General features: G+C 34.7%; 3 protein-coding genes and 4 pseudogenes across 3 annotated transcripts; 3 read left to right on the top strand and 4 right to left on the bottom strand.

The window, feature by feature from the left end:
• Nucleotides 1-4,512: 4,512 nt before the first annotated feature.
• LOC141550678 (heat shock cognate 71 kDa protein pseudogene) lies at nucleotides 4,513-5,436 on the top strand (annotated as a pseudogene).
• Nucleotides 5,437-6,615: 1,179 nt separating this feature from the next.
• Nucleotides 6,616-7,965, top strand: LOC141550676 (heat shock cognate 71 kDa protein pseudogene; annotated as a pseudogene).
• A 56,389-nt stretch (nucleotides 7,966-64,354) lies between these two features.
• Nucleotides 64,355-92,589, bottom strand: ACER2 (alkaline ceramidase 2). The gene is made up of 6 exons (XM_074281604.1): nucleotides 92,256-92,589; nucleotides 86,824-86,938; nucleotides 85,585-85,726; nucleotides 75,980-76,117; nucleotides 68,231-68,368; nucleotides 64,355-64,676 (listed from the first exon to the last, which is right to left on the bottom strand). The coding sequence occupies exons 1-6, from the start codon at nucleotides 92,361-92,363 to the stop codon at nucleotides 64,490-64,492; spliced, it is 828 nt and encodes a 275-aa protein (XP_074137705.1). The 5' UTR covers nucleotides 92,364-92,589; the 3' UTR covers nucleotides 64,355-64,489.
• Nucleotides 92,590-112,481: 19,892 nt separating this feature from the next.
• Nucleotides 112,482-117,338, top strand: RPS6 (ribosomal protein S6). The gene is made up of 6 exons (XM_074281603.1): nucleotides 112,482-112,936; nucleotides 113,971-114,102; nucleotides 114,465-114,675; nucleotides 115,192-115,338; nucleotides 116,830-116,987; nucleotides 117,196-117,338. Exons 1-6 carry the CDS (start codon nucleotides 112,931-112,933, stop codon nucleotides 117,289-117,291), a joined length of 750 nt encoding a protein of 249 aa, XP_074137704.1. The 5' UTR covers nucleotides 112,482-112,930; the 3' UTR covers nucleotides 117,292-117,338.
• Nucleotides 117,339-118,727: 1,389 nt separating this feature from the next.
• Nucleotides 118,728-252,088, bottom strand: DENND4C (DENN domain containing 4C). The gene is given in 34 exon segments (XM_074281602.1): nucleotides 118,728-123,430; nucleotides 123,607-123,671; nucleotides 124,100-124,250; nucleotides 126,396-126,513; nucleotides 129,584-129,829; nucleotides 131,861-132,056; nucleotides 134,710-134,892; nucleotides 138,289-138,464; nucleotides 139,307-139,416; nucleotides 140,172-140,349; nucleotides 143,369-144,531; nucleotides 147,815-147,961; nucleotides 149,174-149,299; nucleotides 151,624-151,770; nucleotides 152,039-152,165; nucleotides 152,312-152,440; nucleotides 154,078-154,284; nucleotides 156,178-156,310; nucleotides 157,209-157,339; nucleotides 157,452-157,487; nucleotides 166,000-166,145; nucleotides 179,668-179,886; nucleotides 181,564-181,664; nucleotides 184,660-184,835; nucleotides 189,340-189,420; nucleotides 189,422-189,485; nucleotides 190,622-190,680; nucleotides 198,844-198,910; nucleotides 201,611-201,849; nucleotides 207,206-207,375; nucleotides 209,150-209,219; nucleotides 209,952-210,204; nucleotides 230,572-230,886; nucleotides 251,778-252,088. Coding segments are annotated over 33 exon segments (5,856 nt in total). The 5' UTR covers nucleotides 230,877-230,886; nucleotides 251,778-252,088; the 3' UTR covers nucleotides 118,728-123,293.
• Nucleotides 252,089-278,668: 26,580 nt separating this feature from the next.
• On the bottom strand, nucleotides 278,669-280,081 carry LOC141550671 (putative E3 ubiquitin-protein ligase TRIML1 pseudogene; annotated as a pseudogene).
• Nucleotides 280,082-287,166: 7,085 nt separating this feature from the next.
• LOC141550663 (putative E3 ubiquitin-protein ligase TRIML1 pseudogene) overlaps nucleotides 287,167-288,358 on the bottom strand; it is a 1,419-nt pseudogene continuing 227 nt past the window's right edge.

The raw sequence follows: 288,358 nt of genomic DNA, 5'->3' as shown, positions 1-288,358 counted from the left end.
GGCTTGATTATAATTTTAGAGGAGATTACTGAACTTTTAAGAACTGTGAAGGTCATATGTCCTTCTTTTTCTCTGGAAAAAGAATTGGATCCAGATGAGTGGAAATTAGTAGGAGAGCAATTAGGTGAACAGTACAATTACCTTTGTGACATTTTACCCTTTGGTTCCAGACCAAACTCAGTTTCCAAAGATACAATTCATACCTACAATTTAATCCAAATGGCTTTAAAAAATGTTATTCTAAAGGAAGAGATGAAGGAGCAAAATGGGGAAGTGTCAACTAAATTAGGTGAAAAGGATGAATCAGATAACAATGAAGTTAAGTACAATTCTGAGCAACAGGAGCACCTCCCATCTCCTCCCTCAATTAACCCTTCATGGGTGGAGCAAGAAGGAGGAGAGGAAGAGGCAGAAACACAAACAGAATTGCCTGTGAAGCAGCCTAAGCCTATGACTAGATTAGAAAAAGCATTGGTTAAAGCTAAGAGAGAAGGACAGGATATAAGTGATTTTATACATGCATATCCTGTGATTGAAAATATTGACTCTGTAGGTAAAAAAAGGAGAAGATATGCACCTTTAGATTTGAATACAATTAAGGATTTGAAAAAAGGTTGTACCCTTTATGGGGCTACATCAGCTTATGTTAAAATGTTACTAGATGGTTTGTCTTATGAAGTCCTAACCCCTAATGATTGGAAATCCATAGCAAGGATATGCCTGGAACCTGGAGAAAATTTATTATGGCTTTCGGAATTTCATGAATTATGTAAAATTCAAGTCAGATGCAATTTGGAAATAGGAGTTAACACACAATTCACTTTTGAGCACTTAGCTGGTGAAGGTCAGTATGGAGAGAATTCGGAACAGATTAATTATACCATGACAATATATGAACAAATTGCTAAGGCTGCAATAAAAGCTTGGGGTGTCCTTCCTGGACAGAAAGATCGTGGAGAGGCTTTCACTAAAATACAGCAAGGTCCCAATGAACCTTTTGCAGATTTTGTGGGACGTTTGCAAACTGCTGTCAAAAGAACTATTGGAGAAAATTCAGCTACAGAAATAATGACCAGACATCTGGCTAAGGAAAATGCCAATGAGATTTGCAAAAGAATTATATGGGGATTAGACAAAGATGCTCCTTTAGAGGAGATCATAAGACGCTGTGCTACAGTGGGAACAAATGCTTTTTACACCCGGACAATGATGAATGTGGAAAGACAGGGTCCCTCCTGGCAAGGGCCTTCTAGAGAAACTCGGCGATGTTTTCAATGTGGAAAAATTGGGCATCTAAGAGCTCAGTGTAGGTATGGAGATACAGTGAGAAGACAGGGTGAAAGAAGACCTAAAACCCCATGTCCAAAATGCAACAGAGGACTCCATTGGGCATCAGAGTGTAGAATAATTCAGGGAAATGGGATGAGGGGCCCAGGTCCAGGGCCCCAGGCAAAAAAGACTTGGGGCATGATGGCATCTGATGTTACACCCAAAGAACCTTTAGAAGGCCAGGACTCTGATTTAATCAATCAGCAGAGAAGCAATCACATGGCAGAAAGGGATTACCCAATCAGTCAACCAAAAGGCAATCAGATTGCAAAAATGGATTACACTTGGGGAGAATACAGGCCTTTTAAACCAACAGGGCTGTGTCCAGTGCAAACAATTCCAATGTAATTGCCAGATGATGAGAAGAGATTTAGAAAGTGGTAAATAGAAGGTAATTAGATAGGTTAACTGCCTGGGAGAGAGGGTTTGCTTGTATTTCTTCAGAAGGAGAAGGAATCAGATGGGTGCCAACGAGTCATATTCGCCTTGTCCACCAGAGAGAGACAGAAAAAGAGAAAGACCTCAAAATAAAGGAGAAGATCTAAGAAACATCTGACACTGAAAGAGCATGGATAATAAGAAGACTGTTAAAGAACTTTAAAAACCAGCAGGAATCATTGGACTTCCTCACACAAGATGAGAATAATGGACAATGGACTTATGGACATTTATAAATTTTCAATTTATGATTATTTGATTATGTTATATACTTCTAGCATGCGTTATGTTACTATGTTACTATATGCTTATGTAATTTATGTAATTATCTGTAATACTTCCCATATTGATGGATTTATGTTTCAAGGTCATTTATGTAATTATCTGTAATACTTCCCATATTGATGGATTTATGTTTCAAGGTCATGACTGTCCTATGTTCTAAATCAAAAGAAAGGGGGAGATGTTAGGATTACTAAGTGAGAACTGAGGTTGTCTGGATGGTGACAAGGTGAGAATTCAGGTTTTCTGGACAATTACAAGGTGAGAACTCAGGTTGACTTGATAGAGGGGGCAAGCTCATTGGCTGGGGTGGTTCTTCCCAGAAGCCCTTGCATTATCCCACGCCCATTCTCTGGGAGGATAAAAAGAGACAGCACTGGGCGCAGAGAGCAGATCGGCCTGAAGAAGGATAAGAGTTGGAGGAGATTCAGAGCCAGGATTCAAGAGGAAGACTCTGAATTGCATCAGGCTTGACGGGGTTCTCTGCAGGAAGGGAAGTCACTTCTTTGGACAAGAGTTAACAGCAACTGCCTGGAGACAACGGTTCGTTACAGGAAGAAGAATCTGTCTGAGAGATTTGAGTAGACACAGCAGATCTCTTCCCAGAGAGCGATCCAGCAGCTTCTGGAGACGACAGCTCGCTACAAGTTAGTAAACTAGAAAGTTACAAATTAAACCCAACAAATCAACAGTATTTCTATCGATGACAAAGTCCAGAAAGTAATAATAGAGAGGAAAGTCCACTCAAAATAACTTTCAGATGAATGAAACGTCTAGGAGTCACTCTACCAAAGCCTACTTAATACCTATTAAGATACAATTTTTAAAGCTTCTTAAAAAAATAAAGTTGACTTAAATAATTAAAGTGGTAATCAGTGTCTATAGCTGGATCTTATCAATGTCATAAAAATGATAGCACTACAAAAATTATTGCAGATCTCAGTGCTATACTCATCAAGATACCAAATGGGAAACTTTATGGAGTTGCATCAAATAATAATATAATTCATTTGGAAGAACAAAATATCTAGGGAAATAATGAAAAAAGGTAGGGGGCAAGTGAGAGTAAATAGAATTTTTTTTTAATTTATAAGCATTTTAAATTAATCTATCTGTCCCACTTTCTCCAACTTGAGCAAATTAAAAAAGAAAAAAACTAAGAAAACTATACCCTCTAAATAAAGTCCTCAGGAAACAAAGGCATGATCCAATAAAGTAAATTCCAGCATTTAGCATGTCCATGTTTATTTCTTCTTAAAAGTTAAATTGATAGGTGACTTCCATATAAATTCTTATTGGTCTTTAGACAATTCCCTTTTTTTCCTTCTTATCAGAGATGTTATCTTTGGCAAATTGGTCAGGATGCATTTTGAACATATTGTCTCTCTCCCCAAATTAGAGCAGTTCTCTGAGCTCCTGGGGAGGCACAAACATTGTCATTCCACTTGCTTCCTCAGGGCAGTACAGGAAGAAGTATCAAAACAGTGCTTTTGTACAGACCCATATGTATAGGTGAAAATTCTCCCCCTGCTTTCAAATACACAGTGTTATACACATCTAACAAAGTGCCTCTTATGAAGTTTATCCCAAGATTATCACTTAAAGGCCTGTATTGGTAATTAAAATGACCTTTTTTTTTTTTTTTTAAACAAAAGCAATAAAGAAAAAGCAAAGAAAATCCAGCTTGCTATCTCAGAAGAAAATCAACAGAGCTTTCTCCACTACATGAGCTCTCCTTACAAAGAATTTAGGAATTTTACAGCCAGTTTTTCTCCAGTGAATTCCTCCAAAATCAAAGGATTCAATAACTGAACACCCAAATGGAAAATCTCTCTAGTGAGCACCCACATAGTAGCATAGGAGTTAAAATGCTGGATCTAGAGTCAAAGAGAAGTGAGTTCTAATTTAGCCTCAGATACTAATGCCCTATGTTACCTTTGGCTAGACACTAAAGTTCTAGTTGCCTAAGTTTCTTAGTCTATAAAAATTGGCATAATAACAGCACTGAATTCTCAGAGTTATTGTTTTACTCAATAGTATTTTATTTTCCAATTACATATAATGATAGTTTTCAACATTCATTTCTGTAAGATTTTGAGTTCCAAATTTTTTCCTCCCTCCCTCTTTTACCTCCCCCTTCCCCTAGATAGCAATCTGATTATGAGCTTCAGCATAATTTCATCATTTATAACTATATAAAGACTGATCATATAGAAAGAAGAATAGAATGGAGAAGGTGAATGTGCCCTACCAATCTAGAATAAAATTTTCCTACTCAGTGCAGCAGTAGTACTGCTGTGATCAGTGGTCAGCTGTGATCCCCAACTCTGCAAAAATCATATCAAAGAGATCTCCAGTTGACACTGACTGATTTTGGCAATCTTGTAGGATTCTTCCCAACATGGGAATATAGCATCAAAGAAACAGAACCACCCTAAGTGACAACTCCTTCATCACACAGAACATTTAATCAGTGATGGTACAAAGAATCAAGTTGCACTGAATCCCACCAACACAATTTTTGATGCTAAATGTTTGATCAGTCATAGATTTGATGATAAGCTATACAGTCAGACATGAAATATTGGTCTTTCAAAATGATGAATGATGCAGGCAGCAAAGGGGCAAGTGGAATTAAAAAAAAAAGAGACATAAAAAGTTTCTTTCCAAAAGAAATATCTTCTGTGGTCTTATCAAGATTAAATAAATTGCTGAAGTTTATCTTGGGAAGACATTCATAAATGCTTCAGTCACTGAACCAGCCTATTTCAATGATTCTCAACAACCACCAAAAATGGTGGAACCATCACTGGTTTCAGTGTGCTCTGAATCATCAATGAGCCAACTGCTGCTGCTATTTCTTAAATCCTGGACAAAAAGGTGAGTGCCAAGAGAAAGGTATAGCTCTTGAATCTTAAAGGTGGTACTTTCTAAGTCTCCATTTTCACTTTTGAAGATGGCACTTCTGAGGTCAAGTCCACAACTGGGGACACCCACATGGGTGGGGAGGACTTTGACAACCAGGTGACCTATCATTTCATTATTGAGTTCAAGCAAAAACACAATTTCATCACTGAGAAGAAGAGGGTTGTTCTCCATCAGTATGGGAACATGCAAAGTGTATCCTCTAGTATCCAGACCAGTATTGTGATTGACTCCATCTATGAAGGTACAGATGTCTATACCTTATACTTCTATATACTATATATACTTCTATAACTGTCTCAAAAAGCTGAATGTTAATCTCTTCCATGGCACATTGGAATTGTGAAAAAGACCTTAACAGATGCCAATCTAAATAAATCACAGATTCATGTCACTGTCCTGGTGAGTGGTTCCAGTTGCATTCCCAAAAATTCAGAAGTTTCTGCAAAACTTTTTTTTTGAATTTAAATCTTTTTTTATTAATTTTATAATTACAAAATTATAATTTTTTTGATAGTACATATGCATGAGTAATTTTTTCTATAACATTATCCCTTGTATTCATTTTTCCAAATTTTCCCCTCCTTCCCTCTACTCCCTCCCCTAGATGACAGGCAATCGCATACATATTACATGTGTTACAGTATAACCTAGATACAATATATGTGTGTAAATCCAATTTTCTTGTTGCACGTTAAGAATTGGATTCCAAAGGTATAAGTAACCTGGGTAGAAAGACAGTAGTGCTAACAATTTACATTCACTTCCCAGTGTTCCTTCTCTGGGTGTAGTTTTTTCTGTCCCTCATTGATCAACTGAAGTGAGTTGGATCTTCTTTATATTGAAGATATCCACTTCCATCAGAATACATCTTCATACAGCATTGAAGTGTACAGAGATCTTCTGGTTCTGTTCATTTCACTCAGCATTAATTGATGTAAGTGTCTCCAAGCCTCTCTGTATTCCTCCTGCTGGTCATTTCTTACAGAGCAATAGTATTCCACAACCTTCATATACCATAATTTACCCAACCATTCTCCAATTGATGGGCATCCATTCATTTTCCAGTTTCTAGCCACTACAAAAAGGACTGCCACAAACATTTGGGCACATACAGGTCCCTTTCCCAAACTCTTTAGTATTTCTTTGGGATATAAACCCAGCAATGCTGGATCAAAGGGTATGCACAGTTTGATAACTTTTGGGGCATAGTTCCAGATTGCTCTCCTGAATGGCTGGATTCTTTCACAACTCCACCAACAATGCATCAGTGTCCCAGTTTTCCCACATCCCCTCCAACATTCATCATTATTTGTTCCTGTCATCTTAGCCAATCTGACAGGTGTGTAGTGGTATCTCAGAGTTGTCTTAATTTGCATTTCTCTGATCAGTAGTGATTTGGAACACTCTTTCATATGAGTGGATATAGTTCATGAATTTAAATCTTGTCATTGACACATTGATATCCCAGTTTCTTTTATAAAAAAAGGTTTACACTAGATCCTGGAGCCCCTTCCGGTTCTAGATCTATGATCTTATACCTAAACAGTAGTGGCAGAGCCAGCTAGCTAAGAAAGCTGGACCTGGACTCAGGAAGAGTTGAGTTTGAATTGATCTTAGACATTTACTGTTTGTTTGATCATGAGGAAATTAATGCCAATCACACATTCCTCATCTGTAAAATGGGAATAATAGCACTTACCTCTGAGGGTTACTATGTGAATAAAATGAGATCATATTTGTAAATTGTTTTTCTGCAAAACTTTTTTGATGACAACTCAACAAGAGCATTAGTTCTTGTGAAACTGTCGCCTAAGGTGCAGTGAGGCTGCATTTGGCTGCATTTGTTAGGCTGCCATTTTGTCTGGAGATAAATCTGAGAATGTACAAGACTTTCTGCTCTTGGATGTCACTTTTATTTCTCTTGAAATTGAAATTGCTGTTTTTGTTTTCCTTCTCAGGTTTTTTTTCTCTCTAGATCAAGTTTTCTTGTGCAACAAGATAACTATAAATATGTATACCTATATTGGATTTAACGTATAATTTAACATATTTTACATGTATTGGACTACCTGCCATCTAGAGGTGGGAGTGGGGAGAAGGTGGGGAAAATTTGGAACAAAAGGTTTTGCAAGGGTCAATGTTGAAAAAGTTACCCATGTATATGCTTTGTAAATAAAAATATATAATAATAAAAAAATTTTTAAAGAAATTGAAATTTCTGGCAGAGTTATGATAGTTTTGAACAAATGTAATACCAGCATCCCCATCAAGCAGAAGCAGACCTTTACCACCAGCAAAAAGACTGATGTACTTACTTAGATTTATGAAGGTGAATGAGCAATGACAAAATATCAACCTGCATGGCAAATTTGAGCTCACCGGTATCTCCCCCAGTACCTAGGAGTGTTCCTCTTTTTGAAGTAACATTTGATATTGATGCAAATGTCATCTTCAATGTTTCTTCTGTGAATAAGAACAAGGAGAACAAGATCATCATCACCAATGTCAAAGCTTATCTGAACAAAGAATACATTGAGCATATGATCCTGGAGGTTGAGAAATACAAGGCTGAGGATGAAAAGCAGAGAAACAAAGTATCTTCCCAGAATCATCTTGAATCTTAGGCTTTCGATATGAAGGTTACCATGGAGGATGAAAAGCTGTAAGGCAAAATTGATGATGAAATCAAGCAGAAGTTCCTTGAGAAATGTAGTAAAATAATCAACTGACCAGATAAGAACCAGACTGCTGAAAAGGAAGAATTTGAGCAATAGCAGAAAGAATTGGAGAAAGTCTGCAACCCCATCATTTCTGTTTTATCAGGATGCAGGGGGCATGCCAGGAGACATGGGGTTCTTAGGAGGTGGAGCAGCCCGGTCTGGAGGTGCTTCTTCTCCTAGACCCACCATTAAGGAGGTTGACAGCAGAAGAAAAAGCTTTCTAAAAATTGAAGAGCTCATATTTGTGGACAAAACAGTAACAGTTTAAAAGTAATATTTAAGCTATTGTGGAAATCTGGACATTTTGAATACTTGAATTGTGCAGAGGGAGAGAAATGAACATTCCATTTTATCAGCACTGTATATAAATGCAAATGCAATCCTCATCCTAGAGAAACACATCTATTTGTAATTGGCACTAGAGAATAGAATTCTCCAAGATTTGGGAGAGTCTGTATCCCATACTTTCTGATTACTTAGTTTGGGAATTTGGAATACTTTGAAGTAGCAGATAATATGCTGAGTTTCTAGCCAGAGGACCTGAGTTCAAATCTCAGGTGGCCTAGTTCTTTAAAATGTTTCTCATGTGCCAACATCCTTAAATGGAAAATCCCCTGAAATTCCCTTCCCTACCACTGTTTCCCTAGTTGTTAATGCTTTTCACTACTTTGTATTATTTATATACACTTTGTATTATATGTATTGTATATATGTATACTTCCCCTACCACTGTTTCCCTAGTTGTTAATGCTTTTCACTACTTTGTATTATATGTATTGTATATGTGTGTGTATTGTATTTTATGTGGGTATTTATGTTATGTATATATACATACATATATGTATGCAATGATCTATATAGTATTTATCTGTATGTTTGTTATGCATTCTCCCCAACTTCTATAAGCCCCTGATTTATGGTTTTAATCATGTCCTTGTATCAGTTCCAAGCACAGTGCTCTGAACATGTTTAGTCATGACCCCATTTGGAATTTTTGTTCCAAAAATGCTGGATTTTCCAGTCATTTTATAGATAAGGAAACTAAGGCAAACAGAATTGTGACTTGCTCAGTTCACACAGTTAACAAATGTCTGAGACTGGATTTGAACTCAGATCTTTCTGACTCTCAACCCATCTGTCTATCCACTGTATCACCCAGCTGGTCTGTACAAAGTAAGAAATTAATAAATGTCAAAGTTATTTATTCTTTCAGAGCCTCCATTTTCTTATCTATAAAATGAGGAGTATGGACCACTAAGTTTCCTTCCAGTTTTAATTCTATGGTCCTATTATCCTAATTGCCTGGAACATAGGGTGAAATAGTGATAAAATCCCTGTTTCTATAGCCAAGAGAGGCTTGAGTTCAAATACCATCCATAGGGCTTCTCAGTTCCTCCGATCATGGATAAGGCTTTTAATCTTTTTTAGTTTTTTTATCCATAAAACAGGAATGTTAATAATAGAGAGCTATTGTGGGCATCAAATAATGCTTGTAAAATGTTTTGTAAACTTTGTGGCAGGAGATAAAAATCAAAGGAGATAAAAATTCATTGCCTGGTTGGCCAGGTTTGGAAGGGGGAAATGCTGCCTGGATTGGGGGCTGAGTAGGCGGAGGTGACATTTAATACCAGGAATCTTCCTGTATGTGCTGGTTTATTGTGCCACCCTTATCTACCCCTTAACTCAGTTGACAAGCCTGGAGGCACTTGGAAAGAAATCGGTTCCTATTGGCTAGGAATCTCTTAGTCTAGGGTTTCTTTTCCAGGTAAAAGATGGAAACAGATCCCATTGTGGGTGCCAAGCCCATCTTTGTGCTTTTAGTGAGTCTTAATAGCTATCCGGTTTCATGCCTTTTTCAAAGAACTGTGGGTGTGAGCCACATCAGTGCTGCTGCTGCCAGCAACATGACTAAGGAAACGAGACAAACCTTTAAAGATTACAGAATTGCATAAATGTGTTTATATGTGAAAAGACTCTTGGAAAAGGAAGTAAATATTAATTAGAACAAAGGCCCAGGTATAGTCCCTTTGGGATATCTGAATGCATCTCTGCTGTGGCTCTCTCTCAATCCTTCCTCTTCTTATTTCTCCTTTTTTTTCCTCCTTATTTCTACCTCTCTCCTCAAGAGTCCATGTGTTTTAGCTGAGAGAATACCATACCACAAATCCAGAGTTGCAACTCTGACACTAGCTAGATGATCCTGAGACAAAATATTTGCCTTACCTACCTCATAGGATTGTTATGAACACTTAAAATCACTATTGAAATTCAAGTTGTAATTATTATTCTCTTTTCCTATTCCTTTGGTTTCCTTCTTCCATTCTTCATCTGTCTTTTTTTTTCTTCTTCACTCCTGACTGTTCCTAAGAGCTGGCAGTAGCTAACAAAGGTATTGCCCAAGCCCACTTGGGGGTTTTTAAGGATGCTGATTGCTAAGGCAAAATAGAATTTATTTTTCTTCCTTAAGAGATCAAACTAAAGTATCTGCCTGATATATTTTTTTTAATTTGACTTGTTTTTTAGGTTATACATGTACATTCATTATTCACATGTTTCCATGAGTCATGTTGGGAAGAAAAATCCAAACAAAAGGGGAAAACCACAAGAAAGAAAAAAAAAAAGAAGAAGAAGAAGAAGAAAGGTGAAAATAATGTGCTTTGATCCACATTCAGAATCCATGGATACAGATAGCATTGTCCATCCAAGGCTTATTGGAATTACCTTGGATTGCTGAACTGCTAAGAGTTAAGTCTGTTATAGATGATCATCACATAATCTTGCTGTTACTGTGTACGATGTTTTACTGATTCTGTTCACTTTACTCAGCATCAGTACGTGTAAGTCTTTCCAATATTTTGAAATTGGGCAGCTCATCATTTTTTATAGAACAATAATATTCCATTACTTTCATATATTATAACTAATCAGTCATTCCCCAATTGAATGGCATCCCCTCATTTTCTAATTCTTTTGCTACCACAAAAAAAGGCTGCTACAAACATTTTTTACACATGTGGATTCTTTACCCTCTTTTATGATCTTTTTGGGATACAGACCCAGTAGTGAGACTGATGGGATCAAAGGATATGCAGGTTTATAACCCTTTGGACAGAGGTCCAAATTGCTCTCCAGAATGGTTGGATAACTTCCCAGTCCATCGACAACTCATTTGTCTGACTTATTTTAAATATAGAAACAAATACAAGCCAAATTATAAACTGTTTCCTTCAGAAAACCCTATGGTATCCTGAGATATGCATAATAACTAATATTTATATAACAATTTAAAGTTTGCTTTACATATGCTAATTATTTGATCCTCACAAGTCAGTGAGATAGGAGTTATTATTATTATTATTACTATTTATTACCATTTTATAGATGAAGAAATTGAACCTGAGAGATGTTAAATGCCTTACTCAGAGACATACAACTAGTTGAGTCAAGTCTTCCATCAATAAACTAGGTGCCTGGCACTGTGTCAAATGCCTCCCAAAAGGCAAAATATAGTCCTTGTCTTCAAGGAGCTTGCAATCTGATGGGATTAACCCACTTTATTCATTGTGTCACTTACTTGCCCTACTGCTGGATAGAGTATATCAATCCACCCTCCAATAGCTTCATTCACCATACCACTGAATTCCCAAATCACAATACCCCTTCCAACTCTTTCTCTGTATCACCTCATTGGAATGTAAGCTCCTTGAAGGCAGGGACTTTTTCATGTTGGTATGTCCTCCCACCCCCTTCCCCCACTCCCGAGGTAATTGGTATGAAGTGATTTGCCCAAGGTCACATAGCTAGAACAGTTAAGTGTCTGGGATCAAATTTGAACTCAGGTCCTCCTGACTGCAGGGCTGGTGCTCTATCCATTGCCCCACCTAGCTGCCCTTTGTATGGGGTATCTTAACACAGTAGTTGGCTTTCAGTAAAGGAAGAAAGGAAACATTTTTAAGTACCTACTATGTGCCAGGCACTGTGCTAAGCACTTTACAAATATTATATCATTTGATCTTCACAACAATCCTGGCAGGTAGATTATTATCTCCAAGTTTAAGAAAAGGAAACTGAGGCAGAGATGAAGTTCTTGCCCAGAGTCATGTATCCAGTAAGTATCTGAAGTTGAATTTGAACTCAGAGCTACCCAGCTTTCTATCCACTACATTTCTTCATTTCTTTCTTTCTTTCTTCCTCTGCCCAGAATGTTAATGTAAAGGGTGGACAATGATGATTGAAACATTTTTTTCAATTTATAGAGATCTAAAGATTGAACTACTCCCAACCCCAAACCCAGAGATCTAACTGGATCTGTGTGTTGTTACAACCCAATTGTTCTGTAGATGGTAGATGGGAGACATATGATCCAGGGTAATGAGTCTTTGGGATCTAATAGGTTTAATGGGCATGTAGGTATTGCAGTAGGATAAAGTCAAGCAGACTTTTCCTGAGTTCAAATCTAGCCTCAGACATTTTAGTAGCTGTGTGATCCTGGGAAATTCACTTAATCCTGCTTGCCTTAGTTTCCTCATTTATAAAATGATCTGTAGAAGGAAATAGCAAAACACTTCAGTATTTTTGCCAAGAAATCCCCAAATCGAACCATAAAGAACAATAGAACTTTCTTTATCTTGTTGGGATGACAACTAAGATAAAAATCCCAACAGGTGGTTGAATCTCTTTATTTTGAAAAGCTGTGAAAGCAATCAATCCTACAAGAAAACTGAGGGGCGGGGAGGGAGAAATGGGATATTCAAGCCATTACAGCTGTTAAAAACGAAATCCCTCGCACAATAGGTGCTTTCTAAAACTCCCTCATCATGGAAGAAGGATTTGAATGGTTTCATGGGCCTTTGGGAGAAGAGAGGAAGTAGAGGCTGGTTCTACTCTGTAGTCTCAGCAAAAATTAAAAAGTGTCAGCACTTACTGACATAGGTCATAATTATATCTCTCCATGTCTATACTGATATTGGTATGCCTGACCCTAGTTATTAGAATCTCTGATGCATTTTGTTCATGGCCTACAAAAGAGAGGGATATCCCTTCTAAAAGTAAAATGAATACTGCATTTAGTCTTAGAAAACTCAGTTGTTTGTCTAAGTTCTAATACTAAGAATCTGTGTGAACTGAAATAAAGCAGTTAACCTCTTTGAGTATCAGTTTTCTCTACAGAAGGAATGAGATTAAACTGGCTAGTAAAAGCTAACTGTTATATTTAGCAATAGTTAGATTTTCAGTGTGAGCATTTATATCCAGAAAACAGCAAATACTACAAATCAGGGCTTGGTTGATTGTTCTGTTGATTGTCTAGAAACTGTTGGAGAAAATGTTAAATGCACATTAAATTTTATGCATCTCACACAAATTTTATTTTCCAGAAAGCCTAATTTTTAAACATTTACCAAGACACCTCTTGTTAGGATTACAAGGTGAGAACTCAGGTTGTCTGGACAGTTCTCTGATGTTAGGTGAGAACTCAGGTTGTCTGGACAGTTCTCTGGCTCGGAGTTCATACCTTTGGTTCAGGCCTTTAGAAGGAGTTTACACCCTTGAAATTCTGAGGTGTAGTTTACATGTTTAAAAGAAGTTTTTAAGAGGAGGAAGTTCATTGGTTGAAGTATTTCCCCAGGCCCGGTTGAGTTCTCACATGCCCATTCTCTGGGAGGATAAAAGGACGGCAACATTGGGTCTGGAGGAGTCTACTCTAGGTCAGAGTTGGGACGGCTCTCTATAGGAGGAAGAGTCTGGCCAGGAGATTGAGTTGAGACAGTAGATCTCCTCCCAGAGAGCGATCGGCAGTTTCTGGAGACAACAGAACATTACAACCTCTGATTAGACTTATTAATCTAAAGTTCCTTCCAGTTCTCATTTTTTATTATTCAATTGTTTTTATCCCCAACACATGAGCCCAAATAACCTTGCCCCAGAAAACAGCAAATTTAACTGAACTCCTTTTAAGATAATAATTCTCAAGATATAATAGTCAAGTGTTTTCCAGGTTATTGACAAGTAAATTCAAATTCCAAGATGAGATGTTTTAGAGGCTAGAAGATGATTTTGGTCACATCAGAAGCAAATTCGAAAGAATGGTTGTTAATGCCAGTTCTGAGTCTGAGGCTTCCACATAATATTGAGGTATTCTCTCAAAGTCAGGATTGAAAATAAGCATTTGTGAAACTGCTTATGACCTTCTCCCTTCAGGTTCTACAAATGAAAGCTAACTCAAACTTAATTGTGGATGGAGAATAATCTTCCAATACACAAAAATACTAATGAGGAGATAAGGGATTTATACATATGCATAAGTGTGTGTACAGAGCAGCTACAAGGCAAATGGATAAAGTGCTGGATTGGAGACAGGAAAACTCATTTTCCTGAATTCAAATCTGGCCTCTGACACTTATTGTTTTGATTAACAAATCATAAAACCCTGTTTCCCTCAGTTTCCCAATCTGTAAAATGAGCTGGAGAATGAAATAGCAAATCATTCCAATATCTCTATCAAGAAAATTCCAAATGGGGTCACGAAAACTGAGCCATGATTGAACAACAAAACAAATGTATATATGAATGTCTATATTCTTTAGCAAACAATATTAATTCATTTGCATTCCCCAGAGAGGACAATGCATGCCATTACAAAATTCTAAGAAGCAAATGTAACTTTACACATACAACACAAAAAGAATCATACTATCAGTGACACTGAATATAATACACACTCTGCTTTTGGTATTTATGTTCACCAATGTGTTCTGAGATAACCAATATGGAAAGTCTATTTATTCAACTGTGAACATTTGGATACGATTACTCTGAGATAACTGAATTTCTAAATTATTTATACTGGGCTTCCTTTAATTTTTTTTCTTTTTTTCAAATAAGGGGTTTCAAAATGTGCTTCTATGACTCAGCCTGATCCATAGCTGATTTTCTGAAGAACATGCAATAGTTGCCTATGGATTGTTTATGTAAGTAAAGTGTCTTGCTTCAATGTACTACATTATGTTTGTAGAGTATCTCTGGAAAAGTTTTACATAAAGAGTGCTATTACATACTGAAAAAATTTTAAGAGGATATTATTTTTCTAAATAATTTATTACAAACAACTTTAAATGTCAGTAAACACCAATTAAATAAACATTTAAAAGTCATTGAAATTTAGAAAAAAATGTCTTTATATTAAAACAAAACAAACAAACAAAAAAAACCACTCTATCTTCTTACCCCAAGCATTTTCACTGGCTTCTTTTGTTTCAAATATTTTTCCTTCTCATCTCTACCTTCTGCTTTCTCTCATAGACAGGCTCAAATCTTACCTCTTCCAAGAAGGCTTTTCTAGGCCCAATTAATTGTCCCTCTGTGATTAATTCCATTGCGTCATATTTTATATATACATACACACATATGTGTGTGTATATGTACACTATATATAACTATGTATGTATGTGCCTATATATTTGTGGTTTGTACCCAAATGTTTGCCTGTTGACGTCCCCTTTATTATGGCATTTTAAGTAATTATGAATTTGAAAGAATCAGAGGAACATAGGAAGACTTATATGAACTTGACAGTGAAATAAGCAGAACCAAGAGAACAATTTGCATGCCTCCCACCTTTTGACAGAGAGTAATGGAATAGGAGTACAGAATAAGATATACACTTTAAGATATTGCCTAATGTGTTTATTTGTTTTGTTTGACTGTTCTTATTTGTTACAAGGAAGTTCTGCTATTCAGGGATGAGGATGAGTTAATAGATAATAATAGAGATACAAATTATTTTAAAGAGACAAAATAACATCAATAAAACATTTTGAAAAAATACAAAAGAAAAACATTCAGAAGGAGACAAGACAATTTTGTTCCTAGCTTTTAAAATTGAAAAAAATATATATATGCAAAATTTTGAGATTCAAATTCTCTCCCTCCCTCCTATCCCCACCCTTTCCAAGAAGGCAAGCAATTTGATATAAGTTATACAAGTTTAGTCATGTAAAGCATTGCCATTTATCATGCTGTTATTAATATATATATATATGCATATATATATAGACCTCCCCAAAACCCTTGAAAAAATAAAATAAAAAATAGTATGCTTCAAACTACATTCAGACTCAGCTCTTTCTCTGAAGATGGATGGCATTTTCCAAACTAAGTCCTTTGGAATTGTCTTGGATCATTGTATCGCTAGAATAGCTAATTTCACAATTCTTCCCTGGTTTTGCTCAGTTGTTTCAGTTATGGGAGTCTGTTATGTGAGTTCTAGCTCAACAGCCATTCAAAAAGCCTTTCCTCACCACATAGTAGCTAATAGATATTGATATTTTCTCAAACAATCCTCTTTCTTGTTCTTATATGATATTGAAGTGCTTGTTGATAATAAAGTTCATAATAAAATAAAAATAAAGTAAAACAAAAAAGCACTACCCAGAAAAAAATAACCCTTACCATCTTGATATATGTCCTGGGCACATACCCAAAAGACATCATAAAGAGAAATGTCCCAAATATACCAAAATAGTTATAGCAACTCCCTTTGAGATAGAAAAAAAAAATAAGCAAAAGTGGTTACTCATTGATTGGGAAATGGCTGAACAAGTTATAATATATGAATATAATGTATAATTGTATCATAAGAAATTTTGAATATAACTATAATGTGTGCTGAATATAGCATGTATAGATATTCTCTGCCTACTTCCTCTATAACATATGGGAGCTCTGAGACAGGGCTGGCTTCTGGCCTAAATAAACTCATTGGTAACAACATACTTTTTAAAAATTAATTAATTTTATTTGGTTGGTTGGCTACATTTTGAGTTATGAATTATTTCCCTTTCTCCCAAACCCACATTAGAAAAGGCCAATACTTGGTACAGATATGTATGTGGAACTATCCAATATGTGCTTCCATATATCAGTTCTTTCTGATGGATAGCATTTTCCTTCAGAAGTCATGGGTAGTTTATTTGAATGATCACATTACATAAAATAGCTTAGTCAATCACAGTTCCTTTTCAAACAATATTGCTATTACTTTGTATGGCATTCTCTTGGTTCTGCTCATTTTACTCTTCATTATTTATACAAGTTTTTCTTTCCTTCCTTCCTTCCTTCCTTCCTTCCTTCCTTCCTTCCTTCCTTCCTTCCTTCCTTCCTTCCTTCCTTCCTTCCTTCCTTCCTTCCTTCCTTCCTTCCTTCCTTCCTTCCTTCCTTCTTTCTTTCTTTCTTTCTTTCTTTCTTTCTTTCTTTCTTTCTTTCTTTCTTTCTTTCTTTCTTTCTTTCTTTCTTTCTTTCTTTCTTTCTTTCTTTCTTTCTTTCTTTCTTTCTTTCTTTCTTTCTTTCTTTCTTTCTTTCTTTCTTTCTGGCAATTGGGGTTAAATGGCTTGCCCAGAGTCACACAGCCAGAAAGTGTTAAGTGTCTGAGGCCAGATTTAAACTCAGGTCCTCCTGACTTCAGGACTGGTGCTCTATCCACTACACCAACTACCTTCCCCCCATGTTTTTCTAAAACTAATTTGCTCTTAATTTCTTGTAGTGCAGTAGTATTCCATAACAACACTGTACCACAACTTATTTAGCCCTACCCCCAATTGATGGGCATCCTCTCAATTTCCAATTCTTTGCCACTACAAAGAGAGCTTCTATAAATATTTCAGAACACACAGGTTCTTTTCCCTTTTCTTGATCACCTTGGGATAGTGCTGCTATTAGTCAAAGAGTATACACAGTTTTATAACTCTTTTGGTATAATTCCAAAATCCTAATTGGTAGAAGCCAATTTAAATAAGACAACAACTCAAAGAACCTTTTAAAAGAAGAGATGATTCTTGACTTGTCTCCTTGGCTATAGCTCTCTAATTTAGCCAGTCAATAAATATTTATTAAGCATCTCCTATGTGTCAGGCACTATGCTAATTACTGAGGCTACAAAGAAAGGTTCAAGACAGTCCCAGTACAATCTAATGAGGGACACAACATAGAAAGCAACTACCTACAAGCAAGTTATATACAGGATAAACTGAAGATAATGCAAGAGGGAAAGGTCCTAGAATTAAAGAAGATGCAAAAAGGCTTCCTGTAGAAGATGAGAGTTTGGCTGGGAGTTCAAGAAAGCCAGGGAAACCAGGGGAGGAATGAATGGGGAGGAAAAGCATTGTAGTAATGGAGGACAGCCAGTGAAAATCAAGGGAGTAGAGTGAGGGAGACGGTTTTGTTCAAGAAACAGCAAGAAAGCCCGTGTCAGTGCATGGCAAAATATGGGATATGAGGTATAAGAATACTGGAAAAGTGGGAAGGGAAGGGAAAGTTCTGAAGGACTTTTATATGGAATCACCTTATTAAGGGGCTGAGGGGAATGGATGTGTGTGTGTGTGTGTATGTGTGTGTGACAACATAACAAGATGTGACTCCAGTGGGGGATGGAGAAAGAAGGTTCATCTCAACTCCAATAAAATGGTGACCTCCACCCCTGCCATGGATCCAACTCATGGATCCTTTTCTGTAGTAGATGACCTTGTGAGTTTCAATACTGTGGAGTTCTATATGAATTGGTAGCAACATTGATTGGAGTGGTTGCAGTTATAGCAGTGTTGGGATGGGCTGAAGTGTCTGAATTGGAGATGGACACCACCTGCAGAGAGACCAAGCCTGGTTTATTTTGTAATCAGACTTATATTGGGACCTGATCAGATAATTCCCTGCAGAGGTGAGACATAATGTGGCTAATTAATAGCCTAAGAATGGGGAGGAGGAGGCGAAAGCAGGAAGAGCAAAACAGTTTTATGTCCTGATGAGGCTTATCTATTACCCATATAAGATAATTGTGGTTATAAGTTAACTTATTGAATCTTGTTTAAATAGTTCTATTAATAGGTGACTTAGCATTGCTTTCTGTGAAGAAACTTGAAATCCCATACGTAATTTATATTATACACTAAATACTCCCTCTTTTGCGGAGAAACCTCAGAATTTTGAGCAATGATTTTTACCTTATTATCATCAGTCTGAGATAGTGGAGGTGGAGTTCTTATCAAATCAGTGGAAAATGAGAATGGAGAGCCTATTGTTCCTAGGCTACCAGGCATACTAAAGTGGCTGATATATAACAAAATCACCAGACCCAGTAAGTCTCAGCTAAACAGTGCCTTTTAGATGACAGCTACAGACAAGCTTAGGAAGACTTGTTGATGCAAAATGAAATAAGCAAAACTAAGAAAACAATACAAACAATGACCATTATCATTTAAATAAAAACTATATTGTTTCCAAAGATCAAAGAAAAAAAAGGTACTATATGTACAAAAATATTTATAGCAGGGTTTTTTTTTGGGGGGGGGGGCTTGAGGGGTTGTCATGGAAAAGAATTGGAAGCTAAGAAGGTCCCTCTCAATTAAGGAATAAATGAACAAATTATTATGTGTAGATGTAATAAAAATGGTGTTCTGCTGTAAAAAATGATGAAAGTGAATAAAGAGAAACATGGGAACATTTGTTCGAAGTGTGTATAACCAAGACAATACTGTGATGACATCGAGATAAAAATGAACAATTTTGAAAAACATAAAACTATGATTAACACCTTGATCATTGATTTATGTCCTGATGAGGCTTATCTACTAGTCATATAGTATAATTGTGGTTATAAGTTAACTTACTGGGTCTTGTTTAAATAGTTCTATGTGAAGAAAGAAAAAAATGCTTAATAATTGGAGATTAAAATACTAAAAGGCATTAGAACTTAGATCAATACAATGAACAATTTTGATGTCTAGAGGACTTCTCTCATAGAAGTGATGGGTTGCAGAATAAGATATATTCCATTCAGCATGGTCAATATGTCGGGTTATTTTGCTTAAATCTATTTTGTTATAAGACAGAGAGTTGCTGGGAAGGGGAAGTTATTAGGATGAGATAGTATATAAATAAAACACTTTTAAAAAGAGGTCAGCTTTTATCTTTTTTTCTCATTGTTTTTCCCTTTTGTTCTGATTTTTCTCTCCCAACATGATTCAAATGAAAATATATAAAAATGAATGTACATGTATAATAAAACAAAAGTTGTTTTACATGTAACTGGGAAAAATAAAAATAATGAAAATTTTTAAATAAACAAAAAATAGAGGTCAGAGTATATATATTCTGTTTCCACTCTGATTAACTTGTGGTAAAGAACTTTCAGTTGGCAACTGAGCCATATGAGAGATTTATTTAAATGGTACTAACTGACCATGGCAGGCTCTCTTTCCTGCCTGCCTGACTTGAGTGCCCCATATATGTCTTAAGTCTCTGGGGATAGTTCAAGTACTCTACACCTGGAACATGTGTCCATAAAGATGTACCTCTGTTTTTTGCCTTCTTGGCATTTGTTCTTTCCTGCTGTTAGAGGAAGGAATATTAGAGATGAATACTACTTGAAAACTTTAAAAAGTTAGAAGTTAGAAAAGTTTAAAAGTTAGAAGAAAGGCTTGTTCACAGGTTGAGAGAGGGGAGAAGGAAGGGAAGGAGGAAAGAGGGGAGGGAAAAGCAGGAAGAAAGAGAGGAAGGGAGATAAACAGATTATAATCTAGTATTTTTAAAGATGCAGCCTGTTCTGGCTACACAGCCAATGAAAAGGGCCTACTCTCATCCATGTGGCAAATGAAAGCACTTGCACAATCCAGTTACATATTGTTTCTATAATTTGTTCTTTGACTCACCAGTTCTCTAAGACTAAATTATTTAATTTCAATTTTTGTAAAGGTGATTACCAAAGATCAATCACATCCTTGTGTAAAATTCTGTTCAGGTCTTCTTTCTTTGTTTATATCTTTGCTAATTTTCTACTTCTGAAAAGGGCACATGAAGTGCAATTATACTTTTACTGTCAATTTCTACCTATAATTCTTTTCTTTATTTAAATGCTATATCACTTGGTGCATATGTATTAAGTACTTATATTATTCCATTATCTACAATGCTTTTAAGCCTAATGTGATGCTATATCTATTTTTTTTTTTTAATAGAAGGAAGCTTGGTAGCACAGTGGATAGGCAAAGTGGGCCTGGAGTCAAGAAGACTTCATATTCAGGAGTTCAAATCAGTCCTCAGACACTTACTAGTTGTGTGATCCAGGGCATGTCACTTAATCCTGTTTGTCTCAGTTTCCTCATCTGTAAGATGAACTGGAGAAGAAAATTACAAACTACTCCATTATCTTTGCCAAGAAAACCCTGAAGGGGGTCATAAAGTTTTAACCTAGCTAACACTGAACTCATGAATACTATCTTACTTTTTCAAAATCACCTGAGGCATAAATTCTGCTTTAGCTTTTCATTTTAAATGTGTGAATCCTTCTTTCAACTGTATTTCTTATAAACAAGTTTTATTGAATTCCGTTTTCTAATCTATTCTACTATCATATCTTCTTATTTTTTCTCCCCCTCTCACCTCTCCACCATTTGCAAAAAAAGATGAAGGTCGATCAAAGAAAAGATCTGATCATACATTGTTATTTGATAAATGGACTATTCTTTTCCTACAACTCTGTCCTCCTCCCTTCACCAAGAACAAACCCTGAGTTTCTTGGTTCTCATACTTTTTCTCATTTTGATTTCCTCCTTTATGATTTAATCTCTGAAGGTACATTTGTTTTGTTTGTGACCATTCCCTCTTCATATCTGTCCATCTTAAACCTTTCTTTTCTTTTTCCTTATCTTTGTTTCCTTGTTAAGTTTTTGTGTGTTTCTAAACTAAACTCTGTGTTCAATATTAACATATGGAATTCACATGCATAAGGATCATAAAATGACCATTCTTCCTTCATTTAATCTTTGTTCTCATATGTCCTAGAGGCAGCTAAGTATAGTAGATAGAGTTCATGTCAGGAAGATTTTGAGTTCAAATCTTTAAAGTTAAATTTAGCCTCAGATACTAACTAGCTATGGGATTCTGGGCATGGCATTTAAATTCTGTCTCACTCAATTTCCTTATTTGTGAAATGAGAATAATAGCACCTACTTTCTTTGATTGTTATGAGGATTAAGGTGTTAATATTTGTTAAATACTTTGTAAATCTTCCTCCTTCTTGACCTTTATGAAGTCTTTGACTCTGTCAGTCACTCTCTTCTCCTTTATACTTTCCTCTCGAGGTTGACACTACTTTTCTATCTTTTGGACCACCTATCAGTCTCATTTGCCAGATCCACATTCAAGTGATACCTAGCAACTATGGATGTCCCCCAAGGCTGCATCCTGAGCCATCTCTTCTTCCCCTAAAATCCTTCCCTCTTCCTAACTTTCCTATTACTATCCAGACTCCCACCATCCTCCCAATCACTCAGACTCACAAACTAGATGTCATCCTCAGTTCCTCGATCTCTCTCACCCTCCATATCCAATCAAGTTGTCAACTTCTATTGTTTCCACTTTTATATTATTTCTCATATACATCCCCTTCTCTTCTCTGTACCATTTTGTTTCAAGTCCTCATTGTCTCATGTCTTGACAATTTCAATAGACTGCTTGATCTCCCTTCTTTTTTTTAAATAATTAATTAATTTAATTAATTTTTACAGAAATTTTATGCAGGGGTAATTTTTCAGCATTGACAATTGCAAAACCTTTCGTTCCAACTTTTCCCCTCCTTCCCCCCATCTCTTCCCCCAGATGGCATGTTAACCAATACATGTTAAATATGTTAAAGTATAAGTTAAATACAATATATGTATACATGTCCAAACAGTTATTTTGCTGTACAAAAAGAATTGGACTTTGAAACAGTGTTGATCTCCTTTCTTCATCTCTTCCCCCTCTAATTCATCCTTTCTGGATCCTTTCATCCTTTCATGGTCTGACCATGTCACACACCTACCTATTCAATAAACTCCTGTGGTTCCCCATTACCTTCAGGATCAAATATAAATTCATCAGGCTTTTCAAGACCTTCATAACCTGTCCCCTTCCTATGTTTCTAGTCTTCTTATATCTTACTCTTCCACCGAGTGTTCTATTCAGTGACACTATTCTCTTTGTTGTTTCTTGTATGAAGCAATCCATCTGCTGACTCTGAGCTTTTTCATTAGCCAGCCCCCATACTTGGAATGTTCTCCCTCCCCCTCTCTGCCACCTGGCTTCCTACAAATTTCAGCTAAAGACCCACCTTCTGCAAGTCCTAAATCTTAGTGTCTTCCTTCTAAGATTATTCCCAACTAGCTATTTTGTTTATACATAGTTTGTATGTTAACTCCCCCATTAGACTGTGAGCTCCTTGAGAACTGAGGAACTATTTTTGTTTTTCTGTTTGGAGATTGTTGTTTTTTTCTTTTGGTATATATGTGTGTATGTTTATATTTGTATTATCTATATGATGCATGTATGTGTAGTGCACACTTAATAAATACCTATTGACTAACTAAACATACTTTATAACCCTTAAAGCTCTCTATCAATACTAGCAATTATTATTCTTACCCCAATTATGAAAAACAGTAAGTTTCCCCATATTTTTTCCTTAGCATATTCTTTTGTCCTACTCTTCTCTTAAAATGATTGAAGCTTGTTACAATGGTCTTGTGATGGAGAGAGCCATTTGCACCCAGAGAGAGAACTGTGGGGATTGAGTGTGGATCACAATATGATACGTTCACTTTTTTCCCTGTTGTTTGCTTCCATTTTGTTTTCTTTTTCATTTTTTCCCTTTTTGATCTGATTTCTCTTGTACAGCATGATATTTGTGGAAATATGTATAGAAGAATTGCACATGTTTAAGATATATTGGATTACTTTCCATCTAGGGGAGGAGGTGGGGGAAGGGAAGGAAAAAATTTGGAACACAAGATTTTGTAAGGGTGAATGTTGAAAACTATCTATGCATATGTTTGAAAATAAAAAATTTTATTTTAAAAAAAGTGACTGAAAAAAGAATAAAATCATACCTAGTCTCTGTGTTTGTATTTCTTAACTCCATTTGTGAACTCTAACCCTAAATCTAGGTGATACAGTAGATAGAGTGCTGGCTTTAGACACTAACTAATAACAACAAAATCTTAATTCCAACTATAACCCTAATTCTGATTCTAACTCTAATTCTACCTCTTTCAGGATAAAAGGCCAAAACCCTTCCTATAAGATCTTTCCAGTCTTTTAACGTGTTATTGCCCTTCATACTCCCTTTATACTATGCTGCATCTCCAGCCTCTCTGCCTTTGCCTTGGCTCTCACCAGTGCGAATGATCTCACTCTCTTAACTTTAGACTTTCAAAATCCTTTTTGCCTCAGTTTTAGCCATAATTTCTGCAGGCCTTTCCTATCCCTCCCCATGTTGAATTGTAAGCTTCTGCAGGGCAAGGACAGGCTTTTTCATTTTCTTTGTATCCCAGTGCTTAGCACAGTATTTGGCACATACTAGGTAAATAATAAATGCTTATCAACTCACGGACTCCCCAGATATCAGTCTTTTGCCCTCTAAGTCTGCTTTTCATCAGCACTACATTTTAAAAATATATATAAACATTAAAGTACATTTAGTCACTTTCCCTCCCTCCATTAGGTGTTAACTTCTTAGCACCTTTTGTAATGACAAGGAACCTGAAATTGAATCAATTGGGGAATGACTACATAAGTTATGATCTGTGAATGTAATGAAATGTTATTGTTTTATAAGAAATAATGAACAGGCTGGTTTCAGAAAAGCCTAGAAAGACTTATATTAACTGATGCTAAAGTGAACAGAAGTAAGAGAACATTGTATATAGTAATAACAAGATAATCAACTGTGATGGACTTCACTCTTTTCAACAACGAAGTGATTCTAGGCAGTTCTAAATAAACTTGGGGTAGACTTGAGATGTAAAGTGCCAGTTCCATCCAGATTTATGGAGACTGAATGTGGATCAAATATGTTTAGAAGAATTGTATATGTTTGATCTATATTGGATTGCTTGTGGTCTTGGAAGGGATGTAGTGGGGAAGAAAGAGAGAAAAATTTGGAACACAAGATTTTGCAAAGGTGAATGTTGAAAACTGTCTTTGCATATATTTGGAAAATGAAATTCTATTAAGTTGGGGAAAAAAAAGAAAAAAGAATATTAGCTCCTTCAGGGCGGGGACTGGGCTTGCTTGCTCATTGTATCTGCTAGTGCTTGGCACAGTGCATGGCACATAACAAGCACTCAGTAAATGCTTGTGAATTGATTGATTGGAGCAATAAATGTCCTAACTCCTTCATCATTCCTGATTCTTTGAGAGCTGAAGAGAAGAAAACCTCGTAAGCTGTCCCCAAACCCCAAACTCTTGGATGCCAAGAAAAGTATTATCAGGCTGACAAGAATTCATTTAAGCACTTATTATGAGCAAGGCACTATACTAAATATCGGGAGTAACCCCTACCCTCAAAAAATTTAGTCTAAGGGGACACTATACTAAGTATCAGGAGTAACTCCTACCCTCAAAAAATTTACAGTCTAAGGGGAGACACTAAATACAAATGATATATACAGAATAAATTGGAGATCATCATGCAGGGAAAGTTTTAAGAGTAACAAAGAAAGGCTGCTTGTAAGAAAGAGGGGTTTGAACAAGTTCTTGAAGCAAGCCAGGGAAGCCAGGAGGTAGAAATAAAGAGCTTCTGAGGCATGAAAGACAACCAGATGACAGTTATTAAAATAGGAAGATGGAGCATCCTGTGTAAAGATTAGAAAAAATTCAATGTCACTAGATCATAGAGTGTGAAGAGCAGTAAAGTGGAAGAAGTCTAGAACATATTAATTTTTTGGTTCTACATCAGTTCAAATGAATCTTCCCAGGAGTCTCTGAATTTTGCATGTTTTGCTGTTTCACATGGTATAATAATAAATATACCGTGATATTCATGTACCACAATTTCAACAATTATTTATTTTTTTGATGGGCAATGTCTATTTTCTTTATTTGTGGCTCTGTACAGTAATGATTACAGTTTATTCTGACTTCCATGGATTGTACAATCAATAAAAGACAGCCAGCTAGCTTTATATCATTTTAACAAGTATTATGTGCTGAGCACTATGCATGTCCCTGGGAATATAAAAACCAAAAGGAACTAGTGTTCCTGCCCTCAATGAGCCCGTTAATATGTTCAATCACTCCAGTATCATAAATGGAAAGATTTTTTTAAAAATCAAAACTGAAATATTGTGAAATCATAATAACCAACCTTGATCCTAGAAGACAGTTGAAAAAAAATATATCTCCCTTCCTCATTTACAGAGATGAATATTTGAGGTATATAATATTGCATATTCTTAGTTGGTATGTTGGTTAGTTTTCTTGTACTTGAAACATTCTTTCTCTTTGTTTTTTAATATCTGTTACAAACATTGGATAAATAGGGGAAGGAGGAAGATATTGAAAGTGATGTAGAAACAAAAGATTTTTTCCCCCCTGAGGCTGGGGTTAAGTGACTTGCTCAGGGTCACACAGCTAGGAAGTATTAAGTGTCTGAGATCAGATTTGAACTCTGGTCCTCCTGACTTCAGGGCTGGTGCTCTATCCACTTCGCCACCTAGCTGCCCCGGAACAAAAGATATTAATAAAAAGAAAAAAACCTGCTTATTAGTTAACTACTTTCCTCTAAGAATTCTACAACCCAGCTCTACTAATCTTGCTCTGTTTCCATCTCCTGCCTTTGTACTGACCATCCCCATAACTAGAATGCTCTCACTCTTAGCCTCTCTGGATTCCTTCAAGCTTCAGCTCCAAACGTACCTTCTCCAGAAAACTTTTGCTGCTCTGCCCATCTTTTAGGAACTTCCTCTCTTAAAATTGTTGCCATTGTTCAGTCATTTCAGTCACATCCAAGTCTTTGTGATCCTATTTGGGATTTTCTGGGCAAAGATCCTGGAGTGTTTTGCCAATTCCTTCTCTAGTTCATTTGACAGATGAGGAAACTGAGGCAGACAGAGTAAAGTGACTTGCCCAGAGTCACACAGCTAGTAAGTGTCTGAGACCAGATTGGAACTCAGGAAGATGAGTCCAGGTTAGGCATTCTATCCGCTGTGACCCCTAGCATTGTAATCATCTCTTACTGGATAACATCAGGTTATCTCTTCCATCAAAAACACATTCAACAGCTCCTCCATCTTAAATTCTTGATATGGCAGAGACCACATTTTTTGCCATTTGTTATATCCCCTGCCTGGCACATAGTAAGCCCTTAAGAAATCCTTGTTCACTAGTAACTGACTGACATAAGTCCTTAGAAAAGCTAAATCACTATACAAGAGTTAAATAGTAATATGAGATCTCAGTGACGCAGGAGCTGCTCCAGGGCAACTGTGATTAAAGGGCTAATGATTAAGTGAGAGGGAGAGGAGAACAGACAGCTGCTGCCACAGGGTGGGAGGTGGGGAAGGAGTAACTGGGCCGGAAAGATGTCAACTCCAAGCTGGCTGAACACCAAACAATGAATATTGGGCATGAGCACAAGTCAATCACACGTGTGCAAACACTGGGTGGGTGAGGGGGAGGAGAGAGGGAAAGGAGAGGGAAAAGGGGAGAGACAGAGACAGAGACAGAAACATCGAAGGATGAGGAGGAGGAAGGGAGGGAGAGGTCTTAGTGAATTAGAAATTTAATCCACCAGTGCTGGTGAAGGCAAGACAGAGAAAGGAGGATTCCCTTCCTAACATTCTATCCCAGTCAGTTCAAGCCTCACAATGCATGAAACCTTACCATCAGGGCTAAAAAAGGGAGTGGTTTAGTCCAGTCAGCATTTGGCTGCGAAATTGTTAAGTGCCTGAAGCTACAGGCTCTTCCCTACTGACTCACCCTTTCCCCTGAGGATGGAGAGATGAGCTAAGAATCTTGAAGGGACCAAAGTAAATGAGATCTTCAGAAACAAAGGCCTCCCTGCTCAAAGGAAAGTTGCAAGGCATGTCTGGACAGCCACAAGAAATCAGACTAGGACAGAAGAATTCACTTGTTCCCAGTGCTGGGAAAGAGAGACTGAGCAAGCTGGGAAAGCAAGAGTAAGCAGGAGATAACATCATGTCGGTACTTTTAATTCTCCACTTCTGAGTGGGTGGAGCAGGAGTCAGGACTCTGGACTGGTTTTAGACAAAATCTGTATTTGTGTCCTGATTTTCTCATCCTTAAAACAAGAAGGTTCCTTGCAGTTCTTACATTCTAGGATTTTGAGATATAGTTAGCCACTATTAAAACTGAAACAAAAGGGGCTTCTATCCCTCTATTCAAAAGTCAGTGAAAGTAGCCACCAAATTCATCTTTCTATAGTCAGCCTTTCCCCAGCCCTCCTCTAGTTAGATGCTAGGTAAATGTAACTGTCACTCTTTGGATAAAGAAATGTTGGATCTTTGTGGTGGCAAAGAATTGGAAATCGAGGGATAACCATATTGGAAGATGACTGAATAAGTTATGGTATAATAATGTGATGGAATACTATTGTTCTATAAGAAATGATGAGCAGAGGGATTTCAGAAAAACCTGGAAAAAACTTACATGAACTGATTCTGAATGAAGTGAGCAAAACCAGCAAACATTGTACACAGTAACAACATTGTGTGAATGACTTCTCAGCAATATGATGATCTAAGATAGTTCCAAAAAATTCATGATGGAAAATTCTATGCATGTCTAGAGAAAGAACTACTGAGTCTGAATGCAGATCAAAACATTTTCACTTTTTGTTATGTTTTCTTTCTCATGGTTTTCCCTTTTGTTCTGATTTTTTTTCACAATATGACTAATGTGGAAATGTTTAGTATAATTGGATATATATCCAATTATACTGTCTTGGGGGGAGAAGAGAAGAAAGGAAAAAAATGGAATCAAAATATTGTAAAAGTACAATTGAAAAGAAATTTCTTAAAAAAAATAAAAGTTGGAGGCTTCCTATTTCCTTTAGGATAAAACACAAACTTGTCTGTTTAGTATTTTAGTATTTAGTATCAGTTCATGTAAGTCTCTCCAAAGCCTCTCTGTATTCATCCTGCTGGTCATTTTTTACAGAACAATAATATTGCATAACATTCATATACCACAATTTACCCACCATTCTCCAACTGTTGGGCATCCATTCAATTTTCAGTTTCTAGCCACTACAAAAAGAGCTGCCACAAACATTTTGGCACATACAGGTCCCTTTCCTTTATCTAATATCTCTTTGGGATATAAGTCCAGTAGTAACACTGCTGGATCACAGGGTATGCAGAGTTTGATAACTTTTTGAGCATATTTCCAAATAGCTCTCCAGAATGGTTGCATGTATTCACAATTCCACTAACAATGTATCAGTGTCCTAGTTTTCCCGCATCCCCTCCAGCATTGCGCATTATCTTTCCTGTCATTCTAGCCAATCTGATAGGTATGTAGTGGTATCTCAGAGTTGTTTTAATTTGCATTTCTCTGGTTAATAATTGTTATGATTCTTACAAGATACTAAGACAGTGGAATTGATAGAGACAATAATTATCTAATTTAGCATGGTTCAGTATGATTGATCTGATCCTACAAGGAAATGTTATGGGCCAGAACTTGAAACAAGGTACTAAGTGGAATTGATGAGACAATGGTTAAATCTAATTTAGCATTGATTTAATGCTACAACAAATAATGGTTTCCTGGTGGTGTAATGATTGGAGTATACTCAGTGTACAGTATATAAGCAAGAAGCTCTCAGGGACACCACAAGCCCACTCTTGGAGGCAGAGACAGATTCATTCCATTTTCCATCTTTGTGCTAGCTGGAGGCTTTGGATTCAGAGGGAGACAAAAGACTAGCAGCAAGAGCTCTTGGAACCAAGGAGAGAGATAGGCCTCTAAGAAAGCTAATCGGGCTATTTTGAAGGAGACAATAAAGTATCTGAACTTATAGCTCCTGGGGGCATTTGGGGTGATTATTGAACTGAACTGAAACTAAGGATGCTCCTAGAAGCTCCCCCCCCAAGAAACCTACTCCCAGAGAACTCCCAGAGGTACTTTCTCCTTTCCTTAATATTTCCTAGGAATTAAGGAAAGGAGAAAGTACCTGTTGCCTTTACCCTAAGTTCTTGAGACTGCCCTAGACTCAGAAATGGACCATGTTTGGAGAAAGAAAACAGAGGTTGTTTGGAAGCCATCACAAATGTGAGCTTCAAGGAATCATCTCCATGGCCTGACTATTGTAGGGAGGAGCCAATGGAACCACTAGAGGTCTGGCCCAGAATGAATTTGGACAAGAAAGAGATAGAACATTCTCATTGTGAATTGCAAGCTGAACTGAACCTATGCAGCTGAATCACTGTGAAAAGTGACCTTCTTCCCCTTTCCTCCTCTCTCTAAGGAGAAGTGGAATTTTGATGTTTGCTAGTTACTCCCTTAGACTTTAGAAAGCTTTATTCTCTTCCTAAATGTTTACTTCAATCTTAAATTGTAATCTAATATGAAGTGGACCATTACCACCACCCTTAATCTCCCTCCTCTCCTATTTCACCTCAATTTGCACCCACACTGACAGGTTGGCATTCCCTGGGAAGAGGAGGATACAAACTACTACAGCTACTATTCAATAAGGTTCTAGCTATAGACTCTGGGGAGTAGATATTCTTACTAATACTTTATTTCCTAAACCCTGACTAAGTAATTCTCATTAACAAAACAGTCAGCTGACTCAGTTTATTTCTAATTAAATGCATTTATTAAAAAGGTGAAACAAGAATATTATATAGCATTAGCTCATAAACTCATAAACTCACACTCTCCCACCAAGGCATATGATATATATGTGAAAGAGATCAGGAACAAATTAAAAATACTATGATATTGATGCACAAGTATAGGAAACAGGTGTGGCCAGGACAACTTGTAATTTCTTCCCATTTTCACTATATATACCTTGTATGTACAAAGTTGTTGGCATATTGCCTCCCCCATCAGAATATGAGTGGGAGAGAGGGAAAGAATGGAGGAGAGAATATAGAACACTTTATTGGACTTGCTAGTCAAGAGGGCATCTCAGCAAGTACTTTTAGTCTCCATCACGTTCAACTTCAGACCTTACTATGACTTTCACCAGGTCATAGTTTAAGCTTAAAAAAAAAAAAAGAAAAAAAAAAAGTTGAGATCCTTAGCTTAGGATTTTCAGAAACTTCTGAACTGCTACCTCCCCTGGACTTTGTGCTTTTTCTTCTCTACCTGGCAGCTAATCCTAGCCTCTTCCAGGCAACAAGTGGCAATGCAGAGAGAGGTACATCTCTCTTTTATTCGGTTCTGAGGGCTTTTCTTTTACCAGCATTCAAGAAACTTTACTCAAGCTTATAGTGAGTAATAAAATTCTTATCTCTGGAGACTAAGCCATAATCATGCAATGTATGTTTATCTAGTAATTACAAAACCATTCCAAACCCCAGAATTACCTGTAAAATTCTCCATTAGCAATGTACAAATGAGGAACTATAACAGAACACTGAAATTGACTTTGCTAGAGGGAGGGCAAAGCAGGGCAGTGAATTATCCCTGCTGTTATTTTCCCGCTATTTTCTGCTGCATATTTTTCATATGTACATCTCATATATTTTGTACATTCATATTACATCTTTTGTTTTTGTCTTTTCCACTGTCAGTCATCAAAATTTTTTGTCTAAAAGGGTGCACATCTTTATTCTATGATGAATCTTGTCTAATAAAACCTAATCTATTTTCTGTTATTTAGTGCACAGATTGAGAGATAGGAGAAGAGAGGAATTTTCCTTTTCATGAGCAATTTGCTTAGGAAGGTCAGACTGGAGACTGAAGTCATACAGCAATACATACAGAAGTAGAAAAAGGGTTAGAGAGATTTCCTAAATACTCTACAAACTATAGAATTCCCAAGATTAGGGTAGAACCCTGAATCTATTTCCCTTCTCTTTTGTGGAGGGAAAAACAGTGAGCCAGTGTGGAGAAAAAAAAAAAAAAAAAAGGCAAGGTTATTTTAATGATAGACTTAGATTGGTTCCTACCTGCATTTCAAAAACCTAATTCCCAGAGTAGAAGGGATAGAGAAGTATAGTAGCTTGCTAGAAGACTTCGATTATGCCTGAACAATTACCATAAGCAATGCTCTCAAAGAAATATAAAGTTGTTACCAAAGTCTGAATTTGCAAACGCTCTGATAATTATCAATCAATAAGCATTTATTAACTACTTACTGTATTCCAGGCACTGTTTTAAGGCCATTGGGGATACAAAGAAAACAAAGGAACACAGACTCTACTCAGATTCTTTTTAATACATTTTTAAACATTTAATTTTAATTTTCTCTTTTTACTCAGTTACATATAAGCAACTCTTTTGACATTCTTTTTTTTTTTTTTTTTTTTTTTGAGTTCTATATTCTTTCCTACATCCCTTCCCTCCCTCTCACTCACATTCTAGTGGAGGAGACAACATGCCAACAGCTATGTACATGCAAGATATATCTAGAGAAAATGGGAAGAAATTCCAGAGGGAAGGCATTAGCCCATTACCAGCAAGATGGTCTTCCTCATCATCATTTGACAAACTGACAAACATCATTTGACAATGATGAATATCTCAACTTATAAATAATTCAGACTCAGGGAAGCCAGGCCATTCATGGAGATTCCATAGGTCCAGTTTCTTATAGAATAGAATAGAAGGCATCTCATGGTCATTCTTATAAAATGACATGCTTTGTCCCCACCACCTCAATATAGAGATATTGTTTACTTCCCCACTATAACAGCATAGCGATATTGGAATATAGATTTAGAGCTAAAAGAAAACCTGATTCTGTAGATAAGAAACTGAAGCTCAGATATGTTAAATGATTCTCTCACTGTGTTTCTGAAATAGTTTTGGAAACCAGGCATTCTGGAATAAAAGTCCAGAGTTCTATTCACTAAACCACACTGCCTTTAGCACCTGAGAATCCCATCGAACAGGGAGTAGCTCAGGCATCTCCAATTGTTTTGATTTATATAGCTTGCCACTGGACCCAGATGGCTCTGGAAGAAAGAGGTTGGTGACCTTGCACAGCCCTCCCTCATTTAAATTCAATTCACTGGAAAGCCAGGGTAGCTCCTTCCTGATGTCATGGTCCTTTTTGAGAATGAAAGACAAACAACAATCACCTCTAAGACATTCACTCCTATAGATATAATCCCTTCCAATGATAGTATTGAGTACCTTCTCCCTCTTCTATCCTAACCTGTTAACCCCCAGCCTCAGACACTATACAGAGGACCAAATAGAAGCAGTCACTGTAGGAAACTCAACTTCACAACCTTTCTAATATTAATAATAATTATAGCTAGCACTAATATAGCACCTACTATGTGTTAAGCACCATTATAGCTAACATTAATATAGTGCCTACTTTGTGCTAAGCACCCTAATACATATCTCATTTGATCCTTGTGACAACTCTAGGAGGTAGGTACTATTATTGTCTCCAATTTGCAGTTGAAGAAATTGAGGTTAAGTGACTTGTCCAGAGTCACACTGTTTTGTAAGTGTCTGAGGCAGGATCTGAACTCAGGTTTTCCACAGTTCAGTACCTGCCTCAGTACTTCACCAACTACCTGTCCCATTTCACCCTCCTGCCTAGATACTTAACCTGGAGTAAAGGCTTGGCTTTGTTCCAACCCCCACCACCTCCATCCTGGCTCAGGCCTCCTTTCCCAATAGTAGTGTGCCAGAGTCTCTAGCCTCCTTTCTACCTTTCCACCAATTTGATGAGCAGGGAGTCACCAATTATAATCTTTCTGGTAAAATGGAGGACCAACTAACTTTATTTGCTACTTTGTCAATGTGCTCCAATGTGCTAGTCTTCCCTTCAGCCTTTTCACTATATCCTTCAGAACTACAGGTAAGGTACACTTAATTTGATGCAATGATCAAATTAAGAAAATATTTGTCAAAGTATTTACTATTTAAAAATGATTGATGATGATGATGAAGAAGAAGAAGAAGAAATGATGAGGATGTAAACTGCCAAGGTATCCTAAGGATTCCTAAGCCTTGCCATCTACCCTGTAGTTGAACCCCCTCAGATCACTGGACTCTTCCTCCTACCCTGCAGAAAAATCTTCCTCTATGTTTTGTTTATACATTAAACTATGGACTCATTGAAAGCAGGAACTGTTTCACTTTTTCTTTAGGTTCCCAGTGCTCTGCACTGTTTCTAGAACATAGCAAGTACCTAATAAATGCTTTCTCATCCATATATCATCTTTCCCAAGAAACCACAGATGATCTCCTCCATGATGTTTAGACAGAAACTATTCACTCACTAATTCATTAATTCCTTATGTTCATCAATTTCATTCATGAATTAAAAAAAAAATATGATACCCATCTTCTGAAATATGACCCAAATGTTATTTTGCATCTTGTGGGTTATCTTTTGGGATTCAAAGATCATTTGAGGATAATTTCCTCTCTAGTTATACCTCATTCTCACACTATGGTTAAAATCCTATTGGACTCAGGGTGAGTCAGAGAGGCTGGGACCCCATTTTGATTCTGCTCCTCTCTACTTGTGGGTCTTAAGGCAAGCAACTGGAGTTTTTTTGGACTCTGTTGTGTCTTCAACAAAATGAAAGGAAATGAGATGATTTATAAAGGTGCTTCCATTTCTAATCCTGCAATCCTGAGACACAAAACTGTTTGTGCAAACTGTTCCCAAGATTAGCCCTGCAGGTCAAGAAGAGAAGCTGGAATCATTTAAATGAAAAATGCAAATGGACAACATGCTATGCTCTTTCTTATTCCAAAGAATTAATGTTTGTGTTTATTTCCAAGAACTTGGATCTCTCCTAATGGAGTACATTTGTTAGATATTTTTTAAATGAAAAACTCATTGTTTTTCCTCTATCTCCCAAACTCTGAAACAGATTATGTAACATGGGCAGAAATGTCTGTGACAAGAGCATTGAGTTTTTTAGGAGTCACATGTCGTTGGCTCGAGCCCCCACCCAGAAGGCTGAAACAATCCTTCCCACTACACTGGCACCAAATCCCTGACTTTTGAGCACAGTCAAAGGTATCAGAACAGAGTTCATAAAAGTTGGATTTGGAATCAGAGCACCTTTGTTTACATCCTCTCTGTTACTAACTACTTATATTTTTTTGGCAGCTAGGTGTTGCAGTGAATGGAATATGGGCATCTGAAGTCAGAAAAATATGACCTCAGACACTAAGTGACCTTGGATAAGTCAGTTAGCCTCTGTTTACCTCAGTTTTCTCATCTAAAAAGTAGATAATAATTAACACCTACCTTGCAGAGTTGTTGTGAAGGTCAAATAAGATAATATTCATAAATGTTTTGTATGGTGGCTGCACATATGGATTCTATATAAATGATGGCTATTCTTTTCCTACACAAAATAAAAACAAAGTTTATTTATTAGATAAACCACAATAATCTAAGTTCTTCATTTCATTCAATGCTTAGAATAGGGCATGGCATATAGAAGGTCCTTGAGAAATTCTTGTTGACTTGTCCAAAATGAATATTATCCTATTTCACATAGGGAATAAGCCTTGAATTGCTCCTACAAAATCAATCAATAAACATTTATTAAGCAGGGCAGCTAGGTAGCACAGTGGATAGAGTACCAACCTGACCCTCAGACACTTATCACTTCCTAGCTGACCCTGGGCAAGTGACTTAACCCCAATTGCCTCAGGAGGGAAAAAAAATTTTACTAAGCTCCTAATATCCACTATTGATTCTAGCTGAGTCCACATCAGAGTCTATATCAGAGCCCAAAACCTAGATTACCTATAAAGTCCCTTTCCACTTGAAATATCTGATCTTTGATTTATGGACATGATTTTATGTAGATGATTGAGAGAAATGATTATTTCTCCATCATTTTAATAATTCCTGAGAAGAGGGTAGAACCAAGAGAACATTATAAACAGCGACAACAAAATTATGTAAATGATCAACTGTGATGGACTTGGCTCTTTTCATCAATGAGGTGATTCAGTTACTGTCAATAGACTTGTGATGGAGAGAGTTAATCTGCATCCAGAGAGAAGACTATGGAGACTGAATGTGGATCCCGACATATTCTTACTATTTTTGTTGTTATTGTAGTTTGCTTACTTTTTTCTCTCATTTTTTTCCTTTTTGATCTGATTTTTCTTGTGCAGCAAGATAAAGGTGAAAATATGTTTATAATAATTGCACATGCTTAACCTGTATTTAACCAGAGTGCTTACTGTTTTAGGGGAACAGGGAGGTGGGGAGGTAGGAAGAAAAATATGGAACACTAGGTTTTGCAAAGGTGAATGTTGAAAACTATCTTTACATGTATTTTGAAAAATAAAAAGTTATCATAAGAAACCAATTACAAGAACTAAGATTGTTTTCAGAAGCCTGTAGGTTGTTCAATGTCTGAAGTACATTGCTGATAATGAGATTGAATTAATTTTATTTTCAATCTTGTTCAGACCCCACCCAAACTCCCAAGGAATTCAAACTGGGGAAGTCTATTGTCCTCTAGACTGGTATGAGTGGTGATAAATTCTTTGATTAGCTTGCCTAACACTGGGCTATTGTTTCTCCTTTTGTCTTGAAATGACCATTTATATCATAGAAGTTATGCCATGACCTGCAAATGAATTGGATTTAAGTGAGAGAGGGTTATGCAAAGTCACCAGCCTCACTTTCCCCTCCAGAGACATCTGGGTCCAGTGGCCAGGTGTAGATCAGAATCACTGTACATGATCTTGGATGCAGTGGGAGACCTTGGCCATTTTAAGCTGTCTTTAACACATCCATTCAATGATTTAAGGATAGGTAAGAAAATTTAAGAACAACTTTTTTTCTCCCTTTCCTTTCCTTTCTTTTCCTTTTCTTCTTTTCTTTTATTCCCCTTCCCTGCTCCATTTCTATACAGGGTATCATACCTAAGGCTGGACAATTTAGAAATAAATGACATAATCAGTTACATTCCCCTAGCTCCTTATTAAAATAGGCCCACCTTTCATTTTCTCTCATGAATTGTTAACCAATCAGAGGTGATTGCCACCCTCAGGAACACCCACTCTTCTAAAGACATTTAAACTGTTAGAGCCCACCCACCACCAAGATTAGTTTTTGATATTCAAGAGTGTCATTGATCCATTTTATCGATAAGATGTTAATGTAGAAATTATGTTCCTCAAATTTTTATATGTGATTTATATAGATTAGAAATCTCAAATGGGAAAAGATTTTATAGGTCCTGGTCCAATCCTCTAATTTTAGAGATTATGAACCTGAGGTCCAGAAAGGTCAAATGATTTGGCCAAAGATCATACAGGAAGTAAGTGGCAGGGACAGGTTTTGAAACAGGCCTTCTGATTCCAAATAAATTACAGTTTTCATTGCCCCAATGATGTTTCTCAAACAAAAAGGATCAGATCATGTTCTTGAGGTTCTCCCAGCATTCTAAATACAACACAAACTTTAATGATCCCACATGATTCCACTGAATCAAAGCCTGGGGCTGGAGAGAGGTCAGTCTCTTACTCTCTGATGTTAAGAGTGAAACATTTGAGAAATGGTTCCCCCCCCCAAAAAAAAAAAAAAAAAAAAAAAAGACAGATTCTTACAAAAGATATACAATGATGTATACCTTACTTAATATACATCATTCCAAACTTCTCTATAATTCCAACTCAGCCCTCCCGGAGTGGAAGCCCTGTTCACAAGTTACATGGGCCATGTGTTAATGTTCTAGAGATGAGGCCACAAGCTGGTTGTGATTTAAATCTAAGGGTGCCTGTGCCAAACATTTCCCATGAAATTCCACTTTCCATGTGCTGGCAGAAACGGAGCAGAAGTCTCTCTTCTTCCCCCACACAGAATTAGAAACAATTTAACTTTAAGGGAAAACAGACCAGTCAAACCCTAATACATTGTTCCAATAGAAAACTAATGCCTTCAGTCATTCCCAGAGTATTTCAAAACCAAAGTCAGAAGGAAGTGTTTAAAGCCATCTTTGAGAGATGTAGATTGCGAAAATACAAACATGGAAAGACTTCCTTTTCATTTTCCCATAGTCTTTGGTTGAGTGAAAACTGATATCAAAGGCTCTCTAGAGTTGAAACAGCTTTTAGCTGATCTCCTAACTTTGGTCTCCTATAGGGGCAACTGCTTGGCTTATTTAACACCTACCTTCCAAGTTGATCTTAACCACAAAATGGAGGCACAGATCACAGGAATATAAATTTAGCCCTGATAGATAAGTTCTTATTTTTTAAAAGAGCAAGAAGCTAGAGAGACATATTGGTTCAAATGGGTACAATCTGTTGTGCTGATTTCAATTCAATTAAATTCAAGCAACATTTATTAAACACTAAATACGTGCTAGGCACTGTGTTCAGTCTTAAAAATCAAGGCACTTTTTCCCTTTCTGTTGGGTGTAAACAAGTAGGCAGATTAGTCAAGACAAACTATGTAAAAAGTAAACATGGTAATTTCAAGGGATGGGCACTAAAAACTAGGGAGAGGAAGAAACTTGCCTTATAGGAAATGGCCTTTGAGTTAAGACTTGAAGAGTATAATGGTTCCCAAAGACACAAATAAGGAGAGAATGCCAAAATATACTGAGTTGGGAGATGACATCCTATGAATGAGAACAGCTCATAGCTTGTGTAACCCAAACTCTTCTCTGTCTTGTTATTTTGATTTTGAACTTGGCTCAAAAGATCCAAGAGATCATTTAAGGGCATTGCCCTCATTTTGGTTTATGAAGGACAGGAAATTAGGAGCAGTCCAGGTAAGTGGGCAGAGAGCATACTTTTTGCCAACACCTTCTCAGAAAGCCAGACTCAAAACCTCAGTGTCATCCTTGACTCCCTCATTAGTGTTCAGCCCACATTTCCAATTTGTTGCCAAGTCTCATCATTTCTGGCAGCTAGGTGGTGACCAGGAGTCAGGAAGCCTCAACTTCTTGAGTTCATTTCCAATCTGAGATACTTGCTAGTTATGTGACTCTGGGCAAGTCACTTGATCCTGCTTGCCTCAGTTTCCTCAGCTATAAAATTGGAGAAGGAAATGGTAAACCACTCCAGTATCTTTGCCAAGAAAATTCCAAATGAGGTTATGAAAAGTTGGATACAACTGAATGACTTATCATTTCTACCATCACAAAATATGTCCCATTAGACTACTGAAGCTTTAAAATGCACTAAGACTTTTGGGACATCCTGTGTAATCTTGTATGCATTTAGTTGTGTGAATGTTGTCTTGTCCATTAGAATGTGAGCTCTCTAAAAAAGCTCTCTGTATCCCCCAAGCAGAGTACTGTGTCTGATACATAGAAGGTGCTTAATGAATGTTTCTTGACAGTCATCTCACTGAAATCTATTGTGATCATAGAGCATGATATCAGGAGTTTCTGGCAGAAGGCAACAAAAGTAGGCAAACCAAGCCATCTTTTGCTCCATTTATTACCTAGCCTTAAATCACTAAGAGAGTGTTGCCTTAGACAAACTGAGGCTTGGAAGACTTAAAGAAAACAAGCTCTCCCACTGCATCCAGAGCCATTCCCACCGGTTCTGTGCCTTGCCACCGAACTCAGAATGAAGCTGATGACTTTTCACAGCCTTGCCTCACTTAAATTCAATTCCCTAGCAAGTCAAGACATTAACCTCTTATGTCATTGATTGTCTTTCAGAATGTAGGATAAAACAACCACACTAAGTCTCTAGAAGCACCTTGCTCTCCCTCCTACGCCAGAGTCTCAGGAAAGCCAAAGGGAAGCCTTCCATGGAGGCATTAAGACTATCTGGCAGCCTCGGTGAGTCTAGAAGACCTTTTATCCATGTTGGGCTGCACTGAATCCACAGCCCACAATGGATGGGGAACTTTTCTCAGTATCTAGGGAACTCGACTCCAATTGCCTTACCAAAAAAGTTTTAAAAAGAAATGTTAAAAGGGATGGTTTTATAGTAACCTGGGAAAGCAGGAATGAATTCTTATGGAGAATTGTTACAGAATCAAGTTAACAGAAGCAGGAGAACAATTTACACAGTAACAAAACATTGTAAAGACTAAAAACTCTGAAACACTTAAGAAGTCTGATACACTCACCACTGCTACTATGTATCTCTCCCTCTACTTCCTACCTGCTTCTCTTCTGTGGCTTTCCTGAGACTGGTGTAGGAGGGAGAACAACATGCTCCTAAGGACTTAGTATTGTTGTTTGTCTTACCTTCTCAAAGAGAAGCAATGACTTAGGGAGGTTAACATCTTGACTTGCAAGGGAATTGAATTTAAGTGAGGCAAGGCTGTGAAAAATCAGCAGCTCCACTCTCTCCTCTAGAGTGTTCTGAGTCTGGCAGCAAATCATAGAACAGGGTGACTGGCTCATTAATGCAGTGGGAGACGCTAGTCTTTTTAAGCTAAGGTCTTTTCCAAGTCTCACTTTGTCTAAGGCAACACTCCTTCAGTAATTTACGACTAAATAAGAAAAAGAAAATGGCGTGATTTGCCTACTCAAAGCAAACAAACAAGCTCAATCTCCCACCCCACCCCCACCCCCATACACAAAATCCTGTAGAGGAAGACCTTCAGGTTTTCTGACCAGAACAAAAACAGTTGCTATTTCCTCAGATGTCATCACCAGCCTTTCAGAAGTTATAATGGGTAGACAAAACATTGTAAAGACTTAAGAAAGAAGGTAAGGCCATAACCAAGATTCTAAAGGCATCATTTATGTTATCTCCTGGAATGTTATGGACTTCACACAGAATGAGACTTACATTTTTGGACACCAATACAGGAATTTATTTGGCTTGACTCTATATATTTGCTACAAGAGTTTAGTTTTTCTTTTTTTAATGAGGGGTGGAGTAGAAAGGAGAAAAATAAATGTCTATTGAAAAACTTATTTTTTAGCTCTTTAAAGTATACATTGGTTTACACTCAGTTTTCACATAGTGAGCTAAACTAAATTGTTCCTTTTATACTAAGTTTTCCTCTTTTTCTTTATAAAAGTATAGTAAGCCTGTCAAGTGCATTCGTTGGGTCCATTGGTTTATGGTATGAGTATGCAATGGGACAGCATTGACACTTCAAACTATTATCTGGAGAACTTTCTTCCTAGGATGGCCTAGGCCCAGTCTCTCAAATTGGGGACATAATTTATGAGTCATTTATCCTGTTTTTCCTTATAATGCTGTAAGCTTCCCCAAGGAGATTTTAAAAGGGAGTTCTGAAACTTTCATACACCTAATAGCAGAATCATACATAATTCATACACAAATTCTGAAAACCCCATTTGCATTATTGTGGTGACCTGGGTCCCCGGCTGACTCATTGAAAGACCATAAAGTGGTTTGGGGGAAAGATTTAAGAAGAATAGATAGAGTTAGGAAGAATATTTCCTTCCTTGAACCAGTTGGGGAAAGAGTATAACATATATTGATATAGATTTTTTTTTAAATCTGTAGATGTATTATTGCTATATATAATGAAATATTGACACCTTGTGGTTGTAATGGCAAAGTGCAAAGCTAGGAGAATGGAGTCCATTTGAAAAACTATTCCAATCTAATGAATCCCTTAGCTTGGGACTCCAGCAGAGTGGGCCATCAAGAGACAGATGGGCATGAGGATCATATAGGATAATAGGTGAACACAAAAGCTACTAGGAGATTATCCAACCATCACTCCTACCCAGGAAATTATTTGTTTCATCCAGCTTCCAAGGCATTATCTTTTTTCCCCCCTCCACATTTTGTCAGTCAAGTATTCTGGGCACTGTGTGAAATTCTTGGGATTAAAAAAAAAAAAAACTAAAAAATTTGGTCTCTATCCTCAAGAAACTCCGCATTGTAACGAAGAATACAATAATAATCAATAGCTATCTAGATGGCACACTTCTATTTACTGTGAACTAGAACATTGGAAATCAAGAAGACTAAGTTCAAATCCTATCTCAGACACTTACAAGTTGTGTGACTCTAGGCAAGCCATTTAACTTGACTCCATTTCCTCAACTGTAAAACAGGAATAATAAAAGTACCTTCCTGTTGTGGCAATAAAATGACATAATAATCATATATGAGTGTGTTTGTGGGTGTACAGAGAGAGAGAATGTATGTGTATAATTCTAGGGATCAGGTCAGAGGTATGATTGAAACACTTCACAGCAGCTGGATGTTAAATTTTCATTGCAAGAATTTATACCTCAAAAATCAAAATATATTATAAAAAAGACTTAATTTATTGTTTTATGATTTTCTAGATTTAAGAAAGTGATGGAGAAATTCTTAATAATTCAGATTAAGTAGGAATCTGATGTTTCAGAGCATCTAATTGTTGTTTCAAGCATCAGCCCAAGTAGGAAAGGAACAAGTATTTTTTAAGTGCCTACTATATGCCAGGCACCATGCTTTGAGCTTTACAAATATCTCACTTGATCCTTACAAACAATCTTACCAGAAAAGAAGTGCTTGCTATTATCCCCATTTTATAGTTGAGGAAACTAAGGCAAAGAGAGTTTAAGTGACTAAGGTAGGGTCACAAAGCTAGTAAATGTCTGAGGGCAAATTTGAACTCAGGTCCTCCTGACTCTAAGCCTAGCATTATCAATTAACATTATTTAGCTGCCTTGAGGCGATGAATCTGGATTCCCTTTGGCAAAAGGCAGTTATAGTAATGAGTACTGGCATCAATGGGGAGAGATATTATAAAAGATATAGATGTAAATTGAACTGATTCAAATCTCATTTAAAAATATAAAAGATTTCATTCCCCAAATGACAAATGGTTTACAAATATGACCAGGCAGTTTTCAAAGCAAGTAACTCTAGTTATGTATATCTGAAAAAAAAATGTGTCAAATCATTACTAATCAGAGAAATTAAAATGAAAACAATTCTGACATTCTACCTCATACCATAGTGGCAAAAATGACAAAAAAGAAAAATGATAATTGTTGGAGATGGTATGGGAAAACAGACACATTTGATGCACTGATAGTGACTGGTGAATGAGTACAACTAATATGGAAAACAATTTGTAATGCAACCTCAAAGATTACGGGACAGTGCCTACTCTTTGACCTAGATGTTCTGCTATTAGGCCTATACATAAGAGATTTAAAAAGGAAGAAAAATATTTACAGCATCTCTTTTTATGATGGCAAAAGAAAACTGAAACTAAACAGATGTCCATCAATTCAGGAATAACTGAATAAGTTGTGGTGTATGAATGTGTTGGAATATAACATTATTGTATGGTAAGAAATGAGGAAAGAAAAGGCTTCCATAAAGATAAGGAGAGACTTACATGAGTGATTCTATGTGAAATAAGCAAAACTGGGAAAAACTGATTTTACCATAGCATCAATATTGTGAAAATAAACAATTCTGAGGACCTTTGTAAACTAATGAAAAATGAAATGAGCAGAGCCAGAAGAACAATATATACAATACCAACAGCATTGTGAAATAAATAACTTTTAAGGTTATAAGAACTATGATCAATATAACAATCTTCCATGATACCAATCAATCAGTAAGCATTTAGTAAGTGCCTACTATATGCCAGGTATCATGCAAAGTGCTAGGAAAGCAAAAAGACAGTCCCTGGAAAGAACAAGATAAAGTGGTATGAATAATATGATCTTACAATCAGTGCTAGAATGTTTAAATGATGATCATTAACTTGAATTGTTCTATTTTTCATTTGACTGCTGATTGGCACTCAGGCATTTAATTTAATTTAGATTTATCTTCAAGGTATCTCTTCCATATTACAGGTCACATATTATAGGTCAGTTATTCTGCTAATTTAATAATAATGTTACAGTCTCTTGAAAGAGTACTTTAGAACTTGAGTCCCAAATAAATCTAAACTGCCTTCACTTGTACAGAACAATAAATTATGGCATTCATTTTTTTAAAAGTGAGCAGAAAATCAAGAATAAGGCATGCTATCCATTGTAGAGAAGTGCTAAATTTACGGTTCAGAATGAGACATAATTTTTATTACATTTGAAGGAATTTGCTATCTTTGTTGCTATTGAATTATGTGTGACTCTTTGGAAAGAAGAGTACCTATTTGAGGTTTTCTTGGTAAAGATACTGTAGTGGTTCTATTATTTCCTTCTTTAGCTCATTTTACAGATAAGGAAACTGAGGCAAACAGGGTTAAGTGATTTGCCCAGGTTCACACAGCTATTACTGAGGCCAATTCAAACTCAGAAAGATGAGTCTTCCTGACTCCAGATCCAGCACACTATTGCACCACCTAGCTGTCCAGTCACATTTGAATTTGTATATTTATTATGAAAAATTTGTTTTTTTTTTTTTTTTTTTTTTTGAGGCTGGGGTTAAGTGACTTGCTCAGGGTCACACAGCTAGGAAGTGTTAAGTGTCTGAGACCAGATTTGAACTCGGGTCCTCCTGAATTCAGGGCTGGTGCTCTATTCACTGTGCCACCTAGCTGTCCCCTCTTTTTTTTTTTTAATGAAGTAAGGAGTAGATGAGAAAGAAAATAGATTTCTGTTATTTCTTTAAATAGAGAGGTAGAAGAGGTATTATAAATATTCAACATTACATGCCCTTTTCAAACAGTGACTGTATTATTAGTTTTACTTATTTTATTTTGTGACCAGAGACTTCTCATAAAGCTAGAGTAATCAGTAAATGTAATTTAAAAAAAAAACTCATCAATGAAACTTAAAGAGGAAAGTCATAACTTTTGACTATCAAGAACTTATTGCCCTATCTTCCAGTTTCCAAGATAGGTAGCTATACAGTCTCTAATTTGGGGGAAGGTGTGTGTCAATAATAATCTGGTAACTGTCCTTGGTCCAGACTCCAAAGAGGTCAGTGAAATCTTTAAATCTGACTATCACCATTCTGCAGTAGGAATCTACAACTCATTACTTTACTCAGTACTTTACTTACTATTACTCAGTAATAGTATTATTACTATTATTACTATTATTATACTATTACTCAGTACTTTCATTGTGGCCTGGGATACACTGGATAACCTTGACATTTTTGATGTCTGACCATATTCTAAGTGCCCATAGCACCTGCTTCAGCCATTGGAACAAATTGTTCTCATCCATCAATTCCGCCAAAAGTCATGTGTGCATTGATTAATTAACTGCCCAGGAGGTCTGTAGTTCTCTCAAGTAGCAATCTACTACAGGGAAGGGAGAGATGCAACATCCAGGGTTCTGTGGGTATAGAAATAGCATTTGTAGACCCTCGTACCTGTTAGCGTTCTGTTGTTTCTCTGCAGATTGGCTGATAAGTAATTTCTCTACTTTGCAGCTATTGCCATCTGCTGCCTCTCTTCTGAATTGCAGCTAAAAATGAGCTTTATCCCTAGGAGAGTAGGTCTTTTTGCTAGCCAGTTTCTGAGCTATTTCTTTGGTGACTTAGCCTCTAAATAGAAATCATCCAACATATCAAACATCCCTTTCTTTACTACCTTGTTTCCCCTTCAGGGGGAAAATCCCTGGACTCAGTAAGCATTTAGTAATTTTTTAAAAATCAATTAGTGACTATAATATCCCATACCCCTGTTTATGAACCTTTTCAGAAAAGCTAATTAGCACTTTTGGGTAAAAGCTAAAGATTGCAAGCAACAATCAAGGCAAATTAGAAAAACGCCTTTTCATTCAGAGCATTGTTTCATTGGTGTAATATATGTTAAGGGTTAGTCATCATGCACTACCATAATTGCTTCTTTTCTGCATACAGAACTAGTCATTCATTTAGCAAGTATTTACTGACCACCTGATATGTGCTCTTGATGGCATGTGTACTAGAGGTCAGGAGGAATACTCCTGATATTTGAGAGTCTACAAAGAATCTAAGGTTTTACAGGTGATAAAAGTCAATTTAATAAGTATTTGTTAAGTATCTGTTATAGTAATGAATAAAGCATTTATTAAGAGTTTATGATGTGCAAAGCATAGGCTAAGCACTAGAGATACAAATAGGAAAATATGACAATCCCTGCTCCCAAGGAGAGCATATTCTAAAGGAGCAGAAAATAATATGGAAGATTTTCATTACCAGGCAAATGGGAAAAGTCCTTGGTCCCTAGCAGCAAAGCAATTGAGAATGTCTCTTCTTTAATGTCATTTCAACTGATAAAATCATCTGTTATGTCTGATTCTTTAGGAACCCATTTGGAGTTTTCTTGGCAAAGATACTCAAGTGATTTGCTATTTCCTTCTCCTTCTCCAGCTCATTTTATAGATGAGAAAACCAAGGTAAGCAAGGGTGAACTGACTTGCCCAGGTGTTGAGGTCACATTTGAACTCAGGTCCTCCTGATTCCAGGGCTGGTACTCTATCCACTGTACCACCTAACTGTTTTTAATTAAATAAATTTTGGGTCCATGTTATTTCAATATGTAGTGTTCACATAGCATTTCATGCTATGAAGAGAATAACTAGATACCCTTTTAAAAAAGATATAATTCTAAAATATTTTTCAGAGATCCAGAGAGCACAGTAGGGACTCCTCAGATGATTTATCCAAAAGGTTTTGATATAGCCCAAATGTTCCCTCCTGCTGCTTCTTTCTTTTAATTAGATTCTGTTCTGACTTGCAATCATTTATGATAAAGGCATCTTCTTGCTGTCTGAGTATCTGGAGGACAAATGGTTTGTCGGGAAGAGGGAGAGGTCAAACTTCTGAGTCAGGAGGAAAAATTATACCCATAATATAAAGGGAAAAACTCTGAAAGACTTCAGAATTCTGATCAATGCAGTGCTCAATCTATAAATCCAACGAAGTGTGCTTCCTAACTCTTGTCAAAATGAGCCAGCCATTTTCACCCTTGGCCAATGTGTTCACCAAAAAAATGTGGCATTTTTTTTTTAGGAGAAGGAGCCTTCTTTTTTTCAGGAGTTGAGGTAGGGAATCATGGCAGGAGAAATGATAGCTAGGAAAGAAAGGAAAAAACATTTATTAATTATCTACTATGAGCTAGGCACTATGCTGAACACTTTACAAATATCTCTTTGATGCTCCCAACAACTGGAGGAAGTGTTATGACACCTACAATTGTAATACATTTTATAGTTGAGGAAACTGAGGCAAACAGGGATTAAATGACTTTACTTGATCCTCACAACATTCCTGGAAGAAAAATGTTATTAGGATCTTCATCTTACAATTGAGGAAACTGAGGTAGTCAGTGATAACTGTCCCTTTGACCTTGACCTTTGAAGGGCTTGGCCCCAAAAGTCCCTCAAGTCAATATTCACCAGAATCTTGGATGTCTCAGCACTAATAAGTAGCATGAGAATTTTACAAGATGCCATCACTTTAGGCAGAGCCAAAGGGACTGCACATATCCTAATCATGGCATAACATAATTTTACTAACAGCCACATAGGCTAGCGAACAATTATCTTCTTGCTAACCAGAGCCCCTTGTGGGAATGAATACCACTGCTTACTTTACAGAATTAAGGCGAGGTGTCTGTGCCCCCTTTTTTCTTCCTCAGAGTCCCTATTTTTGTTTTCAACAATATTTGTCTAGGCAGCTACCGTGGCTGTTCCAATCTCTTATTCATCAATTGGCCTTCCTATGTCTATTTTTTTGGGGGGGGTGGAGAGGCAAAAGAGGCCCATTTAAAAAAATCTAATGTGGGACTATGGCCAGAATGTGATGTCTAACTGCTCTCATTCAATCTGTTCATAGAGAGGAAAAGGCCATGGTGGTGTATAGTAGACATACAGTTATCCTTTATACATAACAACTTTCTCCATCACAGTTTTGATATATCATGGGTCAGCATAAGAAATTAAATAGGAGTTTCGAGGAAATTTTCAGAAACCATAGATGATACATAAAAGCCAGCAGAAAATACAGAAAAGATTTAGAAACTGAGAAATGCATAAAACATGAATATAGTATTATATAATGTCAACATTTTTTACCTTTTAATACCATAATAATTCAGACTTCTTCTCTGATATGGAGGATTAAAAATTTTACATGGATTTTCTAGATCATGGGGTATCATGCCCCTACCCCCCATAATGTGGAAGACAGAACGATAGTCTATCAAAATCCAGCTCTTTGGAGATAAATTGCTTAAATAGTCCCATTTCAGAAAAAGAAATAGAACAAGCTATTAATCAACTCCCCAGGAAAAAATCCCCAGGGCCAGATGGATTCACATGTGAATTCTACCAAACATTTAAAGAACAATTAGCCCCAATGTTATATAAATTATTTGAAAAAATAGGGGATGAAGGAGTCCTACCAAACTCCTTTTATGACACAGACATGGTACTGATACCTAAACCTGGTAGATCGAAAACTGAGAAAGAAAATTATAGACCAATCTCCTTAATGAATATTGATGCTAAAATCTTAAATAAGATATTAGCAAAAAGACTTCAGAAAATCATCTCCAAGATAATACACTATGATCAAGTAGGATTTATTCCAGGAATGCAGGGCTGGTTTAATATTAGGAAAACTATTAATATAATTGACCATATTAATAATCAAATTAATAAGAACCATATGATCATCTCAATAGATGCAGAAAAAGCATTTGACAAAATCCAACATCCATTCCTACTAAAAACTCTTGAGAGTATAGGAATAAATGGATTATTCCTTAGAATAATCAGGAGTATATATTTAAGACCGTCAGTAAGCATAATATGCAATAGAAATAAACTGCAACCTTTCCCAGTAAGATCAGGAGTGAAACAAGGTTGCCCACTATCACCATTACTATTCAATATAGTACTAGAAACGCTAGCCTCGGCAATAAGAGCCGAGAAAGAGATTCAAGGAATTAGAGTAGGAAATGAGGAAATTAAACTATCACTTTTTGCAGATGACATGATGGTATACTTAGAGAACCCCAAAGACTCTGCTAAAAAGCTACTAGAAATAATTCAAAATTTCAGCAAAGTGGCAGGATACAAAATAAATCCACATAAATCCTCGGCATTTTTATATATCACTAACAAAATGCAACAGCAAGAGATACAAAGAGAAATTCCATTCCAAACAAATGTTGAGAGTATAAAATATTTGGGAATCCATCTACCAAAGAAAAGTCAGGAATTATATGAGAAAAATTACAAAACACTTGCCACAAAAATAAAATCAGATTTAAATAATTGGAAAGACATTCAGTGCTCTTGGATAGGCCGAGCGAATATAATAAAGATGACAATACTCCCCAAACTAATCTATTTATTTAGTGCTATACCAATCAGACTCCCAAGAAACTATTTTAATGACCTAGAAAAAATAACAACAAAATTCATATGGAAGAATAAAAGGTCAAGAATTGCAAGGGAACTAATGAAAAAAAACTCAGAGGAAGGTGGTCTAAGTGTACCTGATCTAAAGCTATATTATATAGCAGCAGTCACCAAAACCATTTGGTATTGGCTACGAAATAGACCGGTAGATCACTGGAACATATTAGATACAAAGGACAAAAAAGGGTACATCTATAGCAATCTAATCTTTGACAAACCCAAAGATTCCAACATTAGGGATAAAAATTCATTATTCGGAAAAAACTGTTGGGAAAACTGGAAATTAGTATGGCAGAAATTAGATATGGATCCACACTTAACACCATATACCAAGATAAGATCAAAATGGGTACATGATTTAGGCATAAAGAGGGAGATAATAAATAGATTAGAGGAACAGAGGATAATCTACCTCTCAGACTTGTGGAGGAGGAAGGAATTTATGACCAGAGGAGAACTAGAGATCATTATTGATCACAAAATAGAAGATTTTGATTACATCAAACTAAAAAGTTTCTGTACAAATAATACTAATGCAAACAAGATTAGAAGGGAAGTAACAAATTGGGAAAATATTTTTAAAAACAAAGGTTCTGACAAAGGTCTCATTTCCAAAATATATAGAGAACTGACCATGATTTATAAGAAACCGAACCATTCTCCAATTGATAAATGGTCAAAGGATATGAACAGACAATTCTCAGAGGAAGAAATTGAAACTATATCCACTCACATGAAAGAGTGTTCCAAATCACTACTGATCAGAGAAATGCAAATTAAGACCACTCTGAGATACCACTACACACCTGTCAGATTGGCTAAGATGACAGGAACAAATAATGACAAATGTTGGAGGGGATGTGGGGAAATTGGGACACTAATACATTGCTGGTGGAGTTGTGAAAGAATCCAGCCATTCTGGAGAGCAATCTGGAATTATGCCCAAAAAGTTATCAAACTGTGCATACCCTTTGACCCAGCAGCGCTACTACTGGGATTATATCCCAAAGAAATACTAAAGAGCGGAAAGAGACATATATGTGCCAAAATGTTTGTGGCAGCTCTTTTTGTAGTAGCTAGAAACTGGAAGATGAATGGATGTCCATCAGTTGGAGAATGGTTGGGTAAATTGTGGTATATGAAGGTTATGGAATATTATTGCTCGGTAAGAAATGACCAGCAGGAGGAATATAGAGAGGCCTGGAGAGACTTACATCAACTGATGCTGAGTGAAATGAGCAGAACCAGAAGATCACTGTACACTTCAACAACAATACTGTATGAGGATGTATTCTAGTGGAAGTGGAAATCTTCAACATAAAGAAGATCCAACTCACTTCCAGTTGATCAATGATGGACAGAGGTAGCTACACCCAGAGAAGGAACACTGGGAGGGGAATGAAAATTGTTAGCACTAATATCTGTCTGCCCAGGTTGCATGTACCTTCGGATTCTAATGTTTATTGTGCAACAAGAAAATGATATTCACACACATGTATTGTACCTAGATTATATTGTAACACACGTAAAATGTATGGTATTGCCTGTCGTCGGGGGGAGGGAATAGAGGGAGGGGGGGTAATTTGGAAAAATGAATACAAGGGATAATATTATAATATATATATATATATATAAAAAAAAAAAATCCAGCTCTTTTAGAAATTTTTTTACCCCCTTCCTTCTTGATCTCCATTGAAGAACTGACTCCAAAAGGAATTGATCTTTACTGGAAGAGGTATACATACACATACAAACATATATATACTGAAACAAGTATATACATACATATATACACACACACTCACAAACATATACACACATATACATGCACATACACACACACACACACACACACATATATATATATATATATATATATATATATATACGGGAGTGGTTATACATATATTTATGTAAATATACACATACGCACACATATATATATAATCAGAACAGATATACATATACATATATATATGTATATATATATTTACTAGAATAGGCATAAATACACACACATACCATATACGTATATATACATATATACACATATATATATATATATATATATATATATATATATATATATATATGTATTCCTGGAACAGATTTATATGTATACACACACATAAGCACATACATATATACATGAATATATACTGATGCAAGTATAAATATATACACACATACATAAATGTACTGGAACAGGTATATACATATATAATATCTATATATATTGGAACAGGTATAAATATAGATATGTATTTATGTACGTGTGCATATGTATAGGTATATGTAAAAACTCTCCATCTTAGCCACATAGAAAGGGACAAAGAACAATCTCTATCCCCTAACCAGTATAAAATCCTTTGGGAGGTCCCATGTCAATGGATCTCTACAGATAAGAAGAATACACATTGACCCCATTGGACTGTGCTTTCACTAAGCATTGTTCTAATGACTCTTGTCCAAGTAATATTTATTACTTGTTATTTGTCACTCAGACCCACCTGAAGTCTCTCAAGTTCCTTAGTGGAAAAATCTCATCTTCCAACTACACAAATGAAGGAAGGTTGTGGTTGGTGGTAGAGAGTGAGGGAAAAGAGGGAGGGAAAGTTAAGTTCAAAGGTCTTTTACTAGCAAGGTAGGTACCTGGTTCTCGTGCTTTCTCCCTTTCCAACCTGCAGATCAAGCCAGACATTATGAGCCAGGACTTATTCAAGCCAATCTGATAGTTCAGGCTTGAGATTAAAATGAAATGAAACATTCATGGACTACATTCAAAGTGTTTATTTAACAAAAGATAGATAGAGACGGGCAGCTAGATGGCACAGGGGATAGAGCATTGGCCCTGGAGTCAGGAGGATCTAAGTTTGAAACCAGCCTCAGACACTTAACAACACTTTCTAGCTGTGTGACTATGGGCAAGTCAATTTTTAAATCAACAAAGGCAGCTAGTAGGTACAATGGATATGGACATGGGATCAGCAAGACCCAAATTCAAATCCAGTCTCAGAGTTTACTAGCTTTGTAATCTTGGACAAATCATTTAATCATTCAGTTTCCCCAATTATAAAATGGAAATAATAATAGTATCTCCATCCTGGGGTTGTTGGAATATCAAGTGAGATAATATTTGTAAAGCTATTTAAAATAGTGTCTGCTTCTCTTCAACAATGAGAAGAACCAAATCAGTTCCATTTGTTCAATAATGAACAGAACCAGCTATACCCAGAGAAAGAACTATGGGAAATGAGTGTGAACCACAACATAGCATTTCCAATCCCTCTGTTTTTGTCCGCTTGCATTTTTTATTTCCTTCTCAGGTTATTTTTACCTTACTTCTAAGTCCAATTTTTCTTGTGCAGCAAAATAAATATGTATACATATATTGTATTTAATATATACTTTAACATATTTAACATGTATTGGTCTACCTGCCCTGGGGAAGGGGGTGGGAGAAAGGAGGGGAAAAGTTGGAACAGAAGGTTTTACAAAGGTAAATGCTGAAAAATTACCCATACATATATCTTGTAAATAAAAAGGTATAATAAAAATAAAATATAAAATAAAATAGTGCCTGGAGCATGTTGTTCAATAATTTTTTTGGTTGTGTTCAACTCTTTGTAATGCCAGTTGGACATAAAGATATTGAAGAAGTTTGCTATTTCTTTCTCCAGATCATTTTATAGATGAAATAACTGAAGCAAACAGGATTAAGTTTCTTGCCCAGGGTCACATAGCTAGGAAGTGTCTGAGATCATATATAAACTCATGAAGATGAATCTGATTCTAAGCCCAGTACTCTATCCACTGCACTATCTTCTTGTTGTTAATAAAAGTTCTTTAGTGATTTCTGGTGGCAATGACTTGGACTTCAATTACCATCATACTACTTTCCGTTTCCTTAAGCAAATCTACATGATTCAGTCATTTATTCCTCACATTTTTGTTGATATATCATTGACAAATGTCGCCCGTGGACAAACTTTTGATTTTATTCTTGGATCTTTTCGTCATTTCATTGTTTTGTTATTGTTGTTTGTCCTTCATTTTCAAATTTGGCCACGACATCAGGGAGGTGATGCTATGATATGCAACTGAATTGGATTTGTTAGGAATGGCAGTGCAAAGTCCCCGGTCTCACTTTTGCCTCCAGAGCCATCTGAATCCAGGGGCAAGATGTAGGTCAGGACAGCCAGAGGTGGTCCTGGGTACAGGGGAAGAGTTTGGCCTTTTAAAAACTGACATCTTTAAAAAGTCTCAGTTTGATTGAGAAAACACCCATTCAGTTATTAAAGGCTAAAGAAGAACTGAGGCAAAGAATGGCTTCTTTTGCCTCTTAAAAAAAAAAAAAAAATCCATTCTCAGAGGGGAAGATCCTCAGGGTTTCTGACCAAAACAGAAAGAAAAGGTGGAAGAGGAGGCGTAGAATCTTTCCTGTGGCTTGAGGAGGAAGGGGTAAAGGAGCTATAAAGAAGGGGTCTCCCTTGTGTGATTTTCTCTGGTCCTGAAGAAAACTTGTTATTTCATAGGCTTCATCTGAAGGTAAATAGCTTTCAGTTACTTTTACAAATCCAATGGCATGGACCTGTTATCAGCTTTTACTATTGTTGAAGTAGAATTCCTGTGGGTTTCTGGCCTGTTTTTCATGTGTTCTCAGATCACCTATCAATCCTCTTTCTCCTTTTTGGCTAGAAAGTTTAATCATTCTACTGCTGCTTTAGGGTGATCAGCTCCATATCTCATTAATATTGTATGTGGTTTTGTTAGGGTATTTTACAAATCTTTTGTGGGCCATTTGACAGTTCCTAAAGTGTACATTAAGACAGACATTTCATTGGTGTAAATTGCTTTAAATGCATTTTTCCCATTTAGCTTTTGTTACGGTAAACTCATAATCTATTCAGCCACTGTTTTCTCCTTGATTGCATTAAGCTTTAAGTGTCTTTCCTGGAAGAGAACGATGCATTTGTAAGTAAAATCTTTATTCATTGGTTCAATATGACCTTTCCATTCAATGTTCTCTATGTTCTCTTGATACACATCTAGAATTTTATACTTGCAGCTCAAAGAATAAAAAAAGAGGGAAAGCAAAAACAAAAAACAAGACAAAAAAATGCAGAAAAAGAGAATTTCATATTTATCTAGAACAAATGAAATTTCTATATCATTGGAGAAAGATATCTTAAAGTGAAGGAACTGTTGAATGTAGTTTTGATGGAAGAGATAGCCTAATGTTATCCTAGATGATTACAATGCTAGGTGACACAGTGGATAGAATACCTAATCTGGACTCATCTTCCTGAGTTCCAGTCTGGTCTCAGATATTTACTAGCTGTGTGACCCTGAGCAATTCACTTTACCGTATTTGCCTCAGTTTCCTCATCTATTAAATGATTTGGAGAAGGAAATGGCAAACTATTCCAATATCTTTGCCAAGAAAACCCCAAACGGGGTCAGGAAAAATCAGACATGATTTAAAAAACAATTGAATAAAATGGGAATCTATTTATATTGACTTACCTGAAGGGCATCCACAAAATCTCAGCTGTCAGAAATCTAATTCAGCTTGTGCCTGAACAAGAATTCCCTCTAAAATACCCCCAAGAGTTCATCTAGTTTCCATTTCATGACTTTTAGCAAAGGCAACCCATCATATATATAAAATTAAAAGATTAAAAGGTAATTGGGATTAATGAAGAGATATATACAAAGACACCCCACACACACACCTACCTCTTGGGGAAGATGAGCTGTCCATATTGCACATGTTTTCAGACTTTTGAACCAATTGGTGATGCTGATTTTTTTTTCCCTTAAAAAAATCCACTATTTGTCTTTTGGGATGGCTTTCAGAGAGGTTAGAAGAGAAAAATTTCAGGGAGGAGGGATATTATGGGATGTAAGAAATAGAAAACATTAAAAAAAATTATTTTTACAAAGGTAATTGGAAAATATTTAACAAAAGCACAAAAGAAGGAAATAATGTTAATATTTGAGTTCAACACCACTATTTTTGACTAACTGTTGCCCAGCTTTGTTCTTACCTCTGCTAACTAGAAGCACTTGTGGATACTAGTCTTGGATTCAGGAAAGCGCGAATTCAAATTTAGGTCAGATACTTACTAGCTATGTGATCTTAAGCAAGTCATATGAACTTGGTTTACTTCAGTTTTCTCAACTGTAAAATGGGGATCATACTGACAGCTAGCTTCCAGAATTATTGTAAAGATCAAATGAGATAATATTTATAAAGTTTTTGGTACAATGCATAGTATACTGTAAATGATTAATAAATGTTTATTCCCTTCCCCTAGTGCAGCCTGTATTTTGGATCTAAAATGTCCCTTTTTTCCATCAAAATACAGCTCAAATGCTATACCCTGCCTGAAGGGTATCTCTCCTTCAAATTTTTTTTTTTACTTGATATGGATCTCTCTTTTGCTTTCTTTATCATCTACCTTGGATCATCATATTTACATAGTCCCATAATGAAATTGTAATCTCTTTCCTAAGTTCAAGGGATGTCATTTTTCCATCTTTGTATTTCCAGAAATTAGCCAACTGCCTTTGTATCTTAAAGGGTAAATAAAAATATGTACACATATATTGAGTTTAACATATATTTTAACATGTTTAACATATATTGGATTACTTGTCATCTAGGGGAGGTGATGGGAGAAAGGAGGAGACAATTTGGAACATAAGATTTTGTAAGGGTCAGTGCTGAAAAATTATCCATGCATATGTTTTGAAAATAAAAAGCTTTAATAAAACAAAGGTATATACGGTTGGAGTTGTTTTTTTCATTTCTTGGTGATGGAATATATAAATTATACTCTTTGACTATATAGTTAATAAACTTATCCAACTGTTAATGAAAAATAATGATTCCTTGATATTTTTTTTTCTTCCTTTAAAAAAAAAAAAGTATCACTAGTCTCTCTCTTCTCCCTAATCCTCTTCTTCTCCCCTCCTCCCCACCTTCAAAACCCTCCCTTATTATAAATATGGATGGTTAAGTCAAACAAAGCCTCCCATTGGTCATGTTTGAAAACAGGTCATTTTGCACCACTCAGACAAGAATAGACAATTCGATGAGACATCATCAATAGGACATTATCATTAGTCTTTTGAGTCATTATAGCCATTATATGAAAACATGAATGAATGAAAAAGTATTTACTAAGTGCTTATAATGCATTAGTCAATATATTAATTATTCTCTTGGCTCTGCTCACTTCACCCCACATCAGTTAATACAAATCCTCTCAATATCTTTGAATTTCATTTCTTTATGGTACAATAATAATCTTACAGTAGATTGATTAAAAAGACATGTGAAACATGGGTTATATTCCATTCTACTAATATATAATAATTTGATCTTATATTTTCCATTTTAGTGTGGAAATAAATGACCCTGGAACAAATTATATTCTACTCCTATCTTTTCATATTTAGAATTCTCTGGACTATTGCACAAATGATAACCACTTTTTTGTAATCAAATAAAAGTTTTAGGATCTGTAAATTCACTGAAAGCATCCTTGACAAAACTCTAGTAGCAGACAGGGATACAGAGATATCATGCACCTCATCTTATTCCTATATTATTATTATTATTTTGTTGCTGAGGCAATTGGGGTTAAGTGACTTGCTCAGGGTCCCACAGCTAGGAAGTGTTAAGTGTCTGAGGTCACATTTGAATTCAGGCCCTCCTGACTTCAGAGCTGGTGCTTCCTATATGGTTTTGGTTTCTTTTGTTTTTGTGATAATTGTTGTGTTATTAAGTCATTTCAGTCATGTCTGATTTTTTGTGATCCCATTTGAGGTTTTCTTAGCAAAGATACAAAGATAGAATGGTTTGTTATTTCTTCCTCCAGCTCATTTTACAAATGAGGGAACTGAAGTAAACAAGGTTAAGCACTTGCCCAAGAAGAGAAGTTGATTCCTCCAAACCCATATATTCTATCCACTGCCCCACCTAACTGCTCTCTCATTTTCCAGGTCTCTGTATTTTGAAAGTGTTATATCTAATCAGTACATGGTTTACTGTGCTATACCACGATAAGATTGTTTTCAATGAAACTTCATGTGAACTGATACAGATTGATTGTAATAAAATACTAAAATTTATTTATACTCTTAAAAAAAAAAGTGTTATATCTAGGTGATCATAGGCAACAAATGGGTCTGTGATAAATGCTGTGGTTCTAATAGAGTTGAGTTCTTCAGGATACTTTGAGTTTCATATAAAGATTTGTTAGCAATTTTCTTGTGCTATTATTATTATAAGGATGATGTCACCATAATAGGTGCTTCATGGAAGAGATAGCACATAAGCTTTTTGTTTTTAGGACAAAGGAGATGTGAGCCTATCAGGAGTCAGATGAGTAAGTAGTTTTGTCCTCAACCATTCATTTAAATTCAGCTGAGAGTCTGTTGCTAGGAGCATTTAGGAACATGGGCTAGGGAGCATAAGTGAGTTTCTCTCCTGTGTGGGAGGCACCTATAAAGCTGTCAAGGTGAAAGGAGAAGAGAATGAAATCAATTGTTTTCCAAATAAATAGATAATGTCTGAGCTGGTCTGTATACATCTAGAATGTTCTATCTTCAGTGATATAATCTTTACATCTGGATTTCATAATTCTGCACACTCTAATCTTTTATCCTCTATATTTTTATTCCTATTTCTTGTGCTTTTTCTTCTCTTTGCTCCCATCCCCTTTACAAATCAGAAGGTGGTTTTTTAAAAAATGAGTTTGCCTAACACTTGTGATCTGTAAATAAGGCAATCTGTTTCTTGTCTGTTGCCCCTCTTCTCCTTTTGCCCTACCACATCATAGGTTTTTAATTTTTTCTTCCTACAACTAACATTCTTTACACTCCTGCCTCATACATTGGATTTTGTTTCGCTAATGAATAATACCATTTTACTTTTCTCCCTGTACCCACTTATTTCCTTATTAAGTTTAATGTATTTCTATAATACAATTGTGTGTGTGTGTGTGTGTGTGTGTGTGTGTGTGTGTGTAGTTTTTCTTTAACTGGTTCAGACAAAATTGAGATCCATGGGATATCTGGTCCCCTCACCCTTTCTTCCATGTTTGAATACTCTTCATCTCCTACCCCATTCTCATATGAGATAGACTTTCTCCATAGTCCCCTACCTCTCCCTTTTGCCTTCTAAGACCATCAAAACAGATAAAAACCACCACCCCTAGCCTCCTGGTCGGCTTTATCTATGATCTGAAACATAATAAGGTGCTGAGAAGATTCTTGTTCCTTCACTCCAGTAGGTGTGATTTGAACTGAATAAGTTTTGATAGAAGTCAGGGAATCTAAGAAGTAGAGATGAGAGGGCAGAGCATTCTAATCTTGGAGGAACCATCAGTGTAAAGACATTGAAAGAGGAAAATGAAATACCATGTTCCAGGAACTAATAAGACACAGGCCAGTGTATCCGATTATACTGTGTATGTGGAGAAATAAGGTGTAAGAAAGATGGAAAGGAAAGAAGGATCCACATTCTAAAGAGTTTTAAATGTTCAAAAGAGAAGTTTATATTTGATCTTAAAGGTAACATGAAGTCACTAGGGCTCCTTGAGCTGGGAATGACATGGTCAGACCTCTACTTTAAAAAAATTCCCATGATACATCTTGAATAGAGAAGATTAGTGTACGGAGAGACTTCAGTCACAGATTACAATTACAAAGCTATTGCAGTAGTCCAAGCAAGATTCATCTCAATAATATATCAATTAATATTACAAGTTCTTTCATTCACAAGAAAGTGTTCTCAGAAAAATAAAACAAATGAAAGGATAGAATTTTTTGAAAGTAATTTAATATTATATAATACAATCCATTCATCCCAGATGAATGTGATGCAACTAAAACATAACACTTGAGATGTTTTAAATTATAGGACAGAATTATAACAGCTTAATCACATAATTGTATAGAGATGATTCATGTTGAAAATATTTATCTTCAAAAATAGTTAGATTTATTTAGTTTCACAGTTCTTAAAAGAAACCCCAATGCTTCCTCAGATAATGTGCCATAATTCACTAAATTCATTTTTGCTACAGGTATTACAGAAGTTGTGATGGAACCATAGAGGCACACATATATTCAGTCAGACAGAAAAAATACCATTTGTGGCTTTTATATTAAAAGACAGCTATAAAATTCAAAGTATAAAGTGCAACAGCTAGACTGTAAAAAGTATGACTTTTCTCCCCCAAAATGAGGGAGAATGTTTGCCACCACAATAGACACCCTTCCCCTTCCACAGGACACTAACAAAAGAACTACTTACAAATCTAAGAATAACATGGTCTCTTTGATTATATATTACAAATACAAAAATATGAAAGACTGGTTTAGCAAATATATGAAAGAGAAACTGCTCAAACAGTGAGAGATTAGTGAAAGTCTGTAGGAAACTTATATAAAAAGATAATTTAGCTGGTTTTTATGGCTTATCAGGTGGATTTGTTAGCACCCAGACAAAGTCCTTGTGTTGAAAGGTTCAAACTTTGTTTTGGAAATAACATTCTGAGTGGTTTTGCCAAAATAAGTCTTAGCCTTCACCAGCCCCATAGGTACAGTAAGTGTATAAACCCGATTGCTACGTGACAGTTTTATTTCATGACTGGGCACAGTTAAAAAAGAATCTGTAAAATCAGAGCCCCTGGCACCAAGTTTGAACAAGCAATAAAAATGGCAAAAAACTGGGAGAAAAAGACCTAGATTCTAATCCAAATTCTCCCACTAATTTGCCATCTGACCTTGGAGACATCTTTCTCTCTCCTCTGGAAAAAGAAGGGAAAAGTTATTCCCTAAGGTCTCATATAAATGTTTTGTGTTTTAGATGCTTTGGGCATCCTGTTGCAATGAGAGAAGAATAGCAAATACCTTTAAAACATAATTAAGCAAATATTTAGTACATTTAAGAGGACTGAAGGATTTTCATGATGGACAAGGCAAATTGGTCACTAAATTACAAAAAAAATTTTTTTTGATCTTGCATATGATAAGAATTTCTGTTAGCTTACCTCAGAAGAAGAAAATTTTTCCTAACCCTAAAATACAAAAATGTCTCAGACAACCATCACAGAAATTTTAGTTTATCCTTAACTATGAACACTGTAATACTATCACTATCAGTCATTTCATAAAGCTCCAGTCACCACAGAACTTTTTTCTTTTTTTAGAATGTCTCAATATAAAGGACAAGGAATAATTTCCAATTCCAAAGTTCAACATTTCTTAAAGTCATAGAAAAAAATTACACACACACACACACACATATCTACTAGGGTACCTGACCCATTTTAAAAACAGAACACTCAATACTTTTCACATTTCAAATCCCAACACTTGCTGGACCATCTACTTTGGATTGTGTACAAATTCTGACTGAAATTATTTACTAGTTGTGTCAAAAAGAATCATTACAGCTCAGTTCTTAAATATTACAATCTTCACCTTCCCATGTAAAAATATATTTGTGGTTGCACATCATTTGAGTAAAATGTCAGAGAAAATCTCAAAGACATGATTCTAATGGGTTCATTAGCTGTTATATCCAATGGAGTCAGAAGGATAGGTCTAAGCTGTATTTTCTTTGTAGATCCAGTTCATACTAATCCTGTTTTAAAAGGAAAATTCAGTAATAAATCTTAAAACCTAGGGAGCTTAGATAAACACAGTGCAATTCAAAAGCTACCTATAAAAAGAATTTTATGCCTATTTGCTTCCTATATAGCAAAGAATGAACTAGTAACTATGAATAAACAGATAAATAAGAGGTGATGACATAAAAACACTTTTAAAATAAAGACTGGTAGGTTTGACTGGTGCTATTCCTTCCAGCTCTAAATCTATGACCTAATATCATCAGACATCTACATGATAAAGAAAGTGATGTGTGCTGGCCATGTATTGTGAGCAAAGGCTTAGCCCAAGCACTGACATAGGCATCTGTGAGATATTAAAGAACCAGAAAAAGGACATAATAGATCCTCTTATACATATATGGAAGGACACCAACAAGAGTCACATGGAATGAAAAAGCATGAAAGCTAATGATGGGATATGATCACTAATGGATGAAGAAAGTACCTATAACCATGAGACCATGGACCTCGATTCTGCTCTGGATCTCTTTAACAAGTCACCATCCACAATGGTTTGCTGCTTGTAACAAAGCACAGAAATTTTGACAGACCCAACACAGTCGACTTGCCTTGTAGAAAGAGAGCTCTAGGATCTAGAATCATAATTTTCAACCCCCCCTTAACTCCTGAAATATTCAATCACCTATCAGCCTCCCAGTATCTACTCGTTTGTTCTTCTTTCCATCCCCTTACCTCTATGTCTAAAGGGGACTCTGAAAATTCTCACTGAACACCAAGTAAGGACAGCAAGACATTTAGTCTTGGTGTGATGGGGGTGGGGGGAAGCCTGAACATAGAGCCTTCAAGCAACAGTTTCAGAAACATCCTTTCCCCAAACCCTCTTACCATCCATCTTAAGTCATGGAGCCTTTCCTTTTTTATAATATTACATAGGCAGCATTTATGCCCATGAGAACATTCTTAGAGTTATCAGCTAAAGTTGTGAAAAATGAAAATACTTCCTATACCTTGGAGAGCTCTAGTTGTTTCTATTGTAAAGAATGGTTAGATGTGAAACAAACAAAACAATCAAATAAAAAACTTTTGAAAGCTCCCCTTCAAGTAATTCCTGACTTCAGCCTGAAGTGTGTCAGCAGCTATGTATAGAAAGTCAACTGGGAGCCAGTGTGTGATAGAAAATTCCAAATTGTCTCTGAAACTCTTAGAGTAGCTTCATAAAAGCAATTATATATATGGCAAAGGACTCTATTTGCCATTTAGGAACTTTTTAATCTCCTAAAATCTTATAAGGGCTTCAACTTTGCATCCTGCATAAATTTTAAGAATAATAATGTCAACTAGCCTTGAGTAAATGTGATGGCCTAGTTAGTTCTCTGGGATTTAATTGTCTGTTATGACAACACAAAGTGTTTTCTGACCTTATAAAGATATACAACAATCCTCCTCCCCGCCCTCCACCACTCCCAACAGTGGAATACCATGGACAAGGTAAGAAACACTCCAATGAAATGGAAAAAAAAAAATATCCCTGAGGTTGACAACCAGTGCCAGAAATCTTGCAGATATTTGTTGTTGCCATTGTTCAGTCCTGTCTGAGTCCCTTTTGACCCCACTGGAGGTTTTCTTGGCAGAAATACTGAAATGGTTTATCATTTTACAGATGCAGAAACTGAGGTAAATAGGGTTAAGTGACTTGCTTAGGCTCACACATTTAAGTGTCTGAGACCAGATTTGAACTCAGGAGATATTTGTGGATATTTGTTGGTTCCTGATTCATTCCAGTGAAGAATGGGAGCAACTGAGTCCTTAGGGTCTTTGTGGAATTGTAAAACTCAAAGAGAAGCATATTTGTGATGCAGAATAAGCAGGCCATGTTAGTGATACTTTTGAACACATCTAAAGGATGCCTTGGTGAAACATCTATTATTGATAGCTAGTGTTGCAGAAAGGGAAGCAGCAACTGTGTTACATGGGAACATAAGGGGAAGTCTTGTAGATTGTTAGAATCCAGAATAAACTGGAAAACAAAAAACACTACCCTCTTTTACAGAGAAGGAAAGAGAAAACCAGAGAGATTAGTAGCTTATCCAAGGTCAGATGGCTTATAAAAATGAGAGAACTGAGATCCAAAACCAGGACCTTCAACCTCATCTTTGATATTCTTTTCATTATGAGTGTTCATTTAAGATCCCTTCAAATTCAATTGCCCTACTTAGGGGAGAAGAATTAAAGATGATCCTGAAAAGTGACTTTCCAAGGTATTGCATGATATTTCAGAGCACTTCAGGTTACTTTAGGCTTCACTTAAGAGATTACCCCAATATAAAAATCATCAGAGTTTTAGCTTATTGGGTTTAATGTCAGTCAAATCCTACCATCTCCTGCAAGAAAAGAGGGTAAAAGTGTCACCAAAGTTATATTGCTGGGCTGCTGACAGCATAGCAGATAGTAAGGTTGTTGTACTACATTGTATGGTATATATATTTATTATTCCTATTTATAAGATGAAGAAATTAGACTAAATGATCCTACAGGCTCCTAAGATTTCAAATCAAAATGACCCTACCTAAAACTATTCTCGTTATTTTATAGAAGAGGAAGCTGAGAGCCGAGATGTTAGTGGGACTATTGTACTAACATTATATGGTGTACATATCTATCATTCCTATCTAGGACATGAAGAAATTGGACTAAATGATCCCATAGGAGCCTAAGATTTCAAATCAGAATGAGCCTTACTTAGAACTATCCTCCTTGCTTCCTAGAGGAGAAAGCTAAGAGTCAGAGAGATTAGTGACTTACTTAGGGTCAAATAGCTAATAAAACTAGGAGAACTAGGATTCAAATCCAGATCCTTTGACCCCAAATCTGCGATCCTTTCCACTACAACCATCCAACTAAGATGCCTTCAAACACTAACATTCTATAATTCTATTCCCTTTATTTTTCTACTGCTCTGTGATTCTATGGCTTGTTTGTGTAGTATGAGCTGAGGGAAAGGGATCAAAAAAGAAAAAAGGGAAATGAAAAAAGTTGAGTTCATTTTAAAGAATAGTTTGATGATGGTAACTTTTTCCCCATTAACTTTGACCAAATATAGAAGATGAATCTAGGACTTTCAGCACAAATTATAAAAATTACTTCTAACCTTACACAAACCCTAGGTTTTGTGAGATTTGTGATTAAAATCTATGACTTTCAGTATAAATAATAAAAAACATTTCTAACGTTACTTAAAATTTAAGTTTAGTGAAATATGATTAAAAATTAATTAAAAATTAATTTCCTACAAGGCTTTCATGGGCAGGTTTCCTCCAATGAAAATCTCTGGCATAAAAATAGAGATTTAGTCCAAGGGTACATTAGTTTGTCAGTTCCAACCATAAGAATTCTGAAAAAAATAATGAATGGGTGGGACAGAGAAGGGAAGGAAGGTCTGCATTTAACAAACATTCCATTCCAGGAGTTGCCAGTCTGTTGCTTTGGTCTAACAAGACATGCTACTATCACAGTGTTTTAAGATTCACGAGCCAGTAGTAAGAACAGTGGGCATCTAAAAATAAAACCTGAAGAAGCTAAAACCAGAGCCAACCTAAATTCTAGTTGTCAGCATTTTCAGGCTAAAAAAAAAAAAAAAAAAAAAAAACCCACACCAAAACGCAACCTTCCTCCTTTCTGAGAGAAAGGAAGAAAAAAAAATAATGCATTTCTTAAAGGGAAAAAAAATGCATTTCTTACTATACACAGTTGAACCCTTTTGAGTTCCAAACGTATAGGAGTGAAAAAACCCAAACAAATAAAAAGAGGCTCAAGTCTCTCTAGCTGTCATGATCATTAACTAAGCATAGTTAAGTGAGGAAAAATAAATAGAAAAAATCCAAAGCTACTGAACTTTACATCATGTGATCTTAACCGGAGATTTCTTGTTGGCACACAGGAGGGAAACATAGGGAACTCCTATAAAGGCCCATTTTTCACTAGGCCAGAATTTGATGACAGGACCTTGCTCTGGGATCTCTGAAGCAGCATCAAAGTATGCAAAGCAGACGCAACCCAGGTAGGCAGCCAAACAAATGAGGATGTGCCTGAAAAACAGATAAAGCCAAAAACCTCAGCATTAGATACAATATTAAGCATTTAATAAATGTTAGTGATTGATTGAATCTCCTTGCAAAAGTTTGATCTAGGATACTGTCACCATTTTAGGCCAACTTGTTGCTCTGTTCTTTGTTTGGGAGTGTAATTACATGCTCTGGTCCCTCTTAATTAGGAGGAGATGAAGTTACAGCTCTCCTACATAGCTGGAGAGCCCTGACCTGTTCAGGGCCAACTTTTCTCCTGCTATATACTGAAAGTGACTCATTTATTCTCCATATTTGGAACTAATTTTAAAACAGAAAGGCTAAATCATGTAAAGAAAAGGGACCAAGAGTGGGTCACAAGAGTTTGAAAATAGAGGCTGTGGGGAGGGAAAGGAGTTGAATACAGCTACTTTAATTCCAGACCTACCAGAAAATGAAACTCTTAACTCATGTCTGTCTCAAAACACAACCATGTTTAAAGAAAGCTACCTATTTTTAAAAGTTGTGAACATTTAGAGAAGATCTTTATTCTAGGAGCTCTTAAAGTATTTTCATGGCCTTTTAAAATGAACTATTTAAATGACATAGACTGAACAAATAGATGAACAAAAATAGGAATAATCAGGTTGGAAGAGCTATGAAAAAACAGTCTCCTACATTGTTAGTAGAGCTGTGAATAGACTCAACCACTGTGGATAACAATTTGGAATTATGTTTTTTAAAAAAAGTTATTTAACTCAACATATCTTTTAACCCAATGATCCACTCTTCAACATTACCTCTAGGAGGTCGAAAATATAAACACAGATCTAATATATATCAAGCTATTCACAGCAAGTTCTTTTGGAGGCAAAAAAGGACTGAAAATAAAATGAATCTTATTATCCATAGTACTGCCAAACAAATGTTATATGAACATAAGAGAATTTTACTGATAAGTAAGAAATGACAAATATGAGGAATTTGGAAAAACACAGAAAGAATCATGTGAACTGATGAAGAGTGAAACAGATACACTTTTGGGATATTGACGCATCTATGTGTTTAAGTTTATGTGTGTTTAAGTTTTTATATATATACACAAACAGGAATGAGTGTCCATATAGATACATATATGTGAAATGTGTTCATATATGTATATGGGGGTGTATGTGTGTGTTCCATGTGAAGAGAGAGAGAGAGAAAGAGACATAGAAAGAGAATCTTAGTGCAATTTTAAATATTGACATCTTGAAAAGTTGGGGGGAAATGTGTATAATGATTCCAGCTATCTACATTTTTAAAAATCACTAAAAAGAAGTCAATATTACATATATTGGTAGATGCAGTTGCTACATTTGCTTGCTTAATTTTTCAGATGTTTCCATAGTAACAAAATTACAAAAAAGGATTTAATTCTGGGGTCACGGAAAGGAGACATCCAGAAATGATTATAATGTTTTTAAGCATGCACTTTTAGATACAGCATATGTGTTTGTCTCAACAAGGCAAGGTAGGAAGTTACTGAAAAGTAACTGTACGATGGAAAGAAAAAGCCTCAATAAAACATTTAAAGGATTTATTAAGCATCCATTATTTATCAGGCACTACACTAAGTACTTTACAAATATCTCCCTTGATCCTCAAAAAACCCTGCAAAGTAGGTGGCATTATTATCCCTATTTTACAGTAGAGAAAATTGAGGCAGGCAATGACTTGCCCAAGGTCACCCAGATATGAGACCAGATTTAACCTTAGGTTTTCCTGACTAGGGACTAGTAACTCTATTGCGTCAACTCTATTGCGCCACCTGGTCGCTTCTATCATGTTAGCAACTCATCTATAATTTTAAATCTTAGAGAGTTGATTGAAGACACTGAGAGGTTATGAGAATTGCCCAAAACCACACAGCTAGTATGTGTCAGAGGCAGGACTAGAATTCAGACTCTACATGACCTCAGCTTTAGACTGGTTGAATTTTCATAGCAAATTAGCAGAAGTTTGTTGGTGTTTTAAATTTTTTGGCTCAAATATAATTTTATTTAGCCAAACCTATGTTTCCATTGATATTGTGAACTCCCAGTGTAAAAATTCTCTCTGGCAATGCAAACCAGCCCTCTGATAAGACTTACAGAAGTCTTATAATAGAATCTATTCATTCATTCTTTCATTAGGTGATTCATTTGTAAAGTAAAATAAAGGAAGGAGAGGTTAAGTTATTTGTTCATGATCACACAACCAAATGTGTGTCAGAGACTGTCTTTCCAATTCCAAGAGCAATGTTCTATCCATTAAACCATATTGCCTTTCCAGGTATACTAATACCTAAATAATCATAAAGTGAAGTATCATTTTTACATATATTATCTTTGCTAATGTAGCAAGCTACACTAGCAGGGTAGCATGGGTTTCTTATGTAAGATAAGTGGTTTGTAAGCCAAATAAAAAGGAAATGGTTTCTATTACATTAAAAACTATGTTTAAATGACAACAACAATAAAAATGGAAAGACCAAAAATCAAAATGATCAAAATCAAATGATGGGAAATTACAATGGCCAAGTTTGGTCCTAAAGAAAACAAATGAGGTGATATATTTTGCCTTTTCTCCTTCAGGGATGTAGAACAATGCATATCATGACTTCTTTCAATATAACTGGCTAGTTTTTGCTGGATTTTTCTTCTTCCCTTTTTAAAATTTTGTGTTAAAGAGAAGAATATAATGGAAAATAAATATGATATAAAAACAAAATATATCAGTAAATACTCATTTGAAAAATTCTGGTGTAAGTTTGTATGTAATTTAAGAATAACGTAATTATCTACACCATCTCCCAAATACAATCTTGTTCCATTAAGTTCTTGAATAATCGACTTTGGATTTTTGTATTAGTATCTGTCACACTTTTCTAATCAGTGAAAAAAGATTCTTCTGGGTTGCTGGCAAGAGGCTTAGAGAAGAAGAGAAATTCACCTTCATCCCTATATTTCTCCTCTGGCTTTCCCATTGTTGGGTTTCATTTTGTCACTAAGCAGATGTATGATCTTGGCAAAATCATTTAAGTTTTCTGGGCTTCATCTATAAAATGAGAGATCTGGATTAAACTAGCTTTAAGATTCCTTCTAGTTGGCATGACTTTCCTGCCAAGGAGCAGTACAATTCACAGCCTATCTAAATTTTACATTGGACGTTAATATTTTTGTACTTTTACAATTTGCCAGAAGGTAATGAAACTCAAAAAAACTTTTATATTTCACCCCCATTTCATGGCTCTGGTTGACCTGCACTGTTTTGATTTTTGTTTTTGTTGTTATTATTTTAGTTCCTTTCTGGCTAAGTTGGATCCCTTGGGATACTGCTATTTACACGATTTCCTGTTGCTGCTAAAACTGCTGCATCTCTGGCTTAGGAAAGAAGCCACTTAGTCCCTTCTGTTTCCCTGATTTGATGAAGTACCTTGTGAGTCTGGCTTCTCCTACAAAATGGATACACACATCCATAACTGAAGCTTCCTTGGAAGAAAGTAAAAATATGGTAGAAATGGGCTTGGGGACCAACTTCACATAGATGAGACTTACCACACACAATGCAGATAGGGGAAGTTGAAGGAAGACCAGAGCTCACAAAAGGCCCTGTCACTGATCCAACAGAAGAGAGCTAGGGTCCACCAAAGACCTGAGAAAAGACCTAATTTATATACCCGTACGTTGTCGCATCTGGGGGAGAAAAAAAAAAAGATAACTCTTCAAAAGATAACACACCATCAGTCCTAGTTTTGATTGCTATAACCATATCCAAAATAACAAAATTCCTTTTGATTTGTCTAAATAAATTATTGGAGATTTTGATTGCTAATATTTTATCATTAATTAATTCACAGGGAAAAACAACAAACTTATTCTCATCATTGCAATGAAACGTGTCAGCTCTTTCTTAGCTTCTCTTTCCCTTCACAAGATTCCCTATTAGACTTGGAACTCTCAAAAGATTTCCCTGCATTTTCAGAATTACTTGTATGAAACAGTTCCAAAATTCCCATCCTAATTGGAAGAGTGGGAACATTTTCAGAAAGATCTGCCAGCAAAAATTCTAGTAAAATAAATCTGAATGCACCACTAGAGTTATCAAAGCATTTAAAACTATAGGTTTCCAATGAGTGTTATGAGCTTATGCTATTATTTCATATTGATTGAAATATATATCTTCATAGAAAAATAAGGCAAGACACCCTGCTATTAATCATTGTATCAGAGTGTTGGATGATACTTTCTCAAGAAGGCTCCTTGTTTGGCTACCATAGTCTATCTGCCTTCAATAGACATTTTCTTGTGGGGTCACATTAAAAATTGTCATGTATGTATCAAAATCTCCTGCTCTGAACCATCTTAAAGTGAGGATCATTGAGCAGTATCTAATGAAAACTTCTACAAAGCCTGAAAGATTGACTGGAACAATATACAGCATAAGACAAAGATAATGCTAAATTCTAATCATTTAAAACGTGAAATAATTAATCTTTGAAATTTTGGGGGTTTTATAAGTTTGAGGCATTTATATTTCAAGAGTTTCTAAAATTTACAACTGTACTAAGATTTTTGGGATGCTCTTCTGTACAAAATAAATATAAAATATTTATCCCTTCCATATCATAAGTTAAGGATGCTGTGCTCTCTTGATTTAGAAAATCCACATAAAAATTTTGGCCCTTCCTCCATACCAGGAAGAAGTCTGAATTATTATAGTACTAAAAGATAAAATAGTATGCATATATATTTATGTATTTCTGAGTTTCTAAACTTCTGTGTCATCTGCTGGCCTTTGCAAGTTATCTGAAGCTTTTTTAAAACTCCCCCCAAAAAATTCCCATTTAATTTTTTATGCTAATCTGCAATATAGCAAAACTTCAATAGGAAAATATCTGAGTTCAAATTCTGCTCCATACTTGCAAGCTATGTGACCCTGGACAACTCACTTAACTTCTACTTCAGTTTACTCATTTATAAAATGTAAGGATCAGGTAGGAAAATATTTCTAAAATGTTTGGCACATAATAGGTGCCTTATAAATGCTTGTTTCATCCTTCCCCTTCCCATCACAATTGGGCCACAGAATGGAAAAGCAATTAAAGTAAAATGAGGTGAGAATGATAAATTGAAAAAAGCTTTAAAAGCCAAAGAAGCTTATATTTTATCCTAAGAATAATGAGGATTCACTGGAGTTTACTGTGCAGACAAAACTAATGAAAAAAAAAAAAGACAAAAAAAAATTTTTTTTACACCTAAGGAAAATCAGCTTGTTGAAGAAGGGTTTGAAGTGGGAAGAGATGAAAGGCAGGGAGACCAATTAGGATACCACTGAAATAGTCCAGACAAGAAGGAATGAGAATCCTATGGAAGGTGATACCTATGAGAATAGAGAGAATAGATTGGATAAGAAAGCTGTTGTAGCTAGTATTTATATAGTACTTTGAGGTTTGCAAAGCATTTTACAAAATGTCATCTGATTCTCACAACTATTTTGGGAAACAGGTACCATTATTGTCCCCATTTTAGAGATGAGGAACCTGAGGCTGAGATGAAGAAGGAAGAAGGAAAAAGGGAAGGAAAGAAAAATGAAAGGAAGGAAGGAAAGAAGAGAGAAAAGGAGAGAGAGAAGGAAGAATAAAGGAAAGTGCTAAGGACATAAATGAAGCATTTTTTTAATTCACAGAAGAAAACAGAGGGAAAGACAAACAAGTGAAACAACTACTGTTAGCCTAAGTCTTTCTGATTCCAAGTCCAGTATTAGACTTTATAATTAAGGACAGGATTATTAAATAAGTATGTATTTTTCCTTTTGAAAGATCAGAGAACTGAATAATTTTCTTGACTTAACTAAAACAATATGTTCTAACCATTTTCTTCCCCCTCATTTTAGGATCTTCTTTTGAAACACTTTCCCTTTTTCAACCTTTTGGAGGAAAAACTAAATTACAAGTTTTAAAACATAACATTTGACTCACAGATAAAGACAAAAAGAAATTAGACACTTTGGATTATGCTTAAATTTATTGAACAATTGAATTGAATAAACCAGGCCTCTGTATATCAAAAGTTTGGGAGGGAAAGTTTAATTCAAATGTCTATATGAACAGTTTAATTCTATATTTAAGTAATAGCTCCATTTTTCCCCCTTTTTTTAATGCTCAGGGTTGGTGACTATAAGCTCAATTCCCATAAAGACAACTTAACTTCTGCAGTAAGAAAATCTCAAAGCCACAGATGGCACTCTTGCCAGTATCAGGTTGACCATAAATGAAATAATTTTTATTAGTTTGTTTTACTCATGGACTATTAAGAAGCTGATTGACAGCTCAGCTATCCAGCAAGTAGAATAGATTGGCAAGGTTCTTCTATCCCTTTCTTCTTGAGACACAAGGTATCCAGACAACAATCTAAGAAGATACAAGGTAGGCAACAGTGCCAAGAAATAGCAAAATAAACATTACGAAATCCTTAGACTGCTACCTTAGATCTTTCTTTTTAAGAAACCAGGAGTTAACTGGGCTTATATCCCAAAGACATCTTAAAGAAGGGAAAGGGATCTAGGGAAAGGGATCTATCTGTATGTGCAAGAATGTTTGTGGCAGCCCTCTTTGTAGTAGCCAGAAACTGGAAACTGAGTGGATGGCATCAATTGGAGAATGGCTGAATAAATTGTGGTATATGAATATTATGGAATATTATTGTTCTGTAAGAAATGACCAGCAGGATGATTTCAGAGAGTCCTGGAGAGACTTACATGAACTGATGGTGAGTGAAATGAGCAGGACCAGGAGATCATTATATATTTCAACAACAATACTATATATAATGATCAATTCTGATGGACGTGGCTCTCTCCAACAATGAGATGAACCAAATCAGTTCCAACAGAGCAGTAATGAACTGAACCTGATACACCCAGGGAAAGAACTCTGGGAGATGACTATGAACCACTTCATAGAATTCCCAATCCCTCTAATTTTGTCCACCTGCATTTTGGATTTCCTTCACAGACTAATTGTACACTATTTCAAAGTACTTTTTATTCAGCAAAATAACTGTTTGGACATGTATACATATATTGTATTTAATTTATACTTTAACATATTTAACATGTGTTGGTCGACCTGCCATCTGGGGTGGGGGGAAGGAGGGGAAAAATTAGAATAAAAGGTTTGGCAATTCTCAATGTTGTAAAATTACCCATGTATATATCTGATAAATAAAAACTATGAAAAAAAAAAAGTTACCCAAAAAAACCTAAAACAAAACAAACAAACAAAAAAAAAGAAACTAGGAGTTAGGGCAGCTAGGTGGTGCAGTGGATAGAGCACCAGCCTTGAAGTCAGGAGGACCTGAGTTCAAATCTAGCCTCAGACACTTAAGACTTCCTAGCTGTGTGACCTGCGGCAAGTCACTTAACCCCAACTGCCTCAGGCCCTACCCCCCCCCCAAAAAAAGAAAGAAACTAGGAGTAAGGACTCCCAGCTATGATCTGGGCATGTGCCACTATGGCAAGACAATAAACTTTCTATGGCACACAAGAATTCCTAAAATTATTTTTAAAATAAAGATTGTTTTTTACATGTAATTGGAGAGGGGAATAAAATGTCATTTTTAAAATGAAGTAATCTTAACTGATGAAAAACCAAGGAGACAATTTACATAGTGACTCCCAGAAATCTAAAAGAAACAACATCAAAAAATGTCAAAACTGTGACCATTACAATGTCCAATCTTGACTTCAGAGAACTGGTGATGAAATATGTCTCATTCCTCTAGGTAGGGAGGCAAACCATAAATACAGAACGAGGCCCATGTTGTACAATATAATCAGTGTATTCATCCGTTTTGCTTTTTAATTACAAAGGAAAGTAGTAGTCTTTGAAAAATACAGGTACAGGTGTGATTAAGACAATGACCCATGACATCTCCAAAGGATCCATGATGGAAAATGTCTTCCACTTCCAGAGAGAAGATTGATTAAACTTCAAGTTCAGAATAAAACATATTTTTCCTTTTTGTTTTTCTTGCTTTTTTTTAAATCATGGTTAATATGGAAACATATTTTTCATGATTTCACATGTATAATGGGTAGCAAATTGTTTGCCTTCTCAATGTGGGGGGGGGGGAAAGGCTATAGGAAGATAAAGAATTTGGAGATCAAAAATTTTTTTAAAGTGTGGGGAAAAAAAAAGAAAAATCAACCCATATAAAAAATGTCAATAAAAAATATTTTTAATTATCATAGATGGGAATATATTTGACATTCCAAGTAAGAATCTGCACTAATTTCTCTCTGATAGAGAACCTGAATTCTTTCCCCAAATACCCAAACACATACACATTCACACAAATTCTTTTTTGTCACTTTGAACAAGAGGGGGGAAAAGCAACTTAACCCCTCTGTTCCTCAGTTAACTCATTTAATTTTAATAAAGAGGTTGGTCTATGTAACCTTAGTAAGAGAAAAAGAATTCTTTATCAGTACTTAAAATCTGTTTTACCTACTTTTGTATTAACCTATATGTTAACCACAGTCTAACTTGGTATACAATGTTTTCTAATTTCAGAAATGGGAAGGGGCTAAAGAAAAAGATATCTCTTATTATGTATAAACTTTCAAAACTGATAGATATTTTTCTCAGATGCTCAAGGTCACTGTCAATCTTTTCCTTAGGTTCTATTAAATATTTCCTTTCAAAAGTCTGGGGGTGTATGCTTCAGATATTGCTGCATATCACTTGGGTGCTGGTAATCTCCTTTGGGCAGTCAAATTATAAACTATAACCCAAACTTCTCTCCTACTCAATGTCACTTGGCAGGGCTGTAGATGAAGAAGTAAGCAACAAAAATGTCCTGAAAGCTCCTCCTCTCTCCCTTTTCCTGACCTCATCAAAGCAAGCCGATTTGTTTCCTGTCTGTAATATGGCCCCCTTAAATCTGTAACTATATGCACTCATTGATGCTTTGATATCCACTGCTCTGAAAAAGGAATGAATGTCCCCACTGCAGAATTGCTCAAACTAAACTTGAGCAGTCCACCTTCTATCGAAGAAGGGACTCTTGTTTGCTTAAAGCCAGGCCTTCAGAATGTATGACTGCTACTGGTTATCAAAGCAGCCCACCTGGGAGAAAGTGATGTTCAAAGAAAAAAAATGCTTTCCTTCTTTCTCAAAGTTTGTACTGAATTGGGGAAGAAAGATATATTCAAGTTAATATGAGTTCAATAATAACTAGCATTTATTGGCACTTTTAGGTTTATAAAGCACTGTATAAGTAATAAATCAATGTACAACATGACAAATATGGAAATATGTTTAAATGGATTGCTAATATTTAGCCTGTATTAAATTGCTTACTATATTGGGAAGTGGGGAGGTAAGGGAAGAAAGAAAAAAAAAAATTTAGAACACAAAGTCTTATAAAAATGAATGTTGAAAATGATCTTTACATCATTTACTTGATTCCAAATCAAGTGCTCTATCTAGTACACCTTGCTGCCTCCCCCAGGGTCTAGATAGATGTATTTGATTTGGATGGTGATGAACATAAAATGCATTTGGAAAATTAGGCACATAAAAAGAGAAGCACTGTCACAAGAGACTTTAAAGAAGAGTGAAAGACTTTAAAGAGACTGAAAGAAGAATCTAAACATACTACAAATGTAAGAATTTCAAGTTTGTGATGAGCTACAACTATAGAAATCTTTTAGTGACAGTTTGGTTGAGAAAAAAAAATTAGAATTAAGAAAATAATTCACCAAAAACATTTCATATTTTATTCTTTTCATACACAAATTTGTTTTCCATCTTTATTCTTCTTTTATCATTTTTCTAGTATCTTTGAGGCAGAGAGGTTATTTTGTGATTTCTTTTCAATTCTTTTACAAATTATCCTTTATTTAAACTTTTGCATAAAATCAAAAGTTTCAAGATAATATATTTTTTATTTATTTGAAATTACCTCATATACTCCATCATATGTAACCATGTTAAGCTGACTCTAGGCCCATTAATACAGAGATTCTTTTAATGTTACTTCAGAATCATCATGAAAGCTCATCTGTACGATCTCTAATGAGTGCTCAGCAACAAGTACATAATAGACATTTGCAGATTCATGTGCCCTTTTTCAATAATATTTTGTTTTTCCAAATACATATAAAGATAGTATTCAACATTTATTTTTGTAAACTTTATGTTCTAAATTTTTGTCCCTCCCTCGCTTATCTCCCAAGCAATCAAATATAGATCAAATATGTACAATCCTTTTAAACATCATATGCTTTTTATTTTTCTGTTTTATTTTGTATTTAGAAATGCTTGTTTTATTTGATGTTTTTAAATTTAAAATAAAAATAAAATTTCTACTGAATGAGTTATCATTTTATTTTTTTTAGTTAAAAAAAGGAAATTTATTTAGCCATAATATGGAAAGATTATTCAGCAAAGATATAGCACTGATTCAGCTGGATGCTGCTTCCTGCTCTTTGGAGCAATAGTCTGAGGCCTCAGGATGGAGCTAGTTACTCTTTCTGCAGTAGATTTTATATTCAGGCTAAAAGGGAGCTAAATCAGTGGTTATGGTTTTAGTGCTTTCCTAGGCTAATTATGTATCGAGGGTAATTTCAATATCTTTAAAAATGTTTTTTAAATTATCCTTCTCATTGCCTCTCCCCCCAAAAAAACAAGCAAACCCTCTCAAAATAAACACACATAAACAAAGCAGATTTCTATACTGGTCAAGTCCATGTCTTATTGGAATTTAAGTATATCACCTCTCTGATAAGTATGGAACCCTCTATTTTTCTTAGAAAAAAAATGGCAAGGGGCAGCTAGGTGGTGCAGTGGATAGAGTACCAACCCTGAATTCAGGAGGGCTCGAGTTCAAATCTGGTCTCAGACACTTAACACTTCTTAGCTGTGTGACCCTGCGCAAGTCACTTAACCCCAGCCTCAAAAAAAAAAAAAAAAAAAAGGCAAAACAAGTCAGGCTCATGTTCAAATAAAATTTACATATATCAAGATGCTGTACTGCAAGAATTAATACCAGAAGGACTGAATGAGTCATCTCTCTTCTCCTTCTCCTTCTCCTCCTCCTCCTCCTCAACAAGCATTTGTTTAGTATTTATTAATTACCAACTACCATTACAGATTTATCCATGTACCATCTAGTGAGACACTAAGATGCCCTGAGATGGAACTGGAGGATTGATCTGGTTACAAGGAGTGTCACACAAACCATCAAATGTTTCTGCCCCAGACAGAATCCAAGAGACAGACACATGGAAAGGTTACTCACCTTTTCAGTTCTGCAATGAGCAGTGCTGTACAGGGAATACCCAAGGTCATCAGAGAGATATTATTGATGGCCGGTTTCACAAATGCAAGACAAGTGGTGACTCCAGACAGGACACAAACCACAGCTTTGAACCTGCCCCTAAAAATTTAAAAAGAAAATTCATACCCAAAGATTTCTCAGTTTTTGTTTGTCTAGGGGGATATACAACTAAACATCCAACTATAAGAACTAAGGAGGCTTATATTGCACGACAGCTATATTTACAAAGAATAATTTTTAGTAAGGGAAAACCTTCTCTCTCTCTCTTCTTTCTTTCTCTCTCTTCTCTCTCTCTCTCTCTCTCTCTCTCTCTCTCTCTCTCTCTCTCTCTCTCTCTCTCTCTCACACACACACACACACACTCTCTCTCTCTCTCTCTCTCTCTCTCTCTCTCTCTCTCTCTCTCTCTCTCTCTCTCTCTCTCTCTCTCTCCCTCAAACATACACACAAATTTTCTAAGTTAAAAGAAACGTCAGACAATCTATATTTGGCCAAGAATCCCCTTTATAGCATATCTGTAAATTAGAATCATTCAATATAAAAACTAGAATGAAGGTTCCCTGAGTTTGAGGAATTTTAAGTGAGGAAGAGATTTGATCAGTTTATCCTACCCATTTCAATTCTTTCTGGCAAATGGATAACCCAAGCATGTGATAATCCTGGGAGTCCAAACTAGGGAGAGGAAAAGTACAAAAGAGACTCGTTAAAAGATAGCATCTACAGCTAACTGGATGCAGGAATGAGATGCTATGAATCTACCCCAGATTGGGGGAGATGGTATGGCAATCCCCCAGATTGGGTGATATGGCAACTTTAAATCTAACATTTCCTGTTTTGTATAGGAAAAAAAAAATCTCATCTTTGACACATGTTAGAGATGATGATTGCTGAGCAAGATGTTTTTCTGCTTCCAGATCTCCACTTTGGGATTTTTGAGCAGAGAACTTTCTTTGACTAGGTAGTACAGTGGATAAAATGTCAGTCTTAGAGTCAGAAAGAATCATCTTTGGGAATCCAAATTTGACCTCAGATATTGTGTGACTCTAGGCAAGTCACAACCCTGTTTGCCTCAGATTGCCTCTAAAATAATCTGGAAAGAAAAGGCAAACCACTCCAATGTCTGCCGAGAAAACCCCAGATGGGGTCACAAAGAGATGGACATGACTGAAATGACTGAACACAACAACAGAAGATTATATTATTAGCTTTTTACTGCCATATCACCCTGTACTTGCATTAGTACTGTGCTGTCTCATTAATTAAATCTTCCAGGTATTTTTCTACATGAGCTGCTATCTAGCTATAACTTCCCCACTTTATATTAGCAAAGTTGATGGGGTTTTTTTTTTTTGTTTATTTGTTTTGCTGAGACAACTGGAGTTAAGTGACTTGCCCAAAGTGACACAAGCTAGGAAGTGTTAACTGTTTGAGACCACATTTGAACTCAAGTCCCCCTGATTTCAGAGCTAGTCCTCCATCCACTGTACCACCTAGCTGCCCCCAAAGTTGTTTTTAAACATCACTATTAAACTTTACATTATTTTATTTATCCTCTTTGTTCCAGTTTTTTAAGACCTTTATGGATCCAAACTCTTAATGTAATTTCTTAGACATCCCTCCCAATTTAAAAAATTCAAAAAACATTCCACTAATATAATAAGAAATTTCCATATGTTATAAACTCTACAATGAGTTTATCAATTTATAATATGCTGCCATTCACATGCACACCTCCCAGAGTCCTTTATATGGAGAATTTATTTTAGAACTATATGGCTTTATTGAAACTTCTGATATTTCTCAATAAAATTCATATGCTTTTTCTAGCTTTTGAAAACTGTTAGTAAATAGAGATAAGGCAGGTTCGGAGGTGGGCTTGGAAGTATAAGGTCCCTATCACAATCTAAACCAGATGTTCTTAATTTGCTTAGGGCTTTCATATCTCTATGGTCAGCACCACTTCAAAAAATTTTGTTACATTTTGATTTTAGGATGGCATATACATACAAACTTCTAAAAGTAGCTCAACAACGCAGCATAAAAAGTAATATTTTTCTATTCAATTATGTTATAGAAATATTTGTTTTATTTCTTAAAGTTTGGCAGAAAATAAATAATTTAAAAAGTAACAGCCTGATAATCCTAGCAATCTGACATTCAAGCAATTAACCATTTACTAAAAGGAAGAGCATTTCATCCACTAAAACACTATTCTAACATGAAATTGAAGGAGGAACCCTCCCCCTAAAGGAAGAGTTGCATGATTTCCTTTGTCCAAGAGAATTGAAAGTTTCTGCCACAAATCACTTCAGGGAAACAAATGTGGAAAACATTCTATTAAACAGAAATGAAAGTTCACTGAGTCGTCAAAATACGAACTTACACCAAGCTGTTTCTCAAAAGGAAAAAGAAACTTTTAGCAACAAGGCAGAGAAAGCCCCTCTCTAAAAAGATGGAACTCATCGGAAATTTCAAGGCTGATTGCTCAGAAGGAAAAAAAAAAAAGACCTGCAAAAACCTCATGGGACTTTGCTCTTTCAGTCAATCAATAAGCATTTATTAAACTCTTGCAATCAGCCCATTGCAATGTAATTTAAATAAATCATCTAAATTCATTATTATTATTAAATTAAATTTATTTAATTTAAATAAGTTAATAAAAAATAAATTTAAAAGGGGGAGGAGAAACAGTCTTTGTCCTCAAGGAGCTTACATTTTAATGGAGGAGAAACCATTTATACATTGAAGTACACACAAACATACATACATATATATATATGTATATATATATATATATATATATGTAGTATAATTATACAGAAATTATATATAATTAAATATAACTATATGGATAGTATATAATTAAGTATAATATATATGCACATATACACATATCATATGGATTATATAACATATATATTATTGGTTTATATACTCCAAGTGCTCCCTGGTTCCCCTGGTTTCTTTCAAGTCTCAAATCAAATCCCACCCTCTTCAAGAGGCCTTTCCTGGTCTCCTTTAATGCTAGAGCCTTCTCTCTGAGATTACCTCTGATTTCACTGTCCATATCTTGTATGTATATAATTGTTTGCATGTTGTTTTCCCCTCATCAGAATGTGAGTTCCTCAATGGAACCTGTTTTTGCCTTTCTTTGCATTCCCAGAACTTAGCACAGTTCCCAATGCATAGTAGGTATTTAATGAATGCTTATTAATTGAATTATGGAAGTTCCCCACGGTGGTGGAGGGAGAAGGGTAAATAAAAGAAAAGGAAATCAGAGAAACTTCTTAACCTACATGGCAGTCTGCAACTTCACAAAGAAAAACTGATAAATAACTATTTTCTCGGAGGGAACTTTCTAAGTGTCTAACCTCTACTACAGTAATAAATTAAGACACCCCTGGGAGCTGCAGTAACTCTTGGCTAAGTCTGCTTCCAGGATTATTTAGCTTTTTTAAGTCCAAAAGATTGTATCTAGAAACAGGTTAAGAAAGGGCATTGTGCTCACAAGCCCAAAAGAATAACTGGACATTTTAGTCTCAGTGTTTAGGCAGTGGGAAAAACTGACTCAACATGAGTTGGAATTATACAAGGCTTGTTAAGGTAATTGTTTGCAAAGGAGTACACTTATATTAAGCCAAACTAAACAACCTTAAAAGAAAGTTGAGAGACTCTTTCCCCAGTTAATTATGCCGTAAAATCCATTTGGGATTGGGCTTTAAAGAATGTGGAAGCATCGTTGTTGGGCAGAATGTTCAGCCAACTGAGACCATCAGCCTTGTAAAGTCATTCTTTTGCAATGTGCAGAAAATAAACAAATGTCACATGATTAACCTAAGAATCAATGTAAGATCTTCATTTCTGACCCCCTCAGCACACTCTAGAACAGAGACCGGATCTTGAGAGGTTTTTTCCTAAGAACAAGGAAAATGTAATTAATTCTAAGACAGTTAGCTCATATTCAAGTACCCTACATTCAGATACACGATTGGCTCATATTTGAGAGCAATTGATTAACCTATTGATTAGCAAATATTTGTACCTAATTCCTGTTTCCTCTGAATCTATATGAAATCTAATTCTACAAAATAATCCAAGTAGAACATTTTGGAATAAAACAGCCAGTGTTTCAAGTTGGCCTGTAAAGGAAACTGATTCTTAAAATAAGATTTTTCTTTTAGGGAGTGAAGAAGCATTCACTATCACCCTGCTCAGAAAAAAAAGCAGCATATTAGAGCACTGGTCTTGAATCTAGGAAAACCTGGGTTCATGTACACCATGTTTTAACATACTCTAACTGTCTGACCCTGGGCAATGTCATTTAATTTTCCAGTGTTCTATGTAAAACTGTAAGTGGTAGAGAATGTACCAACTTTCAGTGGTAGAAGGCAGCTAGATAGAAGATATAGCATAGAGCCTAGAGCCAAGAGATAAATGATTTCAGATTTTGTCTCAAGATACTTTGCCAGCTATGTGACCCTGAGCAAGTCAATTTCTATCTGCCTCAGTTTCCTTATCAATAAAATTGGGGGAATAATAGCACCTAGCCTTTCAGGGTTGTTACAAGGCTTAAATGAGATATTTGGAAAATAGTATTATGCAAATCACAAGGTTTATTTATCATTATTATTATCATCATTATCATTAGTACTAGTAATAGTGGAAACAACTAGATGGCTCAGTGAATAAAGTACAGGAGTCAGGAAGACCAGCCTGAAATACTCACTAACTATGTGATTTTGGCTACTAGAGAAGGAAATGGCAAACCACTCCAGTATCTTTGTTAAAAAAACAAAAACAAAAACAAAAACAAAAAAAAAACCATGTATTGGCAGATTATAGTATATGTGGTCACAAAGAGTCATATACAATTGACTAATAGTACTAGCAGTAGTTTTTGTTAATATTACGCACATATAATATACTTATATATGCATACACATATATTCATAACTATCTATCCATACACAATTTCCCAAATAGATATGTTTCTTGCTCTATCAGGCTGTTTTTTCAATTCTTTTGGAAATGATTCTAGGAAGGGACTTTTTAATCACCTCAAAATAAGGTCTTCTTTTATATCTTTAAGTAGAAGCCAAATAATTAACTGACTCAGGTAGAAAGAATGACTACATGTCATGGTAAGGTTTCCCTTCATGTTTGGGCTAGGCTAAATGCCTGTTGAGGTTCCTGCCAGCTCTCAAATTCTATGATTCTGTGAAATTCACCTGCTGCACTATAGTTTTTGAAGTGGCATTCAAATATTTGGTCTATTTTTAAAAATCAATTGTTTTAGAAGTTTTACATATATTTGTATATTTATTCTAAAAGTATTCATCAGTTCCCAACTTAACTGATTATAACTGGATATTATAACTGGACAACTATGTGGTCTGTGTCACAAGGAGCCATAAGTATACAGGCTATAATAGGAGTTTAATAAATGCTCCATTGATTTATATGTCCAAATACAAAATTCCCTACGGAAGGTACAAAAAGCTTGGTGGTTCGCTTTAGAGGCTTGATTTGGGTCCTGATGATATCTTCTTAAGGAACTTTGAAATTCTTTTAATATGAGTAACTCTAACAACACACCTCAAGGCATGATTGAATTAATTAACCCCACCTGGAATTTGTTGAAGTTGAGGCATTCTTACTTAGATAATAATCAGTGCTAACAAAGTTCAGAGCTATACCCTTTCATTGGATCTTTAGGAACGAATAGGAGATCCAAAAGGACTGAGGTTCTGAATTCTAACCTGGGATGCAGTGAGCTAACACAATTGGATATCCAAACTAAGTTTGGCATTGATATAATGTCCTTCTGGAAGCAAGGATTACTAGGTTGCCTAAGGAAGGGCAAACAGGTTCAAGTTGAAAACATAAGAGTCAAAGTACTCAGAAAATCAGAGTGGGACCAGGCCTGTGAGTACTCCTACCCCTCACATCCAAACTGGCAAGATAGGGAGATCCAATCTTAAAAAAAAAAAAAAAAAAAAAGTAGCGGGGGAATAAAGTCTTCAACCCTAGGGTAGAAATATAAGGTTCACAGTAAATGGAAAGAGAATTGTATTAACTATGTATAGGCTTGGGTAAAAGTCCTTTACATTATTTCTTTAACAGGTTAAATTAAAAAAATCTGTAAATGGTCTTGAAACAGAAGTCTTCCTTTCATTTTGAAGACCTACACTAGACTAGAAACTAAATTCTGATATTCCCAGGGGAAATCCTGAGTAGAGGAAAAAGGTAGAAAAATTTTTGCAAGATATAGCTAAGATTGAAATTGGCCCAAGCAAACTTCAGTTCTATTTTTGAGCCATAGTTCTGCCACTAGACTACAAGCTCTTTGAGGTCTTTTTTGCCTTCTTTTTATCACCAGCATGTAGCACAGTACTGGCAAACAATAGGCAATTAAATAAATGCTTAGAGACTTAGAAGTAGAATAGATTAAGAAGAGGTATCAAGAATGCACAAAAGAACTAGACAGGAAAAAATCTTAACTTTACCAGTGACCACTATGATGTAGTTACTATAGTGTCAGTCATCTTGGACAATGAAGTCAAGAGAATCTTAGGAAATATTGCTAACAATAAGACTAGTGGAGGTAATGGAATTCCAGCTAAGCTATTTAAAATCCTAAAAGATGATGTTGTTAAAGTGCTGCATTCATGGCAAGAAACTGGAAACTGAGTGTATGCCCTTCAGCTTAGAAATGGCTGAATAAGTTATGGTATATGAAGGTTATGGAATATTATTATTCTATAAGAAACGATCAGCAGGATTATTTCAGAAAGGCCTGGAGAGACTTATGTGAACTGATGCTAAATGAAGTGAGTAGAACTAAGATAACAATGTACACAGCAACAACAGGATTATGTGATGATCAACTCTGATGGACATGGCTCTTTTCAACAATGGAGTGATTTAGGACAATTTTAACATACTTGTAATGATGAGAAAGGTAGGGACTGAATATGCATCACAACATAATGTTTTCACCTTTTGTTGTTGTTGTTTGCTTGCTTTTTTCCCCTTTTTGATCAGAATTTTCTTGTGCAGCATAATAAATGTGTAAATATGTGGAAGAATTGCACATGTTTTAATGGATTGGTTGCTGTCTAGGGAAGAAAGATGGAAGAAGGAAAGGAAAGAAATTTGAAACATGGAGTTTTGTAGGGGTAAATGTTAAAAAAAAAACCCTATCTTTGCATGTATTTTTAAAACAAAAAGCTATTATTAAAACAAATAATCAAAATGCTGCACTCATTATGCCAACAAATTTGGAAAACTCAACAATGTCCCCTAGATTAGAAAAGGTCAGTTTATATCTCAATCCTAGAGAAGATCAATTCCAAAGAATGCTCAAATTACCCAAGAATTGTGCTCATTTCATATTCTAATAAGATTCTACAAGCTAGGTAATATGTGAATCAAGAATTACTAGGTGAGCAGGACAGTTTTCAAAGAGAGAAGAATTAAAGACCAAATTGTGAACATTTGGTAGAAAAACATCTGTTCATCTATTTCTGCTTCTTTGACCACACTGAAGCTTTTGAGTGTGTGGATCACAACAAAATATGGCAAGTCCTCAAAGACTTGCCTTAAAAATGTTTGTAGCAGCTCTTTTTGTGGTATCAAAGAATTGGAAAAGGAGTGAATGCCCATCAATTGGGGAATGGCTGAACAAGTTATGGTACATGAAGGTAATGGAATATATTATTTTATTTAAAAAAAATGATGAACAAGTGGATTATAGAATGGCATGGAAAGATTTACATGAACTGATTCTGAGTGAAACAAGAAGAACCAGGAATATATTGTACACAATCACAGCAAAAATGTGTGATGATCAACTTTGAAAGGCTTTGTTCTTCTCAGTGGTTCAGTAATTCAAAGCAATCCCAAGACTTTAGATTAAAAAATTCCATCTCCATCCAGATAAGGGACTAAGGAGACTGTATGTAAAACAACACATGCTATGTTCACTTCTTTTTTCTGTTTTTTTTTTTTTTTTAATCTCTCCCATGGTCTTTCTCTTTTGCTCTGATTTTTGTCTCCCAATATGATTCATAAATCAATGTGTATTAACAACAAATAAATTTACTACAATTTTTAAAAAAATACTTAAAGATGAGAATACCTGATCATTTTACTTTTCTCCTGAGAACAGTATGTGGGCCAAGAAGTAACAGTCAGAACTGAACATGGAACAAATGATTGGTTTAAGATTGGAAAAGAAGTACAACAAGGTTGTATATTTCACCTCTTTTATTTAACTTATATGCAGAGTAAATAATGTGAATGCGAGGCTAGATGAATCAAAAGACAAAATTAAGGTTGTCAGGAGAAATATCAACAATCTCAGATATGCAGATGATACCACTCTGATGGTAGAAAGTAAAGAAGAATTAAGAAATCTCTTAATAAAGTAAAAGAAGAAAGTATAAAAGCCATAGCTTGAAGCTTAACATCAAAAATACTAAAATCATGGCAACTGACTCAATTACTGCCTGGAAAATAGAGAGAAGAAATGGAAATGTGTCATATTTTATATTTTTAGGATCAGAGATTATTGTAGAAAGCAACTGCAACCATTAAATTAAAAGATTCTTGCTTCATGGGAAGAAAGTTATGGCAAATCTGGACAGCATATTAAAAAGCAGAGAAAATCACCTTGCTAACAAAGACATGGCTTTTCCTGTAGCAAAATATATCTGTAAGAGTTGGATTATAAGGAAAGCTGAGCAACACAAATTGGATGTTTTTTAATTGCAGTGCTGGAAAAAGATTTTTGAGAGTCTCTTGGATAGCAAAGAGATTAAATTTGTCAATACTTAAAAAAATTTAATTCAGACTATTTAATGGAAAGACAAATACTGAAGCTGAAGTTTAAATGCTTTGGACACATAATGAGAAGACAGAACTCATTGGAAAAGACCCTAATGTGGGGAAAGATAAAAGGTAAAAGGAAAAGGGGATGACAGAAATGAGATGGATAGAAACAATAGTGTCATAGAAACAATGAACATGAACTTGGACAAACTTTTTTTTTTCCCCTGAGGCTGGGGTTAAGTGACTTGCCCAGGGTCACACAGCTAGGAAGTGTTAAGTGTCTGAGACCAGATTTAAACTCAGGTCCTCCTTAATTCAAGGCTGGTTCTCTATCCACTGCGCCACCTAGCTGCCCCCTGAACTTGGACAAACTTCAGGAGACAGTGGAGAATAGAAGGGCCTGTTGTGCCATGACAGTGGAGTCACAAAGAGTCACTTATGACTAAACAGCAACAGCAACGACAACAGTAACAAATGCCTACTGACTGACTTTAGGACTTCCTTCACATCAGTTAGTGAAGAAGTTTCTTTTCTCATTGTTTGACAAGAGCATTGCCATTCATTGGTTATAAAGATGGTTTTTCTATCAGTCCATATATTTATTATATTCATTATATTAACTGAATGCTTATTAATACTGGCTCAGTAAAGATAAGGTTTCATTGTTTAATTTCTCATTAAGTATTCTTTTGGCCATAACTGGCACAATGTTTAAAAGAGAACATATTTATTACCTGTCATTTCTAAAGATCTTTGGTAAGTACCTTCTGGGGAACCACATGGCCAGTGCACACATCAATACCCAGAGAATAGCAAGTTCATCAAGCATCTGACCCAGGAAACTCAGTGTTGCATGGAAGTAAACTGATCCAATTCCTAAAATCAATTACAAACCAATAGAAAAGGTTAGAAGAGAAGATACAATATTCATGCAATGTTGAATGCTTGAATTTTGCTTGACTACATATTTGTTACAAAGGTTTTGTTTTTCTTTATTTTTTTCCTAGGGGGTATGGTTGGGAAGTGGAGAAGGTGAAAAAAGAGAGAAACAGACAGAGAGAAGATGAGAAAGAGGGGGAAGGAGAGATAATAGAAGGGAGAAAGAGAAGAGAGAGGAGAGAGATCATATTTGTTCACTGAAAAAATTAATTACATTTTTAAAAATTATTCAAAACTAAAAAATAACATTGAATAATTCTAATATTATTTTTAATATTTTAATATTTTAAATTTAGTATATTAATAATTTTAATATTATTAAACAATAATGCTGACACCTAATTCACAGATGGCACATCTCTCTCAGGAAGAAAACTGGAGGGGAAAAAACATAAATATAGGCCCTTGTCTACAAAAACATTTATAGATGTATTTATAAACGCATATAAATACATTTCATGTATGTTTCAAATATACAGATATCAGTGTGTTTCTAAGCTCATGGTTAAACACAATCTATCGCATCCAAATTATATCAGGGCCTTCACAGAAATGGAAAGGTGATAAGAATCAACATTTTTCCCATCACCTAGAACTTTTGTTCAATGAAAGACTGTAAGCCAAGAGAAACTATTATCAAAATGGTTCACAGGGCATGGAAAGATCAAAGTCAGACAATTATTTTAAAGTCCACTAGCAACAGAAACAGTACTAGGGAAAAAAAATGTTTCTCATAACTCTGTTCTCAGAATTCCCAGAAATTTACCATCAGCAAGTAACAGTAACCTTTAAATGATGGAACTCTGGAGGGGAGTTATGTAAACCTGAGAGTTCCTCCAGACAGCCTCAGTTGTTTCTGTAACTTTGAACGTGTGTCAAGGAAGTGAACAAAAAGGTTTTCTAGACGTCAGAGTCGCTTGAGTTTACAAAACATTATGTCCAAAGGAGGTCAGGAAGTTATGTAGAATCTAATATCTTCCCTTTCAGGTCATGCTTGAAAGGCTAAACACAAACTAATTAACTAATTAACTTACCAACAACAACAAGTAGTGTCCATATTAAATATATGCCACTGTTGAAGCATGCTGCATATTGACGGAATAAGCACATGCAGATGGGCGGCAAAATAAAAAACAAGACATTGCTGATCTGGAAAAAAAATCAAATTAAAAGATGCATATTAAATAAAAGACAAAAAAACCAATGTGTTTAAAATGCATTTTGAAATATATTGAAGGATATCACATCCCATCCCTCCCTTTTTCATATGTGTTTATCTATCTGTGGGGGCAGCTAGATGTCAAGTGCTGGGCCTGGAGTCAGGAGAACCTGAGATCATATCCCACTTCAAATACTAGCTATAGACCCACTTAACCTATGTTTGCCTCAGTTTTCCCCGCTATGAAATGGGGACTCTAAAGAAGGAAATAGCAAACCACTCCAATATCTTTACCAAGAAAACCCCATTAAAAATGGGGTCAAGAAAAGTTAGATACAACTAAACAATTTAACAATAGGTAGAGCACTGGGCTAAGGGTCAAAGGAATTCAAACAAAATAATATTAATAAAGCACTTAGCATGGTGCTTAGGTCAGAGTAGATAACTTGATGAATGCTTGTTCCTTTCCCCTTGTAATTCCCCTCAAAAAAATTTGACAACTTAATTTTGAAAAACATTAAAATAATATTTATACATACTCCAAAATAATTCAGGAAATTACATGACTGTTCCTGCCTGGAAGATCTACCAACAAGATCTACTGGTCTCTATTGTTTCTTTTAAACACATTTGTGTACAAAAAAGGAAAAGACAAAATTAAGAGTCAATCTTGAAAACAAAAAGAGGAAGAAACTATGAGAGAAATTCAGGAAAGCAAGAAAGTAACAGTGAAGACAGACCTAATAAGTATGTCTGCTATTGGAATGCAAATTGTTTGGATCATTAAAGTTGAAAAGTAATTTTCTAAGTTATAATGTATTTAGACCCTGTCAAAGAATCTTAATTACTTCCTAAGAATGAAGTTTTTAAGCAGAACTACTGGAAGCTACAAAATTTAAAATACATAATGATTTCTCCAGACATCTAGAAATTCAAAAAGGACATTTGCTCTTAAAAAATAAATAAATAAACTGATGAAAAACACTGTGAACTCTCACATAGATAAGGGGAAAGATCAAAGCAGCCACTTTTCAAAGGATTTTCCTGGTGTATGGAGCTAATGGGCAGCAGGAAACCACACCACGGCTACACCCCAAGTAGACAGATTTTTTGTTAGTTTTATTTAACTGCAGGTTTTTCAATTATCCATGCCAATAGTAGTGTGGGTAACTGGGAAATTAATATGATTCACTAATGTAGGGCATGGGCTTTGAGCTATTTTTTCCAGTGGCAGATTTGGATTTGTGTGGAGCTCAGGTGTTCCCCTCATGACCAGTGAGTAGCTTTATACTTAAGAGTATCTTTGGGGTGCAAGTAGTCTGTAGCTATGGGGAAAAGCCAAAGCCCTGCTACTTAGTATCCATGTGATCTTGGGCAAATGATTTAATCATCACTCACCTTAGTTTGCCAATCTAATAGTAGGGTTTGATGAGAAAGATAAGATTTCTCCCATATGGTGAAAGCAAATAAAAATATCCTTTTTAGTTCCTCTAGAAATAATTTAAAATAATACTTTTCTCTAGAGCTTTTCTGGATTCCTAGAAGTCCCTTGGAAAAGTGGGTGGGATAGGTCAAAACAAAAGGGAAAGATCCATTTTGGGGTGAATTAACCAAAATAATCACAAAAATAATAATCAGAGATTTAACAAAAAGTAGTTCTAGTTCGGCAACTAGGTGGTGTGGTGGATAGAGTATCAAACTCATCTTTCTGAGTATAAATCTGGCCTCTGACAATTATTAGCTGGACAAGTTACTTGTTTGCCTCAGTTTCCTCATCTGTTAAATGAACTAGATAAGGGAATGGCAAACCATTATAGTATCTTTACCAAGACAACTCCAAATGTGGTCACAAAAAGTAAGACATGACTGAAAGATAACTAAATACTACCCCCACTAATGTTCAAAATAAGACCATTTCTTTTCCTCTCCCCCATATATATTCATATAGGGGACACATATGGGACACAGACTCATCATCCACGGGTAATCTCTTTTCTCTTCCATGTAGGGATTAGACTAGAGTCTACTCCAAAGGAGGCACTCAAATCTCTATCTTTTCGATTGTATTCTCAATAGCAATCAATCAATAAACATCAAGTGCCTACTATGTGCCAGGCACTGAACTTAATATAAATCTGTGGGAAGAACCCAGGAAAATAATCTCAGAAGAAGGCAATAGAAGTGTGGTTGCTCAAGTCTATGATAGTAACCCAGCTTATATTTTAAGATGTTTTTCCTGGTTCAAGATTCCTATAAATATTATCTGAAATCTCCCTGGGACAAAGTGTCATAGCAGAAGCATGGGGGACTATTTCATTGACCTGTGTATTAAAGATAAATTAAATAAAACTACATCTGGCAGACAATGTCCACACTCAAAAATATAGTATTAGTATTAGTATTAATTAGTTTTTATCCAACAAATTCTAAATCCTATGGCCTATGACATCATTAATCTTTCTTATCTCTTGAGCTACTTGTTATACTTCTATATCTACACCCCTTTAGTTACACACACACACCCACATACATTGTGAGAGGCAGCTAGTGTAGAAGATAAGAGTACTTGGCAGGGTATCAGAAAGTCTTGGGTTAAAAACCTGCTTCAGATATTAGCTGTGTATTTAATCTTGGGCACTTGATCAGTTTGGGTTTCAAGCAGCTACCTAGAACTTAACAAATCAATTTAATTGTAAGAGTAAAAGGAGTTGCCAAGGAAATCCCAGAGTTTTTGCATAATACAGACCATTTCCATAAATTCCCTCTAGGGCAGTGCCAGAGCAGGTGAAGGTCCCATACACTACACCAGTATTTCATTTGACATTCATTTTGCCCAAACTCCATGAGCAGGCTTCTCAACCTGGAAGCCCACTCTGTGCCATGATTTCCCCACTCTAGAATTCATTTGCCCCAGCAGCCTTCTCACATTGGAAGCATACTCCATCTTTGAGGAATCCTCGGATTATTAATCAGTTCCTCTTGTAAACCTTCATTTTAAGGAAGGTCAGCTTGGGGCAACTAGGTAATGCAGTGGACAGAGTGTCCTGGAGTCAAGAAAACTCATTCTCCTAAATTCAAACCTGGCCTCAGACACTTATTACCTATGTGGCCCTAGGCAAGTCACTTAACCCAGTTTGCCTCAGTTTCCCCATCTGTCAAATGATCTGGAGAAGGAAATAGCAAACCACTCCAGTATCTTTGCCAAGAAAACCCCAAATAGGGTCACAAAGAGCTGAACAACGGATGTGGACCAGTTACTTCTTCATTCCCCTCCACTGTTCTATAAAATTTTTGGCTTCAAATGCTGTCTTCCTCCATTAGAAAGTAAGCTCCCTGAGGGAAGAGAGTTTTTTCTGCTTATATTTCTATGCCAAGCACCTAGCACAGAGCCCAGTAAATAGTAAGGACTTCATAAATCCTTGGTGGCTTGATTTGACTGGACAATGTACTCTCCCATTATCAAAATATGACCCTCCTTCTGGTCTAACCCCACCCTATAATCAACTTTTTTTTTTTTTTTTCTACTCTGAATTCCTTCAGTACAATCTGTTTTATACTGTGCAACACTTGGTTAACACATTGTTTTGGAATTTTCTGGTTTCAATGTGTCTCAGTATTGTCTTCCTGATTTCAAATTCAACAAACTTTTATTGCTTCCCAAGGACGAGGACCAGATCTTCAGCCTCTTATCTTCCTCTAAAGGACTTTAACAGGATTGGGCAGAGAGCAGATATTTAATAAAAGTTGTTAAATAGCTAAGTAGGTAGGTAGATAAAAGCTTGTTAAATAAGTGAGTGCCACATGTGGTTGATTCTCTGTTCATCTTTTCTAAAATGATATAGGAAATCTCTTCCCCTCCACAAATGTTCACTACCAGACCTAAGGACTGGCCTTCCTTCATATTCTCTCTTGTATGGAACAACAAATGCTGAAAATCATAAATATGCCAATGGATAAAACTGTCCCCCACAAAAAAAAAAAAAATTGAGTTAGAGAAACATTGTTAGGCTTTCTAAAATGTATTCTTCCAGATAATTTTATCCAACTCCAATGAGATTAGTTTAAAAAAGGAAAAAGCAATACACTACCAAACTATCTCAAATATTCACCAAAAAAAAAAGCACAATTGTAGAAAACTTGAAATATACAGATTGGATTCTTTTGGCTAAAATATCTTATACTGACTTTCTACTACCACTCCCAGATTCCCTAGGAGGAAATTATTCTACTTTCTGCTTCACTGTCTCTTAGGCAGCCTCCTGGTGTTTTGTACCCTGGGATTATTCTGTATATACTGAGTGGTCTTTCGTTGTACTATGGAATTACTTTGTAGATAACTCTTTTGTGCTTCAAAGTTCAAAGAATGTTTATCTTCATACTACCCCCATGTGAAGTGGATGTTGTTATCCCTATATAACAAAAAGGGAAAATGAATCCAAAAGCTTCTGCTCTCCTGGCTCCCCCAACTCACTCTCAATACAACTTCCCATTGTCTGTTTATCCATAGTTACACAAACATCCTCCCAGAATTACTAAATCAATGTCATCTAATTACACTGAAACATAGTTTACTGTGTAGGGTGTATAGTGTTTTCCTTAGGAATTGACAATGTCACAAAGATAAGGAGGTTAATCAAACTCAGTGCCTGAGTCTCAAGCAATAATATACGCTCAAAATGTCATCCACTCCCCGTCTCTTCCTGCCTCCGATCTGCCTTTCTTTGTATGTCGGGCGTTTAGCATAGTGCCAGGCACATAGGGGGTGCTAAATAAATGGTAACTTGTTCAAGTAACTGCCCCGCTCCGCAGCGATCCCAACCAGTTCCGTGCTCTCGGAATTCCCCATTTCCTCCTTTCCCAGGACTCCAAAGAGACGAGGCGTTCGTGTAGAAGTCACTTAGGGGAATGGGACTGCGTCACTGGGAGACCTTCATGCACTACTCGGGGCACGGGGGCCGGCTACTGAAACTTCGCGGAGTTTCGTTACCCTCGCCCGGAGGGGCTAACCTTCCAGTCAGTCTACCCGAGAATTGTAAGCCTGTTCCTCAATGCCGCAAAGCTGAGCTGCCAGGGCTTTGGGGCACTAGCAGAAAATTACAGAAAGAGACTGCAGAAAAGGACAAGAGCAGATGTCAGGAAAGGTAAGAGGGAAGTCGCGGATAAGCCTGCTTAGAGACTGACACACGCGCGTGCGTTCGCGGACGCGCGTGCCCAGGCACACCGGGCACCACCCCCTGCAAACACACACACACATACGCTCGCACCCACCCGCCCTCAGGCAAGCACACCCCCTCCGACTCCCCGCACCGTGTTGTAGAACTCGGCGATGGCCGGCACGATGGTGTAGTTATCCTCGCACCAGTCCACCTCCGAGCTGCCTGCCCGCAACTGGTCCCAGAAATGCTGGGCGCTCATGGTCCAGGTTGCCGGTTCTGCTGCGCTCTGCGCGCTGGAGGCCGGGGCGGAGATGCTTCCTCTCCCCTCTTCCGTGTATCATTCAGCTGAGCAGCTGCTCGCTCCAAAGCCAGAGACGGCTCCGCGGCCGGGAGCTCACCGCGACCAGAGCCAGCAGCTGTGCCTTTATCCTGCTCTCCCACTCCAGCGCCCTCCCTACAGGCCGGATGTTCGGCCTCCGAAGCTTAGGCTTCGGCTCTCCGCCTGTAGGATACGATCCTTTCGTAGACCCCTCCTTTCGCTCCTCCTCCTGTCCCAACCCATGGGGCGGCTACCTCGGGCACGCCCACTCCGTTTCTCCCCTCCCGCGTCTCCCTGGTCCTAGCCTGGGATACTGGAAGCTGGGCAGTCTAGCTAGCCGTCCGGCGACAGTTTTTCTATTGCTTTTTCTCCCTTTTCATGTCAAAGCCTCTGGGGCTGGGGACAACCACCTGAGGCGTCCTCAAGCTCCTAATGGAGGACATTCCCAATCCCTCCTCTGCTCCACCACACACACACACACACACACACACACACACACACACATACACAAAACCTCGAATACATTTTCTATATATGCCATTGTACACCCAGCGTCTTCCTTACATTATCAGGCACGTAATAAGTGATGGTTCATTGACTGATGGAGGCTAAAAAGGATAGAGGCCAGACAAAGATAAAGGGGTATGAACTGAGTAGTAAAAAGACTATTTGATGCTTTCTCCCTTTCTTGGGGACAGCAAAGGGCAGTACGGAGCGGGGAGGATCTCCTACCTCCTCTTCAATCCACGGTCAAGAACAAAATAAAATGTTGCCCTCCTTATGATCAAATGGTTTCTTTGGGGGGAAAAAATCCATTTTATTAATATTGACTTAAACACCTGCCTACTTCCCGTTCCCATAACATTGTAAAATAAAAGAATCTCAGATTTGGAGGGATCTGTCTTAAGAAGCGACCAGAATTGCCTTGTGGCCATCTAGGGTCTATGGAGTCATCAAGAATTAGAAAGCCCCACTTCATTTTTTCCTGAGGCTGGGGTTAAGTGACTTGCCCAGGGTCACACAGCTAGGAAGTGTTAAGTGTCTGAGACCAGATTTGAACTCAGGTCCTCCTGTCTTCGGGAGTCCTGCTCTATCTACTGCGGCATTAGCTATCCCCACCCCTACTTCTTGATGAAGCATTTTCATTCCACCAAGAATCACAGAATTTAGAGTTAAGAAATATCCTTAAAGATCATTTGAGCCTAATTCAATATCTCTCTCCTCTCTTTCTCCCTCTCTCTCTCTTCTCTCTTCTCAACAGATGAAGAAACTGGAACACAGAGAGGATAAAGTCATTGTGAGTCACAAGAGTACTAAGTAATATTCCAGATCTCAAGAGCTTTTGGGGGGACGATTTAGATCCTTAAATTTTTCCTTTTTTCCATCCAAAATCTGATTGTAACTTCTAGCTGCTGGTTTCAGTTCTGTTCTCTGAAGCCAAGCATTATAACCTTTATAAGGATATAAATCCTATTCCACAGGTCTCCTGTCCTTTTAATTTTTTTTTTTTTTTTGATTTAGGCTAAAAATTCTGAGTTGCTCTCATTGGTCTTCAGATAGTATGATTCCTACTTTCTTCACTAACTAGTTAATCCTCTTTTGGAAGGACTCCAATGTTTATCAATGCCTTTTCCAAAACGGAGTATCCAGAAATGTTTCACATTAGAAAGGGAGGGTATAATCTCTCAGTACTAGACACCACTACTTCTACTACAACAGTAGTACAATAGCCTAAAAATATCTGAATGACAGATGTGGTGTTGGTAGTGGGAAAGGTAATATCAAAATTACAACACAGCATTTCACTAAAAACCTCTTGACCATTTCCCAGGGAGTATTTTATGATCATCTCTCTTCCATCTTGTACTTGAACAGTTTGCTTGGTTTTGTTTTGCTTTATTTTGTTCTAACGCAAGAACTGGCTTTTTACACACACGCCCCCATACACCCCTCAATATACCTATTGACTCTTAATTAATTTATTTATCCATTGTTTTAGTCTGCTGAGAACTCTCAAATCTCTCATCCCAAGTTCCTCCCTCCAAAAAAAAGACCGATAGTAAGAGAAGTATTGACTTCAAGCTACATATTTTTTTTTTTTTGCTTGTTCATTTGTTTGTTTTGGCTATCAGAAAGAATGAACAGAAATGAGAGGTGGGGGGAAGAAATAGGTATTTGATTCTGATTTGAGATTTAGATGCTTTCCACCTGTAACCCTTGTCTCAAAGTCCACTGGTATGGACTGCAATTGGGTCAGGGTGCAATTGGTAAAAACTGAAAGAGCCTCAGTTCTCACAATTTCTTTTGAGGTCTTCAGGGTAAGTTCTCTTTTGGCACTCATCAAGTTTCAAGTTTTCTTTCAGCTTTGAGTTGCTTCAACGACTTCTGGCTTCTAGCTTCAAGAGAGATGAAAGAAGCCAACCTCACTTCACAGCATTGGAGGGTGTCATAGTAAGTGAAATGGACATTTTTCAGCACAAAGACCCGAAGCCCATCCTTACAAGATTTTAATGCTTCTGTCCAGGGGTTCCAATGTAGCTGTTAATACTTCCTTTCTACAAAAAGAAAACTTGCCGGCTCCAACTAGTATTTCAAGAAAACTTTCCCAAATTAACCAGCCTCCCAACATAATAGTCTGCTTCATATTTCCTCCTTAAAGCATTTTTGTAATTTTGAAATTACTAACTATATATAATTACATCCTTATCATTTCTATGTTAGACTTTGAAGTACTTTAAGTCAAATCCCTTATCTGTCCTATAACATGCCTTATAATGGGGCATAATTAGAGTTAGAACTTGAAGACACTTGGAGTAATCTAACCCCTTCGTTTTACAGATGAGGAAGAGGAAATTCACAAAACTTAAATGATTTGCCCGTCACCTAATTAGTAAGTGAAAGAGCCAGGATATGTATATGTTTAGGAAAACTTAAATTCCAAATGGTAAAAATAAGTTTTGAAGATAAAACCCTGATTATCTGGAAAAACTTAGCTACTTAAAATGATTTACTATTCTATAAGAGTTGTGGCTGTGAATTGTATGAGATCTCCCTAGGAAAATGTTTGTATAAATGTCTTGTATTGAGAGATTGTTCAGCTTAGCACAGATGAGCCAGGGCACTCAATCCTTCCTATCCTGTCCCGAAAATATGGTTTGATGTATTACTTAACCTGCCATCTGGGGGAAGGGGTTGGGGGGGAAGGAGGAGAAAAGTTGAAACAAAAGGTTTTGTAATTGACAGTGCTAGAAAATTATCTATGCATAAACTTTTTGTAAAAATAAAAAATAAAAAAATAAAGAAAACATGGTTTGCCTGAGAAACCACTTTCTAATGGATGGCTGCCTTTTTCCCATAATCATTGGCTTGTTAACAAACTTCCAGCCAGAAACAATGCTAATTATGACTCACAGGTCTAAGGATTCTCCCAAAAGGAGAAAGTACCAAAGGTATTCAAGATTCGATGTTAACTGGGTAGGGGACAAGTAATTTATTCCTACTCACAAAAAGGAATACTAAGTATACAATAATCACAGTATATACTAACAGGATTATCAAAACGGAATGCAATAACATTAATGGTACAATTGGCTAGGAGCAATATTTAAACCTTATCAGAACATAAAGTAGTTTTACAAGACTGTTAAATAGGCCCCTCAAATTCAAATCTTGGTACTATACTGTCCCACCAAATAGCCATGTTTGGATGAATTTTCTTTTCATCATCCTCTTCACTGCAGAAACTTTTGTTGCAGCTGCTCCTGCTATAGCTGTTATGCCAGTGGACTTTGCTGATGCTAGGCTCACAGACCCAGACCTTTTGAAGTTACGAAATTCCTATTCAAGGAAAGGAAACACAAATCTCTAATAATTAAAGTAGTTATAAGTCTCTGCCTTATACCCATCTGTCTGGAAAAACTGACTGAAAGAAAGAAAGAAAGAAAGAAAGAAAGAAAGAAAGAAAGAAAGAAAGAAAGAAAGAAAGAAAGAAAGAAAGAAAGAAAGAAAGAAAGAAAAAGGAAATAAATATCGGAGGGACTATGGAGTACATCAATGTTGGTGGACTATGAATGGAGCCAACCATCTGGAAAACAATTAGGAAATATGTAAAAAATGTTACTAAATAGTGTATATTCTTTGATCCTGCTATACTACTGCTAAGCCTATATCCCCAAAAAGATCAAAGAGGAAAAGATCCTATGCAGAAAAATATTAATAGTAGCTTATTTCATGGTGTCAAAGAACTAGAACCTAAGGGGTTGACTATCAACTCAAGAATGACTAAAATAGATGTAATAAAATAGCATTTTATTGTAAGAACAGAGAAACATGGAAAGACTTGTAGGAACTGTTGCAGAATGAAATTAACAAAACCAGAAAATAATATATACTATAGCATTACTATTATGAGAAGAAAGGATACACAAACATGGCAGAAAGTGTCAGGGACCTAGGTTAAAACCTCATCTAGTTTATGCATTCAAACATGACTATCACATGGACAGGTTTTTCATGACACTAGGAATAGAAAAGAATCATATCAATTGAAGCCAAGAAGCCTGAACCAGAAGATGTTTTTTGGGCAGCTAGGTGGTGCAGTGGAACTTGTGTCAGGTCTGGAGTCAAGAAGACTTAAATTCAAATCTAATCTCAGATACTTTGTAGTTGTGTGACCCTGAGCAAATTATTGACCTTCTGTCTGCCTTAGTTTTCTCGAATGTAAAATGGGGGTAATAATATTAATAGCACCTATCTCCTAAGATTGTTGAAAGGATCAAAAAAGATAATTGTAGAGCAACTAGCACATAAGTTCTATATAAATGTTAGCTGTAATTATTTTTTATTTTAACAGACATAGCATCTTGCTATCATATAAGGGATAGTGTAAAGTTTTATATATCATATGGAAACACCAAGCCTTTTCATCAGTGGGTTACCACATGGCTGGAAGCAACTCCAAAGTGTGCACATGGTCAAACAGAAGTAGGAAAAGATTACCTGTACATGCTAGGATAACCTCAATTATACATATATAATTTAATCTGGGAATTTATACTGGGTGATTTGGGGGACTATTAGTTATTCATTCAAGAGTTCCTAGTTTCCATGGACCCAAAGATACCACTGCTAGGCATATATATCAAGGAAGTCAAAGAAAGGTCCAATACATATCCAAATACTTACAGCAGTACTTTTCATTTTTGCAAAAGAAAAATCCAGAAATAAAGTATATTCAAGAATAACTCAACAAAATGTATTAAATAAACATAATGAAATGATAAATATTAAGAATAAAAATAAACTTGGGAAGATTTATACTTTATAGATATCAAGTGAAATAAGCAGAAGCAGAAAAACAATATACATAAAAATTATAACTATGTGAATGGAAAGAATAAAAAACCAAAAATGTTAAAATGAAAATATTTAAAATGACTCTCTTTATGGCTGAACAATTTGTGCTATATGATTTTGATGAAATAATATTGTGCTATAAGAAATGACAAGAAGATTCTCTCAGAAAAACCTGGAAAGACATATTAACTGATGCAAAATGACGTATGAGGAATCAGGAAAGCATCATACACAGTAACATCAATTTTGAGTGATGATCACATGTGAATGATTTAATATTTTCAGCAATACAATGATCCAAGATAATTCTGAAGGACTTGTGATAAAAAATTCTATCCACTTCTAGAAAAATAACTGATGGAATCTAAATGCGGATTGAAGCTCATATGTCTTTAAACTATATTTTTCTTGTTGGGTTTCTGTTGGTTTTTGATTTTTGATTTTTTAATCTATATTTTCTTTTGCTAATATGGAAATACATTTTGCATTGCTACACATGTATAGTCTATATCAAAGTACTTAACTTCTCAATGAAGCGGTAATGACAAGAGGGATAGAAAGAATTTAGAACCTAAAAAAAATTTATATAAACATCAAATATTGTTTTTACATGTAATTGGAAAAAAATAAAATTAAAAATAAATAAAACACCTCCCCTTTTGGCAGAAGTAGATGTGGAACATTGAATATACTCACAATTTTAATAAACATTTTTTTCTTTTTATGTGTAATTCTTTATTACAGGAAATGGTTCTTTAAGAAAGGGAGAAAGAAGATATTTGTAAATGACCATTATGTAAAAATAAAGAAAATTAATTATTAAACTTTCCAGTTTGCTTGCTTTCTTCTTATAACATTTTGTTTTATATTACTGTAAAGGACCTACTTACAAGGGAGAATATAGTCTCAGTATTCTGAGTATTATCATACTTAGAGTTTTCCAGGTTTTCTTATATAAGATCAGGAGTCAAAATGAGTAAAAAATCCCCAAAGTGCATTTAGCGTCTTCACCTTTCACTTTAAATTTTTTTTTTCCTCCAAGGCAATTGGGATTAAGTGACTTGCCAAGTTCATATAGCTAGTAACTATTAAGTGTATGAGGTCAAATTTGCAGGTTCTTCTGATTTCGGCTGGTGTGCTAGCCACTATGCCATCCAGCTGCTCCTCACCTTTTAATTTAAAACATTTCTATGTTTTTGTAAAGGTCAATAGTATGGTATAGGAGGAAGCATAACACTAAAAAAGGTCAAAGGGGCCTCTTTCTACTTCACTAATATGATTACTTCACCTCCCATTTTCTATATTAAAAATATTTGCTAATAGAAAAAATAGTTTATTTAAAAATTCACATTAAAATTTGAATAAGTAGAAATTTCTCTTTCTTTTCTTTTAAGTATTAAATTATTTTTTAATTTTGCTGAGAAATGCTAGACACCCTATCCTAGCTCCTTCCATGATTGTTTCACATTTTTCTGTTTTTTTTTTTTTACACTCCTGTAGTCTTAACTTAAGATGACTATTAATTTCTATAACAACTTAAGTGCTAACGGAGATATAGTCCCAATTTTATCTCAAAGAGTGAAAATATAGAAAACGACAATAAGAACTACAAAGGAGTGGGGGGAGATTTTGAGATGTAGTTTACAAATTAGTTTGTGCCAAAAAGTCTATATGTCTATATGACAAAAGTCAATATGTCTATAATGCCACAGAGGGCCGTGCCAATTTCAAGTCTTGAAACAATTCTTGGATATAAGTCTACTCAAAGAATCATAGCATTTCATTCTGAAAAGGGCCTTCTAATCCAAGTCTCTCTTCTTACACTGGTTGAAACTGAGGTCCAGTGAAAGAGATTAAGTACTCTAGTACAGCTAAATCTTCCCTCTTTTCAGTCTCCAGTTGAGTCCGCCGGCTACCTTAGTTCATTGCCATTACCCTTTCTTTCACCTGGATTCCTCACACAGATTCACCATGGGGAGTGGATCAGGTATTCGCTTCTCCTATCTTTTCCTATCTTTGAATCAGGTACATAAAACTTCTGTATTCTTCAGTTTATGACTAGTTGCTATATATATTAAAAAGATAGTGACCTATAGTTTTAGGGATGAAAGAGAAAGATTGCCTTCATGCTTCATGCTAAGTGAATAGTTCTGATATTGGATGGGTAAATTAGCATTATTCAAATTGAATTTACTATTCACAACCTAAATATCAAGCAGACTTGATATTCTCAGTGGAAATTAGTCAGCCCAAAATAATGAAATGGAGTTTGCCATTTATGGCCATAGCTGCAATAAGAAAAAATTCTTGGGAGAGATAGGAAAGATACCCTATTAAAGACATAATTACTAGAGGCAGAGGTGACAAAGCAGGTATTCCAAGTATGGGAGAGTCAGTACTCTCACTGTACTGGGTGCAGTGAGACTGGGGGCAGCTAGTGATGCAGTGGTTAGAGCACCAACCCTGAAGTCAGGAGGACCTGAGTTCAAATATGGTCTCAGACACTTAACACTTCCTAGATGTGTGCCCCTAGGCAAGTCACTTATCCCAATTGCCTCAGTAAAAAAATAAAATAAAAAGCATTGAGACTGAAGATTTCCATTCCTGATAACCATGTCTGATAAATGATAAGACTAGTTTGGATGGCAAAATTCCCCCTGAAGAGTAAGGCTTTTGAGAAAGACCCACCTTGATGTGGGAGATGTACTGACTGTGTACTGACTGGCTGAGTAAATGAGTTAAAAGAGGGATGGTATTCTTTTTAAGTGAAAGGATGTCTTGCCAGTTGAAGAAAGCTTATAAGTTGAAGAAAGGCAACTCTTTAAGAAGCAATTCAGTAACAAATGGCAGTAGCTACTCTGCACTGAAATAAATTATTTATCTTTGAAGGAAGAACAAATGATGGGCAATACTAAGAGGTGAGTCGGTAAATGTTTAACAACAAGTTCTCTGTTTAAAAAATGCATACGTGATAAACTTTTAAAACATTTTTATCATATGCTTTTTATTAGAATTTTTAAATTATAGCTTTTTATATTTAAAACATATGCATAGGTAATTTTTCAGCATTGATCCTTGCAAAAATTTCTGTTTAACTTTTCCCCTCTTTCCCTCCACCCCCTCCCCTAGATGGAGGTTAAAGTATATGTTAAATACAATATATGTATACATATTTATACAGTTATCTTGTTACACAAGATGATCAGATTTAAAAAGAAGGTAAACATAACCTGAGAAGAAAAAACAAAAATACAAGGAAACAATAACAGAAAAAATAGAAATTAAATTTTAAAAATTAATCCCCATGTTGTTAAGTCATTTTTTTTCAGTCGTGTCTTACTCTCTGTGACCGCATTTGCCGTCTTCTTGGCAGAGATACTGGAGTAGTTTTCCTTTTCCAGCTCATTTTACAAATAATGAAACTGAGGCAAACAGGGTTAAATGGCTTGCCTGGGGTCACACAATTACTGTCTGAGGCCAGATTTGATTTCACTAAGATGAATTATCCTGACTCCAGACTCATTATTGCACTTGGCTGCCTCTTAATTTATATGTGTCTATAAATTTCCTCAGCCTATTTTCCTATTTCCTTAGTCTATTCAAATTCTTTCCCTCTGTAGTACTACTCCATTTCCAAAAACTTCTTGCATTTAATATTATTAGACTCCCTGTGATTAACTGACTTAAACTATTACATGGTTTCACATGGTTAAAATATCAGAACATTTTATCATTTTTTTAAAATGGAGCTTGATGACACCTAACATCCTTCCCCCAATTTCAATATTTGTTGTCCTCAGCAAAACTACTGAAGTATTGTTTGGAAAATTCCATGGTCTCAAGACTCAAATAGTTCTTTTTTAGTGATTATGGGGATTCTGCATTATCTATATATCCCAGGCTTCTCTACGCATATCCAATTCTAACATAGAAACACCCTTAAGAGACCTCTCTAACCCTTAACTGCCCTACTTGGTAAACTCCAGTGGCTTACTTTTACCTCTAGGATCAAATAAAAACTTTTTCTTAAAGGTATCTAAAATTCTTCATAACCTACTTTTCCAGTCTTATGATACATTACTACTTACCTTTCCAGCCTTATAACATAGTTAATATTCTCACATATTGCAATCCAGACAAACTAGTCTTATCATTTCTCACACATGGTAACCTCATTCTTGGTGTCTTTGCACTGCTTTTCCCATGCTTGAAATGCCTGCTTTTTCACCTCTATTTCTAGTAATACCAGCTTTTCTTCAAGACTCAGTTCAACTGATCCAGTCATTTTATAGAACAATTTGGAACTATGCCTAAAGGACTATTAAAAAAAAAAAAAAAAAAAAAAAAAAAGACTTTTAATCTTGTAGTACTACTACTGAATCTGTATCCCAAAGCAATTTTAAAAGAGTGGAAAGGACCTAAATATGTAAAAATGTTTGTAGCTGCTTTTTTTTTTATGGTGGCAAGGAATTGGACAATAAGGGAATACCCATTAATTGGGGAATGGCTGAATAAGTTATGGTATATAAATGTCATGGAATACTATTGTTCTGTAAGTAGTGATGAGCAAGCTGATTTCAGAAAAGCCAAGAAAGACTTGCATGAACTAATGCTGAATGAAATGAGCAAAACCAGGAAAACATTATACACAGTACTTTCAAGATTGTGTAATTATCAACTATGATAGATTTAGCTCTTCTCAGCAACAGTGATCCAAGACAATTCCAATAGACTTAGAATAGAAAATGCCATCTGCATCCAGAGGGAGAACTATGGAAATTAAATGTGGATGGAAGCATAATATTTTCATCTTGTTTTACTTGTTTTATTTCTTTCTTGTGTTTTTCTTTTTTTTTTGGTTCTGGTTTTTCTTTCCCAACATGACTCATATAGAAATATGTAAAAAATGATTGTATATGTATAACCTCTGTCAGATTGCTTGTTGTCTTGGGGAGTGTGGAGGTAAGAGAGGGAAGGGGAAAAATTTTTAAGTAAAAATCTTACAAAAATGAATGTTGGTGATGCTAAGTGAAGTGAGTAGAATCAAAAGAACATTGTACACAGCAACAAGAAGATTATGTGATGATCAACTGTGATAGACTTGGCTTTTTTCAATAATGGAGTAATTCAGGCTAATTCTAATAGACTTGTGATGGAGAGAACCATCTTCATCCAAAAAGAGGATTATGGGAACTGAATGTGAATCACAGCATTTTCACCTTTTTTGTTGTTGTTGTTTGCTTTTTTCTCTGATTTTTTTTCTTTTTGATCTGATTTTTCATGTGCAGCATGATAAATATAGAAATATATTTAGAAGGATTGCACATGTTTAACCTATATTGGATTATCTGCTATCTAGGAGGAAGGGAGGAAAGAAAGGAGGAACACAAAGTTTTGCAAGGGTGAATGTTGAAAACTATCTTTGCATATATTTTGGAAAATAAAAAGCTATTATAAAAATGAATGTTAAAAACCATCTTTACATGTAATTGGGAAAATAATGTACTATTAAAAATTTAAAAACAAACAAAAAAGGCTCAATTCAAGCATCATCCTCTACATGAAACTTCCTGGTCCACTGACTAGCAGAATGATAATAAGAATTAACTTTTGGTCATCATACTTTATTTTGTGTGTAATGAAATCAATAATCCCTCATTAGCTAATGAAGACTTAGTCTTTAGAGTAAATGATCCTGGAAACTTGTGATGAGAATGGGATGCTCATTTCCTCCACAATTTAGAGAATATTCAGTTAACTTCTATTTCCTATTGACTTAAAATACAGCAATGAAAAGCATTTTACTGGCTGCTATGGGGTACTAACTGTACATGGAAAAAGGTTCTAGCAGATGAATCTTCTTTTTTCCCTCATGGCTAGAAAGGAAAGAACTGGAGGAGGAGGGAGAGATAGCAGTGACAGAAGCTGTAGCTGTTGCCTCATCTCCCTATCCCCTCACCACAAGGCAGTGAATGAATGAACAACAATGTTTCTTCTGTTTGTGTCTTGGTTATTCTTTCCTGATTTTAGAAGAATAATTATCAGAGACAGAGTAGACCAGGTTACAACCTTGTGAGCTTCGAAGGAGGTCCAGCAACAGAGTTAGTAACCATGGTAGCTCCAACAATTGAACCTATTGAAGAACCAAACACTGAGTAATTAACTGCTTGAGGCATTCCATAAGTGAATTGACCCAAGAGCACAGTCTTCAAATAAGGGAGTGACTTGTGCCATTCACAGAAGTAAATCGAAAGAAATTCCTTAAATGGAGAAAGTTACTCTGCAGGAATTACCTCTACCTAGATTTTGGATAGCCAGCTCTCCTAATGGTACCCTCCCATCTTGTATTCCCCCTTCACCCAGATTGTTTCTTATTCATGAATCTTGGATGGGATGAGAATCAACAACCCCATAAAGACTACTAGACTTTGCCATCTGACTTGTCACTGCTTCTTAAGGTCTGCCAGGACTTTGGGCTTTATGCCCTGAAGTACCTAGGAACTGTCATCTTGACCATTTCTGTACCCCAAAGACCTTGGACTTTGTCATCCACCCAACTCTGAATACTCTTAGGAGTTGTGAGCCTTTCTATCTCTTCAGGTAGACTTTCTTTTATATAAATTGGCTCCAAAGAGTATGAACTCTGAGATCAGGAACTATCTCGATTTTTCTATTTGTTCCTATACTTTCATGGATAGTGATAGCATTAGCCCACCCTCCAAAAAATTAAAAGAAAAGCACATCACTGAAATATTTATAAAATGAACCAAAAGTTAAAAGATTTGAACAATTAGAGTATATTGTATTTATTATCTTAAATGTATAAAAAACTTTTTTAAAAGAAAAAACCTAGGTTAAGGGCAGCTAGGTGCCACAGTGGATAGAGCACCAGTTCTGAAATCAGGAGGACCTGAGTTCAAATTTGACCTCAGACACTTAACACTTCCTGGCTGTGTGACCCCCGGCAAGTCACTTAACCCCAACTGCCTCAGCAAAAAACAAAACAAAGCAAACAAACAAACAAAAAACCACTATGTTAATAGAGAGTTGTAGTTTTCATATGACATGGGAAATTGTATCCATTTTTATATAATCTTGTGTTTAACTGAGAATGACTCATTGTTTATTTTCCACTATGATTTACTTTGCTATTCTGTGCATGTTAAATTCTTTATTAATTGATTTATGGTCTTTGCTTGGTCTATTGGTACAAAGTGCATTGCAAGGAAGGAAAAGATGAAAATTACTTTCCGAAATGAAACAAAGTACCAGTGAGATGCTGAGACAGCGAATGAAATTTAATTTTTTCTTTACCTTGACCTCTAATCATTGGTTGGGGAGCTCTTGAGAGTGTTCTCCCTCCTGCCACTCCCTCTAACAATGCAAATTGACACTTGTTCTGCAACTAAAAATTACAACTTTCAATGTAAGTAAATTTGTTTTTCTTTTATAGAATGATTTTAAAATGTAACAAATAGAGGGGATAAGATTTAGTGAAAAATGAGGATACTACTACTTCCTTTGTAGGAAGGAAGAGCGATTGTGTCAAGCAGAGTGTATCTGGAACAGTGTACCTGGAACAGATGTTGTGACAATGTACCTTTGAAGATGGTTACTATTCTTCATTCCCTAGCCACCACACTTTTCCCAACTCAATAATAGGTCAAAACAATACCCTTGTGATGTCTGGAGGCCTCCACAAGAATGAAGGACTAACAATAACAAAGGGTTCTCAATAGTAAACTATTGTTTCCACATAACATCTTACAGTTGTCAGCCAGTAATTCAGTAGTCCAACTCACGGTGTTGTTACTAGAGTCTCTAAGTAGACCAGCCATCATTTTCAAAGCCCTCAGGATGCTGATGTTGGGACATTCTTCTTTCATTTTTTGGAAACTACATTACCCTAAAACTGTTCCTCTTGTAAAGGCTGCGTTTGGACCTGGGGTCCAAATGCTTTTTCAGCATTTCCTTATCCATTTGTGGGTGTTTTATCTTCTATAATATCCTTCCTATTCAATTCCATTTGTAGTGTCAGAATTCAGGAATGTGTCATAACCTGTTATGCTAATAGCAGAATGATAATAATAATAAGAAGTAACTTTCAGGCATCAAACTTATCAGTACCTCCCCAACCCAGAGATTCTAAGACTCAGCCTTTGCATTGACTTTTTACTTACTCCATTGATTTTTACTTACATTGATAGAAAAGAAATGGGGAGGTCCCATGTACACTTTTGCATTCCCTGCTCCTAAGACTATGATTTGTTAATTGCTTGAAATCAGGAATTCTGAATTTCAGCAAAACTAAAAAAACTATCTGGTGTCTGCACTAATAAAATGAGCCCTCAATAATGGAGGGCTAACTTAAGAAAGGGCATATTGGTTTGAGTAAGAAACATGAAGCAGGTCAAACTCCTATGCTGATCATTAATAGGAATAGGAGAAAAAAGAGAGGGTGGGAGGGAGGAAAGGAGCAAACAAGCAAGCAAGCAGAGGAGAGGATTTATTCTTTTTAAAATGACATTAAGATATCTTCAACTTTTAAGTCTTCTCTATTTATATATGGTCTGGTTTTCTGTCTATCACATGGTGACACAAGATTTTTTATTGTAGAGAATGTGACAGGGTATAATTAGTACTAGAGTGCAGGGAGTATCAGACACAGGGAGGACACAGCCAGATTGAAGTCATTATAAAAGAAGAAAAAATTATAGGACAAAATAGCAATAGTATCATGGAATCCAGAAGTTCTGGCAGAAGCTTCATGATCCTAGAGTCAGTAAAGTGAATGTCTATATTCTAGAGGCTATAATACAGTTTCTATTGTTAAGGCCAAATCTAAAGGATATGAAGGTGGCTTGACTTTTTCTTCTCCTCATCTGCTTGTACAAGAGAAATACCTTTTCTGAGGAAATAGTACCTCCTTCTCTAAAACAGGGGTGTATGAAAATTCTATTTGATTTCTACTATTATATATCTTGCTATTCTTTTTTTCATTTAAATACTTGGTAGAGTCATTTACCTAGCTATTTGATTTAAGAGACCTGTCTGGACTATTAAAAAGCATACATCAGAGCTGAATTTACATAATTATCCCAAATATTCTACATGGAATCTAGGGAAGTGAGGAAGATCTAGGGTTGAGATGGATGTGTGGGGCAGAGTAAGAATCAAGGAAGACTTCATAATGGTGACACCTCTGTAGACCATGAAAGAAATACAGATTTTATGAGGTAGGGAGAGGCAATGGGTTCCAGAAATAAAAAGTTATTTGCAAAAAGTCACTAAAGAGGGAGACAGAACATTTAATTTGATGAACAATTCCAATTTAACTGTCATCTATGGAGCATGAAAGAGAATAGTATTTAAATCCTTGTTTGGGGGGGGGTGTTTGAAAATTTTAATTGCCCAAGAAAGGGAAAAAAGTATCAAAAACAGATATTGGTTAAGCAGATTTTTATTTTTATTTTATTTTTATTCAAGGGATTGTATTGTGAGGATACATTTTATAGTCTCTATCATTAAAAGATTTACAATCCAGAAAGCCATAACATGGAGATATTGTGACAACTAGTGACTTTGTGCTTTGAAAATGAGATGTGAAAACCTCAATTTATTATGGTTGAAAATTAATTTCAATGCACATGCTCAGGGGGATGACTTTATGAGTTGAATTCATAAAGTCAGGATAAACAAATTTGGAAAGTCCCAGAAATTGTTGCTAGGGTAAAATGTCAGGAAAATGTCTTTTTTCAAATGGAACAATAAGTGAGATCTAGATAACCAGTCATTTGACGTTACAAAGGTATTGCAAGAACTAATATTGACTCAGTTATACAGACTGGAAAAATTGGTTTAGGGCTGTACCCCCCAGCACTGGTGAGAAGAATTGAGGCAAAAGGTCAGATACCAGGACAGGTTCTTAGGTACAGCAAAATAATACAGGGATCTCAGTTATTGTGATAACTGTTCATTTGAAATTGTTACAAAGCTAGCTCAATAATTATATAGGAAGGTGTTTTCCTCCCCCAATGCCTCTTCTTCAAACTTTAGAAAAAAATTAAAATACCATGTCAGCAGTTATTTCCCACATTTTTAACTTACAATATTTTCTTTCCACCTGCCCCTAATTCCTAATACTTACTTTTGACTTTTGAGATGTAGCATGGAGTAGTGGCCAATGAACTAGTCTCCAGGTCAAGAAAATGAGTTCAAGTCCTACCTCTGACACATACTATCTATATGCCCCTGGGAAAATCAGTGAATTTCCCAGTGCCCCATGCCAATTTCTAAGACCATAAGTTGCAAAGAAAATGTTGGTTTTTATTGTCAGGAGGAATTTCCCATGTCAGAGAAATCACAGGTCAAGCTGAAAAGAACTCATCGATATTTGAATAGATTTATGATCTCAGCAATGTGGATACTCCCTCCAATGAAGAGGACTCAGAGTGAAATGATAACTCTGAGTATTTGAAAGGTTGTATAGGAAGCTAGGTATTGAAGGATAGAGGAATGGGCCTGGAAGACCAGAGTTCAAATCCAGTCTCAGATACTTACTAGTCATGTAACCCTGTTAACCCAGGCAAGTCATTTAACCCTGTTTGCCTTAGTTTCTTTATCTGTAAAATGACCTAAAAAAGGAAATTGCAAACCATTCCAGTCTCTTTGCCAAGATAACCTTAAATGGGGTCACCAAAAGTTGATATGACTGGAAATGACTGAACAACAGGAAAAGCTTCCAAATAATGTACAAAAAAATAGATCAGACTTCTGATGTCTCTTGAAAGTCTTCAAGAAAACCCAAGACGATTACTTTTAGGTATGTCATAGTGGGGATTCCTTTCATATGTTGTTTAGACTAAATGGCCATTATATTCTCTTACAACTTTCAGATCTGTGAAATGGAATATTTCACATGAAAAACGGTAAAAAGACTAGTTTGGCTGTATTGAAGTAATTTATAAGGCTAGAAAGGTAGGTTGGAAAAAGACTGTGAAGGGTTTTAAATCTCAAAGAGTTTGTATTTGATCTTAAACATAAGGACTAACCCCTCTCAGCCTACATAGCTAGATTATTTAAATATTAAATTTAATAAATGTTATCAAATAGTTGTTTATCAAATTATGAATTATTTCACTGACAGAAAAAAAAGGAGAAGAATATAAACGCTTGGAATCCTTTCTGTTAGGGAGGCTCTAATTTGTGGGTTGCTTGAGATCAAGAACTCTGAGTTTCAGCAAGACTAAAGCCTATCTGGTGTCTGCACTAATATGGTAGGTGAGCCCTCAGAAGTAGAGGGTCACCAAACTAACAAGAGCATACAGGTCTGAGTCAGAAACATGAAGCAAGTCAAATTCCTATGCTGATGATCAGTAGTGGTATTAAAAAAAAAGAGAAAGGGTGGAAGGGAGGAGAAAGGAAGAAAGCAAGAAGCAAAAAAAGAGAAAAAAAAGACTTTAAAATATGATATTAAGAACTCTGTCTGGAATATCCTGTGTGAAAAATAGATTGGAGATGGGTAAGACTTATGGTAAAGAGACTAATTAAAAGGCTATTTCAATATTACAGAAAAGAGATATGTTAAGTAGAAAGGTGACATATAAGACATTGTGGAGGGGGAAAAGGTGGTTACAGATGGTAGAGAGAATCCAAAATCCAAGAAGGCTTTATGGAATAGTGTTAAGAGTTGAGGTGGGTGGAGTAGACATCCAAGAAGTGAAGAAGAGAAGGAAGAGGGAAGGAAATGGAAACAATGGAACATCTAATAGGAGACTGAAAAGTATTTGTACAGCAGAAATCCATTTGGTTGTACTGGAGAGTACAAGGGAATACTATGAAATGATAGAACAGATGGAGTTGTGTCAGATTGTGAGAGGGTGAGTGCCCAAATGAATGGCAAAGAACTTGGAACTTCAATTAATAAATAATAAGGAAAATGAAGACAAAAAGTATGTCAGAGCTTTACATAAGAAAGATTAGTAGCAATATGAGGAATAGACTGAAGGAGGGAGAGAGCGGAGATAACTACTTGTAAAGAGTCTATTGCAAGGGTAATTTGGGTCTATCTTGCTATAGACTTTGCAGAGGTAGGATCAATAAGATTTTCTAAGTGGCTGAATATGAAAGAGTCAAATTGATATCAAAATTTAAAATATGAAAGTTAGTTGATATAGAATCACAAACAGAAATGGTAAAATCATTAGAACTAGATTTAGTGGGAAGATAGTAAGCTTTGTTTTGGACAGATTGAATTTAATGGAGTTTCTGAGAGGTGAAGATAGAGATATTCTATAAGAAGTTATAGGTCTAAGCCTAAAAATCAAAATAGATGTCAAGACTGAAGATAAAGATTTTGAAGTTTTCTGCACAGGAATGGGAATAAGATTCCCAAGAAATGATTTAGAGAAAGTCAAGACAAAGCATTAGAGAATCAGGAAGATTCAGAGTCAGAGGAAATAAGAGTTGTAGGAATATACAGAGCATGGCATTTCTGAAGCATAGACTATCCAGAAGAATGCAGTTAGGTGTCACAGAAAGGTCAAAAAAGATATTTGAAAAAATGGCATAGAATTTTCCATAGGTCATGAGACTTCTCAGAAAAACAGTTTCTGTAGAATGGGGGAACCAAAAACCAGATTCAAACACCCTGACTATAGTGGGTGATAAAGAATTAGAATCCTTAAATGCAAACCCTTTCAAGAAGACAGTGAAGGGGAGGAAATGGAATAATAGCTGGATATACTAGAATGGTCAAAAATATATTTTAAAGTGATTAAAAATATTTTGGGGGTCAGTCCAGTAATAATATATAAAAGGATATAAGTTATAAGAAAATTGGGATAGGATATTCAATTTAGAGTCTCTCTGTGACTGGACTAAAGTGGAAGCATTGGGAATAGAATCTGCCTGGAAAAATGAGTCAGACTAGATGACACTGTGGATATAAAAGGGATTCTATATAAGGCTTTTGGTTCAGGAGAATGGCATAAAAATTAACATCAATTTGGCTAAGATGGCAGGAAAAGATAATGATAAATGTTGGAGGGGACACATACATTGTTGGTGGAGTTGTGAACTGATTTTACCATTCTGGAGAGCCAAAGGGCTATAAAATGTGCATATTAAATGTGCATACAGATTATAAAAAAGGGAAAAGGACCCACATGTGTCAAATGTTGGTAGCAGCCTTTTCTGTTGTCAAGGAACTGGAAATTGAGTGGATGCCTCAGTTGGGGAATCGTTGAATAAGTTATGGCCTATGGATGTAATGGAATAGTATTGCTCTAAAAAAAGATGACCAGCAGGTTGAAAAGGTTGGAAAGACTCATTTGAACTGATGCTAAGTGAAGTAGAGCCAAGAGAACATTATACACAACAAGATTGTGTGATGATCAACTGTGATGGACTTAACCCTTTTCAAGGAGGTGATTCAAGGCAATTCCAGTAGACTTGTGATGGAAAAAGCCATCAACATCTAGAGAGAGAACTATGGAGACAACGTGGATCAAAGCATAGAATTTTCACCTTTTTTGGGTGGTGTTTTTTTCTTTGATGTTTCTTTTTTCCCTTTTAATCTTTTTTTTTTTTCCCTTGTGCCACATGATGAGGATGGAAACATGTTTAGAAGAATGCATGTTTGCTGTGGGGAAAGGGGAAAAGAGAAAAATTTGGAACCCAAAACTTTTCAAAGGTGAATATTGAAAACTATCTTTGCATGTATTTGGAAAAATAAAAAGCTATCATAAAAAAGTTCTCCATCATTGATGGAGATAAACAAATAGGGAGAACACAATTTATTAAGGTGGGCAAAAAGGATCATATGGTCTAGAGGGAGGACTTGGGAGGTCAAATAACCCAATCCCTCATTTTACATTTGAGAAAACTAAGAGCTGAATTGCTATCCAAAGACAATTGGAATTAGGAGTGCTCATGGCTAATTCACTTAATATCTTTTGGACCTCAAATTCCCAGAAAAATAAGGGCAATATTATTTGCACTATCTAGATTATGGGATTCTTATAAGGAAAGAATTTTGCAAATATGTAAACGTGAGTGACAATGAACTATGGATGACGGCTCATGTTGGAGAGTAGAGATTTAGAAATTACCCTCAGAAGGGATGGCTGAAATTAGGAAAATGGACAGATCCAAAAAATTGACGTTAAATCGAGGCTCCATATTGGAGGTTCGACAACAAAACCAGTCCCTACCCTCAAAAAAAATTCTAACTAGTGGAATGTGATATACATAAAACTAAATAAATACAAAACATAGAAAAGTAGTAATCCCCAGGAAATTGCTAACAAGCGCTTGGCCACCGTGCTAACACATAGCAGGCGTTGTAGTGCTTGTCTACATTTCTTGGGTAGTTTCTTGAAACTGAAGAAGGGTTCGGGTAGAAGCTGGCCCACAAGTAGAAATTCTTCAAGGAAAAGGTGGGAAATAAACAAATCCTCCTCACGGGGGTCAGCCTACATTAAAGGGATGGGAGTATCGATGAGCGTCTCATGGCAACAACCAGAGACCTGTTCGACTGGAGGGCAAAGTATGAATGGGAAGTCAAGAGAAATAAAATAAGAAGAAGGCATTTGGAGATGACGAAGTGGGAGTGGCCAGACAAGGAGCGGGGAGGAGGGGGAGGGATGGGAAGGGAACGGGGAGGGCGCCCCTTCCCCCTCCCACGGAGTGTTGTTATGGAAACCAAAAGGCAAGTTTAGGAGAGAAACTGAGTGGGGGCCAGGACGGCTGGGATTTGGGATCCCTGAATTTCCCGTCCGCGGGTCGTCAAAGGCCAGGATCGATATTTCAGTTTCAGACCTAGCCTAAGACAACGCGGAGAGAAAAAGCGCCATGGAACTTTGGATCGAATCCCGGAAGAGAAAGACGTGACCCAAAGTCGCAGAATCTACTACGTCAGCTCGACGCCAGGGAAAGCCATCAATCAGAGCGAGGACTCCTATTAAATCTTCCACCAATCTAATCTTTCTCACCTCCTTCGCTTCCCAGGAAGTCCCGCCTATAAACGCCTCTTTCCGCCTCTTCGTCTTCCTGCAAAATCTCGCGAGATCTCCGAGAGCCTATGTGACCCCGTAGGAGCGGAAGTCGAGTCTCTTTCCCGTGGCAGATCTGGAGCAGGCGGCTGTGCAAAGATGAAGGTAGGGCATGCTGGGACGAGAGGGGGTAGTACCATGAAAGCCTTCTAAGGCAGCCTTCCCGCTGTCTCTAGTCCTTCTCGGCCCTGACATTGTGTGAACGAGAGGCAGGGGCAGGCGAAGCGGAAAGCCATCCATAGCCAGGACGCTGGGAAAGGGAGGATGGCGGGGGATTGCATCGGCTCCGGCCGAGCGCCATGGCGGCCTCGTCGGCTGCCGCTTACCGGAACGTGGCGACCTCCCTCCGTGGCCCGGTGGAGGAGGCCCACGAGCTGCCCCTGAGCTGGCACCGAACCCCGTCGGGCGCGATTCCTCCGATTTGACGCTGGGTTTGAGCTGCTGGTGGGTGACGCCGGGCGTGTCGGGAGAATCTACCCGGTCGTCCTGCCAAGTGTTTGAGAGAAGGCCGAGGGGGAAAGGCCAGCTCACGTGGGCAGTTCTCTCTGGCCGGCCCCCGGGCTCGGAGTGCTCTCGCTGCGGTCCCCAGTTCTTGGCTTTTATGTATTTTTTGTGCACACTAGCTTTGTGGTCGTGGGCAAGACACCTATAACCACTCACTGCTTCAGTTTCTTCGTCTGCAAATGGGGATCCTACCTCCCGGGTATCCCAGATAACAATTGCAAAACGCTGAGCACGGTGCCCGGAATTTACTAAGCACTATATACATGTTAGCGACTGGTTTTTTGTGTTTGTTTTTAACCCCCATTAGAATGTGAGTTTCTTGAGGGGGCCTGGACAGTGCTTTGTGATGCCTAGTGTGCTTTATAATATAAGCAGTTTTACATTTTTCTACGGGAGGAAAGGCGGTTCATGAAAACAGTATTGTCAGAAAAAATTTAGTCACAATTACTTTCTCTGGATCTCAGGCATTCCATCCTAGAGTATCCTAGGCTAAGCTCTTCTTGCTTTAAATCTCTGACCTTATAAGAAAGGCTGTTCTTTTCGAAAGATCACAGAAGTAGTAAGTAATGGAGGCCAAATTTGAACTTGGATCATCTGGCCTAACACTAGCTGTTTTTGTTTTGTTTAATTCCTAGCTCAACATCTCTTTCCCAGCCACTGGCTGTCAGAAACTCATCGAAGTCGATGATGAAAGAAAGCTACGGACTTTTTATGAGAAACGGATGGCCACTGAAGTCTCTGCTGATGCTCTGGGTGAAGAATGGAAGGTGAAAACTAGCTTGAATTAATCATCTTTATGTATAGGCGTTGTCAGGGACATGTACACATGTGTTTAGGAAATATTATTTCAAAATAAGTGATTGCTAGTCTGATTACAATTTATTACTATTTATTAAATGGACATTTTGATGTCAATAGCTCTGCTGTCTTATGGAAATGCCCTGGTTTTGTAGAATGTTTATATGGAGTTGAGTGCACAATTAGCGGATAGAGAATTTTGATGACTTTTTTTCATTCACCTTTTGATTGGAAAAAAAAAAATTTAGACATAGGGAAGACAGGTCTTTCCCTCTGTTAAAAAGATGAGTAATGAAAGTGTTAAAATGAACTGGTTTTGTGTTCCCTCTAGGGTTATGTGGTCCGCATCAGTGGTGGGAATGACAAACAAGGATTCCCCATGAAGCAGGGTGTTTTGGCTCATGGACGGGTTCGCTTGCTGCTCAGTAAGGGCCATTCTTGCTATCGCCCTAGAAGAACTGGAGAAAGAAAACGTAAATCTGTTAGGGGCTGTATTGTGGATGCAAATCTGAGTGTCCTCAATTTGGTTATCGTGAAGAAAGGTGAGCATTTTTATTTTTTCCTACTCTTTGGTTATCTGCAAGAAATATTTAAGAGGTTTATTTCATAATGACTTAATTTTTCTCTCCTTATGCATCATTTGCTGTTCTTATATCTGAATAATGTTACCTTTCAAATCTTATCCAAACTTTTCATTTTTACAGAAATAAAATGTAAATTATTTTCCAGGGTCCTAATTTTTCCCCTATCCTTCTGGAAACACTATAATTTAAAGTTCAAAAATTTGCTTTGTAGGAACTTTTTGCAAGTTTTGCATTCAGTGCAGTTGAATTCACTAGGTGACCTGTATAGTGTTTGAGGTTTTTTTTGTTTTGCTTTTTCCCCAAAGGCATATTGGTAATTTTTTCAAGCTGACATTAAAAATGTGACCTTTGAAAAATATCAGCCAACGAATACAACTAGTAAGGTTATGCTGAGCAAAATCCATAACTATGTATCTGAGGAAGTTTGAAAATGTCCATTTTTAATATCATAATTTTCGACCTTTTTTCTTAAAGGTGAGAAAGATATTCCAGGACTGACAGATACAACTGTGCCTCGACGCCTGGGGCCCAAAAGAGCTAGCAGAATTCGCAAACTTTTCAATTTGTCCAAAGAAGATGATGTCAGACAATATGTTGTGAGAAAGCCTCTCAACAAGGAAGGTAAGGGGTAGAGAATATATCTTTTGTGGTTGCAGGGTGTTATTTCTTGTTTAAAAAACAGTGGGGTCTTACTGTTGTGATGTTTTGGGCTTTTTGTCATTGTAAGTTTTGCATTTAGAGCTGGGGGTTTCTGGGAGGGCTAGGGAAAGAAAACAGTGAAGCCAAAGACAAGTTGAGATCTGGCCTTTTTGTGTGTGTGAAGTGTGAGCTTCCTGAGCATTAATAGAACTTTGACTGTTTTTGATTAGTGAGATTGTTTTTCAAAACTTTATGGTCGATTATTAGTGATATGATCTTAGTGATATTTAGAAAAGGTGTTTAATAAACACTAGTTAATGTGTGCCCACTCTAGGTTTGCTCAGTTTGTGAGATTTTGGAGGCATACAATAAATAATGGCTAGCACGTTAAAGTTTACATGTTGCTTTGCATGCTCTTATTTGATACTTAAAATGTTAAATTGACTTCCTGTCTGCTATGTAGCCTATCTTGCCAAGTACAGTTGGAACTAATATTACTCTAAACTTGTTAATCTTGGTTTTGTGTCTTTATGAATGAATGTGGGACAGTAGGCTGGTGGGGTCCCTTAAAACATGTTAGGAAGAGTGGGGTTTTTTTGTTTGTTTTGAGGAAGATGTAGAAGAAATTGATTCTGCAGACAGTCTGATCAACAAGTGATAGTTTTTGAAAAGAAGTGGTGTACTTATTGATGAAATTTCGAGTTCTTCCAGGCAACTCCTGAATTATTTTCTGCAATTATTTTGAAATTTAAGTGTTTTGGAGGGAACATAAACTATTTCCATTGGTTAGATTCAAAGTTGGAAAACCTTAAGATAATCTGTATTAGTTCTGTAGCTATGTTATGCTAGTATTCAGGCAGTAAGATTCTACCTAGGTTGGAGTCTCCTCACATAATAGTACTGAAGCTAAATATAAATATGGGACAAATTGCTGTTTCTTATCTGTGGTACCTTGAATCATGAGCAAATAAGTAGATTGAAAAATTAACATTGTAGTGATCTAGGACTATAAGCCCCCCAGGAAGTATGTGTATATAACATCTATTTGAGCATGTCCAGATAAAACTTTATTCAAAAATACAATTTTTTTATAGCTGATTTTTAATTTTCGTGTGTGATATATTGTATGTGACATAGGTACAATATACTATTGTAAAGTATTGATATTCAAGCATATGTAACTTTTGTTGGTGGATTAAATCCACCCCCTTTTCCACTATAGAGTTTAAACAGTTGAGGGGCTTCTAATATTTTCCTATTCTATATCTTTAGCTTAAAAAATAGAAACCTGTAGTGATACTTTTATAAGAGTAATCTGAATTCTGCTGTTACAATAACAATATTACAATTAGTAGTGGAGTTTTGTGTTTGAGTTACTATAGTTATATAGCATTTTTGCTTTATATAATTTTATTGCTTTATAACCATTTTAAATTCATATTAAAGGGAATCATTATTGCTACTTTTTTGTAGGTAAGAAACCTAGGACTAAGGCTCCTAAAATTCAGCGTCTGGTGACTCCCCGTGTTTTGCAACACAAACGTAGACGCATCGCTTTGAAGAAACAACGTACCCAGAAGAACAAGGAAGAAGCAGCTGAATATGCCAAGCTTTTGGCCAAGAGAATGAAGGTATGATTGTACCTAGCTTTTTTTTTTTTTTTTTTTTTTTTTTTTCCATTTCAGCAAACTTTTTTTTAATCTTCTTAAATGGTGGCCTTAAGTTTGATAACATTTTTATAACTCATGCATCACTTAGTAGTATGTACATTTAATATCTTAAAACATGGAGCATATTACATGCTTTTAATGTTTTGTATTTGTGTGTTTTCCAACATAGGAGGCTAAAGAAAAACGACAAGAACAGATTGCTAAGAGACGTCGACTGTCTTCCCTGAGAGCCTCCACCTCGAAGTCTGAGTCCAGTCAAAAATAAAATTTCTAAAGATATGTTAGAAATAAATAAATAACTTTTGTCAAGTGGAGGCTTGTTTCTTGTTTTGTCTTTTAATTAGAATTCGACTTGAAATAGTACTACTTGTGGTTCTAGTTTCTTTTCTAACTGAATGACAAGGCTCCTTCAATTATTTTTACCTACTTGAGTTATTAGTGAAAAGTTACTTAGGTTTTATTATCAAAAGTTCTTCCTGTGATATTGAAATTTCCATCTCATTTAAAAACATTAGTTTTGACTACTTGAGTTGTCATCCAAAGTCAAACAAATGGAAATTAATTTTTCAAGCTGCTAAATATTTGAGGAAATCATGGTTTGACACCCATTGCATTTTGTTACCATGTGCCATTTGTATTTTGTTGACCCCTGTATCTCTGGGTCCTTTATTCTTCACCCTGTTTGTTGGTCATTTTTCAGTTATGTCCAATTGGCTGTTTTGCTGTTTCCTTTTCAAATTCACTTTGCAGGTGTGCAAACTGAGGTAATAGGATTAAGTAACCTGGCCAGCGTCACATAACTATTAAATATCTGAGGTCAGGTTTGAACTTAGGACCTGGCATACTTTATCCACTTGATTTTGAGTTCCTTACTCCAGGTCTAACATTTACAGTGTTACCTAGATGATACCTTCCTCTCCAAACTAATTATTTTGTTATACCCTGCAGATCTCATCTCTTTCTCTTGAAAATTGTTTCTGTGCTCATACCACCCCCTATTGTTAAGTCATCCACAGATGGTTTTGAAACTCTAAATGTATTGGCCTTTTCCCTTCTAATTGCCATAAGTTAATTACTGTTGCCATTGCTTAAAGTAGTTCTTTAATATGTATATACTTATATATAAGGTATAAGTTTTGTACCTCAATGTGCTAGGTTAATGTCACTGAGGTAAAATGTCATTAAGCCTCAATATAATCAACATTATGTGATTTAGAAGGTTTTTGTAGCAATAATTTACATCTTGACATGTAAAATGCTACACAAGATCAATTCTGGCTCTTCTGGGGTTGATCCTTTCAGCTCTAAATCAACAATTTTTGTGTTTTGCTGACATGACAGTATTAAAATGGAAAGCTAGCTCTTAAGGGAAGTGCAAGAAAGAAGTAAGTATAAAAAGCATAGGTAACAAAACAGTAATCTGAGTTAATGCCTTTATTGGATAAGAGGGACCAAATCAGACTTGGGGCGTGGTATTTATGGACCAAGTTTTTCTTAGAAAAGAATCTCATCAGAAAATTATTTCTTGGGCTTCAGGCTAAAAGGTCAAGCTGCCCCCAGAGCACCCTCCAATGTTCTGATCACATTGACAACAGTCAGAACTACTATCATAAGGTGTATCTTAAACACTACAAGACTTTTTTTTTTTTTTTTTTTTTTGCAATCTTTCACTTTAAGCAAGAAAAACAAATGCCAGAAATATAAATAATTTATAAACTTTATTTTGAGAAATGCATTAACAAGCTTTCCTTTATAGTCAGATCTATACAAAATAAAGCACCCTTCTGAGAAATTTGTGAAACAGCATAGTTAATATGATGTAATAATTCACAAAGCCTTGGAAACTAGGAGAAATTGATTGCAGTAGCACAAAGCTTTCCAACAGTAAAATTGATAATTCATCTTATTTCATCCTTACTGGAATACAGCTCATTTCCAAAAAGGACATCAATGTGCTTTCTATCAATGGGAAACAATCCCTTTTGTTTGTACCAGAGTGGTACAGAAAGAAACAGTATATAGCTTTATAAAATATGCACCGAAGTAGTTTAATGACAACTTTGTACTCAATTTCAACTTTTAGTATTTACTGTCTTGAAAGGCACCTTTGGTGTTAAGTGTTAAATTTCAATTAGCCTAAATATATAAATGTTCTAAGGTGAGTTTCTTAAAACAAGGTTGCTATTAGAATGTCAGGGCTAATCCTCCCAACACATTTGTATTGCAGTAAACTGGAAAACAGTAAAAATATTAATTTACATAATGTAATTTTCAAGTGTGACATGAACTATATTGGAGATTCAAGGAAAAAAAATTATAAATGCTACACCAGATCTTTGGCTTGAACACTATGGGAAATTATGATGCTTTGAAATTACTCTTACTACTTTCTATTAAGATTTGTAACCTGGATCAAAAGTCATTAATAAAACTAGAGGAAATAAAAGACAAGTTTTATGGCTTAACTGACTAGGTTCTCATCAGAACTGCTGAATAGCTCTGCTTTTCTTATCAGGAATATATGAAGCTCATTGATACACGAGACTACAGAGACTTAGAAATAAGCAAAACCTAAGCTTTAAAGTTAAATGTTAAAGTTCACTAAGATGTGAACTCACTAATTATAAAAACTAAATGCTTCTCTAAAGAGTAGTGCCTATGAGTTTTCGTTCTTTCAGCTTTATGAATAGTAATTGCAAAGTAGTAATTGCTCAGAACATCCAGGTTCAAATCTTCAACTCCAACACTTACAAGACTCATGACCATCAGTAAGTGATCTGAACTCCACTAACAAGTTTTTTCCATCTGTAAAATGAGCAAAATTCTTAAATGTACCTGAATAGGATGTTATAGAGAAAATGTCAAAGTATAAGCCATAAAGTGCCCAAGAAAATGATAGTTACTATCTGTTATATTCAGATTTCAATATATTGTTCTTAGGTGTGCCAATCAATAATAACATTCCTGTGAAGTGCATCATTTTATAGATGAAGAAATGGGTGCCAAATGTTATGCAGCTATCAGGGTTCAGAATGAGGTTTTGGATCCATATCTTCTTACTCCAAGTTCAGTCTTTTCCCATGATACCAGGCTGCCTCTAACTCTACAGAACCTTTCCACTAAAGTAATGAGATCCTTCAATAAACATAGCAAAATGAAATCATTTGATTTTTAATCACCTCTATAGTCAGATGATAACAAAGTTCTAGCAAATGGAGAATTAAGCTAGTGACTTACTTTTGATAATCTGGATTACTTTAATAATAGCATATAGATGATTTAATTGCAAATGCTGTAAGCTATCACATCTAAACTTCCAATATGAAAGTCATTTATTAAGTCTCTCATTCTAAGAAGAAAATGTGATCCTAAAAAGTTTTACTAATAGCTTATTTCATTATCTTTGAGCCAAGTTCAATCCCTGTATTGAAATGTTTTAATGTTAAAAGAGAAGCCATGGGAAAAGAATAAAAAGAATAAGAGAATATTGGATGGTTTAGGTTAAATTATTCTGAAATTTGCTATTTTGATACTAAAAAAGTCAAGCTTGTTTGCTTAAGCATCTTTTTCTGCAGTGTTATGAAACTTAAATGATGTTAATATGAAGAAACCAAATTCTACAATCCTAACAACAGGATTACTTTCAATACTTTAAAATACCACCAAAAAAAAAAAAAAGTAGTATTGCTCAATAGTCCAGATACTAATTTGAAAAATTACTTTCAGTAGTCTTCAAGACTTTGTTTCATACAGTGTTTTTATCTCTCTGGCAATCAATTAAATACAAATATAACAAAACAAAACAAAACAACCCTAAAAACTACTCAGGGTTAACTTTAGGTTGCAGGGGGGGTAAATAAGCCTTTTCATTTATTTTTTCCCAACAGAAAGTCTTCAGAGGTCAAGGATATTATTTACTATAAACTTACAGGATCTTCTCAGAACCCCAGAAAAATTTTAAAAAGGCAGATCAGCAGAGTCAAGCAAACAGATGAATTCTGAAAACAAAAATCAGGGCTTGAAAGAGAAAGCAGCAGGAGATTTTGTTTATTATGTAATTAAAAAAAAAACTAGGGCTTATACTTAGTTTAGATGATATCTTACCCATTTAAAGATATGTAATCTCAAAGTAAATACAGTAAGTTGTTATGAAAAATTAGGACAAATGGAACTATTGCCTAGAAATATTTGAACTTGAGGTTTTAAAAAAAAAGGACATGTATTTACATTTTTTTCAATATAGTAAGAAGTTCAATTAACAGTCACGCATTAAAGAGTGTTCAAGGTCATTTTTGTAAGATTTTTTTTTTCTTTCAAATCAGAAGTGCTTTTACATATATGGGTGAAGAAAAATGAATCCCAAGTCACATTAAAATTAAGGAATGGAATGGAAAAACAAACATGAATTGCCAAGAATGACAAATAACTTAATCCTACTCATTTCAGAAGCACACAGAACTATAGCACACAGAACACAATGAATAGGTTTGAGAGTGTTTTGTTCATTTTATTAATCTTCTTAATATTATTTTTACTATGTTAAAGGCTTTAAGTTCAATAATATAAAATAGCATTTCATAGTAAGTTAATTCTGAATGACTTTTTGTCATTAAGTGACTTTTAAGTATTACAAACTTAAACAACTGAGAGAAAAATCAGGGATAAATTGCAAAAATATATCCTCTACACAAATAGTGCAAAATATGTGTTTTAAAGTAATGGTTATAAAAACTTTTTAGTCATGTCACCTGTTCAGTTGCCATAGTATATGTAATTTCTGACATGAGATTATGCCACTAACACTCTCAACAATGACCTGAAACTAGAGTCCTCCTGCATTGGTATTAAGCTGATAAATCCAGATATGTAGAATGGTACAATAATTATAGAGTCATTTAAACAGAATACACACTGGGTAGAAGGCAGGTTTGTGCTTTTAAGTTACACCATTTAGATGTGCCTATTTTGAAGCAACTGCTTTCTTTATTCATCTGCAGTGATTCCTGGAAATTCAGATTGATCTTAATTAATAACAGATCAATCAACAGGAAGCATATTAGTCCCATAAAGGAAGCTAAGGCGAACACACTCGACAAAGTGTGTTTTTATTAGAAGGCATATAAGGCATGACAAAATGCTAAGAGAGGCATGTGAGGTCATGATTCATCTTAAATCTACTAACTATAATAAGCTCAACAGCTTCATCTTTTAAGACTTAATTCATTCAGCTTATTAAAAATATATACACATGCACAATAAGGATCATGTGCGTGCAAATCTACAAGTACTAACTTTCAAACATTACAAATATAAAACTTCCATTTGCAGTGCAAGGTATCCCACAGGTTTAAAAAAGTGACCAAGGCATGCCTGAGGGAAAAATTCAGGCCAAAGGACAAATTTTTGCCTTTTTTTTTGTTTTTATTAAGGATCAAGTTCCAATTAATTTTGTAAATCACTAGGAAACCTAGATTCAAATTCATTTACCTAATTAGCTTGCAAAAACATTTCCACCTTCAGAGTAAGTGATCTTAGTACCACGAAGGAAGAACAAGGAGAAGGGAATTGGATATTAGGACTATAACATTCCATCAAAAAAAGAATATATAAACAAAGAATGAAAGCATATATTAAATTTAAAATAAAACCAGGGGCAGGATAGTTGTCAAGAGTTTCAGAAAATTTTGACTAGTAGTAATGATGCTCAGTTTGTGAGCATCAACAAATTCACTGGTCATGAGACCCTTTCAAAAAGTTGTATTGCAATGTGCAATCTAAGAGTTTTAATAAATATATACACTTATTATATAGGATGCATATGCATACATCTACAGAGACACACAGGTATATTTACACAGAAAATCTATTTTCCACTAGGTTTTGCTCCTAGAATTAGGCTATTTAGCTTCACTTAGGACTTGAGAGATTTACAGTTACTTTTCTCAATTCTGAAAGTTCCCCAAACACCTTATCAACAAAATGCCTATGGTGAGCTTAGTTTTTCATTCTTTCTTTCTAACAAAAGAAACATGGATACTGAAAAAATCCAAAAACTTTTGTTAAAAGAAACAAAAAGTAATTTAAAAAAGAGACTCTCAACTGCCACAAACAAGTCATGAGCTGCAGATGCATCAGGAACATAGCATACGCTATCAGCATTTTCATCAGTTTGCAAGAGTCTGAAATCAACCCCTGAATGTTTTCAGATTGGCACACCTTATTTCCCAAGACTGATGTGTGCTGTGAAGGTTCAAAGTAATCCCTAATTTAAATGAGAGGTGCTCCAAAACATTTCCTGCACCATTCCACACTGAGACTTGGGGGAGCATCAATTCTCTGCATCTTTCTAAGAATATCTGAAGACAGACTCTTATATGCGAGTTCGTATTCATTGTCAAAAGCCTCTGAAAGACAATTTTTAGAAAGTTAGTGAATATTAAGAAAATATTAAAATTATTTAAAACAGAACTATAGAGCATTTGGAATATCAGACAATAAATCAATACTGTGAAACTTTTTTTTTTAACATCAGTCAAATTATAAATAAATGCCATAATTACTAAATTACATCAAAACTCACCAATATCAATATTTTCTCTTCCAAGAGACACCAATGACAAGAAGAGGATTTCTCTGTATAAACTCCTGTGAAGAAATATGAATATATGTAGATAATGAGTTAGAAAGCTTGTGATGAACTGCCTGAGAGTTCTGCACAGCCATCTTTTCATTCCCCTCTACCAAATACCTTTCTCTGAGACAGAGGAAAGCACCCAAAAATGAGGAGGAAAAGAGAGAATGGGGGTAGAGGCAGACACATCTTTATCTTCACTCCCAACTTTGTCCCCTGTAAGAAGCTGTTAGGAAGGACTTTAGAGGCAAATGAGGAGAAAGGACTTTTCAATTTCTTTTACAAATGAACTTCTTCCCTTTGCTAATAGTAAATTTACTCCTCCAAGTCATGTACTTATCCATAATACTTAAAGGATATGTGTGCACACAATTTAGACAATATTTTTAGGATATAAAGATGATTCCAAGAATACTGAATTAGGAAACAATGTCTTCTTTACCTTTGTCGTTTGACATCTGGTTTCACTTTTTGTAAAAGAAGGTTGATGGGTTTTAGAACATCATTATGTTGAATACTCTGCCGGATGTTCTCTACTAAAGTGCTTGTGGCCTGCTGGTCTTCTGAGACTAAGCATGATTTCTTCTCTGAGTCTAGGAATGGGAATGGAGAGAAGGAGAGAATAATCATCACTTAGAAAAAATGATCCCAAGCTTTTTTGCTAAAGTGTTGTTTTTTTCATTCTAATTTGGGGTTATATTATATTCTCTTAACTATATCAACTCCACTATGATTAACACCCTTAATATTTATGCAAAAGTTTGTAATATATATCTAAGCACTTCTTAAAACATACCTCTAAAAAATAATTCCCTAGTTGGTTGAAGAGTTTCCTCAAAATGCTACACTGCCCTCTTCTGAAAAAAACCCAGTATAGTAATATTCATATAATATTCAACAAAAGCTAATTAGATACTCAATATTTGTCTTAATGTGGTTTGCATGCTTATATTTTACTTAAGCTTCCATATACCTTTCTGAATCCCTTTACAAATAAGGCCATCTCAGAGGACTTTATTTAAATGATGAAAATCTTTTCATTCTTGCTACTTTTTTTTTTTTTTTTTTTTTTTGCTAAGGCAGTTGGGGTTAAGTGACTTATCCAGGGTCACACAGCTAGGAAGTGTGAAGTGTTAAGTGTCCGAGACCAGATTTGAACTCAGGTCCTCCTGACTTCAGGGCTAACTCGCTATCCACTATGCCACCTAGCTGCCCCTCTAATCTCTATTTAAAAAAAAAAAAAAATCTTATGCACAAGATAACTGCTTTCTTCAAAAATAATTTATCAAGTAAAGAAAAAAAATTCATGGAGAAAGTGTCAAGGTAAAAAGACTTTTTCTTTTAAACATATTTTCTTTGATGGAGAACAATTAAAAGTTTCCTGAGAAAATGCTAATATTTTTCTCCTCCCCATACTTGTCATTATAAGAACAATCTTTTTCTTAAATCCTCTCATTTCCAAGAATAAGAATTTATATGATTTGATTGATATAATTCACTCTTGTGTTACCCAAATTCTCAATTGCTACAAAAGCAGATACTTTCAAATCTTGATAGCATGCTAAAGTTTGTAATTACAAAACTCATACTTTACCCATTTAATCTATTTCAAGGGCAAGAATCAGGTTTTTTGTGAAAGGAGGTATACTGGAAAGAATGCTGCGTTTGAGTCAGAAAACCTAGGTCTAAGGGCAGCTAGATAGAGAAGTCAAAGAAAGAACAAAAGACTTAGGCCTACTAATTACTGACTTCATATGGCAATGGCAAAGTTGCTTCATCTCTCATGTTTCATTTTCTACATGTCAAGACTGGGAAGAATACTCACACTATACCTATGTCACAAATGTAGATAGCATTATGTCACCTGATCCTCACATACAAAATGTTTTCATGACTCATATTTTGATGTTTCAAGAATATGTAATGTTATGTGTCTCTTCTTCCAAATATAGGATGTAAGATCTCCTTTGCCAAGTGGATGGTTTCATGGATAACTCAAGTCAAGAAGCATTTATTAAATATCTACTAAATGCCAGACTGTATTTAGTATTAGGGATACAAAGAAAGGCAAAAAACAAGTTCCTGCTCTCAAGAAGCTTAAAGTCTAATAGGTAAACAACATGCAAACAACTATATTTAAATAAGTTTTAAAAAAGATAAAATGGAGATAATTTTAGAGGGAAAACGTTAAACATTAAGGAAGACTGGCCATCAAGTTCTGCAAAAAGCCTTTCTCAATCTCCTAGTAAAAAGCTTCTCTAACTTATAGTGGTGCTCAGACAACAAACATAAAATACAATTAATGCAAGCCCAATCCTTCCATCTTGAAACAACTGCCTTTACTGGTGTAGGCTTTGAGAATCTGGAGAACAAGGTCAGCTCTATTTGGTACTAAGGCAGGACTTCTAATAAAAGAGAATTATAACAATAAAGACTCAAAACTAATAAGTTTTATTACTAAAATTAGGACTTAAACACCACCAAAGTGAACTTAATCACAATCCTACTTATAAATAATGACTTCTCCAAACAAATCAGGACAAAAAAGGGCCCAACTGGAAGAGCATCAAGCTCATCCACCTATGAGATCTTTTTCAACTATACTGAGACTTGATATATAGAGTTTTAAAATTTCTTGAATATAAACTAAAAATACCAAATTTGATTCCAAGTAGATATGCAAAAAGAATTCTACTGGAAACAGTAAGAGAAGCCTTCTTGCAGAATGATGTACTTACTGAAATTCCTCCAAGAAACATACAAGGGCTCTTCAGGTTCTTGATGAAGGTTGATATTGTCCCATAATAGCTGAATATATACTAGTTTGCTGTCCTGGGACAGAGATGAAAGAGGAAGCTAAAAGTAAATCAAAAGAAAGTATTAGCCACACCATGAGAACAGCAAATTTCAACAATAATTCAATTCAACTAAAATTTTTATTAACTGGAGAAAAGTTCATCAAGACAAAAACTTGGGACTATCTAAACACAGGCTCGCTGAGCTTGGATCCAAACTTCTGATTCTAATCCCTTCTACTGTACTATGCTTTTTTCTTTGGAAGGGAAATATATTAAGTTGAGAGGCTGAATAGTCTGAATTAGGTTGAAAGAGAAATCTCTCAGTGTTATAGACTTTAGACACGAACAAAATGCTGACTTCCATAAGTTATGAAGTAGAAAAATCCAAATTTGTGCTGAACTTCATTTCATTTTTATAACTCATTTATCATTAATTTTTTACAAAGAGGGAGACTGCTAAAATGTAACAATTTTTGAATGCGATTTGTTTCTATGACTTTAAAAAAGAAATAGAGAAATTACTGTGATGTGACACATCAAAAAATACAGAGATCATGTTTTATTATGGTGAACCTGAGACAATATAAATGTGCTGTATTTCTAGATATTTTGTTATAGCTATTGTTTGAATTAATTTCAAATATAGTAGACTATAGGTTGCTTTAAGAGAAACACAATAATTAGAACCTAATAAGTGACATCACCAGCCTAGTTATTCTATTTTGTTCTGGTTGCCACATTTAAAAATGGGTATTGATGAGCTGGAATGTTCTGGAAGGATAGCCAGGATGGTAAAGGGCCTCTAAATCAGAGGTGTCAAATACTATGTACTAACTATAATCAAATTATATACTGGATGAATAGGAATTAACAACATAAAAAAAGCATTACAATTAAGTGATTGGGAAAGGATTCCTGGAGGAGGTAGGATTTAAACTGGTACTAAGGGAAGTCAAGAAAGGCAGCAATCAAAGATGAGGAGGGAAAGCTTTCCAGGAATGGAGGACAACCAGGGAAAAAATATCTGGAGCTGAGAGATGTAAGTGTCTTGTTTGTAGAACAGTCAGGAGGAGATCAATGTCATGATCAAAGATTTATGTGGCTGAGAATGGGCTATCAGAAGACTAGAAAGGAAGGAGCAGGACAGGATATAAAGGGCTTTGAATGCCATTTTGAACAGTTTGCATTTGATCTTGGCAGCAATAGGCAGTTACTGGAGTTTATTGAGTTGAGAAAGGCTCAGTAGGTCCTGTGCTTTACAAAGGCTGACTAGCGGCAATGAGAGCTCAGCTGGAGTGGCATAACTTCATGGTAAGAATGGTTGTATGAATTCTTTCATTTTTGTTCAGAAGCACATGTGTCGGAGCAAAGATAGTGAGTGGTAGGAGTGAGAGGAGAGGAGGACTCCAGAGGCATTCTGGTCTTCCAAGAGGTCAAACTTGGGGAAAGAGGAAAGCGTAGGACTGATAGTCACAGAGTGTCTAAAGAGAAGAGTTTGGCAAGGAAAGGCAAAGGCAGAGGTGAAAATGCTTAAGTTCTAACTATCCTTTCTTCGCAATGAAGGTTTTGCTTGTACAGAAATCACATTTTCTTTTAATGCTACTTCACTTATATGTATTTGTATTTCTGATCAATTGTTGTCTCCTTTAATTCTTTGGAAAGATTTACCACTTTGTATTTAAGTTTTATCTGTTCTGTCAATTATATCTTCTGGGTGGGTCATTAATTCTGCTTTCTTGATTCTTTTTTTCTTTCCTGAACCAATTGGGAATATTTTTCTGTAGTTTCTTTCTTGCTTTCTTTGGGATCCACAGAGTCCTTGACCTCTTCAGTTATTAGTGCATTTTCTTTTGTTTTGCAATATTTGCAGTATCTGGACTTTAGATGTCCTAGAAGCCATATTTCCTTTTGCTATTAATAACTTCCCTTTGACTTACCTGCTAGAGGTTTTTAAGAAACTTCCTTCTGAAATTTTTGGTAATTTTCAGGCTTTTTTCCCCCTTATATTCTCCTAACACTCATTTTCTGACTTTTTCCCCTTTAATTGTCGTTCCCTTAAAGACTGAAACTTAAAGCTGTCTTAGCCTCCTCCCATGATAAGGAATCCAATTTACCAGCCTCAGTTTCTGATCTAAATCATTTCTGGAGAAACACAAATGGCTTTAGTTTTATCCATTTCCCTTTTTTTCCCCCACGTTTAGTAGAACCTCACATATGCCAGCACTCTGCTCCAATTCCCTCTGAGTCTTAGTTTTTTTGACAAAGCTGGTATGCAAGGTAGAGTAAGCTGCTGCTTTCCCCTATCTTCACCTCTTCTTTCACAAGGGGAATAGCAGTGATAGTGAGCTGAGTCAAAGATTTCAGGGCATAAACCCATTGGTACCATGGTATAGCTAGGGATGTTAAGTGGGTATATCAGGAATTAGTCTTTTTTGCTTTTATTTCCTCAAGTTTTTACCTCATTTGGGTGTTTAGCACCTTAGATAGTAGAAACAACTGTAACTGCTTTATCTTGAGTGTAATTCTTGCTTTGGAAAGGTCTGAGGGGGTTATGTATTGAGGATCTAGCCTTCTATTCTATTTGGTAACATGATCTTGCATTTCACACAAAGACTTTCTTGTAAAAAAAAGTATATGTTGAGATGAATAGAGAAAAGTTCATTTTGTGACAGGAAATAACTTCAACACCATGCCAAAAAAAGCCCAGATTACTTCCCATCTTCAACTAGTACCAGGATATTAATATTCTTTAGCATATTCACTGCATTCCAAGGAAATATTCTTAGAGAAACATTAAGCATTTCTAAAATATTATCTAAAATCAAATCATTTTAACAGCTAGTTTTAATAAAAATACAACTTAATATAATCTGAGAACTACTTAAGGAATGATATGGGAAAGAACAATTAAAAAAATATATAGTATATCCTTATTTATTCTGAAATTATTAACCACCCTTTTAAAGATATATAAATATTTCTTTACTAATTCTGAAAAGGAAATTTGTGGGCCAAAGTATAATTATTCTATAATAATCCTATTACCTAAGTATCCCATTGATTCCCTTAGATTTTCCTAACTGTTTTTTCTTTTAAATACAGCTTGATGGAATTAAGTTAGTACCTACCTGTACTCCTTTATTACAATGTTCAGATGTGAGGATAAGTCCTGGCAAATTGCTAGGAAGGTCCAAACGTCTGAAATACCAAACCAGATTCCAGAAAATAATTGGATGTTGATTGATGAATGAAGATGTGTGAATCACTTGATCTCCTTCATTCTCCAACAGAGATTCAAGTTCTTTACGAAGCACTAATGGACTCAAGTAAGGCACAGAAACAGGAGAGGGATTGGGTCTCTTCTGTAAAGGATCCTTACAATATGGGGGGGAGAGAAAAAGCCAAACAGAAAATTGTTTACATCTTTATTTTATACTCTTTATAGACAGAAACTCAACTATACATGTTCTCAAAGCACACTGCAACATCTCTTTGAATTGATACAATGATAAAAAAATTTTAACAGCATTTTATTTTTCCAAGTACATTCAAAGATAATTTTCAACATTCACTTTTGCAAAATCTTATGTCCAAATTTTTCTTCCTCTCTTCTCCTCCCCTTTCCCTTAAGACAGCAAGCAATCAAATATAAGTTAAATACATGCAATTCTTCTAAACATATTTCCATATGTGTCATGTTGCACAAAAATATCAGATTAAAAAGGAAAAAAGCACAAGGGGGAAAAAAAAAACAACAAAAAACAAGCAAATAATAACAACAACAAAAATGGTGAAAATACTATGCTTTGATCTACTTTCAGTCTCCATAATTCTTCCAGGATGTGGATGACAGTTTCCAAATGATGAAAATTTCAAAAAAAAAAAAAAAAATATGATTTGTTCAAGCTAAGTATTTAAGCTCATTAATATAATAATTATTCATATAATATAATTAATAATAATATTAATATTAAGTATATTTTAAATTGTATTCACCAAACCTTCCACTTTTTTTTTTAAACAATGAACTTAGCAAACACATTACAAAAAAAGGGAGAAAAATTAGGTTTGCACATGCAAATTTGAATATATATGTTACAAAATGTTTTTTAAGTTTGTTAAATTTACATATATTTTTACCATACATTGGATTGCCATCTAAGAAAGGAGAAAGAGAAAGGGGGCAGGGGAAAGTGGAACACAAAGTTTTGCAAGTGTTAATGTTGAAAAATTACCCATGTATATGTTTTGAAAATTAAAAAGCTTTAATAAAAAAATTTTGTTAAATTTAACAAATCAGTAATTGAACTAGAAATATCTGAACTTATCTGTTTTTCTCTTGTGTATTTTGATTTTATTTATATTCCTTTCCTTCCTTTCTTTGTAAAAAATCTCTACCATTGTTCAACAACAGAAGTTCTTAATTTTTTTTCTTCAACTACAGATCCTTTTGGCAATTTAGTTGAGACTATGATTCTTTTCTCAGAATAATTTTTTAAAATAATTAAAGGAAATGCTAAATTTCAGTTAGTGGGGGAAAGAGGTAATTTTTTTTTCTTATCTAAGTTCACAAATTCTTTGAAATTGTAGAACCTGGGATAACTCAGAATTAAGTATTTCTCCATCAAATTATTTAGGAATCACAGCAGAGAGAAGTGTTTTTCCTTTTTAATATTAATGAATTTTAAAGTATTTGCAAAATGTTTGCATTTTGAGATGTTTCAGTTACTTTTAAAAATGAGTGGTAGTTCAAAGTACAATTTAAGTCAATTCATACAGCTTAAGAAAGGCTGCAACAAAAAAGTCATGTTATTCTTTAATGATGCTTCTTGTATCCTTTGATTTACATTTAATTAAAAATTTTATTAAAAAAAAAAGAGTTATAGACATGTTAAAGAGAATAAGTAAAAACTGAAACTAAACTAATTTTTTGTATCAAAAGTAGAGAAAATGACACATTATATATTCACTTCATTTGGGGGGGGGAGGTTTGTCCCTTTCCCATGGTTTTTCACTTTTGCTCTCATTTTTCTCTCCCAACATGATTCATAAAGCAATGTGTATTAAAAATAAATAAAAATACAAAAAAAGGGTAGGAAATCTGGTAGAAAAATTTTCATAGGCTTAAAAAAAAGGATTTATTGAAACTTTCTCCTTTAAATGCAATATATAAAAAAATCCTCAAATTTAAACTTTTTATTAACAGAAAGTATAAATACATATAAAGATACTCAAATTTCTGTCAAAGAGGGCCCAAGTGCAAAAATGAGAGCAAATGAAATCAAAATTGTATTAACAAAAGAGCTGTTTTCTAAAGAAGTATTTGCCAAATACCTTACACAAAATTATGCTGTGCTTTAAGTATACACATATATAATAGGACCATAACATTTACTGTTACTTACCACAACTTCCTGTAAACTGTTTGGCAGACTAACTGTTGAAATGCCATGGAAAGGTCGCTGAGAAAAATCAATATTTTGTAAAGGGCCTCCAACACTGTGGCTTCGAGTCAAAGATACTCCTCGACTTGAAAAATTATTAGCTAAAGATGCAGGCTTCACACTTGGGAAGTCTCCATTCTCTTCCTTTAGCTCAACACTTTAAAAGAAAAAAAAAACATGCGAAATAAAATTACTTTCTTTTATTATTACACTACCTTCAAAACTAACACATTTACAATAATAACAAGGAAATTACAGCTATAATCCCCTCCAACCCCCAAAAAACTTTATCTATTACAACCAAGCTGGACTTGTACAATGCAGAAGTAGCTATTTATCAGGAAAACAATGAGTTTCTATCTAATTATGCCACTTATAGTTCCTAGTTTTATCTTGGCAGGTAGACTCCCAAATATTTTATATTATTTACAGTTATTTTAAGTGGATTTTCTTTAGTGGATTTTGTCTATCTCTTGCTATTGGACTCTGTTGGTAACATATAGAAATGCTGATGATTTATGTGAATTTATTTTGTATCCTGTAACTTTACTGGTTGTGAATTGTTACTAATAGTTTCTAGTTTATGATTCTCTAAATATACCATCATATCATCTACACAGAGTGATAAATTTGTTTCCAATGAGTATCTATCTAAAACCAAATGCCAACATTATTGATAATGGATAAAACACTTTAAGCTTGGATTTTACTACAGAAATTGTTATCTCATTTGTACTGAAATGGATAAATTCATTTGTCAAACAGTTAATATTCATTAATACAAAAAACAAAACACGTACAACTATTTTTCTGAATATAGTTTCTTTTTTTCTCAATAGTATCTTATTTTTCCAAATATATGTAAAAAGTTTTCAATGTTCATTTTTTAAATTTTTTGAATTCCAAATTTTTTCTCCTCCACTCCCTATATCCCTCAAGACAATAAATAATCTGATAGTTTATGTATATACAATCATTTTAAACATTTTCCATTTTTATTATGCTGTGAAAGAAAAAGCAGATCAAAAGGGAAAAAACCACGAGAAAGAAAAAGATTTAAAAAAAAAAAAAAAAAGGTGAAAACAATATGCTTTGATCTACATTCAATTTCCATAGTTCTTTCTCTGGATGCAGATGCATTTCCCATCCTATATCTATTCGAATTGTCTTAGATCACTATATGGTTGAGAAGAGCTTCAAGTCTATCTTGCTTTTATTGTGTACAATGTTCTCTTGGTTTTGCTCACCATTATTGGTTCTTGTTTAGTCTTTCCAGGCTTTTCTGAAATCAGTCTGTTCATTTCTTATAGAATAATAATATTCCATTATATTCATATACTAAAATTTATTCAGCCAATACCCAATTGATGGGCATCCACTCAATTTCTAATTCCTTGCCACCACAAAAATAACTGTGTAACTTCCTATTTTTAAAGAGTTTATTGATAAATTCTTTTTAGTCAAATAATACAAAATTCTATACTTCTAATCATATTTACCATAAAGTATGATTCCCCAGAAAGCTAACTAAAATAATATAACAAGAATCACTGAAATTGATACCAAATAATATGACATTCTGGAAGTTTTCCATTATTAAAACAATTATAAAAATGATCATACATGTAAAAACCTTTATCAGATTGCTTGCTGTCTTAGGGAGGAGGGAGAAAAATTTGGAATTCAAAATCTTATTAAAAATGAACGTTGAAGGAGGGAGGGAAGGAGGATGTTGAAAATTATCTTTACATGTAATTGGAAAAAATAAAATATTTATATTAAAAAACAAATGTAGCAAAAAATGATCTATGATTTATAAATTTACAACAGTCTGATTATAAATTATAAACACAGAAAGTATTATAAAGTATTTGATACCTTTGTTCCAAAGGTATCTAATAAAAAGTGAGAAAAATGAGCAATGTAAACATTGCAGTTTGTAATAATTTTATTTACTTTCCAAAAATCCCCCTTTTTGCAAATCTGATCAGTACAGGATGGTTTAGCTGATAGTTAAAGAAAAAAAAAAATCTACTTTCATGATAGATACAATCTATTTTGTATTAGGGCAGGGCTTGTGTTTTTGCCTTTCCTCAGATCCCCAACTTTTAGTACATTATTTGGATACCAAACTTCAGCTCTAGTGTCCTTTTTTTAATAGCATCTTTCTAGAATAGTCCCTAGATGCTAGGCCACTTTCCTTTCTAATATCAGCTCTTGTTTGTGTTGTTTATATTCTATATTGACTTGTGTGTGTGTGTACATGCTGTCTCCCCAATTAGCATGTACAATCTTTAAGGACAGGGACTTTGCATAGTACCTTCTGCTTGAACAAGTTAATTGTTCCCAATGTATTATGGTTATGGTTATATTATTTTATGTTTACTTAATAAAGATACTCCAAAATATTATATGTAAAAATATATAAACTTTGAAAAGACTATATATGACACTGCTGAGGACCTAATAAAAAGAAATCAACATAACAATAGTTGTCATCATGACTTACTAAGAAATTCATTTATTAACTATTTCAACAAAATTTATCATGTATTTACAAGAGAAGATTAAAAAGATAAATCGAGTTCAGGTAGGAGACAGTATAGAGTATTACACACATCTTGTTTCTGTCACCTACTAGATCCCTTCTAGCACTATCATTCTGTGATTCTATGAAATCTAAAAGACTTTGACTGGAATTATAGAAAGCAAAGAAACTTAAAGCTAAAACAAGTAAACTGCTTTGACTCTTCAAAATTTTCCAAAGGATATTCAGCTTATAATAAAAATTTTTATATATTGCAGGGTACCTTGGTTCAGTTGCAGAACTTTTTCCTTCAGCTGTGATCTGGCTGTGCTTTGGGAAATCCATAAAAGTTATCAAGTCAGGTTCTGCTGTACTAGGCACAGGTTTGCATTCTGGAGGATCCATCACTAAGGGAATGCTTCCACTTTGTAAACTGTCACCAGATGTACTTGGCTTCAGAAGAAAGCTAAATGGGGCAGGAAGATGAGAAAAATTAAAACATCAAATGCTACACTTGTAGAATCATTTTCATTAATAAACAGACTCTGCAATGGTGGGTAATAGTCACTAAGGAAATACTGCTTTTTCTGGAAGAAAAAGAAGTTGTTAACAGAGAGAAAAGCTACGAAAAAAACAAGGAAGGATAATTCTAGTTAAATTTCCTTTGTGATTCCTTAGACTGAAAGAAAACACACTCTTCAGCTGTCTAACATCAAAAAAGATCAAATAAATATTAATTTTAAAATATCTGTAGGCAATTAATAATGTTAAGATAATTTAGATTTTTAAAATTTTTCAAATAAGATATTGATCACGATTTCATTAGGCTGAATGCCATTATAATGTGTCTAGATCCAGAATCATGGTGTCCAAAGCTATAGGCACTATTTTGCAAATATTTTGCAATTCTCTGTACCTGACAAGTCTGGCTTTTATGTGGTTGTTCCAGCTGCTAAAATCTACACATAAAGAAAGCTATGCAAGGCCTATTATGATACCATTCTTCCAGACAGTATTGGAACATTTGAATTTCAGTTTTTGTACATTAACTCTACTAGGCTATAAGCATCACAAGGATAAGGTTCACAACCCAATATACCTCAACCACAATACTCTGGCACTCATTAATTCTTTGCCAAACCTGATGTAGGGATAGAGATGTCCATTGCTACTATGCTTTACTTTTTTTTCTTTTTGATAATAATAGTTTTTTATTTTTCAAAATAAATGAAAAGATAGTTTTCAACATTGAACCCTTGCAAAGCACTTGAGTCCCAAATTTTTCTCCCTCCCCAACACCTGTCCCTTAGACACCAAGTAGGTTGTTAGGTATCTTCCTTCTCATCTCCATCCCCACCTTCACTTTTCATTTTTCTTTAGTGTGTTATCTCTCTTCATTAGACTGTAAGCTCCTTGAGAGCAGGAGCTATCTGACTTTGTCCTTTACCAAGTAGACACCAATGTAGGTTAAACATGGGCAATTCTTCTAAATGTACTTCTATATTATCATGCTGCACAAGAAAAATCAGATCAAAAAGGAAAAAAAAAAAAGAGAGGGGAAAAAAAAGCAAGTAAACAACAAGAAAGATAATACTATGTTGTGATCCACATTCAGTTTCTTCTCTCTCTGGATGCAGATGGCTCTCTATCACAAGCCTATAGAATTGGCCTGAATCACCTCACTGTTGAAAAGAGAGATGTCTATCACAGTTGATCATCAAATAATGTTGTTGCTACACCATGTTTTACTCTTGATCAGCTATTTTCAAACCCAAAAATGACAGAAAGAATGCTGGATTTGAAGTCAGAGGACCCACACTCAATTCCAGCTCCATTATTTACTTCCTGTGGAACTGGATAAATCACAAAATTCATAAGTCTAAAATGAAGGGACTAGAATCTTCCAATCTTGTACTTTCTGGCTGTTATACCACGTCTTCAGAAAACTCAATGGAAAAAACCCATCTTACAAGATCCAATTAGCCTTGTACTCTCATTTCATCAGTACCCTCTGCCCAAAACACCTCCATTTAAGGAGAGAGAACATATGCCTCTCCTCATTTAACACCCAGTTATACTTATTTTGGACTTCTTGGATCTCTCCACTATGCCCCTAGGTTAGGTACCTTCACTCTCATCTCCATCCCCAACTCCACTTTTCAATTTTCTTTAGTGTGTTATCTCCCTTCATTAGACTGTAAGCTCCTTGAGAGCAGTAACTACCTGTCTTTGTCCTTTAGTATCCCCAGCATTTAGCATAGTTATTTGGCACATAAGATACTTAATGTTTATGAACTGACCAAGTTAAAGACAAAACATTAGTTCCTAAAGGTTCAATCTCTATCCAGATCTCTCTTGAATGCCAGTCCTTCATCATCAAATGTCTAAAAGGCACCTCCATTTGAATACCTTAAAAGCATCTCAAATTCAATCTATTCAAGATGGAATTTATTTTCTTTCTCCCATAAGCTTGTCTCTCTGCCAAACTGTCATGTCGGTTGAAGAAACTACTCCAATTACCCAGGTTTAAAATCACCTCTTCTCTCTCTCACTTGCCACATCTAACTGATAGTCATATCTTGTCAATTCTGCCCCCACACTATCTCTAACAATCATCCTCTTATCTCTACTCACAACCCAAGCACTGAATTATACAGATCACCCTAATGGATATGAGACTGACTTCAGAGACAAAAGATCTGAGTTGAAGTGCTACCTCTGACAGTACTGTGTGATTCTTGGCCAGTGATTTAGCTTCTCAATGTCACAGACAACTCTAAAACTACAAGTTACAAAGCAGGGACCAATCTGCACTAGACCAACAAAATTTTAGATGTGGTCTGAAAAAAGAATTCCCAGAACTTTTCACATAATAAGGGCTTGATAAATGTTGCTGAATTTCAAAGCTGAAAGACCTCAAATGTTATCTAGTACAATCAATACTTGATCAAGAATATCTTCAACCATATAACTAACAAGTAGTCCCCACCTAAATTTTACTTTAAAAAAATCCAGAGAAAAAAATCCAACCTATTACAGCTGATGTATATATATAGTTTACCATCATCGCTAAAAGGATGGCTTTACCTGGCTTACTAGGCAATAGGGTCTAAATCCTCCTGGGACTGAATATAGATGGGCTTGTGAATGCTTAACAATTGGTTCATGAGAGGAAAATGTACACATAAAATATTTGGATTAACATTTTCTAGACCATTTCCACAAGTTTAGACAATCAACCAAACAATAAATCAAGCCTTAATTTAGGGATTTCCAAGGAGTAAATGCTCACACTGAAAGTAGAACAACATACTCAAGAGAATAGTTCATATCGGCTTCCACATAGTCCAAGTTAAAAGTAAACTTTCAGGAATAAGGAATGAAAACCAATTAAATGTCAAAAAGCTTAACCCTTACAATACTATATTGTTCACAGAGTTACTTCTCATAATGAGGAAGACAAGAAATTATAGATAATTTTGTTATAGAGTTAAGCACTCACTTCCCACATTCTGTTCTTTGTCTTTCTGTGATGCTTGTTCCACTATTAATTCAGAACAAATAGATGCAAGAATCTCAAACTAATAAATGTTTCTATGTGCTAATTCTGACTGATATTTAGGAGCAGAAATGTGTCAAACTAATTTCCAGAATAAGATTTTTTCAACCATATGCAGATTTAAAATACTCCTCAGAGGAAATGGTTGCAAATTAAAAGTCAGGTATTTACCTGACTGCCTGAGACACAAGACATGAGAAAGGATGAAAATATTTCAATTCTTCCAACGTATCCTACTAAAGCACTCACTTTAATAAAAGCCTTCCATCTCCTTGACCTTTTTTTTTTTTTAAATTTACTAACCTTGGAGAACCTCGTAAGTCTTTAAACTCCACATTAAGGAGGGGTAAGAAGTTGCTTTTACAGAATGGACAGGTGGTATTCAAATTTGAATCATCTGCAGCCCATCCAGCCATAATTTCTTCATCATAAACCAAAGCACCACAAGCTCTACATTGAGAACAACTTGACATTAAGACCTGAAAGCAGAAAAGTACATAAAATTGAAGAACCTTAGGAAAAACTGTTCATTTTGTTTTAGTAAAATTGAAGGTTTTAAAAATTAACAACTCTACTTAAGACATTTTTTCCTCAGAATTTAATGAATAAAATTGCAGTTTAACTGATTACTCTCTTCCATTAAAAAACAATGTGTGGCTAGATCAATTAAGCTATATGGATGTAAAAGCCCACTCACAATTTAAATATGTGCCAGTGATTCACTATTCTAATAAAAACATTTGTTTTTGGACAAGCCAAGAATTTCAAAAGGTAAGATGATAAACAAAAATTAGATCTTTTAAATAGGTCATTCTCAGAAGAACACTGAGTTTTAGTTATTCTGTTCCCATATAGGACTTGTCTTATTTTGTTAATTTTTACTTACATAAAATTAATTTTGTTTTGATCATGTGCCTAACAATCTTCAGTCAACTCATATTAGTCATTTACAATGTAAATACCAATTGTTTTATTAAATACATTATTTTGCAAAGGCAATATGCATTAACCTCATTTAATTACTGGACTATTAACTTTATATAATTATATAAATTTTCCATCTTAACTTTCTTAATCATTGATGAAAAATAAATGAATTAAAAAATTCTAAATTTCCCAAAAGTTAGTAATAAAAACCCACTACCAAATTCATAATTTCAATTATTTGCTAATAAACCCCAATCCTATTTTAAAATTTATAATAGGTACATATCTTAAGCATATCTTATCTAATTCTGATTACTTGTAAAATATAAGCAAATATAAAATAAAGCAAAAGACTACAACATAGTTTTACTGAAAAATGGCAATTTGTTTTTACCTCCATTGCACAGTTTTGGTAGATGCTGGACATGCTGGTATTTTGAGAAGATCCATGTTCTGACTTTTCAAAGTCCTGACCTTTTATGCCTCTTGCAAATGGGATTTCACCTGCAAAGGCAAAGTCATGAATACTGTACAACAAAATCATAAAAGAGAATTAAATTGCAAAACCATAAATGTAAAAAAATAAGTCACTAACATTTAAAAATTTTTCTAAAATTCAAATAGAAAACTATGTTAGAGACCTTAGAGTCACTCAAAAATCATATTTTATTTTTGGATATTGGAAACACATATATTAAGTATATTTTTATTTTACATAAAACTAAAATAGGGTGACAAAATATTCCAATGTATCAAAGAATTTATTCAACTAAATGATTACTATGACAACGATTTTTAAGGATTTTTGATTGTATTGTGGATATTCTTTCCATCCCTCTCTATCACAACACAGACAACCTCTAGAACACTTCCCCTAATTACTTTTATAAGTGGATTATTGCTGGAGGATGAGATGAATTAACCCTTATTTGTTGGTGATATAAGAAACTTAGACTGGTCCACAAATAACAGATATAGTCCATTTCTGGGATTATATTCAACTCAGTAATTCCTTGAGCCAATTATGCATTGGGAACTCTGTTAGATGGTGAGGAAATAGGTCCCACATATATGCTCAGTCTCCCAACCTTTGTACATGCCACCAGGGTATGCATTCCACTGACAGTCTTTAACAATTCACTATTACTTCGATATCATGAAGTCATAGTCCTCTGGCATTTGAATTTTCCAGGTTAAGAAGAATATCACCCTATACCGAATACCAGTGACACATGAAAACAAAGGTAAGTGCTCCATACCTGTTGGATAGTGCAATTTCCCTACATCCCCACTGCTGCTGCTACTGCCAAGACTCGTGTTGCTCTGAGTGAGTTCACTGGTGCCTAGTCCTGGCACACAGACTTTTGATGTTAAGTCATCTCCCAAAAGATGGTCTTCTAAACCAGCAGGAAAGCTGTAATCTCTACTGGGCTCTTCCTATAATGAAAACAAACAAACAAAAAAAGACAGACAGGCAAGTTAACTCCCCCAAGTGGCAATTTTTAAAGCCTTTTTCATTGTTATTGAACTCAAAATCTGTCAAAACCACAAACTTCATTGTGTGAAACTTTTCCCTTTGTATTCATATACTGAGAGAAAAATCTGCATGCCATAAATATCTCCTCTTTATTTGCTATATTAGTGAAATTGAAAGCTCACTCCCTACCCCATACCTTTCCTTTTCTTAAAAAATCTTTCTCTGGTGTTCATCCTTCACAATTAAATCTCTTCCTCTTAATTGTCCGTCTGAGTATTTTTAAAAATATTAATTTTAAAATAACTGCTGCCAATCTTGAAGCATTTTTATTAAAATCCCTTTCAATTTCAATAGTTATGATAGGAAATGCCATCCATATCCAGAGAGAGAACTATGGAAACTTAATGTGGAACAAAGCATAGTATTTCTACTTTTTGTTATTGTTGTTTGCCTGGTTTTTTTTGTTTTGTTTTGTTTGTTTGTTTTTTCTCATGCTTTTTTCTCTTTTGATCTGATTTTTGTTGCGCAGAATGATAAATGAAAAAATATGTTTAGAAGAATTGAACATTGCTTGCTGTTTTGGGGAGGGTGGGTGAGAGAAAGAGGGAGAAAAATTTAGAACACAAGGTTTTGCAAAGGTGAATGTTGAAAACTATCTTTGCATGTATTTGAAAAAATAAAATACTAATAAGAAATATAAATAAAATAAAATACTAATAAGAAATAACTGACTTTAATGACTATTTAAAAATCCTAATTTTGACGGCTACAATTAACAATACAAGGGGGCAGCTAATTGACGCAGAAAGGACTGGCTTTGGAGTCAGGAAAATGTGAGTTTGCTTTTAGTGTTTTATTGTAACTCTCCTTATTCATTCATACTTCCTTGAGTTCTGACATATCCCTTCAGTTTATCTTATAATGCTTCCTTCAAGGATTTAATTATTTAAGACAAGAAATCCTTTGTTTATATGGCTGCAACTAATACCTATGTGAAAACAATTCAGTCCTTTTTTCCTAAACCTACTAGCTTCTTATCTCTCTCTTAAAACATCTTAGTCTGCCCTTCCTCTCTTATGTAGCAAACCAGAACAACTATAACCTTAAGGTTGGATAATCTGCAAACATGTTCTGCACATTCCTTAAAAACTCTAATTAAGAGAAGGACCATGGCATAGTATTTAGAGAACTGTTTATAGAGTCCAGGAGATTCTGAATGAAGTCCAGAAGATCTGAGGATCTCTAACTCAAGACAATTATCATCTTTGTGAGCTTAACTTAACCAGCCTAAGCCTCAGGTTCTATTTCTATGAAAAAGGAATGTCTAAAATTGTAATTTCATAGGGTTGTTGGGAGATCAAGAGACATAACACATATATGTAAAGCACAACTATAAAGTGAGTAAATAATAATATATATAATATAAATAACAACATAGTTCAAAAGGAGGGGGACGTATAGGCAAGGTTTTATGCAAAAAGATGGTGCTTTAGTTGAGTTTTAAAACAAGTGAGGGACTATGTAAGATAATGGTAAGGAGGAAGTACATAACACAGACACAGGTTGAAAGACACATACTGTTTAAGGTGTGAGGACCAGAATAGAGACAGTTTGTCTATATCACAGTGAGAAAGGGAAAACATAATGGCCAACAAAATAGGAAAGATAGGTTGGGGTTGGCTTGTAGAAATCATTAAAAGTTCAAGCAAAGAGTTTAAATTTGATCCTAAAGGGAAGAGGAAGTTACTGCAGTTAACTGGATCAGGAGAGTCACATAATGGAATCTTTGCTCAAAGAAAACCAAATGTGTAGAGAATGGTCGAGTAGCGAGAAACTGGGGATAGAAAGAACAATTAAGAAGCTGTTGCAATAATTGTGTGAGAGATGATGGGCACCTGAGCAGTGAGATTGGAGATGAAGTTGGACACAAGAGATGTCATGATGGTAGAAAGAACAAGATTTCCTAACTGATTGGACAGAGAGAGAAAATGAAAAGTTCAGGATAATCCCAGGAACCTGAGAGAGTTGAAGGATGGTGGTATCTGATAGAAATTGTGAAATCTGCAGGGACAACTGGAAGCTTATGAGGACAGCAAAGAGAGGAAGTAGGGCTTGGGCCTTATTGAATTTAAGATGTTCTAAACATTTAGTATGAAATAATGTCAAATAAGAAATTGGTGATGCAGGATTGAATGAAGCTCAGGGCTTCAAGTCAAAGATGCTATAATTGTTAAGACAAAGAAATAATCAGATAGTTTTAATCCTAAAGCCTGACACCCCAGGACTAGGAAAAAATATAAGAGCAAAACCGTGTAAAATATAACAATTATATATATAAAATTATAGATAAAAATTTTTGTTATGTTCTGAACTTTTTGTTTACAAGTTTATGCAGAAATCTGTTGTGTCTAAGAATGTAACACCTGGATCCTTGTCATTAATATACTATGGGATGTTAAACAATTCTCTTTAGACCATGATGATGAAAATTTCATTAAATATTTTTCTGGGAAATTTGAATGTACACATTCAACCTTGATTTTTATGAAGCATTATTCATACAACTACAAGCTATTCAAAGACTTGCAGAGTAGTACTTCATTTGGATCAAATGAAAATGTAAATGAAAATGATCTGAAAACTTATAAATTTAAAGGTGAAATCATTTGGTTCAAGTGTTTCTTTAAGGAAAAAACTTTGAAATCTTAGTCTACTTCATCTAACAGGACTATGAAAATAAGTAACACAACATCACATTGTGGCATTTTTAAAAATTACTACTTAAGGGGTAGCTAGGTGGCTCAGTGGATAAAGCACTACCCCTGAACTCAGGAAGACCTGAGTTCAACAATTCCTAGGCTCTGGGCAAGTCACTTACCCCCAATTGCCTCAGGAAAAAAAAAAAAAAAAACACTACCTAAAATCACACAAAACAATAATTCTGATACATGTTAACTGGACAATAAAGAACATTCTTACCTCATCATCTGAATAATTATAAGCAGAGGCCACAGCTCCCCACATCTTACTGGCTACTGTAGCTGCTTGTTTCATACCAGACTTGAGAACATCTATTTTGGGTCCAGATAAAATATTATCCAGTTTTATTCCTGACAAAGAAGTGACTACAGAGCCCAAGGATCCATGTTGTGAAGAACGAACAAGTGCTGACAAAGATGTAGAACGCTCCTTATGTGTTCGTGGGGGAGCTTGTTGTTTGGAGTGTCCTGTGAAAGTTTTTGACCTGGATACAGAAGGAGGACTCTTTTGCTTTTCGGTTTTTTCCTGGACTGGTGGACTGTGATCCAAGGGCAGGCTAGACCGTCGCTCTAAAGAGGGAGTGAATGTACCAGAAACACATTCTACTGACCCTCTATTATCTCTTTTGTGTAACTCCATGCTGGAAGACTTGCTCCCCAACGGACTTTTCAAGTTCATGTAGCTCTCTATCTCATCTGCTAGATTACGGGCCACAACTGGAGACAGTATCTTCTCCTCAGAATCAGATGGCTTCTCTTCTATACACTCAGTGGCTAACAGCGACAGAGGATCAAGCCCAGTTTCAACATCCTTCCTTTCGATTGGTTTGGCTCTACTATAAGAGCTATTTCTTTTGTTTACAATATATTTGGGTTCTGTTTTTAGCTCTTTGGACTGATTACCATCCCATGATTCTGTCAGTTTATCCTCTGCCATAGTGTCAGGAGCTGTACCATCATCACCATCACCAACAAGGTCCGGCTGTTCCTGCCCTTCCTCCAGCATTCCCAGACCTGGAGCTGACCTAGGCTCCAGCCCCCAGCCCCCTGCACACACAGGAGTCCTTGTGTCAGCCTGTGGGCTGCCCACATTCTCTGGATCTCTTTGAACATGAAATGGTGGTATCTTATTATAGGACAATGCTGCGGTAAGGATCTTGGCGTCTGCTCCCATCATAATTGCCATTTCACTAGAATTTGAGTCCAAACTGCTCTTTTTAAGCAACATTCCTGCTCGACTTTCAGAACTAAAACTACAACTCCTTTCTGAAAAATGTTTTTGTCTTTTCTCTCCTTTGTCACTAATTTTCAGATTAGACACTTCGGTGAACACTGTATCCTCAACAGAATCTTGAGCAGAAAATAGTATATTTGATGTACTGCCTAAAACCGAAAGTACATTGTTAAAACTTGTCTCCAAGATGTTCTTAATAGATATTAAGAATCAGGTACAAATTTAAGACTGGATCAACTACCTTGCTGGCAAACATCTAAAATAGCTTCTTAAATATTATCAGGAAACCACAAATTTCCTATTTTAAGTTGAATTATGAAAATGAATAAAACCTGGTGTTTAAAATGTCAGCATAGGTCTAAAAAGAAAAACAAGTCCAAAAGAAACTCTCTCTTCTTTTGGTTATCTCTTATTTCCATGAAAATTCAGAGTCAAATAAATACTAAGTAGATGCTTCCCCATTTCCCATTCCCTTAACATACACACATATGAATAGCAGAATGAAGACCTTCATGTAAAAGAAAAAGAATAGTAGTAAATTTCTGGAGAAACAAACCCAAATTTCAAAATGGTAAGATCTCCAGAGTTCCAATCAAAGAGATAAAGAGTATTTTAGTGATGGTGGGTATCTTTTTTGATATTGAGGAAAGGAAGACAAAATATCTTACCTTTCATCAATACAAAAATTTGCTCTCATTTGAAATCACCTATTAAACTGAGCAAAGGGCATAAAAAACCAAAACAAAACAAAACAAAAAAACAATAACTTGGTAAGAATTTTGGATAAATTCCAATACAATCAAAATTTTCGTTACATTGCTTCCCAGGATTCTATAGACATTTTTCATCTTTTCAAACTGATGTCAATTGGTAATTATACAGCTTATCTATCAGTAGAATCAAACTTATTGAAGAATTAAAAACACATTTTTAGCATTTAGACTGAGGCCTTCAGTCTGATCTTTTTACAAGTACTGAGAAGTCACAGGACCTCTGAGATGTTAACTTAATTTTATCTTATTTAATGTAGACTGCCTTCCCCTTCTACAATGAAATAAACATTCACAAAAAAGCAGGATATGTAAGATGTAGAAGATGGGGAGAAAAGAAAAAAAAATTAGTTACTGTTTGATATTCCTTGGACTATTTCCTATCTTTTTTTTTTTTTAATAATTTATTTTTGCTTATTTGCATTTAAATTTATCCTGGAAAAATTCATCTTACATCTTGCCAACCGTTTTGATAACTACATTAATCAGTTTCTAATTCTTCTACCACATTGTTGCTTGTATAAATTGTTCTTCAACTTTATTGTGTATGACTTCATAAAAATCTTCCCACATCTCTCTGAAACTATCCCCTTCATAATTTCTTACAGCTATCACATCTATATAATATAATTTGTTTATCCATTTTAGGTCATGTTCACACCCTCAGATTATCATTCTTTGCCATCTCAAAGAGTTATAAATATTTTATTTTGTTTTGCTTTGCCAATTGGAGAATGGCTGAATAAATTGTGGTATATGAATGCTATGGAATATTATTGTTCTATAAGAAACGACCAGCAGGATGAATACAGAGAGGCTTGGAGAGACATACATAAATTGATGCTAAGTGAAATGAGCAGAACCAGGAGATCATTATACACTTCAACAATAATACTACATGATGATCAATTCTGATGGATGTGGCTCTCTTCAACAATGAGATGAACCAAATCAGTTCCAATTTATCTGTAATGAACAGAATCAGCTATACCCAAAGAAAGAACACTGGGAAATGAGTATGGACCTCAACATAACATTTCCACTCTGTTAATGTTTGCTTGCATTTTTGTTTTTTCCTTCTGAGGTTATTTTTACCTTCTTTCTAAATCTGATCTTTCCTGGGCAACAAGATAACTATATAAATATGTATACATATATTGTATATATATATATATGTATACTTTAACATATTTAACATGTATGGGACTACCTACCATCTAGGGGAGGGGGTGAAGGAAGGGAAAAGTTGGAACAGAAGGTTTTGCAAGAGTCAATGTTGAAAAATTACCCATGCATATACCCATGTTTTGTATATAAAAAGCTATAATAAAATTAAAAAAAAAAAATTAATCCCTTCCATAATCTGTCCTCTCTCTCTAATCTCCTTTTCTTCCCCCCCCCCCCCCCGCCCCTTTTCTCTCCTATTTCCCTTTTCAGTACGATATACTTTTGTCTTCTGGAATATAACATCAACTTTATAGTGAAGGCTACTAAATCATGTATGATATTAATTATGAGCCCTAATACACTACTTCCTATTTTAAGTGTCTTTAAAGCTTTGATGCAGATGAAGATCTCAATAATCTTTAGTCACTATATTGAATTAAGAGATCACCTGGGATAAATTTCAAGACTCAGTCATTTTTATGTGTCTGTTCTTTTTCCCCCAACACTGAAGAAGAGGTACAAAAGTTTTATAGTAAATATAATAAGAAAAGAGAAGAGGTAAGTTCACTCTGCATATAATCATTAACAAAATAAACTCTACTAGTTTTTCCTGGTATATTTTACTCCATGGGATTTTCTGTCCTCCCTACAGCTGACTTCATCAAAATTACAGGGTCACAGATTTAGGTAGACTAAGACCCGGGAGAGGTTAAGTAACTTATTCAAGGTCATACACAAAATAAGCTGCATATTTGGAATTTGAACCTAGTTCCGGCTCCAAATTCAACACTCTTTATACTGTGTCATGCTGCTTTCTTATGAATTATTGCCATCATCAAATGAGGACACAGAAGAAATGTCTATATAAAGATACTCAAGATATTCAAACTAAAATATACTAAAGATATTCAAAGCATAGTCATTTCATGGCATGGAGAAATTATGCATTTTCAACTATCACCAATTAAAAGTCTAGCTTTCTAATAAAAGTTGGGATTGATAACCAAGCCAAATGACTCCATTAGAGGGAGATGGTTTGAAGTTCTCTTCCTCCCCCCCCCCCAGATTGAAGGTTGTGGCAGCACATATAATTACTTATCTGTCACCCAAAAAACAGAACTGTCTTTGATTTTTCTTGCTGGCTCTAACAAGCAGGAACAAAAAGAGATTTTTTTTTCCCCCAAAAGAGAAAGCATGCCAAAGAAATTCATAGTTTACTTTTTTTGATGAGAAACTAAACATTTAATAAATAAACAACTCATGTACTCTTTATCATGGGCGGACAAATCTTTATTGTCTCATGTTGCTTACGAATGACCTTTTATATAATTTTCACAGCTTTTCACCTATCCTTAAATAGTGATGTTCTATTATAGGTCAAAATGATTTCCAAATCTTCAAAATACAATTCATCAACTTTATACCATTCTGACATGTATGTCATTTCAACTTGTATTATTTTCAATATGCTATATTAAATGATAAAGAGACTCACCAGTGCTACTTTTTCGGTTGCTGATATCAAAAATGCCGGATGGAACTTTTACAATACTGCTTCCCCATATGGGTGTTTCTGCAGGATTAAAGGGCTCTGGACTCAACTGCTGTAGCTTTTCCACAAAAGCAGGAACATCAGAAACTTCTAAAAAGAATTATCAATGATATGGGCAGGAACAATAATAAGAAACGCAAATTTTAAGATGTTAACATTTTATGTTACTAGATTTTGTTTTCCCAAATATTGCAACCATTGCCAAACCAAGAGCATCTGAATCAATCAATGTCAAAACCAAGTTACTTCATTTCATTCTAGTATTATCCAAAATGAAAACGAAAACTAGCTACAAATGTCTATTATGATTATGCTGACTACAAATACGTTTCACTCTTAAAGGTGCACCTTGTTTTATAGCCCTATTATCTGCAGCATAGCTGTACAATGAGGATACGAAAGATTATTCATTATATTCCATTGCCACTTTCTGCTGGGAAATCAGTCTTCAAAATTGCTAAATTTCTTCTATAAAGTTTGTTTGGGAAGGCTTGATGATCATTCCTAATAATACTTAGAAAATAAGTTAGGTCATTTAAATGCCCAAATAAAGACTTCCTTACTCACCCTATAAGAAAACTGTGATTTCTAACAATATGGCAGAGTATAAAGTAATGGTGTCAAACTCAAAAAAAAAAAAAAAAAAAAAAAAAAAATTCCTGACCATATTGTCTCCTCCCCTCTTGAGGCTGGGGTTAAGTGACTTGCCCAGGGTCACACAGCTAGGAAGGGTTAATTGTCTGAGACCACATTTGAACCCAGGTCCTCCTGAATTCAGGGCTGGTGCACTATCCACTGAACCATCTAGCTGCCCCTCTGACCATATTGTCTTAAAAAAATCATAAATTAAAACTAGGAAGTACCACATTTTTATTCATTTTGTTAAACATTTCAGGATTTTACATATTCCCAAAACATTTTAATCTGGTTCAGTATGCTCAGGAGTTTTATGGGTTACTTGCTGCAGGGCATGACCTTGACATCTTTCAGGGAACTGGACTGACAATTAGGCAATCTGAATATGGCCTTGGATCTACTTTTATCGGTGTAGTCTGTTTCTGGACTCAGTCTCTCTAGATTCAAATTAATAAGAGGCCTAATGGGCAAAAGAAAAAAAAAAAAAAACCCAAATTATAGTTAACTATTTATTAAATATCTATTTATTGATACTGAATATCAAGCCAGGTATTATGTCAAGCACAGAGCAGGAAAAAAAGCAGTGAATAGACTTTGCTTCACAAGAGATTTATAATCTAGTAGAGAAGGTAAACAAAGTCAAGTCACTCAATAGCAATACTTAACTGTCTTCCTGGACTTTTGTCTTTGTTAACAATTCTTCCTCAACATGTGCTTCTGGTACATGAAGACTTTCTGCATCATCCTTTATAAGTTCATCCTTTGACCCATACCCTTGATCAGACTGACCACCTATTAAAATAATGAAATCCTATTAGAGACACATGATATATGAACTACCCCAATTTTTAAAATAAAGTTCCATCCATAAGGTTTCACAAACACATCTAAGAAAGCAAGATTTTAGGGTTTAAAAGAGATCAGAAACTTTATAAAACAAAGAAGATACTTTCATATGACAATAAACAGCAAAGGATATTGAAAACAGGAAATTTAGGAATCATTATGTATCTAAAAATATTGCCTTCTGAATTTGAAAAGCCCAGTTACTAAAGAATATTATGAAGAAAGGCAAAGCTGGTCAGCATCAGAGAAGATACAGAGAAGAAAAAGTATACTGCAAAAGCATCAGACTCCCACAATACAGTGAACATTTTGTTTCTTATACATATAGCTATATCAATAAAAGACTAATCAATTTTTGCCTAAAATTTGGAAAATTATGACAAAATTTTTAGAGAATCTAAAATTAGGCACCTAATTCCAACTTATAGAAAAAGATCCTGAGCTAAGATAGCAGTTTTCCATTTGCACAATTATCTGCACAGATCACCTCTTGCAACTGTTACTAAGTTTTAGTCATTTCAAGTAGAGTTAAGAGGTAACTAATGTGGGATGTGAATGCTAATCTTCTACAGCTAGAAACTCCATCCCAGGTGACAGTGATTATTGAGGTATCATGGTCCCCATCACAGTTATTATGCTGCCCTGTCAAGAGGTCTAGAGGAAGGGAAGGAGAAGCATTAACTTTGTTAGGTAAAAATGTTCAGTCAACTAAAAGCTTATAAAGTAAAAATCCAGCTCTGGTCTCTCAAGAACAGAAGTCCAATTTCTTTACTAGCACTGTACAATGACTGTGGTAGCTATCCCAGGAAATAGCTAACATTCATACTTAATGGATTTCAAATCAATTTACAAGTCTGCCTATAACAATTAGATTGTTCACTAAATAAGTTTCTCAAGCATATAAACAAGCAAGCTAGCTGAGGCTAGAGGAAGATAATTTCAAAACACACTAATTTTGCTGACTAATTTGAAAGGAGTAAATGGCTCCTTATAAAGTACAAGACAAACTTAATATATTATTTCATGCATACTGTAGTTATCACAGTGCTTTACAACACATTAAATGTTTGATGACTGAAAAATATGATCCAGTATAATATAGCTGCACATTATCCTGTATTACAAAGGAATTGAATTACTAAAGTATCCAAAAGATTAAATTATTAAGCTGGTTTCAAGTATTAGGTGGTCTCATTGTATAGACCTCAGTCAGAAATTAAAACTAAGCTTTAAGTAATTACCACACAAATTCAGAAACCAGCTTTGAAAACAACCCACAAAATTGTAGTTTAATATTTAAGAAAGATCCTGCACAAAAAGCAAGATAGAAAAGGCACCTGAGATGGTTTTCCATCTGGGGCAATGTTTACTACATAAGTAGAAAACTTCCCCTCCCCTAATTCGTCAGCAAAATTTAACCTAATAAATGTGAAATTACCTGGAGGAGTTAACATTCAAGGGCAGAAATAATGCCCACGTGTATCCATGGCTTCACGTCATACAAGTCTGTCTGCACCCCACACCATGACAGCCAAGGACACATGCAGCACCATGAAACAGCACAGAGCGAAAAGCAGAGCAACAAAGATCAGAGAGAAGGAGACTCCAGTCCTTGAGACAAGAACATCAGAGGAAGCACAGGAACGAGACTCAGGATTCTCTTTAAGAAAAAGCTCGAGCTATTAACAAAAACATGAGAGGAGAAGAAGGATGTGCGACACACACACACACTGGCACAACATGGTAATTTACATTATGCCTATCGTTTTAACTTTAATGGACAGAGGTTATCATCCATGCTTATGCTTAATAAATATTTGAAGTAGCTTGCCAAAGTAGATAATTCCACAATAAAGAATGTTTTTCATTGAAGCCATATCCTCCTCTGTCTACATGTTTATAAACCTCAATATTTTCTGAGGTTATACTACATAATTAGAAAAAGAATTTCAAAAAATATCCCAAATAAAAGTTTTAATTTCACATTTCTATTAATATCACACAGTTCCAAAGATGTTGGTGAACTATGAAAGTAATTTAAAAAATATCATGCTACCTGCTCTCCAAGGATAACTCTCCCTTTAGAGTACCAAACTAATAGCATGAGTTGACAATATTCTAGTTTCTTTCCATGTGAATATATTAAGTAGCCTTGAACAGTATTCATATCGCACAACCTCAGGAAAGGAAAAGCAATGTTTAAAACAAACTGGAAAAGATTTAACATGAGAGTATGTGATGGGTTAGTGAAACCCAGAAGGATTTAGTACCTGTGCTAGAGTGATTATCAATGGAATCAAGCCTGATTAAATCTCTGACGAAGAGTGTGTGCTCCCCATTGTTAGCATCATTAGAACTATCCACGCTACCATGGCTCACCGTGTCCCCATCACTTCCACCTGTGGGATTCCGAGGAGCTAAAGATAAGGGCAACAGCAGCTCAATAATACATGTACTAATACCTGTGAAACTGAACACAAACAACTCACTACACATTTAAAGTTGTACCAACAAATAATTCTGGACCAAGGTAAACTGTGACTTTAACACATATAATAAAAAGCATGCAGATCATAATATCTAACTATAAAATATTAGAAAAATTAAAAACTTCACCATGCTATATAAAATAAATTTTAATGGTTCAATGTGGAAGTTTATCTTTGATCACAACTTATATATTACCTGATATTTGTGTGGCCTTTTTAAGTGGCTGCCTAAATTGGGCTATGCCACACACCACGTTCCGTACCTTCGTCCACAAGAAGATACCACTGCGATTACTGCTAGGCCAAGGGCTCTCCAAAACTACCTGACAACAAAAATTGTTTCATCAGGAAATTTCATAGATGCATAGAAAGCTTCATTTTTTAAAAAGCACTGTCAAGAATTAAAAACAACCAAAAAATGTGTATCTTGGTTAAATGACAGGCTATTTGGCCCAAGTCTCCATCTTACCTTATTGTAATAGCCATAGGTAATAGCATTTGGTTGTATTTTAGCACTTTTCATTTCAAATAAGACTCGAACTGCTAGAACAGGATGACCCCAAAGTCCACAAAGTTGCATTACAACACGATAGCACACCTAACAAAGGTGAGAACATGATATAAATTAGTTTAAACAAAGAGAAAGGGGATGGATTCAGAGTGAAAACTGGATCTACTATTTTGGTCAAAGTGAATGGAGAGTTTTGCTGTGTTAAATCCCTTTATAACAGGAATTTTCTTTTTATTTCTGGAGGGGAGGGAAAGGAGGGTGGCAGTGGGAGAGTGATACAAAGATGGGAGGGAGAAAAGGTAAATTTTCATGGATTAAAAAAAAATTAATTTAAGAAATAAAGGAGCATTCCAAATAACTAACAAACAATAAGAGAAATGCAAATCAATATAATCCTGAAGTTTTATTTCATTCCCTGGAAATCAGCAAAGATCTGTCAATGCTGAATCAGTATAACTGATGGAGAGCAATTTGTAATAATGCAAGTAAAATGACAAAAATGTTCATATTCTTTGGCTCAGAGATTCCATTATTAGTTTTATACTACCCCAAGAAAAGTCAATGATAACAGAATTCCCAGATATACTCTGGCAATTATTTTTTTTTTTTGAGGTAGCTAGATTGACAGTCAGGAAGACTCAGTTTAAATCTATCACCAGAAACTTAGTAGGTGCGCAACCAAGGATAAGTCATGTAACCTCTATCTGCCTTAGTTTCCTCAACTATAAAATGGGAATTATAATAATACCTATCCTCAAGTGTTGTTATGAGAATCAAATGAGATAATATTTGAGATAATATAGTGCCTGGTATAGAGTAGGCTCTATATAAATGCTAGCTGCTGTTGTTATTATTATTATTATTATTATAGCAAAGAACTGTAAATAGTGATATCGTACTATGAGAAACAGTGAAAATGATGAAATACAGAGGAACATAGAATAATTTATTGGATCTGATGTAGAGTGAACTGCACAGTCAAGAACACAATATACATATCGACTATAAAAATGGAAATGTAAAAAAAAAAACACATCACTTCCTCATATAGCCTGCACACTCTTTGTTTTTTGCTATATCAGAAGCTATGCTCTGCTTCCTAAAAATTGGATGTCTTTCAAGGTTATATTCTTTTCTTCTCTCCAGGCCCCCTCTGGGTGATATCATCTCTGAAGGATTCAACTATCATTCCTATGCAGACCACTCCCAAATCTAATCATTTTTATGTCTAATCAAATCTATTCCCATGTCATACACTGCCTGATAGTCATCTCAACTTGAATGTCTCATTGGCACCTCAGAGTTAACACATACAAAATATTGATTACAATCTCCTCAAATTGGCCTGTTCTCCAAAAAGTTTCCTTATTGCTCTTTAGGGTACCATTATCCTTCTAATGATCAATAACCTCATTCCTATTTGACTTGGACAAAGGAGGGCTGAACAAGAAAGAGGACAAGGAGGAAGACTGGAACAGAATGGATTGTAATGGAATAAATCAGTCACCCACTTTGTCTGATGTTAAATGGTCTTCAAGCTTGGCCAAGAGGAAAAAAAAATGTATTTCTTTCACTTCATTATTAGTATACCTTTGTAAAGAATGGTAGTTGGTTTGCTCTGGAGACATTAAAGTTATCTGCAAATCTGTAATTTTATTAACAGTAAAAATTAAATCCATCTTAGAATCAATCATTTATAAAATAAAAAAATTTTTTCTACTTGCCTCATCCAACGGATCCACATCTAATTTCCTCATCTTAATAAGTACATCATATGCTTGCTGTAGTGCTCTTACTTTAAGATGAGAAACTTTAACATAAGCTGGCAAACAAATGAACCATAAGCTGTAACAATGACTGAACAGACACTTAGCCCACTGTGGTGGGTTTGCATAATATCTCTTGGCCAACTTATGAGCTGTTTTTATCTCCTAGAAAAAGAAAATTAAAGAAAATTATACCAAATATACCCTAAATTCGAAAAGAAATATATACAAAATCACATTCTAAAACTGGCACCTAAAAATTAAATGATTCAAACCTATAAAGATTCACTAGTAACTCTCTCCTAAAATACTACCCTAATGAGATCTTATTATTTATAACAACTTTTTGGAGGAATTAAGAAACTATTCTCACCTATTTAAAAATTGGATAAAAATATGGCCAAAGTAGAGTTGTAAGGACCAATGCAAAAATCATAAATTTAGAACCAAACATTTCATCACTCTGAGGTGTTGTCTCCAGAAGCTGCCGATCACACTCTGGGAGGAGATCTGCTGTGTTAACTCAAATCTCTCCCACAGATTCTTCTTTGGAGAACCGCCTCAAGTCTCTTCCAGAAAAAAACTCCCTTTTCCTCCAGAGCTGCCCTCTTTTATCCTTCCAGAGAATGGGCGTGGGATAATGCCAGGGCTTCTGGGAAAAATTACTTCAACCAATGAACTTGCTCCTCCTAAGCATGCAAGTTCTTCCCAGGAATTCACAAGTAAAAACTCCCAGTAAAGGCCGGAACTAGAGAATTGTCAAGTACCAACTTAACACTTAGTAAGAACCTAATATCTCATTATCTCATTAGCACTTAGTAAGAACCTAATACTGAGGAATCTTCATTGGTTCTAAGAAACAGCACAATTTCAATCTTGAAATTGCCTACTTTCTATTGAATCAACATGTTCAATAAACATTCATTAAGCACCTGTTGTTTATGCTTTATGCTGTTATGTAAGATTAAAAAAAAAACCAATAACTAAAAGTGTTTACACTGTAATAGGAAGGAGTAATATAAGTTCAAGAAAAAAAGATAATGCAAGGCAAAAGGTTCTGTCAGTCTCTATTATCCTATGATAATCTCAGAGGAAAAGTACAAGACAATCTGTTATGGAAAATTTAGGAAAAGAGAGATCACTATTACAGTGGAACAAAGGTAAGGGGTACAGAGAAGGCTTGATGAAAGTAGTATCTAAACTAAGACTTGAAATAAGCAAAGGATTTCCAAATATGTTGGAATTTATGGAGAGTGTGCTACCAACATAGAGGTCTGCTTCCAAAATGGCAAAAGTACAAGGAGATTTTGGGATTAATTAGATTAGGGTGAGGCATGTATGATTTTTTGAGCATGAAAGCACAGTACTGCCACCTACAGGAATAAGTAACTTGGGAGGATGAAGATCACGTTTTGGAGATCAGCTGTAGGTAGAGGTGTTCAGTTGGCAGTTGAAAATGCAGAACTAAACAATCAGAGGTAAAGGAAGAAACTGAACATGTATTTAAAGTTCTATATCTAATTTTCTATAGATATTCATTTTAATGATCAATACACAAAAAAACCCCTACTTAATTTCTATTCATAACTAAGTCAGACCTGCTATTAAGCAACTAGACTATTTCCAAAATATTTTTTTTAAATACTTGAATAATATTCTGAGCTTATCTGGTTCCCAAGAATTCTCTAAAAGCATACATTGAGAATTCACATTAAGCAAAGATGCAAGTTTGAAATTATATTCAAGATCTAATAAAGTCAAAAGTCAATAACATAACAGAACTTCAGTAATTATCCTTTCCCCATGTTTCCTACCCCTATCCCTCACCCCCAAGATAATGTTAAGTTTCTAGGGTAGGGACTAATTTATTAAAAAATATTTTTTTTATATCATATATATTTAACATAGTGTTTTACATATGTAAGAACTCAATAAATGTGCTGAATTAACTAGCTATTGATGTATTTCATGCACAGTGAAATACATGATTTACTTGTTTTACATACATGCATAATTTTCAGGTTTTAAGAAACACACACTATGTCAAGATTAACTTACCTGTTTAGTCCTTTTAGCCATAAGGGCTGGACTGTTTGAAATGTTATTTCCTGCAGGATGTCTGTTGAAAGGTATTTTTAATGCCTGTGGTCTATCAAAAAGCTTAAGATCCAGCCTTGGAAAGTTTTTGTAGCTTAACAGAAAGAAAGGAATGGTGTTAGTTTAAATTTTGAGGGGGAAGAGGAAGGTTGGGGGGGAGGGGTTATGGCTAGTTTAAAAAAAAAAAAAGTCACTAAAAAAAGTTTCTTTTCTTCCAAAACTTAAACTGTATGTATTTGATAAATTTTGCTCCCTAAAAAGTCACAACAAAGAGAAATTAATTTTTAAAAAATCAAACTAGATATTTAAGTTATTTAAAAATGGATACAGGAGACCTACTAGAATAAAAAGTTTGGTCATTATAATGCTCATACTCTGATGTTATGACAGGATGAATACTCTCTTCAGGTCTGCAATGTGTCAACAGGATAGATAATATACAATTGAAACCAATCTGTAAGCCAGAGCTAATGCAATATCTTAAAAACCATATAAATATTTAATGAAGAAATTAAATTCTAGTGTTAATTGTATGGTGAAAAAAAAAAAGGTCCTAAAGGTCAGGCTCTAAAATACATTCTTTTTTTCATCCTGTTTGTTTAAAAATTATCTAAAAACATATTTGAAATAGTAACTTCTTTTTAAAACAATTTTTCCTCATGACTTAGTGTACATAAAAACACATGGTATTGGGGGCAGCTAGGTGGCGCAGTGGATAGAGCACCAGCCCTGAATTCAGGAGGACCCAAATTCAAATATGATCTCAGATACTTAACACTTCTTAGCAGTGTGACCCTGGGCAAGTCACTTTAACCCCAGCCTCAATGGGGGAAAAAACCACCAAACAAACAAAACAAAAAAACACACATGGTATTTTAAGATTTATAAAACATAAGGCTTTATATATTTAAATTACTCCCAACTCCTATCTCCTCATTTCTTATTCTAGAGAATAAATAAGTTGTCATGCTTTCTCCTAATCCTATAAATACCTATATTTTGGTGACAGGTCTTGTCCATCACTAGCAGGTGGCTCTGGTGGCATTATTAATACTGTATGTTCACTCTTTTGGGAATCATCTAGCTCTATCAATCTGGTATCTTCTGCTGAGTCTAAATCAACCTGGATTAAAAAAAAAAAAACAAACACAATTCATAACACCCACGTAATTTGTGTAAGACATAATCCTAAAATGTCAACATAGATTTCGCTGTTATTAAAAAAAAAAAAATACCTTGTCTGTTTTTTCAGTGCCTTTATCAGGAAATAGCTAGAAAGAAAAAAATAAAATCAGATAAATGTATTTTTAAAAATCTCTTTCCCCATCTTTTCCTTTTTATAATCAAATATGAAATTGAATGAAAAGATAGTATCTCTAATCCAATCTATTTTAAACAAGCTAGTGGTTGAAAAAGGTTCTAAGATGATGAAGCCATGATAAATAGCAATAAATGAACAAACATATAAAGAAATTCATTTTTCATTGCTTAACATTTATTTTCTCAGCCTCAAAGAAATATAATTAAAACCAGAAAATATAACAAATATGAATAGTTGAGAAAAACAAATTCTCACATTATCAAAGTGTACCTTAAATCTATCAACTCTGTCAAAAAAGTATTATCAGTTTTTCTGAATAGTGGTTGGTCGTTGTAATCTGTCCAAATTGTTTGTTGTTACTTGTATAAATTGTGCTAGTTTTGATCACTTCATTCAGTATTACTTCATATGTTTTGTCATGTTTCTTGGAAATCATCCCTTTTATCATAATTTTTAAATTATATAACAGCATTCCATTTTATTCATATAACAAAATTTGCTTATGACCCTGAATGATGAAAATCCTCTTAGTTTTCAATTCACTGCCACTACAAAAAGAAATGTTAAGAAAATTTTTTTTCATATATGGGTTTTTTGGCTCTTTCTTTGGGGTACAAGTCTTAAAAGTAGTATTTTTAAAGGCATTTTTTCCTTAAAAGAGCTAAATAAAATTGCTGAATATGTAATTATAGTTGACAGCTGCTGTCAAGTTCTATTTTAAAGAACAAAAACAACAAAAAAAGTTGAGTACTAGATCAAACAAGCCATCATGGCCAAATTATATTGCGTTTTAGAATTGGCTATATTTTCACTGGTATGGATATTATGAAAATTATTATTTTATCTTGGCTTTCTTCACTGGGTTTAATCACATACATCTCATGTTTCAATAAGTTTTTCGTTCCTTACAGAATTATAATATTCCATTACAGTAATATACTGCATTGGTTCAGTCATTTTCCAATCTTTTAGCTCATACTTTGTTCCATTTTTTGTCATAAAAATGCTAAGAATATCTTTGTAGACATGGATCTCTTTTTTTCTATAATCTACTTGGGTGAATCATTAGTATCAGTTGTTTTGAATCAAAGGGTAAGTGCAATTTAGTAACTTTTCTGGGTAACCTCAGTGTTCTAGAAAGTGCGAACCAATTTATAAATAAACTAACAGTAGAAACTGAAGTGCTTGTTCTCCCTAAGTGTCCTTTAACAGTGAATTTTTCTACCTTAACTAATTTGAGGGCATGAAGTTGTAGCTCAAGATTGTTTTAATTTCCAAACCATTTCATCCCTCCTCAAATCTACTATGACTTCCCCCTCATCTTCTTACAGTCCAGCTTATTCCATTGAAACCAAAGTCACTAGGGGCAGCTAGGTGGCGCAGTGGGTAGAGCACCAGCCCTGAATTCAGGAGGACCAGAGTTCAAATATGGTCTCAGACACTTAACACTTCATAGCTGTGTAACCCTGGGCAAGTCACTTAACCCCAGCCCCATTTAAAAAAAAAAAAGTCATTAATCTCTTATTTGCTATATATTCAATGATCTTTTCTCAAGACTCATTTTTAAGTCTCTTTATAGCCTCTGAAATTGTTAATCTCTCTTTCATGATCCTCTTTTCTCTTAAGATTGTTGGTGCACCACCCTCTCTTAAGACTTTCTTCCTAAATGATCACTTCATCTCGGTCTCCTTTGCTGGATACTCATCCAGATCACACCCTCTAAACCTAGATATTCTGCAGGATTCTGGGTTTTCTTCTCTTTTCCTTCTATACTACTTTTGGTGATTTCATCATATCTCATGGATTTAATTTCCATCTCTATTCAGATGATTTTCAAATCTATCTATCCTGCCCCAATCTCTTCTGAACTCCAGCTTTGCAATTCCAACTGCCTTTTCGACATCTAAATACCTTAAACTTACCATGTCCAAAACAGAACCCTATCTTTTCCCCAAACCCTGCTACCTTTCCTATTACTATACACCATCTTCCTAGTTCCTCACAACTAGGAGTCATCCTAGATTCCTTACAATCTTTTGATTCCTTACATCCAAGCTAAGATCTGTCCCTTTCACCTCTGCATTACCTCTACAATATATCCCTTTTCTCCTGACACTGCTACATCTCTAGTGCAGGCCCTCATCATCTCCTGCCTGGATTACTGTAATAGCCCTACTGATGGATCTGCCTGCCTCAAGTCTCTCCCCAGCCACTAGTGATTTTCCTAAAGTACAGATCTGATCTTCACTTCCCCACACACTTAATAAATTCCAATGGCTGTCATCTCCAGAATTAAGTATGAAATCTTTTCAGTCTTACAACTTATTCCCTGATACATGCTCTTTGATCAAGGGACAATGGCCTCCTAAATGTTCCATAAACAAGACATCCATAGATAGGCTCTGAGCATTTCCCTGTGCCTGGAATGTCAACCGTGCTCCACCCAGTGGAACAAGAACTCCCTGAATTTCTTTTTAAGTCACAACTAAAATCTCAACTTCTACTGGAAGCCTTATCCAATCCCTCTTAATGCCTTTCTTCAGTTAATTATCTCATATTTATCCTGCAGAGTTTGCTTGTATATATCTCTGCTTGTTGTCTTCTCTATTAGACTGTAAACTTCTTGAAGACAGAGACTGTCTTTTGCCTCTTTTAGTAAACTCAATTTTTTGCATAGTGCCTGGCACATGGCAAATAATAGATAAATATTTATTAATTGATTTATTATTAACAACTTCATAAATTGTTAGGGTTTTTATTTGTATTTTTTTTTGAAAACTTCATTTTCAGTGTCCAGTACAAACATTAAGTCTAAAGTCAAGAAATAGTTTGGAAAAGTAGGCCAAAAAAAGGGGAGGAAATGACAAAAATCTTGAAGAGAATGACTTGAAAATATCCAGAAGCAATGCCTCAAAGAAAACCATGGCTTGAATTCAAGCTTAACAAAAATTATTGGAAGAAACAAAATTTAAAAAAAATTTTTTTTTACTTCTTTTTATAAATAGGATGAGAATACTTAAGGAAAAAATTGGAAAAGAAATGAGAGCTATGACTAAAGAATTGGAAAAGGAAGTAAGAGCATGACATAAGAAATACAAAGCCTTGCCCTAATAACAGACTTTCTAAAATTTTCAAATGGATCAAAAAGAAACCAATAATTGTGTCAGGCAACAAGAAATATTTTTTTAAAAGTCAAAATCCTTTTTTTAAAAAAGAAAAAATGCTTGGTATCTCTCAGTAAAAACAAGTGACTTAGAAAACAGATTGAAGAGTAAAAAGTTAAGAATTATTGAGCTAACTAAAACCTTGACTAAAAAAAGAGCTTAATTCATCCTATTTCAAAAAATCCTGAAAGAAAACTGCCCTGATCTCTTACTTTCAAATGGCAAAATGGAAAAAGAAGGAATTCATTAGTCATTTCCTCAAAAAAAACTCCAAAAGGAAAACTTTTATCTTAGCCAAAATCCAGAGGTTCCAAGTTAAAGAAAAAAATATTTTAAGTAGCCAGAAAGAAAGAATTTAAGCAGCCACCACTATAAAGAAATAGAGAACTTATAATATAATATTCCAGAAGGCAAAGTATATGGGCATAGAGACAAGAACAACTTAGCGAGGAAAACAGAATATAAAGCTACAAGGAAAAAACAGACCTTTAAAAAATAGAACTTACAAACATTATTGATGTAAGGTCTAGAATTTTTTAGAACCTTCGAAGTTTAATCGCAAGATTGAAAACAAACATTTAAAAAATCAATATGAATGAATAACAATAAAGTACTAAGTAACCATGGAATATTCATAGTAAAATAATAGGGGAAAATGAAATATATAACCTCTCTAAACTCTGACAGTTCAATTATACAAAGCCTATAAGTGATTTTGTTATTTTTTTGATGAACTCAGAAATAGGCAGGGGGGGGGGGGAGGCTGGGGATGAAAATGGAAGTTAAGCCTTATTCTCAATTAAACTGGTCAAAAGAAGGAAGAAAACCCAGAGTTGGGAAAAGAAATACATTTTACTCAAGAGAGAAAGAGGAGGAAAGGTGGAAAAAGGGAAGGGGAATTAAAAGAAGGAGTAGTAATAAGCAAAACAAATTTTAAGAATACAAAAAAATATTTATAGGTCTTTATGAAGTGGCAAAGAATGAGAATAAAGAGGTCCCACAAACTAGAGAACAGCTGAACAAATTATGGCATATAAACTTGATGGAATATTATTGTGCTGAACTCTTTATCAATATAATGACCAACACGGATTCTGGAAGTTTTATGAAATATGATATATCCACCATTAGAGGGGAAGGAATAAGAATTTTTTTTCTTTAGAATTTTTGGAACCTGGAAAATGGCTTTGATAAAATATATTGGATTTTGTTTTTCTTGTGAGGAGAATGAAAAAGCTGATCCTGGGTGATTAGAACAAATATGGTATTATTTTTTTTTAAAGAATGTTTCACTTTTGAAAACCATTTATCTGCAGGAATAGTAATTTTACAGATTTGTGTCAAATCACTACATATTTTTGTCAGATCTATGGGTAAAGAAAGAATTTAGGACTAAAGAAAATATAGCAAAAAATATATATATATGTATCATATATATATATATATATATATATATCAAGATTTGCAAAATACAAAATAGATAATTTTAATCACACAAAATTAAAAAGATTTTTTTCAAAAACAAAATCAATACAAACAAAAGAAAAGCAGAAAACTGGAGGAAACATTTTTTGCAACAATATTTCGGATAAAGGCCTCATTGTCAAATATACAGAGAAGTCAAATTTCTAAAAATACAAGTAATTTCCACTTGATAAATGGTCAAAGAATATGAATAAGTGAAGTGAATAAAACCAAAAGAACATTGTAAACAGGAACAAGATTATGTGATGGTCAACTCTATTGGATGTGGCTCTTTTTAACAATGAAGTGATTCAGGCCAATCCCAATAGACTTGTAATGGAGAAAGCCATGTGCATCCAGAGAAAGAACTATGGAGAACGAATGTGGATCACAACGTCGTATTTTCACCTTTTTTTGTTGTTGTTTGCTAGCTTTTGCCCCCCTTTTTTTCCTTTTTGATCTGAGTTTTCTTATGCTGCTTGATAAATGTAAAAATATGTATAGAAGAACTGCACATGTCTAACATAGATTACTTGCTGTCTAAAGGAGGGAGTTATGTGGAAAGGAAGGAAAAATATTTGAAACAAGGTTTTGCAAGGGTGAATGTTGAAAATTATCTTTGCATGTATTTTAAAAACAAAAAAACTATTATAAAAAAAGAAAAAAGAGAAAAGAAACCAAGGGTTCTTAATCTGGAGTCTATGAACTTAAAAAAATACACATACCCACATATATGTCTATATGTATATTTTAAGAACAATTTCAATATTAATTAGAATTTTTGTTTCTTTTAGAATACTACATATTTTATGTTATACATATAAAAATATTATGCTAAAAAAACTGTCCATATTCTTTACCAGATTGCCAAAAGATTCAAGGACACAAAAAATGTTAAAAAAAAAAAAAAAAAAAAAAAAAAAACCCAATTTATATTAAATTGCTTATTTTTTATTTTCAATTAATCAATTAACAAGTATTTTTAAAACTTTTTTTATGTGACACAAAACAATAAATCAATTTTGTTATACAGATCAGGTTTTCCTAATCTGTAATTTTAAAAGATAATAATCTTTCTTTCTCCCCAATTATTAATTTTTTATGGAATAGTATTCTATTAAACATGTGTTCCATGATTTTTTTAGACATTTCTCAATCAGTGAACACCCACTTTTAAGATTTTTAGCAACATAAAAACGTAATGAATATTTTGGTATACATGGATTCTTATATATGGATTCTTATGTTATATCTTTCACACTCTTGAGATACATGCTTAGTAGGGAGATATTAGATTAGACAATTATAAGCATTTTACTAACTTTCACAATTCCAAACTATTGCATAAAATGATTGGACTGGACTAATTCACAGCTCCATCAACACTGGTACATGATAAAGATAGTTAAGGCATTACTTAAGGGCTCATTATGTGACAGTCACAGCTCTAATTGTAGAAGATAGAAATACAAGAGAATAAGATAATTCCTGTAGCTTTTGTTCCTATAGCCTTTCCAACAATAACAAGTTTCATCTTTTGTTGCTGTTGCCAAATGTCAGAGCATGAGGAAAAATCTCATGGTAACTTTAGCTTGCATTTCTCTTTAATTTCATAATTAGTGATCTGGAGAAGTCTTTTACTTGCTTAACAAATTTACAATTCTTTTGAGAACTATTTTTAATAACATTTTTATTATACATATCTGATTTAAAGACTTTAATCCCTTTCAATCATTACCCTTCTTATCCTAGCTACTCGGATTTTATTCATCCAAAACCTTTTCAATTTCATGAAATTTAAATTGCTTATTTTGTCAGGTAAAGTGTCTTATCCCCTGTTTGGCCAAACAATGTTTCTCTTTAGGCAGAGTTATAAAAACTACTTATTTTTCTTTCATTTTAAAAAATAATGTGTCCTTTTCTCTTTAGGTCTTTAATTTATTTGGAATTAATTACTGCAGATGGTATGAGATGCTAACATAAATGTTTTTAAAAACTTTTTGACAAGAGTACTTTCTAGTATTCCCAGTCGTTTGGTCAAATAGGGAGTCCTATTCTAAAAAGTTTAGGTTCTTGCATTTATTAAACACTGGTTATCTGATTTGTATTGTTGCTGACTCTTTATTCAATCTATTCAATTTTTTAAAAACTTATTATTCTTAAATCAGTGCCAGATCTTTTTATATCTATTTTATAACTATTTTAATATCTATTTAATAACTATTTTCCCATTTTTTCTAATCCTACTAAAAATTCCTTTCATAATATAGTTGGGGCAATATTAATTTAGTAGCATAATCTGGATAGGGATATCATTTTTACTACATTGGCATGACCCAATCACAAATACTAACTATATCTGAAATTGTTATCCTTCTTTTATTTCTGTAAAAATTGTTAGTAATTATATTTCTCAAAGTCCTCTGTGTCTTGGTGTAGGATAAATTCCCAAGTATTTAATTTGCTCAGTTGTGTCAGAGTCTTCATGGCCTCATTTGGGATTTTCCTGAAGTGGTTTGCCTTTTCCTTTGAAAGCTTATTTTATATATAAAGAAATAGAGGCAAACGATATTAAGTGACTAAACAGGGCACTTAATATACATCTTTTTGTAAATGTTCCTTTATAGACAAGAATAAGTTAAGCAAAAGAAGGTCCTCACTCCCAAATAATAATTTCCACCATTATTCCAATCCACATTTGTGCTTGAACCTTATAATTATTTTTGAACACATTGATGATGGAGTAGATTTGGACACATTTGGACAGTTTTAGCTAGCCCCTAAAAATTCTCAACATTATTGGAAAAGGAGAAAATTATGCCAACTACCTAAAATATACAAAGTATTATAGGCATAAAGAATAAACTTCAGAATTTTAAGAGTATTTAGTTTGTGATATTCTAAAACCTTACCACATATTGGTTACACAGATAAAAAAAAAATTTAAAGATCCACTTAATTAATGAAAGAACAAATACGTACTCAAAACAAGTAACTTGAAGTTTTAAAAAATTATTATATTTAGGGGCAATTTCTCCCCTTCCCCTGGGAAATGTGCACTTCAGGCAAAAATTATCTATCAAGACAAAAAGGAAACAAAAAGTCATTGTGAACAACTCACAGAAAATGAAAATGCATGGAGCTTTGGAATTTAACTCTATTAAGCAAATTCCCATATTATTAACTTCTTCCAATTAAAAAATCTAAACTATTAATTAGGAAATTAATATTAAGAGAAGCGGGACAGCTAGGTGGTGCAGCGGATAGAGCACCAGCCCCGAATTCAGGAGGACCAGAGTTCAAATCTTGTCTCAGACACTTAACACTTCCTAGCTGTATGACCCTGGGCAAGTCACTTACCCCCAGCCTCAGAAAAAGAAAAAGAAAAAAAAGAAAAAAAAAAAAAGAAAAAGAAAAAAAAATTAAGAGAAGCCTCTATAAAATGATCTTTACTGATAGAATGAAAATAAAACAAAAAATTTACAAGGAAAACAAATTAGTCTTACACCTAGAGAAGAAACATAATATGCTGAGACTATTGAAGGAAAAAAAGGAAAAAAGTAAAAAAAAGTTAAATACTACAGTCAAATAAAAACTTCAAATATTGCATAAAGTGTTAGGTATAGTTGACATTTTGGGCAGTTTTGCTGAATTTCATTTTCTCCCTTTTTAAATTGTTGCTTCAACAGCTAGTTCAGTCACAAAAAAGGAAAAAATATTTGGAAATTTAAGGTGATATGAAAAAACATCAATTAAGATTTTAAAAGCCCTGGTTAGATAGCACATTACAATTAGATATTTTATTTAACATTGATACATGAAAATACTTTTTACCTTTTCTATGCAGTCATCAAAAAATGCCAGTCCAGTATCTTTATCACTTACAAAGCTGCACTCCTCAATGAAACGAATAAAAATCTGGGTTTTAGTTAAAAGAGTGTAGAATTTTGTATATGCACGATCTCGACTTTTTAAAAATCCTAGGGAAAAAAAAAAGAAATCAAATTGTGCACTATAAAATCTAATTATAAGTGGAACTAGATATACTGCTATACCAAGTATGATTTTAAATTTTCACCTACATTTTCCAAACTTTAATTTATCTATATACTAGGATTACAAAATATATGGCTGTCATCTATAAAAGGCAAGTATTATTAGACTTTTTTGAAAAAATCTTTTTTTATGATAATAAATCAACCAGTAACTGAAGAAGGGAAAGAAAAGAGGTAATATAAAATAATTCAACAAGTATTGATTTAGCATATATCACATGCTAAGTGCTAGGAATACAAGAATGAAATAATGTAAAAGATAGCAATTATTTAACATAGCTTCAATATAAAAGTTTTAGAGCAAATGATCATACATATTCTCCTTTATGCTATAAATGAAGAAATGGGCTTATAGTTATTTCAGGTTAAAAGCAACAAAAAGGGGATGGGGGAGAGGTAGGGAATGTTGGTAACTAAAGTTTCACAATTACAGGATATTGTTTTCTGTATTGGCTAGCATAGTATATTGTAATCTACAAATAGCAAAGATTTAAAATACTTTTTTTTAAACTGAAATGAAATTTAGACAGTTCTTGAAATCGTATCTGCTTTCAGTACATGGGGAAAAAAATGAATGATTTAATATTTGTCTTCCTATATTCACACTGGAAAAAGTCAAGCTCATGTTTCTTCTTTCATTTTATTGGACTGTTTTATTGCACTGTTTATCCAGATTTCAAGTTTTAATTGTTGGGTTTCAGCTTTCCTTCATTTCTTTGGTTTTGATATCTATATATCTAATATAAAATATTGATATTTCTGTCTCCTCAAATTCTCTCATCATCTATTCCCATACTTTGCAGTCAACATTCTGGTTCAAGTTGTTATCCTTTCTTATCTTGCAATAGTCCCCCCAAAAGATCTCCCTGACCAATATAATTCATTCTCTACACAAGTGGCGAGGTATTTTTTTTTCCTGAAGAGAAGGTCTGATCACATCAATCCTCTATTTAATACATTTTTAATGACTCCACATCACTTCTAAAATCAAATAAAAATAACTCTAGTTGGCATTCAAAGCTCTTTAAAACCAGATCCCTTTTTATCTTTATTACACATTATTCCCCTCCATGCACTCGAATCCAAGCAAGTAAGCTTTCTTCCTATTTTTTATAGACAATATGGTATAGCTTTCTCCTTTGCCTAAAATATGCTCCCTTCTGACCTTGATCTCTTAAAATTACTATCTTCCTTGAAGATTCAGCTTAAAGGATACCTTTACATAAAACCTTCTAGTGGTCCACATACATTACCTTCTGTTTTGTATATACTGGTACATGTCTATGTTGTTTTCTCTCCACAGCTCCTTGAATACAACAACAATTTCTTTCTATTCTCATAGCCCAGCACAATATAGGGCATGTAATAAATGCTAACTGGTTGAGTGATTTTTTTATTTCCTTCCCCTTGTAAGTCACTATTTTATACTCAGGACTAGTTTTGCTAATCACAGGTTGCGACTTCCATTCCTAAATGAGCTCACAGAGAAAAGTATCTTTCATAGCTCTAAGCACAATTCACTCTAGCTAGCTATCTTACTGTTCTCTCAATGCAACCTGTATCTTTTGGACTAGAGATGGTACCTTGGAGATCTTAAATCCTGAAATTCTAGATCTATGTCCTGATTGGTGAATACTTTCATTCTGTCTAGACCATAGGTGGTCAGAAGAAGTGATGCAAGGGTACTCCCAAATTCTCTCTTAAGAACTTTGGAACTGATTGTATGACATGGGAGAATGCTGGCACAGAACCAACCAATATGGCATGCCCTCATTAGACAATTTTAATTCTAGTGCCTTCCTTATATTGATTACTTTAGATTTATGCTGTCTATAATTTGTTGTCTCCCTTATTAAGATAATCTTAATACTCCTTGAGAGTAAGAACTCTTTTTTTTTGCCTAAGCTCTTAGCCTAGTGCATGGTACATAGTATTTGTCACAGCTTTGGCTATGGGGAATTATGTTTATAACAAAAGAAAGATATGCTACTTATTTAACTGAAGGTGAATACCTTTTACATTAACTTTTTGCTGGTTCTTGGCAACCATGTATATATGCATGCATGCATGTATTTGTGTGTATATGGGTATGTAGGTGGTTGTTGTACCACTATGTTACAGTCAAATTAGCATATCTGACTGTGGCTCAGAATGTTCTGTTACAGGACAAACACAAATAGTCCCTATAAATATTTGGAGTGGTTTGTGTAACTGCATCTCACATTTCTTCTGAACTAATTCAGTTCCACTTTACTCTTGGAGCACAGCACCTTCTCTGATGAGCCATGCGGGGCTGGCTTGTGCCAGTGACTCCCATGTCATATAATTAATTCTAAAGTTGTTAAGAGAAACATTTATTTAATTGCAAGCTAATACCTAATTGATAAAAGTTAAAGGACAACAGTTCTCAAAAGAAATCTATATCATAAATAATCCTATCCTACATAGAAGACAAAAAAACAAATCAAAACAACAAAGGATTAACATTACATCTTGGCAAATTGCCTAAAATGAGGAGGTAGGAAGAAGAAAAAATGCAAATAATAGCTATTAGTTCCTGGCTCCTTTATGTTCTAGACTACTTTTCCTTTCCTCCTCACCTCCCAAAAACTCTTATTTCTACACTAATCTTCTTTCAGTTTTCAACTTGCCACTGAAAAGTTCTCAATGAATTGTACTGATTGACTGATTCTCACTTCAGCTAGAAATTATTTTTTATACACTTGCACATGTGCAGATTTTCCTTCTTGATAGACTGTAAGCTCCTTGAGGACTGACTTTGTGACTACTTGCTTTCTATCCTAATATTTCTAGTGCCTAGTAAGTAGCCAGACACATAACAGCTGCTTAGTAAATATTTCTTGATTATACTAGCCTCTTATTGCTGGCTGTATGACTTCCCAATGCCTCAGGTAATTTTCTAAGACTAAGTCCCTGAACAGTTGCATAAATGTTTTATAAGTTTCCTAACTAAGAGATTCTGAATTATGAACAAAACCCTAACTTTGTAGCAAAATGTCCCTAACAAGGTGACTAAAAGCACAATGGAGATACACAGTTGGTATAACTAGACTGCAGCATATAACCAATAAACCTAAGAGTAAGATGGAGTATAGAAGCTGCTGTACTATTCTAGGAGTTTTAGGTTCTTTGAAAATTCAGGGGAAATTACTATTTTCTATATTCATAAGGGATAAATCACTTAATCAAAATATCAGAGAACAGATACACAATCTGGCAACCATGAAGCTACGCAAGCTGCTCAATCCTAAAGGACATAGGATACTTGTGCACTCTAATCAAAACTGAGTATCTGAGCCCCTTTTGTTGCTCACATTTTTAATCATCTTATTAAATAATGAATTATCTATAAAGGAAAAGTTGGAAGACATTACTTATTGCAATGGTCAGTCTTTAAAGGTTCCCTATAACCAAGTTTCATGTACTGCATTAATTCCATATTAGACTTGTTTTAGCACAAGCAATGATCCTTGTACCAAAAAGAAGGGATGGGCTTCCTCTCCCTTTTCTTCTGGACAATCAAGTGGTTACATATATAAATAAGTTATACTAAAATTACATTCATATATAACAATTCAATGGAGGAAACTCTATACAACAAATATTTGATATGAAAGTTGTCAATCAAAAAAATTTATTAAGTGCCTATTATGTATCAGGCACTGTGCTAAGTGTCGGGAATACAAAAAGAGGCAAAAGGCAGTTTCTATTCTGAAGGAGGTCATACTTTAGTAGAGAAGACAAGAAGTAAACAAATATATGAAAACTATATTTAGAATAAAAAAAAATTCTTGGAAGAAGGCACTACAATTAAAAAGAATTGGAAAAAGGCTACCTGTGGAACTTGGGATTTTAGTTGGAACTTGAAGAAAACCCAGAGAAGTCAAAAGGCAGAAATGAGGAGAAGTATTTCAAGCATGAAGGACAGCCAGCCAGAGACAAGACAAAGCTAAGAGATGGAATGTTTTTCTTTGTAGAACATCCCAGGAGGCCAGGTCACTGGATCAAAGATATATGTCAGGTGTAAGAAAACTGAAAAGGACTATGAATGCCAAACAAATGATTTTGTATTTGATACTGGAGTTAATAGGGAAACATTAGGAAATTATGTACCTAAGCTTTAAAAAAAATCACTTTCATGGCTTAATGGCTGATGGACTAAAGTGAGGAGAAACTTGTGGCAGGCAGATCTACCAGCAGGCTACTGCAGTATTCTAATAGGAGGTGAAAAGAGACTATACCAGGATAGTGGAAAGTATCTTGAGATAAAGTATATATATATATATATATATATATATATATTCAAAAGATGTTGTAGGATTGACCTTGCCAACAGTGAAGAGTAAAGAATGATTACCTAAGTTGAAAGGTTGTGGGACAGGGAGGATAGTGTTGCTACAATAATAAGGAATTTTGGAAAGAGGGGAAGGAGAAAAGTAATTCAGCTTGAGACATGTTGAATTTAAGATGTCTATCTGAGAGGGGAATTCTGGGAAGATGGCAGAGTATGTTGGTAAATTTCAAGTTTTCCATATTTCCCCCACAAATAGAACAAATTTGGGTCTCAGAGTGACCAGAGAGTGGTGAAAAAGCAAGAAGACTTAGGGCAGAACAAGGTCCTCTAGATCTGAAGAAAAACCCAGGGCCATGATTAATCCTAAACGCAACCACCTCTGGACTAGCTCCATAGTAACATCAAATGGGGACCCATTGGGCTGGCTGGGTGTGACTGGAGCCTCAACGGGAACCAGGGAGACTTTTATCATCAGGACTGTTTGTCCAGTGAGGGCTTGAGAATGCCAAGCCCAGCTGTACTGCTGAAAGGCACCTAGCAGTGGGCATTTGCAGGAGAGTGGAATTCTTGGTTTGGGGTTCCTGGGCAAAGTAGAAAGCTGAAGGGAAACTAGAGGCACCATCTCCCCGACTCTTTAGATTAGATTACAGGTACCTACTACCTCTTATGTAAAAAAAAAAAAAAAAAAAAAAAAAAAAAAAGAACCGGCAAAGAAAAACTAACCCCACCAACTGAAACATATTGTGGGAAAAGGGAAGATTGGGATTCATCTTCAGAGGAGGAAGCTTCTACCTCAAAGAGTAACATGATCAGAGAAAACTTAAAGAACTCAAAAAAAAAAAAAAATTCAAAAATTAAATGGGAGACCTTGAGAAAAAATTAAAGAAAAAAATTTAAACCATTCAAGAAAAATAAGAAGATTATGAAAGAAGTTAACCAATTAGAAAAGGAGGTAGAGTTTCAAAGATGAAAGTAACTCTTTGAAAATTAGAATTGGGCAGAAACTATTTCAATGACCTAGAAAAAATAACAACAAAATTCATATGGAAGAATGAAAGGTCGAGAATTGCAAGAGAACTAATGAAAAAAAAGTCAGAGGAAGGTGGTCTAAGTGTACCTGATCTAAAGCTATATTATATAGCAGCAGTCACCAAAACCATTTGGTATTGGCTAAGAAATAGACCGGTAGATCAGAGGAACAGATTAGATACAAAGGACAAAAAAGGGTGCATCTATAGCAATCTAATCTTTGACAAACCCAAAGATACCAACATTAGGGATAAAAATTCATTATTTGGAAAAAACTGTTGGGAAAACTGGAAATTAGTATGGCAGAAATTAGATATGGATCCACACTTAACACCATATACCAAGATAAGATCAAAATGGGTCCATGATTTAGGCATAAAGAATGAGATAATAAATAGATTAGAGGAACAGAGGATAGTCTACCTCTCAGACCTGTGGAGGAGGAAGGAATTTACGACCAGAGGAGAACTAGAGATCATTATTGATCACAAAATAGAAGATCTTGATTACATCAAACTAAAAAGTTTCTGTACAAACAATACTAATGCAAACAAGATTAGAAGGGAAGTAACAAATTGGGAAAATATTTTTACAGTTAAAGGTTCTGATAAAGGTCTCATTTCCAAAATATATAGAGAACTGACCCTAATTTATAAGAAATCAAACCATTCTCCAATTGATAAATGGTCAAAGGATATGAACAGACAATTCTCAGATGATGAAATTGAAACTATATCCACTCATATGAAAGTGTTCCAAATCACTACTGATTAGAGAAATGCAAATTAAGACAACTCTGAGATACCACTACACACCTGTCAGACTGGCTAAGATGACAGGAACAAATAATGATGAATGTTGGAGGGGATATGGGAAAACTGGGACACTGATACATTGTTGGTGGAGTTGTGAAAGAATCCAACCATTCTGGAGAGCAGTTTGGAACTATGCCCAAAAAGTTATCAAACTGTGCATACCCTTTGATCCAGCAGTGCTACTACTGGGCTTATATCCCAAAGAAATACTAAAGAAGGGAAAGGGACCTGTATGTGCCAAAATGTTTGTGGCAGCTCTTTTTGTTGTAGCTAGAAACTGGAAATTGAATGGATGCCCATCAATTGGAGAATGGTTGGGTAAATTATGGTATATGAATGTTATGGAATATTATTGTTCTGTAATAAATGACCAGCAGGATGAATACAGAGAGGCTTGGAGAGACTTACATCAACTGATGCTGAGTGAAATGAATAGAACCAGAAGATCGCTGTACACTTCAATGCTGTATGAAGATATATTATGATGGAAGTGGATATCTTCAACATAAAGAAGATCCAACTCACTTCCAGTTGATCAATGATGGACAGAGGTAGCTACACCCAGAGAAGGAACACTGGGAAGTGAATGTAAATTGTTAGCACTACTGTCTATCTATCCAGGTTACTTATACCTTCGGAATCTAATACTTAATGTGCAACAAAAAAATGGTATTTACACACATATATTGTATCTAGGTTTTACTGTAACACATGTAAAATGTATGGGATTGCCTGTCATCGGGGGGAGGGAATAAAGGGAGGGGGGGATAATTTGGAAAAATGAATACAAGGGATAATATTATAAAAAAGAAATTACTCATGCATATATACTGTGAAAAAAAATTCCAAATTAAAAAAAAAAAAAGAAGAAGAAGGAAAAAAAAAATTAGAATTGGGCAAAGGGCAAAGGGAAGCCAGTGAAGCTATGAGAGATCAAGGAAAAAAAAAAAAAAAAAAAGATAAGAAATAATGAGAAAATAGAACAGAATGTGAAATATCTCAGAAGAAAAACAATAGATCAAGAGAACAGATCAAGAAGAGAAGATATAAGAATTGGACTGCCAGAAAGGTGGGATCATAAAGAGAACCTTGACACAATATTGTAGGAAATAAGCCAAGAAAAAATTGTCTTGGAGTGACAGAACATAAGGGGAAAGTAAAAATAGAAAAAATCCAGATCACCACCTCAAAGAGATCCTGTGTAAAAAATACTATTGCCAAATCAAAGAGAAAATTTTGCAAGAAACAAATACCTGAAGCAACAATTAGAATTGTACAAGACTTATCAGCAACTACAATAAAAGACTGCAGGTATCTACAAACAAGCAAAAGAGCTAGGTCTGCAACCAAAAATATATCCAACAAAATTATCTATAATTTTCAATGATAAAAAAATGGACTTTCAATGAACTTGCAGATTTTCAGGACTTTCTATAAACCAAAACACAAACTTAACAGAAATTTTAACATATAAAAACCAATAGCAAAGACCACTTTTAAGGAACTCAATTTGGACAAACTGTTTAAACATGGACAAATTATTTGTGCTTTTTATACATGGGAAATGTATACTTTATTTTATGTTTAAGATTTACATCAACAATATGGTAAACTCAAAAAAAAATTCACAGAATAAAGGTAAAAATAATTATATTATACAAATAAGGCACAAGAATAGACACATAGGTATTAGAGTGGGGAGAAAAGTTTATAGTTTTGAGAACTTACATCAGGAATGGGTTCAATAGGTAACACCACATATATAGCATGAAAACAAACTGAACCTAACAAAATCTGGGTAATAAAACTTCTGGGAAAAAATTTTTTTTGATTTTTCACATGTGAAAAATGAGACCAAACCCTTATGAGGCTATGGATCACTTTCAATTTTCTAAGATTTAATGCAAATTAGTAAGATACTATTTATTAACACAAGCATTTTTGAAGACCTTAATACCCAGGACCTTTTTCAATTTGGATTCTGTTTAGGTTCTTTTGTAACATAATGGGGGAGATCTTGTATGAACATTCATCATCTGATGATATTTCTGATTAAAGGTCATTAAATAAAATTATCAAATTATTCTATTTTTCAAAGAATTTTGAATTACTATGATGTATGAATAGGAAACCACTTATGAGAAGAAAGCCATTAAAGAAAGTATTTATTCTATAGAATAAGCACAATATGTTGTATTCTCTACCTTACTCAGGTAACTGTTTTGATGGTAAAGATCACATACCATTTGATCTACCATGCATTCACAAAAACTCAACTATTCCCAATTAATTAAAAGTTTCATTGATGTTGCACAGCAGGGCTGATGGGATAATTAAGGTTTGAAAATGAAATAAAATGAGGTGTATTAAAAATTAAGAAAAAGAGATTGTTTTTGCCATCTATCTCCAAACAGAAAAGTATGGAGACAATACAGATTGAAGCATTTTCATCTTTTTTTTTTGGTTGTTTTTTCATCCCTTTTATTCTGATTTTTCTTTCATAACATAACTAACATGAAAATGTTTTAAATGACTATATATGTACAACCTAAAAATCAAAATAAAGTTCATAAGGTATAAAGCTGAGTACCATGTAGAAATCAGAATCTTTTTTTGTTTTCTTCCCTCCAATTCTCCCCTACTTCCAGCCCTCCTTGTCATGAACTGCCATAATCAAGGCAACTCTCCTTATTTGTTTTGATCAGTCTTTAGAAAGAAGAAGCAGTCTGCTGCTGGAGCTGTACTTGAAATTTTTCTAACATAATAAGGCCTACTAGAGTTTATTCAGTATTTGAAAATGAAGGCTTGGAAAAATCTTAAATATTTTTTGATATTGAAAAAAAAATTGATCTAAAGAAGAAAAGTACCAGTCTTTAAACTAGGTTTCTATTTACATAGCTTTTTTTTTTTTTTTGGGGGGGGGAGGGCCTGAGGCAGTTGGGGTTAAGTGACTTGCCCAGGGTCACACACTTAGGAAGTGTTAGGTGTCTGAGGCCAGATTTGAACTCAGGTTTTCCTGACTTCAAGGGTGGTGCTATTTACATAGTTTTTTAATGAGAACTATCTATATATGAGTGCTAGGAGGAATACAATATTTCCTGCTAAATGGGTAGAACTATTTCATTTCTTTAAAAGTTAATATAATTGCCCTCATCATTTAAATGACTCAGGAAACAAAAAAGTTTTGAATGGGTATTGTTTCTAGATTGCCTTAGTACAAAAAGCAAAGAACAACTCCAAGTACTTCCCTAATGATTGACTGATAGAATAACATATATTTGAGGTAGGGTGACTGAACTTAGATGAATTAACAAAATGCCCTTGCCTCTATGTCCTTGTTGAATATTCTTACCCTATCTATGACTAAGTAAAAATCAGAATGAAAGGGGTTAAAAAAAAAAAAAAAAAACTAAGAAAAAAAATTCAATAGTATTTTATTTCTCCAATTACATGGATGTACAAATGAAGGAAATTATCACAAAAATCTTTAAGTTCTTGCTACAAATGAAACCAAAAGGAAAACACTAATGGAAAGATGGCTTACAGAGACAAATAAAAGAAATGATAAATTTGATTTGCTGTTCATTAAAAAACAAAAACAAAAAAAAACCATTTCATAGAACATTCATTTTATGTTGCAGCCCTTGTGATATTTGTAAGACATCCATGAAGATAATTATAGTTTATGGGACAAAATAAGTTCTAAATAAATGATATGATTTAAGATCTGGTATTGAGAGACCACCTTCCTTTTGCCCCCCCCCCCATTAATTCAGTGAAAAATTTGGTCAGACCTTGCAAATTAAATCAAAATATACTTTCAACTCAAAGCAAGGTAGAAAGAGATGGAGATGATGAGAAATGTATTAGAAAAACATGGGTCAAATTCTGAGATACCACTATACATCTGTCAGATTGGCAAGAATGACAGAGAAAGATAATGTGGAATGTTGGAGGGGATATGAGAAAACTGGGACGCTGATAACATTGTTGGTGGAATTGTGAATACATCCAGCCATTCTGGCGAGCAATTTGGAACTATGCTCAAAAAATGATCAAACTGTGCATACAAACTGTGCATCAATTGGAGAATGGTTAAATAAATTGTGGTATATGAATGTTATGGAATATTATTGCTCTGTAAGAAATGAGCAGCAGGATGATTTCAGAGAGACTTGGAGAGACTTATATGAACTGATGCTGAGTGAAATGAGCAGGACCATTATATACTTCAACAACAATACTAAATGATGATCAATTCTGATGGACGTGGCCCTCTTCAACAATGAGATGAACCAAATCAATTCCAAAAAAGCAGTAATGAACTGAACCAGCTACACCCAACAAACTCTGGGAAATGAGTATGAACCACTACATAGAATTCCTAATCCTGCTATTTTTGTCTGCCTGCATTTTTGATTTCCTTCACAGCTTAATTGTACACTATTTCAAAGTCCGATTCTTTTTGTACAGCAAAATAACTGTATAGACATGTATACATGTTGTATTTAACATATACTTTAATATATTTAACATGTATTGGTCAACCTGCCATCTGAGGAAGGGGATGGGGGGAAGGAGGGGAAAAATTGGAACAAAAGGATTTGTAATTATCAAATGCTGAAAAATTACCCATGCATATATTTTGTAAATAAAAAGCCATAATAATAAAAATTAAAAAAAAAAAAAATCCAAACCATGGGTTAAAACTAAGGAATGACCCACCTGTCAAACTGGCTGATTAGAAAAGATAATGATGACTGTGGGAGATGTGGGAAAATTAGTTCATGAATGAATTATTGGTGGAGTTGTAAAATGATCCAACTATTCTGAAGAGCAGTTTGAAACTATGCCCAAAGGGCTACAACTCTGTATGCCCTTTGATTCAGCACAGTCTCTACTGGATCTGTATTTCAAAGAGATTATAAAAAAAGGAAAAGAGCCCACATGTGCTGCTACAAATAGCAGCCCTTTTTGTAGTGGCAAAGAATCGGAAACTGAGTAGATGCCTATCAGTTGGAGAATAGCTAAATAAGATATGGCATATATATGTTATAGAATATTATTATTCTTTAAGAAACAAGCAGCAGGATGATTTCAGAAAGACCTGGAAAGATTTACATGAATTAATGCTGAGTGAAGTGAGCAGAACCAAGAGAACATTGTACAAGTTAAATTAAGATTATGGGATAATATGGATTTGGCTCTTTTTAACAATGAGGTGATTCGAGGAAATTCTAATTGACTTGTGATGCAAAGTGCCACCCAGACTGAATGTAGATCAAAGCAATAGTATTTTCACCTTGTTATTGTAGCTGCTATTTGTTTTTTTTTTTGTTGTTGTTGTTTTTGTTGTTTTTAAAGCTTTCTTTAAAGTTTTTAAAAGCTTACTTTAAAAAAAGTTGTAAACAGTTGAGATTTACCCGTTCATTTATAGCTATTAATCTGTTCTTTGATGGAGAAATGTTCATTCTCACTGATTTTTGCCAAATTTATAAAATAATGAACATTTAAATGAAAATGAATTCAAGCAGTTCAGTCCTTCCTCCCTAATATCCCCATAAAAATCACTCTAGCTCACATGTCATTCTCTTTTCTTAGCTCTTAGTATCAAAAATTGCTCAACTGACAGTTATCTATTGCCTTCTGACATCTGTTATACCTTTGGATTCTTTAACTCTTGTGCTGTTAGTTCATTTCTTTGATTACATGCTCAAAAATATCTATTACTTTCCCAGCCTTAATCTTTTTTTCATATTATATTCCCCAGTCTTAGTTTGCTCTTTTTTATCTTTCTCCCATAAAGCTCTGATATCATGACTATAAGTAATATCCCTTTTCTAGGCTCTTTCAATCATTGTTTGATCTTATCAAATGTAATTCTAGTCTTTTATAATGGTTATCGGTTGTATTCTAATCAGTAAAGTATCATCTCTTTAGGGACAGGAACTAGAAAAACTAGAATTAAGTAGCAAGGGGACTTACACAGCCATTTTGAAACAGGAGATCCAAAAGACAAAAGTAACTAGGATAATTATAAAATAAATTCTTTTAAAAGTTGCCATGGGTAGGGGAAGTGGTAATATAGGTTGTGGCTAAATGGTGCAGTAGATAAGTGCACTGGCCTTGGAGTCAGGAGGACTTAAGTTTAAATCTGGTCTCAGACACTTACTGGCTGTGTAAACCTGGAAAAATCACTTAACCCTTGAATGTCTCAAAAAAAAATATATTATTTTTAAAAGTAAAGAAAATAAGTTTCTCAGGAGCCTGAGAAAAAACAAGAGAAAAGGTGAAGAACTAGTCTGGTTCTTTTCACTCCCTCATCTAAGTCCCAAAATACGGTTGTTTATTTATTTGGTCTTCTAATTTGCTTATATCTAAATCATGCATCCAATTTGACTTTATCTTGGCATATGTTATGAAATGTTGATCTATACTCAGTTTGTATTCTATTGTTTCCCAGTTTTCCCAGCAGCTTTTTGTTAAATAGAGTTTTTATCCTGAAAGTTAGGGTTGCTGGGTTTACCAAACATTAGATTATTTTGTCATTGATTACTATGTCTTCTGGGCCAAGTCTATTTTACTACCCCACCACTCTATTACTTAGCCAGTACCTGAGAGTTTTGATGATTACTGTATAATTTGAGTGCTGGTATTGCTAGGCCACCTTCCTTTATAATTTTTTTTCTATTAATTCCCTTGATGTTCTTGACCTTTTGTTTGATCAGGTGAATTTTATGGTTATACTTTCTTGATCTATCAATAATTTTTTGATAGTTTAATTGGTGTGGCACAAAGCTGTTTATTTGGAAAGATAGTTTAAATTTATTTTACAAACTACCAGAAAATATTTCACTTACAGTCAAGAATACAAAAAAGCTCTGTTCAATGACTAATACAAAATATGAACTATTTAAATATACTTTATTGTTTATTCAAATATTCATCTTATTGATCTAGTATTGTATCCCTTTAAAGACTTTATTCCAGAATTTAAAACATCCTGGTTAGTAAATATAAGAAAAATGTAGTACGAAGATAAAAATTAAACTTCATCCAAACTCTAACAATTTATATATTATCTGTATGTTCTTAGTAGATTATAAAATTCTGCATAGCAGAGATTTTCATCTTAATATCCCCCATGCCTAGAAGATAATAAATTTTATAGGTAAAATGCATAATGAACATTATTTGGAAAAGTTTTTATTTTGGATATCATTCAGTAAGGAAGCACATAGAAACCTCATTCCAATCATATGAAATTGCACCTTTCAATAGCACTCACCTTGCCGGTCAAACAATGAATCTACAGCTGTAGCTTTATTTGAAGGAGCTTCTGTGATTGGTTTGAGATACGTCCGATATCCCTTTAAAACAGAAGCCATAAAGCGTAAAAATGCCTCCTGGATTTCCATCTCAAGTTCAGTCATTTTCTTCTGCCAAGAAAAATCTGCTTCTATTGGAGTCATTTCCACTGCTGAGCCTTCTTGTGTTTTTCTATGAACTGTATAATGGAAAGAGTACAAAATAAGAGAGCCTGGAATAAATCAACTAATAAGTATGTATTAATTAATTGCCTAACTGCAGGCACTTTGCCTCAAAGAACCAAAAAAAAAAGATCAGGATGAAGTAATCTGCTAAAACCATGATCCAATTCCTTGAATCTGAGATTCTTTTTTTTTTCTTATTCCAAATGCATCTTGTTACTATTAAGTAATTCTTTGGTAGTTGATTAGTCTGCTACTGAATAGGCAAATTAACTGTCATTTTTATTATATTGGTTCTGCTTAACCAAGAGCAATTAATATTGTTCCAATTGTTTAGATCTGTTTTTATTTCTGTGAAAAGCATTTTGCCAATGTATTCACATAATCCTTGGGTTTGTATTAGTGAATAGAATCTTGTGTATTTTATATCATAAGCTGTTATTTTAACTTGATTTCTTTTTTTATCTCTTGTTGCTGAGTTTTGTGAAAAACTTACTCTTAAAGTCAATGAAACAAGGTAGTTCCAAAGGTCTCATGATGAAAAATGCTATCTATGTGCAGAAAGAGAACTAATGAACTCTGAATACAGACTGAAACATACTTTAAAAAAAAGCTCTTTAGTTTTATTATTTTATTTTGCATTTTCTTTTCTAACATAACTAATATGGAAATATGTTTTGTATGACTTTACTATGTACAATCAACATAGAATTGCTTGTCTTCTCAAGAAGGTAGAGATATGAAGGAAGGAGGAGAATTTGGAACTCAAAATTTCAAAAATAATTGGTAAACAATTTTTTTTACATGTACTTGGGAAATATTTAACAAAAAAAAAATTTTTTTAATTTATCCTAAAAAAACATAATGGCAACTAATTTTGTTGTTGTTGGGGGGGAAGAAGAGGGATTTTCAGGTACCAAAATAGCAATTTGACAACATGATATTTTATACTTAAGGTTTTTGTTTAATACATTAACTACTCATTTAACTTTTGCTCCTAATATATCACTAAACAGAAAGATGAGAAAAATTCTATTATTGTTGATGAAATGTACTGAAATAAAAGGATAAAAGAAAATGGATTAATGTACCTTATATATGAAATTTATCTCACAAAGAATGTACAATTAAAAAAAATACTAATCAACTCTGAAATTTTAAAAATTAGAAAATTAAGAAATAAGCCAAAAGATGTACAAAAGAATAAATTAGAAAATCATAGGATTATAGCAATTATGAACAAAATGAAAAGGTTCTTTTAAAAGATTAAGAAAAAGGGGCAGCTAGGTGGCACAGTGGATAGAGCACCAGCCCTGAATTCAGGAGGACCCAAGTTCAAATCTGGTCTCAGACACTTAATATTTCCTAGCTGTGTGACCCTGGACAAGTCACTTAACCCCAGCCTCAGGAAAAACAAAAACAAAAAAGCTTAAGAAAAATCAATGAACCATTAATTAGCTAATCTGATTTTTAAAAAATCAAATAGCCAAAATAAGAACAAGGTGAAATTTTATTCTCTTCTGAGAATTTTTTTAGAGCTTTCTATACACAATTATACACAAGTAAAACTTATTTTTTTCCAGATATTCACATTGTGGTATACCAGGAAGGATAAATATTTTTATTAAAATACCTCATTATTTATATATAAACTCCATAGATGCTTCCTTTACATGAAATAATTTCACACTTACCTGAAGACAACTGGGGATACAATTTCTTTAAAGTACTAAGTAAATTTTTACAGGGCTTTTTGGGAAGCTGTTTCCAATTCATGTTCTTCTTTTCATCAGATCTATTTAACAAAGAGAAAACATAGTAAATACAAACTGAAGAATCTTATTTTAATCTTAGAGGTACAATGGTGCAGTGGGTCATCACTAAAGAGACCAGGGTTTGAGCTTGGGCAAATTAATTAAAGTCTCAGGTTCAAGGCAATATTCTATTGCCACAAGCTATAAATCAGTAAATGGTCATAGCCTAGAATCACTTCACTTGAAAAATCACTCATAGTCCCATTTGATAATAGACCTTTTCTATCAGTATGCTAATGAAAATTGTGGCATAGTAAAAGGGTTCCTGGCATTTCAGGAATTGAGAAAATATATATATATATATGTAAGCACGTCATTCTCATCTATAAAATAGGGATAATTATTTTTGCATTATCCATATCTCACAAGAGCAGTATAAATTAAATTCAAATAATGTCTAAATGTAAATTACTATATAGATATTTTAACTTCATCTATTCAGAATAAACACAGAAAGACTAATATCACTATAAAATACCATTTTTCAAATGTGTTATTTCTCAGATTCATTAAGCTACATGACTTTTTTTTAAAAATTATTATTATTTTTTATTATGACTTTTTATTTACAAGATATATACATGGGTAATTTTTCAGTATTGACCCTTGCAAAACCTTCTGTTCCAACTTTTCCCCTCCTTCCCCCTACCCCCTCTATTGGCAAGTAGACCAATATATGTTAAATTACATGACATTTTTTTTTAACAGAACTCAATTCCTAGGTACTCAAAACTCATTTGGATCTATCAAGGTATGTTTGAGGTACTAATCTAAATCCAAAAACTCATCTCTCAGCTTCAAAATCTTACAGCAAAGTTCTAAACACAATAATACCTGGTTTACCTATGTGCAAGTGAAATTTAGCAATAAAACATTTTCACTCCAAGATGAATATTCTACATTACTTGCCACATTTGAAAGGTCAACCCAGTATTTAAAGGCAATATAATATTCAGAAAGCATTTCTAATAAAGTCATTATAACTGGTATCTTACAAAGACTACATTTATCAGCTTCCATTTGTTAAATATTACAAAGTCAAGTACTAATATTAATGGAAAAAACATTATGGACTGAAATGTACAAATAATCCAAGGAAATTGTAAAAAATAAATGCAATTTTATTATTTGAAACTTAGAGGATAAATTATAAAATGGTTAAAATTAAAAGTCCCTCTCAATTGGGGAGAAGTAGAAGGGAGAGAATAAAAATCAGAAAATAAAATTATAAAATATTATACCAAACACTTATGTAACTTATTCAGTTTGGTAAGCAAATAGGAAAATAAGCAAAGATGGGTAGACATTGGGGGGGGGGGTTTTTTAAAAAAAATCTCACTAACTATCCACATAGTTTAAAAACAAGTAGTAGTGTAAGATATCTAGTTTTCCATTAAAACTAATCAGAAATCCCTCAAAAGTAACTTTAAGTGGCTATCAATCCTTGTAAGGGATATTAATAAATGCAAGTACTTTTTTTTATCAATTTACAAATCTCAATATATTTATAACTATAGGAGCTTAGTGATCTCAAAACCAATTTTGAATGATAAACTCATTTCAAGATTGTTTTCTTCCTTCTTGAAAAGGGTAACGTTTTGGTCTAACCATGTACACTCCAACTAATTCTAATCCTTTGTATATCTTTTTAACTCAGATATACAGTTATAAAAATCCTTATCAGAGAACTTTTGATACAAATTTTAACTCAGTTTGAGAAAAGGGAATAGAGCAAGACTGTCAAAATACAATAAAGAAAACTGTCAGATCTTTTTAAAAAATTTCTAGACAAATAACTTCAAGGTTCAGGTAGTACATTTCCAAACTGAAATTTTGGTTAAAACAAAAAACAAAATAAAAAAAGTTTTGAGATTTCTCAACATCTATCCATTTTCTATTAAAAAAAAAAAAAATCACTGATTTATACTGCACTTTTTTCTTGTGTCAAACTATAGGGGGAAATAACTAAGATTTTCAAATGGAGTTAAGATTATTTGGAACTCAAGACTTACCATTTTATGCAAGCACGACTATTTTAGTCTATGACAATTTATATTGTAGTTCAAATCTAAACCTTTTTAAAAAACACTAATGGGTAAAGGAATCATGTAATAATGCAAGGATAACTTGCAACTATAATTTTCTCAAATCAATAAATTTAAAAATATAGACATTACAAATAAAGCAACATTATTTTGATTCAAATATGTTGTTTTACAAAGTCATGTGTAATGTTCATTAGAAACCTTTAAAGAGAAATTACATTCTACTCTTTAGACTCACTCTATGGTTGTTCTCTCCTCATTCATTTCCTATTAATCTCACTAGCATCTGACACCAAGAAAATTAATAGCAGGATTCATCTGTCCATTACGCTGCTCTCTGGATTTTTACAAGTAAACTCTCAAAGTTAGAAAGGATATTACAAAGCATAAAGCTGAATTCTTTCACAGGTGGGGATGCTAAAATCCAGCTAAACTAAAAAAATATAGCATTACAAAATGGTGACAAATCTAGGGCTTGAGCCCATATCTCCTGACTCCCAAGAATAGTATTCAGGGGTACTCTCTGATCTCTGGATCCCTAATATCCCATGCCTGTAATATTTTATTATCTCTGACCAAAAAGAGAAAACTTATTTAAAAATGCAACATCTTCCTTTTAAGGAAGATGTGGCATAATTAATGTGCAGATTTAAGAAACATCTATCTGGTTCAGATTTGTGAGAAAGTATGCCTAAATATATCCTTAACTGAGCTCTAGAAATTCATCTATTCTACTTCTACTGAACCAATTAAGAAGCTAAAACTTTAAGAAGCAACCTCCAAGCACTAATCATTACTTTTCTTCCTTTTCAAAAATTATTTAAATGGATTCTTATGGATTTTTAAAATTTTTTCACTGTCCATACCATTTTGTCAGATATTCTTCAAAGTTTTAAAAACACAGAAAAATGATGTCTAAAAATAAACTTACATATAAACCATATTTGTATCCAAGTCAATGCAAACAACATCCTGCGGTGGATCATAGAGATCAAAGTATCTTGAGTCAACTCCAACTATAAAAGGTAAGGGAGCACTGAGTACTGCTGCCAAAGAGAGAGGACAAAGGGGAATATACGGGCATTGCCACTGAAATGGAAAGATCATCTGGAATAAAAAAAAAAAAAAAAAAAAGTAGTAGAAACAAATAAGAAACTTCACAGAAAAAAATGTACATTTTTATTTATATTTATATTACTTCAATAAAATGAAATTTGTGAGACAAATTTTTATTTTTCAATAAAAAATTATCTATTTTGTGATCAATAATGATCTCCAATTCTTCTTTGGACACAAATTAAAATCCCCTTTCATATTTACCTGAAAGTGATTTCATTTCAAAAACCAACCTGACTAGAATATTTCATAATGAAACAGAATATTCTGATTGCATGAATAAAATAATTACTATTATTATTATTACTATTAAATAGTAACTATTATCACTGGTACAATAAAAATACCAAGCATTTTTAAAAATATATTCCATTTCCTACTATGTTTGTGGTCTTATGCATCCCTATTTTAAAGATAGAATATGAAAAGCAAAATGAATTAAGCAGTGAACCAAATGATAAAGTCTCAATGAAAAATTGGAGCTAATTTGATTGGCTAACTCTCAAGTATAATTCTAAAACTGGAAATGCTTTAGTCAAAAGGTAAAAAAAAATTTACACTTTAAAAAAAAAATTTCCTCTGTGTTATCTAGTTTATTGTATTAGAAAAAACAAAACAAAAACAAAGGTTTTTATTTTCAAAACATATGCATGGATAATTTGACAATAGGGACCCTTGCATAGCCTTGCATTTCAGATTTTCTCATCAAAAAATTTTAACTTAATATAATCAAAATTATCTATTTTGTGATCAATAATGATCTCCAATTCTTCTTTGGACACAAATACCTTCCTTTTCCACAGATATGAGAGGTAAACTATACTATGTTCCTCTAATTTGTTTATATTATCACTCTGTATGTCTAGATCATGAACCCATTTATAATCTTATCTTGGTATATTAGGTTCTTCCAGATGAACTTTGTTACTATTTTTTCTAGATCTATAAAATAATTTCTTGGGAGTTTAATTGGTATAGTACTAAATAAGTAGATCAATTTAGGTAGTTAAATTTACACTTTTGATAACAACTTAATAAATTGAAAGTTTCAACAAAAATATCAAATAAAGCAATAATATTACCCTTTCTCAATAGTAACTAACTGATTTACGCAGACAGTGATTAAGTACCAATTATGTGTGTCCAAGGTTCTAAGGTTGGTGCTGAAGAAAAACCTTGTCCTTTTAAGGAGGCAATAACATAAATACACAGGTAAAGTAGGGAATGGTAAATGAGATATATACAGGAAGGAGAAAACATTTTGGGGGTTGGGGAGAAATAATCAGAGAGGGCTTCAATAAAGAGATAGCACCTACATTTAGCCTTAAAAAGAAGAAATGACAAATATAATGGAAGGAATAAGTCTCAGGCATGAGACAAAGCCTATGAAAACAAGTAAGTAGGAGGCTGAATTTCATGTTCAAAGAACATGAAGATGGTGAACCAATGATGGAAAGGTAAGTTAGTATTATATTATGACTGGTTTTTAAAGCTTAAATCATAAAGTAGTACCCCAAAAACATAAATTTTTGAGGAATAGAGCAAGATGATCAGATTTGGCAACTGAATAAAAAACAGCTGGGAAAATCTAGAAGCAGAAGTCTTAGTTACAAGTCTTAGTTTGAGTAAAGACTGTTGAAAGCAGCCTAAATTTTAAAAAAGAGGAAAGGACAGAATGAATAATACTTAATATGAAGAGGAAATGTGATTCTGAGGTTTCAAATCTTAACGTGTGCTTAGAAGGATAACAATGTCCTTAAGAAAGAAACTGGGAGGAAGAATATTTTATGTATATTTGATTTTTTTAAATACTATTTTTTCCAATTACATACAAAGAGAATTTTAAAAATTCTTTTTTAAAAAATTTTGAGTTCCAAATTTTCTCCCTTCCTCCTCCAAACAGTAATTTGATATATTATATATGTAAGTAATGTAAAACATTTCCATATTAGACATGTGAAAGAAGAAACAGAACAAAAAGAAAAAAATAAAAATAAAAGAAGTGATAGTATGCTTCAATCTGACTCTCTAGAGTCAATAGTATTTTCCATCATGAGTGTTTTGGAAATTACCTTGCATCATTATATAGCTGAGAAGAGGTCATTCATAATTCATCATCATACAATGTTACTATTACTATGTACAATGTTCTTCTGGTTCTATTCACTTCGCTTTGTATTGGTTCAACAAAGTCCAGGTTTTTCTAAAATCTTCCTATTTTGTCATGTCCTATAGCATAATAGTATTCCATTGTACTCAAATAAAACAATTTGTTCAGAGGTTCCCGAAGTAATGGGCATGCCCTCAACTTCCAATTATCTGCTGCCACAAAGAGTTGCTATAAATACTTTTGTACATGTAGGTCTTTTTTGCTTTTTTATGATCTCCTTGAGATACAGATCTAGTAACAGTATTGCTGAATCAAAAGATATGCACAAAATGAGCTTATAATTTTGAGAAGAATGGTGATTGAGAGGCAGAGTTGTTAACGATAGATGAGGTAAGTAGACCTAAAGGACCAAAGAAAGTGCTATGCAAGCATACATTCCAAAGAACCATTGACAAAATAACAGCAGCATAGCATATGTAGCAAAATATTTATAGCAGCACACTGTGGTAGCATCCAAAATGAAATAGCTAAATAAATTAAGGTTCATAAATGTAATGGATGTAATAGTGTGTGATGTAAGAAAAAAACTAGAAAATATTCAGATAAGCATGAACAGACTTATATAAGCTGATGAAAATATGAAAGCCTCAAGAATATACTCAATGGGATAGAGCACCAGCCCTGAATTCAGAAGGACCCGAGTTCAAATCTGGTCTCAGACACTTAACACTTCCTAGCTGTGTGACCTTGGGCAAGTCACTTAACCCCAGCCTCAGGGGGATATATATATACACACACAATGGCAAATATATAAAGAATCACAAAATAACAAAGAATTTGTCTCCAAAGACAAAGTATGAGAAAACAATCCCTTTAGAGGTATGAAATACTGCATAAAATGTCAGGTTTTTAAAAATAAGTTTTTGCTGATTTTTTTTTCTTCCTCTTTGTTTTTCTGAGTAAGAGAGTACTTTTTTTTGGAGGGGAGGCCTTTCAAGGGACGCCTTAAAAACAAAATGTATCAGTAAAAATGTATGATTTTTTTTTTTAATTGCTTTGAAAAAAATCCAAGGACAGAGGATCACTTTTTGATTTGGAAAAGGAGAAAGGAAGACCAAAGAGTAAGAGTGACATTTAATCTAGGGCTAGAAGAATTAGCCAAAAGAAAACAGGAACTCAAAAAATGTGGAAAGATCTAATTGTCAAGGAATACACTAGTCCTAGTAATAGATGTCAAACGCTAAAGAAATTTCTTTAATGGATCAATAAGTATAACTTTTTTTTAACAACCACCACAAATTGCTCCTGTCTATTTATCTGAATTCTACTTTTCCTTTATTATTTAGTTCAAGTTCTTTTTCTTTCCAGAAACCTTTTCTAATGAGTCAGTGACTTCACCTTCCATTAAACTCCATATTCCTCAGAGTTACTTATCACATGACATTTCATATAAATATAAACATATATACACACACAGACACACCCTTTATCTCCCTATTCAAACTTAAATTCTTAAAAGGAGAAATTCTTGCCTCCTTCACAGTTCATCACAGATTTTGATTAAATGCAATCTTAAAGAACATCTAAATTTAAGTTTAAAAAAAAAAAAAAAAGTAAAATTACTTTCTGAAGAGCACATCCTTAATAAGACAGCTAAAACATTTACTAAGTATTTATTATGGAGTCTGTGCTAAAATATAAATGGCAAAAAATAGGACTAGAAATTATTGTCAAATACAGCTGGTTTCTACTGCACCAGAATGTATGTCTCCCTAACTCCAATATAAAAAGTTTCTCAGTAATTATTTACTGTTGTTATTTATGCTATATATCACTGAAATTCTACAGAACTAGTAACTGTAGCTAATTTCCAATTAGAAGAAGGAACTATGTAGTTAGCTGATTTAGTTAACTGAGTCTTTTTTTTTTTTTGCCTGAGGCAGTTGGGGTTAAGTTACTTGCTCAGGGTCACACAGCTAGGACATATTAAGTGTCTGAAGCCAGATTTAAACTCAGGTCTCCAGACTTCAGGGCTGGTGCCCTATCCACTTCACGACCTAAATGCACTTTAAATGAGTCTTTAATGTGCCCACTGTTAGTAAATACATGGACTTGTTGCTCTCTAAATATCTCAATAATAAAAGTAACACTGAAAAAATGGACTTTTCTTTTCTAGCTCTATTCCCTACCTGAAACATACCAAACTGGAAATTTCCTTGTTTGCTTAGTTTCCTTATTTGTGCCAGGTCCACTTCCTGTATATTATCGTTTCATTGGAATGAAAGTTTTTAAATCCAAAATGGTGCTTGCTTTTGGATGTTACTATAAATAGGAAATTATGATGCTACAAATTCTTGGAAGGGAGAATAAAAATCCAATACTTACAGCAACAACAGCTTCTGCCACACCTGTCAACACAGCTGGTCTAAGAGAATGAAGCAGGATCTTACTTTCAAGCAAAACAAAAAAGAAGCAATGTCGCACAATTTTCAGGACCCAGATTCATCAACAATGTGCTGAAGTCAGCTCCACTGGAAAAAATTAAAAATAAAAAAGATTGATAATAATTAAATCACACTTTTAAAGACACATTTGAATACAAAAACAAAACAAAACATATGACATTTTGATTTCTTTTAGAACACTGAGGTACAGCACTAATCTCCTGAAAATAAACAATTTAATACAATAGCATCTAGCTTGATGCCAATATATGACACAGAATATAAATATAAAGACAATAGTTAAGTATTTAAGCAACTTTTATTCTTAATGATCATTGATTAAAATTGTCTGCATGACAGGCTGAATCAGGTATTTCTAAAGTTTGTATCCATTACTCCCATAGTAAAGGGACTCAATTTGTTATTCTTACTTCCTTCTGATAATGCTATTAGTGATGAAAAAAATTTTGCTTGTGGCAATGAGTGTAAAGGACAAAATTAAAAACAGGCTTAAATTAACTTTTTGACCTCTGAAATGAGGGTTGAGGGGAGGAAGGGAATGCAACAGACTGTTATAATCGGTAAGGTTTTAGGAATTTATTTTGCAAAAATTATATCCTTTTGACCCATCTGTTATAAGCTGACTTATGCTGAAAATTCACATAAAAATACAAATATATTAAAAGCTAAGCTCTAAATCCCTAATCTTGAGTGAATAAGAGTTTTATATCCCATTATGAGTCACTAATTATATGATTTTTCTTGTGTATATTTATTTCTAAATAAAAGACAATATTATTCATCAGCAGTTACTCTGAGACAAGAGTCAGTGTGGAAAGGGGCAAATTTTAGGAGTGGCTCATAATTCATACATGGTTTCATATAACATATTCTTACTAAACAATGAGACAGATATCTGTAAGCCACATTAAAAATAAAACATATTACTTGTCACAACATATGCATAAACAAATTTCATGTTAAGAATCAGGTTTGTCAGAACAGTCAATGGGAAAAAATCACTAGCTTTTGTTCTTATGCCCACAATTCAAATCAGATGACAATCACATGTCACAAATTGAAATGCCGTCCTAGAAAGATAGGTAATTTAATTCCTTTCGATGGTTTTACAAAGAAATATTTAACTTACTTAACCTATTCCTTAAAACATTAAGATTTTGCCTTCTGATTAGTGATACATAATTTTAAATATCATTAATTACCTTAGTGGTAAAGGTGTAAAAACCGGCTGGGACAATATTAATGCATCATGGACTGATAGCTGTGAAAAAGCAAGACAATAACTGAATTGGCAAAGCCAATCTCATAAACTAAATATTTACATATAGTCAAACAGTTTGCCAATATAACAGGCAGGAAGGGGGAGTCAAGGTGAACCATCTATCATAGGAAGAATAATAAGCCATAATTATTCAAATTAATAAAATGACTGATCAATTTATTGAAGATTCAAATGAAAAATAAGGTTGGTCTGTCCTAGAGGAAGAATAGAAGAGGATGAAGTGGCAAAACAAGAAAAAAGAATTTAGATGAAAAGGTTCTAATGTAGTGAGATGGTGCTAACTAGGGAAGAGGAGTTCCCAAAGCATTAGCAACCAAGACATAAAGGCCTGAGGATTTTGTACCTAAAAGATATACAAAAAAGATTAAATTTTGCTGTGACATGTTAGCAAAGACATATTTTTCTTTGAATAGCTAGGAATTATTGTCTCTATTCAAAGTTTAAGCTCCATGTAGAAGAAAAGGGAAAGGGTGCTCAAAGAACATTTTTCCACTTTCCAGATTATTAAGGAGAATGAAGCATTTCTCCAAGCAAAATGAAAAACACTACAATAATAAGTAAAGAAAACTGATGAATCAGCAAAATCTGATATGTGAGGATGTTAAGAGGTGTTTTTTTTTTTTTTTTGGGGGGGGGGAAGTAATATGCTAGTGCCACTTCCACCCTTTGCTTTCTTTCAGTAAACATTATATATCTGCTTATATATGTGTACATATGATCTCCCTTTATCCCCTTAGAATGATTCTCTTTGAAGGCAAATAGTATCTGTCATTTCTATCTCCAGGTGTCAGCAATGTCAGATACATAGTAAGCACTTCAAAGCAACAAAAAGTTGCCAAAGCAAAAGGATAGCAACAAAGAAAAGAGGAAATGCCATTAGCTAAACTGAAAGCTCTAAAGACATAAGCCCAATGTAAAAATACTGAGGAGAAAAACTGAGTAAACCTCTCTAAAACAAAAAAGAAAACTGCAACAATTAATTATGGTTGAAGAAGAGAAAATGGAAATAGTTGAAAGAAGTTCCAGAGTGTTTCAGTATCACAATTACGAAATATAGGATTATCCACAAAAAAGGAAAATAAGGTGGCTGAAGGGGGAAAAAAAAAAAAATTCAAGGCAATGATATAAGAATCAAGCAGGAAAAGGAAAAGTGGTTGAAAATCTCAATAGAGCTGTCATTTCTGTGAGAAACCAAGGTAATCAAGGAGATAGTTAAAGACAAAGTTTTAAAAACGCAAAATGAGATTCAACTAAACAACAAATACTTAATAAGCACTTATGACAAAAGCATAGCATACAGTGCTGAGGATACAAAGATAAAAAAGCAAAGTTCCAACCCTTAAGAATTATTAGAACATGTATTAAAATACAGTGAAAAAGAAAACTGAAGAATCAAAGATAAAAATGAAACAAGTCTAAAGTCTAGTTATCAAGAATTTTTCATTGTCCTGATGAATACAGCACTAATTACATAACTAATATTATATTATATAATACAGATCATAGATGTGTATATGCAGCATAAAAACAAGGAAAAATAAGAAAATAGTTCAGGAGGCAGGGCATGAGCAACTAGAGATTCAGTAAAGGTTTTGTGTAGAAGGTAGCAAACGAAAAAGTTTCCAGAAAATGTCAGATATCTACAAATAAAAACAAGAGAACTAGCCTAAAAACCCAACAAGACAAGCTGAAAATTATTGGTCTCCCAAAAAAATATGAAGGGGAAAATAAGTTTAAACATTACCAAAAATCAAATAAGAGAAAAAAAACCGGGAGTAATAATAGTAGTCTGCAAATTAACTGAATTCGTGAAATGTCAATTGGGAGTACTCAATTTAAACTGAGTTGAGTTTTGGTCACAGTCACCCAATTATAAAAGATAAAATTTTGTAAGCAATCAGCAAGAAGCAATTTTCAATAAACAAGGGAAAATTTAAATAACATAAGAATACTTTACCAAGATAAAAAATTAAACAAGCTATAATAAAATACACCCAAAAGTAAAAGAAAAGATCAAGATTATCAATGATCCTGCCTCCTTAAGTTGCAATCCTGAATTACTTACATCATGAAGACCAACACTGATAGCCATGACAGCAGACAAAGCGGCTAAGGACTTTCTCCTTCCCCAAACCCACCACAGTCCAGTGTCTACTAGCTATTATATCATTAATTGACCCCACTCCCACAATCACACAACTGAGAAAGGTGGAGCCCTGTTTCATTCTTGACCTTTGGGATATCTATCCCTTTAACAACAATCACTAGACTGTCCTTCCTATCTCCAGGTGTTAGCAATGTCAGATACATAGTAAGCACTTCAAAAAACAACAAAAGGTAAAAGGATAGCAACAAAGAAAAGAGGAAAACCCACTAAAGAAACAAAGAGCTAATGATACAACAAGCCCAATGTAAGAATACTGAGGGGATACCATCTGCCCTGCCAATGCTTTCTAGGAAAAGAAACAAACAGAATTTAACAAGCAGTTACTATGTGTTAGGTACTGTGTTGTCATAGGTCTTGCCATTTGCACTGAAGACCTGCCTGCTACATCCTTGATACCTGGTCTTTACATTTGCCAAGAAGTTCAATCCTACTTTCTTTGTTTCCCTCTAAAAACAGGTGCTGATTCTCTTTTTTTTATTATTATACCCAAGGTTTGGGACACAGTAAGCACTTTTTTAATTATATTCCATTCCATGTGTTTCTGAGAGTTAGAGTAAATCATACAACTATGTTCCCTAAATTTATATACTAATGTATATAAAAATGTATATTATCTAATCTCAAATGGGCAGCAAGGCAATTCTACTTCTTAATTCTATTTCAATCTCCACAAACACTTTTCTAAGGTTTCTCTTTTCTTCTATCTTCAAAATATACCATAAGATTTCCAATATCTTAGCTGATGATTTTGCCTTAATCACTCGCAAAAAAGATTTATCACTTCCTCTCTTCATCTCAAATCCCTGACAGGATCCCAAACTATTTCCTCCTTTGCTCCAATCTTCCATGAAGAAGTAGACCTCATTCAATGCCAAAATGCGCATCCTCTACAGTTGCATCTGGATCCCACATGCTTCCCATCTTCTCAACCATGTTCCTTGCCTCTGATCATCTTGAAATTTGCTCTACAATTTACTTCTCTGGTGCCTACAAACATGTCCTGATTCTTACAAAACCCTCGTGAAATTCTACCAACCTTGCTAATGAAGCATACCTCTCCTTCCTTTCTAAGCTAGCTTATATGACAAAGTCATCTACAATTGGTACCTTAATTTCCTAATCTATAAGTTCTCTAAACTAATGAAATCATAAGCAAAATCTCCTAACGCCACAAGATTCATATAAATGAAGAATTAAGGGCTGGAATTAAAATTATTTAGATCTCATATGACTCCTGAAAAGCCCAAATCCAAATTATAACTTCATAATGGCAAACTGTAACACTAGAAAAGACAAGGAAGCTGCACATAATTAAAAATAACTAAGCTAAATAAAAAATGTCTATAGTGAATACAGATGCAATGAATAGTAGTTAAATTTTTAAAGACTGAAAGAAAAAAGACCTAAATAATAAGATGCTACTTAAAGTTGACCCCAACAGTCTGACAAAACCAATAAAGATAAACAAGATAGAAATTACAGACTTTAAGTGAATAGATACCAGAAATCAGAAGAATATTCATGTGCAAAGGTCCATGAAATTCATACAAAAACAGATTGCATATTAAAGAACAAAGGATCCAAAAACATAAAATAAGGCAGAAATCATTAAATACTGATTTTGCAATTATAATTAAAAACAACAAAAGAAGTTAGTCTAAAAAGACATTAAAATGGCTGTCCTGAGTAGTGAAGGCAAAAGAACAAATGATAGTAATAAACAAGTATAGTGAAGAGAATTGTAATATAAAACAATATATCAGATTGTGAAAGTAGCCAGGAGTTTTTAGATGGTAAAAGTTTTTGCACCTGAAGGCTTATTCATAAAACAGGAAAAAAAAATGTTTTTTGACAAAAACATGCAATTAAAAAAAAAAAAAAAAAAAAAACAGGAAAATCGCTTTTTCATTATTTGTAATTGTACCCCAAGAAATTTTTTTAATCAAAGAATGGCTTCAGAGAAACCCAGAAAGACTCATATGAACTTCATAATGAAGAAAGAGGAAAGAATCACACATTTACATAGTAACAACAACTTCATAAGGACAAACAATCCTGAAAGACAAATTTAGAAAAGCACAAAGACCAAACATAATCTACTGGTGAAGAATATTATCACCAATTTCCAGACCAAGAAATGATAGAAATGTAGAATGAGATTTACATTTTTGGAATATGGAAATTTCTTTTGTTTGACTAGGCTTATTTGGTACAAAATTTTTCTTTATTTGTTATTTTGTAATGTTAAGGAAAAATAAAAGTAAAAGGGAGAGAAAATATATGCTTTGTCAATTTTTTAAATTAAAATTTAAAAACAAAATCAATGAAAATGTTAGAACGAGCACAAAGGAGAGTATAGAAATTCAAGAAAACAGGAGATGAAACAGGAAGTTATTAATAAAATGAACTTTTTAAAAGTAAAGACTAAAAAATTTGAAAAAAATTAGGAAAATTGATTTTTAAGAATTGAAAAATATTATCTTGTATAGCATGATAAATATGTATAAAAGAAATGCACATGTTAAAAATACACTGAATTACTTGCTGTCTAGGAGAGGGAGTGGAGAGAAGAAAGGGAGAAAAATTTAGAACACAAGGTTTTGCAAGGGTGAATGTTGAAAAGTTCTTTGCATATATTTTGAAAATAAAAGATTATTGTTTTTTTAAAAAATAGAAAAATATGTTAATATCTAAACAAAAAAAAATTCACAAAATATACAGAAAGAAATAATACAAAAATTCAGTACTGGAGAATCTGCAGATAAATAAGCATTCTAATTCAGTATTGGTAAAGTGATAACCATTTAGAACTAACAAGTAGAATATGGCTGTAAAGGGACATATTTTATTTAAATGAAGAAAATTTTAAAGGAAAGGTTGGAGAGCATCATTATCTAAAGAATATATACTTAAAGATGACAAAACACGGGAACAGTCTGTACTGGAGGAATTGTGGAATAGTAAGTACATATTAACATACTGTTATAGCTAGAGCTATGAAGTAGTACAAGCATTTTGTAAAGCAATTTGAATTATGCTAATAGTATGACTAAAATGTTCATTACATTTGAACTGGAAATGACACAACTGAATTTATATGCCTAAAGAAATCATTGGAAAATGGCTTAATATACAATAATATTTATAATAGCACTTTTTTTGGTAGAAATGGAAACAAAGTAAGTAGATACCAATCAGCTAGGGAACAGCTAAACAAACTGGCACATAAATGTAATAGCATTCTTTAAGGGGAAAAAATGAGAAATGTGTTAAATGCACAAAGATTTGCAAAGACCTATATGGACAGATGATGAATAAAGAGAACCAAGAAGACAATATACAATTAACTAAAGCAACATAAATGAAAAGAACCACACAAGAAAAAAAAAAAAAAATCAAAAAGTGAATGGAACAAAATTATAAAGCAGTCCTCAATAAAGACATATAAGAGGATACTCCTAACCCAATAGTTTGTGGAGGTGGGATGCCCACAGATGCTTTGCTTTTAGTGTTATCAGTTATGTGGATGGTTTTTGTCCTCTTTAAAACATACTATTTGATATGAAGGGAAGGATGTATTTGGAATAACTGTGATGATATAAGAAAAAGAAGACAGCAATAAAAATGAATTTTAAAAAAGAATTTAAAAATTTAAAGAATTTTTAAAAATTTTTTAAATATTTAAAAAATATTTTAAAATATTTATATGGTAAAATCCAACCTAAAGAGGGAGGCATGGTAGAAAGTATTTACATAAAAATCAATGGAGACTCAAAAATAAGAGATATTTTCCATTATAATATAGAAAAGACCATATGGCAAGAAAGAGCAAATATGCTAAGTAGTTGGGGGGGGGGGGGAATGACAGAGGAACAGTAGAAAATGAGAGATTTCAAGTATTTGGACATCTGTTGGAGTTCTTTATCTAAAGCACAGTAGCCAATAATTTCTTGACTGGCTTTAATGATTTCACACAATGGAGAAATCTGTCTGTTCTAAACCTGAGTTGGCACTATTTTATCAGAAAATTTATGAAACAGGAAATTTTTGTTTTTGTTTTATATATCACAATTAAATCTTATGTTGTAACAAAGAAAAACTGAAATTTTTAAAAGACATGGGGGCAATTAGGTAGAGTAGTAGCCAGGGCATTGGCCCTAGAATCAGTTCAAATCTACCCTCAAAAACTTACTGGATGATCTGGACAAGTCACTTAATCCTGATTGCCCACCCTTCACCAGTGTTTGGGGTGCTGAAGACCAGAATGAGAAAACTGATAGTGAAATGAATGTTTTACATCACCTAAGAGAGGTGACTAAATAAGCATAATGAGATACTATTGGACTTAGCCAACTTGTTTTTGCCATATCTGACTGCACACATTTGCTACAAAAGTTTTATTTTATCCCTCTTCCCCATATTCTCCACAAACACACCCACCCAATAAATAAATATACTAATAGAAAGAACAAAATCTAATTACCAAATACACACACACACACACACACACACACACACACACACACATATATATGCTATGATAACTTCTTTCTCAAGCACATATGCTATGATAACTTCTTTCTCAATGTAATTCTTACAGACAAAATAGTATGGATTAGATGATATTGTAATTAGGTAGCTTTGGAGTTAAAGAATAAACTTGCAATTTCAAAATAATCTATATCAGTGCTTTAGAGATCAATGATTGGTTCAAGGATTTTTAATATTTTTATAAATGACTTAGAAACATAGCTTAAATATTTACCAAATCTATAAATCACACAAAATTAGGCAGAATAGTCTATATAATGGATAGCAGTCAGAATCTCAAATTAGAATGCTGAACCAATTCTTTAAAAAAAAAAAAATTACTTTTAACAGTGAAAATGTGACAAGCCAAAAACTAATGTAATGTTAGGCTACATCTACATTAAGAGAGTAATTCTATCCAGGGCTTAAAGTGTTATACTTATTACACTCTACTCTGGTCAGTCTACTTCTCAACTACTGAATTTAATTTGGGATACCATATTTTACAGATTATGCATGTCCAGAAGAGTGTGACCAAGACAGTGAAAGGCATGAAAACTTCATGACAGGAGTTAAGAAATGAGGATATTCAACCTTGCTAAAAAAGAAATGTCATCAAATATCTAAAGGACTATCACATGAAGGGAATTAGACTTAATCTGCTTGGCTTAAAGTGGCAATATTTGAAGAAAAGGACAGAAGATGCAACATGGTAAATTTAGACTTCATAGATGGAAAATTATCTTAATTAGATCTAGCCAACGGGGAATAGAATTCCTCCAGAATGGTATCTACTCACTGGAGAACTTCATGTAAAGACTAAACAAGGTCACCTTGTAGAAGGCATTCTTGTTTAGATACCATTTGGATGAAACTTTCTCAGACATCCTTTCCAACCCAGATTCTGTGCCAGTATAATTCTATTTTATGGAAGTTATTTTGACATCAAGTATACACAGTCTTGTAGCATCTCAATTTTAATTAATATATTAAAATATATTATTCAAAATATATATTCAAGAAATCCTTGAAGAAGCACAGGATTTCTGACAGACCATGCATGACGTTTTTATAAGGGAAAGAGGAGAAAGAGAGAGGGAGAGAGGGGAACGGGAGAGAGAGAGAGAAAGAGAGAAAGAAAGAGAGAGAGAGAGAGAGACCCACACATACACACATATGAAATAGTCAAAATGAAAAGCTAAATTTAAACTTGTGTTTTTTAAAGATTTCTAAGAACTCACTTTACTTTCTGATTCTGGATGGTATCTAGTTATCTAGTCCTAATTTACACTTACAAAGTATGGAAAATAAGAAAAAAAAAAGAGTAAGGAAATGATGTAAAACATTATGATGCTTTACATATAATAAGGAAAAAAGAAAATTAACAGGGATCTATATTTCACACCACCATTCTCCACCCCTGTAATACACCCTTCTTTTATTACCTGAACAAGAATTCTTGGTCTTTGTGGCGATGGGAAGGGGATATTTTGCATAAAATGTGAAATGTGCCTGAAAAAAATTAAAAAATAAAAAAAAATTAAGATTTCCCCCTCATATTTAATTTAATTCCATTTAAACACAGTAAGTGTTAACCTTCACTTGTATTTAAGTTTCACTGCTTTAGGTGGAAACAAGAGTAATATTTGTTTCTTTTACCAATTTATTGTGAATAATTATGTAGTAAGATATACTTAAGGATAAGTACACAAAAATTGAAGGTTCTGTTATAAAAAGTTGCTTACTGTCCACCCAGTAGCCTACTTCCCTCAAATTTCAAAGGGTTCTTACTATAAATAAACTAATTTTAACTCATTCAAATTGATGAAACTTAGAAAAAGGACCCCTGCTAAATGAAGATTTTGTAAAGGTCAATAAAAAATTATGGCACCAAAGAATTGGAATATATTTTGGATCCTCTTACATAATTTATTTATAAAATAATTTATTTTAAGCTTTTATTCTAACACCCTACTTAACCTCTCCAAAAAAAAGAAAAGATGGCATGAATACAATGCTTTAAAGAACTAGATTCCTGGGTATTATCACAGGGGGTGACCGAAAGTACCTAAAATTCAGTGTGATTTAGTGAATTCCTCTAGGCAGAAGTCCTAGATTCTATCTTACTACTACAATCTGGCACTAACCACTGAACTTCTATCTCAATTTCTCAACTTATAAAAAGAGAATACTAAATTTTTAATAAAACATGTTTCTCATAACACAGCTATGAAATTATGGGAAAAAAGAAACTATAAAAATCCAATTCAAGGTTATCACTAATATCACTACTGGCAAGCAAGTTTCATTCTGTATAGTTATTTTACTACTACAAATACAAATTCACAATTTTTAAGAATCATAAGTTAATTATTTACTTGGGAATTCCCTGAATAATTATCAAGTTTTATTCCAAAGATATTATTATTGCCATAGCACTTTATTTCCATTTGAACATTATCAGGAGACTAAGTTTATTTTTTTTTCTTCTTTAAAACAGAACATGTATACTGTAACACTTGTAAAATGTATGGGAATGCCTGTCATCTAGGGGAGGGAGGGGAAAATTTGGAAAAATGAATACAAGGGATAATGTTATTAAAAAAAAAATTACTCATGCATATATACTGTCAAAAAATTTTTATAATTATAAAATTAAAAAAAAATAAATAAATAAATAAAACTGAACATAAAGCCAATTTTGGTTCCATAAAACACGCACCAAAATTCTTGGAACAGATTAAAATAATTCTGACAAGCAACCCAAACACATATGAAAATGTATATCCTAAGTATCAGGACAATTAAATTTTTTAGCAAAGGACACAGTACAGTACACTTATTAAACAAATTAAATTTAATAAGAAATGAGGACATGAAAATATACTTCCAAGTACTATTGTTAACATTATCTAAAAAAGGAATAATCTTTTAAATACTGATTTACTTTAAATTAAGAAATAATGACATTGGACTATAGAAGTGTAATACTGAAACTGAGACCACACACCTATCTCATTTTTGGGATAGCAAAGCTGACACTAGAGCATAAATGTAAGTGCTACTTTACTCATTTACTGTTACATTTTTATCTGATCTTGGAAGAGAAACTAAGATTCAAAGACTAGAGAATATAAATATAAAATTATTTTTATGACATTAACAGCTACAATAAATCCAAAGATACTTCTAGCATTTATGATGACACCTAAATTATATATAGTGCAAAAAAAAAAAAAAATACAAAGTGCTAAGATTAAGAAATGGGATTTAAAAAAAAAAAAACAAACAAAAGATGTTATACCTTTATATTTATTGTGAGTAAAAAGTTCTAAATTAAGGGAGCTTTGACTATAAATCATAGGTGAAATTTATAGAGTAGCCAATCCTATAAATTTAACCAAATTTGTTCAAATTTTAACTTTTCTCTACCTCTCCTAATATTAATACTCTCTATAAAATCTCAGAGTAAGAATTTTGTGTATTTTTCTGTAATGTAAATGATTCTGTTGATATTCTAAATTCTCTTTTGGATAAAATTTTCCCACTCATTAACCACCTTTAAATATCTGAAAATAACCCAATGGAAAATATACATTACAGAAGATACATTCTGAAGCACATAAAAATACAGGTAGATACATATATAGGGTCTTATTTTATAGATCTCTTCTTAGGCTTCACTACTTCTTTTCATGCCTTTTTTTTTTTTTTTTTTTTTTAAATCAAGATCTCAATAAGGGGAAAAGGGGAGAAATAAGCCTTCCCTTCATTTGAAGACCTGAATTCAACTACCACTTCTATTTAATATATATGTATTTACTTAATTAAATTGTTTATATTTATGTTATATATAAATATTACATATGTATGTATGTATAAATATACACACACACACATTTATATATATACATGTATAATATATCTTACATTTATATATATATATATATATATATATCTTACATTTATATATATATCTTGGGCAAGCCATTCAACTTTTATGGACCTCCAAAATCTCATCTATAAAAAAGGAATTTTGGAGAAATGACCACTAGAAGATATTCCTTTCAGTACTAAGTTAATGAGGTTGATGAACCTTGCTTGCTGTACTGAACATTTACAAAGAAATGTAAGTTTATACAGACATATACTTATACATAAGTTCCTGTTTTCAGTATCAGTTCTCTCAAAGACACTTGAAGATATTCTTACTTTTCAATGGGAAGAGGATGAGGTCCAGAAACTGAAAGTTTGTAGATAAACATGAGAAATTTTCTAAAAGCTTCAAAGAAAGGCCAGTGTGAGAGTAGACAAATGCATTTGTTTGAATTGATAGATTTGGGAACCACTCTTCTTTCCACAGGTGTCAAAAGGCCCAGTTGCAAAAGTTGCTTTTCTGTTAGCAGCTCCCGAGAATATGGCTCATAAAACTGAATAGCAGCACCATAGACCTAAAAGATAATTGAATATTTGTTCTAATAAACAGCATTCATTTTGAAGTTATTAACATAAGCTAGTGTTTTAAGGACCACGCCTAAGTATGAAAGGGCAGGTTGGTTTCTCAAGGGCTCCCACAGCTGTGAATCATAACAATCCTGAAAGAAATGTAAATCAGCCTTTACTGACACAGATGTTGCTTGTGGATTGGGAGTGAAATAAATTGGAGGCAAGAGGGAAGAGGCCAGAGGTCAAACAATGGAACTGCCTCTCAGTCTTCTTGTATCATCTTGTATCCAAAAAAGAATCCTCTCACATGAAGGGATTCTTCTGCTGGTCTGAGTTGGGTCCCCAGCAGCCACTGGCAGGTTGCTCCCATAACACTAGTATATTTCTTAAATGAACTTAATTTTAAATGACATTAATCTCTTACTGACTATTCTTTATATACTCTTCTGTATTTCTCATTCCACACTAATAATTTTTTTTAAAAATACAATTAACAAGCTGCTTTCCAAAAGATCAAAATTAAGTAAGGTAAAAATAACTTTCAAAAGATATATCCAGCTAATAGCTAATACCACCTTCTCACTGACTTTATTAAAAATTAATTTGAGTTTAGTACAAAGAAAATGCTGAATGCAGTAAGATTAAAAAACAAAACAAAACCCACATAAAGAATACTAACTTTTTAAAATTATATTTTAAAGAAAAATCTTTGATAAACCAAGACTTGTGCTTTTTTATGAAACTGTGATAAATGAATTCAAGTATATTAAATGCTTATTATATGCTAATCATTGTACTAAGTACTAAAAATACAAATTAGTAAAAAATTCTCCACTCTCAAAAAAAAAAAAAAATTCTCCACTCTCATAAAACTCACATTTCTAGAATTGTCTATTCATTGTTGAATCTCATTATTGAAAAAAGCCAAATTCATTACAGTTGATCATCACACAATATGTGTGCAATGTTCTCTTGGTTCTAATCACTTCACTCAACATCAGTTCATGTAAGTCTTTCCAGCCTTTTCTGAAATCAACCTGCTAATCATTTTACATAACAATAGTTTTCCATTACATTCATATACAATAACTTATTCAGCCATTCCCCAATTAATAGACTGGATCTCAACTTCTAATTGCTTGTCACTATAAAAAGGGCTGCTACGAACATTTTTGCACAAATGAGTCCTTTCTCTCTTATTATGACAAAATATCCAATGCTACCTCTAGTACACTATCATTATGATCATTTACTATAAGCTATTTACAAACATATCACTCCAATAACAAATAGATTAAATACAAACATGCAGAAGTAAATGATTCCAGTAATAACCAAGTGTCTGATAAAGAACTCACTAACAAAAACTAGAAAAAAAAGTCTGGCAGAAATAATTTACCAAGAGCAACTTAAAGTGGATACATGATTTACCAGAGTGATATATATATATATAAGCAAATTAGGGGAGCATGGAAATTTTTGCCTATCAGATCTATGGATAAGGGAAAATTTTTGACCAAAAAATAATGAGAGAGGCTTATGGAAGATATAACAGATAATTATGATTACATTAAATTAAAAAGGTTTTATTTCCAAAAACAAAACCAATAAAAATTTGAATGAAAGTAGGAAAGGGCAAAAAAAGTTTACAACACATTTCTCTTGATAAAGGGGTATCAAATATATGGGAAGAATCAAATTTATAAAAATAAGATCCATTTCCCAGTTGATAAAAGGTTAAAGGATATGAACAGGTAGTTTTTAGAGGAAATCAAAGCTATCGATAGTCATTTGAAAAAAAATCCTAAATCACTAATAATAAGAGAAGTATAAATTAAAACAACTCTGACGTACTCACATCCATTATTAATATGGCAGAAAATGAAAAGGAAAAATGCTGCAGAGGTTATATAAAAACCAATGCACTGTAGATCTGTAAACTGATCCAAACATTCTCCAGAATAATTTGGAACTATGTCCAAATTGTTATAAAATTATGTAAACCTTTTGACCCAGCAATACCACTACAAGGTCTATATCTCAAAGAGAATAAAGAAAAAAGGAAAAGATCTATATAAACAAGAATATTTATAGTAGCCCTTTTGTTGGAGTTGTAAAGAATTTCAAAAAGTTCCAAAGATTTGGAAATCGAGGGGATGTTGATCAATTGGGGAATGGCCAAACAAGTTGTGGTACATGACTATGATGGGATTACTATTGCACTTTTAAGAAATGATGATCAACTTTTTGTGGTGGCTAAGAACTGAAAATTGAAAGATGCTCATCAATTAGGGAATGGCTAGATAAGTTGTGTTATATGCTTTATAATGGAATATAACTATGCTCTAAGAAATGATAAGCAAAATTATTTCAGAAAAACCTGGAAAAACTTACGTGAAATGAGGCATAATTAAGTGAGTAGAACCAGGAGAATGTTATACACTGCAATAGAAATACCATTCAATGAAAAACTATGAATGACTTAGCTATTCTCAGTAATACAGTGATCGAAAACAATCAATGATGAAGCATATTATCCATCTCCAGAGAAAGAATTAATATTATTTGAATATAAACTGAAGCATGTTGTTTTTCACTTTCTTTCTTTCATGTTTCCTTCTTTTATTCAAGTCTTCCTGTACAAAATTATCAATTTGGAAATTTTTGCATAATAATACATATATAACCTACTTTTGATTACTTACCCTTTCAGGTATGGGAGAAGAGAAAGAATTTGGAACTCAAAATTTTGAATGAAATTGTTAATATAAAAAAATTAAGAAAAATAAATGAAGGACAAGTTGATTTCAGAAAAACCTGGGAAAATTTATATGAATTCAAAGTTAAGTGAACAGTATCAGGAGCATATTATACAGCAATTGTAATAATGGTAATATGAAACCTTAGCTATTTTGAACAAGACAATGAGCCAAGTCAATTTTTAAAAAATCATGATGAAAAATGCTATCCAGTCCCAGAGAAAACAAAGAGTATAGCTTAAACCATGATTTTTTTTTTTTTTACTTTATTTTTCTTTTTTGCAACATGGCTAATATGAAATGTTTTACATGATTTCACATGCACTGAAATGTGCCTTCTCAATAACTGGGAGACAGGAGAGAATTTGGAACTCAAAGAATTTATTTAAACAAGTAATAAAATAATTTTATTTTAAATTAAGAAAAAACCCAAAGACTTCAATGACCTATTTGTGTAATGGGTAATCCTAATAAGCAGCATCCACTTAAGTCTGGAAAATACACTTTCTTTACCCACTGGAAATTTTCTGGTGGATAGCTACATGTTAACTTTTTTGCATACAAAATATTATCTTCACATTCATATTAATAAGTAAAAGATTTATAAAAAAGTTCTCTGTTAACTCTCCTAAGTAACTGATTATGGTTTTAACTTACACATGGGAAATAGCTTGTAAGAGAAATGCCATTAAAGTAGCATTTTGACCTATTTAGTCTTACTATAAACTGAATGAGGTATTCTATATTTTGTATCAGGTAGTCAATTATGTGATTGTAAAAGATACAGTCTATTGTAGAAAAATGTCTTTTTCTTTTCAACATCATCAACAAACACTTCTATATACAAAGAACAGAAAAAAGGGCGATTGTATATGAAGTTGAATATCTATTGCACATTGATTATGATAATAAATGTAACATGACAGTAATAATACCATCCAGTTTCTTGGTATTCCTTATGAATATATTGGGATAATATTCTGCATTGTTTAAAACATTTCATTGACACTATTCTTTATTTTCTCTTTGAGAAATAGGCCATGGAAAGGCAGAGTAGACAGATAATACTATTATGATTGCCTAACTTTCTCCATCACACCAAATAAAAGTCTTTTCTTATATATAATAAAGTACATTAAACCAAAAATATGTTTGTCTCATTCTATATCTTGAACACTTGATAAGTTTGAGTCAGAAGTTTCAGTCAGGACTTGAACATTTCTATATAACACTGGAACATCAAAGTCAAACATCATATTATTATTCATAATTCAAGAATGTGACACTGAAATCTATTTAATTTCCAGAAGCAAATTTCAATTCTACTTATGTTCTAAGCTTTAATTTTCTGCAAATGTTTTAGCCCTGTTAAATCACAAATATCATTTTATAATAATTCTATTTTAAAATCATAAATTGGCAAACTTTATTAGAAAAATTATTAGAAAATGCAATAAATATCAGATAACTCTTATAAATAGCTCCTCTGGCAGCTTTGTTACGTTTTACACACTTGACATAAAATTCATTAGCCTCATTAGGGATCCAGGAAACAAATCTTATCATACTTCCTATATTTATATCCACCAGAATTAAAAATCCTCAAAAAATACTAAATATTTCTTCAACATAAAGAAGATCCAACTCACTTCCAGTTGATCAATGATGGACAGAAACAACTACACCCAGAGAAGGAACACTGGGAAGTGAATGTAAATTGTTAGCACTACTGTCTATCTACCCAGGTTACTTATACCTTCAGAATCTAATACTTAACGTGCAACAAGAAAATTGGATTTACACACATATATTTATTTTATCTAGGTTATACTGTAACACATGTAAAATGTATGGGAGTGCCTGTCATCTAGGGGAGGGAGGGGATAATTTGGAAAAATGATTACAGGGGATAATGTTATAAAAAAAAAAAAAAATTTACTCATGCATATATACTGTCAAAAAAAATTTTATAATAAAGTGACTTTGTTTTCAATAATAATAAAAAAATATTAAATATACAAACAAAGCAATTCACCCTAACAAATTCTAACAAATCAGCACCTTACTTTGGACACAAACGCTCAATATTTCATTGAAGGTTAAAATTTAAAATTTTTAACAACTACTTTAAATAAATAAATTAATTAAAATTAAAATTAAAAAAAAAAAAAAAAAAAAAGCAGATAAACTTGAAAGTCCAGCTTCTATATAGAGAGATGATTGATTTATAACTAGGTATCAATTAGCTACTAAGTCACAAAAGGGTTATATAATTTGTAAACAAAGATTGAGTATTCAAACTGATTTTAAAAAATAACACAGTACCTTGACATAAGCATCTGTGTGAAAAATGATGCTTTAAAGTGCTAATCTGGAAAGGTCTTTCTTTAGCTCTTGAAATATTTCCTGTGCATACTATTTGTATTAATAATGTAATAATGTTAAGTCAATCACCACATGATCAAATTAATACTTATTTTAAAATTAAATTAATTTCCCTATCTCAATAATAATCAGAAAGAAAAGAAAAAACAAAATAAATCAAATGAGATTTTGAAATAAAAAACTTTTTTATAGTAAAAATTGCTATTTTAATATGTACCTTTTCTGCTGAAGAAGCTGTTAGAACAAAAGTTGAAAAAATTGGAAGTGGGTATTTGGTTTGGGGATCCCAGCATTCAATAGTAGCTCCCATAGGAAGGCAGAAAAGAGGCACAGATTCTGAGAGTGGAAAAGATTCATAGTCTTCTTCAGGATATCTAAAAATTAACCCTTTAGGTGAAAAGGTAAAAGAAACATTTTAAATTATTAGTATTTTAAAAGGACATACAATTCAATTTAGGAAAAGCAAATCTATAACTTTAGACAAAGGTATGCATGAGAAATGTCAAAAATCAAATACCAAATTATCTTATAAAAATTAAGAAATCTGTCATTTATCCCATAAGTGTCATATTAATCATGAATAATAAAATTCAATAGCATAAACCTTTTTTTTTATTTTGATTACAGCCATCCAAAAAAAGGGAATTTGTTTAATTGTACATATTTACTACAAGAATTCTGTTTTTTTTTTAACAGAAGAAAGAAAAAAATTTAAATAAAATTAAATGTAAAAACAATAATAAATGCCTCATATACTATTCATTAAGACACTGGCCCAAAGAGCCAGTGAATTTTATAATAGCAGCTACATATTACTAAAGGGAAGAATGGCAAGAAATATTTGCAAAGAGTTGCTACCTAGTTGAGTAGAAACCCACTTGGGTAGGGAGGACACTGAAAAAGTACTCTACCAGAAGCCAAAATAAATAAACTTTGTGAGATGCTCCTCTAAGTTCATCTGGGAAAACTTCAAACAGAAATTGTGTAAAAGTAAGGTCACCAAATATATAAAAGGCTTCAGAGTAGTCAGGGAAAAAAAACATTAAAAAGTGGCCATTTTCTCCTACACTGCCGGCTCACTAGCAACCTACAGCATATTTGTAATATGAAATCTCCTCACGAGGCCTTACATATTTAACAGTCAAGAGGTAGACTACAACTTGCTACTAACTCACCAAGTTTTTTTTCTGGCACTAAAAGTTTAAAAACATAGCACAAAAAGCCTAGATTCTCACGTGGTTTTGCTCTTAAAACTTGAATATGAATACTTTCACAAAGCAGACTTATGAATAAAAAAATTTTTAAATACAGTTTTTTAAAAGTGAAAGAAAGCTAATTAATAGTCAAGGTGAAGAGAGGAAAGGTTTAAGAATTAAAATAAAAATTATATCAATGAGTTCCTATTAATTATTATATGAATAATTTTTTTCCAATCATATGAACTAGTCTGATCTTTAATACCATTTTCCCAAAGAATCATGTATACTAAATTTTAATTTATATGGTTACTTCTTTTCACAATATGACAGTTTGGAATTTGTTCTATTTTACAACTGGATCATAATTATATTTTTTTATCTAATCTCATGATATCAGTGAGAAAGAGAAGTCATAAAAATCTTTTTAATCCATGACATTTCATTTTGAAGTTAATATAGCACTGAGAGATGTCTTGATTGCTTTTTGGTGGAAAAGTTCCTCAAGCCATTGTTCTTACCTCCACTCTCCCTCAACTCCACTCCAATCCTGGGTCAGTTTTTAATGGAAGAAAGAAAGTAAATCTACTTTTTATGGAAAATAAAAGTATAGCTACAAATCAAAGAAATAAATATAAGGGGTAAAAATATAGCTTGACCTCCAAAACAGGACAATAAACAATTCTCAATATGCACAGTAAAATATATTAATATATTTTAATTTAAGGAAGTAGGAAAAAACCAAGAATTTACATTCTTACTATTAAAGATCATTTTTTAAATAATATTTAAAGGAGAAAATATTTAATGTCCTGTGTAAAGACTTATTTTTAAGCATTTGAATATCAATTTTAAACCAAGATAATACAAAAGTTAATTTGATAAGTAAACATTCATCGCTCCTGCTGAGATATCAATGTATGCTAATAAACATGCTAACAGGGGACAATTTGAAAATAACTTACCAGCTTTATATGCTATTGAATTAGAAGCAGGTACAGACTTCTTGTAACACAGATACACATTGGAACCCCACTATAAAACATAAGCCAAATTTCACAAAATCAAATAGTTGAAAGACAAATTCAGAATTTATTATATGTTCAAGAAATTTTAATTAAAATGTCAAAGCATCAATTTAAAAATCACATACTTTATATGTATGTAAATACCTAGGACCAAACTTAAAGTAACAACACACAAAGGTGAAAATTCTGAGAGGAAAGTAAAAAAAAATTATGTAAATTCCAAATTCCTTCAAAATGCACAAATTTGAAGATAATAGGAATAAACACTTAAGATTAGAACCTTAAGGAATTAGTATAACAAGAGAGCACCCAAAGAAGAAAACACAAAGAGACTGGAATCAAAAATAAAAAGCTAAATTTGGAGAATAATATACAAATCACACTTATTCAGGCTGTGCTTATTAAATAATTGGCTGGCCTTCTGCCAAATCCATAACTTTCTTGTATTAACATTAATATACGATTACATATGCAATACAATTGAATGTATTGCATAAACATAAACACAATTACATAAACAATACAATGATCACATAATTAAGGTAATATAAGGAAGTATCAACAAGAAACAGACCCTTTCAAGTGGTAACAAACAAAAATGAAAAAACTTAAAAGCTGAATAAAAGATAAAGTAAAATCCAGGGAGAAGACTTTTTTTCCACTTTCAAATCTTCTAGTATTCTATCTCCCTTTTTTTTGGTCACAATAAAATTTGCAAATCAATCAAATTTTTTCTTACCATTCCGCAGTTTAAATTCTTGTCAACTTTGCAAAATGTATGAGGAGGAGTTTCTCCTTTACTAGTTACAATAACACAGATATCTGTTACAGCCAAGGAATTCTGAGGCCGTACTGGAGGCGCCCTTCGATAAGTGATGAAGATTCTTTGTGAATTTGTTGAACTATTGTTGACATTGGCACATCGACCATAAGGTGTGGCTTGTATCACTTCACAACCTGAAATAAGTCGTTCTTTCCCTTCATATAATACTCTGCAATATAAAAGGAGGAAATTATGTTTATCTTTTATTATTTGCCTACATACATACACCACAAGTTGCTTCTGAACTGAAATTGCAAAGTAAAACCAAGTATAATTATCTGGAATAATGGAATTTTGACTAATAATATCTTAAATGGAGCAGTTAGACAACCAAATAGATAGAGCATTGGCCCTAGAATTAGGAGGACCTGAGCTCAAAATCAGCCTTAGATACTTTTTTTCCCCCTGAGGCTGGGGTTAAGTGACTTGCCCAGGGTCACACAGCTAGGAAGTGTTAAGTGTCTGAGACCAAATTTGAACTCAGGTCCTCCTGAATTCAAGGCTGGTACTCTATCCACTTCGCCACCTAGCTGCCCCCTAGCCTTAGATACTTAACACTTACTAGCTGTGTGACCTGAACATCCCAAATGCCTCACAAAATAACAATATTTCAAATGCAAGGAAGTTTTTAAAGATAATAAAAAATGATTCAAAAGATTAACTTACAAATATTTTTGTATTCAACTGAACTTATAGCAGTAAAGTTAAAAACTATGCTCCCATGGGGGTGGAGATGAAAGAGAAAGGGAGGAACCCCTCTAGTTTCTGTCCTGAATTAATCCTATATCATTAGTTGCCCACTGGATATAGTCAAACAAAAGTACTATAAGCATCTCAAGCTCAAGTTACTAAAATGAAGCTCATTCTTTTCCTTACAACCTTTCCTTGCAACAACTTAACCCATTTCTCCTTCATGTTTCCTTTTTTCTATTTGCTCCTATTAAAAAACTTATTAGCTATAACTCTTCATTTTTCCTCTCATAATCAATAATCAATCTGTTGCCATGTCTTTCACAATAACACTTCACCCTTATTTACCTCTTCCCTCAAACAACTAAAACAGTTTCTGAAATGGACCCTCTGTTTTCAGCCTCTCTTCTCTAATATATCTTCCAGACATTCGTCAAATTGTCAATCTTCCTAAAAGCTCTCAAGCTTTTTGGGATCAAGATACTCTTTAAAATTATTGAAAACCCTCCATAAGGAACTTTATGCCTAGTGATATTTATCAAATTACAAAATTTTTAAATGGTAGTTAGGAAAATAGTTTTGACTTCATATTCCTTGAAAGGGTCTTAAGCATTCCCAGGGGGTCAATGAACCACACAATAATAACCACTGTCCTAAACCAAGTCACATAATGTATGTCACCACTCTCTAGCTCAAAACCTCTAGTGGCTCAAGGAGAAAAGTATATGCTGTAGAAGTTAACAATTAAAACCTTCACAATTTGATCATACTACAGGCTCATTACTGTACTTTCCAGCAAAAAATGGTATATCTGCTATTCCTCAAAATCAGCCTTCTATCTCCTACCTGGTGTCTTCTCAGAGGTTACCTGTCCTGACTGGAATAGTCCTTTTTTGTCTCCACCTGATACAATCCTTAGCTTCCTATTTTAAGGCTAAGTTGAAAGACGCTTTTTCTTCTATCAACTTATCTTAATGTTCCTGTGACATTATATTCTTTCCTTCTTCAAATTATATCAAAAGAATTTAACCAATTGTTAAATTGGCACTCACTTGTACCCAGTATTCAATAAACTCCAGTGGCTCCTTATCACCTCCAGGATCAAATACAAAATGATCTGTTTGGCATTCAAAGGCTCTCCTTCCCACTCTTCTTAAATCTTAATCCCCTTAAACCACACACACACACACACACACACACACACACACACTTACTTTAATTAATTTATTTAATGTTTTTCCTCAGTTACTTTTTTAACATTTGTTTTTAAAATTTTTGAATTTTAGGTTCTTTCCCTTGTACCTACCCACAATTAAGAAACCACATGTGAAGTTATGCAAAATATTTCCATAAAAGTCAAATTGTGAAAATAAAAACAGATCTCCTACCCTAATAAAAATAAAAACCCTCAAGAAAAATTGAGTTAAAAAATAAAGAGTAAGAGAAAGAATGCTTCGTTCTGTTTATACTCCTGTTTCTTCTAAGTATGAATAAGATTTTTTTTAATCATAAATTCTTTAGAGTAGCTGTGGATATGTACTACTAAAAATAACAAAGTCAGTTACAGCTGGTTATCCCAGAACATTGCTATTACTTTGTATACAGTATATTTCGCTTTATTCATGGAGGACTTTCCAGGTGTTTCCCTCCCCCCCCCCCAAGAGCCTCCTGCTCATCATTTCCCAAAAAGCAATATTCTACCAGAGAAACTTAGTTCAAAATAAAATTTTTTACACTAACTATTGTTATTTCCTCCCATTTATTCTCTCTTTTTTCACTCTGTCCCTCCTAAAAAGTGTTTTGCTACTACAGACCACTCCCTCCCCCAATATATCCTTCTCTTTTCACCTCCCTCCCTTTCTATATTCCATTTCCCTCCTATTTTCCTGCAAGGTAAGATAGATTTCTATATCCTAAATGAGTATGTACTCCACACATATTCTTTTTTTTTTTTTTTTCCCTGAGGCTGGGGTTAAGGGCCTTGCCCAGGGTCACACAGCTAGGAAGTGTTAAGTGTCTGAGACCACATTTGAACTCAGATCCTCCTGAATTCAGGGCTGGTGCTCTATCCACTGCGCCACCTAGCTACCCCCACACATATTCTTCAACCCAAGAACACTGGCCTCCTGAAGTTCCATGAACAAGATTGTCCATCTCTCAGCTTTCAACATTTTCAACTGTTTCCCACGCTTTGAACATTCTATACTTTCCCACTTCAGCTCTACTTCTTTCCTTCTCTGGCTTCTTTAAACCCAATTAAAATCTCTTCTTTTTTAATAACCCTTTCCCAAGTTCTCTTAATTCTTGTACATCTTGTATTTGAATTATTTGAATTTATACTGTGAATTTCTTTTTGAATCCTGATATTTATTTACATGTTGTCTCCTTTTAGATTGTCAGCTTCTTAAACCTTTTTACAAGCTTATCAGAACTTAACACAGTATCTAGAACATAGTTGGTACTTATTAAATGTTTTCTAACTTACGATGTACTATCTATGGAACCATGATCAAGTCATTTCACTCCTATATATTCATCTTTAAAATGTCAAGCTAAAAAAAACAAGCTTTTACTAAATAATTATTGCATTTTTAGGTTCTAAATCATTTTTGTAAATGTCTGTTACCATGCAATGCTTTTTAATTCTCACAAAGACTGAGAGATTAAGTACTACTGATAATAAACTATTATATAATCTGCTCATGATTACTTAAGTTCCAAACATTGAAATCAGGCTTTAAAGTCAGGTCTTTGCTTAAGTCAAATTCAAAGTTCTTCCCATTAAACTAGAGGTTTGTGTCATGGACCCTTTGGCTGCTTATTGATACCTACAAACTATTCTAGAAATTGTTTCTGACAATTTTTAGGTGAAGAAATTTAAACTATTTCTAGTCATATGAAAAGGTAATCCAAATCATTATTGATCAGAGAAATGCAAATTAAGACAACTCTGAGATAACACTACACACCCGTCAGATTGGCTAAAATGACAGAAAAAAAGAATGATCAATGTTGGAGGGAGTGTGGGAAAACTGGGACACTGATACATTGTTGGTGGAATTGTGAATACATCCAGCCATTCTGGAGAGCAATTTGGAACTATGCTCAAAAAGTTACCAAACTGTGCATACCGTATTACCCAGCAGTATTACTATTGGGCCTATATCCCAAAGAGATCTCAAAGGAGGGAGGGAAAGGGACCCACATGTGCAAAAATGTTTGTGGCAGCCCTCTTCACAGTAGCAAAAAAAGTGGAAACTGAGGGGATGCCCATCAGGTAGAGAACGATTGAATAAATTATGGTATATGAATGTTATAGAATATTATTGTTCTGTAAGAAATGATCAGGAGGATAATTCAGAGAGGCCTGGAGAGACTTACATGAACTGATGCTAAGTGAAATGAGCTGAACCAGGAGATCATTATATATGGCAACAAGACTACACAATGATCAATTCTGATGGATGTGGCTCTCCAACAATGAATTGATTCAGACCATTCCCAATTGTACAGTAATGAAGAGAGCCATCTACACCCAGGGAGAGGATTGTGGGAACTGACCACAACATAGCATTTTCACTCTTGTTTTCCTTCTCAGATTTTTTTTTTCCTTTTTTTTCCTTTCTAGATCAGATTTTTCTTCGGCAGCAAGATAACTATATGGATATGTATACATATATTGGATTTAACATATATCTTAACATGTATTAGACTACCTGCCATCTAAGGGAGGGGTTGGGAGAAAGGAGGGGAAAATTTGGAACAGAAGATTTTGCAAGGGTCAGTGTTGAAAAATTACCCATGCATATGTCTTGTAAATAAAAAGCTATAATAAAAAAATTCTTTTGCATATATAAAATAAAATATACAGAATCATAAGGAAAACCAATTATATAAAAATACACATAAAAATATTTAAAAAGTAGATTTAAAGAAGGCTCATTGTTAAGAACCCTGCATTAAAACTATGCAGTCTCTATAATAGATAGCTTATCTTTATAGAGTTTTCAAGTTAGTTTTAAGTAAAGCCTTAAAGCACTATATAAATAAGAGATTTTAAATTTTTACTTTTTAAAAAGAAATGTAGTAAAAACTACACTAATTTGCCCTGAGGTCAGTATATATTAGTGAAAAGTTTGTAAAAAGAGGAGGAAGAGGAAAAGGAAGAGAAGGGGGGAAGGAATGGATGAGAATGACCATCTGAACTTCATCTGCCCAGCTGAATGGCAAGAAGTCCAAATAGGACTTGAAGGAAAAGGATCTCTACTAGAGGAATCCTAAGACAGAGAATGGAGGTCTCAGTATATTGGGAACAGGAATCATCTCTATATTTTCTCAGATTTCAAAGTCTTCCTGGACTCCTGGAGTATCATGAGTCTCTTTTTACAAAGCACTTTTCTTTCAAGAACCCAAATAGCAGCAAATAATAATAATAATAATAATAATAACTACTCACATCCCTAAAATATTTTCAAATTTACAAAGGGTTAACAGCAAGTTTGAAAGACAACAGAGATTGTTAATCTTTCTGCAAAATCTGAAGACTATGGGCCCTTCCTTGGAATGTTTTTAATAGTATAAAATAAAATGATTGTAATAGAACATTAATGTGCTATAAGAAATGATGAGCAGGCCGATTTCAGAAAAAACAAGAAAGCCTCATATGAACTGATACAAAGTGAAATGAGGATAACCAGAAGAACATACACAGTAATAGCAAGACTATAATGATCAACCATGATCAATCTTCTCTGCAATAGAATGATTTAAGACAATTCCAAAGAACCGAGGATGAAAAATGTTATCTACCCCCCAAAGAACTGATGCAGTCTGCAGATTGAAGCATATTATTTTTCACTTCTTGTATTTTTAATCTTAGGGTTTTTTCCTTTTGGATATGTATCTCTTCTTTCAAAACATGATGAATATAATATACTTTGCATTATTAAACACATTTGGGGGATAAAGGGAAAAAGAAGATTTGGAACTCAAAATTGTTTAAAAATTAATATGTAAGAGAGAGAAAGCCAAAATGGCAAAGTGAAGTCAAGGACTCACTCAAGCCCTTCCTTAAAACTCCTCCAAATATCTTTAAATAAATGACTCAAATTTTTCCAGCCTAAGGTGGCTTAGAAGGTTGGCAGGAGGGATTTGTTTGCATCAGAGTGGGTCTGGAGCGCAATTACAGCACAAACCCCACCAGCACAGCTTGGGACTCAAAAAACCAGGAGCAGGCAGCAGAAGCTCTGAATCTGCAGCAGTAGCAGCTATCTCCAGACCCCCAACCCACAGATACCAAGGACAACTGGATAGGAAAATTTGGTGCACTGGGGTGTGAGGAGAGCACCAGCAAACCAAGATCAGGTGTTGGAAACCACTGAATCAACAGTAATGGCAACACACTGGAGATCTCAGTTCACAGGTAGGCAGGCCTGAATAGCTGGTCAGAGGGAGACTGTAGGGTCCTCTTTGCTGGTACCGTGGGCCTCTGTGGCTTTGCCCATACTCAAATCTGAGTAGCAGGGCTGGCTCACAGTACAGCTCTCTAGAAGGATCTCTTAAAAGAGCTACAAAAAAAGGTGAAGTTTGGGACAGTGCACCCTCCACCCTAGAAACAAAGTAGTCTGGACAGATAGAGGAAAAGTTGGAAAGAGAAAAGAGAGTGGTGCAAAAGGAAATACAAAAAAACTGAGGAGAATGCCATAAAAAGCAAAATTGGTCAAATGGGAATGGAAGTCTAACAGTTCACTGAAGAAAATAATTCACTAAAAATTAGAATTGAGCAAATATTAACCGAGGTACAACAAATCAAAACCAAAAAAATTAAAAAATAGAAAACAGTGTGAGATATCTCGTTAGAAAAGCAAATGACCTCTAAAACAAATCCATGAGAGATAATTTAAAATTATTGGATTACCTGAAAACCATGATCAAAAAAAGTACTTGAACATTACCTTTCAAGAAATTATCAAAAAAACCTGTCCTGACAGTCTAGTTAAAATAGAAATTGAAAGAATCCACCAATTATCTCCTTAAAGAGAAACCAAGATGAAAACTACCAGTAATATTATAGTCAAATTCCATTCCTGAGCTCCCAGGTCAAGGAGAAAATATTTCAAGTGTCCAGAAAGAAACAATTCATGTTCAATGAAACCACAGTCAGGATAAGACAAGATTTAGCAGTTTCTATGTTAAAGGACCAGAGGACTTGAAACATAATATTCTAGACAGCAATGGAGCTAGGAATACAACCAAGAATCACTTATCTAGCAAAACTGATACAATTCTTCAGGGGAAAAGGTGGATTTTCAATGAAAAAATAGAGGACTTTCAAGCATTCATGAAGAATAGACCACAGCTGAATAGAAAGTTTGACTTTCAAATACAGGACTTAGGAGACACATAAGACACATAATCAGTTAAGGGATTTAACAAGTTTATTTGTTTATTCCTACCTGGGAAGATGATACTTATAACTCACAAAAACTTTCTAATTATTATGGCAGTTAGAAAGAGTATGTATAACAAGGCACAAGTGTGAGGTGAATATGAAGAGATAATATCTATTTAAAAAGAGGGGAGAGAAGAATGTACTAGGAGAATAGGAAAGGGAGACATGAAATGATATAAATTATCTGCCAAAAAAAAAGGCAAGAAAAAAGCTTTAAAAAGTTTTTTAAAGGGTTAGAGGAAGCAGGAGAAGAAATGATAAACCTGACTCTCATTAGATTGGCTCAAAAAGGAAACAACAAAAACACTCAGTAATAGTATAGAAATCTATCTTATCCTGTAGAAAAGTAGGAGAAAAAGGGAATATAAGAAGGGGAGAAAATGATAGAAAAGAGAGAATATGAGAAACAGCATAGTTAACAGCAAAACACTTTTGAGGGGGGGGGGGGCAGGTTAAAAGTAAAGAGACAATAAAGTTACCAATAATAATTATGAAAAGAATTTTAAAGCCAGTTTCTGATGAAGGTCTCACTTCTCAAATGTATAGGGAATTAAGTCAAACTTTATTTTTCAAAAAAGAGTCACTCCCCAATTAATAAATGATCAAAAGTTAAGAACTATGCCCAAAGAGCTATAAAATCATGTATATCCTTTGACATAATGATACCATTATGAGACATGAGACCCCAAAGAGATTTAAAAAAAAAAAAAAAGGGAAAAGAACCCATATGTTCAAAAATATTTATATAAGCTCTCTTCCCAGGGCACAGAAATGGAAATCAAAAGAATATCCATCATTTGGGGAATGACTGAATAAACTATGATGTGTGATTATGATGAAATATTATTATTCTATAACATTTGATTAGAAGGATTATCAGAAAAATCTAAAAAGTTCTCCATGAACTCAAAGTGAAATATATTGTTTAAAAGTAATAGCAAAGTTGTGAGATGATCAGTTGTGAATGATTTCACTATTCCCAGCAATACAACGGTCCAAGACTACTCTGAAGGACTTATGAAAAATGTTATCCATACCAGACAAAGAACTGATTTTATCTGAATATAGACTAAAGCATAATTTTTTTTTTCTTGATGGTTTTTTTTTGGGGGGGGAGGGAGAGAGAATCTATGTTTTCTTTTGCAACATGACTTATGGAAATATTCTGATTAGCTTTACATGTACTATCTCGGTGGAGAAGAGAGTAAAAGAGTGAATTTAGAACTCTTTTTTTTTTATTTTTTTTTAAATAATGGTATTTATTTTTCCAAATATATGCAAAGAAAGGTTTTTAACATTTACTTTTGCAAAACTTTATGTTCCAAATTTTTCTCCCTCTCCTCCTCTCTACCCTTTCCCCATAGACTGAAAGCGATCTGTATAGGTTAAACATCTATAATTACTCTAAACAAATTTCCATATTCACCATCCTGTGCAAAAAAAAAAAAAAAAAAAAAAAACCTCAATCCGATCAAAAGGGTAAAGAATATGACAAAGAAAAAAAAAAAGCAAACATGCAATTACAACAATAAAAGCTAAAGGTGATAATCCCATGCTTTGACCCACATTCAGTCTTCATAGTCCTCTTTCTAGATGTGGATGGCACTTTCCAATCAAAAGTCTATTGGAACTGCCTTGAATCGTCTCATTATTGAAAAGAGCCAAGTCTATCATAGCTGATCATCATGTAATCTTCTTGTTACAATATACAATGTTCTTTTGGGTCTGCTCACTTCCTTTAGCATCACTTCATATAAATCTTTCCAGGCTTTCCTGAAATCAAATAGCTCATCATTTCTTATAGAACCAAAATATCCCATTTCCTTCATATATCATAATTTATTCAGCCATTCCAAATAAGGGGCATCCATTCAATTTCCATGGAACTCAAAGTTTTAAAAAGAAATGTTAAAAAAAAATTGTTTTACATGTAACTGAGGAAAATAAAAAAATATTAAAACATAAAAAATGAATGTTTATAATAGTCTGTACATGTAATTGGGATAAAGTTATTAAAAATAAAAATACACAAGATTACAAAAAAATTAATTATACTTAAATATGGTAGTTAATTTTTTTTTAAAGGCTAAGAACCCTTGATTTATCATGACATTAAGATGGAAACTGAGTAGGAAGGAAAAAGCATTCCCTAACCAGGGAATAGCAAAAGAAAAATACATATAGACAAATTACATCTGCATCTACCCATTCCCCACCTCACCCCAGCCACTTCAACTCTTTCAAGCTTATAGGTCAAAAGCATAGCAAAAGAATTCAGGGAAAAAGAAAAATATACCTCTTGTTTTCTCGCAGTGCAATAAAAAAGGAATTACCCTTTTAAAAAGCAAATACTTCTATAAGAAGTCATCTATTATCAAATAAGAGACAGCCAATTAAACAAATACAAGAATAAGCACCTGAAAGAACTAGGAGAGAAGGTGTTAAAGCCAGAAAACTATCTACTTCTAAATTCTGCCATGCTCTCTGGCAATGCTACACACACACACATATACATACAACATATATTAGAGAAAGGGGTTACTATCTCTGACTGAAGATTTCATGTTGCTTTAACAAGTATCAAATCCACTTAACTGACAATATTTATTAGATGTTTATTATGAATCAGACACTGCTGATTTCCTCTGTAAAATTTTACATAGGATCCTAACTGTCCTTTCTCTAAGGATACTTACCCCTTATAATCTCTGCCTCGTCATTCTACTGATCCTTTTTCCAAAGTTAAATCTCTTAGTTGCCAAATCCAATAGTGTTTTCTCAATCCTCCTTCTTCTTGAGTTCTCTGTTGATCATCCTCTTTTCCTTACTGCTTTTTTCTAAATTTTTCTGGTTCTCCTCCTATTCATCTGACCCTTACTTTTCTGTCTCCTTTGATGGATTTTTATCAGGGCCAAGCACTTTAATCCTTCAGGATCCTATGCTGAGCTCTCTTCCAGTTCTAAATAACTTCAATGGGTGATCTCATCAGCTCCCAAGGATTAATTACCATCTCTGTAATGATGATTTCAAATCTACCTGTTGTTCTACAGCTTCATGGACCATAGCATGCCAGGCCTTTCAAATCCCCACTATTTCCCAAAATTTGTCCAAGTTCATGTAACTTAATACTTTCTATCTCATCTTCTGCCATTCCTTTTTCTTTTTGCCTTTCATCTTCCCCATTGTCACCACAGTCCTTTCCAATGAGTCTTGTCTTCTCATTATGTATATTTAATATTCAGAATTTGACCTTCCAGTGAAAAACATGATTTCTTTAAGCACTAACTGATGTGACCTTCTTGTGACCTCACTATTTTCCAAGGGATTCTCAAAAATCTTCTCTAACTGTATAAATATGTACACATATATTGTATTTAAGATATACTTTAACATGTTTAACATGTATGAGACTGCCTGCCATCTAGGGGCGGGGGTGGAGAGAAGGAAGGGAAAAGTTGAAACAGAAGTGATTGCAAGGGTCAATGTTGAAAAATCACCCATGCATATGTTCTGTCAATAAAAAGCTATTTAAAAAAAAAAAAAAAAAAAAAAAAAGGTCTTCTCTTGCACCACAATTTGAAAACATCAATTCTGTGATGCTCAACTTTCCTTACGGTTCAATTTTTACTACATTGCTACTGGAAAAACTAAGTTTTGCCTATATAGACCTTTGCTGGCAAGAGGATAACTGCTTTTTAGTATGCCATCCAGATGTGCCATAGCTTTTCTTTCAAGAAATATCTTTGAATTTCAGAGCTACAGTTGCCATCTGCAACTCATCTTTGAACTCAAGAATATAAAATCTGAGGCTGTTTCCATTTCTTCTCTATTTGCTAAGCGATGGAGTTGGTTGCCAAAGTCTTAGACCAGCTTTTACACTTTCTGCTTTCACCTTCACCAAGAAGCTTATTTGCTCTTCACCTTCTGTCACAAGAGCTACGTCATCAGCATTATCTGAGATTGTTGATATTTCTCCCAGCAACCTTAATTCAGGCTTTTAATTCATTAGCCTGGCATTTCACATGATGTACTTTACATACAAGTTAAATAAATAAGGTGACAACATACAACCCTGTGGTATTTTTTCCCAATCCTCAACCTATTATTTGTTCCATGTTTGGTTCTAACTATTGCTTGTTGGCTCACATGTAATTTCCTTAGAAGATAAGAAAGATGATATTGCACTCCCATTTTTTTGAAGACTTACCACATTTTGTTGTGATTCAAATTCCTATTCTGCCCTGATACCTTTTTGATGATTCCTATCTCTTATTCCAAATGTCTTTTAGACATTCAAATTAAATCTTCACTATGTCCCAAACTAAACTCATCTTTTCCCCAAATTATCCTCCCTTCCAAATTTCCCTATTATTATAGAGGATGATACCATTCTCCCAGTTCCCCTACGAACCTATACATCATCTTTGACTCCTTTTCACACAAATAAAGATAGAGCTAAATAAATGGATAAATATTAATAGTTCATGGATAGACTGAGCCAATACAATAAAAATAACAATTCTATCTAAACTAATTTACCTATTCAGTATTATACAAATCAAATTACTGTATTATACAGCTAAAATATAACAAAATTCATCTAGAAGAACAAAAGGTCAATATTTTCAAGGGAAATCAATGGGGAAAAAAAAAAAAAAAAGAAGGTAGTCTAGTAGTGCCAGACTTCTAACTATAATAAAAAGTGGTAATTGTTGCCAAAGTTTATTGATTTCACCTTTGTAATGGCTCTTCAGTACATTGGCTTCGCTCCTCTTAAACTGCCATTATTCTGGTTTTGGTTCTATTGTTGTTTTTCTTTCTTTCTCAGAGAATCCTACAACATCAGGGAAGTGAAATTATGACATCCAAGTGACTTGAATTTAACTCAGGGAGGCCTGGGCTGCACCTGGAGTCCCCAGACTCATTTTCTCCTCTAAAGACATCTGAGTCCAATGGCAAGACATAGATCAGGGTGGAGGTGGCTCCAATGTAGTGGGAGACCTTTGGCCTTTTTAAACTAAGGTCTTAAGGTGGCTCAGTTTGACTGAGGCAGCACCAAATCACTGACTAAAACTAGTTAACAAGTAAGGCAGAGAATGGCCTCTTTTACCTAATCAAAAAAAAAAATTTTTTTTTTCTCATCAGAAAAGGGAAGACACTCTGTTTCTGCCCAAAACAGAAACAATGGCTATTTAAATTGACTCTGAGTCAATCTACGTATGACCAAGTTGGCTTGGCCTGCAATTTATAGTTGTTCTATCAATAAGAACCATAGTGTGATCTTGGTACTAGTCTGTATCTTTCCAGGTTTTAGCAATCAAAATTTACATTTCTTTGGGCAAAGAATCCACAGGTAAGGTTATGGTATACTCATGATTATTATTGCAATTGCCTGCTGCAGATGGCTCTACCTACCTCAGGTCTTTCTACTCTAAATCCATCTTCCTGTCAGCCACCAAAAGGATTTTCCTAAAACTTAAGTCCTACCATACCACTCTTGCCTCACCCCAACTCAATGAATTTCTAAGGTTCCCTATGACCTCCATGATCAAACACCAAATCTTCCGATTGTGATTCAAAGCCCTTCAAAATCTAGTCTCCTCCTACCATTACAGTCTTATTACCTGCCAAATACTCTTCAACCCAATGACACTGGAGTCCTTGCTTTTCCACCATTAAGACACTTTTTATCTACTGGTATATGTTTTCATGACTGACTGAATACTCTTCTTCCTCAACTCGGCCTACTGTAGTCTTCCCAACTTTCTTCATAAACTAACTAAAATAACATCTTCTACAGGAAGTTTACTGAAATGCTTACACTCTAATGTTTACACTCTTCAAATTATTTCCTATTTATCCTGAATATACCTTGTTTGTACCTAGTTGTTTCCTTGTTGTCTCTACCATTAGACTGTAAACTTCATGAGCACAAAGACTGTTTTTGACTTCTTTATGTATTCCCCCTCTTCCCCTAGTCCTTAGCATAGTGTCTGGCACATGGAAGTGACTTAATAAATGTTTATTGACTGAATGACTCAGCCCTTCCAGCTCCTTATTCTGGTGAGTTCTTTCCAAAACTTCCATTTTAAAGAAAGTACTCAGGGCAGCAATATTCACTTTGTCATTCCTCTCAGGGTTTCCCTACAGAATCTTCTCATGACTCTTGGGACTCTTCTCTACTTTTCCCCTCCATTTCACCTACCTCCAACCCACTCCACCCCCTTTCCTTTTCATCTTCCCCTATCCATAGTCTTCATCCATTAAAATGTAAAATCCTTCCTATTTGCACAAATATGTTTATAGCAGCTCTCTTTGTGGTAGCAAAGAACTGGAAACTGAGAAGATGCCATAAATTGAGGGACAGTCAAAGTTTTGGCATACAAATGCAATGGAATACAATATTAACAATAATTGAGTATAATGGTTTCAGAAAAACCTGGTAAAACAATGAGATGGTGGAGGCCACTTCCAATGACCTTGTGATGAAGAGCACCATCTAAACCCAGAGAGAGGACTCTGGGAACTGAATGTGGATCACAACATAATATTCTCACCCTTTTTGTTGTTCACTTGCATTTTGTTTTCTTACTCATTTTCTTTCATTTTTGATCTGATTTTTCTTGTACAGCAAGAGAATTGTAAAAAATATGTTTACACATGTTGGATATAACATATTTTAACATATATAACATATATCAGATTGCTTTTCTTCTGGGAGAGGGGATAGAAGGAGGGAAAAATCTGAAACACAAGGCTATGCAAGGGTCAATGTTGAAAAATTATCCATGTATGTTTTGAAAATAAAAAGCTTTAATTTAAAAAACAAAAACAAAAAACAAAACAAACAAACAAACAAACAAAAAAAAAAAACAGAAAAACCTGCTAAGACAATATGAACTGCATCAATGAGGAGAACATTGTGCATAGTAACAGCAGCACTGTATGATGATCAACTGAAACACTTGGTTACTCTGAGCAAGACAATGATTCAGGCCAGTTTCAAAGGACCATAAAGAAAAATGCTGTCCTCTTACAGAGAGAATAGATGAACTCTAAATGCAGATTCAAGTATTTTTTTTTACTTTATTTTTCTTGGGTTTGGGGGATTGGGTTTTATTTTGTAACATGGTTAATATGAAAATGTGTTTTGCTTGACTTCACATGTGTAATCAATATCAAACTGCTTGCCTTCTCAAGGAGGAAAGAGAGAGGAAGAGAATTTGTAACTCAAAATTTTTTAGTGTTAAATTTTTTTTATATATGTAATTGTAAACATTTAACAGAATAAATAAAAATCTATTCAAAGTTAAAAAAAAAAAAAAGAACGTAAGGTGCTTTTAGAACAAGGATTGTCTTTTTGTATTTTGACATATACATACAAACAAGATATATGCAGAATAAATAGGAAATAATTTGAAGAGAGTAAACATTATAACTAAGAAATTCTGATAAGATTTCCAGAAGATGTTATTTTAGTAAGGATGTGAAGGAACCTGAGGAAAACAGTAGGCTAAATTGAGGAAGGAGAGTATTTAGCTTACCATACATAGTGCTTAGCCTATAATAAGCTTAATAAATGCTAATTTCATTAAATATGATCAATTGACTTTAAGTAAGAGTAAATCTTTAATGACCTAGAAACAAAAAAACCTTTTTTTAAAGGTTTTTTTTTTTTTAATTAACAAGGTTTTTTTTGATTCTTTTCTCCTTCCTATTCTAACAAATATATAGTCAAGCAAAATAAATTTCCGCATTGGCCATATTCAAAAATTTATGTCTCATTCAGCATCCAGAATCCATCCCTTTTTGTCAGGAGGAAAATGAAGAATGACCTCATCACTGGAAAGGCCCTTTTTTTCCCCCTTCAATATTCTATTACTGTTATCATGCAGCTGTAAGTCAGGGTACACAACCACCTTCAAAAATGTGGAAATGAGGATCATAATAGAAGGCAATGGAACCAAAGATCAATTCCAAAACATTATAGAAATAGAAGATGTCATTAAGGAAAATGTCTTAATTAGAAGAGAAAATCAACCAATCACATGGAGAGGGAATGACACTGACAATGTCATTTTTGCTTCCATTTTTGCAATGTGAGGAAAATATGATAAAGACCTCCAATATACCATATACAACTCTCTTAAGTAACAACATGAACAAAATTCAGAGATAATATTCACATAGGATAGATAGGTATGAATGAGCTATAGTCTAGAGGGAACATCTAAATCTTTGAGATTAAAGCTTCCAAGATTCATATGCATTTGTATGTACTTTTAAGTTGCTCATGTTGTTTCTCCTAAAAAATATGAACTTCATGATGCTTAATTTCTGTTTCTATATTCCCAGCACAGGGACTAGACCCACACAAAATGATTAATAAATGGGTGTTTGATTTTAAAAAAGATCATTTCCATTTTATCAAATTAAATAGTATTTATGTGTTCAAAATCAATGCAGCCAAAACAAGAAGGGAAATTGTAAAATGAGGTAAAATGTTAGTACCACATTCTCCAATGATTAAGTGCAGTGTTTCTGTTTGATTTTCTGGACGTCTCTAGACCAGCCTTCCTTTCAGTAGAATAATCATCAGGAGAATAGCCAGATGTTAAAGTCCAAATTCTTTATTGTCTCCTTGCCTGGGGCTGGGCAGCTTTTTGGAGAACCTTTCAGACTTGCCTTGGTGTCTATGGGGGAAGTGAAGGAGGCCAGCTACTACGGTGGTATAAGATGAAGTGAAAGTGAATCTGTCTCTGAGTCCTTGCTGGCTGTTATATACTCTATTATAATTACATTATCATATATGTGAATCTTGTAGAATTATATTAAGTACTAAGTACATGTACTGAACTAGAGAACTATTAATCACCATGCTAAACTAGATAACCATTGTCTTTATCAATTCCACTGAGTTGTAAGAATCCTTGTTTTAAGTACAGTGTTTAGTTTAAGTACAGTGTTCTAGCCCATAACATGAAAGTATATGCAGTAAACTGACATCAATATATACAACTCAGAACCATTTTTTCAATAACCAATTAAAAGATATGAACACTTTTTAACAGAAATATAGACTAACAATAACTACATGAAAAATGCTCTCAATCATTATTGAGAAAAGTAAATTGAAACAACTTTGAGGTTTTTATCTCATACTCAAACAGGCGAGAATGTCATAAAAGTCAATTTCAGAGGGAGTAGTGAAATAAGGTCAACACTGATCCATTCAATGCTGACAGAGCTGTGAATTGTTGATCTGATCATTGTGAAAATAATTTGAAATTACACAAAGTCACTAAACTGTTCAATACCTTTGAGCCACTGAAGAATATATTCCCTCCAAAAGAATCGAAGATGGAAGGAAAGGAATGGATACCATTATATGCTAACAGCACTTTTTATGTTACCTAAAGATGGGAAACAAAATGGATGCCTATTCACTGGGTAAAAAGCTGAACAAATGTGGCCTATGAATATTATAGTAACATAATAAATGATGACCATAAAAAAATTCATGAGACATATGGAAACTTAGATGAAATAACCAAAAAAAATAATAATCAAAAGAAACACAGATATGACAATGAATATAAAAACACCAAAACCATAACATCCAAGCTCAGATTAACTTCAATGAAATAAGTGTTTATCAATTAGTTTTGCTCAACAAAAGTTATCAATAAAACTTATTTTAAAATCACATTTTAAAAAAAAAGTTTCCCAAAATATGTATTACTACAACATAGAGGGCTGGAACTATGGAGAAGTATACTTGAAACAAGGTGTTAACTCAGTGGAATTGGTGAGATAATGGTTCTCTAGTTCACATATATATAGATGATATGATATAATCACTTTAGTTTGATATAATGATAGGGGGCAGCTAGGTGGCGAAGTGGATAGAGCTCCAGCCCTGAATTCAGGAGGACCTGAGTTCAAATCTGATCTCAGACACTTAACACTTCCTAGGTGTGTGACCCTGGGCAAGTCACTTAACCCCAGCCTCAGGAAAAAAAAAAAGAAAGAAAAGATATAATGATATAATCACTCTAAGATTGGCTTATACTCAGCATACTGTAATGATGTAATCGTAATAAGATATAATCATATAGGATAAAGTCAGACTCAGACAGAGACTGATTAAGACTACCAAATTGGCAGACTGCTGGAGGAGACTGGATCAGACTAAGACTTGGGTCTGACTATGATAGAAAGCTAGCCTGAACATTACATTACAATGTATTAGTTTTCATGATTAGAAGAATTGATTTAAATGGAATGAAAAAATCATAGGGAAAAAATACTTGCTATTATTTGAAAAAAAAATAAGATAAAATAACACCAAAGAGATATATTACAGAATTGCAAAGGGTCAAGTATTATCCCAATTAAAAAAAAAAGGTCAATGAGCCCAATTCTGATTCCTTGAGAAGATTCTCCAACATTATTAAAGAAAAGGATTTATATACTGTCAAAAAAAAATTTATAATTATAAAATTAATTTAAAAAAAGAAACAAACACACACATCACATATAAACACAACTATAAAAAAAAAAAGAAAAGGATTAGTGAACATTTAAAAGTAATAAAGTGAAAAGGATCAGCAAACATTTTTAAAAAAAATAAAAACTGAAGGAGCCAGTATAGCCAGTTTAAAGATCTTTTTTTTTTAAACTTTATTCTTGGTCAATTCTCTGTCTCATGTAGAAATAATGTGAAAAATACAAGGACTAGACAAAATTCCAACTCGCCTAATGCGAATAGCTGAACTCTGTAATATTCTTCTTTAAAGATGTAATTTTCTCTGAGAGCAGGTTTCTTGGGGGGCTTCTGGATTCAGCCTTCATTTCAGTTCTGAGTAGTCACCCTGAATGCAGCCAGGAGTTAAAGTCCAGATCCTTTATTGTCTTCTTCAAAACAGCCTGGTTAGCTTTCTTAGAGGCCTCTCTCCTTGGTTCCGAGAGATCTTGCCATTAGTCCTTTGTCTCTGCCAGCTTCAGCCTCTTGTCCCCCCAGTATCTCCAACCCAGCACAAAGGTGGAAGTTGGAATGAATCTGACTCTGCCTCCAAGAGTGGGCTTGTGGGAGCTCCTCCTTATATATGCTCTTTTAAAGGTGTACTAAGTACATAATCATTGTCTCTATCAATTCCAGTGATTTAGCACCAAGTTTCAAGTTTCAAGGCCCATAACAGAACTCTAAGAGTAATCAGTAATAACTACCTAAAAGGATATATCTAATAGAATGCCCCAGATCTGTCCTTGATACTATGCTGTTTCAACATTTATAAATGACATGAATAAAAGCATTGATGATATGTTTATCCATTTAGCAGATATCACAAATGTGAGAATAGCTAATAAACTAGGTGATAGGATCTAAAAAGATCTTGCCAAACTCTAATGTTGGGCCCCATCTAATAAGATGAAATTTAATAAAGATAAATGAGAAGTCAAAAGCTTAGATAAATATAACCAATCTCAGGAGTATAAGACAGAATAGATACAGCTAAACAAAGTCTATCTAAAAAAGAACAAGAGGGATTACATAGTGGGTTATAAGCTCAATGTGGCTGGCTGTAATATGGCAGTCAAAGAGAAGTTAACATTTTAGACTATCTTAAAAAGAATGTAGTGAACAGCACAAGAGAAACAATAGTTCTGTTTCACTCTGGCCTGATCAGACCATTTGTATAGTGTTTGTTCACTTCTGTATCTTGCATTTTGGAAAGGACACTGACAAGCCACATTTCCACAGAATACTGCAGACAATTAAGAACCTGGAACTATGCTATATGAAAAGTGATAAGGAATCAAAAACTTGGAAGTATAACATAACATGACAGATAACTTTTTCTGAAAGGCTATTTCACGCAAAAGAGGATCAGAGTTCTTCTGCATGGACTTTGTGGGCATAAGTCATAACAATGTTTTAGAAAGACATTTACTGAAGCCTAATGCAAAAGAGAAGAAATTTCTTAAGAATAAGAGCTATCCACAATTCTGATGGACATGGCCCTCTTCAACAATGAGATGAACCAAATCAGTTTCAATAGATTAGTAATGAACTGAACTAGCTACACCCAGTGAAAGAACTCTGAGAGATGACTATGAACCACTACATGGAATTCCCAATCCCTCTATTTTTGTCCGCCTGCATTTTGGATTTCTTTCATGGGCTAACTGTACACTATTTCAAAGTCTGATTCTTTTTGCACAGTAAAACTGTTTGGACATGTGTACATATATTGTATTTAATTTATACTTTATACAATTTATACAATATATATTTAACATGTATCGGTAAACCTGCCATGGGGGAAGGGGAAGGAGGGGAAAAATTAGAACAAAAGGTTTGGCAATTGTCGATGTTGTAAAATTACCCATGTATATATCTGGTAAATAAAAACTATTTTAAAAAAAATGAATGAATGAATGAATGAATAAGAGCTATCCAAAAGTGAAATGTGTTGCCTATGAAAGTAGTAGGTTTTCCTTTCATTGGGCTCTTCAAATAGAGGCTGGATCCTCAATAGATTTGTTGCAAAGAGGATTCTTAGACTAGATTAGATGATTACTGAATTCCTTTTTTTTCCCCTGAGGCTGGGGTTAAGTGACTTGCCCAGGGTCACACAGCTAGGAAGTGTTAAGTGTCTGAGACTAGATTTGAACTCGGGTCCTCCTGAAATCAAGGCTAGTGCTCTATCCACTGTGCCACCTAGCTGCCCCCTTGAATTCCTTTTTAATTCTTAATCCCAAGCACTAAACTGCACACAAAAATTACATGTTTCAAAAAGTTACTTATGATAAGTGAAATCAGGGCTTTCATTATGTCTTATTTACTTACGTGAGTACATGCTATATTCCAGTAAAACGCATAAGGCTATATAAGTGCCATAAGGCTATAATGGCTTCATTTTTGTCTCTGTCCTAATGCCCAGGATAGGACCTTACATATAACAATTGCCATATAGATCAACGAATTGAAATCAACTTAAGCATTCCCTTTATGATATATTAGTTATCGCAGGTTGTGGTTTCTTCACATTCAACTAATACTAGTTATCTTTTATGCCCAGAAAATCTGTTAACTACAACCACAAAAGGAATTATACTTCACTAACATTATTCCTCACAAAGTCAAACAATAGTATAGTGACTAAAAAAAATTTTTTTTAAATACAATAAGATTTATAAAGAAATGTAGTGTTTTATTCATTTGGTTCTACCTGTAATTCTAATAAATAAAATGGCAAAAAGTATTTAATCATTTTGTCTATTACTTAAGAAAACTGAAAATTCATCCTTTTAGACTTCCACTGAAGCATGCAGAAATATTATAAAAATCACCTAAGTTTATATTTACTAGATAAATAATGAATAACTCACCCAATGTCTGTGAGAGGTGGTTTGTCTCTTCCCCTCTTGTAGCACAGGAAAAGCTCTGGACTTTTCAAGCTTCCATAGTTCAAATTTGCTTGGAGAGCAGATGGAGTAGCTTCAACACAGGTAAAACCTTCAGGGACTGTTTCCCCTGCTGACTTGATAATAACAGCAATATCTGTAATTGGAGCTTTTGGTCCAGTTGATTTTGTGTCTAAACGATTTATTTCTTGATCCAAAAGGGTAGATGTATCAGTGAGGCCTGCGACTACAAAGTAGTCAATCACTCTTGGACCTTTGTCTTCTAGCATGACTGCTATTCTATAGCCCAGAAGAAAAAGAAAAGCAGTTTGGTTAAATCTAAGATTTATCTTTGTTGGATATTTTTTTTAATTAAACTTAAAATAAGACAATGACTACAAAACAGATTTTTCACAGCTCAAATTGAAAGCTATTATCACAGAAAAAGGATTTAATAGCAGGAGCCAAACCAGGTTTTTGTTTGTTTGATTTTTAGACAATGGATAAAAACAAGAGATAAAGGTTCAGAATAACTTCTGTGACAACTGTATAGCAACTAGCATGCATAAGTATATTGGAACATAAGCACACAAACTATAAAACAGAATAATCCCAAAACAACCTGCTAGCAAAAAAGGATCTGGGAAGATAATATAATATATAGGAGGTATTCCAACAACACCCTCTCAACATTCTCTCCAAAATTAAAATAATGAACCAAATCAAATTCTGTGGCAAACAAAAACCAGGGTAAGATTTTTGCAGCCCAAATGACTTAGGAAGTCAGCAAAAAAAGTCTGTGACACTAGAGTCAGAGGCAACCTGGAATCCACATGGCAGTCAAAGACAGAAAGATATTACAGGGGCACCCTCATACCAGGTACCGGATCACTGCTGTTCAGCAACTTCAATGTCCACAGCCAAGACCAGACCACAGTTCCAGGACAAAAAAAAAGTACCTATAGTTGAAAGGGAGCAGGGCCCTGGTCATAGTTCCTAGATGGAAAGAAGTGCCAGCAGGTACAGTAGAGCAGGGTCTTAACCTCAATAAAGATCAGAGGACAGATCAAGACAATAGCGATCGATCACACCTCTATTTTCTAGAGCACACTAGAAGCATTGAAGACTTACAGACCCCCCAGAACTAGCTGTGAACATAGCAGAACAAAAAAAGCCCCTGTTCTTTCAAGGTAAAGAGAAGCCAACTTTAACATAGAATTCAAAGTCAAGAAATCAGCTGGGAAAATGAGCAAACCACATCATAAGAACCCGACTATGGTGGTAGGGAAGATCAAGACACAAACTCAGAAGACAATAGAGAAAAAAATCACCAAGTAACACCTCAAAGAAAAAAATGCAGACTACACACAAGTCAAAGAATTCCAAGAAGAATTAAAGGAAAAGCAAAAACATGAATCTTAAATGACAAAAGGAAAAAAATGGGAAGAAATGAGTGATATGAGAAAATTATGACAAGAATTAACACTTTAGTAAAAGGAGGCATCACAAAAAAAAAATAATACAACTTTCAAAAAAAAATAGAATTGGACAAATCATAAAATTTTACTTAAGAAAATAACTCCTTAAAATGCATAACTCGACAAATATGAAAAGAGGAACAAAACCTCATTGAATAATTTCTTAAAAATTAGAATTGGACAAGTGGAAGCTAATGCTTCCACTAAAGCATTAAAAAAGCAATTAAAGTCAAAAGAAGAAAAAAAAAAAGAAGAAAATGTAAATCTCAACAAAAAAATAACTGACCTAAAAAAACAGATCAAAAAGAGATCATTTAAGAATTATCGAACTGAAAGAAATAATAATAAAAAAAAAAAAGAATCTTGACATCACTTCTCAGGAAACTCTAAAGGAAAATTTCCCTAATATCTTAGAATAAGAATAAAATACAAACTAAAAGAACTTATCAGCCTTTGAAAAAGATCTCAAGGGCAGCTAGGTGGCACAGTGGGTAGAGCACCAGCCCTGAAGTTAGGAGGCCCAGAGTTCAAATCTGCCCTCAGACACTTAATGCTTCCTAGCTGTGTGACCCTGGGCAAGTCACTTAACCCCAATTGGCTCAGTCAAAAAAAAAAAAAAAAGAAAAAGAAAAAGCTCTCAAAACTGCTATCTGTATTCAGAGACAGAACAGTGAAAACTGAATTTGGATCAAGACATAGTATTTTTACCTTTTTGTGATTCTTATTTTTTCCCTTTTGATGTGATCTTTCTTGAGCAGCATGACAAATATGAAAATATGCTTAGAAGAATTGTATATGTTTAACTTATATTGGATTTTTTGCTGTCTTGGGGTGGGAAAGGAGGGAGAAAAATTCAGAAGAAAAGATTTTACAGAAGTGAATGTTGAAAACAATCTCTGCATATATTTAGAAAAATAAAATGTTATTGAAAAAAGAAAGATCCCAAAAGAAAAACTCCTAGGAATATTATAGCCAAATTTTAGAGCTTCTAGATCTAAGAAAAAAATAACTACAAAGAGCCAGAAAAGAATCATTTTAATACCATGGAGTCAACATTCAGAAGCACACAAAATTTAGCAGCTACCATTTTAAAGAAGCAGAGAGCTTGATATATTCTATCAAGAAGACAAAGGAGCTAGAATTACAACCCAGAATAACCAACCCAGCAAAACTGAGTATACTACTTCAGGGGCTATACTGGGCATTTAAGGAAATAAAGTACTTTCAGACCTGATGAAAAGACCAGAGCTGAATAGAAAATCTGATTTAAAAAAAAAAAAAAAAAAAGGCAAGAGAAGCATAAAAAGATCCCATAGGAAAGAGAAATTATAAGGGACTTAATAAGATTAAACTATTTACATTGCTATATGGGAAGATAATATGCGTAATTTCTAAGAAATTTAACACTATTAAAGTAGTTAAAATGAGTCCACATAGAGACATTGGTGTGAGTCATTATGTTGGAATGACCTCAAAAAAATGGGGGGAAGGGGATAGAAAGAACATTACACTAGAAGAGGGAAGGAAGAGGGAAAATGGGAAAAATTATTTCACATAAAAGAGGCACACAAGGCCTCTTTATACTCTTTATACTGGAAAGGAAAATGGAAAGTGGGAGGTGAGCAACTCTTGAACCCTCTTCTCATCTGTACTGATTCAAAGATGGAAGAATATACTCTCAGTAAGGTAGAGAAATTTATCTCACTCATAGGGCAATAGGGAAAAGGGCAATAGGGACAGATGATTATGGGAAGTCAGAAGCATAACAGATTTTTAAGGAAAGCAACATTGGAAAAAAGTAAAAACATAAAAATAGAAGGAAATACTGTTACCAATCATAACTATGAATGTGAAAGGGATGAATCCACTCATAAAATGGAGTGATAGCAGAATGAATTAGAAACCAAAATCCAACAAAATGCTTATAAAAAAATGTAATTGTAATAAGAGAAACTGGAGCACAATCTATTATTGCTTTAAGTGAAACAAACAAAAAAAAATCAAGGGTAGTAATCTCAAACAAGTAAAAACAAAAAAACTGAATTAATTAAGAGAAAAAGGAAAACTACATTTTGCTAAAAGGTATCTTAGATAATAAAGTAAAATCAATACTAAACATAATGGCACTGCATTCAAATTCTTAAGAAATTATTAAATGAGTTACAGGAAGAAACATTAAAACTATACTGAAGAGAGTGGGGTAGGGACTTCAACTTTTCCTTTTCAGAGCTAGATAAATCTAAACTGAAGAAAATTAAGGAGATGAATAGAATTTTAGAAAATTAGATAATAGACTCTGGAGAAGCAACATTTAGGGGAAAATTTTTATTTCTAAAAGCAAATATCAATAACAAAAGAGAAAAGAGCAGATCAATGAATTGGGCATCCTACTATAAAACAACAAGAAAAAGAACAAATTAAAATCTCTCAAATACCAAAACAGAAATTCTGAAAAATCAAAGGACAGCTTAAAATTTTTTAAAAATTAAACTAATAATATTTAAAACTACAAGCTGGTTTAATGAAAAAATAAAACAAAAGAAACCACTGGTAAATATAATTTTTTTTAAAGTATAAAGAAAAGTAAATTACCAATATCAAAAGTGTAAAGGGTAACCGCATTACCAATGAAGCAATTATTGCAAGTTATTGTATCCAATTATATGCAATTAAACTGACAAATAAAATGAATGACTATTTACAAAAATATAAAATGTTCAGATCAAGAGGCAACAGACTATTTAAATAAATAACTCAATCTTAGAAAAAGAAATCAAGCCAAAAATTAGTTCCTTAAAGATAAAAAAAAAAAAAAAAGATAAGATTTAAAAGTGAATTATATTTAAAGGATAATTAGTTTTTTTTTTTGGAGGAAAATTAATTCTAATATCACTAATTTATGTGGTACTATCTACTTGAAAAAATAAGACAAAAAAAAAAATACTACCAAGTTTCCTTTCTATGCATATAGTTTTTATACATAAATCAGGGAGGACAAAAAATAGAGAAGTAAAATTACAGACCAATTTACCTAAGGATATTAACACAAAATGACCAACTATAAAAACTTAGCTACTCTAAATAATACAATAATCCATGACAATTCCAAAGGTTTCTTGATGAAAGATGCTATCCACCTCTAGAGATAACAGATGAATTTTACAACAGATGAATTCTCTAAGTGCAGACTGAAGCATACACTTTTCACTTTATTTTTCCTTATTTCTTTTTCTTTTTCTTTTTTTGTAACACAGCTAATAGGGAAATGTTTTACATGACTTCCTGTGTATCATATTGCTTGCCTTCTCAATGAGTAGAGAAACAGATTAAGGGGATAAGAGAACTGAGAACTCATTATTTAAAAAATTAAGTATTCTAAGTAAAATCTGTAGTGAAATACCTAAAGAAAATGTAATCAACTTGCCATCTGGGGGAGGGGGTGGAGGGAAGATAGGGAGAAAAAAAATTTGGAACACAAGATTTGTAAAGGTGAATGTTGAAAACTATGGATATATATATATATATATATATATATATATATATATATATATATATATATATATATATATATATATATATATATATCAAAAATTAAGGTTTAAAAAAAAAAAAAAAAGAATTTGTAATCAAACCAAGCTATCAAAAAAGTAATTCTTTGAAGAGAATGGAACACAGCATAGCATTCTCACTCTGCTATTTTTTGCTTACATTGTTTCTTTTTTCTCAGTTTTTCTTTTTCTTCCTTCTAGATCTGATTTTCTTGCGCAACTGGATACGTATGTGAATATGTATACACATATTTGATCTGGCATGTATTTTGGCATATTTGGCATATATTGGACTGCCTGACAGGTAGGGGAGGGGATGGGGAAAGAAAGGTAAAATTTGCAGCATCTCCAAGATGAAAATTCATGTTTAAACAAACTGATCAAATGAAAATAATGAAATATGATTTCCACATATTTTTCTATTGTGAACATTTTCACACACACAGACAATTTATGAATGCCATCAAACTTCCTTAAATTCTATAGAATAAAAAAGCAATTTGGGACCTAGAGACAGACCAACAGCAACTAAAGCTAAGTTATTTAATAGGCTCTGTGAAGTATTCATTCAAATTTCCTTTAGAGAAAAACTGTTTACTGATTCTACCAACATTTCTTTCAACTTTAAAATCTAAGTCCTCTAAATCATATGAAGTGTGAAAAATACAATCGCCTTGCTCTCTACTTTCCCTCCCTAACGATCTTGTTGTCTGTCAGTCTGTCTGTCTGTCTGTGTCTCTCTCTCACACACTCACACACACACACACACACACACACGCCTGTGCACTTTTAAATCTCAAGAGGAAGCTTGATAGGGCCCTACATTCACTGCCTTCCCCCAAATATTGAACCTACCTTTTCATTTTTTTCCACACACACACACACACACACACACACACACACACACACACACACACACACACACACGCTTGTGCACTTTTAAATCTCAAGAGGAAGCTTGATAGGGCCCTACATTCACTGCCTTCCCCCAAATATTGAACCTACCTTTTCATTTTTTTCCTTTTATTCTGTTATCAAACCTCTGCTAGCCTCAATTTTTCTCCCTGACCCATCCTGATCCCAAGTCTCACTATTTTCATAATTTTTTCTCCCACAAAGACCTTATTCACCCCCGTTCTCTGTAGTCTCCCTGACCACTGTTCCTATTTTGCTAATCCTCAACTCTCTGTAGTGATTGGAAAAAATATGAGCTGATCAAGCTCATTAAAAATCCTCCAGAAGTATAGAAATCCTTTTACTCATCTCTTCACTATTATTTTATTCTCTACAACAGCTTTTCTTCTTAAACCCTACAAAATTTCACTCTCTTCCTCCTTCAGTCAATGCTTTTCTTCTTATATCATCTCGCTATCTATTGAAATCTTGGATTCCTCATCTGGAGCTACTCTGAGTTCAGAGAAACCAGCTTTGGCCTTATCATCCATTTCTAAACCATGCCCTAATGCAATTTCTCTCTACCCTTTTCCCCTCTCTTATATGTGTAATCTTCTTCCATCTGAATAAAAATTTCTTGAGGACAGAACTACCTGGCTTGTTTATATTTATATGTACAGAACTTAACACTGTGTTTGACATATAGTAATTAACATTTTAAAAAGTTCTAACTACTAAAAAGACTGTGGCCTTTAAATCACCTCCTAGAATTCCTCTTTATCCATATTCTCTTTATAATCACTTCCTTTTCTCTAATTCTCAATTATCATTCTCTCCACTTTAAGATGACTGATCTCTATCTATCTTATCAACCACTTCCATTATAATCTTGCTCCATTTATCCATTTCCTTCCTCTTACCTTTAACCTGCAAACATACTTATATTTCCCCTTTAACTTGCTCTCCCAAAAAACCTTCACCATCTTCCTTGTTTTCAACATTCTAGAGAAAGTACTTTTCACTCACTTTTCCACCATTTCCCATTTGACTCCTTAAAATCAGTCTTCTAATTCCACCATTCTACTAAAACCAATCTCTCCAAAGTCAATAATGACTTCATCACAAAATCCACTATTTTTTTTACCTTCATCATCCATGATCTTTCTGTATTTGTCATTGTATGCTATTCTCTCTCAATAGCTTTCCTTCCTGTTTCTACCAAGGCAATAATAAAAATAACAATAACAGCTAACATTATATATATATACACTGCTTACTTACTATCATGGTTCTAACTCAGAAATTTCTCATCTTTGCTGCCCCTTACAAGTGTGACCTACTTGCAACCTAATCTGTTCAAAGAACCTCCCACTATTTTTAAGGATAATAAGTATAAATTCCTAATCCTGGAATTTGAGACCTTCTATAATAGGTTTTTCAACTTCTTTTCCAGACATAACTCCTGCTTATTCCCCTTTAAGTACACATTACATTCCACTCAAACTAGATCTTTCACTAACTCTTCATTCCCCATTATTCATATTACTCCTCCATGCTTTGAATGCACTTCTCTTAGTCATTTCCAAAAGTCAAAATGGTGATGTAGTGTAAAGGGCACTGAATTTAATAGGTGTGCAATCATGAAAGTCTCTGAGTCTCAGTGCATTTGCAAAATGAGCTAATGTAAGTAATTTGTAAGCCTTAAAATCTTGCATAAATAACAGTATCTGTCAAAATCTTTTGTTAAATCTTAATTCAGGTGTTATCTCTTCTACTCAGCCTTCCTTGAAATGCCCAGAAGAAAGTGATCTTTCCCTCCAATTTTTCATAGCACTTAGTCTAAACCACTCTTGTACATTTCTCATTATGTCTAGTTTGTCTCTTCCCCATTTTTTTACTGCATATGCCTTAAAAGTAAGATCTATGTTGTTTCTATGTTTTTGTCCTTGAGAATACTACAATCCAAATCATTTCGTGAATACTAAATGCAAAACACTATTAGGTGCTGAGAAATTTTTTTATGATAAAAATGTTTTCAAAAAAACTGATATTATTAGATTGGGGGGAGGAATAAACACAAAAGCACTTTAAAAATTTCATTAAAAGTAATCTCAAATTGGGGAATGTCTAAATTATGGTATATGAATGTAATGGAAGATTATTATTCTATAAGAAATGATTAGCAGGGTGATTTTAGAAAGTCCTGGAGAGACTTACATGAACTGAAGCTAAGTGAAGTGAATAGGACCAAGAGAACATTGTATACAGGAATGAGATTATGTGATAGTCAACACTAATGATGTGGCTCTTTTCAATAATGAAGTGATTCAAGCCAATTCCAATAGACTTGGAATGGAGAAAGCCACCTGCATTCAGAGAACACTATGGAGAATGAATGTGGATCACAACAGAGTATTTTCACCTTTTTTATTGTTATTTGCTTCCTTTTTTTTTCTTTTTTGATCTGATCTTTCTTGTGCAACATGATAAATATGGAAATATGTTTAGAAGAATTGCACATGTTTAACCTATATTGGATTGCTGCCTAGTGGAGTGAGGTAGAGGAAAGGGAGGGCAAAAAACACACGGTTTTGCAAGAGTGAATGTTGATCCGAGATACCACTACATACTTCTCAGATTGGCTAAAATGAAACGGGAAAAGATAATGACGAATATTAAGAAGGGCTGTGCAAAAAAATGAGACACTGATACATTGTTAATGGAACGGATCCAACCATTCTGGAGAGCAATTTGGAACTATACTCAAAAGTTATCAAACTGTGCTTTTGATCCAGCAGTGTTTGTTTCTACTGTACTTGTATCCCAAAAAGATCTTAAAGGAGAGAAAGGGACCTGTATGTGCCAAAATGTTTGTGGCAGCCCTTTTTGTAGCGGCAAGAAACTGGAAACTGAGTGGATGCCCATCAATTGGAGAATGGCTGAATAAATTGTGGTATAAGAATATTATGGAATATCAATTATTGTTCTATAAGAAATGACCAACAGGATGATTTCAGAAAGGCCTAGAGAGACTTACATGAACTGATGCTGAGTGAAGGACCAGGAGATCATTATACACAGCAACAAGACTATTTAACGATCAATTCTGTTGGATGTGGTTCTCTTCAACAATGAGATGATTCAAACCAGTACCAATTGTTCAGTAATGAAGAGAGCCATTCATACCCAGAGAGAGGACTGTGGGAACTAAGTGTGGGCCACAACATAGCATTTTCACTCTTTCTGTTATTGATTGCTTGCATTTTTGTTTCCTCAGATTTTATTTTTCTTTTCTAGATCCAATTTTTCTTGTGTAGCAAGATAACTGTGTATACATATATTAGATTTAACATATATATTTAACATGTATTAGACTATGTACCATCTAGGGGAGGGGATGGGAAGAAAGAGGGAAAAATTTGGAACAGAAGGTTTTGCAAGCATCAGTGTTAAAAAAAAATTACCCATGCAAGGGGTTAGCTAGAAGGTGCAGTGGATAGAGCACCAGCCCTGAATTCAGGAGGACCCTCGAGTTCAAATCTGGTCTTAGACACAACACTGCCTAACTGTGTGACCCTGGGCAAGTCACTTAACCCCAGCCTCAAAAAAAAAAAAAAAAAAAAAAAAAAAATTACCCATGCATATGTTTTGTAAATAAAAAGCTGTAATAAAATAAACTAAGAGTGAATGTTGAAAACTATCTTCATATGTATTTTGAAAATAAAAAGCTATTATTTTTAAAAAGTACTCAAATACAAACAAAATAAGGAATAAATCCCCAAATAAAAACATAAAATTCTAATTACTTACATTTTAAAGGCTAACACCTTATTTATTTACTCTGCCTTATAACTTAAAATCAATAATTACCTTCATCTCCTTCCAACAGCATGTCCATGTATTTATAAAATTTTTGGCATCTTTCCTTTAGTCAATATATTATGTTCTTCTAATTTTTCCTTTATTATCAATTTGCTCTTTCCAAATATCTTTACTTATATAGTACCTAATATCTTACTAAATTTGACAATCCTGTTAAGTTATTCCCTTATAGACATATAATCTGCTTCTAATTTTTCATGATTATAAAGCACCTTATAAATGTTCCCATACAAATAGATTTTTCTTTGGGAATTTTGGGAAGATCAGGGAATGAATGGGGACAATCACGTGGCAAGAATAAGGAAGAGCAGAGAGAAAACCAGCAGTTTTATCACAGCCTTTACCATATTAGATCTCTACAGAATATAAACAAGATTGAGAAATATGACAAGATAAGAGTTGCAATTTGCATAACAGTACACATAGTATATTTCCTAATTTTTTTTTAAAGTAACACAGACTATAATCTTAGTAGTAAACAGGATAAACCTGTGATTTCATTGATAAAGGGAATTCCCAGGTAAAAAAACTCCTTCTAGCAAATCAGGTTAACCTCCTCTTAGCAATTTTTAAGGTCTTAAGAGAGTTACTCCCTAGCAAGTTAAGTTAAATTGCCCAGAGGCCACACAGCCAGAATGTGTTAGAAATAAGACTTATTAAGGGGTCCCCTGATCTTGTTTTTTTAGGTTGCCATATTTTCCAGAAACAATGGACTCAAAACATACAGGAAGTCCTGAATGTAGTTAAGGACAAAATATCCCTTCACCACTACCATCTCCCCACCACTAGACATAATTTGTTATTTGCATCCCAAACTGGATTCCCTGTGTACCTGGGAATCAAGACAGGTCTCGGTTAGTCTGTGCTAGCCAGAGAAACAGATTGTGCAGCTGGGTCCCATATAGATAAGCAGACCATCCTATCTTCATAGATTAGCAGTTGTCATGGGGAAAGAATGTGGCTTTTGCTAATCCCTTTAGGTGGATATTTCTGGTATCATCCTTCCTTTGTCTTGCTGTCATAAAAATGTAAACTTCTATAGGGATTGTGAACTCCCTTCCAAACTCCTTCTTTTATACTAGGGGACTGATCTTACCATACATGTTCACCTTTTACATTAGTGATACTCAAACATTTTTGTCTAACTCTTTACACTCTTAATTGGACTTTGGAAACATACTAATCATCCAGTTCCTTAATCTGTTAAAATCTCATGATCCATTTAATCCACTCCACTTCAAACACAAGGATGGTATAGCCTAGACCCTCACTCCAACATTTCACAATTTCTTCTATCAAAAACTTTGAAATTCTTTTATCTGATCATAACCTCTATCATAGCTCATCTCTCTGTGTGTCTTATTATTCTTTAGCATATTCTCCATTTTCACCATGATCTCCAATCCCTTTTTCAAAGAGTATTTTCCCAGACTATTATTTCTATTCTGGCTTTCCTCAATCTCAACCAGAATTAGGTGGATCACTATCTTACACTGGTGTCCAATCCCTTGCCAAACCTAACCCTGAATTAATGACTTCCCTCTCAAATTACCTATTTATGTGCCCTATTTTGTGATTTTGCACACACAGTTGTTTTGTCAATTTTTTTCTCCAGTTAAGTGTTAGAAAGTGAACTACTCAAAGATGGGAACTTTTTTTTGCTTTTTTTTTTGTATCCCAGAACTTAGCACAATGTCCAGCACATATTAAACTCTTAATAAATACTTGTTGACATTGATTCCCTTTCTAGTTACAAGCTAGAAGACAATGGGGGGGGGGGAAGAAATGTCATTAAGCCTACTTATCTTCACTGACTGCAAATTTCTGTAACCTAATTTCAATAAGGTGCTTCATAGCAATAATGCAATCATTTTGCCCTCCCTCCCTGGCTGATTCTCTATCCTACTCCTACAATACCAATTCTAAACTTTATCTTAAAACTTCTCCCTCACCATTTCAACCATATCTATCCTCATACTCTGACTTTACCTTTAGCTCCTGCTTCTCTCCTTCCCCATATCTGACATCAACCCTCACAAATTCTTTATTTCAGTCTTTGACAATGAGATGGCTTCTTTTCCACAAGGCAAACCCTCCCTACATGTACCCTCAACCCAACTCCCCTCCCCTACTCTCCAGCAGATTACTTCCTCAGTCATTCCCCTCCCAATCTATTCAATTTGTTGGTATCTACTGATTTCTCTCTCCTACAAACATGTCCAACAAGTCTCATCCTTAGAAAATCTTACCATTCCCTCAAGTTATCACCCTCTTTTTCTTCCTTTCATAGGCAAACTCTTAGAAAAAAACTGTTTTTCTTTGTTCCTTCCACTTCATTTCTCAATCATTTCATTCTCATTTCATTCTCAATTTATTTCATTCATTTCTCAATCCTCTAATCTGCTTTGGAAGCCTCATCACAATAGAATTGTTCCCTAATTGATTTTAGGGATGATCTTAACTGAGAAATCTGATAGTCTTTCCATATTCCTCATCTCTCGACTTCTCTGCAGCCTCAGAGACTGTTGATTAACCTTTCATGCAAATATTCTTTCTTGTCTGGATTTCCTGGATACTTCTCTGCCTGACTGCTCTTTCTCAATCTTCTCTGCCGGCTCATTATCCATATTATCCTCCCTAATTGTAGACATACTCCAAAACTTCGGAGACCTCCTGTAGACACAATTATCTCCATAAAGATGACTCCAGACAATCAGTTCCCATTATCACAAAGTTTGATATTATATATCTCAAGATGGATATTCCACTGGCATCTCAAATTCAACCTGTCCAAAACAAATCATTACCTTTCCTTTCCACACCCAAGCCTTTTCTAAACTTTGTTTCTACTGAAGGCATTATTATCTTTCCAGGCTCCCAGATTCACAGCTTCAAAATCTTCCTCAATTCCCTACTAGGTCTCCCACCCAATTTAGCCACACAGTTAGCAAATCTTGTTTTGGTCTCTATTACATCTCCTATCTGAACCCTTTTAAGTACTCATACAGACACCACCCTTAGCTCAAGCCCCCATTTCTGGACTCATTTACATAGAGGAGCCTCTTAACTAGTCTCCCAATCTCCAGACTCCCTCTAAAATTCTGGCTGAAAGATAAAGAAAATCTGGGCTTACATAGATAATGGTTGTAAGAGGAAGAAGCTTTATAGTGTTCTTAGATCTATATTAAAACTTGACAAGTGGTAGTTTCTTAAAGATTAGTTACAATGCAGAATCTAAAAAAATCTTATCAATGAACTTTCTATATTGTTACATAAAAATCCATTGATCAATATTGCAATCTGAATAGATCTTTTATCTATACATGATTTTTTAACATCATGGCATTGATCATCTGGAAAATACTAGTTCACTGACTTAAGCAAATGTTTTCCAAGTGTTGAAATGTTGCAGTATTGGGGGCAGCTAGGTGGCACAGTGGATAGAGCCTTGAATTTAGGAGGACCCGAGTTCAAGTATGGTCTCAGACACTTGACACTTCCTAGCTGTGTGACCCAGGGCAAGTCACTTAACCCCAGAGGGAGGGAGGGAGGGAGGGAGGGAGGGAGGGAAGGGGGAAGGAAGGAAGGAAGGAAGGAGAGAAGGAAAGAAGGAAGGGAGAGAGGGAGGGAAGGAAGGAAGGAAGGAAGAAAAGAAGGAAGGAAGGAAGAAAATGTTACAGTATTTTTTAAAGCTAAAATTCATTAATTTTACCATCAATCTCCACAGTAAAGTCTTGGGAAAGTACTGAAAAATTGTCAAAGTAATAGTGGCAAATATGAGTTTTTCCAAATTTCTAATTTTTCCTTGAGAGCTCTACTTTTAGCAATGACCATATAGTCAGTTGTTTTCCCCTACAATGACATGATCACCTCACTCTTGAAAAAATGTTTAGTAAACATTTTATTTTAAAAAGGCTTAGTAGTCTTTCAATTCTTTCAAGCAAAAAATGTATTTCATGAAAAAAATATGCTAAACTGGCTTGCAACTGAGTGACTTAACATGATACTTTGCAAACATTTCCATAAGGCAGGGATTATTAAAAAGGCATGCCCCAGATCTAACAAAATTAATTATTCTTATTTCTTAATTAAGGACATCCTTAAGTGACAATATGCATGGAAGTAAGGAATATGATAATGACTAGTAACTTTGGTGCCACTGCCTAGATTCATGTTAAGGAGCCAGTAGTTTTATCCACCATTGTTGTTACCTCATCAGTGTGAATGTCAACACAGTTGTTTTGGGATAATCCATGAGTTTTTCAACACTTTAAACATTTCACATCACTTGTTTTTATTGCTAAGGATTTGCATAAAAGATTTTTGTTGATTTGTTGGTGCTAATAAATCCAACCATATCTGTGGATTCATGCATCATTTGTAAGACAAAAATATAATTCTGAAGATGAGAGATAGTGACCCAACTAAATCTTGAATATTTAAGTTATATACTCTCTGGAAAATTCCACTGTATAGTCAGAAAGAGAATGAGAGTAAAAATTAGGTCAAATAATAAATATTATTATGAAAAATTATTTTGACCTCACAGAACACTCTTGAAAAGGCCTTAGAGATTAAAGAGGGAGGGGCATTTTTGAGAAATGCTCTTCTATATGAAGCCTTTCCTAAGCCTCCTACCTTATTGTGCCCTATAATGCCTGCCTTACATTCATGCTTATATTGTAATATATACATCTGGAGTCCTCTGTAGGTAAGCTTCTGAAAGACAGGAGCAATTTAATGAGTAAAAAATACTTGTTGATAAATTATCAATAGAAGCATGCAGGACAATGAGGTACAGGTACACACAGTCAAAAAAAATTCCAAAATAGAAGAGTAAGGAGATCTAGGATATCTCACAAAATCTTTAAACAGAAGGTAAAAAAAGTAGGTTAATCCAGAAGAATGAAAAATTAAAACTAGAAACCTAGAAGAATTAAGGCTAAAGGTCTCTGTACATGTCATATATGTTCTCCAACTAAAAGAAATTCAAAAGATCCTTAATTAATATTTTCTACAGAGCCGATTTAAAAATCAATTTTCTCATTTCTTTACAGTAAAATTTTACAGGTAGTTTTTTTTTCCATTTCTGTTTAATCATTAATTAGTGGTAACTCCCCAATACATAAGCTTTAACTAACCTGCTCTTTTCTTTTTCAAATACTTAAAAGATTTCAAGGACATTTTTTTCTTTAAAGTGTCATATGAACAATGAAAAGAATTTGAAAAAAATTAAAGAAATTTGAAAAGAGAGGTCCTGAGTTCAAATCTTACCTCTGATACTTATTTTGACACTACTTAAGCTAGTCTCAATTTCCCTGGACTTCAATTAAGACTTGAGGGAGCCAAACTTACAACCAGGCCATTGAAATAATTCTGTTTTGGGGCAGCTAGGTAGCGCAGTGGATAGAGCACCAACCTTGAATTCAGGAGCACCTGAGTTCAGATCTGGTCTCAGACACTTAACACTTCCTGGCTATGTCACCCTGGGCAAGTCACTTAACCCCAGCCTCAGGAAAAAGAAAAAAAAAGAAAAGAAATAATTCTGTTTTGAAATGATAAGGCCTAAATCAAATATGGCAGTGACAAATTAATTGGAAAAATGGTACAACATGGGGCATTAAGGGGGAAGGAGGGGCCAGACAAAGTTTCAAAGAAAAAGGAGTACTTTATACCTGACAGAAAATAAAAGACAGAAATAAGGGAGTATATTACAGGCAAAAAGAACAGTTTATGTGAATGCATGGAAGAAGGTAAAATACTACGTTTCAGGAACAGCTAGTTCCATTTGAAAGTAACAATGAATGCATGAAAGGGAAAAAATGTGAAATAAGCCTAGAAAAGATAAGTTGGAAACATATGTAGGGTCTTCAACCAGACAAGAGTTTGGTTATTGGAAGAATTGCACACGTTTAATCTATATTGAATTACTTGCTGTCTACGGGAGAAGAACAGGGAAAGGAGGAAGAAAAATTTGGAACACAAGGTTTTGCAAGGGTGAATGCTGAAAACTATCTTTGAATGTATTTTGAAATTAAAAGTTATTAATAAGGAAAAAAAAAAATTTAAAGGAACTAAGGAATGTTTTCCAACAGGACAACAGCAGATCAGATCTGTGCCAGTAGAAGATCATTTGGCTGTTGCCTAGGGGCCAGATTGGAGAGGGCAAAAACTGGGATGAAAGCCAGTAAGAGACTATGATAACAGCCCCAGGGAAAGGTGATAAGAGTGGTGGACTTGTTGAATAGAGCTGAATGGAGTGAATAGGGATCACACATTTAGAACTGAATCTAATCCAACTTCCTTCTCTTACAGGAGTGTGTTATTTATGTATATGTGCATTTATGTAGTGGTAGTAATATTTATAGTGATTTAAGATATAAGAAGCCTTCCTTCATATATTACCTCATTAGATCTTTACAATGATTCTGAAGTAAGTGCTTTTATTCACATGTTACAGAGAACAGGTCACAAAACAGCTTCAAACATTTTAAATTTCTCCAAGTCCAGCATTCTAACCACTAAAGTCATACAAGCAGTAAACCTCAAAGATGGGACACAAAAGATATTGAAGACTTAGGTTTCTGGCCATCTGGGGGGAGGGGAGGGAGGAAGGAGGGGAAAAATTAGAACAAAAGGTTTGGCAATGTTTAATATTGTAAAATTACCCATGCATATATCTGGTAATTAATTAATTGGTAACTATTAATAAAAAAAAAAAGTAGGTTTCTGAATTACCACATCCACTTTGAATACATCATCAAGTATATATATATGACTTATTATATAAAACCAGATCATAAAAAGTTTACAAATTAGCTGACTTACTAGATTATAAATTTCAAGTAACATCCTAAAATTAAAATGATTTTGTAATTTCCTATCTGATGCTAAAGATCCAAGGTCAATTTTCTACATTTTTTAATCAAATCACAAGTTAATCTGTTATCTGAATTTATATACTAACCAGTTCTCCTGCCAGGATTTAAACATTTTAAACGTGTCTATATACATCAACCTATGATCTTTATCTAATTAATTTCCAATTCATTACTTAAAAAGTATCAATAAATGATAACAATCCAATAGACTTGTAATAAAAAGTGCATTCCACATCCAGAGAAAGAACTATGGAGATTGAATGCAAATCAAAGCACAATATTTTCACCTTTTTTGTTGCTATTATTTGTTTGCTTATTTTTTCCCTTTTGATCTGATTTTCTTTTACAACATGACAAATATGGCAATATGTTTAGAATAGCACATGTTTAACCTATGGGAGGAGAAAAATTTGCAAGGTTTTGCAAAGGCAAATATTAAAAACTATCTTTGCATGTATTGGAAAAATAAAATATTATTAAAAATAAATACTTGAACTATATTGATGATTTTTATTACATTAAATTAAAAAAGGTTTTCCACAAACCAAACCAATGCAGCTAAGATTAGAAGGAAAGCAGAAGGCTGGGGGAAAAAAATTTATATTAGTGTTTCTGATAAAGGCCTCATTTCTAAAATATGTAGAGAACTGATTCAAATTTAAAAGAATACAAGCCATTCCCCAATTAATAAATGGTCAAAGATTATGAACAATTTTTAGATGGAAATTAAAGTCATTTCTAGTCACATGAAAAAACTAAATCACTATTGATTACAGAAATTAAAACACAATCTGGAATTATGCCCAAAAAGTTATCAAAATGTGCATACCCTTTGACCCAGCCATACTACTACTGGGCTTATATCCCAAGGAAATACTAAAGAAGGGAAAGGGTCCTGTATGTGCCAAAACGTTTGTGGCAGCCCTTTTCATAGTGGCTAGAAACTGGAAGATGAATGGATGTCCATCAATTGGAGAATGGTTGGGTAAATTATGGTATATGAATGTTATGGAATATTATTGTTCTGTAAGAAATGACCAACAGGAGAAATACAGAGAGGCTTGGAGAGACTTACATCAACTGATGCTAAGTGAAACGAGCAGAACCAGATGATCACTATACACTTCAACAATGATACTGTATGAGGATGTATGCTGATGGAAGTGGATTTCTTCAACATAGAGAAGAGCTAATCCAATTCCAATTGATTAATGATGGACAGAATCAGCTACATCCAGAAAAGGAACACTGGGAAATGAATGTAAACTGTTATTTTTACCTTCTGAATCCAATTCTTCCTGTGCAACAAGAAATTAGGTTCTACACACATATATTTTATCTAGAATATACTGTAATATATTTAACATGTATAAGACTGCCCGCCATCTGGGGGAGAGGGTTGGGGGAGGAAGGGAAAAAATCTGAATAGAAGTAAGTGCAAGGAATAATGTTGTAAAAAATTACCCATGCATATGTACTGTCAAAAAAAAAATTATAATTATAAAATAAAATAAAAATTAAATAAAAAAAAATTTTTAAATCCCATTAAAAAAAAAAAAGAAATTAAAACAAAAAAACAGGGGACCACTATATACTCTCAGATTGGCTAAGATGACAAGAAAAGACAGTGATGAATGTTAGAGGGGTGTGGGAAAATTGGGACACTAATGCAGTCAGTGAAGTTATGAACTGATCTAACCATTCTGGAGAGCAATTTGGAACTATGCCCAAAGGGCTATAAAACTGTGCATACCCTTTGATTCAGCAGTGTTTTTACTGGTTCTGTATCCCAAAGTGATCATAAAAGAGAGAAAAGGATCCACATGTCCAAAATGTTTGTAGCGGCTTTTTTTGTAAGTGGCAAGAAACTAGAAACTGAATGAATGCCCATCAATTGGGGAATGGCTGAATAAGTTATGGTATATAAATGTAATGAAATATTGTTCTAGTAGGCTGATTTCAGGAAAGTCTTACATGAACTGATGCTCAATGAATTGAATAGAATCAAGATAACAAATAAGAACAAGATTATCTGATCAAGTGTGATACACTTAGCTCTTTTCAACAATTAGGTTATTCAAGGCAATTCCAATAGATTTGTGATGGAAAGTGCCATTGACATCCAGAGAATTATGAAGACTGAATGTGGATCAAAGCACAGTATTTACTTTTTGTTGTTGTTTGCTTGTTTTTGTTTCCCCTTTCCCATTTATTTCCCGTTTTGATCTGTTATTTTTTTGTTTTGTTTTGGTTTTGGTTTTTGCTCAGCATGACATATATGCATGTGTTTAAAAGAATTGCACACATTTAATCTATATCCAATTACTTGCTACCTTGGGAAGAGAGAAAGGGAGAAAAATTTGGAAGTTTTGCTAAAGTGAATGTTGAAAACTATCTTTGCATGTATCTGGAAAAATAAAACTATTAAAAAGAAATAGTTGCATTACAGTAAGTACAGAAAAACTTAGTAAAATAGAATTCACAAAACTGAATTTTTCCACACAAGCAGCAATTCCATTTTACAGATTAGAATGGTCAACTAAAACAACATGTCTCTGACTCAGCAGCTTTCCCCCCCTTTTATAGCATACACTTAAGACACACTGGTTGTACAATACATACAAAATCAATATTTATCTTGGCAGAAGGAAAACCTCATAAAAATAGGATATTTCAGTTTTACGTAGAATACATAGACATTAAAGATGAAACACAAAATTTCTTATTTTCCAAATTACCTTTTGTTCCAAATACTCTTTCACATCTTTTCTAAAAAGTACTACCTTTTAAATAATCACTAGATGATTTTCACAGCTTGTACTGCAGTTCTCTGTAACTTAAGACATTTACGTTCCAAGAACTTCCACACTTCCACTCCACTGCTAAAAAAGAAAAAAACTGCCCAAGTTTGCAATAATAAAGTGGCTTACATATTAAACAGAAGCCAATGACTGCAACATAAAACCGCTTCTCACATTTTTAACAGCACAGTTTTTATATCATCTAAAACAACTCTAAACTAACTGAGCAAGTACTAAAACCAAGGTCCATTTGCTATATGAGCAAGTGAGCAAAGAGCAATTCCAGGATACAACAAACTGGATGTACCCCTTTATCCTATCTAGGCATTTTACAAATTTTTAATCTTTGGCAAAAAGCTTAAGATGGATTTTTTTTAACCAATTAATACTAAGGAGAAAAAAAAATCAAATAAATGTGTTGTAAAGGCTTCAAGTATGAGGGACAAGTAAGTTGTGTAATTCAAAAATTGATTTCAAGATGAATTCAAATTCTGATTTCAGTGTCACACATCATGTTTAAGTCTTTAACTTTTATAAATAGATCAAATAAACTTCTATAGTTTCTCTAGGTTATAAAAACACCTCCTTAAGCCTAATTCTCCCTTCTTTACTCTCCCCCTTAAAAATATTCCATCAACTTCTAAAGAGAAAGGAGTTAGTCCCAAGGCTGGGGTAGATTAGGGGGAAAATGGTTTAGAGAGAATAGCACCAAAGTAAACAAATGAATTAGTAATCCGTCATCCTAGGTTAGCTCTAAGTTTTCTCTTTAGAGCAAAAGTGCAATGAGTCATGCAAAGGACCCGAACGTTCATAAACTTTCCATTGTATTTGCAACAGAATTACTGCTAATAGGAGCTGACATTTACCAACCCTACAGTGCTCTACAGCAGAAAACGATCCTACTGAGGACCTTCAGGCCCGAGGTGGTGACTAGTACAAGATCGCTCACAGCAATGTGTCAGCACCATACCCATTTTACAGTTAGCAGAAATAACTATGGGTGAACGTCCAGCGCCCTTTCTCCAATATCAAGCTGCCCGATGGACTGAAGTATAAAGTGAGAGAAATGTTCCCCAGCTTTTCTGGTTAAGGAGAAGAATAATCTTTAGGGGGCGGGGCTTCTTGAGAGCAAAAGGGTTCTCACCTGCCTAATCCCGCAAAAACTTTGTGGTTTTTAATAAACTGTAGATAACATGAATTTGTTAAGTATTTTTATTCACTTCTGAATACGCCTGGGATGGCATGGGCCGAGGTAGCCGCTCTGAACTCCGAACTCCTGGAAAGGAGCTGCAGGAAGGCCTGTCCTGTACTCACCTGCAACTCTTTTCTTCCCCTCCCACTCCCCCACCACAGGCGGCAAGCAGATACTAGAACCCCACCCCGCCGCACCGAACCAGGGCGAGGCCGTCTTCCCGCAAATCAGTTTTCCAGCTCCCCCCACTCGCCTCATCCCTAGCCGCGGGGTTCGGGGAAGCCAAGGCCGGAGCGCGGAGGCCCCGTAACCTACCACCGCAAGCACGGCTTCACACGCCCAACCGGCTACGGGGTCTCCCCGCGACACTCCCCCCTCCCCCCAGAAACGAAGCGGGGGGAGGACGAGCCCAGGACGCGGCTTCCGCCTGGGTGGTTTCCCTTTCACCTTGGGAGCGGGGACCGTGGCTGGGCAAGTCGGGCCTTAGGAAGTTCCCAGCCGCCCACTACACTCACCCTCCGCCTCCGGAGGGTTCAGCGTTGCACTGAGTCGGCCCCCGTCCGAGACATAAAAACTTTGCGGCCTGAGCACCGTCTGCTGGGCCCGGGACTGGCAGCCGCCGTCGCCGCCGCTGCCGCCACCGTGATTACTGCGCCTGCGCTGCAAGGTCTTCGACTCGCGGGGCGCAGCCCCAGGGACTTGAAGGTTCCAGCTGGCAGGAAGGCGCACTGCCGCGAGTCAGAAAGCCCGGGACAGTGCTGGAGAGCCGTTTCATTCGCAACCGCCAGTCACGCGACGGCAGACATAATTTGAGTTCTTTATTTCCTTTTTCTCCCCTTCTTTTTCTCCCTGCCTCCCACTTTTCCTACTGCGGGGGCGGAAAAGAAAGGGGGCGGGGAAAGGAGGGAAAAAGCAAGAGAAAGGAAAGGACCGTGGCCACGCCCCCAGGCGGCCGCGTGGCTGCACAGAGCCCCTCCTTCCCCCACCTTCCTCGCGTTTCCCTTCTACCTGAGCCAGGGAAAAGCCTAGGGGGCCGATGTGGGGCCGCGCGGGACGCCCTCGGTACGTTCTCCTCCCTTGAGCTATCCCCACTAGCCTTCTCCTTCTCTTTGTTCCTCCCGCTCGTCTCTCTCTCATACGGTCCGGACACTTTGCAGATACTCTTCCCCCCGACCCGTGCGTTCTCCACCCCCCGCCCAAAGCTCCTCCCCACGCTCTCCTCCCTCTCTCCCGACGCTGCCCCGCACGCTCCTCCCCCACACTCTCCTCCTCCCAACGTTCTCTCCTCCTCCCGACGCTCCCTCTAGTGCTCGCCCCCACTCCGCTACCTGTTCTATCCCGTCCCGGATTAGCAAAGCGAGCTGCGACTGCCGAAAGTGCGCGATTCCCCTTATCCCCGAGACTGCCTTGTTAGTTCCCGGCTGATTTTAGCGCTTTTGCTGCCTTTTAGCCCCGCAAATCGTGCGTAGACGTAGGAGGGAGCTATTCCCCTTTCGGGAACCTAGAGACGCTTTTCTAGGCTTCGCCCAAGGTCACGGTGTGTGTCAAGGGCAGACCTCGGGGCCGGAAGGGAAGGTGTTCCGAAAGGAATGTTTCCCTCTGACGCCGATAGGAAAATACTGTAAATGACGAGGCGGTCCTGCCAGATGTCTGCAGTAAAGCGACCCGTCTCTGGACGGACTCACCCACCTGCGCCTGAGGCTGCCTCCTAGAAACATGGCCCGGGGAGTACTGGGGAGCAGGCGGCTCCTGCTCCCTCCTCAGCCGGGGAGCTCCCCAAAATCTGCCCGCCTTCCCCCACCGCGCAACCTTGGTAATGACATCTTCCCACCTTTGAAGCACGTCCACGTGACAGAACTGCTCTGCGTGTTTTCTAAAAGCTTTTCTTTACCAGTAGGAAAATACAGCGTCTAGTTACGACGATGAAGTTATGATTTGGGGCAGTACTTTGCTATTCGGGCGAAGACTTCAGTTTAAAAGAAAAAGTATCTTTTTTGTTTTAATGCCTGGCACACAGTAGGGGCATAATAAATGAACTGACCAGGATTTCCAGGTCAGATCTAAATTTAAATGTCTTTGTAAAGTTTCAGAACTGAATAGATACTCCACTGCATTTGTGTTTTTGTAAAGTAGTGATTTGTACCCTTTCCTAAAGGAATAAAATAAAGGCACATCCTGGAAAGCTGTGGCAGATGCCTAGGAACACATGATGAAACAAATTACTTCCTGAAAGATCATGGACTCATAGTACTGAAAGGAACAATTTCTTTGGACAAGTGGAATACGAGAATTTTTTTTTGCTTTGTCGATGAAGGGCACAGCAATGGCAGATCGGAAAGTGGATCATCATTTTAAAAAAATAAAATAAGTCTCTGGATCAAGGTCATCTGCTTTCTCAGTGTGCTTCTAGACCACTTTGTAGTGTGGATATTTAAGGTCCAACTGACTTAAGGGCTAGTGCTCTATCCACTATACCAACTAGCCACCCCCTGTATCTCTTTTCCATGGACAAATTCCTAGAATTGGTATCGCCATTTTATCAATTCACATTAACTTTTCATCCCTTTTCAATCTAACACCTAGTTTTGTTCAACTGAAACTGCTTTCTTCAAGATTGCCAATGTTCTATTAATTGCTAAATTCAGTGGCCTTTTTTTAGTCCTTAAATTTTTTTTAATCTTTTAATATTTGTAACATTTGATATTGTTGATCAATCCCTTTTCCTATATACCATCTTCTCCTTTCATGTCATTATTTTTGGGGGGTTTCAGTGGTCTTTAAAAGATCATCATCCTTATCCCTTTCCTTTCAGAAGGATGAGGCCCTAGGGCTTTGTCCTGGCCCTTTCCTTTACCTCCTTGCTCTCTAATCTTGTTCAATTATTCATCTCTAAACATATGAATTCTAGATCTATGTATGCAGTCTTATTTTTTTCTCCTTAACATTAGCTTCACATCTCCAGTTGCTTATTGGACACAACTTCATTTATCATTGCAAAGTCATTGAATCAAACCTATTATACAAATGAAGAAACCAAAATCCAAAAAAATTAATTGACTTTGCCAGAGGCACACAACTGTCTGAGGCAAGATTCAAAACCAGTCTTCCTGACTCCAAATCTAGTGTTCTAGAAACTATATTCTTGCTTCTGTGGTATCTCCAACTAGATATCTGATAGATAAATTCAACATGTTCAAAGCTGAACTCATTCTCTTCCCCCCAAAAATGTTCTTCTTTTCCTAACATCTCTTTCTATTGAGGATTCCACATCCTTTCAATAATCTTCAAGAATCATGGTCAACTCTTCCTCCTTCCTTACAAGTCTTGTTAATTATACTATGATAGTATCTCTTGTACATATATGCTTCTCTCCACTTAAAGGAACATCACCTATATTCAGACTTTTATCACATTTTACATGGGCTATTGAAGTAACCTCTTGTTGGTCTTCTTGACTTCAGTTTCTTTCTTTTGCAATCCATCCTCAATACCACTGCAAACTAATATTTCTAGTGTGTTGGTCTGTACTAACACACTTCTCAGATTGGCCTAAGATGACAGGAAAAAGATAATGAATGTTAGAGGGGATGTGAGAGAACTGTGATACTGATACATTGTTGGTAGAGTTGTGAATACATCCAGCCAGAGCAATTTGAAACTATGCTCAAAAAGTTATCAAACTGTGCATACCCTTTGACCCAGCAATGTTTCTACTGGGCTTGTATGCAATGGGCCAGAACTCTGTACTTGAAACAAGGATTCTTACAAGGTGTTAACTCAGTGGAATGGATAAGACAATGATTATTTAGTTTATTATGGTGATTAATAGTTCTCTAGTTCAGTATTATTGAATTAATCTTACAACAAATAATGGTTCCCTAGTGACATGATTGGCTTATACTCAGAATAATGAATGGATTTAATTATAATAGAGTATTTAAGAGGTCAGAGTCAGACCTAGAGACAGACTCCAGAAGGCCTGGAGACCAGGACTCAAGCCCTTGGGCTCAGAGAGGCATTCCATCTATATCAGCCTCTTGGTGATTGGCCTATCCTCCTGCTTCCCCCACTGAGACCAAGGTCCGTCTGAAGGGCCTCCAGAAAGCTAGCCTAGCCACAGGGAAGGAGACAGGTTGTGAAGGAGACAATAAAGACTTTTGGACTTTATCACCTGGCTATTCTCAAGGTGATTACTCAGCTGAAACAAAGGCTGCTCCCCAGACCTCCAGAAAGCTAACCAGAACATTACAAGTTCCCACAAGATCATTGGAACTGGCTTCAATCATCTCATTGTTGAAAAGAGCTATGTCCATCAGAATTGATCATCATATAATCTTGTTGCCATGTACAATGATCTCTTGGTTCTGGTCATTTCAATTATCATCGGTTCATGTAGGTTTCTCCAGGCCTCTCTGAATCATCGTGCTGATCAATTCCTATAGAACAATCATATACCGTAGCTTGTATCCCAAAGAGATCTTAAAGGAGGGAAAGGGACCCACATGTGCAAAAATGTTTGTGGCAGCCCTCTTGTAGTGGCCAGAAACTGGAAACTACGTGGATGCCCATCAATTGAAGAATGGCTGAATAAATTGTGGTATATTAATATTATGGAATATTATTGTTCTGTAAGAAATGACCAACAGGATGATTTCAGAGAGGCCTGGAGAAACCTACATGAACTGATGCTAAGTGAAATGAGCAGAACCAAGAGATCATTGTACACAGCAACAAGATTATATGATGATCAATTTTGATGGATGGGCTCTTTTCAACAATGAGATGATTCAGACTAGTTCTGATGATCTTGTGATGAAGAGAGCCATCTACACGCAGAGAGGAGTGTGGGAACTGAGTGTGAATCACATAACATTCTCACTCTTTTTGTTGTGGTTTGCTTATATTTTCTTTTCTTACTCATTTTCTTTCCTTTTTGATCCGATTTTTCTTGTGCAGCAAGAGAATTGTATAACATTAATATACTTGTAACATATGTGTATATATGTTATATATGTAACATATGTATAACATATATATGTTAAATTTAACATATATATTTTACTATTTTTAACATATATTGGATTACAAGCCATCTAGGGGAAGGACTGGAGGGGAGAGGGGTATTGGAACACAAGATTTTTGCAAGGGTTAATGTTGAAAATTTTTTGTTGTTGTTGTTTTGCTGAGGCACTTGGCTTAAGTGACTTGCCCAGGGTCATACAGCTAGAAATTGTTAAGTGTCTGAAACTAGATTTGAACTCCTGACTTCAGGATGGTGCTCTATCCACTGTGCCACCTAGCTACCCCCTCCATGTTTTGAAAATAAAAAGCTTTAATTAAGAAAATAAAGTATTGGTCTGACTCACTCCCCTGATCAAGTAACTTCATTACACACACACACACACACACACACACACACACCACTTTTGCCTTCTAGATCAGGAGCTCTTAATCTTTTTTGTGTCAAAAACCCTTTGGCAATCTGGTGAAATTTATCAACCCCTTTTCAAATTATGTTTTCAAAAGTATAAATATTAATAACCTAAGTTGCATCCAATTATAAAACAAATCAAAATTTGGTAAACAAAAAACAAAATTTCTTTTTCTATCTAAATTCGTGGTCCCCATGAGGTCTGTATATATATTCTTTGAGAGTCAATGGACCTCAAGTGAAAGAATCTCTTCTCTAAATAAAAGTATAAACTCCCCTTTGGCTTTTAAAGTGCTTCACAATCTGATTTCAGTCTTACCTTACCTTACAGTCTTATTGTGTATTTTCTTTACACACTCTGCATTCCAGTAAACCTGATCTGCTTGCTGTACCCCATACATATCACATCACTTCTTATCTCAAGCCTTTGTACAATTAGTCCCCCATACTTAGAATTCACTCTCTCCTCATGTTTACCTCACAGAACTTGGGTTTTCTTCAAAATTCAGCTCAAGTGCCACTTTTTACAGGAAACCTGTATTGATTTCTCTTCTCTAAATGATAATCTCCTACCCCTGAAATTATTTTGCATATATTTTGTACTTAATTTAATAATAATATGTAATGAGCCAACCATATTCATTTTTGCCTCTATCCTCAAAACCTAGCATTGCATCCGGAAAATAGAAGGCACTTAGTAAATGCTGGTTGACTTAATTACAATTAAATTTATATAAATTTATATTTTTTGAAGTGAAATATCCTTTAATCATGTATAAAGAAGAAAAAGTTTGGTTCAAAGTAAAAAAATCTGCTAGAGCAACGGAACCTGTTTCAAGAAAAGATTTAGTTTAAGTAGAGAAAATGAAAAAACAAAGTAAAAAGCCAGAAAAGATAATCCACTATATTTATTATTCAGAAATATTGGGGAGGAAAGGTCATTATGCTTGCTTCCTACAAATATGTTAGCTGTAGAGAGCAAGAAACCTAAATAATTAAATAATTAAAATGACATTTTGAAACAATCCACGCAGGACACTTTGAATAGAAAGGAAAATTTTTCCAGAGGAAATTAGACATTTTTTTAATTTTAAAAAACTATTCAAAAACCATATCTGGCATAAAAAAGACATTGCATGTATTGATAAGAATGCTTACAAAATTGAAAGTAAGAAAGGCAAAAAACATTTCTTTACTAAGTGTCAGATAATGTGGTCAGCACTTTTTACCAATATTTCATTTTACGCTCACAACAACCTTTCAAGGAAGATAGATACCTGAATTAAAATATATATATATATATGTATGTATGTATATGTTTCATTTAATAGGAACAATGTTGGCACTAATTGGTGACACAGTCTAATCAATATTTTGTGAATCAGACAAATCTACTACAAACAGTTCTGCTGGCAGAAAAGTAGGAAGGAGAATTTCTCATATGTCTGAAAATCTTTACCTGGAAGGATAAAGAAGGCAGGACTGAATTCAGCTAGCACAAATTTGGGTCAGGGCTATTCCAAGAGATAAAACTTGAAACTGACCCTCTTTCTAAGTGACTTTGCAAGGAAACATAAAATTATCCACTTTGTCTGTAAGAGTAAATGTTTCAGAAAATCATCCCAAAGCTAGCACAAATGAAGCTCAAAGTTGAGGAATTCCAGTAAATGAGTATACTTATTTGGAAATGAGGCCACATGGAAATGAAGGAACACAACAAGAAATGAGCTGAAGGAGCAGACAATAATGGCAATAGATACAGCTAACTCAACTCCACATCTGACCCAAGTCCCAGGCCAAGATGAAAAGGAAGCAAGTTCTTGCCTCAGGCAACATCCCAAAATACAGAGGGGGACACAGGACTAGGACCAACCTTTGAATTCAGAATGCACCTGCATCTGGATTGCTGTACGATTAGGATCTAACCCCAGCCTAATGGTGTCCTGTGCCAGGACTGCATGAGAGCAAAGGTACCTCCCTCACCCAACCGAATAAGAGAATAGCAGAGTTTGGCCCTGACAGAAAGTTTCAATATACTTGGAGTGGGTGAAAACATGTATAGTTACAAGTAAATTCCAAATATGATAAAAAATAAATAAATAAATAAAATATGGGTTAAAAGAAGCCCAGAAGTAAATCCACTGCAGTAATTATAAGAACAATCCTAGAACAAAGAATAAATTGGTCATAAGGACTCCAAAAAGGGATGAAAAGAATGAAGCAAAAGATAAAGGAAGAGGTTTTTTTTTTTAAGTATATAAGAATAGGTGCATAAATTAACATTTACTGATAATAAATCATAATTTCATGACCCCTAAATTCTGTTACAAGACCCCTATACAGGCTTGTGGCCCACAATTTAAGAAGCTGGTGCTTTAGAACATAAGGTGAAAAAGCTTACCCAAAGATTGGAGATCCTATGAACAGACAATTCCCAGATGATGAAATTGAAATTATATCCACTCATATGAAAGAGTGTTCCAAATCACTACTGATCAGAGAAATGCAAATTAAGACAACTCTGAGATACCACTACACACCTGTCAGATTGGCTAAATAATGATGAATGTTGGAGGGGATGTGGGAAAACTGGGACATTAATACATTGTTGGTGGAGATGTGAAAGAATCCGGCCATTCTGGAGAGCAATTTGGAACTATGCCCAAAAAGTTATCAAACTGTGCATACCCTTTGATCCAGCATTGCTGCTAATGGGTTTATATCCCAAAGAAATACTGAATAGGGGAAAGGGACCTGTATGTGCCAAAATGTTTGTGGCAGCCCTTTTTGTAGTGGCTAGAAACTGGAAGATGAATGGATGTCCATCAATTGGAGAATGGTTGGGTAAATTATGGTATATGAAGGTTATGGAATATTATTGCTCTGTAAGAAATGACCAGCAGGATGAATTCAGAAAGGGTTGGAGAGACATCAACTGATGCTAAATGAAATGAACAGAACCAGAAGATTGCTATACACTTCAACAACAATGCTGTATGAAGATGTATTCTGATGGAAGTGGATATCTTCAACATAAAGAAGATCCAATTCACTTCCAGTTGATCAATGATGGACAGAAACAACTACACCCAGAGAAGGAACACTGGGAAGTGAATGTAAACTGTTATCACTACTATCTATCTACCCAGGTTACTTATACCTTTGGAATCTAATACTTAACGTGCAACAAGAAAATTGGATTTACACACATATATTGTATCTAGGTTATACTGTAACACATGTAAAATGTATGGGAGTGCCTGTCATCTAGGGGAGGGAGTAGAGGGAGGGAGGGGAAAATTTGGAAAAATGAATACAAGAGATAATGTTATAAAAAAAATTACTCATACATATATACTGTCAAAAAAATTTTTATAATTATAAAATTTAAAAAAAAAAAAGATTGGAGATCCTGAAAAGCAAACAAAATTTAATAATTCAATAAAACAAGAAATATTAAGAAACAGCCAAAAAAACAAAAAATTAGAAAAGTATATGAAGTATCTGTTATTGAAAGGAAAGATAAAAAGAGACAATAAGCATTTTTAAAGCACCTATTATGTACCAAATACTGTGCTAGGTGCTTTACAAATAACCATTTGATCTTCACAGTAATCCTGAAAGTAAATGCTATTATAAGCCCCATTTTACAACTAAGGAAAGTAAACCAGACAAAGGTTAACTGACATTTCTATAGATACATACCTAGTAAACATCTCAAGCCTGATTTGAATTATCTTCCTAACTCCAGGCCCAGCACTCTATCCCTAATAATACCAGGGGCTTCAAATAATGTGAAAAACAAGATGAGGAAAGAAAATTTAAGCATTATTAGATTATTAGATTCCTTAAAAACTATGTCCAAAAGCCCTAAATATCATATTTCAAGAATCACAAAAAACACTGCCCATATCTGTTAAAAACAAGACAACAAAATGAAAATAAGAATATCAGTTACCTCTTAAAAGAAACCTCAAAATGATCATACCCAGTAAAATATAAACCACAAACAACAATGAAGACACAGATCAAGTACAAAAAGGTTCACAAAAAATTATATGGATTCCCCCCCACCAAAAAAAAGCAAATTTTGGAATGTGATAAAGCAGGGAAAAAAAAAATTGCCACCAAAAGAAACAAGGAAGAGGAGAAACTTACTATTTCTCTTCAATTGGATATTTCAGAAGCAACTCTCTTCTGAAGAAAGCAAAGGAAGATTGAATACAAACAAGATTAGTATCAAAATGCATTAACACCAACTGGGAAATAGGTAAGAAGAAGTGGGAATGTAATAAATAAAACAATAAATTTCAAGCAAAGAAGGTTAAGGAAGGATAAAAGCCATCTGAGCTGGGTAAAGGATTAGAGTACAACAGAAAGATCAGATCATTTCAATTATAAGTTACAGTGTTGATCTCATTTCCTTTTTTTCTCTCCTTTTTCTTTGCAAAGAAAGTAGTAGTCATAAAGAGAGAAATCTATATGATAGAAGATGGTGGAAAGAAACATGTCTTGTTCAAATTGGAATGAACTCATAAAATAGAGGAGGGTGGCAGAACAGAAAGACCCTTGAAATATGGAAAATTCATAGTTAAAAAGAGAAAATGGAATAGGCATTTTGGCTCAAGTGAATAAAAAAAAAAAAAAAAAAAGCATAGATGACAATCTTTTTTTTTTTTTTTTTTTCTTCTGAGGCTGGGGTTAAGTGACTTGCCCAGGAAGCTAAGGGCAATATTTCCAGCTAGGAAATATTAAGTGAGATCAAATTTGAACTTTGGTCCTCCTGAATTCAGGGCTCGTGCTCTATCCACTGCGCCATCTAGCTGCCCTGACAAACAATCTTAAAAGGGAAAATGTAAAAATTAATTCAATTAATGGGGATGGATCATTACGCTTAAAGGCACTATAGACAGTGAAACAATATTAATACTAAACATATGTATCAAACCATATAACATATAAATCTGTAAATAAAAATCTAATTGAACCACTAGGAGAAATAGAGAGAAAAGTTTTATTGGAAACTTTAATGTGCCTCTTTTAAATTTAAATAAATGTAACAAAAAATAGGCTAAAAAGAAATGAAGTCTACAAACAGAATTTAAGAAAAGTTAGATGTAATAGACCTCAGTCAATTGCTTTCTAGGTCTGGCTAAGTGCAAGGCACAAATTAGGTAGTCAGCAAACAAATGTTAGTTGATCAAAAGAGATTCAGAGAAGTAAACATTTCTCAGGGTTGTATGGCAATCTTTAAAAAAAACTGATTATATGATAGATCAAAAAATGTCTAGTCCTCCATTTCGTTGGTTACATGATAGGTCATAAAGCATTCAAAAAGCAACTGTAAAAATATTAAATATGTCATTTATTTACCACAGTGCAATAAACATAATTAAAGATTGAATTTGAAGAGTACATTGTGTCTTAAATGGAAGCTGATATAATCCTGACATATAAATGAGTCGAAGAAATCATTGTAAATAATTTTTGTTAAAGAAAATAACAATGAAGCAAACTACCAAACTTGGGGATGCAATTAAAACAGCAAAGAAAAAAAATGAACAAATTACAAATTAATTTCCTAATGAAAAAACTCTAGGCCCTAGATGAATTAATAAGTGAATTTAAGATTTAAGATTTTAAGATCATCAACATCAAAAATTGAAGAGAATTATTCCAAAATTACATAAGCTCTTTTTAAATATCCTACCAAATCTTTTTTTATTATATATATATATATATATATATATATATATATACATACATACATATGTGTATATTGATGTGTGTGTATATATATATATATATACATATACATTCACACACACACAAATAGTTGTGATATGTAAACCAGGGAGCTAAAAAAAAAAATAAATATCTCAAATGAATATTGACCAAAAAAAAAAAAAAATAGAAGAAAAGATTAGCAAAGGGCTTAAAACAAGATATTATTCACTGGAGCCAGATGGGGATTTATACCATGAATGCAGTAGCAGTGCAACAGTAGGAAAATTTAAAAATCACACTATTATATTAAGGAATACAGAAAAAAAACTTTTAATATAATATGATTCATGTTTTTAAAAACTAAACATTTAAGAATAAATGGAATTTTCCTTAATATCATAAATAAAAGTTCCTTCTAAATTCATTATCTGTGAAAAAATACTGAAAAATTTTCCAGTAATATCAGGAATAAAATGCAATTGTCCATTATCAATGCTATAATTTTTATAATGTCATCAATCAATAAATTAATAAGCATTTACTAAGTGCCTATTATGTGCCGGGTATTGTGCTAAGTATAAAAATGGTAGTTATTGCAAAAGGAAAAAAAAATAAAGGAATAGGAATATGGTTATATGATATATTACTTAGAGAACCCTAAAGGTCCAACCAAAAATTAATTTTAAAAGCAATTTCAGTCTAAAAGTAAGATTTAAAATAAGCTCACAAAAATTTTCAGCTATTCTGTATATTACTAACAAAAACCACAAGGAAGAAAAAGAATTCCATCAAAATAACTTCAAAAGATATAAAATATCTGTGAGTCCATTTACCAAGATAAACCCAAGAAGTATATGAATTCAACTACAAAGCACTATTTCAGACAAATAATTGAAGAGGGATTAATTACTGAGCTTTGGAGGCACATCCCCACCCCTACCCCTGAGCTTCCAAGAATCCATTCAGGATTGACCATTCTCATGACGCAAATGATATTAAAGTCACCTTCTGGTGAGATAGAAGGCCTTCTACCCTGCCTTTCTATAACTATTAGACCCTCCTGAGGACTGTCATCGAATCTACTGGTGTCATTTAAGTACTTCTGAACCTTTCCATCAGTCCTAAAGCTGAACTTTCTTTTTTTTTTAATTTAAATTTTTTTTATTATGATAGAACATATGGATGGGTAATTTTTCAACATTGTCCCTTGCAATCACTTCTATTCCAACTTTTCCTTTCCTTCCCTCTACCCCCTCCCCTAAATGTCAAGCAGTCTCATTCATGTTAAACATGTTAAAGTATATCTTAAATATAATATATGTGTACATATTTGTATAGTTCTCTTGTTGCACAAGAAAAATAAGATTCAGAAAGATAAAAATAACCTGGCAAGAAAAACAAAAATGCAAGCAGTCCACATTCATTTCCCAGTTGAACTTTATTTTTATGTGTTCAAATCGCCCAATTATAGTATAAGCACTTAGACAGCAGAGACTATTTCACATTTCTATTTGTGTTCCCAGTCCTTAGTTTTTGGTACAAAGTAAACAATGAATATTTTTTCATTCATTATGGTTGATCTATATAACATTATAATAAATGTGATACTATCTAAATTATTTTATAAATCTAATTCTATACCAATTAATCAAAAGATTTTTCTTCATAAAACTAACTAACTTTTATTATTATAAAAGTCATTTGGAGAAATTGTCTAGAATCTCAAAGAAATTAAGGGGGCCTATAAATATCTACCTAAAACTACTATAAAACATCAATTATTAAACCCTTTAGTACTGGTTAAAAAAAAGAAAGAAAGAAAGAAAAAGAAAGAAATGTTGCTCAATGAAACAGATTAGATAAAAAAGACCAGACGTAACTGAAATTAGTAGCCCCCCAAAATGAATTATTGGGTGAGGGTTCCTATTCATCAAAAGCTGGGAAAATTATAATCTGGCAAAAATTAAATATGGATTAACAGCTTATTTTATATACTACTGAGACCCCTCATTTGAATGCCTATCTCAAGAACATTATTTCTTTAAGAATCAGAAAGGATTTCAGCTAATTTAAATTTAAGATGAAGATAGAATGTGAGATAATTACAGTTGTTATTGACAAACAAGAGTTGATATGCCCAAAAGACTATAAAACTGTGCACACTGATCTGTCAGTGCCATCACTGGGTCTGTATCCCAAAGACATAAAGAAGGGAAAGGGACCCACATGGGCAAAAAATGTTTGTGGCAGTCCTTTTTGTAGTAGCTAGAAACTGGAAACTAAGTAGGTGCCCAAGAATTAGAAAATGGCTGAATAAATTATGATATATGAATGTTATGGAATATTAAGAAATAATAAGCAGGCTGATTTCAAAAAAGCCTGGAAAGACTTACATGAACTGATTTTGAGTGAAGTGAGCAAAACCAAGAGAACATTGTTCACAATAACAGCAAGATTGTGTGATGATCAATTATGATAGACTTAGTTCTTCTCAGTAATACTAGACAATTCCAAAAATCTTGGGCTGGAAAATGCCATCTGCATCCAGAGAAAGAACTATGGAGACTGAATGTGGATCAAAGCATAATATTTTCATCTTTTTTGTTGTTGTTTTTTTCTCTCTTGTGGTTTCCCCTTTTAGTTCTGACTTTTCTTTCACAATAAGATGGATATAGAAATATGTTGGGGGCAGCTAGGTGGCTCAGTGGATAGAGCACCAGCCTTGAATTCAGGAGGACCTGAGTTCAAATTTGATCTCAGACACTTAATACTTCCTAGCTGTGTGACCCTGGGCAAGTCACTTAACCCCAGCCTCAGGGGGAAAAAAAAAAGAAATATGTTTAAAAGGGTTGCACATGTATAAGCTATATCGGATTGCTTGCTTGTCTTAAGAGGGAGGCAAGGGAGAGAGGGAGAAAAAAATTTGGAACTCAAAATCTTACAAAAATGAACATTGAAAACTATCTTTAAATTTAAGCCATTCTCCAAATGATAAATTATCAAAAGATATGAACAATTTTCAGATGAAGAAATTTAATCTACTTCTAGCCATATGAAAAGGTGATCTAAATCACAATTGATCAGAGAAATGCAACTCTGAGATACCACTACACACCTCTCAGATTGGCTAAGATGACAAGAAAAGACAATAAAATGACAAATGTTGGAGGGTATGTGGGAAAACTGGGACACTGATACACTGTTGGTGGAACTGTAATGGATCCAACCATTCTGGAGAGCACTTTGGAACTATGCTCAAAGGACTCTAAAACTGTGCATACTCTTTGATTCAGCAAAGAGATCTTAAGGACCCACATGTTTGAAAATGTGACAGCCCTTTTTGTAGTGGCCAGAAACTGGAAACTGAGTGGATGCCCGTCAGTTGGAGAATGGCTGAATAAGTTATGGTATATGAATGTTATGGAATATTATTGTTCTATTAGAAATGATCAATAAGATGGTTTCAGAGAGGCTTGGAGAGACTTACAGGAACTGATGCTAAGTGGAGTGAGCAGAACCAGGAGATCATTATACATAGCAACAACAAGATTATATGATGATCAATTCTGATAGAAATGGCTCATTTCAACAATGAGATGATTCAGGCCAGTTCCAATGATCTTGTGATGAAGAGAGCCATCTGCACCCAGAAAGATAGTGGGAACTGAGTGTAAATTACAACATAGCATTTTCACTCTTTTTGTTGTTTGCTTGCATTTTTCTTTCTTTCTCATTTTTTTTCCATTTTGATCTGATTTTTCTTGTACAACAAAATAGTTGTATAAATATGTATACATATACTGGATTTAACATATTTTAAACATATTTAATATATATTGGACTAGTTGCCATCTAAGGGAGAAGATGGTGGGAAGGGGAGGGAAATTTGGAACAAGGTTTTGCAGTGATCAAAGTTGTTAAATTGGGGGCAGCTAGGTGGCGCGGTGGATAGAGCACCAGCCCTGAATTCAGGAGGACCCAAGTTCAAATGTGGTCTTAGACACTTAATACTTCCTAGCTGTGTAAACCTGGGCAAGTCACTTAACCCCAGCCTCGGGGGAAAAAAAAAAAGTTGTAAAATTATCTATGTATAAGTTTTGAAAATAAAAACCTTTAATAAAAAAAAAGAAGAAGAAGAAGAAGAAAACTATCTTTATATGTAAAGGGGAAAAGGGGCGGATTCTGGGAAAATGGCAGAGTAAGTTGAAAAATTTTCAAGCTCTCCCTATTTCCTCCACAAATAAGACAAACTTGCGTCTCAGGGCAAACATAAACTGGTGGAAAATCAAGAAGACTTGGGGCAGAATAGAGATCCTCCTGATACAATCCAAGAAGATCAGAAGAAAGACTCTGGGCTGAGGATTAATCTCTTTGAAGTCTAAATATCTCGAGCTGGCTCCATAGAAACTTCAATGGAGAGCCCTGGAGCCTCCTAAGAAACTTTTACCTTCACAACTGTTTGTTGAGTGTGGGTCGGAGTCCTGAAAGAAGTGAACCTCGGCTGATTGGGAAAGCCAGGCCCAGCTGTGCTGCTAAGACATGGCCCTGGGTCAGAAGGAACCAGTACCTGGTGAGTGCAGAAGCAGTGGAGCAGGGACACTGCTGGCTTGGCCATTTGCAGAAGTTGGAACTTTTGTTTGGGGATCCTGGACAGAGTGGGGACCTGAAGGGAAGGCACTATCTCCCCCACCCCATGATTAGAGAGAAGTGCTTATGCTAATATCTCTAATTGAAAAAAATGAACCAGCAAAGAAAGAACCCCACCACTGAAACATTACAGGAAGAGAAACAGCGGGATTCATCTTCAGAGGATACTTTAGTTAAAAAAAAAAAAAAAAAAAAAAAAGCTTCTACCCACAAGAGTAATGTGAAATGGCGCCCTGCCCAAAGAGAATTTATAAAATTCAAAAATCAAATCGAGACATTGAGGAAAAACTAAAGAAAAAAAATTAAAACCATCCAAGAAAAGCAAGATTATGGGGGAAAAAATTAATTAGGAAAGGAGATACAAGGTATTAAAAATGAAAATAATTCTTTGGAAATTAGAATTGGGTGAGGGGAAGCCAGTTGAAACTATGAGAGAACAAGAAATGACAAAACAGTTATTATTTACAAAATGAAAAAATGGAATAGATTGTGAAAGATCTCATAAGAAAAGTGACAGATCTGGAGAAAGATCAAGGAGAGAAAATACAAGAATAATTGGGCTGCCAGAAAGTTGTGACCAAAAAGAAAACTTTGACACAATAATGGAGGAAATAATCCTTGAAAATTGTCCTGCAGTGATAAAACATAAGGGGAAAGTAAAAATAGAAAAATACACCAATCACTACCTCAAAGAAATCCTTTTTGGAAAACACACAGGAATATTATTGCCAAATTCCAAAACCCCGCAGATCAAAGAGAAAATTGCAAGAAAAAAGGAAAAAAATAATTCAAATATGATGGAGCTACAATTAAAATTATACAAGACTTAGCAGCCTACAATAAAAAATCAATACTATTTATCAAGAGTCAAAAGAAGTAGACCTACAACTAAAAATATCAAATATTACCTATAATTTTGAATTTTTAAAAATGGACCTTCAATGAACTTGCAGATATTCAGGACTTTCTATAAACAAAACCCAAAATAAACTGAACATTTAACATTTAAGAGCCAATATCAAAGATCAGTTTAAGGACCTCAATGTGGACAAACTACTTAAACATGGACAAATTCTTTATGTTATTTTTACGTGGAAAATGCATACTATATTTTTGATATTCACATCAATAATAGAGTAGTTCAAAAGAAAGATTGGCAGAGTTAAAGTAAATATAATAATTATGTTTTACAAATGAGGTGCAGAGGAAGAGTAGACACAGAGGCGTTAGAGGAAGGACTCATAGTTCTAAAAACCTATTTACATCAGGAATGGACCAATAGGCAACACTACATATAGACCATGAAGGATATAGGATCCTTCAAAATCTATAAAGAAATAAAGGGTGAAGGATGGACAGATGAAAAAGCAAAGGGTGAGGGAAGAAGACAAGGGAGGGATCATTGGGTGGGGAGAGGTTAAGTAATAGCAAGGCAAGTTATAGAGCAGAATTTAACTAAAGAGTTTGCAGGAATAGGAAAGATGTGTATATGTGGGGTATGTGTGTGTTTGTATAGCCACATACATACACTAAATATATCTTTTTAACTGTAGCTTGCTTGGAGGTGGTGGGTAGGATGAAAGGTTGAAAAAAAGAATAAAATAAATAAGGTGTACAGCAGAGTAACAAAGAACAATTTATAAGAACTTAAAGAAAAATGGACACTCATTAATATAATTTCTTCCACTAAATATACTTTCTTGATCTATAATTTGTTGTTATATATTTTGAATCTTCCCTAATGTCCTGCTGGGCACGTGACAATGTTCTCTTTTGTTTTGCTTTATTTTGTTTTGTTCTGTTTTTCTTCTTTTCTTACTTTTTCCAAATTAAAAGAAAAGAAAAGAAAAACACATGCAATTGGAAAAAATACTGTTAAATAAAACAAAAAAGATAAATAAGATTTGAAAATTACTTGGATCTCCTTATACTATACGAAGTCCAAGAAAAGATATATAAACTGGTTAATTATTTGAAACTCATAAAGATCATTGAAAAGTCAGATGAGAAAATGATTTGAGTTTATCTTTCCCAATGAAATCAAGGAGAAAGTGTCTTGGATTTGTGATTCACAAGAATCTATGAAGTATATGTACTACATATACTATATGATATAATATATACACTGTATGTGAAATATATGTAGTAAGAGTGATTCCCCTATGAGGTTATGAAGAGAGCATTTTTTCCATTTTTGTCTCTGAAGATTTCTTTGATAAATTGTGTAGAGAGACTTAAAAGTTGGTTGTTTTATTTTTGTTCCCACACTTTTATTTTTTATTTATTATTTTATTTTTCCCCAGTTACATGTAAAAAACCATAAAATATGTGTAATATCCTTAAAAGACAGTACACAAATTTGTAAATCATTTTTCTTGCTTGTAATTCCTTAGAATTCTGCTTTTTTGCTTTGCTTTAAAAAAAAAAAAAAAAAGATTGATTTCAGAAAGCATTCACTTTTCATAATACATGAAAACTACAATACCATACATATTATATAACAGATAAAATTGCTTTTTTTTTTCCCTGCGAGACAATTGGGATTAAGTGAATTGCCTAGGAACACACAGCTAGTAAGTGTTAAACTAGCAAATGTCTGAGGCTGGATTTCTGTTCAGATCCCCTGATGCTAGGGACAGTACTTTATCTACTATTCCATCAGCTGCCCCAAGAAATAAAATTCATAAAACTAAAATATTTAACCTAATTCTTATCTGTGTCAGATGATAATATGAGGATATTGTACTATACAAGATACTGCTATATAGTATATCTGTATATATATTTTATTAATTTAATTTTTTTTTATTAATTTATTATTTTGCTGAGGCAATTGGGATTAAGTGACTTGCCCAGGTCACACATCTAGGAAGTCTGAAGCCAGATTTAAACTCAGGTCCTCCTGACTACAGAGCTGGTGCTCTATCCACCGCACCACTTAACTGTCTTTCAATATATATTTCAGCATATCTCAGTATATTTCTTATCTCAGTAACCTCTGAAAAGCAAAGGAGAGGTTGTTAGGATTTTCATTGCTACATTGGCAGCAAGGTGTAAGCTGGCAAGGCCTGGACATTATCTCCAACACTGTTCTCCACAACTGGAAGATGGCATGATTAACACACCATCTTGAAATATTCCATCAGCAACATCTGCTTCAGGTCCTTAAGGACCTCAGAGTATGGAAGCCTAGCAAAATCCAGGTGATATTTAATCTTGAGACTGCAACTGATGATGGGATCAGCAGGCTCTTTGTCTCTAGCCAGCTGTCCATTATGACAAACCACCCTTAAAACATGGAAATTGGAAGTGGTACAATCAATTTTCTTCTCAAATGTGCTGACTGCCAGCCGTAAAATGAAAATGAGGTTACTCATAAAATCACCTGAAAGGCTTAAAGTTCCAAAAGTTAGATGAGGAGACATTGAGCATTGACTAGATATAATTTTACTTGTTAAAACAGACTTCTTATAAAGTAGGAGTAATTTGTAATGTTTGTAATATAAAAACAAAGTATCATAAAACTTAAAGAGACAGAAAAAAAGATACAATAAGTATATCTATAATTACTGTAGAAAACTGGTGTTATACATACTGTAAGATATTATCATCATATATAGATTTGATGAAGTTCTCTTTTTCTCTTTCTTTTTAAAAATCATTGATTGTCACAGGGGGGTGGCTGCCTTGCTAGGAAAGGGAAGAATATATTCAGAATTATTGTGATATAAAAACTCATCAATGAAAATGAGGTTAAATGTTTTAAAGGATCATGTAAATGAGAAGTATTACAAATAAAAAAAATCAGGGCCTTTGTGATCTGACTTCTGCGTTAAAAAAAAAAAAAAAAAAAAGAAAAGAAATTAAAACTCTTTACAAATTTAAGAGATATCTGTAATTTGGTTCTAATCCAGGATTACAAATTCCAGTTTCTTTATAATAACTTAAAGTCCATTTTTAAAAGTTTTTAGTCCTGTCCATTCCCAATGACCCAAGACAATTCTGAAGATCTTATGATGAAAAATACTGTCCATATCAGAGATGGAACTGATTGTGCCTAAATACAGATTGAAGCATATTTGCTGTTCATTTATTTCATTCATGTTTGGCTCTGTGGCTCTATTTAAGATTTTCTTTTCCTTCTTTATTTTTTAGCTTTCAACATTCATTTTTCTAAGACTTTGTGTTCCAAATTTTTCTCCCTTATTTCCTTCTTCCTCAAGACAAATATGTACAATTCTTTTAAACATATTAACATATTTGTCATGTTGGGCAAGAAAAATCAGACAAAAAGGGAAAAAAAATCACAAAAAAGAAAAAACCACAAACAATCCACATTTAGTCTCCATAATTCTCCCTCTGGATGCAGATGGCATTTTCCATTCAAAGTCCATTGAAATTGTCTTGGATCACTGTATTACTAAGAAGAGCTAAATCTATCTTTCTGTTATAATACAATGTTCTCATGGTTCTGCTCACTTCATTCAGAATCAGTTCATATATCTTTCCAGGTTTTTCTGAAATCAGCCTGATTATAATTTCTTATAGAACAATAATATTCCATAACATTCATAAACTGTAACTTATTCAGCCATTCTCCAAGTGATGGACATCCACTCAGTTTCTAGTTCTTTGCCACTTCAAAAAGGTCTGCCACAAACATTTTGCACATGTGGATCCTTTTTCCTTTTTTTGTGATTTCCTTGGGATACAGAACTAGTAGAGGTACTGCTGGATCAAAGGATGTGCATTGTTTGATAGTGCATAATAATCTCCAGAATGGTTGGATCATTTCAACTCTACCAACAATATAGTGGTGGCCCAGTTTTCCCACATCCCCTCCAACATTTATTATTTTATTTTCCTGTCATCTTAATCAGTCTGATATATGTGAAATTGTACCTCAGTGTTGAGAAAACACTATTTTCAAATCATTTATAGATTATCTGCGACATTATTCACCTTTCTTTTTCCCACCTTTCCACCCATTGAGTAAAACAGAATGTAGCAGTTCAAGAATAATTATAAAGTAAGAGATCCTGGATTCTAGCCATGTAGAGGGAACTTCAGAAGCATGTTAAGGTTCCAAACTTTATGGCCCCAACAGAAAGGAAATATGTGACCAGGTTTTGGGGGCACCTAAATTCCAACCACTGAGATGGAGGCAAGAGAATTTTCTGAATGGCATTGAGTTCCTGGACAGTTTGGGAACCCAGACTTCTAGGAAATGAAGGCAGAATTACAGAAATGTGATCTTTTGAGGAAGAAGTTCACAAATATAGCTCCTGGATTTGGTGCAACAAGGGACTTAACTCTTTTTTTTTTTTTTTAATAGTTTTTATTTACCAGATATATGCATGGGTAATTTTACAACATTAACAATTGCCAAACCTTTTGTTCTAATTTTTCCCCTCCTTTCTCCCTCCCCCAACTCCCCCCAAGATGGTAGGTTGACCAATCATGTTAAATATGTTAAAGTATAAATTAAATACAATATATATATATACATGTCCAAACAGTTGTTTTGCTGTACAAAAAGAATCGGACTTTGAAATAGTGTACATTTAGCCTGTGAAGAAAATCAAAAATGCAGATGAACAAAAATAGAGGGATTGGGAATTCTATGTAGTGGTTCATAGTCATCTCCCAGAGTTCTTTCACCAGGTGTAGCTGGTTCAGTTCATTACTGCTCTATTAGAACTAATTTGGTTCATCTCATTGTTGAAAATGGCCACATCCATCAGAATTGATCATCATAGTGTTGTTGAAGTATACAACGATCTCCTGGTCCTGCTCATTTCACTCAGCATCAGTTCATGTAAGTCTCTCCAGGCCTTTCTGAAATCATCCTGTTGGTCATTTCTTACAGAACAATAAAGTTCCGTAATATTCCTATACCACAATTTATTCAGCCATTCTCCAATTGATGGGCATCCAAGTAGTTTCCAGTTTCTAGCCATTGAAAAGAGGGCTGCCAAAAACATTCTTGCACATACAGGGGACTTAACTCTTAAGATGGAAAACACTGGAATTTGCCACCTTTTCTACAACTATGAGTTATTGAGGAAGCCTTCTTCAATCCCTGTTAATTTGAGTGCCTTTCCTCTATTATTTCTTATTTATCCTGCATATAGATTGTTTTATATTTGTTTGTTTACAAGTTGTCTCCTCCTTAGATTGTAAACTCCTTGCATATAAGGCATAGTTCTTGGCACACAGTAGGTGTTTAATAAGTGTTTATTGATTGATTCAAGCCAAATGTGAAAGGGTGCATGTACCTATCTAGCAACCTCAAATTCTCTTTTCTAAGAGTAGTCAAACCAAGAGAGGTAGCCATAAGCGTAAGAGAAAAATTTAAATTGTATTGTTTACAGACTTCTTCGAGTCCCTTATGTGTTTTCTGCATTTTCTAGGATGTGATTTAAAAGTTGTCCAGTACCCAATACTACCATTATCTTATCTTTAGTAGCCTCAATTTAAAAAATTCAAGTTAAATTCTGAAGTTCCAACACATAATTCTGGGTAAAGACCAAAACAAGTCAAAGATTTTATTTTTGAGAGATAATCCCAAAGATTAAACCTAATCTCTGTAAACCTAGAGCCTGGAGCTCTATACCACAGATTACAAGTTTGCCAAAGAGACATGATATAGTAGTGATAGAGCCTTCAGTTATATTCAGTTTCTCTCCGGCAAAAAGAGAGTAACTAATAACTTCTTAGCTTGTCTTCATGGTAATTTCATGTTTTCAAATGGTGAGGAAACCAACAATGGGACATTTAAAATTATTTTTGCCAACAGAGAGAAACTGATTGCTGGGATAAAAATGGTGAGAACTCTGGATGAAAAATGACCCGCTTATTGTTCCTTGGGCCTAATTCAGGCCAGTCTGGTGCTTCAGGTTCAGAATTGGAACTATATGAATCATTCGTATAAATAACAATTAATAAAAAGAAGTTTACTTAGCCAGACCATGTAAAGAATAAAAGAATAACACACAGATTGTTAACAGAATTTTACTGTATTGTCTCTAAATTGTGACTAGGTGGAGTTACACAAAGCAAGCCTACAACGGTTTTTAGAGATAAAGTAGTAGTTTCATTAATCACTTTCAAAGTGAGGAATACAGTTTGCAAACTGGAAACTCTCCAGGATAGGAGAGTCTGCATGATGCTGGAAAGGTAGAGATTTTATGCACAAATCATAAGTGGGAAGGGAAAGAGAAGATGGATTACAATACAATAATTTTCAAGGTCTGAGTGGTTTCTATGAAAAGTCCACAGATGCAGGACAATTTGGGTATACTCTAGTATAGTAGTGCTGTGGGAACAGGTCTTAAATCATTGTTTCTAATCCCAGAGCTCATTACTTGGTGGGAGGACAGGACCAGAGTTCAGTGACAGGAACAGGTTCTACAATCTTTGATTCATTTCACTTAGCATACACAGGAGAGGCTTGTCAAGAATTGATTGATCATTGAGATGATTCAGGCCAATTCCAATAAACTTATGATGGAGAGATAGCCATCTGCATCTAGAAAGACAACTATGGATATTGAATGTGTACCACAACATAGTATTTTCATCTTTTTTGTTGTTGTTTGTTTGCTTTTTTTTTTTCTCATTTTTCCCCTTTTTGATCTGATTTTTCTTGTTCAGCATGATAATTGTGGAAATATATATAGAATAATTGCACATTTAACATATATTTTATTACTTGCTGTCCAGGAGAGGGGGGTGAGTGTTAAGGGACAAGCTTCTGAGAGCCTCTACAGCTGTGAATCATAACTTCTGAAGGAGTTGCAAGGCAGCCTTTGCTGACACAGGTGTTGTGGATTGAGAATGAGATAAATTGAAGGCAGAAGGAAGAGGAAGGAGGACAGACAATGCAATGGTCTTTCAGTCAAAGAGGTCAGTGAACAGCAACTGCCTCTCAGTCTCCTTATGTCATCCTCTCAAAAGACAAGATCCATTCTGCAGGTCCAGGTTGGATTTCCAGCACCCATTGTCAGGTGGCTCCCGTGTATTCCAACAGCTCCTAGCTTTGCAACAGGTGAGGGGAAGGGAAAGAGAAAAATTCAGAATGCAAGGTTGTACAAGGGTGAATGTTAAAAAACTTTTTACATGTATTTTTATAATAAAAAGCTAATTGGAATTAGGCTCAAAAGATTATCAAACTGTGCCCTTTGATTCAACAGTGTCTCCAGTAAGTCTGTATCCCAAAGAGATCATAAAAAAGGAAAAAGGACCCACATGTGCAAAAAAATGTTTGTGGCAGCCCTTTTTGTAGTGGCAAGAAACTGGAAACTGAGTGGATGCCCATCAGTTTGGGAATGGCTGAATAAATTATGGTATGTGAATGTTAGGAATATGAATAACAATATTCAATAAGAAACACTCAGCAGGATGATATCAGAGAGGCTTGGAAAAACTTACATGAACTGATGTTAAGTGAAGTGAGTAGAACCAGGAGATCATTGTACACAGCAACAAAAAAATTGTGATAATTCTACAAGGTTCTACAAGGGTGAATGCTGAAACTTACATATGTATATGTTTTGAAAATAAGTTTTAATTTTAAAAAATAAAAGAAAAGGCTATTATTTTTTAAGAAAGAAGAATTGACTGATTATTTCAAGTTGTATTATAAGACTCTGACTCCCAAGTCAGTCTGCTGAGAAAATGGTAGCTCTGAAAAATCTAGATTATTAATATATTCATTTCTCTCCACCTGTCAAAAATTATGTCTCCTTCTATATGACATATGAAAGAAGAGGCTGTACTTCCTTCATGCCAATTAGGTAAGAACTGGGGCTGCACATTTAACAACAGAACAGGGAGCAGCTAGGTGACACACTAGATGGAGCAGAGGACCTGAGTTCAAATCTTGCCTCAGACACTTCACACTGTGTCACTGTGTGACCCTTCACAAGCCATTTAATCCCAATTACTTTGCCATAAGAAATGACCAAATATAAATGTTATGGAAAAATCTTGTTCTATAAGAAACAATCAGGAGGTTGATTTCAGAGGGTCCTGGAGAGATTTACATGAACTGATGCTAAGTGAAATGAGCATAAGCAGAAGATCATTATAAATGATAAACAGAAACATGTATGATGATCAATTCTGATGAACATGACTCTTTCCAACAATGAGATGATTGACACCTGTTCCAATGAAGAGGAGGAAGAGGAAGAAGAAGGGAAGGAGGAGGGGGAGGAAAAAGTAGAGGATGATGATGATGATAACGATGAGCAGGAGAAGTACAAGGAGGACGAGAAGAAATAATATAGTATCATAGCTATCAGAGATGAATGGATAAAGTCATAGGCTTTTTTTTGGGGGGGGTTTGAGAATGAAGAAGAGAATGGTGTATTTGTAGGCAGTAGTAAAGCAATCAGTAGACAGGGAGAGATTGGAGATCAGTGAGAGAAAAGGGATGATAGAGGCAGTGGTAGGAGGGGAATCTACTGGGGGAGATAGAATGGAAGACCCCGTGTGAATATAAAGGGGATTATCTTGACAAGGAGAAGGGCTAGCTGTCATGTGAGACAGGGATGAAGGCCAAGATAGTAGCAGAAGAAAATTTATAGAGAAGTGACTCAAATTAAAAAAAAACAAAAACAAAAAAACAGCCATTAATTTTCCAACTGATAAATGGTCAAAAGATATGAACAATTTTCAGATGAAGAAATCAATGCCATGTGTAGTCATTTGAAAAAGTGCTTTAAATCACTATTGATCAGAGAAATACAAATTAAGACAACTCTGAAGTACCACTAGCCACATATTCTTTGCATATGAGTAAAGAAGTGGGATGAGAAATAAGCCAGGGATGAGTTTTGAAAGGGCATAACCTGCTTTCAGACAAAGAGACAAGGGATTTGCAAGTGACAATTTAGGTTGTCTTCATTTTTATTACTTTTTTCCCCTCAAAGTGGCTAATGTGAAAATTGGAGAAGGAAATGATAAACCACACCCATACCTTTGCCAAGAAAATCCCAAATGGGGTTACCAAGATGTCACTGAAAAATGCCTGAACAAAATGTGGAAATGTCTTGAATGATTTCATCCATATCATAAGTTCTTTTTGGGTTTTGTTTTTGGTTTTGGTTTTTGGTTTTTTTGGTCTTTTCAATGCATGGGGGAAGGAAAGGATTTGGAAATGAAAATATAAACAAAAATGAGTTGAAAATTTTTAATGAGATGAACTGGTTCACCAAGGGATCAGTCTAGGGAAGGAAAGAAAGCATAAGTGATATAGGGGTGATTGCCTGTTAAAAAACAGAGGAGCAGAGAGAATGAAGGTCACAATCAAGATGAAGAGGAAATTCAGGAACCAGAAGTCACAAAGAAAACTGGAATGACATAGATTATGATGAAATAAAGGAGTTTTATATTCCATGAACATGAAAAAAAAAGCAGTCTTGATAAATAGGAAAAAGGAGATAAATGATGTTTGTGTGTGTTGAGGATTTGAAATGGAAGAGAAAGTGAAGGAAAGTCAATTAAGCTGAGGAACAAAGCTTTTATGTTTTCCAATGTAATTGTATTCTTACTGCTAATTTTTTTTTTTTTTAAGAGAGGCACAGAGGGTGGGGTAACTCAGTGAGGAAGAAGCTTTAATCCAGAGGGAATCTGCTGACAATGTTTGGCAGGGCTCCCCTTGGGGCCTCTCAGCTTTCTGAGAAGTTGGGAAGAGGGAGAGTGGCAAGACAACCTGTGTTGTACTTGAAACAAAGATTATTGTAGTAAAAGATGCATTTACATATTAATAGCAGGGGGCTTATAGTTAGCACATGCTCAGTGTGCTGTAGTAGGTAAATACTAGAGTTAGTGTGCTGTGGTGATGTAATTTTACTAAGGATTTTAAGGCTGAAGGGAAGTTGAAATAAACAGATTCTGTGATGAACATCCATGTGCCTCATCACTCCTCCATGAAGACCAAGGCTGGTCCTAAAATCCCCCAGAGAGCTGGTCTGGAGGGGATGTTTTGACACTGCAGCACAGGGGCTCTAGAAAGCACAGTACATTTTGGTAGCCCAACTTGAGGCTCTAGAAAGCACACTAAACTTTTTTTTTTTTTAAATATTTTATTTTCCGACAATTAAAGGTAACACCACATTTTAACATTCATTGGGGTTTTAAGTCTTGATTTCCAGATTCTATTCTTCTTTGCCTCCCCTTTCCCTTTCCAGAGACAACCTGATATAAGTTATCCAAAGCATTTTTAAACAATTGTCAAATTTGAAAAAAAAAATTTGTCCAATGCCACTGGAAATTCTTCTTTTTCTTTTTAAGATGTACTTTGTCTCCTGGAGCTTCTCCTTGCACTCAGCAGAAGAAATTTCTAGTCCATCAGTTCTGGGACCAAAGGACAATGGGCAAGAATCACAGAGTTGTCTGGTCCCTCAGTTCCAAGCAGAACTTCTCACATAAGCAAGTAACAATTAAGTAATTCCTGGGGAACAATTTTTTTTAAAACATTTAAATCTTCCAACACTTGATTGATGAGCTGTAATGGGAGATGCATTTCAGGTGTGGTTTTTGTTGCTTGAAAAGGAAGGTATCTCCTCATCAGGATCATCATTGGGCAGGCAGCTACTGGGCACTCCTGGGGCATATAATGAGAGATCCAGGGATGCTTTCCACATCAGAAAGACAGGGAGAGAAGCAAGGTCGCATAGGCTTTTGAAAGGCCTTGTCTGGGAAGCTACAGAGAGGAGATCTGTCCAAGACATTGTAAAATACTAAGTGTCCCCTTTCATAATCCAGGAAGATGCCCACTTTGGAGACTGGTAGGCTTGAATGATAGCCATCCTGTGAATTCCACAGAAAGAAATCATCTTGATGTCTACAGCCGGCCAGGGTCCTGACATCCCCAGGGAATGGGGAGCGCCTCCACTTTCTGCTGATGGACTCTTCACAGACTCCCACTTCCCACTCTGTCTTTTCTCCCACCTCCACTTCCCAATAGTGCCTACCTGAGGTGAAGGTCTGGGCACCCAAGACGATCTGCAAATAGACAAATCTTTCTTTGTTATAGGGCAGGTCCTGGGGGATGCTTGTGTACTTGACGCTCTTCAGGTCTTTGGACACAACAAGATTAATGTGGGCTGTGTCTGGATCCAGAGTTATATCCCTGAAGAAGGTCATGAGCATTTCTCTCAGACCAGCTATGGGAAAGATGGTCCAGTCCTCAGACACAGCCTCTGGTTCTTCATGGAGGAGCAGCTTCTCACTCTTGTCCAAGGTGCCTTTCATACCCTGGACCATTTCTGAGGGGGTCTCCTCCACATGCGTCTCCACATCCAACAGCAGACTTTGCACACTTTGGAGTTCTTGTGACAGTTTGACTTTCTGGCTGTCATACTTCACTATGTTGTTGCTGAATTGTTGCTTCAGTTCTAGTACTTGTACATTTTCTTGCTCCCTTAATAACTGACACATTTTGTCATATTCAGACACAAGTAAGCTTTCATAATTGACGGCGTACTTTGTACATCTTGCCTTTGCCCTTACAACATGGTCCAGTTCCTCCTGAAGACGGTCTTCTTTCCTTTTTAAACACTTCTGTGTCTCCAAGAGCTTCTCCTTGCCCGTGGCAGCCACCTTTTCCAAGGGAAGGATGTGGTGATTCCTGTGTTCTGGGGCTAAGGAACAGGAATGACAGAGGATTCTGTGGTCGTCCTCACAGAAGAGCTTCTCCTTTTCTCCATGTTTCTCACAGGTGCTCAGGCCCACAAGGGCCTGCACTAGATAAGGTCTGAGCATTTTGGTGATGATGGACAGCTGCTGCAGGCTCCTGTTGCTCACCAGGTCCGTGCTATGATTGATATCTGCTCTGCACTCTGGGCAGGCTGAGGTTTCCTGGGCTCCCACCCTGCACTGTCTGAGACAGCCTTTGCAAAAGCTATGGCCACAATTGACAGTCACTGGATCTGTGAAGTAACCCAAGCAGATGGAGCAAGTGAGGCTTGCTTGGAGATCTTCAATGAAGTCTTTGACATCCATGTCTCTGGGCTCTCAGTTCCTCCCTTCTCAGATGCTCCTCTCAGGAGAGACAATGCTGGCTCTTTCCCTGGAGCTCTGGCAGGAAAAGTTGCCAGGGATGAGATGTTGGAGGCTTTTATATGTCTTCCTCTGACTTGGCCCCGCCTTTACTCCACCCACCAAAGGTGAGAACTCCTGAACTTGGAGAGACTTTCCATGGTCTACTCTGGGGCTGAGTTCCCACCTTGGTCCTTCTTGCATAGTAATGAGCTACAATCCCCACTGGAGTTTACACCTAGATTCCAGATCAGAGTTGTCTGGCCCCTCAATTCCAAGTAGACTGAGCCCTGATTCCTCTTTGTGGAAGCTTTTGAGCATTTCTCTCAAGCTCCATTCAGGGAAAGCAATCTCTGGTTCTTTAGGGAGCAGCTTCTCATTTTGTTCCAAGAAGCATTGCAGGTCCTGGAGTATTTCTTCTTTTGTTTCAAAGGTATTTTTTTTTTCTTTTATATGTCAAGACTATTTTTACCATTCATTGTTACAAGCTTTTGAGTACCAAATTTCTCTCCTCCCCTATCTCCCTTCTTCCCAAGATAGTAGACAATTTGATATAAATTATATCTATATAATTATGTAACATCAATATCCCTGTTACAAGTGTGAAAGAAGAAAGAAATCAGAAGAGGAAAAAAACATGAAATAATTAAAGTCAGTGAAAGAAATGTGCTTTGACCTGCACTCATGAAGTGGGTTGTGCTCCCTTTAAGAAACTAATCCTTTCAGATTGATTTTATTCCTTTCTGATTCCCAGCCCCTCCTAGCTGATCAATTCAAGAAGCTAGGACCTTTGATTCACAAATCCTGTCAAAAGCACCCTTTTGAATTCCAATAGGAGATCCAGGCTCTCACAACCCCCACCCAGATCTGAGCCAACTTGGGATACTACTGTCAGGCCCCTTTAGTTAAATCTCTCATAAAAGAGCCACAGTGGAGCTCTCTCTTTGCAGAAGTTCCTAACATGGCAGCCTGACGCCTGGCATGCCAGGCATCTCTGTCCACTGGAATCTTATTCTGGTGCCCTTGTATCTCTACCTTCACCTTTTACTAACTGGACTTTAACTTTACTTTCAAACCCTATAATAAGCCTTCTTTATCAATCTAGGTTTTGGGGTCTGTAAATTCCTTTACAGGGGACTCTCTGCTGCCGCTAGTCCTCATTTATTCTTGCGCCGAAATCCAAAGGGTTTGCAGGGGAGCTCTATTTGACTCCCTGTACCCCAAACTTGCCTCTAGACCTCAATTAAGCCTAATTTCATTCTAAACTTCATCATTCAGAGTTCAGCTGTTTTTTCATCTGGACACGAATAGCATTTTCTATCATCAGTCCACTGGACTTGGCTTGGATCTTTGTGTTATTAACAAGAGGAGTTGATGGTTCCTAGTTGATCATCACATGATGTAGCTGATGCTGTGTGCAACAGTTTCCTGATTTCTGCTCATTTTGAAGAGGGAACCCCAAAACTCTGAAAAATCCTTAAAAGGAGAGATCTTCTTCCCCTCTGCCTCAGGGAGGGGACTCCACCCCAAGCACAAACAGTTTCATCTTTGATATCTGGGTGGGGACAGCTCAGTCTCAAAACCCATTGAAATCAATTCAAATTCTAACCTTGGCTAAAACCTAGCCAGGAGTTCAATGTGGGACTCTACCCCTTCAGCTCATAGCCAAAACCCCCTATTACAAAAGCGCCAGACTGGAGCCCTCTCTTTGCAGAGGGTCTAAACATGCCGGTACCCTGCCTGGCACCCCAAGGACTCTCTGCCCAATGGAATGTTGTCTTCCTCTCTTTATTCTCCCCTATTTCCTTAACCTTACTTCCAATATCTATAATAAACCTCTTTTATCAATCTAGGTTTCCAGATCTGTAAATCCCTTTACAGAGAACTGCTCTTGCTGCCACTAAACCTCATTTTCATTTGGGAAGCCCAAATCTAAACCTCATCAATGTCACTTCACTTCCTATCAGTTCATACAAATCCCTCCTGGCTTTTCAAAAATCTGTGTGCTTATTATCTCTGCATGGTAGTATTCCATCACATTCATATGCTACAAATTGGTCAGCCATGTCCCAATAAATGGACATCCCCTCAACATCAAATACCACAACGAAGAGGGCTGTTAGAAAGATTTTTACATTTGGAGGTCCTTTTTCCTTTTCTGTGCTCTCTTTGGGATACTGATCTAGTAGTCGTAGTCCCCCTGATCTTTGGGGAGGAGGTTAGAGAAACCCTAAAATCTCAATTCCTCCTGACCTCTGGATGGGACCCCACCTTCCTATTCAGGGGGGAACTCCCAGAAGGTGATCTCCATCTACAATTCAACTGGAGATCTTGGGCTGGGGCATAAACATCACCCTTTATTGAATTGAAAATTAGTCCCTCAAATTCATCTGGAGATTCCTCCCTAGCTTTGGGCCATAAAAACCCAATATAGTCAAGGGCTGAATCCCAAACCTTTGCTAAAAATGCTTTTGGGATCTGGCCCCCGGGAAGTTGTTTCTCATTGTAATAAACCCATTGTTGCCATAATCCTGGCTGCATTTGGGTTGGAGAATTATTTTTGTAAGACCTTGAGACACCAGGCAGGGGATCATCTCTCACCCATCATTTCTCACACAACAATGGTAATGCACAGTCTGGTTGACCTTTGGGCATAGTTCCAAATTTTTCTCTAGAATGACTGGATTAGTTCACAACTCTACCAAGTGTGTATTTCTATCCCAATTTCCCCTCATGTAGTCTAACATTTGCCATTTTTTTTATACATACACATATACCTCAGTTCAGGAATGGCTTGTATTCTCATAAATTTCACAGCATCCTTTCTATATTTGAGAAATGAGGGCTTACTTGTTTCCCAGCTTTCTGTTTTCTTTCTCATCTTGATTACAATGCTTTTGTTTGTGCAAAAGTTTTAAAATTTAATATAATCAAAATTATCTTTCTTACATGCCAAATGTAATTTCCTTCCTCATCTCTTTTAATTAGGTCTATTTTACTTTTACTTTGAGATCAGGATTGCTACCCCTGCTTTTTTTTTTTAAGGTTCAGCTGAAGCATAACAGATTCTGATCCAGCCCCTTACCTTTATTCTGTGTGTGTGTCTCTCTCTGCTTTAAATGTTTTTCTTGTAAACAACATATTGTAGGATTCCAGTTTTTGATCTACTCTGCTTTCCACTTCCACTTTATGAGAGAGTTCATCCCATTTCCATTCACACTTACCAACTGTGTATTTCCCTCCATCCTATTTTTCCTCTGTGCTATCTCTCTTTTCACCCGTTCCCTCCTCCCTAATATTTTGTTTCTCTGCTGCCTCCCCTATCTGTCTTCCTACCCCCACACGTGGCTTAATTTCCTCTCTTCCTCCTTTTCTGTCAAAAAGAGAGATTTCTTTATTTAAGTGATTTTGTATATTATTCTCCTTTGAGCCAATTCTGATCAAAAGTTTAATCATTTTCCATTATCTACCTTCCCATCTTCCCTTCTTCCGTATAAGGTCTTAAATGAATCTTTATGTGAAATAATTTATTGCATTCTACCTCTTCCTTCCTTCTGCATTCAGTGTACTCCTCTTTCTTATCCCTTAGCTTTCTTCAAATCTTGGCTAAAGTCCCCATGACCAGTCTTTCTTCATCTTAGTGACTTCTCTATAAGACTATTTCCAATTTAGTGTCCCTATATAAGTAAGCTGGAAATGAAGGATATGCTGAGGAAGTGTCTGGGTCTTCTAGAGCCTTTTTCATGTACCTCTCCCAAAAAGTGTCTGCAGTGATCTGTGTCTCCCTCCCAGGATGTTCTGACAATCATTCAACCAATCGATAAATGATTATGAAGTCTCTCCTGTGTGCTAGAAACCCTGCAAAGTGTTTGGACTACAAAGAGACAAGATAGAACCTACCCTTTCCAGAGCTGTGGGAGACTGGAGGCACCTGTCAAAAATTGTGTCTCCTTCTATATGACACATGAAAGAAGAGGCTGCACTTCCTTCATGCCAATTGGGTAAGAGCTGGGGCTGCACATTTAACAACAGAACAGGGAGCAGCTAGGTGACACACTAGATGGAGCAGAGGACCTGAGTTCAAATCTTGCCTCCGACACTACACACTAGCTGTGTGACACTTAACTCCAATTATTTTGCCATGAGAAATTACCAGATATGAATGTTATGGAATAATCTTGTTCTCTAAGAAACAATCAGCAGGATGATTTCATAGGGTCCTGGAGAGATTTACATGAATTGATGCTAAGTGAAATGGACAGAAGCAGAATATCATTATAAACAGCAACATGTATGGTGATCAATTCTGATGAACATGACTCTTGCCAACAATGAGATGATTCACACCAGTTCCAATGAGGAGGAGGGGAAGGAGGAGGGGGTAGAAGGGGAAGGAAAGGGAGAAGAGGAGGGGAAAAATGATGGGGAGGGGGAGGAAAAATAAGAGGATTATGATGATGATAACAATGATGAGCAGGAGGACAAGGAAGAGAAGAGAAGAAGAAATAATATAGGACCATAGCTATCAGAGATGAATGGATAAAGTCATAGGGTGGGTTTTTTTTGTTTTGTTTTTTTTTTCTTTGAGAATGAGGAAGAGATTGGTGTATTTGTAGGCAGTAGTAAAGCAATCAGTAGACAAGGAGAGATTGAAGATCAATCAGAGAGATACCCAGACAAGGAACACTGGGAAATGAGTGTAAACTGTTAGCATTCTTTGTTTTTCTCCCCATGTTATTTTTACCTTCCGAATCCAATTCTTCCTTAGTGACAACAACAACAAAATTCAGTTCTGCACATATATATTGTACCTAGTATCTACTATAACATATTTAATATGTATGGGAATGCCTGCCATCTAGGGGAGGCTGGGAGGGGAAAAGAAGGGGAAAAATTCAGAACAGAAGGGAGTGTAAGGGATGATGTTGTGAAAAATTACCTATGCATATGTACTGTCAAAAAATGTTATAATTATAAAATTAATTTTAAAAATTAAAAAAAATATATCAGTAAGAGAAAAGGGATGATAGAGGCAGGGGTATGAGGAGAATCTACTGGGGGAGATAGAATAGAAGAACCCTTGTGAATGTAAAGGGGATTACCTTGACAAAGAGAAGGGCTAGCTGTCATGTGAGACAGGGATGAAGGCCAAGATAGCAGAACAAACTATATAAAGAAGTGACTCAAATTTAAAAAAAAAGAAATTAAAAAGCATGCCATTCATTGTCCAGTTTATAAATGGTCAAAAAATATGAACAGACAATTTTCAGATGAAGAAATTAATGCCATGTGTAGTCATTTGAAAAAGTGCTTTAAATCACTATTGATTTGCAAGTGAGAATTGAGGTTGTCTTTATTTTTATTAATTTTTTCCCCTCAACATGGCTAACGTGAAAACTGGAGAAGGAAATGATAAACGACACCTATATCTTTGCCAAGAAAATCCCAAATGGGGTCACCAAGAGTAAGATGCCATTTAAAAATGACTGAAAAAAATGTGGAAAGGTCTTGAATGATTTCATCTGTATCATAAGTTTTGTGTTTTTTTCTTGTCTTTGCAGTGCATAGGGGGAAGGAAAGGACTGGAAAATGAAAATAAAAACAAAAATGAGTTGAAAAAAAATTTTAACGAGATGAAGAGGACTGATGTCTAGGGAAGGAAGGAAAGCATAAGTGATATAGGGCTGATTGCCTATTAACAAACAGAGGAGCAGAGAAAATAAAGGTCATAATCAAGATGAAGAGTAAATTCAGGAGCCAGAAGTCACAGAGAAAATTGGAATGACATAGATTTAGTTTTATATTTCATGAACATGAAAGAAAAGCAGTCTTGAATAATAGGAAAAAGAGGAAGGTCATTATCTTTGTGTGTGTTGTGGAAATGAAGTGGAAGAGAAAGTGAAGGAAACTCATTAAGCTGAGGAACAAAGAATTTATATTTTCCCATGTATTAGGATTCTTAGTTTTTTTTTTTTGTTGTTGTTGTTTTGTTTTTTTGTAGAGAGGCACAGATGGTGGGGTAACTCTCAGTGAGGTAAAGCTTTAGCTCAGAGGGAACCTGCTGACAATGTCTGGTTGGGTTCTCTGCTTCCCTTGGGGCTTCTCAGACTTCCTGAGAAGTGGGGGTGGGGGGCCCCGAGGGAGAGTGGCAAGACAACCTGTGTTGTACTGGAAACAGAAATACTTGCAGTAAAAGAGGCATTTACATATTAATAGCAGGGGGCTTATAGTTAGCACATGCTCAGTGTGCTGTAGTAGGTAAATACTAGAGTTAGTGTGCTGTGGTGATGTAATTTTACTAAGGATTTTAAGGCTGAAGGGAAGTTGAAATAAACAGATTCTGTGATGAACATCCATGTGCCTCATCACTCCTCCATGAAGACCAAGGCCGGTCCTGAGATCCCCCAGAGAGCTGGTCTGGAGGGGATGTTTTGACACTGCAGCACAGGGGCTCTAGAAAGCACAGTACATTTTGGTAGCCCAACTTGAGGCTCTAGAAAGCACACTAAACTTTTTTATATTTTTAAATATTTTATTTTCCGACAATTAAAGGTAACACCACATTTTAACATTCATTGGGGTTTTAAGTCTTGATTTCCAGATTCTATTCTTCTTTGCCTCCCCTTTCCCTTCCCAGAGACAACCTGATATAAGTTATCCAAAGCATTTTTAAACAATTGTCAAATTTGGAAAAAAAAAATGTCCAATGCCACTGGAAATTCTTCTTTTTCTTTTTAAGATGTACTTTGTCTCCTGGAGCTTCTCCTTGCACTCAGCAGAAGACTTTTCTAGTCCATCAGTTCTGGGACCAATGGACAATGGGCAAGAATCACAGAGTTGTCTGGTCCCTCAGTTCCAAGCAGAACTTCTCAGGTATTCTTCTGAGGATACACAATACCAGTTCATTTGCTTGATCGCTGGTGGAAAGGTCGACAAGTAATTCCTGGGGAGCAATTTTTTAAAACATCATCTTCCAACACTTGATTGATGTGGGCTGTAATGGGAGATGCATTTCAGGATCCTCATCAGGATCATCATTGGGCAGGCATCTACTGGTCACTCCTGGGGCATATAATGAGAGATCTAGTGGGGCTTTCTTTATCAGGAACAAAGAGAGAGAAGAAAGGTCGCATAGGCTTTTGAAAGTCCTTCTTTGGGAAGTGAAAAAGTAAAGTTCTATCCATGGCATTGTAAAATGCTAAATGTCCCCATTCATAATGCAGGAAGATGCCCACTTTGGGGACGGGTGGTCTTTGATGATAGCCATCCCGTGAACTGCAGAGATAGAAACCATCTTGACGTTTGCAGCCGGATATGGTGATGACTTCCTCCGGGGATGGGGGGCGCAAACACTTTCTGCTGATGGACTCTTCACAGATGCCCACTTCCCACTGTGTATTTTCTCCTACCTCCACTTCCCAATAGTGTCTGCCTGAGGTGAAGGTCTGGGCCCCCAGGACAGTAAGAGAATGGACAAATCTGTCTTTGTTGTTGGACTGGTCCTGGGGGACGCTTGTGTACTTGACACTCTTCAGGTCTTTGGACACAACAAGATGAATGTGGGCTGTGTCTGGATCCAGAGTTATATCCCTGAAGAAGGTCATGAGCATTTGTGTCCGGCCAGTGACCACATACGTTCTCCAGTCCTCAGACACAGCCTCTGGCTCTGGCTCTTCATGGAGGAGCAGCTTCTCACTCTTGTCCAAGATGCCTTTCATACCCTGGACCATTTCTGAGGGGGTCTCCTTCACATGCGTCTCCAATTCCAACAGCAGACTTTGCACACTTTGGAGTTCTTGTGACAGTTTGACTTTCTGGCTGTCATACTTCTCTAGGTTGTTGAATAATTGTTCCCTCAGCAGGTTAAATTGTAGAATTCTTTCCTCCACTACAAACCGCTGAAGTAGTTTATATTCAGAAGAAAGTATATGTTGGAAATTAAAAAAATAGTTCTTACAGTTTACCTCTGCCCTTACAAGATGGTCCAGTTCCTCCTGAAGACGGTCTTCTTTCCTTTTTAAGCACTTCTGTGTCTCCAAGAGCTTCTCCTTGCCCGTGGCAGCCACCTCTTCCAAGGGAAGGATGTGGTGATCCTTGTGTTCTGGGGCTAAGGAACAGGAATGACAGAGGATTCTGTGGTCGTCCTCACAGAAGAGCTTCTCCTTTTCTCCATGTTTCTCACAGGTGCTCAGGCCCACAAGGGCCTGCACTAGATAAGGTCTGAGCATTTTGGTGATGATG

This window comes from Sminthopsis crassicaudata, chromosome 1 (genome assembly GCF_048593235.1).
Source record: "Sminthopsis crassicaudata isolate SCR6 chromosome 1, ASM4859323v1, whole genome shotgun sequence".
NCBI lineage: Eukaryota > Metazoa > Chordata > Mammalia > Dasyuromorphia > Dasyuridae > Sminthopsis > Sminthopsis crassicaudata.
This window is presented reverse-complemented; position numbering and strand designations above follow the sequence as displayed.

Excerpts from the sequence above, each read along its gene's own strand:
- RPS6 (XM_074281603.1), top strand. Across the intron at positions 114,103-114,464 it reads CTCTGGGTGAAGAATGGAAG|GGTTATGTGGTCCGCATCAG; the intron begins GTGAAAACTAGC and ends TGTTCCCTCTAG. Across the intron at positions 116,988-117,195 it reads TTTTGGCCAAGAGAATGAAG|GAGGCTAAAGAAAAACGACA; the intron begins GTATGATTGTAC and ends TTTCCAACATAG.
- ACER2 (XM_074281604.1), bottom strand. The coding sequence starts at position 92,363 with ATGAGCGCCCAGCATTTCTGGGACCAGTTGCGGGCAGGCAGCTCGGAG. Across the intron at positions 76,118-85,584 it reads AAGATCTTTAGAAATGACAG|GGGCAGGTTCAAAGCTGTGG; the intron begins GTAATAAATATG and ends TTAAATTTTTAG. Across the intron at positions 68,369-75,979 it reads CTCATTGCAGAACTGAAAAG|ATGCGACAACGTACGGGTAT; the intron begins GTGAGTAACCTT and ends TTTCTCCCCCAG.